The sequence below is a fragment of the Chiloscyllium punctatum genome, chromosome 10, assembly GCF_047496795.1.
Source record: "Chiloscyllium punctatum isolate Juve2018m chromosome 10, sChiPun1.3, whole genome shotgun sequence".
Lineage (NCBI taxonomy): Eukaryota > Metazoa > Chordata > Chondrichthyes > Orectolobiformes > Hemiscylliidae > Chiloscyllium > Chiloscyllium punctatum.
In genome coordinates, this window is record NC_092748.1 from 108,717,227 (window position 1) to 108,949,644 (window position 232,418).

Sequence of the window (232,418 nt, forward strand, 5' to 3'; positions counted from 1 at the left end):
GATGCTGCCTGACCTGCTGTTGCTTTTCCAGCACCACTCTGATCTAAAATCTGGTTTCCAGCATCTGCAGTCCTCACTTTTGCCTCTTTCACATTGTCTGCCCATTCTGTTAGCTATCCAGGTCCTGCTGCAGTCTATTGGCTTAATCCTCAGATGTTACACTTCTTCAAATTTGGTAGCATGTGCCAACTTTGAAAATTTGCTCTTGTATTTATTGTAATACACTAGGGGTTGATGTCAAGAGGTTTTATTAACATGGGCATAGATGGCAGGCGCAGGGAGTTTGTCCTGAACCTATATAAGATACTATATAGGCCTCACCTGAGTACTGTGTCCAGTTTTGGATGCCACACTTTAGGTACAGTGTGAATGTATTGGAGAAAGTGCAGAAGAGGTTTAGCAGGATGATTCTAGAGCTGATAAATCTTATTTGTGAAGATACATTGCAGAAGTTGGGACTGTTTTCCTTGGAGAAGAGAAGGCTTCCAGGAAAATTTGATTGAGGTTATCAAAACCATGAGACATCTGTACACAGCAGACAGAGACAAATACTTTTCACATTTCAAGGGATCAAGAAGGCAGGGCACAGATTTAAAAATGATTTCAAAAGAAATGGAAGCGAGATGAGAAAATACTTTTTCACGCAGCGAGTAATCAGGTCTGGAATTCACTGTCTGAGAGGGTGGTGGAGGTTAGTTCAATCGAGGCATTCGAGACGATTATTTAAATAGAAACAATGTGGCAAGTTACAGAGCAGGAGAATGCACTATCATAGACACAGAGAAACACAGAAGATAGGAGCAGAAGGAGGCCATTCGGCCCTTCGAGCCTGCTCCACCAATTATTGTGATCACGGCTGAAATCCAACTCAATAGCCTAATCCATAACCTATCAGCTTTTGAGCCCATTCACCCCAAGTGCTATTTCTAGCCGTCTCTTGAGAACATTCAATGTTTTGACATCAATTGTTTCCTGGGGTAATGAATACCACAGGCTCACCACTGTTTGGCTGAAGAAAAGTCTCCTCGCCTCTGTTCTGAATAGTCGACCCTGAATCCTCGGACTGTGACTCTGGCTCTGGATACACCCACCATCAGGAGCATCCTCCTGGCATCTATCCTGTCTAGTCCTGTTCGAATGTTATAAGTCTCTATGAGATCCCCCACGACTTACGTGGAGAACCAGTTCCAGTGCAGAGACAAGGGCTGAATGGTTTCTTTTGAATCTGTGCAAATTCTGCCATTCTACGACTCAGAGAAAAAAGGATTGGATTTACATAGCACCTTCAACCCAATAGTGCTTCACAGGAGCATACTCAGTCAAAACAAAGCCAGATGTTGGGATGCAATGTCAGTGTTCTGACTGCTTTTTTTTAAACCCGGAGACCTGGGTTCAAGTCTCACCTGCTCCAGAGATGTGTGTTCTACGGCTTGATATATAGATTGATTAGGAAAATATTTAAAATGAGACCCTGAGCCACATGAGAAGATATTAGCACAGGGCAATCAAATGCTTGAGCCAAAAGGTAGCTTTCAGTCAGTAGAAAGAAAGAGAGAGAGAGAGAGAGAGAGTGGCGGGAGGTGAGAGGGATATATCAGTGCACAGGACCCAAGTGCCTGTCAATGGCAGAGTGGCTAAAATCTGGGAGTGCGCCAGATTTGGAGGAGCAGAGATAGGGAAGGGATGAGGCTATAGGGGATGAAAATGTTTCGTTGTCACAATGACAATGTTTCATCTGTCAGAGTTGGCAACACGGTGAGCTCAGTGGTTAACACTGCTGCCTCACAGCACCAGGGACCAGGTTCACTTCCAGTTTTGGGCTGCTGTATGTGCACACATTGCAGGGTTCCTCATGGCGAGAATTTGCAGGCTCAGTGGATTGGCCAGGGGAAATGTGGGGATAATGTTGGGGGCTAGGTCTGAGTGGGATGCTCAGGGTAGATTTGACGGCCTCTTTTCCCACTGCAGGGATTCTATGACAACCTACCATTTTCTAAAGGTCTCCTGGGTCACCCAGCACTCCCTGGCTGATGGTGCAGATGAACATTAATGATGCCCTACTCTCTCACTTTTCACAAGTTAATTTACACTCTGCTTACATCTCTCTCTACAATTAAAAACCCTTTTGCATTTGGTATCTACACTGTCTGCCCAGACACCTCCTCTACATTTGTCAAAAGTATAACACAGACTATTTTCCAGCATTTACTCTGTGTCTCTGTCCACAGATGCTGCTGAGTTTCTCCAGCGTTCTGTTAAGGTGGTTTTGTTTCCCTTTGTGCCAGGTATAACTAATCAATGGAGATTAGTTATACCTGGCACTCCCATTGGTTCCAGTTGTGCTGGGCCACACTTGGTCAAATACAGTTTTGATAAAAACAATGACTGCAGATGCTGAAAACCAAATTCTGGATTAGTGGTGCTGGAAGAGCACAGCAGTTCAGGCAGCATCCAACGAGCAGCGAAATCTGATGCTGCCTGAATTGCTGTGCTCTTCCAGCACCACTAATCAAATACAGCTTTGATGTCAAGGGCTGTCACTCTCACCCCACCTCTGGATATTCCTCTCTTTTGCCCACGTTTATACTTTAGAAAATTGGCTTTCCTGGTCCAGCGGCTCTAGGGAGTCAATGGGGGGGGGGGGGGGGGGGAATATCTCACCTGACCAAAACAAAGGGTCACTGTATTCCATCCAGCTTCTCTTCCTGAGTCAGTGTCGGGAATGGGGTGCTGGAAAAGCACAGCTGGTCAGGCAGCATCCGAGCAGCAGGGGAATCGACGTACAGGCCAAAAGCCCTTCAGCAGAACTGTGCTAAGCTCCCCAACTGCGTGGTCAGAAGGTACTAACTGTGTCTAATGTAACAGAAGGCAGCAGCTTTGTAAGCATGTGCAGTACGAGAGGAGGATGAAAAGCTACGTAGACTGGAAAGAGGTTGGGGAGACCCCCCTCGCCGGTATGCCACGCACTGCACACACACACACAGACACATTAACAGGAATTGTCAGAGGAACTTTTCTGCCGTTCCTTGCAATTTTGGAGAGTGGTCAAAGGTTCCTGAGGGGGCAACCCCGGGTGCTTTTGTTTGTTTGGAACTGTCAAAACCATCTTCCGAGATCTGCTGGTCAGTGCCCCGGAGACGGCCGATTACTCATCCAGGAGTGAAACATTAACCAGAGAGTAACACCAACGACGAGAAAATAAAATGCGCAGGGCTCAGAACTGATTGCCTGCTGAGAAAGAGAGAGGTAGCAATTTCTGTTTGCAAACTTTCTTCCAGCCTCTTCCAAAATGGGGAAGAACAAAATAGGTACGTGACCATTTCAATAAAGCATTTCTTATATTCATTGTTGCCATTTGGCTTGAGTGTGATTTTGTTTTTTAAAGGGCTGTTGCAGCACCAATTTATTTTACCCAATTCTCTCTTTCTCTGCCCACCCCCAACTATTCACAGATGGCGAGATACAAAAAGAACTTTCCCCTCCCGAGAAGCAAAAACCGGTTAGTATTGGCAATGGTGCCGAAAGTTAGGCCGCGCGAAAAGAAAAACACACAGTTAGAATGAACCTGTACTTCAGTCATAACTCCGAGGAGTTTATCCGGAAATGTATCAGCTCAGTTATTAACTTGGTTATCACTTTCTGCAAATTGTTCTTTTTTTTATGCCTGCGTTTCCGTGGAGTAAATGAGAGATATTTTCTTTTTGAAATCCTTTCTGATCTGTAATGTGTGTGTGTTGGTACCTTCATGGGAACCGGTTAGTTTGAATGGCCAGTTTGTGATTCGGAATAACGTGAGCAGAAACACTTCGATTCTTGGAGAGGACATACTTTCATGCAAGTGAAAGGCAATAGTAAACCACTGCTACTAAAAGAAACACACGCACACAAAAAAACTTGGCTCTTTGTATCAATAGACAATGTGTTTTCCCCACTGTGGGGGAGTCCAAAGCATAGGTTTAAGGTGAGAAGGGGAAGCTACAAAAGGGACCTAAGAGGCAACATTTTCCACACAGAGGGTGGTGCATGTATGGAATGAGCTGCCAGAGGAAGTGGTGGAGGCTGATTTAATTACAACATTTAAAGTGGATCTGGATGGTATATAAATAAAGGGTTTGGAGGGATATGGGCCAAGTGTTGGCAAATAAAACTAGATTGATACAGATATCTGGTTGGCATGGACGAGTTGGACTGAAGGGTCTAATTCAATGCTGTACATTCCCATGACTCGCTATTACTGGCATTTTCCAGTTTATCTTTGGGCAATGAGTGAGTAACTTTCCTTGTACAAGTATATTGATGTGTATACTTAAGAGTCAAAGAGGTATACCCTCTGGTCCAACTTGTCCATGCCAACCAGATACCCTAAATTAAACTAGTGCCATTTACCAGCACTTGGCCCATATCCCTCTAAACCCTTTCCTATTCATGTACCCATCCAGATGCCTTTTAAATGTTGTAATTGTGCCAGTCTCCACCACTTTCTCTGGCAGCTCATTCCATACACGCACCACCCTCTGTGTGAAGCTGCTGCCCCATAGGTCCCTTTTTTTCTAACTGAATGGGCAATTGAATCTTAGCAGCAAACGTAGGCCATTCAGCCCATTGAGTCTGCTGTACCATTCGATGAGATCATGAATGACTTGATAATCCTCAAATTCACTTAACCCCATAGCCCTTTACTGATTAAAAATCTGTCTATATCTGTCTTAAATATACTTACTGACTCAGCCCTCTCTGGTAAAGAATTCTACAGATTCAGTGCCTCTGAGAAAAGAAATCCCTCCTCAACTCTGTCCTAAATGGGCAATCACTTTTTCTGAGATGATGCCCTCTGGTCCTAGACTCCTCTACAATAAGAAACAACCATTCCACATCCAGGTCCCCCAAGAATCTTATATGTTTCAATAAGAACATCTCTCATTCTTCTAAATTGCAATGAGTACATGCCCAGCCAATGCCGGTATCTCTTTCCTTAGATAAGGGAATCAAAGCTTTTCACAGTATTCCAGATGTGTTCTGACTAGAATCTTGTATCATTTTAGAAAACCTCCCTATTTCAGTCCCTTTGAAATAAAGACCCATATTCTGTTTGTCTTCCCTATTACCTGCAAACTTAGGTGTTAGCTTTCTGTGATTTGTGCACAAAGATTCCCAAATTCTTCTGTGCCCAAATGTTCTGCAGTTGTTCTCCATTGGAATGATATTCAACTCCTTAATTCTTACAGCCAATGTGCAAGACCTCGCGTTTTCCCACATTATACTCCATCTGCCAAGTGTTTACTCATTTCCTTTACTTGCCTCCCAGTGCAGAGTCTTTATGCCATCCTTACCACTTGCCTTCCCACATACTTTTGTAAAATTCTCAAACTTAGTTATAGCACATTAACTTTCTTCGTCCAAGTCATTGATTTTTATTGTAATTGTGATCCTAGCACTGACCCCTGTGGCAGTCCATGAGTTTCAGGTTACCATCCTGAAAATGCTCCAATATCCCAATTCTCCACCTTCTATTAATTGGTCAATCCTCTATCCTTGTGAACATACAAACTCCAACAGATGGACTCTTATAAGAAGTCTAATGTGGATACCTCATCAAATGAGAGTTGGTTCATTTAGTTGGCTGGACAGCTGGTTCGCGATGCTGCATATCATCAATAGTGTGGGTTTAATTTCTGCTCTGGCTGAGGTTTATTTTTCAACCTCTCCCCTTATCTGAAGTGTGGTGACCCTAAGATTAAGCCATCACATGTCATCTCTTCCTCGCTAATGAGAGAGCAGCCCTATCATCTGGTAAGAGTGTGGTGATTTTACTTTGACCTTATAAAAACACCTTCTGAAAATCCAAATAAGTTATATCCATTCCTTCCCCTTTATCTATTCTGCTTGTTAATCCCTCAAAGAATTTTTTTTTAGATTATATTACTTACAGTGTGGAAACAGGCCCTACGGCCCAACAAGTCCAAACCGACCCTCCAAAGAGCAACGCACCCAGACCCATTCCCCTTCACCCAACACTACAGGCAATTTAGCATGGCCAATCCACCCTAACCTGCACATCTTTGGACTGTGGGAGGAAACCGGAGCACCCGGAGGAAACCCATGCAGACACGGGGAGAATATGCAAACTCCACACAGACAGTTGACAGGCGGGAAATGAACGTGGGTCTCGGGCGCTGTGAGGCAGCAGTGCTAACCACTGTGCCACCGTGCCGCCCACAAAAACTCTTGTAAACTTCTCAGGTATTGCGAATCCAGGCTGACTTTGCTTAACCATATGAAATATTTCGAAATGGTCTGCGATTATATCCTTTATAATAGATTCTGTCTTGCCAATGACCAACAAAAAGCTAACTGTCCTACAGTTACATGTACCTTTTTAAATAAAGGTATTGCCATTTTTCTAATCCACTAGGAATTGTCCAGAATTCAAGGATTCTTGGAAGATTAAGTCAGTGCATATCTGTAGCTACTTCCTCACCTTTCCTAAGATGCATACTAGTGTGTGGAGGTGCTGGTGTTGGACTGGAGTGGACAAGGTTAGAAGTCATATGACACCAAGTTTATTTGAAATCACAAGCTGCCCCGTCATCACCAACAGTTTGTGATTTCAAATAAACCTGATGTCATGTGACTTCTGTCCTTGCATCCCATCAGGTCAAGGGGACTTGTCTTTAGCCCCATTTGTTTTACTATCAATTTTCCTCTCAGGATAGTAATTTTATTTACTTCCTTACCTCCTTTTCCCACTTAATTATTTCATAATTTTCGGATTCTATGAGTGACTTTCATTGGGAAGACTGATGCAAAGTATTTTTCGACAGTGTTCACTATAGAAAATGAAAATGTTGGCGAGAAAGATACACAGATACTTGCATCTAGACTAGAAGAGATTGAGGTTCACAAGGAAGAGGTATTAGAAACACTGCAGAGTGTGAAAATAGACAAGTCCCCAGGGCCGGATGGGATCTATCCTAGGATGCTCTGGGAAGCAAGGGAAGAGATTGCCGAGCCTTTGGCATTGATCTTCAAATCATTATTGTCTACAGGAATAGTGCCTGAGGACTGGAGGATAGCAAATGCGGTTCCTTTGTTCAAAAAGGGTAGTAGAGACAACCTTGGTAATTACAGACCAGTGAGTCTCACTTCAGTTGTTGGTAAAGTGTTGGAAAAGGTTATAAGAGATAGGATTTATAACCATCTAGAAAAGAATAATCTGATCAGGGACAGTCAGCACGGTTTTGTGAAGGGTAGGTCATGCCTAACGAATCTTATTGAGTTTTTTGACAAAGTGACCAAACAGGTAGATGAGAGTAAACCGGTTGATGTGGTGTATATGGATTTCAGCAAGGCATTCGATAAGGTTCCCCACAGTAGGCTATTATACAAAATGAGGAGGAATGGGATTGTGGGAGACATAGCAGTTTGGATCAGTAATTGGCTTGCTGAAAGAAAACAGAGGGCTGTAGTTGATGGAATACGTTCATCTTGGTGTCCAATTACTAGCGGCATACCACAAGGGTCGGTATTGGTTCCAATGCTGTTCGTCATTTTTATAAATGACCTGGATGAGGGCTTAGAAGGGTGGGTTAGTAAATTTGCGGATGACCCTAAGGTCGGTGGAGTTATGGAATAGTGATGAAGGATGTAGTAAGTTGCAGAGAGACATAGATAGGATGCAGAGCTGGGCTGAGAGGTAGCAAATGGAGTTTAATGTGGACAAGTGTGAGGTGATACACTTTGGAAGGAGTATTCGGAATGCAAAGTATTGGGCTAATAGTAGGCATCTTGGGAGTGCAGATGAGTAGAGAGGTCTCGGTGTCCATGTACACAGATCCCTGAAAGCTGCCACCCAGATTGACAGGGTTGTTAAGAAGGCATACAGTGCTTTGGCCTTTATTAATAGAGGGATCGAGTTCTGGAACCAGGAGGTTATGCTGCTGCTGTACAAAGCTCTGGTACGGCCACACTTGGAGTATTGTGTACAGTTCTGGTCACCGCATTATAAGAAGGATGTGGAAGCTTTGGAAAGGGTGCAGAGGCGATTTACTAGGATGTTGCATGGTATGGAAGGAATGTCTTACGAGGAAAGGCTGAGGGCCTTGAGGCTGTTCTCGTTAGAGAGAAGGAGGTTGAGAGGTGACTTAATAGAGACATACAAGATAATCAAAGGGTTAGATAGGGTGGACAGGGAGAGCCTTTTTCCAAGTATGGGGATGGCAAACACGAGGGGACACAACTTTAAAGTGAGGGAAGATAGGTATAAGACAGATGTCAGAGGTAGTTTCTTTACTCAGAGAGTAGTAAGGGTATGGAATGCTTTGCCTGCAATGGTAGTAGGTTCGCCAAGTTTAAGTGCATTTAAGTCGTCATTGGACAGGCAAATGGACGTACATGGAATAGTGTAGGTGGGATGGGCTTCAGATTAGTATGACAGGGCAGCGCAACGTCGAAGGCCATAGGGCCAGTACTGCGCTGTAATGTTCAATGTTCTATGTCCTCTGACATTTTCTTATTTCCTATTATCATTTTTCCAGCCTTATACTCTAAGCAACCTATTTTGCCTCTCTCGCCCTTTTCATATATTTAAAGAATCTCTTGCTATCTGTCTTGATATTGCTTTGAAGTTTACCCTTAAAGTTAATCTTCTTTTTTTTTTAGTTGTCTTATTTTGGTTTTTCAAATTGTCCTAAAATCCTTTGGTTTATCTTGGCCATATTATATGTTTTTTTTCTCTGTCAATCCTTTGCTATCCTCAATTTCCTTGGTCAGCCATCATTGTACTGTGCCCTTCCTAGAATCGTTTACTGTCACTGGGATATATCTTTGATGTGAGCAATGAGCCAATTCCTTAAATGTCTGCCATTGTTCCTTGACTCATCTTTGCTGCTAAACTCCATTTCTCCAATCCACTTGGGTCAACTTGACCCTCCCTCATTTGTAATTACTCTTGGGTAAACTCAGCAAAGTTGTTTCTCACCCATGTTTCACCCTCTCAAACAGAATGCTAAATGTTATGATTGCTGTTTCCTCGGGAATCTTTTACTCTGATATCATTTATTTAACCTGGTTAAATAAATTCCTGGCTGGATCCACAACCCATTGTTCTCGAAAATGACCTGAATGCGCTCTATGAATTCTTCCCTGTGGCTACTTATGACAAACTGATATCCCAGATCATGGAAGATTTAAATCACTCATGATTATATGATTATCGTAATGCCTTTTTTACATGCTCTCGTTATCTCTATTATAGCTATTGTTAAGGGCCCAATAAAGTATTTCTAATAGGTCTTCATCCACTTTTTATTTCACCCCTCTATCTGTATGGATTTTAAAACTTCTAATCCAAGATCATTACTTTCTATCATACTTGTTCCATTCTGTGCCAACAGTGCTACCCCAACACCTTCTCCTTACTGCCTGTCCTTTTGAAAAGTCACGTACCCCTGCATATTTAGTTTCCAGCTTTGATCTCCTGAAAACCATGTCTCCATAATGGCTATAAGATCCCAATTGGCTATAACATCCCAATTGACCTGCATTTGTGCCATTTATTCATTTATTTTGTTCAGAATATTGCACACATTCAAGTAACGAGACATTGGTATTTCCTTTTTGCCCCTTATCCCCTTTGATCCTATTTGCTGCAATTTTTCTATATTTTGGCCCTTCCTGACCCACCCTAGGTTAACACCTCATCTTCCGCCTGGGCAGCCTACATCCCAGAGGACTCAACATTGAGTTCTCCAATTTCAAATAATCCCCCTCCCCCTCCCCCTACCCCCTTCCCAGCCCCTCCCCATCCCTTCCACTGTTCCCTGCCACCAACTGGATTCATTCCTCCTATTGACCAACCAGGTGGTACCCACTACCTGGTCCCCACTTCACCACTCTGCCCCCGCCACCCCCTTTACCTGCAAGCTCCCCCCACACCTACCCCCAGTCCTGAAGAAGGGTCACACCCGAAACGTCGACTTCTCCACCTCCTGATGCTGCCTGGCTTGCTGTGTTCTTCCAGCCTCCTGCTTATCATTATTCAAATAGCTGCCATTTAATACCCCCTCATTCCCTTACTTTATAGGCCTGTAGTTTCCTTTCTCTGAGTTCATGGAAGCCACCCTATAATGTGCACAATGGCATGTGAATTCAGCCAAACCTGCTGGTGCTGCACCATGCCCACTGTACTTTAGAACTCAATATTCCGAAAAGCAGTGGAGAGCTGGGCTGTGCCTGCTTTATTCCTGATGAAGAGCTCATGCCTGAACCGTTGACTCTCCTGCTCCATGGATGCTGCCCGACCTGCTGTGCTTTTTCCAGCACCCCACTTTATCAACTGTGACCCTCTATAGCATCTGATTCCTCACTATCCCCTGTTTAAAATAAAATCTCATCAACTAAAATCAAAAGGCTCCCAGCGATGTGCTCCAGGTCAGTCCACGTGTAAGTGCCATTTTGTCAGCAATCAGTCTGAACTGTATGGTAATTATTACCACCTCCATCCGCCCAACCCTGAAATGTTGCAACCTACAGTTGGTAAGGCTGGCCATGCCTGAAACGTTCTGATCACTGGTGTTTGATTAATTAGATTAGATTAGATTAGATTACTTACAGTGTGGAAACAGGCCCTTCGGCCCAACAAGTCCACACCGCCCCGCCGAAGCGCCACCCACCCATTCCCCTACATTTACCCCTTTACCTAACACTACGGGCAATTTAGCATGGCCAATTCACCTGACCTGCACATCTTTTGTGACTGTGGGAGGAAACCGGAGCACCCGGAGGAAACCCACGCAGACACGGGGAGAATGTGCAAACTCCACACAGTTTGGGAGTCGGGAATTGAACCCAGGTCTCTGGCGCTGTGAGGCAGCAGTGCTAACCACTGTGCCACCGTACATGGGCATCACTGGCAGAGTCATCATTCCTTGCCCATCCTTCGTTGCCCTTCAGAAAGTGATGACAAACCCCCTTCTTGAACCACTGCAGTTCATTTGGTGTAGTTGCATGCACAGTGCTGTTGGGAGATACTCTGGAATTTTGTCCCAGTGACAATGAAGGGATGCTGGTATATTTCCAAGTCAAGCTGGTGCGTGGCTTGGAAGGCGATATTCCCTCGAAGCTGCGTGAGTGCATCTGCTCCGAGGTTCCATGCACGGCAGTTGGCATCAACACAGCATTGGCTTCCAGCTCTGGAAGTTGCTGCCACACACGGATCTCGGAAAGCCTTGCAGCTGGGAAGCAAATGAGAAGGATCTTGTGGAGGGTGTTGTTCCCATGGATCTGGTGGCTTTGTCCTCCTGGATGGTAGAGGTTGCAAATGTGGAAGGTGCTGTCTAAGGGAGGTTAGTGAGTGGCTGCGGTGCATTCATGTAAATGGAACACACTGCTGCTAATGAGCATCAGAGGCATTGGACGTCCATCAACTCATTCAGACAGACACTGATCTACAGGGGCTCAACATATTTTCAACTCATCACCGATTTTGTGTGTTTCATAAGCAATTTTATATCTCTGCTTTAAACCCAACATCTGATAATTTGCAATCCACGCAGAAAACACCTGAGAAAAAAAAGGAATTAGATTACTTACAGTGTGGAAACAGGCCCTTCGGCCCAACAAGTCCACACCAACCCATCGAAGCGCAACCCACTCCCCTACATTTACCCCTTCACCTAACACACGGGCAATTTAGCATGGCTAATTCACCCAACCTGCACATTTTTTGGATTGTGGGAGGAAACCGGAGCACCTGGAGGAAACCCACGCAGACACGGGGAGAATGTGCAAACTCCACACAGAGAGTCACCTGAGGCAGGAATTGAGCCCGGGTCTCTGGCGCTGTGAGGCAGCAGTGCTAACCACTGTGCCACCGTGCCGCCCACATGCAGGAAGTTGGAGACAACCGTGAATGGACTTCAGCAAGATGTGATAAACTGGGAAGGTGGTGACGTTGCCACACTGCTGGTACAGATTAAAGAGGTGAAGAAGAAATACACTGAATTTCTGGAAGTCTTTCAGAATTGGAAGCACGTATGGCTGGAGTGGGTCTTGAATGTTGTGACTTAGAGGCATAAATGCAAGAAATAGAACTGCTGCTGAAACCTAATAAGGTTAAACGTGTGTTGACTCACCACTATATTTGTTTCATGTCATACATTGCAAACTATCATCTTTCATCTTCTGCAGAGACTGTGTGGAACCAGTTACCCACTCAGCATTCTATTTGTCGTGGTCAACGAATTCTGTGAACGCTTCTCCTACTATGGCATGAAAGGTACGTTTGATCTTCATGTTTTTATCAAAAAAAAATCCTTATTTTGTGGGGTTGCAGAGCGAGCTCCAAAAGGCTACAATCTGCCCCTATGTGTCACAGAATTCCTGCAGTGTGGAAACAGGCCACTGATCCTCCAAAAAGCATACCACCAGGACCCATACTCCATTTCCCATAGCTAATCCACCTAGCCTGCAAATTCCTGGATGCTATAGGGCAATTTAGCGTAATCCACCTAACCTGCGCATCTTTGGATTGTGGGAGGAAACCCAGATAGACACAGGGAGAATGTGCAAACTCCATGCAGTCACCTGAGACTGGAATTGAACCTGGGTACCTGGTGCTGTGAGGCAGCAGTGCTAACCAATGGGCCACTATGTCACCCACATCCTGTAAAGATGGCAGTGGGAGCTCTTCTTTCCCTGCATTAACCAAGTTTCTAAAATAGATTTGAAACAAGCTTGGGTGGCCTGGCACCGAGTAATCCAGAGGCACAGATTAGTGTTCTTTATTCACTTATGAGCTGTGGGTGTCACAGGCTGGCCAGCACTTATTGCCCATCCTTACCTGCCCTTGAAGGTGCCTTCTTGAACCCTGGAGTGCATGTGGGGCATGTATCCCCCCGCAGCTGGGAGGAAGGATATTACAGGAATTTGACCCAGTGACAGCGAAGGAATGCTGGTACAATTCCAAGTTGGGATGGTGTGTGGCTTAAAGGAGAACTTGCAGATTGTGGTCTACCATGGGCCTACTGCCCTTGTCTTTCTAGGTGATAGAGGTTGGGTTTGGAAATTAAGCCTTGGTGAGTTGCTGCAAGTCATATTGTAAATGGTATACAATGTGGGCATGAATGGTAAATGATGGTGGTTGGGATGCCAGTCAACCAGACTGCTTTGACCCACTTGGTTTCAGACTTCCCGAGCATCCCCACTACTATAGCCAGGATTGTATTTTCTAGAATTCTCGGAGGAGGCTATGGTCTATCACTTGGCTGTTAATGAGACCCATGTAATGTTCTGGGGACCCGGATTCGAACACGACAGAGGGTGGAATTTGAATTCAATAAATACCTGGAATTAAGAAACTAATGACTATCATAAATCCATTGTCAACTGTCAGAAAAACCCATCTGGTTCAGAAATGTCCTTTAGGGAAGGAATTCTGCCACGCTCACCTGATCTGGCCTACATGTAACTCCAGACCCACAACAAAATGGTTGACTCTCAAGTGCCCTCTGGGCAATTAGGGATGGGCAATAAATGCTGCCTAGCCAGCGATGGCCTCATACTGTTAAAAAATGAAAAAAAGATGTAGGTTTGATTGACAAAATTTCCTTTCTCATTGCACGGTTTTTTACATTCTCATGTCTATTGTGTTGCAGCGATTCTCACCTTGTACTTTACAAACTTCCTTTATTGGGATGATGATCTATCCACTGCCATCTACCATGCCTTTTCCGGATTCGCCTATTTCACGCCGGTCCTCGGAGCTCTCATTGCTGATTCCTGGCTGGGAAAGTTTAAGTGAGATGGCATTTTGTTCAATTCTTTCCTTTTTCTGTTTTGTGATGACGTGAACCCTTGCCTCCTTCAACTGCTAAAACCCCTCGCCATGCTTTCCTCTGTCTGTCACTAACTCAATGCACACTGTCTGCTCCTGATTCCACTGCACCAAGCACAGCTTCAGAGGAGTGTTGGTGAAATTGTTCTCGACCTCCTGCGGATGCCTGTTCGATCATGAGCAAGTGTCCAAGAGTAGCCCAGCAATTAAGTGTTGCACTGATCGTTTTCAGTCCTTGTGCTCAAAGTTTGACTGCTCTTGAACCCTCGTCAAAGAGACAAAGCTGAAATGGAGAAACCCCATTTCCCAAGGCTGTTCTCAGAAACGTCCCCATCATAAAGCAATTATTGAGACTTCATATGGTGCAAAGTCCTTCACGTGATAAGGGTAGTCCCCGCACTTAAGACTTAACCCTTTAAAATGTTACTCAATGATAATGAGTATTTTGGGGTGGCCCAGTGACCTCACAGCGCCAGGGTCCCAGGTTCGATTCCACCTGTCTGTCTGTCTGTATGATGTTTGCACATTCTCCCCGTGTCTGCATGGGTTTCCTTCAGGTGTTCCGGTTTCCTCCCACAGTCCAAAGATGGGCAGGTCAGGTGAATTGGGTAAAAACAATGACTGCAGATGCTGAAAACCAAATACTGGATTAGTGGTGCTGGAAGAGCACAGCAGTTCAGGCAGCATCCAACGAGCAGCGAAATCGACGTTTCGGGCAAAAGCCCTTCATCAGATGAATTGGCCATGCTAAATTGCCCATAGTGTTCAGGGATGTGCAGGCTAGGTGGATTAACCATGGGAATACTGGGATAGGGTAGGGGTTAGGTTTGACTGGGATGCTGGAGAGATAATGTGGACTTGACAGGCTGAATGGCCTGCTTCCACACTGTAGGGCTTCTATGATTCTATGAATGAGTAAAGGGAGGAAACCCATTACAATTATCCATTGCAAATGCTGTGGCTGAGACAGGAGGCTCACATTCAAGTCCCGCTGTTGGAGAGGTGGATAGTAACATTTCTGAACAGGTTGAGTAGAAAATATCTTCCAGTCTCAGACAGTATCAGGTTCCACCATAAGAACAAATACCATGGCAAGAAGGTTTGCTGGTGGTGTTAGGCAGGATTCAAATTAGTTTGGTAGAGGGATAGGATCCTGAGGATATTTTCAAATGGGGGGGCACGGTGGCTCAGTGGTTAGCACTGCTGCCTCACAGTGGCATGGACCTGGTTTCGAGTCCAGTTTCAGGCCATTATCTGTGTGGAGCTTACACATTCTCCACGTGTCTGCGTGGGTTTCCTCTGGGTGCTCCGGTTTCCTCCCACGGTCAAAAGATGTGCAGGTTAGGTGAGTTGGCCAGGCTAAATTGCCCATAGTAGGTTAGATGCATTAGTCAAGGGTAAATGTAGAGTAAATGGGGTAGGAGAATGGATCTGGGTGGGTTACTCTTCAGAAGGTTGGTGGGGACTTGTTGGACCAAATGGCCTGTAGGGATTCTATGATTCTGTGAAAATCAGGAATGATGCAGAAGACAAAGGAACCTAGTAAATTAGTCTGGAAAACAGAGGGAACTAATGTTAGAAAATAATGAAGCATTTGTGATCAAAAGTATACAGGAAATAAAGCTAATGAATCTAGGGCATATGGAGGGCAATGAAGAGCAGCTCAGTGTTTCTATTTCCAGATTCTTAGATGAGAGAGAACAGAGAATAAAAAAGAAGCTTGCTGACATTTTATAGCACTGAAGTAGGATGTCATGTTTGAAGGATCATCAAATAAGGCTGTATAGATCGACATAAGAAACAAGTTAAGGGGCAGTCACCAGTTAAGACCAAATATGTAGACAACTATCTGACCAATGCAAAAACAACAGGGCAATATTTGTAAGGGTTTATACCTTGGGTAGTTGCCGTATAAAAAGAGTGGAGAGAACAGCGTTTTTTTGAAGTACATTCAGGAGATCATAATTATTTTTAAAATACTGAAAGAACTTTGGATGCTGAAACAAAATCAGAAACAAAAACAGAAATTGCTGGGAAAGCTCAGCAGGTCTGGCGGCATCTGTGCAGAGAAATCAGAGTTAACATTTCAGGTCAAGTGACCATCAGTCTGACTCTTTCCACAGCTACTGCCAGACCTGCTGACTGTTTCTATTTTTGATTCAGGAGAACATTGCGACTGGTATACACACACAAACATATAAATCAGGAACTAACAGCCCATCAAGTCCAACAAGCGAACTCTGGAATAGACTGTCGGAAATAAAGCTGAGCAAATGGAAGGGGTGGCAATGAACAAAACATTTTGGTGTTACTGATTATAATTCAGTTAGTTATAATGTAATTATGGAATAGATAAAAGTTAGAGCAGGATTTTAAAGTTCTAAATTGAGGTATGGTCAATTTTAGTAGGCTGAGGAATGATTCAGTGTGATTGGAGTATGGGAGGTACTTCTGGGGGATATTCAAATTGCTCAGGGTAAACATGTCGCCGCAGAAGGAAGAGGATGAGAAAGTTAACTTTAGACCCTGCTGCATTTCAAGGAGCACACAGGATTAGGTAAAGCAGAAAAGGAAAGCTAATATCAGATAGCAGTACACTTCGTGCTACTGAAAGTTGTATACACAGCGTAGGAGTTAAATTCAAAATGAACTTATGGAGGAGAGAACACAAAAGAATAATTGTAAATCAAGGTAAACGCAAAGATATTTGACAATATTTAAGAATAAGAGGATAATTAAGCACAGAGTATGACACACAAAACAGCACAGAGTAAACTACATGTGAAGATAGGAGATGTGAATATTCTACTCAATGAACACTTTGCATGTGTTCTCATAAAAGATGAAAAATGCAGACATTCTAGTTAAGGAGAATTACTGTGAAGTATTGGATGTTATAAATGTAAGAAGAGAGACAAAATGTTAAGAAGATTAGTATTTGTGAAAGTGGATAACTCACCAAGACCCATTGATATGTACCCTTGACTGTTTAAAAAAAAGGACTTAAATGCTAGCCTACTGGTGGCCATTAAGCCATTATCGATTGTTATATAAACCCTTCTGGATCACTAACATCCTTCAGGGAAGGCAATCTGCTGTCCTTCCCCAATTTACTGAGACCAGTAAGGACAGGCAACACCACCACTTCCACAATAATCCTCAACACAGGTGCCCCACCAGACTGCGTACTCAACCCCTTACTATGCTCCTTATATACACACAACTGTGTGGCTCTAAATCCACTGACAAATTTATTGATGACATCAAAGTTATGGGTCAGATCTCAAACAATGATGAGACAGAATATAGAAAAGCGATAGACAGCTTAGTGGCATGGTGTAAAGGCACCAATCTCTCCCTCAATGTCAGCAAAACAAAAGACCGTATGACCATAAGACATAAGAGTGGAAGTAAGGCCATTCGGCCCATAGAGTCCACTCCACCATTCAATCATGGCTGATGGGCATTTCAACTCCACTTACCCGCATTTTCCCCGTAGCCCTTAATTCCTTGTGACATCAGGAATTTATCAATCTCTGCCTTGAAGACATTTAGCGTCCCAGCCTCCACTGCACTCTGTGGCAATGAATTCCACAGGCCCACCACTCTCTGGCTGAAGAAATGTCTCTGCATTTCTGTTCTGAATTTACCCCCTCTAATTCTAAGGCTGTGTCCACGGGTCCTAGTCTCCTCACCTAACGGAAACAATTTCCTAGCGTCCACCCTTTCCAAGCCATGTATTATCTTGTCAGTTTCTATTAGATCTCCCCTTAATCTTTTAAACTCCGATGAATACAATCCCAGGATCCTCAGCCGTTCCTCGTATGTTAGACCTACCATTCCAGGGATCATCCGTGTGAATCTCCACTGGACACGCTCCAGTGTCAGTATGTCCTTCCTGAGGTGTGGGGACCAAACCTGGACACAGTACTCCAAATGGGGCCTAAAAGAGCTGGTCGTTGACTTCAGGAAGTGGAGTAGACACACCCCTGACTGTGTCAATGGTGCTGAGGTACAGGTGGTCAATAGCTTCAAGTTCCTAGGAGTAAATATCACCAACAATCTGTCCTGGTCCATCCACTTCGATGCTGCAGTCAAGAAAGCACACCAACGGCTCTACTTCCTCAGCAGGCTAACAAATTCAGCATGTCCACAATGACTCTTGCCAATTTTTATAAATGCGCCATAGGAAGCATCCTATCTGGATACATCACGGCATGTATGGATGTATGGCAATTGCTCTGCACAAGACCACAAGAAATTACAGAGAGTTTTGAGCGCAGCCCAGTTCATCATACAGTCCATCGATCAAGTCTGCCTCGGGAGATCAGCCAACATAATCAAAGACCGCTCCCACCCCATTATACTCTTTTCCACCCTCTTCCATCAGGCAGAAAGTACAAAGTTTGAAAACACATTCCGACAGATTCAAAAAACAGCTTCTTCCCTGTTGTTATCAGAATTATGCTCAGACCTCTCAAAGATTAGGATTGATCTTTCTCTGTACTTTCTCTGTGGCTGTAACACGATGTTCTCCTGTATAGTTGCAATATGGAAAGAATGGAGGTAAGCGCCATGTTTTGAAGTACATTCAGGAGACCATAAATTTAAAAAATAAAGAACTTTGGATGTTGTAAGTCAGAAAGAATAACAGAAGTTACTGGAATACCTCAGCAGGTCTGGCAGCATCTGTGGAGAGAAATCAGAGTTAATAGAACATAGAACATAGAAAAGTACAGCACAGAACAGGCCCTTTGGCCCACGATGTTGTGCCGAGATTTAATCCTAATGTAAAATATAGTAACTTAACCTACGCACCCCTCAACTCACTGCTATCCATGTGCATGTCCAGCAGTCGCTTAAATGTCCCCAATGACCCTGCTTCCACCACCACCGCTGGTAATACATTCCATGCATTCACAACTCTCTGTGTAAAAACCTTACTTCTGACATCTCCTTTATACCTTCCTCCTAATATCTTCAAACTATGACTTCTCATACAGTCAACCCTGCCCTGGGGAAAAGTCTCTGGCTATTGACTCTATAATCTTTCAGGCCATGTGACCCTAACACTGATTTCTCTCCACAGCTGCTGCTAGACCTGTTGAGCTTTCCTGTTTTTGATTCAGAGAACATTTCAGACCAGTATACACACACAAACATAAATCAGGAACTGATTCTGTGGCTGTAACACTATGTTCTGCATTTGGTTCTATTACCCTATGTACTTAAGTAAAGTTTGACTTGTCAAACAATACTTTTTGCTGTATCTCGGTACATGTGACAATCAAAGCTCACGAGAACTTGAGCTCAGATTGTGGATGAGATTATTGCCTTGCTCGCTGAGCTGGTAATCACAGATGTTTTGCCACCATTCTAGGTCATATCATTAGTGCGCCTCTGGTGAAGCGTTGGTGTTCTGGTGTTCATGTGACAATAATAAAACAAATCAAATCAAACAAAATCCACCTACAGGTGATTCCAGATCTACAGCAATGAGGTTGGGTCTTAACCGCCCTCAGAAGTCACCTAGCAAGCTGCTAAATTCAAGGGTCTTTCAGCACAGGCAACAAAATGCCCACATCCCATGCAATAATAAAGAAAAATCACTACTATTTCAGCTTTTCTTAGAATCGCTACAGGGTGGAAGCAGGCCATTCAACTCATTCAGTCCACAGCAACCCTCTGGAGATTATCCCATTCAGACCTATCCCATCCCTGTAACTCTGCATTATCCATTGCTAACCATCTAGCCTGCACATCCCTGGACACTGTGCACAATGCAGCATGGCCAATCCACCTAATTTGCACATATACAGAATGTGGGAGGAGACTGGAGCACCTGAAGGAAACCCACGGAGTGCATGTAGACTGTACAGACACTCACCCAAGGGTGAAATCAAACCCAGGTCCCCAACACTGTGAGGCAACAGTGCTAACCACTGAGCCACCATGCTGACCCCTTTTCCCTTAGTTACGATACTTTGAGACATCTGGAAATGTGGTGAAGGTAGGTTGAATAGGGCTTTGGATGGTTATTGGGATATAAATAGTTTGTAAGAATATGGGGAAAAGGGAGGATATTGGCACTGGTTTCAGGCAGGATGGGCTATATGGCCTCATTCTGCCCTATAACAATTCCATGACATTGATCCAGACATTTGGTCATCCATATAAATTAAAATTGGTTCCCAAGCATCTTATTGCTGAAACATTAAAATGTGAAAACTTTAATGTTTATATTTATTTTAATGTAATAATTATAGGTGGTTGTTCTTCTGCTTTCATACAGAACCATCATCATCCTCTCCATTGTCTACGTTATTGGTCATGTTGTGAAGTCCGTTGGTGCAGTACCAACTGTGGGTGACCACACTGCACATGTGTGAGTATAAGTAATGACATTTTTGATGCTCTGATTCACCGGTACAGTATTGAGGTTGTGTTGCTCTGTCAGAGGTGCTGTCTTTTGACTCTTTGAATCTCTCACGTAGGATGCATGAGACTGACTGTACATCATTTTGGGATGGTCAGTGGCTGGGAATGGTGCTATATCAATACAGGCTCTTTCTGTGGTTCTTTAGCGCTTAATTTAGGAGATGTGCTGTTTGACCCAAGCACCCGACACCAACCATGAGAAATCCAAGGCAGTCAACTCTATGTAACAGAGACAGAGTGTCTGAGACAGTTCCCAGCTCAGCAAATCCAACCCGGAAAAGAGTGTTCCAGAGGTTGGAATTTTTGTTATCTAGGATTTTGTCTCTACAACTTGGAATGGGTGCAGAGGCTGCTGGGTGTGGGAACCGGCTGGGCAATGTATCAACATTTTAGAAAAGAACGTTAAAGCAGCCCTCACCTCCTCATATCTCCTTAGCCATTCAAACTTTCCCATGCCTCATTCATGCCACCCAATGCCTTCACAGGGCTCCTCATAATCCCAAAGACAACCCTTGTCCTCTATCAATCCTCAAGTCCCTTTATAGCCCCTATGGCAGCCCAGTGCCAACTGATAGTCCAAACCATGCACCCATCATCCTTTCCCCTTGCACCTAACATGCCAACTATAACCAGCATTTGAAACAAAAAACAGAAGTCATTGGAAAAGCTCAGCAGGTCTGGCAGCATCTGTGAAGAGAAATCAGAGCTAACGCTTTGGGTCCGGTGACTCTTCCTCACAACCAGACCTGAAGCATTAACTTTGATTTCTCTTCACACCTGCTGAGCTTTTCCAGCAACTTTTATTTTTGTTTCAGTTTTACAGCATCGGCAGTTCTTTCAGGTTTAATAATCAGCATCTACTGAGGGCAAACATCAACACCCATGCTGAGATTAAATCACGTAGTGCTCTGACTTAATGTTGATTTGGAGATGCTGGTCTTGGACTGGGGTGGACAAAGTTAAAAATCACACAACACCAGGTTATAGCCCAACAGGTTTATCTGGAAGCACTAGCTTTCGGAGCGCTGCTCCTTCATCGGGTGGTTATGGAGTATAAGATAGTAAGACACAGAATTTATAGCAAAAGATTACAGTGTCATGACAGTTACAGCACACCATAAACATTTGCTATAAATTCTGTGTCTTATGATCTTATGCTCCACAACCACCTGATGAAGGAGCAGCGCTCCGAAAGCTAGTGCTTCCAAATAGACCTTTTCGAATATAACGTGGTGGTGCGTGATTTTTAACTTAATTTTATTTACTTTAAACTCTAGTTAAAACAGATTCTATTTAATAATAAGGTAAAAACAATGACTGCAGACGCTGGAAACCAGATTCTGGATTAGTGGTGCTGGAAGAGCACAGCATTTCAGGCAGCATCCAAGTAGCTTCGAAATCGACATTTCGGGCAAAAGCCCTTCATCAGGAATAAGGGCTTTTGCCCGAAACATCGATTCCGAAGCTACTTGGATGCTGCCTGAACTGCTGTGCTCTTCCAGCACCACTAATCCAGAATCTATTTAATAATAATGCACTAATTCATAAAACTTCATTTGCTGCACTTGCATTCTTCAACTGCAAAACCCTTTATAAGTGCAAACATTTCATGCAAGAGCATATTCCCTCAAAACCAAACATTGCAAATTATAATCCCACCTGAGTGAATCCAAAATCATTTGTGACTGTCAAGCCACCTGTGCAATGGGAGGTGGGCCACGTGATAATGGAAAGTTGTAAAATCAACCATGCTGCACTAACCCTGCAATAGTGACCCCTCAGCTTATATAAACAGGCAAGAGTTAAATGATAAACAATAATTTTCTTTTTAAAATGCTCCAGACAGATATTTTTCAAATATTTGAAGAACAGTAGCTTTAAATGCACTGAGAGCTGCTTGAGGCAGTTGATGGGTTTCTGTCATGTTTACAAATGTTGTTGGGTACTTTTAACAATCCCAAAGGGCACGTAAACCCTCCCAAAGGTGTCCGAGAACCAAACGTAAAAGGATACCACCTCTTCAGAAGGGTACCTGATCTCAAATTTGCTCTTCAATAGGTGGTAACATTTTTTTTCAAGTATAATCGGAGCATTTTGTTTGTAAATCCTGGGTCTGAGGCTCCACATTAGAAACGCATAAAACCGCTACCTTAAAACTGGACATTATGGAAATTGCTGCTGTAATAATTGATGAGGTGGAATTAAATTTCAGCAAAACATTGTCATTGGATAAAGACAAAATTATTAGAGGTGCACAGAGAATGGCGTGTTCACTACGATGCCAAACCCTCGAAAGAATAAAAAAAGTGAATTGCGATTTAGAAACTGTGGTGTGTGTACTTTGTGGTTGTTGAGGTTAGGGGAAATGTTTTAGATAAGATTAGATTAGATTAGATTCCCTACAGTGTTGAAACAGGCCCTTCAGCCCAACCAGTCCACACCGTCCCACACCCATTTCTCTCTATGTTAAAGATAAATGAATACACACGTTAGCAACTATGCATGCATGTACTTTTTAATATTATTTTTACAACATTTTGTAAAATATTTGTCCTCGCAAAAGTGTGTTCACTAGTGATAAAAAAAGGTGTCTGTAGAGTTTGTCCATCTCTTGCAATGCTGTAATGACTGAAGGTTATCATATATGGCTGTTGTACAGCCTTTAATAGAAAGTTCTGGAAGCTGCTCTGCAAGTCTAGCACTCTGGGAGATTTGACAACTCTGCTTTTTGATTTTGAACAACAGTGTAAAAAAAAAAGCAATATTGGGAGATACAACTAAGAGGTAGATGATCCACTAACCGCTAAATGACCAACCGGCTAACAAGAAGCTAGAGGGAGCTAATGGGGAATTGTTCCTTATTCTCCCTGGTCAATGACAAAACAACAGTGGAAACAAACATATTGAGAAGACAACAAATAAAACCCAGCAGTGATTCCCAACCAGGAGAAAGTGAGGACTGCAGATGCTGGAGATCAGAGTCAAAGAGTGTGGTGCTGGAAAAGCACAGCCAGTCAGGCAGCATCCGAGGAGCAAGAAAATCAATGTTTCAAGCATTCCTGATGAAGAGCCTCCACTCCAAACGTTGACTGTCCTGCTCCTCGGATGCTGCCTGACCGCTGTGCTTTTCCAGTGCCACACATTTTGCCAGTGATTCCCAACTAGTCAGTTTCAAAATGCGGGATTTGGATGGGTGCCTGGTTAATTCAGTATGGACAGCCATGATGGGTAGAATGACCTCTTTCTGTGCTGTAATTTATCTGTTTCTATAATCTGATTATCCCCTCACACAGATGCTGTAGGTTAAAGAAAAGAAGCACGCTTTCATTTGGAAACATTAACTGATAATAATGGCCATGGTACCAATTGGCTCAGACATGGCAAAACACTTTACAGCCAATGACATCCTTTTGTAACACTGTTGTAGTGAAGGCAATGTAGCAGCCAAAATATGCACACAACCAGCTTCCAAAAACAACAAAAGCATAATGATAGAGTTCAGTTTTAGTGATATTTGTTGAGGGATAATTATTGATTGGGATCCAGGCGAGAACAGCTCATCTTATGGGTGGCACCTTCACCAGGAGAGTACTCCCTCAGTAATAAGCCACATTGTTTGGATTTTGCATCAAGTCTCTGTTCTGAGACTAGGCCGCAGAACCTAACGACTGTCAAAGCAACAAAAGAACTGTCAACACACCCATCGCTGTGGCTTATATTTATTCTTCTCAGTGAATGGAGTTATACCAGTCTCTTCAAAACTTAATGAAGGTTCTCTTGTTTGCAGAGTATTATCAATGCTTGGCCTCTTTTTAATAGCCCTGGGCACTGGTGGCATCAAACCTTGTGTTGCAGCTTTTGGCGGTGATCAATTTGAAGAGGAGCAAGTGAGTGCACTATAAGAATGTCAGATGTTGGAAACAGCGTTGTTCTTATTTATTCTGCCACTAGAGATTTAGAATACTCAATCTTGGGTTTTGTGAATAGATAGCAGGAAAATGAAGAATGCAGGTAGACCACTCAGCCCCTTGAGCCTCTTTCCTCAGTGGATAAGATCGTGGCTGATTGGATGGTGCTGTCTACTCCACTTTGCTTTCTGCTTCTCATGGCCCTTGACTCCCTTGTTGATTGAAGAGCCATGAAGGTCAAAGCAAAAAGTTAAGCGAAATATGTATCGATAATCCTTAGACCTCAGTATGCACGTTGTGCCTCAAAGTGAACACAACACGGTAAGAAATTCCTCAAGGACCTTGAGAAAGTATAGAGAAGGTCTGTAGAACAGGATGAAACCAGGAATTGAGGAACTTCGGTTGTGTGGAAACATTCTGCACGTAACCCATATTGAAGTAGCTATGTCCTGCATCACAGCCTGAGCACAGAGAACAGGCTTCAATGATTTATTTTGACATTGTCCTCATTCGTAGACTGGACAGCTTTGCAGTCCACACTTTCCACTCATTGGCTGGTATGCCCAACACTTGCTGTCTGTATTTGTTGCATAGACTATGTATATGTGTTAGGAGAAAGCGAGGACTGCAGATGCTGGAGATCAGTCGAAGAGGGTCGTGCTGGAAAAGCACGACAGGTCAGGCAGCATCCAAGGAGCAGGACAATCAACATTTTGATAATAAGCTCTTCATCAAGAATGAGGGGTCTGCCTAAGGGGCCTGAGAGGTAACTGGGAGGGGGTGGGGCTGGAGGGAAGGTAGTTGGGAATGCAATAGGTAAATAAAGTTGGGGGTGAAGGTGATAGGTCGAAGAAGAGGGTGGAGCGGATAGGTGGGAAGGAAGATGGACAGGTATGACAGGTCAAGAGGGCAGTGACAAGTGGTCTCCTTCCTATCAGAAAGATGTTGTGAAACTTGAAAGAGTTCAGAAACGATTTACAATGATGTTGCCAGGGTTGGAGGATTTGAGCTATAGGGAGAGGTTAAACAGGCTGGGGCTGTTTTCCCTGGAGCATTGGAGGCTGAGGGGTGACCTTATAGAGATTTACAAATTTATGAGGGGCATAGGTAGGGTAAATAGGCAAAGTCTTTTCCGTGGGGTGGGGGACTCCAGAACTAAAGGGCATAGGTTTAGGGTGAGAGAGGAAAGATATAAAAGAGACTTAAGGGGCAACGTTTTCATGCAGAGGGTGGTACATGTATGGAATGAGCTGTCAGAGGAAGTGGTGGAGGCTGGTACAATTGCAACATTTAAGAGGCATTTGGATGGGTATATGAATAGGAAGAGTTTGGAGGGATATGGGCTGAGTGCTGGCAGGTGGGACTAGACTGGATTGGGATATCTGGTTGGCATGGACGGGTTGGACTGAAGGATCTGTTTCCATGCTGTACCTCTCTATGACTCTAAATAAGGTGGGGGGAGGGGAAATAAGGAAACTGTTGAAATCTACATTGATCCCATGTGGCTGGAGGGTCTCAAGGTGGAAGATGAGGCGTTCTTCCTCCAAACATCTGGTGGTAAGGATTAGGTGGTGGAGGAGGCCCAAGACCTGCATGCCCTTGGTGGAGTGGGAGGGGGAGTTCAAATGTTCAGCGACGGGGTGGTCTATATGTTGCATTGTATCTGGGAGGTGGTGGCATCATGGTAATATCACAGCACTAGTGAGTGAGAGCCCTGGACTGAAGTGGTCAGGGACCTGGCTTTAAATCCCATTGTGATGGATTCACATTAAAAATCGAAATGTGAATCGATTTTTAAAATTCTGCAATTAAAAATCCAATGACAACTGTGAGTCAATTGTTGTAAAAGCCCATCTGGTTCACTAATGCCTTTTAGGGAAGAAGTCTGCCATCCTTACCTGGTCTGACCTACATGTGATTGATTCTGAACTGCCTTCTGGGCTATTAGGGATGAGCAATAAAACCTGACCTCGCCAACAAGGCCCACATCCCATGAATGCATGAAATTTGTTTTGATTTATTATTGTCACAGTGAAAAGTATTGTTTTGTGTGCTAACCAGACAAATCATACGTTACTTCAGTACATCAGAACAATAGCATAGAATAGAATGGACTGACTGACTAAGTGTGGATATTATTGCATTAATTGATTACTTCCCAATTTCTCATACGATATTCCAGGATTCTGAGCGGAGTAGGTTTTTCTCCTTCTTCTATCTGTCCATTAATGCAGGAAGTTTACTCTCAACCATCATCACTCCCATGTTGAGAGGTCAGTGCTGACTTGCAATTCTAACTATACTGATATAAGTTATGTGCAATATTTTATATAGAATTTGATCTCTGATACATTTTCTCTTCGGTGTCTGGTGGTTGTGCAATGTGATGTGTTGCTGTTTTTGGGAGTAATACAAATCTACACAAACCAAGATTCGCTCCTTCATCATGACCTATCTTAAATCGGGTTTCACTTCTTCCTTTGCTGTCAGGTTGATTGATACTGGAGAAGACAATCAAAGAACTGCAGATGCTTGAAATCAGCACAAAACTAAAGCAGAAACTGCAGGGAAAACTCAGCAAGTCTGGGCAGCACTCGTGGAGAGAAAGCAGAGTCAACGTTTCGGGTCCGAAGATCCTTCTGCAGAACGTTAGGAAGAAAGGTCACTTCTGAAGATGAGTCACAGAACCCATAACATTGACTCTGCTTTCCCTCCAAAGATACTGGCCAGACCTGCTGAGTTTTCTGAGCAGTTTCTATTTTTGACTGACACTGAGGTATTGTTATGGGCATTTATAGCAGAGTCCAGGAAATCAGCCAGGTCGGGATTTCTGTAGCCCGGCTGAGCTTGTGTTTCACTGTTTCGTTGCGGCATGGTGGCTCAGCGGTTAGCACTGCTGCCTCACAGCACCAGAATCCCAGGTTCAATTCCAGTCTCGGGCAACTGTCTGTGTGAAGTTTACACATTCTCCCCGTGTCTGTGTGGGTTTTCTCCGGGTGCTCCGGTTTCTTCCCACAATCCAAAGATGTGCAGGTTAGGTGAATTGGCCATGTTAAATTGCCCATGGTGTTAGGTTCATTAGTCAGAGGGGAGTGGGTTGCTCTTTGGAAGGTTGGTGTGGACTTGTTGGGCCAAAGGGCCTGTTTCCACACTGTAGGGAATCTAATCGAATCTAAACTCTTCAGGGTGAGAGAGGCTGGAGCCCCTTTGCTACTTATTTGAAGGAAATGGTGACATAGCGATACTGTCACTGAGCCTGTAATCTGGAAGCTCAGGTGAATGTGCTGGAGACACAGGTTCATAATCTCACAGTTGCAACTGCGGGAATTTGAATTCAATTAATAAACTAAAAAACCAGGCATGTAAAGCTTGCCTCACTAATACTGACCCATCATAAAGTGTTGTAAAATCCCTTCTGATTCATTATCATCCTTCCAGGAAGGAAATCTGCCATCCTTTTCCTGGTCTGGCCAACATGGTGACTCCAGATTCACAACAATGCAGTCACCTCTTCATTGATATGGTGTAATAAAATACTTAGTTTATATGTTATAGGAAGGGAAGTAGGAAATGCAGGGAGTAGTGAGTGAGGTGGGGAAGGGGAGATTGTGTGTTTTTTTAATCAAGGATGGGGCACCTGTATATACACACTTACACACACACACAGACACACACTTACACACACACACAGACACACAGACACATACACGCCCACACACACAGACACACACACACACACAGACACACTCACACAGACACATTCACACCCAGACACATACACACACACATACACACACACGCTTTTGCCAGGAACATCCTTTATATCCCGATGGCTGCATCTCATCTTATGATAAGTTGCTCGGACCATTAACAGCACACAAATACCAGGCAACGATCATCTCCAATAAGAGAGAATTAAACCAGTGCCCCTTGACATTCAATGGTGTAACCATCACTAATTCCCCCACCATCAGCATCCTGGGTAACCACTGATCAGAAACTGAATTGGATTAGCCATATAACAACTCTGTCACAGAGCAGGGTACAGGCTAGGAATACTGCTGTGAGTAACTCACCTCTTGACTCCTCAAATCCCATCCACCTCTACCAGACATAACTGTACAATTACAACATTTACAATACATTTGGGCAGGTAAATAGATAGGAAAGGTTTGGAGGGATATGGGCCAAATGCCAACAAATGGGACTGGTTCAATTTAGGAAGTCTGGTTAGCATGAATGAGTGGGGCTGAAGGGCTAGTTTCCACGCTGTATGACTCCATGACTCTATGATTCTACAGTGAAATAGAATGCTCCTCAATTGCCTGGATGGATGCAACTCCAACAACACTGAAGAAACGTAACACTTTCCAGAACAAAGCAGCCCACTTATGGGCGGCACGGTGGCACAGTGGTTAGCACTGCTGCCTCACAGCGCCAGAGACCCGGGTTCAGTTCCCGCCTCAGGCGACTGACTGTGTGGAGTTTGCACGTTCTCCCCATGTCTGCGTGGGTTTCCTCCGGGTGCTCCGGTTTCCTCCCACAGTCCAAAGATGTGCAGGTCAGGTGAGTTGGCCAGGCTAAATTGCCCGTAGTGTTAGGTAAGGGGTAAATGTAGGGATATGGGTGGGTTGCGCTTCGGTGGGGCGGTGCAGACTTGTTGGGCCAAAGGGCCTGTTTCCACACTGTAAGTAATCTAATCTAAATCTTGATAAGCACCACATCACAAACATGCACTCCTTCTACCATTGACACATAGTGTTAGCAGTGTGTACCATCTACAAAATGCATTGCAGAAATTCATCAAGGTCCTTGCGACAGCACTTTCTAAGCCCATGATCACTTCCATCTAGAAGGACAAGGGCAGCAAAAACAGGAACACCATCACCTGCAAGCTCCCCTCCCCTCCAAGTTGTCCCTTAGGTGCCTTTTATATCTTTCCCCTCTCACCTTAAACCTATGCCTCCTAGTTCTGGATTCCCCGACCCCAGGGAAAAGACCTTGTCTATTTACCCTATCCCTTCCTCTTAAGATTTCATAAACCTCTATAAGGTCACCCCTCAGCCTCCGACGCTCCAGGGAAAACAGCCCCAGCCTATTCAACCTCTCCCTGTAGCTCAGATCCTCCAACCCTGGCAACATCCTCGTAAATCTTTCCTGAACCCTTTCAAGTTTCACAAAATCTTTCCTATAGCAGGGAGATGAGAATTGAATGCAGTATTCCAAAAGTGGCCTAATTATTGTCCTTTACAGTTGCAACATGACATACCAACTCCTATACTCAGTGTACTGACTAATAAAGGCAGCGATAACAAATGTCTTTTTCAGTACCCTGCCTACCTACAACTCCACTTTCAAGCTACTATGGACCTGCACTCCAAAATCTCTTTGTTCAGCAACACTCTCCAGGACATTAATTGCCTTATGCAATACCAAATTCTGCATTAAAATGTGGTATTTCTTCAGCAGTATAAATTCTTTATACTGTATGTTGCTGAATTAATATTTGTTAAAAATGCACCTTTGGAAGATTTGGAATATTATGTCAGCAAACAGTGCAGTCATTTATAGCATGATTGAAGTTGGAAGTCAGATGAAAGATTTCTTACAAATTCTCTCGTGGTCGAGATTAGTGCTGGAAAAACTGACTGACTCTGAGCTCCAGCATCTGCAGTCCTCACTTTCTCCAAATTCTCTCATAGGTTTAGTTGAGGATTAATCTTAGCCGACACACTCAGTGAACTCTCTACCATTCTTCAGGTAGTGTCTATTGGTCTTTAACATCCACTCCATCATGGTAACAGGCCGAATGGAGCCTTGTTTAACATTGCATCCAATGAACTGCACCATCGGCAGTGTAGCACTCCTTCAGGGCTACACTGAAATATCAGACTAGATTGGATTGAGTGCAACAAAATTAAACCATTCAGGTTAACATGAAAATGATAGGAAGAATATGGTTTGTCAGTTCATGAAGCCTAGGCAGAAGTGAGGACTGCAGATGCTGGAAATCAGACTCTAGGTTAGAGTGGTGCTGGAAAAGCACAGCAGGTCAGGCAGCATCCGAGGGGCAGAAAAATTGACATTTCAGGCAAAACCAAATCATCCGCTGACATTTCCGCCACCTCCAAGCAGACCCCACCACCAGGGATATATTTCCCTCCCCACCCCTTTCCGCCTTCCACAAAGACCATTCCCTCCGTGACTACCTGGTCAGGTCCACGCCCCCCTACAACCCACCCTCCAATCCTGGCACTTTCCCCTGCCACCGCAGGAACTGTAAAACCTGTGCCCACACCTCCTCCCTCATCTCTATCCAAGGCCCTAAAGGAGCCTTCCACATCCATCAAAGTTTTACTTGCACATCCACTAATATCATTTATTGTATCTGTTGCTCCCGATGCAGTCTCCTCTACACTAGGGAGACTGGGTGCCTCCTAGCAGAGTGCTTTAGGGAACATCTCCGGGACACCCACACCAATCAACCAAACCACCCCGTGGCCCAACATTTCAACTCCCCCTCCCACTCTGCCGAGGACATGGAGGTCCTGGGCCTCATTCACCGCCGCTCCCTCACCACCAGACGCCTGGAGGAAGAACGCTTCATCTTCCACCTCGGAACACTTCAACCCCAGGGCATCAGTGTGGACTTCAACAGTTTCCTCATTTCCCCTTTCCCCACCTCACCCTAGTTCTAAACTTCCAGCTCAGTAACTGTCCCCATGACTTGTCTGGACTTGTCCTACCTGCCTATCTCCTTTTCCACCTATCCACTCCACCCTCTCCTCCCTGACCTATCACCTTCATCCCCTCCCCCACTCACCCATTGTACTCTATGCTACTTTCTTCCCACCCCCACATTCCTCTCACTTACCTCTCCACGCTTCAGGCTCACTGCCTTTATTCTTGATGAAGGGCTTTTGCCCGAAATGTCGATTTCGAAGCTACTTGGATGCTGCCTGAACTGCTGTGCTCTTCCAGCACCACTAATCCAGATTTCAGACAAAAGCCCTTCACTGAACCTTGGATGTCATGAGGGTCATGTCTAGAGACTACCCCGTCCCACTGCAGGTACATAATCTCCTGGGAAACTTCCTTGAGGAATCACAGGACCAATTGGAAAAAACTAATGGAAAATTCCAATATGAACTTTCAGCGAAGCAACTGAGACCAAACATTGTGTTGACTGTGGGTATGTTAACTGTTAATCCAATTAGCTTTCAAATGTTGTGAAGTTGATGCAGATCCTTGTGTTCTCTGTTTGAAGATCTCATTCATTGCTTGCTGCTCACATAATAAGACTTTTCAGATGCTGTAAAGGTCATGCAGCAAATCCATCCTCATTGACGTTGCCTTGTTGTGTTTTCCAGCTGAAGTTCAGTGCTTTGGTGGAGACTGCTACGCTCTTGCCTTTGGTGTTCCTGCTGCACTAATGGTGATTGCATTAGGTGAGATGTAACACTGCTGTCAGCAAGTCAGCCATCGTTGTGTCACGTGCTTGCTACTTCTGGGATAATCTGGCAATCCCCTTTCTTTAGACAACGTCAGGAACGTCTAGTGGATATTGAAGCACAAAGTGGACATGGAGTCAAAACTCCGTGTGCTGCACCACGAATCTTCTTTCTCACCAACTTCAGCAATGGACTGAAATGACAATCCAATAGTTCAATGGCCTCAATTATTTGCATTTCATGCAGTTTAGGATAACCTTGTGCTGTGGACTTAGGGCCACTTTCATTTTATCTTAGGAGTGGGCATCGCAGGTAAGGTCGCATTTATGGCCCATCTTTTGAGAAGGGGAGGGAACACCTTTATGGACCAGAGCAGTCCTTTTGTTGACTTATCACTCCAAGGAATTGTTCCAACCTTACAGGCAGCACAGTGGCACAGTGGTTAGCACTGCTGCCTCACAGCGCCAGAGACCCGGGTTCAATTCAACTGTCTATGTGGAGTTTGCACATTCTCCCCGTGTCTGCGTGGGTTTGCTCCGGTTTCCTCCCACAGTCTAAAAAATATGCAGGTTAGGGTGAATTGGCCATGCTAAATTGCCCATAATGTTAGGTGTAGAGGTAAATGTAGGGGAATGGGTCTGGGTGGGTTGCTCTCCAGAGGGTCGGTGTGGACTTGTTGGGCCGAAGAGCCTGTTTCCACACTGTAAGTAATCTAATCTAAAAAAAGTCATCTAATCTAATCTCAGATGTGGCAAATTTTGGCCCAACAATGATGAAGCAATATTGATATGTGGCCAAGTTAGGGTGTTGTACAACATGGACTGGGCATTGAGAGGAGGTAAGGGCAGCACAGTGGTTCAGTGGTTAGCACTGCTGCCACACACTGCTTGGGACCCGGGTTCAATTCCAGCCTGGGCTGACTGTCTGTGTGGAGTTTGCAAATTCTCCCCGTTCCTGTGTGGGTTTCAACCGGGTGCTCCAGTTTCCTTCAACAGTCCAAAGGCATGTTAGGGTAGGTGCATTGGCCATGCTAAATTTCCCCATATGAGTAAGAATGTGCAGGTTAAGGGGATTATCCATGGGAAATATGGGGTTATGAGGATAAGGTACAGGGTCTGGGTGAGAGGCTGTCCGGACAGTTGGTGCAGTTTCGATGGGCTGATTGACCTCTTTCCACACTGGAGGCACGCTTTGATTCTAGATGGTGCTCCCATGAGGTATTGTCTGGTCTCGTCGTTCTGGTTGATAGCCAACATGAGTTGGGAAGGTTGGCATTGAGTCCAGCCTTCTAGATGTTCAAAAAATATTCCCATTTATAAACAGGAGAGTGGAAAGAGGAAATACCCTGATGCAGAGCAAGAAGAGAAATTGCAGCAGAAATGCGAACGATAATTTGATGATCTTTTCCTTTTGTTTAGTCGTGTTCATATCCGGAAGTGGGCTATACAAGAAACTTCCCCCACAAGGAAACATACTGGTGGAAGTGTGTAGCTGTATTGGGGTGAGTGCCTCAGGAGTAAGTTAGTGATAATCCTGTCCTTATAATTAACATACATTCCTAAATGCAGCTTCATTGTTAGGAAGCTTATTTTATGTACAGCAGTTCTGGATTTTGTGGTACTAACTTCTCAAGTCATGGAGTAGCTCAACAGTTGAAGGCTATTTCAATAATCAGTCAGGAAATCAAGGGTAGGAGCAAAATACTGCAGATGTAGTTAGCTCTGGTAAAGGATCATCCAGACACAGAGCATTAACTTGCTCTCTCTCCATGGATGCTGTCTGACCCGCTGTGATCTCTAGCATTTGTTATTTTGGGTAGGGAATCAAGGGTGATGGAGGTAAGGTAGGATGTCAGATAAACCATGATTTTAATGAATGGTGGAGTGGACTACATCTGCATCCAGGTCTTATCAAGGTAAAAACAATGACTACAGATGCTGGAAATCAGATTCTGGATTAGTGGTGCTGGAAGAGCACAGCAGTTCAGGCAGCATCCAAGTAGCTTCGAAATCGACGTTTCGGGCAAAAGCCTGAACTGCTGTGCTCTTCCAGCACCACTAATCCAGAATCCAGGTCTTAAGTCATTTGAGCCACTGTCTCTTTCAAAAAGTAATCCCATTACTACCACACTTTCCCCTTTCTACTGGGTCACAAAAGATGTCCCCTCTTCTCCTGTCGCCTGTTTCCGATAGAAGGTTTTCTTTGGAGAGGTGGACATCAGAGAGCAACTCTCATTGTAATGGGTTGCTGCCAACATGCTGAGAACTGAAAGTGTGTTGGCCCAAGGTAAAACATATGACCAGCATGGCGAGCAGTGCTGAGGTATGGACTGGTGCCAAAAAACTGGGCAACGTAGATGACCATCTCAACAAGACCTGAAATAAACAACTATCAACTTGTCTGGATACTGGTATGAGCCAAGTTCTACCTCAATTTGATGCCCAGAGAGGGGAATTGATAATCCACTGTTGTTGGCGCTATCTGGAAGAACTGGCATGGTTGATGGAGAGACAAATATTCTGAGGAACTGTACCCAACTGCAAAACCAACCTGGACTGTGCTCCGTGCTCATAGAAAGGAACTTGGATTTGCATAGCATCTTTTCACGACCTTAGGGTTTCCCAAAGTGCCTTACAGCCAATGAGAGGCTTATAAGGTGTAGAAAACCTGGTCGCCAAATTGAGCACCAAGCTTCCACAAAGAGCAATTCGAAATTAATTTGTGAGTGTTGTCTTTGGGATAAGTGATTCATGATTTATGATTACTTGGAAAACCATAGTTTGATTTGAGATAGTCAGCATGGCTTTGTGAGGGGCATGTCATGTCTCACAAACCTTATTGAATTCTTTGAGGGTGTGACAAAACACATTGATGAAGGTAGAGCAGTGGATGTGGTGTACATGGATTTTAGCAAGGTGTCTGATAAGTTTCCCCATGGCAGGCTCATTCAGGAAGTAAGGAGGCATGGGATACAGGGAAATTTGACTGTCTGGACACAGAATTGGCTGGCCCAGAGAAGACAGAGGGTGATAGTAGGTGGAAATTATTCAGCCTCTAGCTCTGTGACCAATGGTGTTCCACAGGGGTGTGTTCTGGGACCTCTGTTCTTTGGGATTTTTTATAAATGACTTAGATGAGGAAGTGGAAGGGTGGGTTAGTAGGTTTGTCGATGACACAAAGGTTGGTGGAATTGTGGATATTGTAGAGGGCTGTTGTAGGTTGCAATGGGACATTGACAGGATACAGAGCTGGGCTGATAAGTGGCAGTTGGAGTTCAACCTGGAAAAGTGTGAAGTGATTCATTTTGGAAGGTTGAATTTGAATTCAGATTACAGGCTTAAAGACAGGATTCTTGGCAGTGTAGAGGAACAGAGGGATCTTGGAGTCCACGTCCATAGATCCCTCAAAGTTGCCACCTAAGTTGATAGCATTGTTAAGAAGGTGAATAGTGTATTGGTTTTCATGGTCAGAGGGATAGAGTTTAAGAGCCGTGACGTTATGCTGCAACTCTATAGAGCCCTGGTGAGACCACTGAATATTGTGTTCAGTTCTGGTTGCCTCATTATAGGAACAATGTGGAAGCTTTAGAGAGGTTACAGAGGAGATTTACCAGGATGCTGCCTGGACTGGAGGGCATGTCTTATAAAGAAAGGTTGAGGGAGCTAGGACTTTTCTCATTGGAGCGAAGAAGGGTGAGAGATGACTTGATAGAGGTGTACAAGATGACGAAAGGCATAGATAGAGTGAATAGCCAGAGACTTTTTCCCAGAACAGAAATAGCTATCACAAGGGGGCATAATTTTAAGGTGATTGGAACAAGGTTTAGCGGAGATGTCAGAGGCAGGTTCTTTACTCAAGGAGTAGTGGGTGCATGGAATGCACTGCCAACAGTGATAGTAGAGGCAGATGCATTAGGGATATTTTAACGATTCTTGGATAGGCACATGGATGATAGCAAAATGAAGGGTATGCAGGTTAGTTTGATCTTAGAGTAGGATAAAATGTTTGCGCAACATCAAGGGCCTGTACTGTGCTGTACTGTTTTATGTTCTAAGTATGGATGCCAGGGTAAAACTCCACTCCTCCTCTTCAAAGCATTGCTGTGGGGAATCAAGGGTTATAGAGATATTCACATCCTACGTGGAAGACTGATCAAGAAGGTAAAAGCACACAGGGTCCAGGGTAATTTGGCATATTGGTTCCAAAACTGGCTTCTTGGGAGGAGACAGAGGGTGGTGGTAGATGGCTGTTTGTGTAAGTGGAGGCCAGTGTCCAGTGGCATACCATAGAAATAGTGCTGGGTTCCAATTGTTTGTGATATGTGTAAGTAATGTAGATGAAAATGTGAGGGGTTATAAGTAAGATTGTGGATGACGTGAAGATTGGCCAAGTGAGAAAGAAGGTCTTGGGTGACAGGAGGATATAGATGGATTGGTCAGATGGGCAGATCTGGGGAGATGGAATTTAACCTTGGAAAATATGAGGTGATGCACATTGGAAGGTGCAACAACTCAAGGAGTACTCAATGAATGGCAGGACACTAGGAAGCTCAGAAGAACAAAGGGATATTCAGGCTTTATCCACAGATTCCTGAAGGCAGACAAGACAGGTCAACAGAGTAGTTAAGAAGGCATACAGGACACATGCCTTTATTATTTGTGGCATTGATTATAAGAGCAGGGAAGTTATGTTGAAGCTGTGCAAGACTTTGCTTAGGACTCAGCTGGTGTGCATATAGGAAGGGTGTGATTACACTGGAGGGGGTGCGAAGGAGATTCACCAGGATGGTGCCTGGGATGGAACATCTCAGCTGGGAAGAGAGGCTGGATAAGCGCAGGTTGCTTTCTTTGGAACAGAAAAAGTTGAGAGGGGACCTTACAGAAGAACATTGGATTGAGGGGCATGGACACAGTAAATAGAAAACGTCTGTTCCCCTTAGTCAAAGGGTCAACAACAAGGAGGAATAAGGTGAAGGTGAAAGGCAGGACGTTTAGAGGGGGATTTGAGGATGTTTGTTTTCATCCAGAGGATGATGGGAATCTGAAATGCACTGTCTGGGAGAGTAGTAGAGACAGAAAAGCTCATAACCTTTAAAAAGTAATTGGATGAGCATTTGAAATGTCTTAAAAAGTGCTGGAAAGTACCATAGAGTCATAGCATCACCCAATACAGAAACAGACCCTTTGATCCATGCCAACCATAATCCCAAATGAAACTGATCCCACCTGTCTGCGCTTGGCCCACATCCCTCCAAACATTTCTTATTCGTGTACTTATACAAATGTCTTTTAAATGTTGTAACTGTATTCATGTCCATCACTTCCTCTGACAGTTCATTCCACACGTGAACCACTCTCTGAGTTTAAAAAGGTTGCCCCTCATGTCTTTTTAATATCGTTCTCCTCTCACCTTAAAACTATGCCCCCTCGTCTTGAAATCCCCCTCTCTAGGGAAAAGACACCTGCCACTCACTTTATCTATGTCCCTCTTGATTTTATAAACCTCTATAAGATCAATCCTCAATCTCTTACACTCCAGGGAAAAAAGTCCCAGCCTAACCAGCCTCTCCTTGTAACTCAAACCCAAATTCTTTTTGCTGGTGCAGAGCTGATGGATTGAAGGGCCTTTATAATTTAATGATCTGCCTGCGAGGGAGATATGTCTTGAGTTTAACAGCTCATGAGAAAGACAGCCCATTTGTCAGCACTGTAAACTGAGGACTGTCAGTGTAGATTTTTACACTCAGTTTCTAGTAAGAACTTTGAGCCTATAATATTGTGATTCAGAAGTTGGAGTGCTATCAACTCTATCAACTGAATCGAATCTGTCTGGACTATTACTCAAAGATGTAACTTCACTACATCAGTCAGGAAAGAATTGGAGTGATCATTTTTGAATGAGTACAAGAGGCATTTGCACATTTGTATGGGTGGCATGGTGGCTCAGTGGTTAGCACTGCTGCCTCACAGTGCCAGGGATCTGGGTTCAATTCCACCCTCAGGTGACTGTCTGTGTGGAGTTGTACATTTGCTTTCCATCTGTGCGGGTTTCCTCCCACAGTATAAAGACGTGTAGGTTAGGTGAATTGGCCATGCTATGGTGCCCAGGGATGTGTTGTTTGGGTGCATTAGTTAGGGGAATGGGTCTGGATGGGTTACTCTTCAGAGGGTTGGTGTGGATTTGTTGGGCTGAAGGGCCTGTTTCCACACTGTAGGGATCCTATGGTTTCTTGTAGAAGAGGGAACCTTGAAGGACAAAATGCGACTGTGAAGACTTAGGAAAGGAAATGGATGAACCTTTTGAATGTTCGCTCATCCCTAAGAATTCTCGTGTTCAACTATTACATTGAGGCACTGCAGTGTGACACAGTGTTGTCTAAAAAGTCACATTTATATTCTGATTTCTCACCTCTTCATAGTTTCACTTCCTCCTATCAGTTTCAGGTCAGAATCCTGGACCAAAGCCTCCTGGAAAATTTTAAAATATGTTTCTAAATTTCGGGAGCGGTTTACTGAACAACCTTCCCCCTCTCCCTTTCTACTGTTCCTCAAAGTGGCTCCTTCTGGTTAAATGAGCTGCCAATACTTACTGCTGTCAGTGACCAACCCCACTGTTGTGAAGAAGGCTATTCAGTTTGTCTGCTCTGTGCTGGCCCTTTGAAGACAACACTGAAGGCAGCCCCAACAACACTGAAGCTTGACATCATCCAGGACAAGGCAAAAGTAGGCACTGTAGATACTGGAGATCAGAGTCAAGATTAGAGTGGTGCTGGAAAAGCACAGCAGGTCAGGCAGCATCCAAGGAGCAGGAGAATCGACGTTGCAGGACTTTTCCAGCTCCACTCTAATCTTGACACCATCAGGACAAAGCAGCCTGCTTGATTTGCACTACATCCACAAGCATTCAGTCACTCCACTACCAAGGCTCAGGAGCAGCAGTGTCTACTGTCTACAAAATGCACAGCAAAGATTCACCAAACATCCTCAGACAGCATCTTCCAAACACATGAACACATCTATCTAGAGGGACAAGGGCAACAGATGCATGGGAACACCACCACCTTCAAGTTTCCCTCCAAGCCACTCATCATCCTGACTTGGAAATATGTTCCTTCACTACCACTGGGTAAAACTCCTGTAATTCCGTCCCGAGCTGCATTGTGGGTCAACCCACAGCAAGTGGACTGCAATAGTTCAAGAAGAAGAAGGCAATTAGAATATCTTGTTGGTATGGACGGGTTGGTTCGAAGGGTCTGTTTCCGTGCTGCACATCTCTATGACTCTATGGTCAGCCACATAATGGGAAGTAAAGTAGAGCTTCAAACATCACTCCATAATTCCAGGCTACAAGATACATCTAAAAGTCTACATTCCAATAGCAACCTGAGGTCCCTATGGGGGGGATATTGTTTGGCTCATTTGGTCGGATGCGCAGTGTGAGTTCCATTGGTACCGACAACATGGGGTCGGTCCCCATTATAACTCAGAACTTACTCCATGGTGAATGGTGTGATCTATGGTTGAGACTTCCCTCTGGGCACAGATTGAAGGATAGAACTGTAGTCTGCTCTGCTCCTAACAAGAACAGCCTTAGCTCAAGTCTGGGATTAAAATTGGATGGCTCTTCCAAAGAGTCAGCTCAACATGGAGGGCCAAAGGCTCACACTGAGTTCTGAAAAAATCTGCAAATCTATGATTATTTACTTGGAAATTGGAGAAGCAAGATTCTGGAGACATGCTGAAAAGTCCAAGGATTTGAATAAAAGCACAATTTAAAACAATGAGAGGAAATCTAATTAAGATGAACATGATACTTAAGGGGCTTGACAGGGTAAATGCTGAGAGGAAGCTTCCCCTCATGGGAGACCAGAGGCCACAGTCTCAGAATTAAGGAGCGCCAATTTAGGACTGAGATGAAGGGGAATTTCTTCTCTCAGAGTGTTGTGCGTCTTTGGAGTTCCTTGCTAGAGAGAGCTGTGGGGCAGAGTCCTTGTGAATATTTAAAACTGAGATAGATTCTTGATCAGTAAGGGAATCGAGGATTATGGGGAAATGGTAAGAAAGTGGGCAGAAGGAATGTAGGATTAGACACTGAAGGGGCCAAATGGCCTACTGCTGTTCCTACTTCTTGTGGTCTTATGCCATTAAGTTCTAATACAGCAGATATTGGAGATCTCACAGAGCGTGCAGGAAAAACTCAGCAGGTTCAGAGACAGGCAGAGTTAATATTTTGTGGCTGATATGACTCTTCTAAGTCATGCGGACTTGAAATGTTAACATTGTTTCTCTTTCCACCGATGGAGTCAGACATTGGAGCCCCTACAGTGAACTCCCCAGTACCCAACACACACATACAGAGAATGGGTGAGTGTGAGGGAGCTGCTGGTTACATGAGTGTTAGAGACAAAAAAAAAACTGCAGATGCTGGAACAAGCAGGAGGCTGGAAGAACACAGCAAGCCAGGCAGCATCAGGAGGTGGAGAAGTCAGCCAGTTGTGACCAAGACTGCTCATCAATACCATCAGAGAGGTCTAATCAAAACGGAGAGAAAAAGAGAGAGAGAGAGAGAGATGCAATCAAGCAGTCAGTTCCCAAAGTGAGGAAAACGACTCGTATTGTTCACTGGTTGCATAAGAATTCCAAAAAGTGGGATATTGGTTACCAGGGACTTTGCTTCTCTTTAATGTTTGTGTTCTTGGCTCAGCACCATGATAAAACTATTTTCTTTTTAAGAAACAAGGTTGATTCAGGAAGACAGAAAGTTCCCAGAATCTGCGAGCAGCCTAATTTGATGGGTATTTACACTTAAATTTAAAATTTTCATCTCAATAAAATTACCCTTTGTACCTTAGATGTACAAGTTTCAAGTATCATTTAAAGCATGAGATGGATTCAAAGTAGGCCCAGTGCAATCTTCAAGGAAAAAGTGAGGACTGCAGATGCTGGAGATCAGAGTCGAAGAGTGTGGTGTTGAAAAGCGCAGCAGGTCAGGGAGCATCCGAGGAGCAGGAGAACCAACGTTTCGGGCATAAGCCCTTCATCAGGAATGGGGCACTCCAATGCAGTCTAAGATCTTTTGTACAATATGGGTATTTTGTCCTAATTCTCTGATCATTTTCAGACTGAAAGTTCAATCTGGGGCCATCTTTTAAAAAAGAGTTGTCTTCTCTTCCAGTTTTCGATAGCCAATCGCTGGAGACACCGCAGCAAAAGCTATCCGAGACGGGAACATTGGCTTGACTGGGCAAGGGAAAAATATCCAGTTACGTCACACTTCTTTTGTTGAATTGTTTAAATGCAGAACATCTTTTTGAAATAATTCCACTTACTAATAAATATCGATAAACTCATTTTTAAATGTTCATTTCTTACAGAAGCATGTGATTGAAGAAATTAAGATGGTTACCCGGGTTCTGTTCCTCTACCTTCCACTTCCAATGTTCTGGGCGCTGTTTGACCAACAGGTAAAGAGCTGATTCTTCTTGGGTTTGGGTTGGTAATCACTGAATAAACAATGGCTCTGACCAGTTAGGAGGAGTTAACACATTTGGAAAGGGAATTGTGCTCCACCAGCCTGAACAATGAATGTGGGTTTGAGAAACTTAGAGTCATAGAGATGTGCAGCATGGGAACAGACCCTTCGGTCCAACCCATCCATGCCGACCAGATATCCCAACCCACCTGCCAGCATCCGGCCCATATCCCTCCAAACCCTTTCTATTCATATACCCATCCAAATGCCTCTTAAATGTTGCAATTGTATCAGTCTCCATCACTTCCCCTGGCAGCTCATTCCATACACGTACCACCCTCTGTGTGAAAAAGTTGCCCCTTACGTCTCTTTTATATCCTTCCCCTCTCACCCTAAACCTATGCCCTCTAGTTCTGGACTCCCTGACCCCAGGGAAAAGACTTTGCCTATTTACCCTATCCATGCCCCTCATTTTTTTGTAAACCTCTATAAGGTCACCCCTCAGCCTCCAATGCTCCAGGAAAAACAGCCCCAGCCTGTTCAGCCTCTCCCTTTAGCTCAAATCCTCCAACCCTGGCAACATCCTTGTAAATCTTTTCTGAACCCTTTCAAGTTTCACAACATCTTTCCAATAGGAAGGAGACCAGAATTGCACGCAATATTCCAACAGTGGCCTAACCAATGTCCTGTACAGCCGCAACATGACCTCCCAACACCTGTACTCAAAACTCTGACCAATAAACGAAAGCATACCAAACGCCTTTTTCACTATCCTACATACCTGCGACTCCACTTTCAAGGAGCTATGAACCTGCACTCCAAGGTCTCTTTGTTCAGCAACACTCCCTAGGACCTTACCATTAAGTGTATAACTCCTGCTAAGATTTGCTTTCCCAAAATGCAGCACGTCACATTTATCTGAATTAAACTCCATCTGCCACTTCTCAGCCCATTGGCCCATTGGGTCAAGATCCTGTTGTAATCTGAGGCAACCCTCTTTGCTGTCCACTACACCTCCAAGTTTGGTGTCATCTGCAAACTTACTAACTGTACCTCTTATGCTCACATCCAAATCATTTATGTAAATGACAAAAAAAAAGAGTACCCAGCACCGATCCTTGTGGGATCAACTGGTCACAGGTCTCCAGTCTGAAAAACAACCCTCCACCACCACCCTCTGTCCTCTACCTTTGAGCCAGTTCTGTATCCAAATGGCTAGTTCTCCCTGTATTCTGTGAGATCTAACCTTGCTAATCAGTCTCCCATGGGGAACCTTGTTGAACGCCTGAACTCTCCATACAGATCACATCTACCGCTCTGCCCTCATCAATCCTCTTTGTTACTTCCTCAAAAAACTCAATCAAATTTGCGAGCTGTTTTACCTCAATGGAAGACTGTGAAGGGTGCAACACGTGGTAATGGGCAACACAGATGATAAACCCAGTACATGACTTCATGGTAAACCAAGGCAACGCAAGAGGAGGCACATTTTCCCAAATGAGGAAGGGCAAGTACAGGACAGAAACACAGCAGTGCATCAAACACTGAAGAAAACAAATGGTATGTTGACCTTCACAGGGAGAGGATTTGAGTACAGGAGCAAGGGTGTCTTGCTGCAATTGCAGTATCTTGGTCAGACCACACCTGGAGTATTGTGTGCAGTTTTAGTTTCCTTATCTGAGGAAGGATGTACCAGCCATGGTGGAAGTGCATCTAAGATTTACCAGATTGATTCCTGTGTCGGCTGATGTTAGTTCTATATTCACTGGAGTTTAGAAGACCAAGGGGGGAGTCTCATAGAAACCTATAAAATTATGACAGGAATGGACAGGATAAACACAGGCATGACATTCTTGATGACTGGGGAGTCCAAATCCAGAAGTCACATTCTAAGGATATGAGGTAGGCCATTTAGGATTGAGATGGAGAGACATTTCTTCACCCAGAGAGTGGTGAACCTGTGAAATTCTCTATTACAGAAAGCAGATAAGGCCAAACATTGGATGTTTTCAAGAAGGAGTTACATATAGTTCTTAGGGCTAAAGGGATCTAAGGATACAAAGTGTTAACAAGGGATGGAGTTGGATGAGTAGCCATGAACGTATTGAATAGTGGAGCAGGCTTGAAGGGCTGAATGGCCCATACCTGTTCCGATTCTCCATGATTATGTTTCTATCTCAGATGTCTTGAAAACATGCACCGTATGAGTAATTATGGAGTCATTGTAAGGTATACAGTAGAGAAGAGGCAATTTGGCCTGTCAAGTCTGTAACAGACAGTCCATCATGTGTACTCTGCATCCCCAATTGTTGTCTGTCACTTATAAGTTCCTCAACTTCAAGAACCTATCCAACTCCCTTTTAAATTCTGTCATGCAATCTGTTTCCACCACCTTTATCAAATAAAATCTTACAGGTACCGCCCACTCTTTGAGTTGAAGGGCCTTGTTTATTTGGTGGAACTTTCACTCCGTCAGCTTTGTGCCTAGCCCTTTGTTATTTAAGGTATTAATTGACAGTGTCGTGAAACAAACACAGAGCATGCTGGAGGAACCCAACAGGTCCAGTAGCATCTGTGGAGAGAGAAACAAAGTCTTGACTGCAGGTCAGAACCCTGTCCTGATTTTAATTTGTAATTTTAAAATGTGATTTTCAAAGTGGGCTAATATATTTAAATATGGCTACGCACATAAATGATGGTCTGGAAAGAGAGAGAGAGAGAGAGAGAGAGACCCATGGATTGTCACACCTTGAGGGAATTTTAAACGCCAACCCTCAAAAGGGGGAAGTAGCAAGTCAAACAGACAGAACTATGATGGAGTCATAGAGTTGTACAGCATAGAAACGTCACTTTGTCCATACCAACCAGGTTTCCCAAACTAAACTGGTCCTATTTGTCCAAATTTGGCCTATATCCTTCTAAACCTTTCCTATTCATTTAACTAGAGTTGAAAAATGTGGTGCTGGAAAAACACAGCAGGCCAGGCAGCATCTAAGAAGCAGGAGAGTCGATGTTTCGGGCATAAGCCCTTCTTCAGGCCCGAAACGTCGATTCTCCTGCTTCTTAGATACTGCCTGGCCTGCTGTGTTTTTCCAGCACCACATTTTTCAACTCTGGTACTCCAGCATCTGCAGTCCTCACTTTCTCCTATTCATGTAACTATCCTAATGTATTTTAGATGTTGTAACTGCAGCTGCATCCTCTGGCAGTTCATTCCACACATGAGCCACAGTCTGTATGAAAAAGATGCTTCTCAGGTCCCTTTTAAATCTTTCTCATCTCAACTTAAAAATACGCCACCTAATCTTGAAACTCCCTATTGAGGGAAAAAAGAACCTGCTACTCACCTTATCTATACCCCTCATGATTTTGTGAACCTTAATAAGGTTTACAAAATAACCTTCAACCTCTTGAGCTCCAGTGATAAAAGTCCTAGTCTAGCCAGCTTCACCTTATAACGGAAACTCTCCGTTCCTGGCAACTTCCTCCTGAACCGTCCCCACCTTCATAATATCCTTCCTACAAGAGAGTGACCAGAACTGTACACAGTACTCCAGAAGAGGCCTATGGTCTCATAACTGAAAAAGATGAGGCCACAACACCCATCCTGACAACTGCCTTCTCAACAGCAAATTACTCCCTGTGGATTTTGTCACAAACTGCAAACACATTTTGTACTTTTCCCTTTGAAGAATGCACAATGACAGGGCTTAAGAAAAGATAAAATCTCTACTGGAAGAGATTCGTGAGACTGAATTCTCTTGTATATACCAGCTTAGGGAGTGTTAGCATGCTGTGAAAGTCACAGTTGAAGAAATATTCCCTAGTCACCCCTGGGCTACAGGTATGGACATTCCATCACTTCAAGTGCTACAAACCAGAAGAAAGGAAACAGAATAACAAAACTCTGTCTTGCTCTGAGTGCTAAAAAGAATCAGAAATACAAAACTTTCTTCAAACAAGACTGTGAGGCTGATTGTATAACTATCAACGCCAACACTATTGGTAACTTCCATTGCAATGTTCAACTATCTACGCTTTTTAGACTCACCATAGTTACTTTTCTATTCTGTGTTTGCATGTGTTGTGTTAGTATTTCTTCTCATGTTTAATAATCAATGAACACAGTCCTTTTGCTCATTCAGGTAAGCCTGATTAAATCGGCTTCTCCTTAAAAAATAGGAAAAATAGAAACATTTGGATCTGGGAGAATGGTATCCCCAAAGGAAGTGATGCGTGTTTAAAAAGAAATTAGTCTCCTTATGACCAGTTGGCAGGAGGTCAGATTAAAAAAGAAGGGGGAAGCCAGTTCATCACCTCGCACGTGAAAGCTAATGGTTTGGGGAATCCCATTTGGAACGGTAACAAATTGGGAAACCTCACCCTGGGTTTGGATGTAATATTTCAGAAGAAGTTACAGGAGTTAGAAAAGAAGAGGTGGGCACTCCAATAGAATGGGATGATAAAATAGGAGAACACTTGGAACATAAATCATGGAATCCCTGCAGTGTCGAAGGGGACCATTTGCCATCAGGGCCACACCAAAGAGCACCCCACCCAGATCCACCTCCCTACCCTATCACCCCACATTTCCCATGGTTAATCCATCTAGCCTGCACACCCTGGATACTAGCCTGGCCAATTCACCTAACCTGCACAGCTTTGCACTGTGGGAGGAAACCAGAGCACCCAGAGGAAACCCACACAGTCACAAGGAGAATGTGTAAATTCCAACAATCATAGGGTCATAGCGATGTACAGCACGGAAATAGACTCTTCAGACCAACTTGTCCATGCCGACCAGATATCCTAACCTAATCTTGTCCCATTTGCCAGTACTTAGCCCATATCCCTCTAAACCATTCCTATTCATATACCCATCCAGATGCCTTTTAAATGTTGTAATTGTACCAGCCTCCAACACTTCCTCTGACAGCTCATTCCATACATGTACCACTCTCTGTGTGAAAAGGTTGCCCCTTAGGTCACCTTTAAATTTTCCTCCTCTCACCCTGAATGTATGCCCTCTAGTTCTGGACTCGCCCATCCCAGGGAAAAGACCTTGTCTATTTACCCTATCCATGCCCTTCATGATTTTATAAACCTCTATAAGGTCACCCCTCAGCCTTTGATGCTCCAGCCTATTCCTGTAGATCAAACACTCCAACCCTGGCAACATCCTTGTAAATCTTTTCTGAGCCCTTTCAAGTTTCACAACATCCTTCTGTTAGGAAGGAGATTACCCAAGGCTGGAATCAAACCTGGGTCCCTGGTGCTGTGAGGCAGCAGTGTTAACTACTGAGCCACCATGCTGCTACACTGGCTTCTGTGCTGTCAATTTTAAATCATTTGTGTTGTTTGGAGTCTGTTCTAATGAGGTTTGGGAATGATGACCAACGTGTTTGCTAATTAGTAAAGTTCGTGGCTGCACAACAACCTGGAATATACTGTGCTGGCCGTGTTCCACTTGAAGGACCACTTGTGTGCTACTGCAAGAAATATGCAAGTGCTACACTTTGAGGAAAAACTGGCCGTACACTCAGTAAAATTTCACAGAATGTTATGGTGCAGAACCCATTGTGTCTGCCCCTGATTTCTGTACATTCTGATTTAGTGCCAATCACCATCTACTTGCCCGCTAATCCTGCACATTGTTCCTTATTAAATGATGACCTCTCAAATGACTCAACTGAACCAGCCTGCACCACATTTCCGGGCAAAGCATTCCATACCCTAACTACAAACTGATGTGTGAGAAAGCCTTTCCTCCCCTCGCTTTTTCTTCTTTTGCAAAACACTTTAAGTTTGGCCTTTTTGCAGGGAACAGTGGCTTCCTAACAGAGGTCAGTCCTGACTTTTGTGAGATAGAGTAAAGCAGGCAAGAGTGAGTTTACAGCTTTTCTGATTTTCCTGTCTAGTAACCCTTGAGAGCGACTGTAAAGTAAGCAAACCCCCCAGCATCGCCCTCTCCCACATTGTCCGGATTTAACTTGCATTGGGATAAGGTGATATTACTTCCTGACTGAAATGACTTGCAGGACCTCAGTGCTACTTTAACACTGGGCTTAGTTTTGTGACAAATGAAGCTTGCAACCAAGTTGTAGATTCAGAATTTAAGATTACGGGGCATTAGCCAGACCTTAAGCACTTGACTAAATTAAATTGAAAGGAGTCCAAGGGTCATAAGTTTCCATTTGAATCATGTTCAAGTTATTAGTCCAGGACTTTGTGGCGTTTTTAAACATGTAATGGCCCTTTTAAATCAATATCATACCCTTTACTTGCTTTAGTGCTCTGCTGAACCTTTATACAGTATTTTCTTTGTTTACTAAGAGTCGTACAGCACAGAAACAGACCCTTCGGTCCAACTCGTCCATGTCAAGCAAATATCCGAAATTAATCTAGTCCTATTTGCCAACATTTGGCCCAGATCCCTCTAAAACCTTCCTATTCATAAATCCATCCAGATGCCTTTTAAATGCGTTGCCAGCAGCAGTTGTGGAAGCAAGGTCATTGGGGACATTTAAGAGACTACTGGACATGCATATGGTCACAGATATTTGAAGGTGCATACATGAGGGTCAATGGTCGGCACAACATCGTGGACTGAAGGGCCTGTTCTGTGCTGTACTGTTCTATGTTCTATGTTCTAAATGTTGTAATTGTACCAGCCTCCACCACTTCCTCCGGCAGCTCATTCCATACATGCACCACTCTCTGTGTGAAAACGTTGCCCATTTAAAATATTTCCCTGCTCACCTTAAACCTATGCCCTCTAGTTTTGGACCCCCCTAACCTTAGAAAAAGACCTCGGCTACTCACTCTGTCCACATCCCTCATGATTTTGTAAACCTCTATAAGGTCACCCCTCAGCCTCTGACGCTCCAGGGAAAACAGCCCCAGCCTATCTAGCCTGTCCCTATAGCTCAAACCCTTCAATCCTGGCAACATCCTTGTAGCTCTTTTCTGCACCCTTTCAAGTTTCACAACATCTTTCCTCTAGCAAGGGAGACCAGAATTACATGCGGTATTCCAAAAATGGCTGTGTTCCGATCTAATTCCCTTCCCCCTGCCCCCACTACACCTGAGAGTGGTTTGAGGAGTAGGGGATTCTGAAAACTGCAAACATATGAATGTGGAGCAAGAGCAGGCCGTTCTGCCCTTCTAGCCTGCTGCTCCAGTCTATAAGATCAAGGTCTATCTGATTCTGGCCTCAACTCCACATTCCTATCCACTCCCTATAACAAACTGACTCCTGTATTAGTCAAGAATCAATCTACCTCCGCCTTAAAAATATTCAATGGCCTTCTACTGTTCGCTGGAGAAGAGAGTTCAAAACACCATGACCCTTTAAGAGAAGAAAGAATTCTTCCTCATCTCTGTCTTAAATATAAGACTTTCTTATATTTGAACAGTGCCCTTTATTTCCATTCACAAGTGCATCATTTCTGGGGTTGAAAGGCCCATTGTCAGCCCAATTCAACCTCCCCTCCCCCCAACCCCCATCAAAGATTAGATCTGGGAAAGAAAGATTCAAGAATGACCACTTAAGGACTTCACCCTGCAGCCATTAACTGCAGTAAGTGGGGTCACAGCATGTGGGCAAGGTACATGGTAGCTGAAAATGTGTTGCTGGAAAAGCGCAGCAGGCTGATGCCCGAAACGTCGATTCTCCTGCTCCTTGGATGCTGCCTGACCTGCTGCGCTTTTCCAGCAACACATTTTCAGCTCTGATCTCCAGCATCTGCAGTCCTCACTTTCTCCTCGAAGGTACATGGAAGACCATGATGGCCTACCCTGGGAGGCAGTGGTATGTTGGCAATATCCCTGATTTAGTAATCCAAACACCTGGTTTATTGCTGTGGGTGCACAGGTTCAAATCCTGCCACAGCTGTTTGTGGAGTTTAAATTCAGTTAATAAATCTGGAATTTAAAGTCTTGAAACTGTGATCAATTGTAATAAAAACTGACTGCTTTACTAATGTCTTCCAGGGAAGCTGACCTTCCAACCTTTAGCTGGTCAGGCCTATGTGTGACTCCAGACCCACACCAATGTAATTAACTCTTAGCTGCCTTCTAAAATGGCCAGAGCAAACTGTTCATAGAGTCATACAACATGGAAATCGAGACTTCAATCCAATTGGTCCATGCCAACCATTTTCCCAAACTAAATTAGTCCCACCTGCCTGCACTTGGTCCATATCACTCCAAACCTTTCCTATTCATGAATTTATCCAAATGTCTTTTGAATGCATCCATCATTTTCTCTGGCAGTTCATTCTACACACGAACCACTGGCTGTGCAAAGAAATTACCCCTCATGTCCTTTTTAAACCTTTCTCCTCCCTCCTTAACAATATGCCCCTTAGTTTTGAACTCTCCCACCCTAGGGAAAAGACCCTTGCAATTTACCTTATCTGTGCCCCTCATGATTTTATAAACCTCAATAAGGTCACCATTCAACCTCCTACTCTCCGTTGGAAAAGTCCCAGTCTATTTCAGTCTATTTTTATAACTCAAGCCCTCCATTCCTGGCAGCATTCTGGTAAGTCTTTTCTGAACCCTCTCCAATTTAATAATATCCTTCCTATAGCAGGGCGACCTGAATTCCACACAGTACTCCAGAAGAAGCCTCACCAATGTCCTGTACAGCCTCAACATGATGTCCCAACTCCTATACTGTTCAGTTCAGGGGCAAGGTGCACTGATTCTCAAATGAGGCTGCGTTTTTTTTAAGACCAAAACCTTGTCTACTCTCCATAAGGAGGTCATAAATAATCACATGCCACAATTTATAAGCAGAGCAGCATAGCCTTTGGAGGTCTTGCTGTTTTTTTTTCCCTTTCGCAAAACTCTGTAAGTGTGGTCAGTTCACAGGGGACAGTGGTTTACTAAACAGAGATCAATCTTGTCTTTTGTGTCATAGAGTAAAGCAAGTAAGAGTGGTGACTTGGTTACCCTCTCCACAGACACTGCCAGACCTGCTGAGTTTTCTCCAGCGTTTTAACTCAGCAGGTGATGCGGTCCGGCACCTCGGTTTGTGGGAGCTTGCTGTGCACAAACTGCAGGTTTCCCACAATGTAACAATTGCTGTCCTTCAAAATGGTTTGTTGGCTCCGCAGTAACTTGGGGTGGCCTGAGATTCTGCAAACAATGAACGTTTTTAACATCTCAAATCAACCAATAACTTTGTGCTAATTTTTACTCAGGGATCACGATGGACTCTGCAGGCTGCCAGAATGAATTCCAACTTTGTGAGTAATTTAAATGAGAACCTGTACCTCTCTCGGAGTTATCACAGTAACTAGAAAAGATCTTACCAAAGCTTCTTCATTCCACACGGTCATTAATATTTTTGCTCATATTTCAGGGTGGGTTCGTTATCCAACCAGATCAGATGCAGGTAACGTGGAATATGTTCTAACCTCTCAATCATTAACCTTTTGTATGGAACTCATGAGTGAAATGTTTCTGCTTTTTAAAACCTTATTCTTTGACATGATGTGAGTGCTGTCGGATAGGCCAATATATATTGCTCAACCTGAATTGCCCTGAAAAAGAGGGTTATGACTAAGGTATCATTGATATTACTCGATATGGAATTTAAGATCAAAACGGAAACTTGCTCATTTACCTTCCTGACTTTCCCATAGCCTGATGTAGCTGAATTAAATTAGGGTGCAGCCTCTGGATGCTCGGCATTTTCCATCTCTCCCCTGTTGCTGACTGTTCACCACATCTGAACACAGACAGTGAGTGACAATATTTGCTCTGTATGTTGCATTCTTGTCTCTGAGTCCAGAGCCTGTGAAATCAAAACCCAAATCCAGAGACTTAAGCTAACAAACCGGAACTGGTGTTGATGGATAACTGTGTCTTTTGGAGAAAGGTTGTGTTGTGATGTGCGCTGTCAGATTAATGTGAAAGATCCCATGGCACTGTTTCAGAGAAAAGGAAAATCACTGGTGATCCAATCAATATTTAAACTTTAATCAATATCAACTAAACTGATTGTCGAGCATTTAGATTAGAGATTAGGTTAGATTACTTATAGTGTGGAAACAGGACCTTCGGCCTAAGAGGTCCACGCTGACCCGCGGAAGCGCAATCCACCCAGATCCATTCCCCTATATTTACCCCTTCACCTAACGCGACGGGCAGTTTAGCATGGCCAATTCACCTAACCTGCACATCTTTGGACTGTGGGAGGAAACCCGAGCACCCAGAGGAAACCCACGCAGACACGGGGAGAATGTGCAAACTCCACACAGTCAGTCGCCTGAGGCGGGAAATGAACCCGGGTCTCTGGCGCTGTGAGGCAGCAGTGCTAACCACTGTGCCACCGTGCTGCCCATTTATGTCACATTTATGGTCAAATTTGGCAGCCACATTTCCTGCTTAAAAATAGCATTGTAATTTATTTTAGTATCAATATTTATTCCATCGCCGCGAACGTAAAAAAAAAAGATGGGCAAATATTGATTTCCTGTACTTTTTTTTGTGGAACCTTGCTGTGCACAAACCCAGCTCTTGGTATTGACTCCATATGCCTACTTTTACTCCATGACCTTTAATACACTTATAGAGTCATAGAGTCATAGAGATGTACAGCATGGAAACAGACCCTTTGGTCCAACCCGTCCATGCCAACCAGATATCCCAACCTAATCTAGTCCCACCTGCCAGCACCTGGCCCATATCCCTCCAAACCCTTCCTATTCATATACCCATCCAAATGCCTCTTAAATGTTGCAATTGCACCAGCCTCCAACACATTCTCTGGCAGCTCATTCCATACACGTACCACCCTCTGTGTGAAAACATTGCCCCTTAGGTCTCTTTTATATCTTTCCCCTCTCACCCTAAACCTATGCCCTCTAGTTCTGGACTCCCCAACCCCAGGGAAAAGACTTTGTCTATTTATCCTATCTATGCCCCTCAATTTTGTAAACCTCTATAAGGTCACCCCTCAGCCTCCGACGCTCCAGGGAAAACAGCCCCAGCCTGTTCAGACTCTCCCTATAGCTCAAATCCTCCAACCCTGGCAACATCCTTGTAAATCTTTTCTGAACCCTTTCAAGTTTCACAACATCTTTCCAATAGGAAGGAGACCAGAATTGCACGCAATATTCCAACAGTGGCCCAACCAATGTCATGTACAGCCGCAACATGACCTCCCAACTCCTGTACTCAATACTCTGACCAATAAAGGAAAGCATACCAACCGCCTTCTTCACTATCCTATCTACCTGCGACTCCACTTTCAAGGAGCTATGAACCTGCACTCCAAGGTCTCTTTGTTCAGCAACAGTCCATAGGACCTTACCATTAAGTGTATAACTCCTGCTAACATTTGCTTTCCCAAAATGCAGCATCTCACATTTTTCTGAATTAAACTCCATCTGCCACTTCTCAGCCCACTGGCCCATCTGGTCCAGATCCTGTTGTAATCTGAGGTAACCCTCTTTGCTGTCCACTACACCTCCAATTTTGGTGTCATCTGCAAACTTACTAACTGTAGCTCTTATGCTCACATCCAAATCATTTATGTAAATGACGAAAAGTAGAGGACCGAGCACCGATCCTTGTGGCACTCCACTGGTCACAGGTCTCCAGTCTGTAAAACAACCCTCCACCACCACCCTCTGTCTTCTACCTTTGAGCCAGTTCTGTATCCAAATGGCTAGTTCTCCCTGTATTCCATGAGATCTAACCTTGCTAATCAGTCTCCCATGGGGAACCTTGTCGAACGCCTTAGTGAAGTCCATACAGATCACATCTACTGCGCTGCCCTCATCAATCTTCTTTGTTACTTCTTCAAAAAACTCCATCAAGTTTGGGAGTCATGATTTCCCATGCACAAAGCCATGTTGACTATCCTGAATCAGTCCTTGCCTTTCCAAATACATGTATATCCTGTCCCTCAGGATTCCCTCCAACAACTTGCCCACCACTGAGGTCAGGCTCACCGGTCTATAGTTCCCTGGCTTGTCTTTACCGCCCTTCTTACCACGTTTGCCAACCTCCAGTCTTCCGGTACCTCACTTGTGACTATCGATGGTACAAATATCTCAACAAGAGGCCCAGCAATCACTTCCCTAGCTTCCCACAGAGTTCTCGGGTACACCTGATCAAGTCCTGAGAAGTTATCCACCTTTAACTGTTTCAAGACATCCAGCACTTCCTCCTCTGTAATCTGGACATTTTGCAAGGTGTCATCATCTATTTCCCTACAGTCTATATCTTCCATATCCTTTTCCACAGTAAATACTGATGTAAAATATTCATTTAGTATCTCCCCCATTTTCTGTGGCTCCACACAAAGGCCGCCTTGCTGAACTTTGAGGGGCCCTATTCTCTCCCTAGTTACCCTTTTGTCCTTAATATATTTGTAAAAACCCTTTGGATTCTCCTTAATTCTATTTGCCAATGCTATCTCATGTCCCCGTTTTGCCCTCCTGATTTCCCTCTTAAGTATACTCCTTTATACTCTTCTCAGGATTCACTCGATCTATCCTGTCTATACCTGACATATGCTTCCTTCTTTTTCTTAACCAAACCCTCAATTTCTTTAGTCATCCAGCATTCCCTATACCTACCAGCCTTCCCTTTCACCCTGACAGGAATATACTTTCTCTGGATTCTTGTTATCTCATTTCTGAAGGCTTCCCATTTTCCAGCCATTCCCTTTACCTGCGAACATCTGCCTCCAATCAGCTTTTGAAAGTTCTTGCCTAATTCCATCTAAATTGGCCTTTCTCCAATTTAGAACTTCAACTTTTAGATCTAGTCTATCCTTTTCCATCACGATTTTAAAACGAATAGAATTATGGTCGCTGTCCCCAAAGTGCTCCCCCACTGACACCTCAGTCACCTGCCCTGCCTTATTTCCCAAGAGTAGGTCAAGTTTTGCACCTTCTCTAGTAAGTACATTCACATACTGAATCAGAAAATTGTTTTGAACACACTTAATAAATTCCTCTCCATCTAAACCTTTAACACTGACAGTCCCAGTCGATGTTTGGAAAGTTAAAATCCCCGACCATAAACACCCTATTATTCTTACAGATAGCTGAGATCTCCTTACAGGTTTGTTTCTCAATTTCCCTCTGACTATTGGGGGGTCTATTACAATCCCAATAAGGTGATCATTCCTTTCTTATTTCTCAGTTCCACCCAAATAACTTCCCTGGATGTATTTCTGGGAATATCCTCTCTCAGCACAACTGTAATGCTATCCCTTATCAAAAATGCCGCTCCCCCTCCTCTCTTGCCTCCCTTTCTGTCCTTCCTGTAGCATTTGTATCCTGGAACATTAAGCTGCCAGTCCTGCCCATCCCTGAGCCATGTTTCTGTAATTGCTATGATATCCCAGTCCCATGTTCCTAACCATGCCCTGAGTTCATCTGCCTTCCCTGTTAGGCCCCTTGCACTGAAATAAACGCAGTTTAATTTATTAGTCCTACCTTGTCCCTGCCTACCCTGACTGTTTGATTCACTTCTGTTCTCAACTGTACCAGTCTCAGATTGATCTCTTTCCTCATTACCTCCCTCGGCCCCCCCGCCCCCCACCTTACTAGTTTAAATCCTCCCGAGCAGCTCTAGCAAACTTCCCTGCCAATATATTAGTCTCCTTCCAATTTAGGTGCAATCCATCCTTCTTGTACAGGTCACTTCTACCCCAAAAGAGATTCCAATGATCCAAAAATGTGAATCCTCCCATACACCAGCTCCTCAGCCATGCATTCATCTGCTCTATCCTCCTATTCTTGCCCTCACTAGCTTGTAGCACTGGGAGTAATCCAGATATTACTACCCTTGAGGACCTCCTTTTTAAATTTCTGCTTAACTCTCTGTAATCTCCCTTCAGAATCTCAACCTTTTCCCTTCCTATGTCGTTGGTTCCAATGTGGACAATGACCTCTTGCTGGCCCTTCTCCCCCGTGAGAACATTCTGCACCGTCTCTGAGACATCCTTGATCCTGGCACCAGGGAAACAACACACCATTCTGCTTTTTCTCTGCTGGCCACAGAAACATCTGTCTGTACCTCGGACTACAGAATCCCCTACCACAATTGATCTCTTGGAAGCCGACGTACCCCTCGTTGCATTAGAGCCAGTCCCAATACCAGAAACTTGACTGTTCGTGCTACATTCCCCTGAGAATCCATCACCTTCTACATTTTCCAAAACAGCATACCTGTTTGAAATGGGTTTCTCCACAAAAGACTCCTGCCCTTGGTGCCTACCTCTCTCACCCATCCTGGAGTTAACCCATCTATGTGACTGTATCTGAGACTTTCCCCCCATCCTATAACTGCCATCCATCACATACTGTTGCTGTTGCAAATTCCTCATCGCTTCTATCTGTCTCTCCAACCGATCCACTCGATCTGATAAGATTCGTATCCAACAGCATTTATGGCAGTTGACTTGAGTTAATAACAATCTTATCAATCTCAGATGTACTATTATCAATTGATTCAGGGTCCATTGTCATTTGATTTGGTTTGATTCACTGTCACATCTACCTAAATACAGTGAAAAGCTTTGTTTCCGAGCAGTACAGATAGATCATAGTAAGCAAGGACATACAGATCATAGGGTGAAGGAAACTTGGACAGAGTGAGGCATACAGGGGAGACTGTACAAAATGTGTGCAAGGCAAGAACACCATTGACAGGATCAACATTAACAACATTATTTGAAGTTATTTACAGAATGGAGTTACAAGCTTTCGTCACCCATTGTGTGTGGAAGTGTTTCTTAATTTCGCTTTGAAAGGCACAACTCCAATTTTTAAACTTTGCACCTTAATGCTAGATGACCCAACCAGCGGAAACAGTTTCTCTTTATCCACCTTTAATGCTCCCCTTAATACAGGTGTCAAAATCATTTTTTTTTTCCTTTTCTAATAGATTCTCCTTGAGATTTTCCCCGAGGGCTATTTTTTGACTTTCACAAGCCACTTTTTCACAATAACATCTGTATTTGTTCTCACCAGTGGAATATCTGGGCTCTCGCAGAAACAGAATAATTCATCAATATCCTTGTTAATTCTCCACTAAACTTAAAGCCACAACACACAAAGAAAGCATTCATTTTCTAGAACCACAATATTTAAATTGGCAAAAGGCAATAGGCATAAGTTAGCAACAATTTATTTTTTACAAAATAGCTGATGGCATGCTTCCACACTGAAAAGGCCATTTCCTTAAACAAACCACCCACAAACCAGTGAGGTCACATTCAATATGTTTCCATGCAATATGAGCAAGCATTTTAGCCAGGTTGTTATAACCCTATTTTACTGTTTCTCCTGTCTCAGTTTCACATGGAAATCTAGTGTTCATTAGAGTAGGATGCATTACGTTTTTTAAATTATAAAAGATTATGAACTTATGCAACCTTAGCTTAGAGATTTTACATCGATTTTCAAGGAATTGGTTGAAAGCTTTCTTGGATCTCAGTCCTGCCCCCCAGCTGTGGATACCCAGACCTTAACTCTCAGCCTTTGGCTCCCAGGCAACAGCTCTCAGACCACAAACCCTATCCCCTGGAGCTCAACCTCCGATCATGGCTCCAATCCCAACTCTTGGTCTCTCAGTCTCTACCTCCTTGCCTTTTGCTCTTGGAACCTGGCCCCTAGCTCTCAGCTCCTCGCTCCAGTCAATATTTCTGCTGGCAATTCCATCAATGGCAGCATTGCCTTCCTTTGCCGTACATTGCTCTTCATGTCACAGACTGTTTCTCTCCTGGGTTTTCAGCTGGGAGGATCACGAGCTGAGGAGCAACTTATCACTGTTTCCTTTCACTCTGTTTACTGGGATGACTTTTCTCAGTTACCTCCAAGGATGAATTATTCTGGGAGATTTGAGGACTTCCGGAGTGGATCTACCCACTGTCCATGTGTATTTTGATCATTCCCTCTAATAACTTGAAAATCAGCACCTAATCTGCTGTGCATTGCTCAGGATCTGCCTTGATCCATCCCTTACAGTCAAAGATGAATGATCATAGAACCTCATAGTACAGAAGAAGACCATTTAGCCTGTTAAGCCAATGATGGTTCTTTGAAAGAGCTGTCCAATTAATCCCACTCTTACCCTACTCTTTCTCCTTAACACTCCAATTTGTTCAACTCCATGTCTGTGTGGGTTTCCTCCAGGTGCTCTGGTTTCTTCCCCCCCCCATGGTCCAAAGATGTGCAAGTTCAGTGGATTGGCCATATTAAATTGCCCTGTAGTGTCCAGAAATGTTCAGGCTAGCTAGGTTAGCCATGGTATATGCAGGGTTAGAGGGATAGAATAGGGGAATTGGTCGGGATAGGTTACTCTTCAGAGGGTTGCTGTGGACTTGATAGGCTGAATGGCCTGCTTAAACACTGTTGGGATTCTATGATTCAATGATTTAAGGAGAGGAGGTGGTGATGTACTGATAAGGTCTTGGTGAGTTTTGAAAAGATTTGTAGCTCAGGTTAAGGTTCTGGATGTAGGTTTGTTCGCTGAGCTGCAAAATACCGTGCAAGGACTGTAACAAACACTACATTGGACAAACAGGCAGAAAACTAGCCACCAGGATACATGAACACCAACTAGCCACAAAACAACATGACCCTCTCTCACTAGTATCCTTACATACGGATGAGGAAGGACATGACTTCGACTGGGACAACACATCCATCCTAGGACAAGCCAAACAAAGACATACACGAGAATTCTTAGAAGCATGGCATTCCAATCGAAACTCTATCAACAAACACATTGAGTCACACCCCAGGAAGAAGAATAGGAAGCAACTTCATCACAGGAAATGACATCATCACAGGAAATGACATCACCAAGCCAAAGAAATCCAAACATATAAATAGAAAGCAGGACTTATCCGCAGTGCTTCGCCTGAGGCCCACTGAAGATGTTACCTAGTAGGGTGACAAAATGTCTGAAAATGAACCTTCCAGCTCAGCGAGGAAGCCTCCATCCAGTGATAAGGTCATTGGCTTGATAATCTAAGACATTAGCCTAGGGATATGAATTCATATTCCAGCACAGCAGATGGTAAAATTTGAATCCAATAAATATTTCACCGCACAGTGAGCACCACTGATGATTGTTGTGAAAACCCATCTGGCCCATGAATCCTTTTAGGGAAGGAAATCTGCCATCTTTACCTGGTCAGGCCTACATGTGAGTCCATAGGCATAGTAATTTGGTAAACTCTTAACTGTCCTCTGGGCAACTGGGGATGGGCAATAGATGTTGCCGAGCCCACATGGCACACCTCTCAAGAACTAATTAATGTTTTGAAAGCTACTGTTGAATCTGCTTCCTCTGGAGGCTCGCTGAAGATGTTACCAAGTATGATGACGAAACTTTTGAAAATAAACCTTCCAGCTCAGCGAGCAAACCTACATCCAGAACCTCAACCTGAGCTACAAATCTTATCAAAACTGCTTCCTCTATCCTCTTAAGCAACAGATATCCTTAACTTGCACCAGAGAATATACTTTCTCTACCCTCTGCTTCTTTTGCCATTTATCGAAATTTGAGCTCTGTGCTTCCCACTCCTTTCTGTCAATTTGCTTCATCACATTGAATGTATTAGATCTTATCTTCTCCTTTGCCTTCTGTGCCTTGCTTGACAACGCACCCAGTCTGTCCACAATCTCCCTTGCCCTAGAGACTATGCTAAGCAGTGCCAAGGAGGGTGAACAGGTAACAGGTTTCCCTCTGTCAAACAGTAGTGAGTTATGTTACAGGCAAAAGTGAGGACTGCAGATGCTGAAAACCCGAGTTTAGATTAGTGTGGTGCTGGAAAAGCACAGCAGGTCAGGCAGCATCCGAGGAGCAGGAAAATTGATGAAGGGATTTTGCCCGAAACGTCGATTTCCCTGCTCCTCGGATGCTGCCTGGCCTGAGTTATGTTACAACCCAGGTGTAAGTATTCCACGACTGGCCCTGGACTGGAAGTGGGTTACATCAAACTGAGCAATCCAACACATCACTTAACATCCAATCAGATCAGTGGGCACAGGCTAACTGTGCCCCACCTTCCAGACTTTTTTATTCGTTCATGGGTTGTGGGCGCTGCTGGCAAGGGTAACATTTGAATTGAGTGACTTGCTAGGCCATTGCAGAGGGCAGTGAAGAGCCAGTCACATTGCTGTGGGTCTGGAGTCACACGTAGACCAGACCAGGTAAGGAGGGCAGATTTCCTTCCCTAAAACAAATTAGTAAACCAGATGGGTCTTTACAACAGTTGTCAAGAGGGGAAAAAAAACTTAGAAATGAGGTTCTGAAGCTCCATTTTGAGGTACTTGCAGTGCTGGGTTGTGAATGGGTTCTGTTGATTCATTTGGATACCGGAACACAAAGCAGGACAACATAGAGGGGCCGTTCGTAAGTACAGGTAATGTTTGTACGTTGCATCTTTAAAATTACACACCAACGTTGGATCACATTTGTGAGTACCAGGGTTCATAAGTCAGACATTAATAAAACAGTGACCCCCCTGAATACAAAACAAGTCACACCAGTATGCATGTGTCATTTGCAAATTTTACTGGTCTTACCTCAGGGCCTCAGTGACACTAGCTCAGTCATCCCAGTTTTAATCATTGAGTTTGGGAATTGTGTTGGGAATTAAACCCATGTGTCTATAGCATTAGCCTGGGTCCTTGGATTTCTCATGCAGTGACATTTCTCCAACATCACCCCCAGCCAATACAACCTTCTACTATTGGTAATTGCTCACCTATCACTTCCTTTGTCTCCAAATCCCTTTGCTTCCTCCTGACACTGTTTCTATCCCTTAATTGACTACAGAAACATACCCACAAAGGGTGAATGAGGCTTAGGTTTTGGCTTTCCTGTTAGAGTACATGTTATCGTGAAGGATTTCTGAGAGTGCTGATAAGATTTGTCATTTAAATACAAGTCTCTATGCCATTTAATCCGGTTAATTGGTTTTACCTGTGGCTTCATTTGGTTTGTTTTTTCTCTCTCTCCACAGACTATTAACGCCCTTTTGATTGTTATTTTTATTCCAATCTTTGACATGGGCATTTACCCTCTCGTTAGGAAATGTAAAATCAACTTCACGTGAGTATTCATTAGCCTTTAAGTGACACTGCCAGTTACATAAATTATTTGATTGCTTTGCTGTCACCAAATGGAGAAAAGATTAACTAGAAAACATGTGACATAAAACAGGGTCATTTGGCCGACTGCGTCTGTGTTAGCCATTGAAGAGCTATTCAGTCTGATCCTATCTTCCAACCCCTGGGCCTGTGGATGTGTCAGCAGCTCAAGTATATTTGCAATACTTGCATGTGCCAAGAGAGTTTCTGCTTTTACCTCTTTTGCACCCTCTAGGGGAATAGAATAGAATGGAATCTGAACAATGTGGAACCAGGCCTTTCAGCCCAACAAGTCCACACCGACCCTCCAAAGAGTAACCCACTCAGATCCATTCCCCTACCCTATTATGCCTATATTGACCCCTGACTAATGCATCTAACCTACACATTACTGAACACTGATTCAGTTCTGAAAACGTCCAGTTCCTTCACCACCGATGCTCAGTAGCAGCAGTGTGTACCATCTACAAGATGCACTGCAGAAATTCAACAAAGACCCTCAGGCAGTGCCTTCCCAATTCATGACCATTTCCATCTAGATGGACAAGGGCAGCAGATACATGGGAGCATTACCACATTCAAGTTCCCCTCCAAGCCACACATCACTTCTGGCTTGGAAATGTATCAGTGTTCCTTTACTGTCGCTGGGTCAAAATCCTGGCATTCTCTCCCTAAGGGCATTGTGGGTCAACCCACTGCAGGTGGACTGCAGCGATTCAAGATGGCAGCTCACCACCATCTTCTCAAGGGCAAGTAGGGACTGGCAATAAATGGTGGACCAGCCAGTGACACCCACATCCCACAAATGACTAAATTTTTAAAAAGAGAGATTAAGTAGACTGGGATTGTTTTCCTTAGAGCAGAGCAGGCTGAGAGGGGACATGAATGAAATGTATAAGATTATGAGGTGTTTAGATTGGGTAGATGGGAAGGAATGTTTCCCCTTGGTGGAAGGATCAATGATAAGGGGACGTCAATATGTTCACCCAAAGGATGGTGGGAATCTAGAACTGATAGCCAAAAGAATGGGAGAGTCAGAAACCCTCAGAACATTGAAGGAGTATTTAGATGTGCACTTGTGATGCCAAGGTATCCAAGGCTGTGGGCCAAGTGCTGAAAAATAGGATTAGAATAGTTGAATGGTTGTTTTTGACTGGCACTGATTCAATGGGACGAAGCACCTTTTCCTGTGCTTTAGCCCTCTATAATTCTGTAGCATGGTTTCAAATCTCACCATGGAAGCTGTTGGAATGAATGAATAAATAGAACAAATAGAATTGAAAGCTCATCTCAGTAACAGCGACCAGGAAACTGTCATCGATTGTTATAAAAGCCCATCTTTTAGGGAAGGAAATCTGCCACCCCTACCTAACATGGCCTGCATTGTGACTCCAGACCCACAACAATCTGCTTGATTATTAACAGCCCTCAGGTTGGCCCTTTCAAGCAACTCAGTTCAAGGGCAATTAGACAGAGGCAACAAATGCCAGCCTTGCCAGTGATACCAACATTCCACAGGAGAATAAAGAAAATTATAATTATCTCCATTTCAGCTACTCATAAGGTGAGGAGTAATTTCTTCACCCAAAGTGAGGAGCTGTGGAATTCCCTCGCATAGAAAGGAATTGAGCCCAAAAGATTGCATTTTTCAAGAAGGAGGTAGTGAAAGATCTTTGGGCTAAAGGGATCGAAAGATACAGGGAGAAAGCGGGAACAGGGGACTGAGTTGGATGACTCTTTGGCCTCAAACGCTTTCTGTGGCAGAGAATTTCCGTAAGCTCACCATTCTCTGGGTGAAGAAATTTCTCCTCTTCTCAGTCCTAAATGGCTTACCCCTTATCCTTAGACTGTGACCCCCCCCCCTCCTCGTTCTGGACTCCCCTGTCATTGGGAACATCCTTCCTGCCTTTGTCCTGTCTAGCCATGTTAGAATTTCATTGGTTTCTATGAGATTCCCCCCTCATTTTCCTGAACACCTGTGAATATAGTCCTCACCAATACAGTTTGTCTTCATACGTCAGTCCTGCTCAGGAATCAGTCTGGTCAGCCTTTGATGCCCTCACTCCATAGGCAGAACATCCTTTCTCAGACAAGGAGACCAAACTGTACACAATAATCCTGTGTTGCCTCACCAAAGCCCTATTCAATTGGGGCAAGACATCCCTGCTCCACACTGCAACAATTTGCATCCATACACTGTCTTTAATAAAACATTCCAAGGTGTGTCACGCATTAAGGCTAAATTTGGCTCCAAGCCTTAGAAGGAGAGGGATATGGAGATGGCTTAAGTGGCCTGGTCCATCGATATTGGAGCTTCTGGTTGACTTTGGGTTGGGGTTAACCAAAACACTTAAATGGCCAACTGACACGTGATGCATAGTAATCTTGTTATAGTGAATTCAGACCATAAATTCTACAAAACCTGTGATGATCTAGTCAACCATGGTTTACTAAAGAAATTTTATCTCTTGTTAAGCGGAAGAGGGAGGCTTATGTGACGTTGAGGTGAGATGGTTCAGATGCGGCGATGGAGAGTTACAGAGAAGCTAGGAAAGATATAAAGAGAGAGTTAAGAAGAGCAAAGAGAGGACATGAGCAGTTTTTAGCAAATAGAATAAAGGAGAACCCTAAAGCTTTTGATAGATATGTGAGGAATAAAAGGATGACTAGGGTAGGAATAGGGCCAGTCAAAGACAGAAGTGGAAAGTTGTCTGTGGACCGTGTGGAGATTGGAGAGGTGCTAAATGAATATTTCTGATCGGTTTTCACTCAGGAAAAGGAGAATATTGTAGAGGAGAAGACTGAGATACGAGATATTAGGCTTAAAAGGATTGAGGCTAGTAAGGAGGAGGTGTTATCAATTCTAGAAAGTGTGAAAGTAGATAAGTCCCCTCCGCCGGATGGGATTTTTTCGAGGATTTTCTGGGAAGCTAGGGAGGAGATGTTGGAGCCTTTGGCCTTGATCTTTGGGTCATCATTGTCTACAGGTTTAGTACCAGGGGACTGGAGGATTGCAAATGTTGTACCCTTGTTCAAGAAGGGCAGTAGAGATGACCCAGGTAATTATAGACCAGTGAGCCTTACGTCTGTTGTCGGAAAAGGTTTGGAAAGGATTATAAGAGATAGGATTTATAATCCCTATAATTGTTAGCAAACAACAATTGGATTGCAGATAGTCAAAGTGGTTTCATCAAGGGCAGGTCGTGTCTCTCAAATCTCATTGAGTTTTTTGAGAAGGTGACCAAACATGTAGATGAGGGTAGGACAGTTGATGTGGTATACATGGACTTCAGTAAAGCCTTTGATAAGGTTCCACATGATAGGCTGTTAGAGAAAATGCAGAGGCATGGAATTGAGGGTGATTTAGCAGTTTGGATTAGAAACTGGCTTTCTGTAAGAAGGCAACAAGTGGTGGTTGATGGAAAATGTTCAGCCTGGAGTCCGGTTACTAGTGGTGTGCCACAAGGATCTGGTTTGGGACCATTGCTATTTGTTAGTTTTACAAATGACTTGGACGCAGTAAGTATAGATAGATGGGTTAGTTGGTAAGTTTGCAGATGACACTAAAGTCAGTGGACAGTGTGGAAGAATTTTACAGGCTGCAGGGAGAGACTTGGATAAACTGCAGAATTGGGCAGAAAGGTGGCAAATGGAGTTCAATGCAGCTAAATGTGAGGTGATTCACTTTGGAAAGAATAGCAGGAAGGCAGAATACTTGGTCAATGGAAAGGTGTGTAGTAGTGTGGATGTGCAGAGGGATCTTGGTGTCCATGTACAAAGCTCCCTGAAAGTTGCCACCTAGTTTGATAATGCTGATAAGAAGGTATCGGGTGTATTAGGTTTCATTGGTAGAGGGATTGAGTTCCGAAGCTGTGATGTCATGCTGCAACTGTACAAAATGCTAGTGCAGCCGCACTTGGAATATTGTGTACAGTTCTGGTCACTGCATTACAGGAGGGATGTGGAAGCATTGGAAAATGTGCAGAGGAGATTTACCAGGATGTTGCCTGGTCTGGAGGGAAGGTCTTATGAGGAAAGGCTGATGGACTTGAGTCTGTTCTCAGTGGAGAGAAGAAGGCTAAGGGGGGATTTGATAGAGACATACAAGATGATCAGAGGATTAGATAGGGTAGACCACGTTAGAGTCTATTTCCTAGGATGATGATGTCAGTGTGTACGAGGGGGCATAGCTACAAATTGAGGGGTGATAGATTTAAGACAGATGTCAGAGGCAGATTCTTTACTCAGAGAGTGGTAAGGGCGTGGAATGCCCTGCCTGCCAATGTAGTTAACTCAGCCACATTAGGGGCATTGAAGCTGTCCTTGGATAAGCACATGGATGATGATGGGATAGTGTGGGGTGATGGGCTTAGATTAGTTCACAGGTTGACCCAACATCGTGGGTCGAAGGGCCTGTTCTGAGCTGTATTGTTCTATGTTCTAAGATTTATTAACAGACACATTTTATGGATCCCAGTAACATCCTGAACTAGGAGCGGGCACCAAAGCTTTTGAAAAAAGCGTCTTTAATAGACATATTGTTGCTCAATGTGGTTTCTATTGAGTGTGGACAGAATGCACAGAGTTCAAGTAAAGACTCGGGGGTCAATTGGTCTGCTTCTGCTTTATTTTTCATACTTGGAAGGAATGCAGTTTATCACTAGATTCACTTGAGCTTTAGTGGGATGGCAGACTTGCTATGTTTTGCTTCTCCGTTGACCTGCAGTGTGAAATCCTAGTTGTAATCTTTTCCTGTTAGTTGCATCATGCTCAAAGAACATTAGCAAACAGCACAAAAGCTGACATAAAATCCTAGTTAAACCACTGTGCATAAATTGTGCCTGTTAAGGACAATAAATGATAGATAATGCAGTCAGTTCAGCTGGATTATAACTAATGCCTTAGGGGCTGGTCACATCCCAGCTGTAGCTCTCTCCCAGGTATCCATTATTCTATGTACAAACCATCTGGATTCTTTGATTAAATTCCAGCCTGTAACACTGTCCCAGCCTGTCCATAAATAATCGCTTAGTAGGACAGAATCAAAACATTTTTTGTTTTAAAATGTCGACATGTAGTCAAAGTTTTTTTGTCTTGCACTCGTCAGGATGGAAAAGCAAGAAGACCAACTTTAGAAAGGGAACAACAATTTATACAGCAGGAGAAGATCATGCAGCATGGTTTGTGTTCGCCTTCTAAAGTTGGTTTTCTTGCTTTTCCATCCTGACAAGTGCAAGGCAAAACGCTTTGACTTCATGTCTCCTTTTCACAATGTTTAAATTTTATATGTAGAAAACCACCCAAACTCCTCAATTAGATTTGCCTCTGACAATTACACACTCTGTCTGCTTCTCCTAGTGTTTGTCCCACACTCACTTGTTTGGAACCGATCCAGAACTCTGCTGCCGATATTTTAACCAACACCAAATTTCTTTCGACCATGCAATTGCTGAGCTGCACTCTATCCCCATCCACACACACCTCAAATTTAAAATTCTCTGCCTTCACCTCGGTAGCCGTAATGTGTTATGGGATAGTCTTGAGATTTGCAAAATAAATACCAGCTCCTTCATTTAAGACATAAGACCATAAGACATAGGAGCAGAAATTAGGCCATTCAGCCCATCAAGTCTGCTCTGCCATTCAATCATGACCAATCAGTTTCTCAATCCCATTGTCCCGCTTTCACCCTATAACCCTTGACTCCCTTGACAATCAAGAACCTATCTATCTCCATCTTAAATATACTCAATGATCTGGCCTCCACAGGCTTCTGTGGCAGTGAATTCTATAGATTCCCCACCCTCTGGCTGAAGAAGTTTCTCCTTATCTCTGTTCTGAAAAGTCTTCTTTTTACTCTAAGGCTGTGCCCTTGGGTCCTAGTCTTTCCTACCAATAGAAACATCTTCCCAACATCTACTCTGTCCAGGCCATTCAGTGTTCTGTAAGTTTTAACTATATCCACCCCCCCCCCCCCCCCCCCCCCAACCCCTCATCCATGTAAACTCCATCAAATATAAACCCAGAGTCCTCAAACGTTCCTCATATGTTAAGCTTTTCATTCCCGGGACCATTCTCGTGAGCCTCCTCTGAACATGCTCCAGGGCCAATACATCCTTCCTGAGATTTGGGGCCCAAAACTGCACACAATACTCCAAATGTGGTCTCAGAAGCACATCCTTATTTTTAAATTCACGTCCTCTTGAAATAAATGCCATCATTCCATTTGCCTTCCCAACTACTGCAAGTTTACCTTGAGAGAATCCTGGACCAGAACTCCCAAGTCCCTTTGCAGTTCAGATTTTTTAATTTTCTCCCCATTGAGAAAATAATCCATAAATCTATTCTTCTGACCAAGGTGCATGACCTTACACTTTCCCACGTTGTAGTCTATCTGCCACTTCTTTGCCCACTCGCTTAAACTGTCCAAATCCTTCTGCAGCTTCCCCACCTCCTCAATGCTACCCATCCCTCTACCTATCTTTGTATCATCTGCAAACTTCGCCAGAATGCCCTCAGTTCCTTCATCTCGATCATTAATGTATAAAGTGAAAAGTTATGGTCCCAAAACTAATCCTTGCGGAACACCACTTGTCACCAACTGCCAACCTAAAAAGGAGTCAAAGAGTGTGGCACTGGAAACGTACAGCAGGTCAGGCAGCATCAGAGGAGCAGGAGAGTCAACATTTCAGGCATAAGCCCTTTATCAGGAACGCAGTTCCTGATAAAGGGCTTATGCCCGAATCATCGACTCTCCTGCTCCTCCGATGCTGCCTGACCTGCTGTGCTTTTCCAGCTCCACACTTTTTGACTCAGATCTCCAGCATCTGCAGTCCTCACTTTCATTCTGAGAAGGACCCTTTTTTATCCTCACTCTCTGCTTTCTGCCAGACAGCCAAGCTTCTATGCATGTTAGCACCTTGCCTCTAACACCATGGGCCCTTATCTTAGTCAGTAGCCTCCTGTGCAGCACCTTGTCAAAGATCTTGAAGTCCAGGTAGATAACATCCATTTGCTCTCCTTGGTCTAACCTGCTCGTTACATCCTCAAAGAATGCTAGCAGATTTGTCAGGCATTACCGACCCTCGATGAAATTATGCTGATTCTGCCCTATTTAACCATATACTTGCAAGTATTCAGAAGTCTTATCCTTCACAATGGTTTCCAAGATCTTACCCATAACAGAGGTTAGGCAATTGGTCTGTAATTTTCCTTACTCCCATAGCTATTGGCCATGCTGAGGGGTTCAAACATGTAATTGGTCTAAGCACCCCCCTCCCCCCCTCACCTTGGTTTAAGATGCTTTAAAGCTATCAGGTACACAAACCCACGTCACATCATCACCTTACACCCCAGCGAAGTTGGGGTGTACACCCCACCTTTACGAAGTTGCTTGATCTTAAACCAAAAGAGACTACTGCGCTTTACAACATTGTTGAATTTGTATGAGATTTTGACGGAGGGTAACAGGGTACATTGAGAAGTTATTTCGCCTGGCCAGGAAATCTTGAATGCAGGAGAAAGTGAAGACTGCAGATACTGGAGATCAGAGCTGAAAATACGTTGCTGGAAAAGCGCAGCAGGTCAGGCAGCATCCAAGGAGCAGGAGAATCGACGTTTCGGGCATGAGCCCTTCTTCAGGAATGAGGAAGGTGTGCCAAGCAGGCTAAGATAAAAGTTAGGGAGGAGGGACTTGGCTGAGGGGCGTTGGGAATGCGATAGGTGGAGGGAGGTCAAGGTGAGGGTGATAGGCCGGAGTGGGGTGGGGGCGGAGAGGTCAGGAAGAAGATTGCAGGTTAGGAAGGTGGTGCTGAGTTCGAGGGTTGGGACTGAGACAAGTTGGGGGGGGTGGAAATGAGGAAACTGGAGAAATCTGAGTTCATCCCTTGTGGTTAGAGGGTTCCCAGGTGGAAGATGAGGCAATCTTCCTCCAGCCGTCGTGTTGCTATGGTCTGGCGATGGAGGAGTCCAAGGACCTGCATGTCCTTGGTGGAGTGGGAGGGGGAGTTGAAGTGTTGAGCCACGGGGTGGTTGGGTTGGTTGGTCCGGGTGTCCCAGAGGTGTTCTCTGAAACGTTCCGCAAGTAGGCGGCCTGTCTCCTCAATATAGAGGAAGCCACATCGGGTGCAGCGGAAGCAGTAGTGATGTGTGTGGAGGTGCAGGTGAATTTGTGGTGGATATGGAAGGATCCCTTGGGGCCTTGGAGGGAAGTAAGGGGGGAGGTGTGGGCGCAAGTTTTGCATTTCTTGCGGTTGCAGGGGAAGGTGCTGGGAGTGGAGGTTGGGTTGGTGGGGGGTGTGGACCTGACGAGGGAGTCACGGAGGGAGTGGTCTTTTTGGAACGCTGATAGGGGAGGGGAAGGAAATATTTCCTTGGAGGTGGGGTCCGTTTGGGGGTGGCGGAAATGACAACGGATGATATGATGTATATGGAGGTTGCTGGGGTGGTAGGTGAGGACCAGTGGGGTTCTGTCCTGGTGGCGATTGGAGGGGCCAGGCTCAAGGGCGGAGAAGCGGGAAATGGAGGAGATGCGGTGGAGGACATCGTCGATCACGTCTTGGGGGGAATTGCCGTCTTTGAAGAAGGAGGCCATCTGGGTTGTACGGTATTGGAACTGGTCCTCCTGGGAGCAGATGTGGCGGAGACAAAGGAATTGGGAATATGGGATGGCGTTTTTACAGGGCAGGTTGGGAGGAGGTGTAGTCTAGGTAGCTGTGGGAATCTTGAATGCAGGGACAGGGTTACAGGTTAACAGGCTGATGATTTAGGACTGAGCTGAGGAAACATTCTTTCATCTGGAGATGGGGTGGGAATCTTTGGAATTCCCTTCCTCAGAGAGTTGTAGATGGGCCATTATGATTCACATTCCCCATCATGTACTCTGATTATCTATAGTATACACCGATTAGCAATGGTATACACTGATTACCAGTGGTGTGCTCTGATTACCAGTGGTACACACTGATTACCAATGTTGGACACTGGTTACTAATGACCTACACTGACTGTAAATAATATACTCTGATTACCAGTAGCATATCCTGATTACCAGTGATGGACATTGATTACCAATGACATATACTGGTTACCAATGATGGATTCTGATTACCAATAGCATATCCTGATAACCAATAACAGACACTGATTACCAGCAGCAGATCCTGATTACCAATGACAGACACTGATTACCAAAGGCAAGTCCTGATTACCAATGATAGACATTGATTACCAGTAGCGTATCCTGATTACCAATGACGGACCCTGATCACCAATGGCATATACTGATTACCGATGACAGGCACTGATTACCAGCAGCATATGCTGATTACCAATGACGGATACTGATTACCAGTAGCAGATCCTGATTACCAATGACTTACACTGATTACCAATGGCATAGCCTGATTACTAATGACGGACACTGATTACCAATGGCATACACTGAAAACCAGTAGGATATACGGAATGCCAATGACATATGGGATTAGGTGGTGAAAAGGTATTGGAGTGTTCACATTGAATGCTGGAGCAGGCTCAATGGGCTGAATGGACTGTGCCTGTTCCTATTGAATATACTTTCAGGTCAGATGGGCAGATTCCTGATTTCTCTCAGACAGGGGAGGGAACAGGAACATAGAGCTGAGCTAATGTCACATACAAACGGCCAAACAGCTCCATTGACAAGTAAACACCCGCACTGCACCTTCTAATGTTCTTACGTCAAATCCCTGAAAACTGCAAACCTTCTGTTTCTTCACTCCTGCCCAGGCCCCTCAGACGGATGACGCTCGGGATGGTCTTTGCAGCTCTGGCATTTGTAGCAGCGGCCATTGTGGAGGTCGGAGTTCAGGTACCAACACCGGGTGGAGTGCTGACCACTCTCCATCAGTGTCAGAGGGTGGGAGCGAGGGTTTCAGTAACCAGAGAGTACAAATTTAAGATTAGATTACTTACAGTGATGAAACAGGCCCTTCGGCCCAACAAGTCCACACCGACCCTCCGAAGATCAACCCACCCAGACCCATTCCTCTACATTTACCCCTTCACCTAACACTACGGGCAATTTAGCATGGCCAATTCACCTAACCTGCACATTTTTGGACTGTGGGAGGAAAACAGAGCACCTGGAGAAATCTGATGCAGACACAGGGAGAATGTGCAAACTCCACACAGATAGTTGCCTGAGGCAGGAATTGAACCTGGATCTCTGGCGCTATTAGGCAGCAGTGCTAACCATTGTGCCACCATGCCGTCATTGTCTAAAACCTGGCAACAAGACTTTCTTTCATGCAGCAAGTTGTTATAATCTGGATAACAAACTGAAAGAGGTGCAGATGCTGGAAATCAGAAGCAAAATCAGAAGCTGCTGGAAAAGGTCAACAGGTCTGGTAACATCTGTGGAGAGAAAGTAGAGTTAACATCTAGGGCCCAGTGACCCTTCTTCAGAACCCTTCCCTTCAGAACCCTCCCCTTCAGAACCCTCTGAAAAATAGTCACTGTATGCGAAACATTAACTCTAATTTCTCTCCACAGATGCTGCCAGACCTGCAGAGCTTTTCCAGCAATTTCTGATTTTGCTTGTTATAATCTGGAATGGACTGCCGGAAATAGTGGTGGAAGTTAGTTCAACAACTACCTTCAAAAGGGAATTAGATAAATCCTTGAGAAGATAAACTTTATGTGGCTTTGGGGAAAGAGCCAGGGAAATAGGATTAACTGGTTAGCTCTTTCAAAGAGCCATTGTCGGCATGATGGGCTGAATGCCCTCCTATACGGTATGATGCTAAACTCTGATCTCTAATTTCTCAACAATGAAAGTTGATTGGCTGTAATTCCCTGGGAACAACTTAAGATGGAGCCCTACTTTCTTCATACCATTTGATGTCATGTGTGCCCCCATTATGACCTTACAACCTTAAGTACTTGCGCAGTCATTAAAACTACATGTTTCACTTCTGTAAGACTGGTCAACTTGCTTCTACCACAAAAAAGAAGCCATTCGGTCCATTGTGTGACGTAGGGATGTAACCCCCCCTCCCTCCATCATATACACAATGTCTGTCAATAGTGATAGAATCGTAGAAGCTCTACAGTGTGGGAGCAGGCCATTCAGCCCATAAAGTCCAACCCTCTGAAGAGCATCCCACCCAGACTCATTCCCCCACCCTATCCCTGAAACCCTGCATTTCCTATTGCCTATCTACTTAACCTGCACATCCCTGGATGCTACACTGTGTGGCACTTTAACATGGCTGATCCACCTAACCTGCACATCTTTGGACGATGGGAGGAAACCAGAGCACCCAGAGGAAACCCCACACAGGCACGGGGAGAACATGCAAATTCCACACAGACAGTCACCCAAGCTTAGAATCGAACCTGGATCCCTGGCACTGTGAGGCAGCAGTGCAAGCCTCTTTATCTCTTAGCACACTGGATGGGACAAGAATCACATTGAGACCAGGCCAGATAAATACAGTAGGTTTTCCCTAAAGGTGATGAGTACTCTGGCTGGGTTTTGTCTAACTATCCAGAATTTGTAACTGAATTCAAATTCCTAGTACCCCATGGTAGGATTGAACCCTTGTTCTACTAGGTTGTATGTTTAACTGTACCACATGATCACACCCACAATTTACATTATGTTGTAAAAATGAACCAGTTAGTCAGAATTGAAAGGATGCCTGTCCAGCAACCCAGAGGAACTGGATACATTTTACCGATCACAGAATTGTTATGGTACAGAAGGAGACCATTCAGTCCATCATATGTGCATTCGCTCTTCAGACATCATCACCTTGTGCCAATCTCCAGCCTTTTTCCTGTACCTTTGCACACCTCACTAGGCAAAGGAAGGCAATGGCCTAATAGATTGTCGCTGGACTGTTAATCCAGAGACCCAGGTAATGTTCTGGGGACCTGGGTTTGAATCCTGCCATAGCAGATGGTGGAATTTGAACTCAACAAAGGTCTTAATTAAGAGTCTAATGATGACCTTAAGTCAATTGTCGGAAAATCCCATCTAGTTCACTAATGTCCTTTAGAGAAGGAAACTGTCATTCTTACCAGATCTGACCTACATGTGACTTCAGACCCATTGCAATGTGGTTGACTCTTAACTGTTCTCTGGACAATAAATGTGGCCTAGCCAGTGAAGTCCTCATTCCAAGAATGAATTTTTTAAAATTCCTATCCAAATATCATCCAATAACTTCCTAGAGTCATTCAGCATGGAAATAGACCCTTCAGTCCATCACGTCCACGCTGACCATGTTTCCAAAATAAACTAGTCCCACTTCCCTGTGTTTGGCCCATATCCCTCTACACCTTTCCTATTCATGTACCTGTCCAATGTACTTAAATGTTGTAACTGTACTTGCATCTGCCACTTCCTTGCCACATACTGTGTGAAAAGTTGCTCCTCAGATCTCTTTTAAATATTTCTCCTCTTGCCTTTAAAACATGCCCCCAAGTTTTGAATTCCCATACCCCAGGCAAAAAGGCCTTTGTTATTCAGCTTACCAATGCCCCTCAAGATTTTATAAATCTCTATAAGGCCACCCCTCAACTTCCTACACTCCAGGGGAAGAAGTCCCAGCCTATCCAGCCTCTCCTCATAACTCAAACCCTCCATTCCCAGCAACATCCAGGTAAATCTCTTTTCTAATTTAGTAAAATTCTTCTTATACCAGGGTGACCAGAACTGTACACAGTACTTCAAAAGTACTCACCAACATCCTCTACAACCTCAGCATGATGTCCCAACTCCTATACTCAATGATCTGAGCAATCAAGTCTTGATTGCCTCAATTAAATTTGCCTCCATCACATTTCCAGGCAGTGCATTCCAAACGCTAATATCCCATTGAGTGAATTTTGTTTCCTCACGTCTCCCTTGTTTCACTTCAAAGCTGCCCTCTCTTTAAAAGTGGGAACAGCTTCTCCCTATCTACCTAACCCATTCATGACTTGAAAGCCTCTCAAATATCCTCTCAGCCTTCTTTCTCCAAGGAGAATAACCTGACTTTCTTCAATCTATCCTCCTGAAGTTTCTCATCCCTGTTCCTATACATTTCGTCTGCAATCTTTCCAATGCCATGGGCAGCACAGTGGCTAACACTGCTGCCCCACAGTACCAGAGTCCTGGGTTTGGTTCCAGTCTTGGGTGACTGTATGGAGTTTGCATGTTCTCCTCTTTTGTCTGCGTGGGGTTCCTCCCACAGTCTAAAGATGTGCAGACTAGGTTGGTTAGCCATGGGGAATGCAGAGTTACAGGGACAGGATAGAAGGGTGGATCTGAGTGGGATGCTCCTTGGTGGGTTGGTGTGGATTCAGTGGGCTGAATGGCCTGCTTCCACATTGTAGGCATTCTAGGATTCTCACCTTTCCTGTAATGAGGCAGCTACAATTGGACACAGTGCTGCACCTGAAGTCTACCAGGTGTTTTACTGAAGGTTTTAATCTATTTTGACAACCTGTTACCTTTCAGAAAACTGTGATGCCTGAGCCTGTAGCCAAAGAAAGTTACATTCAGTTCCTAAACCTGGCAGATGAAAATATCAACGTCACGGTCCAAGGACGAGATGACTTTCCAGTCACCATAGCTCCCTTTCAGGTAAGCATCGACAACATATCGCAGATGGTCCCAGCTGGCTGTAAAGCTCTGAGGAAAAGAGGAAATAGAGGAGGAGTAAAACAAAGATACTGTGTATGCTGCAGATCTGAAACTAGAACGGAAATGGCTGGAGAAATAGGCCCGGCAGTATCATTGGGAAGAAAGCAGAGTTAAAGTTTTGAGCCCTGTGACTCTTCATGAAGGAAGAGTTGCTTTGGATGAGGAATAGTTGGATAGGTTGGGCCTGTACCCAGTGGAGCTTGGAGAAATGAGAAGTGACCTGAGTGAAACCTATAATATCTGAGGGGACTTGAGAGGCCGGATACCAGCAGGATGTTTCCTCATGTGAGGAAGACTAGAACTCCAGGGCAAAGTTTAAAAATGAGACCCTTTAAAGATGGAGGTGAGGAAAATATTTTTTCACTCAGTGGGTAATTAGTCGGTTTAGCTGACTTGGCTGGACGGTTGGTTTGCAAAGTTTTGTGGTGCCAACAGTGTGAGTTCAGTTCCTGATGCTAGCATGAAGGACTCTCCTTCTCAACCTCTCCACTCACCCGAGACCTGGTGGCCCTCAGGTTAAATCATAAACAAAGAGACCTTGGAGTGCAGATTCATAGTTCCTTGAAAGTGGATTAGCAGGTGGATAGGATAGTGAAGAAGGCGTTTGGTATTCTTGCCTTTGTTGGTCACTGCATTGAGTACAGGAGTTGGGAGGTCATGTTGAGGCTATGCAGGACATTAGTTAGACCACTTTTGGAATACTGCATTTAATTCTGATCTCCATTCTATGGGAAAAATATTGTTAAAGCTTGAAAGGGTTCAGAAAAGATTTGCAAGGATATTGCCAGAGTTGAAGGGTTTGAGTAATAGGGAGAAGCTCGGGCTATTTTCCCTGGAGGGCTGGAGGCTGAGGGGTGACCTTATAGAGGTTTATAAAATCATGAGGGGCATGGATAAGATAAATAGACAAGATCTCTTCCCCGGGGTGGGGGTGTCCAAAACTAGAGGGTATAGGTTTAAGGTGAGAGGGGAGAGATTTAAAAAGGGAGCTAAGAGGCAACTTGATCAGGCAGAGATGGTCCATATATAGAATGAACTGTCAGAGGACGTGGTGGAGGCTGGTATAATTACAACATTTATAAGGCATCTGGATGGGTATGTGAATAGGAAAATTTAGGAGGAATATGGGTCAAATGCTGGCAAATGGGACTAGATTAGCTTAGACTATCTGGTCAGCATGGACAAGTGGACAGAGAGGTCTGTTTCTGTGCTGTCCACCTCTATGACTCTATGACCACCAGTTGTCTGTCTCTAATGAGAGAGCAGTGCTATAGTCTGGTAAGACCAAGACAACTTGACTTGAGTCTGTTGAAGTCTCTTCCTTGCAGAGCAGTGAGTTATTGAATTTACTGAGGACTAAGTTAGATAGATTCTTGATCAATAACAGAGTCAAAGGGGTGGGCTGAGAGAAACGTAAGGAGAGCTGAGACCATAACGGTATCAGAGAAGATGTTACTGAAGGTTGGAGCAGGCTCAAAAGGCCTACTACTGCCCAGATCCGAATTGCTGATGTTTTTGTTTATCCTTAAAAAGTTTGCACCCTCATATTTGAGGTCCTGGGAGTGTCACTCATGGCTTTGGCTTGCTTCTTGAGACGGCAAGTGTTGGGTTTGAGTCACAATGGAGCTCAAAATGATGCTTCCCATGTGGGTACCCTTTGGGCACTGAGTTCATGGAGATGCCATCAACTTGTGAGCATGTGAATTAGGAGTAGGCCATTCAGCCCTTACTGCAATGAAGCAACACAACTGTCAAGTCTAACTTGACCCCACAGTCTTCTGACTGAGAGGCATCAGTATTGCTCACTGTACGACAATTGATACCTGGGTCTAGGTCACAGAGGGAGATATCCAACCGTAAGACCCTATCAGCCTGGATATTAGCCAGATATTTCAATACGCACTGCTTCAGTCTCTGACAGGTCGTGAATGGTGCTGAACATTACGTTGTCATTGGTGAACATCCCCACTTCTGACCTTCTGGTGGAGGGGAGGAAGTAGCTGAAGATCGTTGGGCTTAGCACACTATACTGGGCAGATGTCCTGGAACTGGGATGGCTCAGATGGGTCAGCATACCGTGAAGGACTCTCATTCTCAATCTCTCTCCTCACCTGAGATGTGGCGACCCTCAAGTTAAACTACCACCAGTCCTCTCTCTTTCTTTCTCTCTCTCTCTCTCTCCTTTTATATATATCTCTAATAAGACAGCAGACCTCTGGTCCAGTGATTTCCATCATTCTGCTATTGGTAGCTGCAGCTTCAGCTGCCTCAGTGCTAAGCCTTAGAGTTGCCTGCCCTTAAGACTCTTTTAAAGACACTCAATTAGGTCACCCCTTTGAACATCTAATGTTTCTTTTCCTGCCTTGTCTTTAAATGATTGCCTGATTGTATTCCTGTGAATCATCTCAGGATGTTTGAAGGTGTGGTTGACCAGACGACCATTAGACACAGGAGCAGAAGTAGGCCATTCAGCCCATCAAGTCTGTTCCACTACTTAATGAGAGATGATGGCTGATCTGATAATCCTGAACTTCACTTTCCTGCCTGTTCCCCATAACCCTTTTATCCCCTTACTAATTAAAAGGCTGTCTATCTCAGCCTTGAATATAATTAAAATAGCTCTCTGCAGTCAAGAGCATCACAGATTTCCTGCACCAAGAAATTCCTCCTCGTCTCGGTTTTAATTGTGCAACCCTCTCATTCTGACATTACCCCCTCGACCGTCCCACAAAGGGAAAGAGACCTTTTTGCACCTACCCTATCAAGTCCTCATTAGTATCACGTGAATTCAAGTTGTTGATAGAAGTTGGTAATTTTAGAAAGATCTTACTAAATAAATGTCCCTTCTTGTCTTTCACAGGATCCGGACAGTTACACTAAGTTACAGCTGGATGCTCCAAATCAAGCTTTCAGTTTTAATATTACGTATAAAAACAACACCGAGATATGCCATCGAAACATCAGTGAGAGGAGTGCATACGGCATACTAATGTACACAGAGGTCAACACGCCCCATTGCACACTGGTCAGTAAATATCATTAGTTAGCTCTTCTAACATTTAGATTAAAAACGGGGTGAATGCTGCAGCAACAGGCTTTGCACCTCCATTATTCAAGTTCTGGTTTCACAACATCTCTCTCTTTTCGCTCTAGCTTAGAGTCTCCAAAATGTGGATAGAGGCCATTTGGCCCATCAAGTCTGCAACGACCCTCTGAAGGCCAACCCACCCAGACCAGCCCTGTAACCCCACATTTCTCATGGCTAATCCACCACGTTGCACATCCCTGGACACTATGGATCAGTTTAACACGGCCAATCCAGCTAACATGTTTGGATCATGGGAGGAGACACACACGCACAGACAGAGGGAGAACGTGCAAACTTCACACATGCAGTCACCCGAAGCTCTGCTCTTCCTAACTCCTGTCTAAAGCTTCATCCTGGTGCCACTTCCCACAGTACTAGCTGATGTTCCCACAAGGAATGATGGTCACAGCCCTGTTACAGCACAACTTGTTCACATTGTATCGGTTCCACCTGCCCCAGTACTGATCCTCGTGTCTCAGGAATCCGGAAACCCCTCCAACACATTGTTCATCCATTTAAGTGTTAACCTGATTTACCACTCCAATACCAAATAATCTATGCAGTTGTGAACAAACCAGGCATTAGTACCCTAAAGATCCTGATTTAGAACTCTGTCACTCCTGACACTTTATTTGTAGAACCTTAATGGGCGGCATGGTGGCTCAGTGGTTAGCACTGCTGCCTCACAGAGCCAAGGACCTGGGTTTGATCCCAGCCTCGGGTGACTGCCTGTGTGGAGTTTGCACACTCTCCCCATGTCTGCATGGGTTTCTTCCCACAGTGTAACGATGTCTAGGTTAGGTGAATTGGCCCATGGGAAATTGTCCAGGATGTGCAGGCTAGATGGATGAGCCATGGGAAATGCAGGGTTACAGGGATGGGATAGTGGGAGTGAGTGGATGGGATGCTCCTTGGTGGGTCAGTGTGAATTCAATGGCCTGCTTCCACACTGTACGGAGTCTAAGTCTGGAATTAAACCCAGGTCCCTGGTGCTGTGAGGCAACAGTACTAGCCAGTGAGTATTTGTGGGACTAGTTTTTGGGGCTAAGTGATTTAAGGCCAGGTTTGTTCACCAGTTATAAATCCACACCCAAGGGAAGTATAGAAAACTTCCAGTTTTTATGGGTTGAGGGGATTAATGAGTGTTTAGTCGGTGGTCTGGGTCGAAGGAGATGGTGCAAGCAAAAAAGGAAATGGTATAGGTAAAGTGAATTCAAATCCAAATTCAGCAGCCATCGCTGTGGTCTCGGTCTTGTTTAATAAATGTAAGCACCTACATCTTTAGAGCAGCCTGGGCTGAAAGGGAACTGGAAATCAGGAATAGGGTAGAGATATTTCGATGGTATGAAAATGTAATTACTGCAGCACAGAACCTTTGTCGATTAATGAAGACACCTTTCACCTGCCAGCCCTGTTTCTGACAGGCTCCAGCCGGCCAGCTTCTTGAAGTTTCCAGTGGCCTTCTGCACTTGTGCAAACTCACAAATCAGCCTCAGGAACCTACTCTGAAAAGCCTACAATGCAACTGTCTCCCGTCTTCAGGAAGAAGCGCAAAACTGTACGCAGGAGTAGGCCATTCAGCCCTTCAAGCCTGCTCCACCATTGATATGATCATGGCTGATCCTCAACATATATGGGGTGGTACGGTGGCTCCGTGGTTAGCACTGTTGCCTCACAGTGCCAGGGACCAGGTTCGATTCTTGGCATAGGCGACTGACTGTGTGGAGTTTGCACATTCACCCCCAGTGTCTGTGTGGGTTTCCTCCGGGTGCTCCGGTTTCTTCCCACAATTCAAAAAGATGTGCAGGTCAGGTGAATTGGCCATGCTAAATTGCCCATTGTGTCAGGACATTAAGTCAAGGGTAGATATAGGGTAGGTAGATATAGGATCTGGGTGGGTTACTCTTCAGAGGGTCAGTGTGGACCTGTTGGGCCAAAGGGCCTGTTTCCACACTGTAGGGAATCTAATCTATACTCCACAACACTGCTTTCCCTCCACACTTCTCAAATGTAAAAAATAGGTCAATCTCACACTTGAGTGTACTCGGTTACCTGGCTTCCATAGCTGTCTATGTTCCACTGATTGACCACTCTCTGAGAGAAGAAACGTTTCCTCAGCTCAGTCCTGAATGGTCTACCCTGTGTCCTGAGGCCATGACCCCTGGTTCCAGGCCTTCCAACCAATCCTCCTCACTCTAACAAAACTCTCAAAGCTGTGAATGTTCCCATTGAATTTCCTCTCTTCTCTAGGGAGATAAACCCAATTCTCCACATAAGTAAAGTCTGCTGACTCTGCTTTTAGACCAATTAATCTTTTCATGAGGACCAAATCAACACACTTCAGAATTGAACACAATATTCTGTTCCACTGAGGTCAAATCAATGTTTCATAAAGATAACAGGTTGTCATTTGATAGTCAATCTTTTCATTCAGCTCCAGCTTTCAATATCTGTCAGAATTTTGATTGTATTTGCAATATATCGTGTTCCTCTGAACTTTCTCCTCCTTATTTTCCTGTTCCCTGTTGAATTGAGGCAACATTGCACCATCTCCTGAACTGACTCATTGCTATCCCAGCACCCCCTCAGCCTTGAAATCTGCAGCACCCCCTCAGCCTTGCTCTCCTTTTACAGTCTTCATGCCTTTAAACCTCATGCATCCTGGTTGACTTTGTTTGTCATGTCTCCCTCTCGTTGGTGATCCTTCTACCCAATAATGTTTTGAATGTGCTTGCTTTGCATTGTGCGACTTTAAGATGTTTTGTTATTTGTTCATGAGACATGGGTGAGCTGCCCATCCCTAGTTGCTCTTGAGAAGCTGCTTTCTTGAACCACTGCACTCCAAGTGCTGTAGGTAGACCGACAATGCTATTAGGGCAGGAATTCCAGGATTCTGACCCTGCAATACTGAAGGAATGGTGATATAAGTCAGCATGGTGACTGGCTTGGAGGGAAACTTGCAGATGGTGGTGTTCCCATTTATCTGTTGCCTTTGTCCTTCTAGATTGAATTGAATTAGCTTCATAGTCACACATACTCAAAAGAGAACAGTGAAAAGTTTACAAGTTGCTGCTTGTGGATGGAAGTGGCTGTGGATTTGGAAGGTGCTGTCTAAGGATCTTGGGTGATTATCTGCAGTGTATCTTGTAGATACTACACACTGCTGCTACAGAGCATTGGTGGTGGAGGGAGTGAGGACTGCAGATGCTAGGATCAGAGTCAAAAGGTGTGGTGTCGGAAAAGCACAGCTGGTCTTCCAAGGATGGGCCCACCTTGAAGAAGTTCTCCTCCTCCTTCCACAAGGATCTCAGTGAGTCTCTCTCTCTCTATCTCACACTCACACTGCACCCCACCCCCCTCCCCCCAGGTTGACTCTTCTCCCCTGAAGCATTTCAGCCACATCCTGAAGCAATTCAGATGCTGCCTGACCAGCTGTGCTTTTCCAATGCCACGCTTGTGGATGTGATGCCAATCAAGCGGACTGCTTTGTCCTGGATGGCGTCAAGCATTTGAGTGTTGTTGAGGCCGCACCCTTCCGAGCAAGTCAGAGTATTCCATCACACTCCTGCCTTGTGCCTTGTAGATAGTGGACAGGCTCTGGGGAGTCAGGAGGTGAGTTACTTGCTGCAGCATTCCTAGTCTGAATCAATGGTGCTGGTTTTTACACACAAAGCTCTTCTGTGGTGAAACTGCAATATGAACTCTTCCTGGGAATGATTCCAAACAAACATTGTGTTTCTGTGTGAGTTACAGCCTATTTAAAAAAAAGACAAGAATGGAATTCCCTCAGCACAGTTGTAAACATTATTAATCACAGTCGCTGCCTGCATCTTCCACCTCAGCACTAAATCAGATTTCTGATCTGTTCTTGTAGCCACTGTATTTATATGGCTGGTCCAGTTGACTTTCTGCTCAGTCCTAACCCCCAGAGTGTTGGTAGTAGATGATTCAATTATGGGTAATGCCATTGAATGTCAAGAGGGCATATTTCAACAATGATCAACGGTTAATCTATACGGAGAAAATTCCACTGTCTTCAGTTTAGAATAGCATTTGCCAAACTCAGTGAGACAGCCCCAAAACCACTGCAAAGAAACAGGCAGGAAAGGTAACAAAAAGACTTTGGTATTCGTGTCACATTACACAATCTAACCTCAAAGAATTGACGGTCTCAATTCACAGTAAATCATGTTGTAGCAGTCAATAGCATCACAGCCAGCTGTGTCAATTGGTGCAACTTCACACTCCACTGCGGAGATTGGAGCACTGAACCTAGCCTGATGCTCCAGTGCAGTACTGAGGGAGTGCTGCACTGTCAGAGGTGATGGCTTCTGAATGTCAAACTGAGGCACCGTCCCTCAGGTGGACACAAAAGATCCCATGTCACTATTTCAAGGAAGAGGTCTCCCCAATGTCCTGGCCAATATTTATTCTTCACCCAGTACCATTCCAACAGATGGCCTTCGGGTGGCAGATCACGTGGCAGTTCGTGGGATCTTGCTGGCGGCATGGTGGCTCAGTGGTTAGCACTGCTGCCTCACAGCGCCAGGTACCCGGGTTCAATTCCCGGCTCAGGCAACTGTCTGTGTGGAATTTGCATATTCGCCCTGTATCAACGTGGGTCTCCTCCCACAATCCAAAGATGTGCAGGTTAGGTGGATTGGCCATGCTGAACTGCCCATAGTGTTCAGGGATGTGTAGGTTAGGTGCATTAGTCAGGGGTGAATGTAGAGTAATACGGTAGGGGAGTGGGTCTGGGTGGGATACTCTTTGGAGGGTCATTGTGGACTAATTGGGCCTAATGGCCTGTTTCCACACTGTAGGGATTCTATGCTGTGCACAAATTTGCTGTTGTGTTTGCTACATTGCACTTCTGTCAATGTAGATATAAAGCGCTTGAGGAGATCCTGGGTCTTACACAACAGAAATGCAGAGTGGGGAAATATCCAAAATGGTGGATGGGAGTGAATCTTGAACGTGAGAGCTGCTCCTTTTTTGGAGATTTTTTTTCAATGCTGAAATTCATTCCCTAATTTCTTGGGCCGGTAATTACTGCGGTTGTCAGTTTTTGCTTTGGTTTTGGAACTCTTAAAAAAAAACTTTCCTTCCCAAACTCACAAAAATTTGTGTTATTTTGTATTCAGCTGGAAGATCAAACATCAAAGCCACAGAAAGGAAAGGCAGCAGTGAGGTAGGACACCGTCCTCTTTAATTACTCCATCTCCTTCTTGTAAGTAAACTGTTTCTTCTGATCTGTGCTCAATCCCTGAGATCTGTCTACAGAATCGTAAATGCCTTCACTGAAGATTTAAACGTGACCATGGGGGATGTGAATTTTGGCACTGTCTACAAGAACTTCGGCAGCTCATTGTACAAGACCATGGATAGAGGATAGTAAGTGGAGCTTTCTTTCGAAAATATTTTATCATAATGTGTGCCTAGGATTCCAATTCTCACATATGACAAGCCCTCACCCGTTCGTATTGTAGGTATGTTAGTGTTATAGCTATGGTAATGGGTGAGCCATCCACTGATTACGTTTGAATCCCATCTATGGCAAGCTGTAAAATTGCAATGAATAAATCCTTCCCCAACCCGGGGAGATCTCTGTGCTTCTGATTTCTTGCACATTCCTGGTTTGCACCATCTACAAGGCACAAGTCAGGACTGTGATGGACAACTCCCCACTTGCCTGGATGGGTGCAGCACCAACAGCACCCTGTGAAGCAAAACAGCCCATTCGATTGGCACCACCTTCAGCATTCAGTCACCCATTACTGCTGCACAGTGGGAGTAATGTGTGCCAACTGAAGTGGCACTTTTTCTAGAAAATGGAAGACTAAGGGTTGAACTGATACAGATGATTTTTAATTGGAATTATTATTGTCATATGTATCTAGGTACAGTGAAAAGGTTTGTTTTGTGTGCAATACAGGCTGATCATACCATACAAAGTGCATTAGGTTAATAGAACAGAGTGAGGTATACACTGTTACTGCTGCAGAGAAGGTGCACACACAGCAAGGTCAGCATTAAATTTGAGATTTGAGAAGTCAATTCAGAAGTCTAATAACAGTGGGGAAGAAGCTGTTCTTGAGCTTGTTTGTATGTGTGAATAAGCTTTTGTATCTTCTGCCCAATGGAAGAGGTGGAAGAGATTATAACTGGGGTGGGAAGAGTCTTTGATGATGTTGGCTGCCTTCCTGAGGCAGTGGGAAGTGTAGATGAAGTCCATGGATGGAAGGTTGGCTTGTGTAATGGACTGGGCTGTGTTCACAGCTCTCTGTAGTTTCTTACGGTCCTGACCAGAGCACTCGCTACACCAAGGTTGTGGTCCATCCGGATAAAATGCTTTCTATGGTGCATCCGTAAAAGTAGATAAGAAACTTTATGGATGTGCCAAAGTGTTGAAAGATATTGGTAAGGTGGACGTGGATAAAATGTTGAATTTATAAGAGAGCCCAAAATCAGTGCTACTTCAATAGGTGATAATTAACAATGAGAAACGAGATAGTCTCAGGAGAGTGACCCAGATTGACTGCGGGATTCACTAGCACAGCAACATTTTTAAAACATTCTTTCATTAACTATTGATCTCATTAACAAGCCAAGCATTTTTGACCCATTCCCACTTACCCTTGAATTGAGTGACTTGTTGTACCATTGCAGAGAGAAGTTAAGAACAGTATTGCTATGCGTCTATGGTCATGTCTAGGCTGGAGCAGGTCAGCACAGCAGATTTCCTTCTGTAAAAAGACAACTGGTTGTTTAAATGATCAATGATAGCTGTATTAATCAAACACTATCAGTGTCTTTGGTGAGGTTAGAACCTATATTGCCACAGCATTAGGCTCTGGATTACCAGAGTCGAGAGTGTGGTGCTGGAAAAGCACAGCTGGTCAGGCAGCAGCCAAAGAGCAGGAAAATCGATGTTTCGAGAATAAGTCCTTCATCAGGAATGATTCCTGATAAAGGGCAGATGCTCGAAACATCGACTCTCCTGCCCCTCGGATGCTCCCTGACCGGCTGTGCTTTTCCAGCACCACACTCTCAACTCTGATCTCCAGCATCTGCAGTCCTCGCTTTCTCCCTCTGGATTACCAGCCCAGTGTGATATTGCCATTGCACTATCATATCACCTACTGATGTGGCAATGGAGAAGCATTTAAAGGGATGCTGGATCTCCCCACGAGGGAGAAAGAAATAGAAAGGATTTTAACATTAAAAAGACAGCAAGTGCTGAAAAACCCAGCAGGACTGTCAGTATCACTCCAGCAGTTCAAGAAGGCAGCTCACCACCTCCTGGGCAATAAATGTTGGCCCTGCCAGCGATACCCACATCTTGCCTGTGAATATATAACTATAGTCTGTGGAGAGAGGAACAGTGTTAACTTTCTGAGGCCAGTATGACTGTTTAGAACATGTTACTCAAGCTATTAGTGCCATTCCACAGATCCATCTGCAGTACCTTACTTTTATTATCATTTGAAAGGTCTCTGGAAAGGGTGAGATGACGTTGTCATGGGAGGGGGACTATGTCGAAACAAACACATACCAGTTCTGTTCAGTTCCCTGTTCTGAACTCAAAAGAAACAGATTTTCACTTTTTCTTTGTTCATTCAACATTACTGGCTGGGCCCAGCATTTATTGCTCATCCCTAGTTGCCCCTTGAGAGGGTGTTGGTGAGCTGCCTTCTTGAACCACTGCCGTCCACCTGCTGTAGTTGGACCCACAGTGCCCTTGGGGAGGGAATACCAGGATTTTGATCCAGTGACAACGTAGGAGCAGTGATATATGTCCAAGTCAGGATGATGAATGGCTTGGAGGGGAACTTGCAGGGACTGGTATTCCCATGTATCTGCAACCCGTGTTCTTCTAGATGGAAGTAATCATGGGCTTGAAAGGTGCTGCCTGAGGATATTCGGTGAGTTTCTGCAGTATATCTTGTAGATAGTACACATTGCTGCTACTGAACGTTGGTGGTGGATATATTTGGACAAATGAGTTACAGGGTATTAACCAGAACAAAGTGTTGCATTTGTTTAAAAGAGTATATATTAATCTGGGAGAAGGTGAGGACTGCAGATGCTGGAGTACCAGAGTTGAAAAATGTGGTGTTGGAAAAACACAGCAGGCCAGGCAGAATCTGTATATTAATCTGTAATAGGGAAAACACTGGAAGGATATTCCTAAAGACCGGGGGAATCCAGTGCTATGGGCATAAGCTAAGGATTCGGGGTAGACCATTTAGGACTGAGATAAGGAGAAATGTCTTCACCCAGACAGTGGTGAGGCTGTGAAAGCAGAAGCACGGAAAACAATTGAGACTTGAACATTGAATGTTTTGAAGAAGGGGCTATAGTTCTTAGGGTTAAAGGGTTTGGGGAGAACGCGGGAACAGGGTACTGAGTTGGATGATCAGCCATGATCATATTGAATGGCGGAGCAGGCCGAAGGGCCGAATGGCCTACTCCTGCTCCTATTCTTTACTTTTCTGTGAAACGTTCTGATGGATTGCATCTCTGGCATTGATTAGTTGGGAACTTCTATGAGTGAGGTGAAAGTGAGGACTGCAGATGCTGGGGATTAGAATCGAGAGTGTGGTGCTGGCAAAGCACAGCAGGTCAGGCAGCATCCAAAGAGCAGGAAAATCTACATTTTGGGCAGGAGCCCTTCATCAGGAATGAGGCTGGAAGCCTCGGGGGGGGAGGGGGGGGGGTGTGGAGAGATAAATGGTGGTGGGTGGGGCTGGGGAGAAGATAGAACATAGAAAAGTACAGCACAGAATAGTCCCTTTGGCCCACGATGTTGTGCCGAGCATTAATCCTAATGTATAACAAAATAACTTAACCTACGCTCCGCTCAATTCACTGCTGTCCATGTGCATGCCCAGCAGTCGCTTAAATGCCCCTAATGGCTCTGCTTCCACCACCACCGCTGGCAACGCATTCCATTGATTCACAACTCTCTGGTAGTTGAAGGTAGTGGGAGTGCAATAGGTGAATGGAGGAAGGGGTAAAGGTGATAGGTCAGAGAGGAGGGTGGGGCGGATAGGTGGGAAGAAAGATCAACAGGTAGGACAGGTCATGAGGATGGTGCTGTGCTGGAAGTTTGGGACTGGGATAAGGTGGGGGGAGGGGAAATGAGGAAACTGGTGAAGTCCACATTGATGCCCTGGGGTTGAAGTATTCCGAGGCGGAAGATGAAGTGTTCTTCCTCCAGGCGTCAGGTGGTGAGGGAGTGGCGATAGTGGAGTCCCAGGACCTGCATGTCCTCAGCAGAGTAGGAGGGGGAGTTGAAATGTTGGGCCACAGGGTGGTGCGGGTGTCCCAGAGATGTTTCCTGAAACGCTCTGCAGGTGAAACTTTGATGGATGTGGAAGGCTCCTTTGGTGACTTGGATGAGGTGAGGAAGGAGGTGTGGGCGCAGGTTCCTGCGGTGGCAGGGGAACGTGCCAGGAGGGGAGGGTGGGTTGTTGGGGGGCGTGGACCTGACCAGGTAATCGCAGAGGGAACGGTCTTTGTGGAAAGTGAATAGGGGTGGGGAGCGAAATATATCCCTGGTGGTGGGGTCCATTTGGAGGTGCAGAAATGTTGGCGGACGATGCGGTTTATGTGGAGGTTGGTGGGGTGGAAGGCCCCACCAACCTCCACATGACTTACAGTGATGACTGACTCAACACCGACATTTTTTACAATTCCACCAGCTCCCACAGCTACCTGGATTACACCTCCTTTCACCCTCTCTCCTGCAAAAATGCTATCCTGTATTCCCAACTCGTCCATCTCTGCTGTATCTGCTCCCAGGAGGACCAGTTCCACCGCAGAACACACCAGATGGCCTCCTTTTTATTAAAGACCACAATTACCCCACCCACGTGGTTGAAGATGCCCTCCAACACATCTCCTCCTCTCCGACCTATCACCTTTACCCCTTCCTCCATCCACCTATTGCACTCTCAGGTACCTTCTCCCCAGCCCCACCCCCTCCCATATATCTCTCCACCCCTGAGGCTTCCAGCCTCATTCCTAATAAAGGGCCCCTGCCCGAAACGTTGATTTTCCTGTTCCTCGGATGCTACCTGACCTGCTGTGCTTTTCCAGCACCACTCTAATCTTGCCCTCTATGAGTGACACCACCCCACCCCACACGAGCCTTGATCCTGGTCAGATTTAGACAGATACGATACAGACCTAATGCAACCGTCAGTGAAACCTGCTGTTAACTTTTTGGAGAGTGACCAGGGACGAGTATCGGGGTTTATCTTTCCACTGATCATTTCTTTGTTTTACACAGCTACAAACTAGTGTACCAAAATGCAACAGCAAAGCAGGTCGTGGATGTGGGATTGGTCGACTTTGGAGCAGTTTACACACTCATTCTGAGTAATGCGGTGAGTGTGGAGGTGAACGATGCAGTCTGTTTTGTTGAATGAGAATTTGTGAGATGGTGGGGAAAGCGCAGGGTGCGGTGGTGGATGGACAGAAACACGGAGTTCAAGCCACGATCAAATCAGCCACAATCTTATCGAGTGGCAGAGCAGGCTCGAGGGGCCGAAGGGCCTACTTGTGCTCTTAATTCTTGGGAGTGGGATTAATGGGATGGATCTTTCAAAGAGCCAGCACAGGCAGGTTGGGGCAAATGACCTCCCATTGTGTTATACGAATCCACAATCAGGCAGACCCCGCACAAAACATTGTTTACTGAATTAAGGCAAGTTTTAGAAAATTACCTTTGTGTCTTATAACAGGAGTTAAATACAAAATCAAAGGTCATATGATGGATGTTTTCTGGAAGAAGATAGATATATTTCTTCAGACTAAAGGGTATGGGGCGAAGGTGGGATTAGAACCCTTAACTGGATGATCAGCTGTGATCACACTGAATGGCAGATCAGACTCAAACGGCTGAATGGCCTCCTCCTGCTATTTTCTATTTTTCTATTTGGTGATTGTCTTGGCATAGTCTTTAATTAAAGTGTCGGTAGTGCAAGAGAAAAAATAATGGAGAGGAAAAGTCAGTGAGGAGTTGGTGAAGACTTCAGCAGCTGCATTCTCGAAGCTTCTCCACGGATCTTCCCTCCAATTCTCTCTTGGCGCATCTCCATTGCTCCCAGGTTTAATCAGTCTGCTATTGGAGGCCATGTCTTCAATTTGCCAAAACTCCAAACCCTACTCCTCCCTCCCTACACCTCTCCACCCCTCTTCCCTCCTTTAAGACACCCATTAAGGCATACCTCTTGGACCAAACGTTTTGTCCACTGTCTTTCTGAATATTTTATTTTATATGCTGCAATGACACTTTGCTTCATTTAAGGTGCTATAGAAATGTGAGTCATGTATCTGAATACCACTCAATTCCCTGGTACTCTGACTGACTGACTGACTGACTGACTGATTGGATTAATTGTCACGTGTACCTAAGTCCAGTGAAAGGCTTTGTTTGTGAGCAGTCCAGGTAGATCATAGTAAACAAGGGCATAGAGATCACGGGGGAGAAATAAACTTGGACAGAGTAAGGCATACAGGATACACATCAAAGGATGTGTGATGGGCAAAATCAGTGTGTGTGTGTGTGTGTGTGTGTGTGTGTGTGTGTGTGTTCAAGCCCTGTACCTTCTGCCTGATGGAAGAGGTTGTAGGAGAGCATTACTGGGATGGGAGGAGTCTTTGATGATGTCAGCAGTCTTTCTGCAGCAAAGGAGGCGTAAATGGAGTCTATGATGGAAGGTTGGCTTCCGTGATGTGCATGCAACCTTCTGTAGTTTGTTGACACGGTATTGCTTGCATTTGGAAGTACTGACTCCACCCCGTTATGTTCCACTTGCCTTCAGTCTAAAGACAGCAGCTTGAAGATTTGGAAGACTGAAGATGTCAAAGCAAACACCATGCACATCGCGTGGCAAATTCCTCAATACGTCCTGATGTCTGCTGGAGAGGTTATGTTCTCCATCACTGGTGTGGAGTTCTCTTACTCACAGGTATTGTAATGTCCCTGAGACTGTCTGACGTTGCTGAGCTTGAACTAAGAACAAAAGGGTATTTCTACAGTGACTACTAGATGCTTTGCTGATAGAGACATATTTTTGATTTGCACTCATCAGGATAATTCACAAAAATATCAAGGGAAAGGAATATTTATACTGCTGGATGATTATCAAGCCTATAGTAGACCTAGAGATTGAATAAATGGTGAAATTTACAACAGTGAATGGTTTGGAAACTAGAAGTCTAAATTAGGAACAGGAGTAGGCCTTTCATCCCCTCAATCCTGTTCCACCATTCAATGAGATTGTAGCTGATCTGTGGCCTAACTCCATATACCTGCCTTTAGCCCATATCCCTTAATACCTTTTCTTAACAAAATATTATGTATCACTGATTTAAAATTAATAACTGAACCAGCATTCACTGCCACTTGTGGAAGAGAGTTCCAAATATCTACCACTCTTTGTGTGGAGAGGTCATTCCTGATATCTCTCCTGAACAGAATGGCCCGAATTCTCAGACTATGGCCCTAGAAATGCCAACTAATGGAAGTAGTTTATCTTGCTCCACCCTGTGCTTTTCTATTAATATCTTAAAGACTTTGATTAGATCACTCCTCAATTAATTCCATCAGTTCTGGGTTGTACATTCATTACAATTGAGAAGGAAGCCATTCAGCCCATCAGGTAGTTGTCAGCCCTCTGTAGAGCAGTCCAGCTGGTCCCATTCCCTCATTCATTCCCCATATTCTCTGCAAAGTCATTTCCCTTAAGTATTCTAAAACCATGAGGGGCAGAAATGAATAGCCAAAGTCTTTTCCCATGTGTTGGGGAGTACAAAACTAGAGGGCATAGGTTTAAGATTAGAGGGGAAAGATTGAAAAAGGGACCAAAGAGGCAATCTGTCCACACAGAGGGTAGTGCATGAATGTAATTCCATGAGCTGCCAGAGGAAGTGGTAGAGTCAGGTACAATTACAACGTTTAGAGAAACATTTGGTCAGCTGGAGAGAGACCAAATGGAGCTAGTTCATTGAGGAAACATGGATGAGTTGGGCTGAAGGGCCTGTTTCTGTGCTGTAACACTTTATGCCAATACAGCTTGCGTTGAGAAGAGAGAGACTCCCTACAGAATGGAAACAGGCCCTTCAGCCCAACAAGTCCACACCGACCCTCTGAAGAGTAACCCACCCAGACTCCTACCCTATATTTACCCCTGACTAATGTACCTAACACTATGGACAATTTATCACAGCCAACTCACCAACCTGCACATCTTTGGATTGTGGGAGGAAACCCACGCAGACACGGGGAGAAGGTGCAAACTCCACACAGACCGTCCCCTGAGGTGGGAATCAAACCCAGGTCTCTGGTGCTGTGAGGCAAAGGTGCAAACAACTGAGCCACTGTGCTGCCCCAAACTGTTGCCGGCCCTAGTGCCCTACTCATAGGCAGCAGGTTCCCAGTCATCACCACTCACTGCAGAAAAGTTCTCTTCCTGACATCCTCCTCGCTATCTCTAATACTAAACTTAAATCTGTCTTCCTGTAGTTCTTGGAACATAGCATAGTACAGCACAGGAGCAGGCCCTTCTGCCCACCATGACTGTATCAAGCATGATGCCATTCTAAACTATCCCATCTTCCTGCACGTGTTCTACATCCCTCAATTCCATGCCTGTACACGTGTTCATCTAAATGCCTTTTAAACGTTGCTGTTGTATCTGCTTGTACCACCTCCCCAGCAGTGCATTTCAGACACCTATCATCTTCTCGCTAAGAATCTTTCCTTGACATCTCCTTTAAAAGTCCCCCCCCCCCCCCCCACCCCCCCCACTTCCCCTGTCCTTACCCCATACCCTTAGCAATTGACATTTCCACCCTGGGAAAGAGACTCTTGACCCTGTGCATGCCTCTCATTATTTTATATACTAGAACGTCGCCCCTCGGCTCCCCTTAGCGAAAATAATCCAAGTTTGTCCAAAGGTGGACATGATCGGTATGGACTTCAGTCGGTGTTCGACAAGGTTCCTCATGGTAGGCTGGTTAGTAAGGTCAGATCACATAGAATAGAGGTATTTGGAATTTGGAAACAGAGCTGGCTAGAAGGTAGAAGACAGAAGATATATAGAAGGTCTGCCTAATAAGTTTGCAGATGACACTAAAATTGGAGGAGTAGTGGACAGCGAAGCTTTCCAAAGCTTCCATGGTGTATCTCAGAGTACAACAGGCTCTTCATCAGATGGGCCAATAGGCCAAGGCGTGGCAGATGGAGTTCAGTTTAGATAGTTAAAAATCACACAACACCAGGTTATAGTCCAACAGGTTTATTTGGAAGCACTAGCTTTTGGAGCGCCGCTCCGTCATCAGGTGGTTGTCCTGATGACGGAGCGTCGCTCCAAAAGCTAGTGCTTCCAATTAAACCTGTTGGACTATAACCTGGTGTTGTGTGATTTTTAATTTTGTACACCCCAGTTCAACACCGGCACGTCCAAATCTTAATTTAGATAAATTTAGGAAGGACAAATCAGGATAGGACTTATACATTTAAAGGTAAGGTCTTGGGGATAGTTGCTGAACACAGAGACCTGGGAGTGTAGGTTCATAATTCCTTGAAAATTGAGATGTAGGTAGATAGGATAATGAAGTGTTTGGTATACTTGCCTTTATTAGTCAATGCATTGAGAATTGGAGTTGAGAGATCATGTTACAGCTGTACAGGACATTGGTTAGGCCACTATTGGAACACTGCATACAATTCTGGTCTCCCTGCTAGAGGAAGGATATTGTAAATCTTGAAAGGGTTCAGAAAACATTTACAAAGATGTTGCCGGGTTTGGAGGGTTTGAGCCAGAGGGAGAGGCTGAACAGGCTGGGGCTATTTTTTCTGGAGTATCAGAGGCTGTGGAGTGACCTTACAGAGGTTTATAAAATCATGAGGGGCATGGAGAGGGTAAATAGGCTTGGTGGGGGTGGGGGAGTCCAAAACTAGAGGGCATACGTTTAAGGCGAGAGGGGAAAGATTTAAAAGGGACCTAAGGGGCAACTTTTTCACACAGAGGGTGGTATGTGTATGGAATGAGCTGCCAGAGGAAGTGATGGAGGCTGGTACAATTACAACATTTAAAAGGCATCTGGATGGGTATATGAATAGGAAGGGTTTAGAGGGATATGGGCCAAGTGGTGGAATATGGGACTAGATTAATTTAGGATATCTATGACTCTCCTTATATCTAATACTCTCCACTCCAGGCTGCATCCTAATAAAGGAGGAGAAAGTGAGGACTGCATATGCTGGAGACCAGAGTTGAAAAATGTGGTGCTGGAAAAACACAGCAGGCCAGGCAGTATCCGAGGAGCAGGAGAATCGACGTTTCGGGCATAAGCCCTTCTTCAGGAGCAGGAGAATCGACGTTTCGGGCATAAGCCCTTCTTCAGCAGCTGTGTTTTTCCAGCACCACATTTTTCAACTCTCAGCATCCTAATAAATCCAAAGTTTCCACATGCTTCATAAAGTATGGCACCAGAACTGTATACAGGACATCAAATGTGGTCTGACCAAAGTTTTATACAGCTGCAACGTGACTTACCAACTTTGACAAGCATGTCATATGCCTTCTTTAGCAACGTATCCACTTTCAGAGATCTTGCACCCCAAGATCCCTCTGCGCATCAATGTTCCTAAGGGTCCTGCGATTTCCTGTGCTATCCATTAATGGGAATAGTTTCCGTTTGTCTTGCGCAGCAAATTAAAACGTGGCGGTGTTAAGATGGAGTCCTGCTTGCCTGCCCAAAGCCCTGTGTCAATGTGGGCCATGCACTGATTTACTATACTGCCACTGGGTTACCATCAGGTTTTTTGCTGCTGTGAGTGATCTGACCTTGTTTCTTTACCAGAACCTCCTGCTTTATCAGCCCTCCTCCACTGTGTCCAGAACCCTCACAATTTTAAGCATCTTGAACCAATCATTTCTCCAAGGAGGACAACCCTAGCTTTCTCCACACAACTAAGTCTTTTGTACTCAGAGACCTTCTTGTAGTAGTTTTAGGCCCAGTATCTAAGGAAGGTTGGGATGGTGTTGAAGGGGGTTCAGAGGAGATTTACAAGAATACTCCTGAGGATGAACAGTTTGTCAAATGAGGAGTGGTTGAGGACTCTGGGTCTATACTCGATGGAGTTGAGAAGGATGAGGGGGGGATCTCATTGAAATTTACAGAATACTGAGAGGCCTGGATAGAGTGGATGTGGAGAAGATGTTGCCACCAGTAGGAGAAACTAGGAGCCAAGGGCGCATCCTCAGAGTGAAGGGACAGTCCTTTAGAACTGAGATGAGGAGGAGTTTCTTCTGCCCAAGGGTGGTGAGTTTGTGGAACTCATTGCCACTGAGGGCTGTGGAGGTCAAGTCATTGAGTGTATTTAAGACAGAGAGGGATAGGCTCTTGATTATAAAGGGATCAAGGATTATGGGGAGAAGGCAGGAGAATAGGGTTGGGAAACATATCAGCCATGAGCGAATGATGCAGCAGACTCAATGAGCCGAATGGCCTCATTCTTCTCCTACACCTTCTGGTCTTCAAAGAACAAAGACAATTTACAGGCTAGGAACAGGCCATTCAGCCCTCCAAGCTTGTGCCAATCCAAAACCAAAAGAGAAAATGCTGGAAAATCTCAGCAGGTCTGGCGGCATCTCTAAGGAGAGAAAAGAGCTGATGTTTCGAGTCTAACTGACCCTTTTGTCAAAGCTTTCATTATTGAATCCCTCACCCTGGGAAAAAGTTTATCTCTATCCACCCTGTCTATACCCTTCATGATTCTGTAAACCACAATAAGTACCCCCTCAATCTTTTTTTTATAATGAAAATAATCCTAACCTACTCAACCTCTCTTCATAGCTAGCTCCTTCCATACCAGGCAGCATCCTCGTATACCTTCTCTGCACCCTCTACAAAGCATCCACATAGAACATAGAACATAGAACAATACAGCACAGAACAGGCCCTTCGGCCCACGATGTTGTGCCGAACTTCTAACCTAGATTAAGCACCCATCCATGTCCCTATCCAAATGCCGCTTAAAGGTCACCAATGATTCTGACTCTACCACTCCCACGGGCAGCGCATTCCATGCCCCCACTACTCTCTGGGTAAAGAACCCACCCCTGACATCTCCCCTATACCTTCCACCCTTCACTTTAAATTTATGTCCCCTTGTAACACTCTGTTGTACCCGGGGGAAAAGTTTCTGATTGTCTACTCTATCTATTCCTCTGATCATCTTATAAACCCCTATCAAGTCACCCCTCATCCTTTACCGTTCCAACGAGAAAAGGCCGAGAACTCTCAACCTATCCTCGTACGACCTACTCTCCATTCCAGGCAACATCCTGGTAAATCTTCTCTGCACCCTCTCCAAAGCTTCCACATCTTTCCTAAAGTGAGGTGACCAGAACTGCACACAGTACTCCAACTGTGGCCTAACCAAAGTCCTGTACAGCTGCAACATCACTTCACAAGTCTTGAATTCAATCCCTCTGCTAATGAACGATAATACTCCATAGGCCTTCTTACAAACTCTATCCACCTGAGTGGCAACCTTCAAAGATCTATGTACATAGACCCCAAGATCCCTCTGTTCCTCCACCTGACTAAGAACCCTACCATTAACCCTGTATTCCGCATTCTTATTTGTTCTTCCAAAATGGACAACCTCACACTTGGCAGGGTTGAACTCCATCTGCCACTCCTCAGCCCAGCTCTGCATCATATCTAAGTCCCTCTGCAGCCGACAACAGCCCTCCTCACTGTCCACAACTCCACCTATCTTCGTATCATCTGCAAATTTACTGACCCACCCTTCGACTCCCTCATCTAAGTCATTAATAAAAATTACAAACAGCAGAGGACCCAGAACTGAACCCTGCGGAACTCCACTTGTAACTGGGCTCCAGGCTGAATATTTACCATCTACCACCACTCTCTGCCTTCGACCGGTTAGCCAGTTTTCTATCCAATTGGCCAAATTTCCCTCTATCCCATGCCTCCTGACTTTCCGCATAAGCCTACCATGGGGAACCTTATCAAATGCCTTACTAAAATCCATGTACACTACATCCACTGCTCTACCCTCATCCACATGCTTGGTCACCTCCTCGAAGAATTCAATAAGACTTGTAAGGCAAGACCTACCCTTCACAAATCCGTGCTGGCTGTCCCTAATCAAGCAGTGTCTTTCCAGATACTCGTAAATCCTATCCCTCAGTACCCTTTCCATTACTTTGCCTACCACAGAAGTAAGACTAACTGGCCTGTAATTCCCGGGGTTATCCCTATTCCCTTTTTTGAACAGGGGCACAACATTCGCTACTCTCCAGTCCCCTGGTACCACCCCCGTTGCCAGTGAAGACGAGAAGATCATTGCCAACGGTACTGCAATTTCCTCTCTTGCTTCCCACATAATCCTAGGATATATCCCGTCAGGCCCGGGGGACTTGTCTATCCTCAAGTTGTTCAAAATGTCCAACACATCTTCCTTCCTAACAGGTATCTCTTCTAGCTTAACAGTCCGTTTCACACTCTCCTCTTCAACACTACGGTCCCTCTCGTTCGTAAATACTGAAGAGAAGTACTTGTTCAAGACCTCTCCTATCTCTTCCGACTCAATACACAGTCTCCCACTACTGTCCTTGATCGGACCTACCCTCGTTCTCGTCATTCTCAGGTTTCTCACATACGCATAAAATGCCTTGGGGTTATCCTTGATCCTATCCGCCAAGGATTTTTCATGCCCTCTCTTAGCTCTCCTAATCCCTTTCTTCAGGTCCCATCTGGCTATCCTGTATCCCTCCACTGCTCTGTCTGAACCCTGTTTCCTCAACCTTATGTAAGCCTCCTTCTTCCTCTTTACTAGACATTCAACCTCCCTCGTCAACCAAGGCTCCCTCACACGACCATTTCTTTCCTGCCTGATAGGTACATACATATCAAGGACACGTCGTATCTGCTCCTTGAAAAAGTTCCACATTTCCACCACATCCTTCCCTGACAGCCTATGCTCCCAACGTATGCTCCTCAAATCCTGTCTTACAGCATCGTAATTTCCCTTCCCCCAATTATAAAATCTACCTTGTTGTGCGCACCTATCTCTCTCCATAACCAAGGTGAAAGTCACAGAATTGTGGTCACCATCACCAAAATGTTCACTCACTAACAAGCCCACCACTTGTCCCGGTTCATTACCGAGTACCAAATCCAATATGGCCTCCCCTCTGGTTGGACACTCTACATACTGCGTTAGAAAAGCTTCCTGGACACACTGCACAAACACCGCCCCATCCAATCTACTTCCCTTTTTTGAACAGGGGCACAACATTCGCTACTCTCCAGTCCCCTGGTACCACCCCCGTTGCCAGTGAAGACGAGAACATCCTTTTGATAATGTGGAGACTAGAACTGTACACAGTATTCTAAATGCAGCTGCACCAAAGTCTTGTACAATTTTAATTTGACTTGCCAGCTCTTATAGTCAATTCCCCATCCGATGAAGGCAAGCATACCATGTGCCTTCTTGATCACTCGATCCACCTGTGCAGCAACCTTCAGGGTACAATGGACCTGAACTCCCAGATCTCTCTGCCCATCAACTTTTCCCAAGGCTGTTCTGTTTACTGTATAGTTTGCTCTATAATTAGACCTCCCAAAATGCATCACCTCACATATGCCTGGATTGAAATCCATCTGCCACTTCTCTGCCCAACTCTCCAGTCTATCTATATTCTCGTGTCTTCTTTGACAGTTCCCTATGCTTTCTGATACTCCAAAAATCTTTGTGTCATCTGCAAGCTTACTGATCAGAACACCAATGCCCTTTCCAGACCATTTATGTATATCACTGATCCCAGCACTGGCCCCTGTGGAACACCACTGGTCACCTTTCTCCATTTTGAGAAACTCCCTTCTACTCCTACCCTCTGTCTCCTGTTACACAACCAGTTCTTTATCCACCTAGCTAGAACACCCTGCACACCGTGTGACTCCACTTTCTCTATTAGTTTACCATGGGGAACCTTATCAAATGCCTTACTAAAGTCCATGTATATGACATCTACAGCCCTTTCTTCATCTACCAACTTGGTCACTTCCTCAAAAGAACTCTATTAAGTTAGTAAGGCATGATCTCCCCTGCTCAAAACAATGTTGCCTATCAGTGATAAGCCCATTCCCTTCCAAATATAAATAGAGCCTATCCCTCAGGACCTTCTTCAGCAACTTTCCCATCACTGACGTCTGTAGTTACCCGGAATATCCCTACTACCCTTCTTGAACAGGGGGACAACATTAGCAACCCTCCAGTCCTCCGGCACTTCACCTGTGTTTAAGGATGCCACAAAGATATCTGTCAAAGCCCCAGCTATTTCCTCCTTCACCTTCCTCGGCAACCTGGGATAGATCCCATCTGGGGTATAGGTTTGCTCGCTGAGCTGTAGGTTTGATATCCAGACGTTTCATTACCTGGCTAGGTAACATCATCAGTGGCAACCTCCAAGTGAAGGGAAGCTGTTGTCTCCTGCATTCTATTATATCTTTCTCCTTCGTGGGGTTCGTGGGGTTTGTGGTGATGTCATTTCCTGTTCGTTTTCTGAGGGGTTGATAGATGGTATCTAGATCTATGTGTTTGTTTGTGGCGTTGTGGTTGGAGTGCCAGGCCTCTAGGAATTCTCTGGCATGTCTTTGCTTAGCCTGTCCCAGGATAGATGTGTTGTCCCAGTCGAAATGGTGTTTTTTTTCATCCGTGTGTAGGGCTATGAGGGAGAGAGGGTTGTGTCTTTTTGTGGCTAGCTGGTGTTCGTGTATCCTGGTGGCTAACGTTCTTCCTGTTTGTCCTACGTAGTGTTTCTGGCAGTCCTTGCATGGAATTTTGTGGATGACGTTGGTTTTGTCCATGGGTTGTACTGGGTCTTTTAAGTTTGTTAGTTTTTGTTTGTGAGTGTTGGTGGGTTTGTGTGCTACTAGGATTCCAAGGGGTCTTAATAGTCTGGCTGTCATTTCTGAGACTTCTTTGATGTATGGTAAGGTGGTTAGGGTTTCTTGCTGTGTTAGGTCTGCTTGTCGTGGTTTGTTCTTGAGGAATCTGTGGACTGTATTTTTTGAGTATCCGTTCTTCTTGAATACGTTGTATAGGTGGTTCTCCTCTGTTTTCCAAAGTTCGTCTGTGGTGGTTCGTTGGAATAGTGTTCTGATACAGCTTCGTTTGTGTCTGTTGGGATGGTTGCAGGTGTGTTTGTCGGTTTTCTGTATCCGCAGGTTTGTAGTTCTCCTTTATCCTTTCTTTCGATTGTGACATCCAGGAATGTGAGTTTGTTGTCGTTTTCTTCCTCCTTGGTGAACTTTATGCCTGTGAGGGTGTTGTTGATGATGTTAAATGTCTCTTCTATCTTGTTTCATTTTGTGATGACAAAGGTGTCATCTACGTAGCGGACCCAGATCCTGGTCCTGGGGATTTGTCCACCTTAATATTCTTTAGCCTACCCAACACATCTTCCCTCCTTATGTCAACGTGATCCAGAGTAAATGTCTATCTCTGATCTCAACATTCATCATGTCCCTCTCCTCAGTGAACACTGATGCAAAGTAATCATTGAGAATCTCACCCATTTTCTCAGTTTTGACACACAGCCTTCCTTCCTTATCCTTTAGTGGACCAACCCTTTCTCTAGTTACCCTCTTGCTTGTTATGTATGAATAAAAGGCCTTGCGATTCTCCTTAATTCTGCTCACTGATGTTATTTCATGACCCCCCTTAGCCCGCTTAATTCCTCATTTAAGACTGGTCCTACTTTCCCAATATTCCTCCAGGGCCCATTCTGTTCTAAGTGTCTGGACCTTATCTACGCTTCCCTTTTCCTCTTGGCTAGTTGCACAATTTGTCCTGTCATCCACAGTTCACGAATCTTGTCTTTCCTATCCCTTGTTTTCAATCCTATCCTATCCTTTCCTATCCTGGACTATCTCCAACCTATTTTTGAAAGCCTCCCACATCTCAAATGTGGGACTTCCCTTCAAATAGCTGCCCCCAATCCAGCTCCTGGCTGCCAAATTTTGATATAATTGGCCTTTGGCCCAGCTCCGTACTCTTCCCTGAGGACCACTGTCATCTTCGGTGGATTGTTTTGTGCATCTTTTCTAAAGTTGCGTGAAGGAATTCCTGTTCCTTCTTGATTGTTAACATGTAATCTTGCTCAGGCTAATTGTGTCAGACTTCCCCCTCAGAATCGAGAAAGGTTTGATCAAATTGCGTTCACCTCTCCCACCTTCCCCAACACACAGCACCAGGCTGTGCTAGCCTCTGCCTTTCACAAAATGAGACAGTGCAGTTCGCTTCTTGTGTTCTGCCAGTGGGCCTCATTCAGCACAATGAGAAAATAGCTCCAAGATTATTCCAGTCCATCCCCTTGCTCTGATGGCAGAGAAAAGAATCGCACTACCTTCACTCACCATCAGGGGGAGCCAAAAGACAAGATTTTAAAAATCCAAGGAATGCAGGAATTACTCAATGAGAGCTGATGAAGATCTTTTTGGTTCATTTGCTAATTTCCTGATAGTCACGCGATATGAAATGAGGAAAACCACACTGGAGCAGGGCTTTGTAAACCATGGCTCCAAGTTCATCTCATCCATCCCAAGTACTGGATTAGTGGTGCTGGAAGAGCACAGCAGTTCAGGCAGCATCCAAGGAGCAGCGAAATCGACGTTTCGGGCAAAAGCCCTTCAGGCTTTTGCCCAAAACGTCGATTTCGCTGCTCCTTGGATGCTGCCTGAACTGCTGTGCTCTTCCAGCACCACTAATCCAGTATTTAGTTTCTAGCATCTGCAGTTATTGTTTTTACCTCATCTATCCCAAGCCCTGCTACACTAAGCCCATTACATCTCAAACTCATTCACAGAACCAAGTAACAATCACACACCAGATAATCAAACAATCAAGAATTTAACCATCACCCCTTAATATTGCCATTGCTGAACACCCCACGTCCCTCATTCTGGGAGTTACCAATGATCAGAAGCTGAACTAGATTCACCACTTAAACGCAGTGGCTGCAAGAGCAGTTCCGAGGCTGGGAATACTGCAGCCAGTAGCTCACCTCCTGACTCCCTGAAGTCTGTCCACCATCTACAAGGCACAGGCCAGGAGTCTGATGGAATACTCCGCACTTGCCTGGATGGGTGCAGCACTAGAGCCTTACAGAAGTTTAGAAAGTAATGAAGGGTATAGATAGAGTTAATGGTAGTTGTGTTTTCTCTGGGATGGGGGATTTCAAAACCAGGAGGTTTTTAAGGTGAGAGGAGAGAAATTTTAAAAAGACATGAGGGGCAAATCTTTTACACAGAGGGTGGTTTATGTGTGGAATGAACTTCCAGAGGAAATGGTGGATGTGGGTACAATTATGTTTAAAAGACATTTGAGTAAGCACATGAGTAGAAAAGGTTTGAAGGGACAATCAAGCAATCAAGAATTTAACCATGACCCCTTAATATTGCCATTGCTGGACGCCCCACGTCCCACATTCTGGGAGTTACCAATGATCAGAAACTCAACTGGATTGGGCTTGCTACTGAGTTGGGCTAGTTTAGTTTGGGATCATGGTCTTCATGGACTGCAGGTTCTGTTCCTGTGTTGTATGATTCTATGACTCTATGACAATCCAGGACAAAGCTTGATTGTCACCCCATCCAACACATTCAGCCTTCACTCTCTTCACCTCTGATACAATGTGAATACCACCGATAAGGTGCACTGTACTAACTTACCATAGGTTCCTACGAAAGCACCTTCCAAAACCACGACCACTATCATCTAGTGGGACAAGGGCAGCAGATCCATGGGAACACCACCATCGTGAAGTTCCCCTCCAAGCCATTCACCATCCTGACTTGGAAATATATCGCCCTTCCTTCACTGTCACTGGGTCAAAATCCTGGAATTCCATCCCTAAGGGCATTGTGCGTCAACCCACAGCAGGTGGACTGCAGCGATTCAAGATGGCAGCTCACCCCCCACATGCACCAGGGTAACGTGGGATGGACCAGCAACACCCACATCCCTTGAATGAAATTTTGTCAAAAAATGGTGAGGGCCCAAAATGGCCACATCCGATCGCATCTGTAATGGACCTCCGAAAGAATCATTCTCTTGCTGACATTCCCCCCCTACTTCTCCTGAATCCCCTGTGCATTCCTCCTCCTCAGATAATCACAATTGGAATTTGGAAATGTGGAAACATGTGCAGTAAGCATGGAAGCCACTCCGGCAAAAAATAAGCCAGCAGCTTCATGCCACCTTGCAGCAAATTAAAAACAGGATTGAATTCTACTTTCTGGGCCACAGTCACAGATACCTCACTTTGCAATCCCAAATTGTGGAGAACGATTGTTGTGTCTTGTACCCTGCCAGTGGGAAGTTAATTGCTGAGCGACTGGAAGGTTATATTTTTTATTCCTTGGAAGTGAGAAGCGCAGAGATGTGCAGGATTGGCCATGCTAAATTGCTCATAATGTCCAAGGATGTGCTGGCTAGCTGGGTTAGCCATGGGAAATGTAGGGTTACAGGGATAGGATAGGGTGCGGGTCTGGGTGGGATGCACTTTGGAAGATCAGTGTGGACTTGATGGGCTGAATGGCCTGCTTCCAACAATGTAGGAACTCTAGGATTCTGGGGGTTATTATGATATTGAATGCATTCCATACCGAGAATGGTTGAATTCGATTTCAGTAGCAATACTCAAAAGGAATTGGAGAAATACATAATTGAGGAAAGAGCAAGGAGAGTAGAATTGCTCTGGTAGCTCATTCAGCACGTCATGAGGGGCAGAATGGCCTTACCGTGCTGTATAATTCTGTAACAATTTTTAAGAATAATTTATTTGTAAGAGGAAAAGGTTTTTCCAGTGCCCAAACACTGGTGTGTTTGTTATTCCAGTGCCCAACCACTGGCGTTGTTGTTATTACAGTGCCCAATCACTGGTGTGTTTGTTATTCCAGTGCCCAATCACTGGCGTTGTTGTTATTACAGTGCCCAATCACTGGTGTGTTTGTTATTACAGTGCCCAACCACTGGCATTGTTGTTATTACAGTGCCCAATCACTGGCGTTGTTGTTATTCCAGTGCCCAATCACAGGTGTGTTTGATATTACTGTGCCCAATCACTGGTGTTGTTGTTATTACAGTGCCCAATCACTGGTGTGTTTGTTATTACAGTGTCCAATCACTGGCGTTGTTGTTATTACAGTGCCCAATCACAGGTGTGTTTGTTATTACAGTGCCCAATCACTGGTGTTGTTGTTATTACAGTGCCCAATCACAGGTGTGTTTGTTATTACAGTGCCCAATCACTGGCGTTGTTGTTATTACAGTGCCCAATCACAGGTGTGTTTGTTATTACAGTGCCCAATCACTGGTGTGTTTGTTATTACAGTGCCCAATCACTGGTGTTGTTGTTATTACAGTGCCCAATCACAGGTGTGTTTGTTATTACAGTGCCCAATCACTGGTATGTTTGTTATTACAGTGCCCAATCACTGGCGTTGTTGTTATTACAGTGCCCAATCACAGGTGTGTTTGTTATTACAGTGCCCAATCACAGGTGTGTTTGTTATTACAGTGCCCAATCACTGGTGTGTTTGTTATTCCAGGCTCCTTTGAACATGAAAGCTGTTCTCCAGTCTGGCTGGCTCCTCACTGTAGCATTTGGAAATGTCGTGGTGATTATTGTGGCCAAAGCTGCTTACATGGAACAGGTATGTGCTTCTATCATTCTGCCATTCCCTGCACTGTGACCCTAACAGCGCAGTCCGTCTCCTGGACAGAATATGGGCAAAACTGTCCTGTGTGTCAGCACCAAAACTGGCTGACCCCAAATTGGCAGCTCGCGGATTAGAAAATTCCTTCAAGAAAGACTCGAATGTCATAAACAGTGAAAATTGGAAAATCATGATCATGTTTCATAGCTATTGTACACTTGTGCTGGGTATGCCTGTGTATTGTGATGATGAGTCAGCAGTCTCTTGTTAAAAATGTGAGTGAGTAGTGTCTGCATGTTAGTTGTGGCAGTGACTTAGATGTTAGATGACACCGATGTACTCTCTTAGAGAGAGAGAGATGAGATGGAGTGATTCAGCCTGACGGCCACCATACCTCAGGTGAGGGGATAGGTTGGGAAGGGGAGCACTTCATGCTAACGGCAGCTGGTGCAGGAACTGAACCCACACTGTGGGTATCACTCTACATTACTAATCAGCATCCAGCCAACTGAGATTACTGACCCTTAACTGTGACTGAGCTGCATCCGTGTGGTGGGTTATATCTGTGTATTAGCTGTGCCTGTGTGTTAGCTGTGCCTGTGTGTTAGCTGTGTCTGTGTGATAGCTGTGTCTGTGTGTTAGCTGGGTCTGTGTGTTAGCTGTGTCTGTGTGTTAGCTGGGTCTGTGTGTTAGCTGTGTCTGTGTGATAGCTGTGTCTGTGTGTTAGCTGGGTCTGTGTGTTAGCTGTGTCTGTGTGATAGCTGTGTCTGTGTATTAGCTGGGTCTGTGTGTTAGCTGTGTCTGTGTGTTAGCTGTGTCTGTGTGATAGCTGTGTCTGTGTGTTAGCTGGGTCTGTGTGTTAGCTGGGTCTGTGTGTTAGCTGTGTCTGTGTGATAGCTGTGTCTGTGTGTTAGCTGGGTCTGTGTGTTAGCTGTGTCTGTGTGATAGCTGTGTCTGTGTATTAGCTGGGTCTGTGGGTTAGCTGTGTCTGTGTGTTAGCTGTGTCTGTGTGATAGCTGTGTCTGTGTGTTAGCTGGGTCTGTGTGTTAGCTGTGTCTGTGTGTTAGCTGGGTCTGTGTGTTAGCTGTGTCTGTGTGATAGCTGTGTCTGTGTGTTAGCTGGGTCTGTGTGTTAGCTGTGTCTGTGTGATAGCTGTGTCTGTGTGTTAGCTGGGTCTGTGTATAAGCTGTGTCTGTGTGTTAGCTGGGTCTGTGTGTTAGCTGTGTCTGTGTGATAGCTGTGTCTGTGTATTAGCTGGGTCTGTGTGTTAGCTGTGTCTGTGTGTTAGCTGTGTCTGTGTGATAGCTGTGTCTGTGTGTTAGCTGGGTCTGTGTGTTAGCTGTGTCTGTGTGTTAGCTGGGTCTGTGTGTTAGCTGTGTCTGTGTGATAGCTGTGTCTGTGTGTTAGCTGGGTCTGTGTGTTAGCTGTGTCTGTGTGATAGCTGTGTCTGTGTGTTAGCTGGGTCTGTGTGTTAGCTGTGTCTGTGTGATAGCTGTGTCTGTGATAGCTGTGTCTGTCTATTCGCTAGGTCTGTGTGTTAGCTGGGTCTCTGTGTTAGCTGTGTCTGTGTATTAGCTGGGTCTGTGTGTTTGCTGTGTCTGTGCATTAGCTGGGTCTGTGTGTTTGCTGTAGCTGTGTATTAGCTGTGTCTCTCTATTATCTGCATCTGAGTGTTAGCTGTGCCTGTGTTTCAGCTGTGTCTATGTGTTAGCTGTGCCTGTATATTAGCTGTGTCTGTGTGTTAGCTGTGTCTGTGTATTAGCTGTGTCTGTGTGTTCACTGTGTCTGTGTGTTAGCTGTGCCAATATATTAGCTGTGTCGGTGTGTTAGCTGTGCCTGTGTGTTAGCTTTGTCTCTGTATTAGCTGGGTCTGTGTATTAGCTGTGTCTGTGTGTTCGCTGTGTCTGTGTGTTAGCTGTGCCTGTATATTAGCTGTGTTGGTGTGTTACCTGTGCCTGTGTGTTAGCTTTGTCTCTGTATTAGCTGTGTCTGTGTATTAGTTGTGTCTGTGTGTTAGCTGTGTCTGTGTGTTACCTGTGTGAGTATATTAGCTGTGTCTGTGTATTAGCTGAGTCTGTGTGTTAGCTGTATCTGTGTGATATCTGTGTCTGAGTATTAGCTGTGCCTGTGTATTAGCTGTGCATGTGTGTTCGCTGTATCTCTGTATTAGCTGGGTCTGTGTATTAGTTGCGTCGGTGTGTTTGCTGTATCTATATGATATCTGTGTATTGGCTGTTTCTGTATATGAGCTGTGTCTGTGTATTAGTTGTGTCTGTGTATTAGCTGTGCCCATGTGTTAGCTGTGTCTGTGTGATAGCTGTGATTCTCTGTGTTAGCTGTGTCTGTTTGTTACCTGTGTGAGTATGTTAGCTGTGTCTGTGTATTAGCTGTGTCTGTGTGTTAGCTATGTCTGTGTACTAGCTGTGTCTGTGTGTTAGCTGTGTCTGTGTGTTAGCTATGTCTGTGTACTAGCTGTGTCTGTGTGTTAGTTGTGTCTGTGTGTTAGCTGTGTCTGTGTGTTAGCTGTTTTTCTGTACAGGCTGGGTCTGTGTATTAGTTGTGTTTATGTGTTTGCTGTTTCGGTATGATATCTGTGTATTGGCTGTGTCTGTGTATTAGCTGTGTCAGTGTATTAGCAGTATCTCTGTGATAGCTGTGTCTGTGTGTTAGCTGTGTCTGTGTGATAGCTGTCTCAGTGTATTAGCTGTGTCAGTGTATTAGCTGTGCCTGTGTGATTGTTGCATCTGTGTATTAGATGTGTCTGTGTGATCGCTGTGTCTGTGTGTCAGCTGTGCCTGTGTATTAGCTGTGGCTGTGTACAAGTTGTGTCTGTGTATTAGCTGTGTCTGTGTGATAGCTGAAACTGTATGTAAGCTGTGTCTGTGTGTTAGCTGTGCCTATGTATTAGCTGTGTCTGTGTATTAGCTCTGTCTGTGTGATAGTTGTGTCTATGTGATAGCTGTGTCTGTGTACTAGCTGTGTCTGTGTATTAGCTGTGTCTGTGTGATAGCTGTGTCTGTGTGATAGTTGTGTCTGTGTGATAGCTGTGCCTGTGTTTTAGCTGTGTCTGTGTGATAGCTGTGTCTGTGTATTAGCTGTATCTGTGTATTAGCTGTGTCTTTGTATTAGCTGTGTCTGTGTATTAGCTGTGTCTGTGTGATAGCTGTGTCTGTCTAATAGCTCAATCTGTGAGATAGTTGTGTCTCTGTGATAGCTGTGTCTGCGTGTTATCTGTGTTTGTGTATTAGCTATGTCTGTGTATTAGCTGTGTCTGTGTATTAGCTGTGTCTGTGTGATAGCTGTGTCTGTGTGTAAGCTGTGTCTGTGTATTAGCTGTATCTGTGTATTAGCTGTGTTGTGTATTACCTGTGCATGTGTGTTAGCTGTGCCTGTGTATTAGCTGTGTATGTGTGATAGCTGTGTCTGTGTGATAGTTGTGTCTGTGTGATAGCTGTGTCTGTGTATTAGCTGTGTCTGTGTATTAGCTGTGTCTGTGTGATAGCTGTGTCTGTGTGATAGTTGTGTCTGTGTGATAGCTGTGCCTGTGTATTAGCTGTGTCTGTGTGATAGCTGTGTCTGTGTATTAGCTGTATCTGTGTATTAGCTGTGACTGTGTACTAGTTGTGTCTGTGTATTAACTGTGTTGTGTGTTAGCTGTGCCTGTGTATTAGCTATGTCTGTGTATTAGCTCTGTCTGTGTGATAGTTGTGTCTGTGTATTAGCTGTGTCTGTCTAATAGCTCTATCTGTGAGAAAGTTGTGTCTCTGTGATAGCTGTGTCTGCGTGTTATCTGTGTTTGTGTATTAACTGTGTCTGTGTATTAGCTGTGTCTGTGTGATAGCTGTGTCTGTGTGCAAGCTGTGTCTGTGTATTAGCTGTATCTGTGTATTAGCTGTGTTGTGTATTACCTATGCATGTGTGTTAGCTGTGCCTATGTATTAGCTGTGTATGTGTATTAGCTCTGTCTGTGTGATAGTTGTGTCTGTGTGATAGCTGTGTCTGTGTACTAGCTGTGTCTGTGTATTAAATGTGTTGTGTATTAGCTGTGTCTATGTGATAGCTGTGTCTGTGTATTAGCTGTATCTGTGTATTAGCTGTGTTGTGTATTACCTATGCATGTGTGTTAGCTGTGCCTATGTATTAGCTGTGTATGTGTATTAGCTCTGTCTGTGTGATAGTTGTGTCTGTGTGATAGCTGTGTCTGTGTACTAGCTGTGTCTGTGTATTAAATGTGTTGTGTATTAGCTGTGTCTATGTGATAGCTGTGTCTGTGTATTAGCTGTATCTGTGTATTAGCTGTGTTGTGTATTACCTATGCATGTGTGTTAGCTGTGCCTATGTATTAGCTGTGTATGTGTATTAGCTCTGTCTGTGTGATAGTTGTGTCTGTGTGATAGCTGTGTCTGTGTACTAGCTGTGTCTGTGTATTAACTGTGTTGTGTATTAGCTGTGCGTGTGTGTTAGCTGTGCCTGTGTATTAGCTCTGTCTGTGTGATAGTTGTGTCTGTGTATTAGCTGTGTCTGTGTGATAGCTGTGTCTGTGTATTACCTGTGTCTGTGTATTAGCTGTGTCTATGTGATAGCTGTGTCTGGGTATTAGATGTGTCTGTGTATTAGCTGTGTCTGTGTATTAGCTGTGTCTGTGTGATAGCTATGTCTGTGTTTTAGCTGTGTCTGTGTTTTAGCTGTGTCTGTGTATAAGCTGTGTCTGTGTGACAGTTGTGTCTGTGTATTAGCTGTGTCTGTGTATTAGCTGTGTCTGTGTATTAGCTGTGTGAGTGTGTTAGCTGTGTCTGTGTATTAGCAGTGTCTGTGTGTTAGCAGTGTCTCTGTGTTAGCTGTGTCTCTCTACTGGCTGGGTCTGTGTCTTAGTTGTCTCTGTGTGTTTGCTGTATCGGTATGATATCTGTGTATTGGCTGTGTCTGTGTGATAGCTGTGTCTGTGTGATAGCTGTGTCTATGTATTAGCTGTGTCTGTGTTTTAGCCGTGTCTTTGTTTTAGCTGTGTCTGTGTTTTAGCTGTGTCTGTGTATTAGCTGTGTGAGTATGTTAGCTGTGTCTGTGTATTAGCAGTGTCTGTGTGTTAGCAGTGTCTCTGTGTTAGCTGTGTCTCTCTACTGGCTGGGTCTGTGTCTTAGTTGTCTCTGTGTGTTTGCTGTATCGGTATGATATCTGTGTATTGGCTGTGTCTGTGTGATAGCTGTGTCTGTGTGATAGCTGTGTCTGTGTATTAGCTGTGTCTGTGTATTAGCTGTGTGAGTATGTTAGCTGTGTCTGTGTATTAGCAGTGTCTGTGTGTTAGCAGTGTCTCTCTACTGGCTGGGTCTGTGTCTTAGTTGTCTCTGTGTGTTTGCTGTATCGGTATGATATCTGTGTATTGGCTGTGTCTGTGTGATAGCTGTGTCTGTGTGATAGCTGTGTCTATGTAATAGCTGTGTCTGTGTGATATCTATGTCTGTGTATTAGCTGTGTCTGTGTATTAGCTGCGTCTGTGTAATAGCTGTGTCTGTGTGATAGCTGTGTCTGTGTATTAGCTGTGTCTGTGTGATATCTATGTCTGTGTATTACCTGTGTCTGTGTATTAGTTGTGTCTGTGTATTCACTGTATCTTTGTAATAACAGTGTCTGTTTGTTTGCTGTGTCTGTGTATTAGCTTTGCCTGTGTGTTAGCTGTGTCTGTGTATTAACTGTGCCTATGTATTAGTTGTGGCCGTGTGATAGTTGTGTCTGTGTGATAGCTGTGTCTGTTGTTAGCTGTGTCTATGTATTAGCTGTGTCTGTGTATTAGCTGTGTCTTTGTATTAGCTGCGTGTGTGTATTAGCTTTGCCTGTGTATTAACTGTGTCTGTATATTAGCTGTGTCTGTGTGATAGCTGTGTCTGTCTAATAGCTCTATCTGTGAGATAGTTGTGTCTCTGTGATAGCTGTGTCTGCGTGTTATCTGTGTTTGTGTATTACCTGTGTCTGTGTATTAGTTGTGTCTGTGTATTCACTGTATCTTTGTGATAACAGTGTCTGTTTGTTTGCTGTGTCTGTGTATTAGCTGTGCCTGTGTGTTAGCTGTGTCTGTGTATTAACTGTGCCTATGTATTAGTTGTGGCCGTGTGATAGTTGTGTCTGTGTGATAGCTGTGTCTGTTGTTAGCTGTGTCTATGTATTAGCTGTGCCTGTGTATTAGCTGTGTCTGTGTATTAACTGTGGCTGTGTGTTAGTTGTGTCTGTGTGATAGCTGTGTCTGTTGTTAGCTGTGTCTGTGTATTAGCTGTGTCTGTGTATTAGCTGTGTCTGTGTGATACCTGTGTCGGTGTATTAGCTGTGTCTGTGTATTAGTGCTGTCTGTGTGATAGCTGTATTTGTGTATTAGCTGTGTCTGTGTGATAGCTGTGTCTGTGTATTAGCTTTGCCTGTGTGTTAGCTGTGTCTGTGTATTAGCTGTGTCTGTTGTTAGCTGTGTCTGTGTATTAGCTGTGTCTGTGTATAAACTGTGCATGTGTGATAGTTGTGTCTGTGTGATAACTGTGTCTGTGTTTTAGCTGTGTCTATGTATTAGCTGTGTCTGTGTTATAACTATGCTTGTGTGTTAGCTGTGTCTGTATGTTAGCTGTGGCTGTGTATTAGCTGTGTCTGTGTATTTGCTATGTCTGTGTGATAGCTGTGGCTGTGTATAAGCTGTGTCTGTGTGTTAGCAGTGTCTGTGTGATAGCTGTGTCTATGTATTAGCTGTGTCTGTGTTTTAGCCGTGTCTTTGTTTTAGCTGTGTCTGTGTTTTAGCTGTGTCTGTGTATTAGCTGTGTGAGTATGTTAGCTGTGTCTGTGTATTAGCAGTGTCTGTGTGTTAGCAGTGTCTCTGTGTTAGCTGTGTCTCTCTACTGGCTGGGTCTGTGTCTTAGTTGTCTCTGTGTGTTTGCTGTATCGGTATGATATCTGTGTATTGGCTGTGTCTGTGTGATAGCTGTGTCTGTGTGATAGCTGTGTCTGTGTATTAGCTGTGTCTGTGTATTAGCTGTGTGAGTATGTTAGCTGTGTCTGTGTATTAGCAGTGTCTGTGTGTTAGCAGTGTCTCTCTACTGGCTGGGTCTGTGTCTTAGTTGTCTCTGTGTGTTTGCTGTATCGGTATGATATCTGTGTATTGGCTGTGTCTGTGTGATAGCTGTGTCTGTGTGATAGCTGTGTCTATGTATTAGCTGTGTCTGTGTTTTAGCCGTGTCTTTGTTTTAGCTGTGTCTGTGTTTTAGCTGTGTCTGTGTATTAGCTGTGTGAGTATGTTAGCTGTGTCTGTGTATTAGCAGTGTCTGTGTGTTAGCAGTGTCTCTGTGTTAGCTGTGTCTCTCTACTGGCTGGGTCTGTGTCTTAGTTGTCTCTGTGTGTTTGCTGTATCGGTATGATATCTGTGTATTGGCTGTGTCTGTGTGATAGCTGTGTCTGTGTGATAGCTGTGTCTGTGTATTAGCTGTGTCTGTGTATTAGCTGTGTCTGTGTATTAGCTGTGTGAGTATGTTAGCTGTGTCTGTGTATTAGCAGTGTCTGTGTGTTAGCAGTGTCTCTCTACTGGCTGGGTCTGTGTCTTAGTTGTCTCTGTGTGTTTGCTGTATCGGTATGATATCTGTGTATTGGCTGTGTCTGTGTGATAGCTGTGTCTGTGTGATAGCTGTGTCTATGTAATAGCTGTGTCTGTGTGATATCTATGTCTGTGTATTAGCTGTGTCTGTGTATTAGCTGCGTCTGTGTAATAGCTGTGTCTGTGTGATAGCTGTGTCTGTTGTTAGCTGTGTCTGTGTATTAGCTGTGTCTGTGTATAAACTGTGCATGTGTGATAGTTGTGTCTGTGTGATAACTGTGTCTGTGTTTTAGCTGTGTCTATGTATTAGCTGTGTCTGTGTTATAACTATGCTTGTGTGTTAGCTGTGTCTGTATGTTAGCTGTGGCTGTGTATTAGCTGTGTCTGTGTATTTGCTATGTCTGTGTGATAGCTGTGGCTGTGTATAAGCTGTGTCTGTGTGTTAGCAGTGTCTCTGTGTTAGCTGTGTCTCTCTACTGGCTGGGTCTGTGTCTTAGTTGTCTCTGTGTGTTTGCTGTATCGGTATGATATCTGTGTATTGGCTGTGTCTGTGTGATAGCTGTGTCTATGTATTAGCTGTGTCTGTGTGATATCTATGTCTGTGTTTTAGCTGTGTCTGTGTTTTAGCTGTGTCTGTGTATAAGCTGTGTCTGTGTGACAGTTGTGTCTGTGTGATAACTGTGTCTGTGTATTGGCTGTGTCTGTGTGATAGCTGTGTCTGTGTGATAGCTGTGTCTATGTATTAGCTGTGTCTGTGTTTTAGCTATGTCTGTGTTTTAGCTGTGTCTGTGTATAAGCTGTGTCTGTGTGACAGTTGTGTCTGTGTGATAACTGTGTCTGTGTATTAGCTGTGTCTGTGTATTAACTGTGTCTGTGTATTAGCTGTGTGAGTATGTTAGCTGTGTCTGTGTATTAGCAGTGTGTGTGTTAGCAGTGTCTCTGTGTTAGCTGTGTCTCTCTACTGGCTGGGTCTGTGTCTTTGTTGTCTCTGTGTGTTTGCTGTATCGGTATGATATCTGTGTATTGGCTGTGTCTGTGTGATAGCTGTGTCTGTGTGATAGCTGTGTCTATGTATTAGCTGTGTCTGTGTTTTAGCTATGTCTGTGTTTTAGCTGTGTCTGTGTATAAGCTGTGTCTGTGTTACAGTTGTGTCTGTGTGATAACTGTGTCTGTGTATTAGCTGTGTCTGTGTATTAACTGTGTCTGTGTATTAGCTGTGTGAGTATGTTAGCTGTGTCTGTGTATTAGCAGTGTCTGTGTGTTAGCAGTGTCTCTGTGTTAGCTGTGTCTCTCTACTGGCTGGGTCTGTGTCTTAGTTGTCTCTGTGTGTTTGCTGTATCGGTATGATATCTGTGTATTGGCTGTGTCTGTGTGATAGCTGTGTCTGTGTGATAGCTGTGTCTATGTATTAGCTGTGTCTGTGTGATATCTATGTCTGTGTATTAGCTGTGTCTGTGCATTAGCTGCGTCTGTGTAATAGCTGTGTCTGTGTGATAGCTGTGTCTGTGTATTAGCTGTGTCTGTGTGATATCTATGTCTGTGTATTACCTGTGTCTGTGTATTAGCTGTGTCTGTGTGATACCTGTGTCGGTGTATTAGCTGTGTCTGTGTATTAGTGCTGTCTGTGTGATAGCTGTATTTGTGTATTAGCTGTGTCTGTGTGATAGCTGTGTCTGTGTATTAGCTTTGCCTGTGTGTTAGCTGTGTCTGCATATTAGCTGTGTCTGTGTGATAGCTGTGTCTGTCTGATAGCTGTGTCTGTGTGATAGTTGTGTCTGTGTGATAGTTGTGTCTGCGTGTTAGCTGAGTTTGTGTATTACCTGTGAATGTGTATTAGTTGTATCTGTGTATTAGCTGTGTCTTTGTATTAGCTGTGTGTGTGTATTAGCTTTGCCTGTGTATTAACTGTGTCTGTATTAGCTCGTTCTGTGTGATAGTTGTGTCTGTGTGATAGCTGTGTCTGCGTGTTAGCTGTGTTTGTGTATTTCCTGTGTCTCTGTATTAGCTGTGTCTGTGTATTAGCTGTGTCTTTGTATTAGCTGCGTGTGTGTATTAGCTTTGCCTGTGTATTAACTGTGTCTGTATATTAGCTGTGTCTGTGTGATAGCTGTGTCTGTCTAATAGCTCTATCTGTGAGATAGTTGTGTCTCTGTGATAGCTGTGTCTGCGTGTTATCTGTGTTTGTGTATTACCTGTGTCTGTGTATTAGTTGTGTCTGTGTATTCACTGTATCTTTGTGATAACAGTGTCTGTTTGTTTGCTGTGTCTGTGTATTAGCTGTGCCTGTGTGTTAGCTGTGTCTGTGTATTAACTGTGCCTATGTATTAGTTGTGGCCGTGTGATAGTTGTGTCTGTGTGATAGCTGTGTCTGTTGTTAGCTGTGTCTATGTATTAGCTGTGCCTGTGTATTAGCTGTGTCTGTGTATTAACTGTGGCTGTGTGTTAGTTGTGTCTATGTGATGGCTTTGTCTGTTGTTAGCTGTGTCTGTGTATTAGCTGTGTCTGTGTATAAACTGTGGCTGTGTGATAGTTGTGTCTGTGTGATAGCTGTGTCTGTTGTTAGCTGTGTCTGTGTATTAGCTGTGTCTGTGTATAAACTGTGCATGTGTGATAGTTGTGTCTGTGTGATAACTGTGTCTGTGTTTTAGCTGTGTCTATGTATTAGCTGTGTCTGTGTTATAACTATGCTTGTGTGTTAGCTGTGTCTGTGCATTAACTGTGCCTGTGTGTTAGCTGTGGCTGTGTATTAGCTGTGTCTGTGTATTTGCTATGCCTGTGTGATAGCTGTGGCTGTGTATTAGCTGTGTCAGTGTATTAGCTTTGTCTATGTGATACCTGTGTCTGTGTATTAGCTGTGTCTGTATATTAGCTGTATCTGTGTGATAGCTGTGTCTATCTGATAGCTGTGTCTGTGTGATAGTTGTGTCTGTGTGATCGCTGTGTCTGTGTATTAGCTGTGTCTGTGTATTTGCTATATCTGTGTGATAGCTGTGGCTGTGTATTAGCTGTGTCAGTGTATTAGCTTTGTCTGTGTGATATCTGTGTCTGTGTATTAGTTGTGTCTGTTTCTAAGCTGTGCATGTGTGATAGTTGTGTCTGTGTGATAACTGTGTCAGCGTTTTAGCGGTGTCTGTGTATTAGCTGTGTCTGTGTATTAGTTGCGTCTATGTATTAGCTGTGTCTGTGTTATAACTATGTCTGTGTGTTAGCTGTGCCTGTGTGATTATTGTGTCTGTGTGATCGCTGTGTCTGTGTATTAGCTGTGTCTGTGTATTAGCTGTGTCTGTGTGATAGCTGTGTCGGTGTATTAGTTGTGTCTGTGTGATAGCTGTGTCTGTTTATTAGTTGTGTCTGTGTGATAGCTGTGTCTGTGTATTAGCTGCGTCTGTGTATCAGCTGTGTCTGTGTGATAGTTGTAACTGTATATTAGCTTTGCCTGTGTATTAGCTGTGTCTGTGTATTAGCTGTGTCTGTGTGATAGCCATGTCTGTCTGATAGCTGTGTCTGTGTGATAGTTGTGTCTGTGTGATAGCTATGTCTGCATGTTAGCTGTGTTTGTGTATTACCTGTGTCTGTGTATTAGCTGTGTCTGTGTATTAGTTGTGTCTGTGTATTAGCTGTATCTGTGTGATAGCAGTGTCTGTGTGATAGCTTTGTCTGTGTATTCGCTGTATCTATGTGATAGCTGTATCTGTGAATTAGCTGAGCCTGTGTATTGGCTGTGTCTGTGTGATAGCTGTGTCTGTGTATTAGCTGTGTCTGTGTATTAGCTCTGTCTGTGTATTAGCTGTGTGAGTGTGATAGCTGTAGCTGTGTATTAGCTATGTCTGTGTGATAGCTGTGTCTGTTTTAGCTGTGTCGGTGTGTTAGCTGTGTCTGTGTATTAGCTGTATCTGTGTAATAGCTATATCTGTGTATTAGCCGTGTCTGTGTGATAGCTGTGTCTGTGTACTAGCTGTGCCTGTGTGATAGCTGTGTCGGTGTACTAGCCGTGTCTGTGTATTAGCTGTGCCTGCGTACTAGCAGTGTCTGTATGTTAGCTGTGTCTGTGTGATCGCTATGTCTATGTAATAGCTGTATTTGTGTGATAGCTGTGTCGGTGTATTAGGTGTGTCTGTGTATTAGTTGTGTCTGTGTGATAGCTGTGTCTGTGTGATAGTTGTGTCTGTATATTAGCTATGTTGTGTATTAGTTGTGTCTGTGTGATAGCTTTGTCTGTGTATTAGCTTTGTCTGTGTATTAGCTGTGTCTGTGTATTAGCTGTGTCTGTGTGATAGCCATGTCTGTCTGATAGCTGTGTCTGTGTGATAGTTGTGTCTGTGTGATAGCTATGTCTGCATGTTAGCTGTGTTTGTGTATTACCTGTGTCTGTGTATTAGCTGTGTCTGTGTATTAGTTGTGTCTGTGTATTAGCTGTATCTGTGTGATAGCAGTGTCTGTGTGATAGCTGTGTCTCTGTATTCGCTGTGTCTATGTGATAGCTGTATCTGTGAATTAGCTGAGCCTGTGTATTGGCTATGTCTGTGTATTAGCTGTGTCTGTGTATTAGCTGTGTCTGTGTATTAGCTCTGTCTGTGTATTAGCTGTGTGAGTGTGATAGCTGTAGCTGTGTATTAGCTATGTCTGTGTGATAGCTGTGTCTGTTTTAGCTGTGTCGGTGTGTTAGCTGTGTCTGTGTATTAGCTGTATCTGTGTAATAGCTATATCTGTGTATTAGCCGTGTCTGTGTGATAGCTGTGTCTGTGTACTAGCTGTGCCTGTGTAATAGCTGTGTCGGTGTACTAGCCGTGTCTGTGTATTAGCTGTGCCTATGTGTTCGCTGTGCCTGCGTACTAGCAGTGTCTGTATGTTAGCTGTGTCTGTGTGATCGCTATGTCTATGTAATAGCTGTATTTGTGTGATAGCTGTGTCGGTGTATTAGGTGTGTCTGTGTATTAGTTGTGTCTGTGTGATAGCTGTGTCTGTGTGATAGTTATGTCTGTATATTAGCTATGTTGTGTATTAGTTGTGTCTGTGTGATAGCTGTGCCTGTGTATTAGCTTTGTCTGTGTATTAGCTGTGTCTGTGTATTAGCTGTGTCTGGGTGATAGCTGTGTCTGTGTGATAGCTGTTTCTGTGTATTAGCTGTGTCTGCGCGATAGTTGTGTGTCTGTGATAGCTGTGTCTGTGTATTAGCCATGTCTGTGTATTAGCTGGGTTTGTGTGAAAGCTGTGTCCGTGTATTAGCTGTGTCTGTCCATTAGCTGTGTCTGTGTGATAGTTGTGTTATCTGTGTCTGTGTATTTGTTGTATCTCTATGATAGCTGTGTCTGTGTGATAGCTGTGTCTGTGTATTAGCTGTGTCTGTGTGATAGCTGTGTCAGTTTATTAGCTGTGTCTGTGTATTAGTTGTATCTCTGTGATAGCTGTGTCTGTGTGATAGCTGTGTCTGTGTATTAGCTGTGTCTGTGTGTTAGCTGTATCAGTGTATTAGCTGTGTCGGTGTATTAGTTGTGTCTGTGTGATAGCTGTGCCTGTGTATTAGCTGTGTCCATGTATTAGCTGTATCTGTGTGTTCGCTGTGTCTGTCTACTAGTTGTATCTGTGTATTAGCTGTGTCTGTGTGATAGCTGTGTCTGTGTGTTAGCTGTGTCTTTGTATTAGCTGTGTCTGTGTATTAGCTGTGTTGTGTATTAGCTGTGCATGTGTGTTAGCTGTGCCTGTGTATTAGCTGCGTCTGTGTATTAGCTGCGTCTGTGTATTAGTTTTGTCTGTGTGATAGTTGTGTCTGTGTCTTAGCTGTGTCCGTGTGCTAGCTGTGTCTGTGTATTAGCTGTGTCTATGTGATAGCTGTATCTGTGAATTAGCTGAGCCTGTGTATTGGCTGTGTCTGTGTGATAGCTGTGTCTGTGTATTAGCTGTGTCTGTGTATTAGCTGTGTCTGTGTATTAGCTCTGTCTGTGTATTAGCTGTGTGAGTGTGATAGCTGTAGCTGTGTATTAGCTATGTCTGTGTGATAGCTGTGTCTGTTTTAGCTGTGTCGGTGTGTTAGCTGTGTCTGTGTATTAGCTGTATCTGTGTAATAGCTATATCTGTATATTAGCCGTGTCTGTGTGATAGCTGTGTCTGTGTACTAGCTGTGCCTGTGTAATAGCTGTGTCGGTGTACTAGCCGTGTCTGTGTATTAGCTGTGCCTATGTGTTCGCTGTGCCTGCGTACTAGCAGTGTCTGTATGTTAGCTGTGTCTGTGTGATCGCTATGTCTATGTAATAGCTGTATTTGTGTGATAGCTGTGTCGGTGTATTAGGTGTGTCTGTGTATTAGTTGTGTCTGTGTGATAGCTGTGTCTGTGTGATAGTTATGTCTGTATATTAGCTATGTTGTGTATTAGTTGTGTCTGTGTGATAGCTGTGCCTGTGTATTAGCTTTGTCTGTGTATTAGCTGTGTCTATGTATTAGCTGTGTCTGGGTGATAGCTGTGTCTGTGTGATAGCTGTTTCTGTGTATTAGCTGTGTCTGCGCGATAGTTGTGTGTCTGTGATAGCTGTGTCTGTGTATTAGCCATGTCTGTGTATTAGCTGGGTTTGTGTGAAAGCTGTGTCCGTGTATTAGCTGTGTCTGTCCATTAGCTGTGTCTGTGTGATAGTTGTGTTATCTGTGTCTGTGTATTTGTTGTATCTCTATGATAGCTGTGTCTGTGTGATAGCTGTGTCTGTGTATTAGCTGTGTCTGTGTGATAGCTGTGTCAGTTTATTAGCTGTGTCTGTGTATTAGTTGTATCTCTGTGATAGCTGTGTCTGTGTGATAGCTGTGTCTGTGTATTAGCTGTGTCTGTGTGTTAGCTGTATCAGTGTATTAGCTGTGTCGGTGTATTAGTTGTGTCTGTGTGATAGCTGTGCCTGTGTATTAGCTGTGTCCATGTATTAGCTGTATCTGTGTGTTCGCTGTGTCTGTCTACTAGTTGTATCTGTGTATTAGCTGTGTCTGTGTGATAGCTGTGTCTGTGTGTTAGCTGTGTCTTTGTATTAGCTGTGTCTGTGTATTAGCTGTGTTGTGTATTAGCTGTGCATGTGTGTTAGCTGTGCCTGTGTATTAGCTGCGTCTGTGTATTAGCTGCGTCTGTGTATTAGTTTTGTCTGTGTGATAGTTGTGTCTGTGTCTTAGCTGTGTCCGTGTGCTAGCTGTGTCTGTGTATTAGCTGTGTCTATGTGATAGCTGTATCTGTGAATTAGCTGAGCCTGTGTATTGGCTGTGTCTGTGTGATAGCTGTGTCTGTGTATTAGCTGTGTCTGTGTATTAGCTGTGTCTGTGTATTAGCTCTGTCTGTGTATTAGCTATGTGAGTGTGATAGCTGTAGCTGTGTATTAGCTATGTCTGTGTGATAGCTGTGTCTGTTTTAGCTGTGTCGGTGTGTTAGCTGTGTCTGTGTATTAGCTGTATCTGTGTAATAGCTATATCTGTATATTAGCCGTGTCTGTGTGATAGCTGTGTCTGTGTACTAGCTGTGCCTGTGTAATAGCTGTGTCGGTGTACTAGCCGTGTCTGTGTATTAGCTGTGCCTATGTGTTCGCTGTGCCTGCGTACTAGCAGTGTCTGTATGTTAGCTGTGTCTGTGTGATCGCTATGTCTATGTAATAGCTGTATTTGTGTGATAGCTGTGTCGGTGTATTAGGTGTGTCTGTGTATTAGTTGTGTCTGTGTGATAGCTGTGTCTGTGTGATAGTTATGTCTGTATATTAGCTATGTTGTGTATTAGTTGTGTCTGTGTGATAGCTGTGCCTGTGTATTAGCTTTGTCTGTGTATTAGCTGTGTCTGTGTATTAGCTGTGTCTGGGTGATAGCTGTGTCTGTGTGATAGCTGTGTCTGTGTATTAGCTGTGTCTGCACGATAGTTGTGTGTCTGTGATAGCTGTGTCTGTGTATTAGCCATGTCTGTGTATTAGCTGGGTTTGTGTGAAAGCTGTGTCCGTGTATTAGCTGTGTCTGTCCATTAGCTGTGTCTGTGTGATAGTTGTGTTATCTGTGTCTGTGTATTTGTTGTATCTCTGTGATAGCTGTGTCTGTGTGATAGCTGTGTCTGTGTATTAGCTGTGTCTGTGTGATAGCTGTGTCAGTTTATTAGCTGTGTCTGTGTATTAGTTGTATCTCTGTGATAGCTGTGTCTGTGTGATAGCTGTGTCTGTGTATTAGCTGTGTCTGTGTGTTAGCTGTATCTGTGTATTAGCTGTGTCGGTGTATTAGTTGTGTCTGTGTGATAGCTGTGCCTGTGTATTAGCTGTGTCCATGTATTAGCTGTATCTGTGTGTTAGCTGTGTCTGTCTACTAGTTGTATCTGTGTATTAGCTGTGTCTGTGTGATAGCTGTGTCTGTGTGTTCGCTGTGTCTGTGTATTAGCTGTGTCTGTGTATTAGCTGTGTTGTGTATTAGCTGTGCATGTGTGTTAGTTGTGTCTGTGTCTTAGCTGTGTCCGTGTGCTAGCTGTGTCTGTGTATTAGCTGTGTCTGTGTATAGTTGTGTCTGTGTTTTAGCTGTGTCTGTGTGATAGCTGAGTCTGTGTGTTAGCTGTGCCTATGTGTTAGCTGTGCCTGTGTATTAGCAGTATCTGTATGTTAGCTGTGTCTGTGTGATCGCTATGTCTGTGTGATAGCTGTGTCTGTGTCATAGCTGTGTCATTATGATAGCTGTATTGGTGTATTAGCTGTGCCTGTGTATTAGTTGTGTCTGTGTGATGGCTGTGTCTGTGTGATAGCTGTGTCTGTGTCATAGCTGTGTCTGTGTCATAGCTGTGTCATTATGATAGCTGTATCGGTGAATTAGCTGTGCCTTTGTATTAGTTGTGTCTGTGTGAAAGCTGTGTACATGTATTAGCTGTATCTGTGTGAAAGCTGTGTCAGTGTATTAGCTGTGTCTGTGTATTATTTGTGTCTGTGTGATTGCGGTGTCTGTGTATTAGCTGTGTCTGTGTGATAGCTCTCTCTGTGTAATAGCTGTGTCTGTGTGATAGCTGTGTCTGTATATTAGCTGTGTCTGTGTATTAGCTGTGTCTGTGTATTAGCTGGGTCTGTGTGTAAGCTATGTCTGTGTATTAGCTGTATCTGTGTATTACCTGTGTCTGTGTGATAGCTGTGTCTGTGTGTTAGCTGTGTCTGTGTATTAGCTGTGTTGTATATTCACTGTGCCTGTGTGTTAGCTGTGCCTGTGTTTTTAGCTGTGTCTGTGTGATAGTTGTGTCTGTGTGATAGTTGTGTCTGTGTATTAGCTGTGTCTATGTGATAGCTTTGTCTGTGTGATGAGCTGAAAATGTGTTGCTGGAAAAGCGCAGCAGGTCAGGCAGCATCCAAGGAGCAGGAGAATCGACGTTTCGGGCATGAGCCCTTCTTCAGGAATGAGGAAAGTGTGTCCAGCAGGTTAAGATAAAAGGTAGGGAGGAGGGACTTGGGGGAGGGGCGTTGGAAATGCGATAGGTGGAAGGAGTTCAAGGTGAGGGTGATAGGCCGGAGTGGGGTGGGGTCTGAGAGGTCAGGAAGAAGATTGCAGGTTAGGAAGGCGGTGCAGAGTTCAAGGGATTTGACTGAGACAAGGTGGGGGGAGGGGAAATGTGGAAACTGGAGAAATCTGAGTTCATCCCTTGTGGTTGGAGGGTTCCTAGGCAGAAGATGAGGCGCTCTTCCTCCAACCATCGTGTTGCTATGGTCTGGCGATGGAGGAGTCCAAGGACCTGCGTGTCCTTGGTGGAGTGGGAGGGGGAGTTGAAGTGTTGAGCCACGGGGTGGTTGGGTTGGTTGGTCTGGGTGTCCCAAAGGTGTTCTCTGAAATGTTCCGCAAGTAGGCGGCCTGTCTCCCCAATATAGAGGAGGCCACATCGGGTGCAGCGGATGCAATAAGTGATGTGTGTGGAGGTGCAGGTGAATTTGTGGCGGATATGGAAGGATCCCTTGGGGCCTTGGAGGGAAGTAAGGGGGGAGGTGTGGGCGCAAGTTTTGCATTTCTTGCGGTTGCAGGGGAAGGTGCCGGGAGTGGAGGTTGGGTTGGTGGGGGGTGTGGACCTGATGAGGGAGTCACGGAGGGAGTGGTCTTTTCGGAACGCTGATAGGGGAGGGGAGGGGAGGGAAATATATCCCTGGTGGTGGGGTCCGTTTGGAGGTGGCGGAAATGACGACGGATGATACGATGTATCTGGAGATTGGTGGGGTGGTAGGTGAGGACCAGTGGGGTTCTGTCCTGGTGGCTGTTGGAGGGGTGGGGCTCAAGGGTGGAGGAGCGGGAAGTGGAGGAGATGCGGTGGAGGGCATCGTCGATCACGTCTGGGGGGATATTGCGGTCTTTGAAGAAGGAGGCCATCTGGGTTGTACGGTATTGGAACTGGTCCTCCTGGGAGCAGATGCGGCAGAGACAAAGGAATTGGGAATATGGGATGGCATTTGTACAGGGGCCAGGTTGGGAGGAGGTGTAGTCTAGGGAGCTGTGGGAGTCGGTCGGTTTATAATAAATGTCCGTGTTGATTCGGTCGCCAGAGATAGAAATGGAAAGGTCTACGAAGGGGAGGGAGGAGTCTGAGACAGTCCAGGTGAATTTGAGGTCGGGGTGGAAGGTATTGGTAAAGTGGATGAACTGTTCAACCTCCTCGTGGGAGCACGAGGTAGCGACGATACAGTCATCGATGTAGCAGAGGAAAAGGTGGGGGGTGGTGCCAGTGTAGCTGCGGAAGATGGACTGTTCCACATATCCTACGAAGAGGCAGGCATAGCTGGGGCCCATGCGGGTGCCCATGGCTACTCCTTTGGTTTGGAGGAAGTGGGAGGATTGGAAAGAGAAGTTGTTCAGAGTGAGGACCAGTTCAGTCAGTCGAAGGAGGGTGTCAGTGGAACAGGGTGTCTGTGTGATGGCTGTGTCTGTGTGATATCTATGTCTGTGTATTAGTTGTGACTGTGTGATAGCTGTGCCTGTGTGATAGCTGTGTCTATGTATTTGCTGTGTCTTTGTATTAGCTGTGTCTGTGTTTTAGCTGTATCTGTGTGATAGTTGTGTCTGTGCATTAGCTTTGTCTGTGTATTAGCTTTGTCTGTGTGTTAGGTATGTCGGTGTATTAGTTGTGTCTGTGTATTAGCTGCGTTTGTGTGATAGCTGTGTCTGTGTGTTACGTGTGTCTGTGTATTAACTGTGCCTGTGTATTAGCTGTGTCTGTGTATTACCTGTGTCTGTGTGATAGTTTTGTCTGTATATTAGCTGTGTCTGCATGTGAGCTGTGTCTGTGAATTAGCTGTGTCTGTGCGATAGCTGTGTTTGTTTGATAGCTGTTTCTGTGTATTAGCTGTGTCTATGTGATAGCTGTGTCTGTCTATAAGCTGTGTCTGTGTGATAGCTGTGTCTGTGTATTAGCTGTGAGTGTGTATTAGCTGTGTCTGTGTGATAGCTGTGTCTGTGTCATAGCTGTTTTTGTGTGATAGCTGTGTCAGTGTATTACCTGTGTCTGTATGATAGCTGTGTCTGTGTGATAGCTGTGTCTGTGTGATAGCTGTGTCTGTGTGATAGCTGTGTCTGGGTGATAGCTGTGTCTGTGTATTAATTGAGTCTGTGCTTTAGCTGTGTCCGTGTGATAGCTGTGCCTGTGTGTTAGCTGTGTCTGTGTATTAGCTATGTCTGTGTGATAGCTGTGTTTGTGTGATAGCTGTGTCTGTGTGTTAATTGTGTCTGTGTGATAGCTGTGTCTGTGGGTTAGCTGTGTCTGTGTATTACCGGTGTCTGTGTATTAGCTGTGTCTGTGTGATAGCTGTGTCAGTTTATTAGCTGTGTCAGTGTGTTAGCTGTGTCTGTGTATTAGCTATGTCTGTGTGATAGCTGTGTTTGTGTGATAGCTGTGTCTGTGTGTTAATTGTGTCTGTGTGATAGCTGAGTCTGTGGGTTAGCTGTGTCTGTGTATTACCGGTGTCTGTGTATTAGCTGTGTCTGTGTGATAGCTGTGTCTGTGTGAAAACTGTGTCTGTGTTTTAGCTGTGTCTGTGTGATAGCTGTGTCTGTGTGATAGCTGTGTCTGTGTGTTAGCTGTGTCTGTCTAAAAACTGTGTCTGTGTGATAGCTGTGTCTGTGTGAAAACTGTGCCTGTGTGATAGTTGTGTCTGTGTCATAGCTATGTCATTATGATAGCTGTATTGGTGTATTAGCTGTGCCTGTGTATTAGTTGTGTCTGTGTGATAGCTGTATCTGTGTGATAGCTGTGTCTGTGTTTTAGCTGTGTCTGTGTGATAGCTGTGTCTGTGTGTTAGCTGTGTCTGTCTAAAAACTGTGTCTGTGTGATAGCTGTGTCTGTGTGAAAACTGTGCCTGTGTGATAGCTGTGTCTGTGTCATAGCTATGTCATTATGATAGCTGTATTGGTGTATTAGTTGTGTCTGTGTGATAGCTGTGTCTGTGTGATAGCTGTGTCTGTGTTTTAGCTGTGTCTGTGTGTTAGCTGTGTCTGTGTATTAGCTGTGTTTGTGTGATAGCTGTGTCTGTGTATTAGCTGTGTCTGTGTATTAACTGTGTCTGTGTAATAGCTGTGCCTGTGTGATAGCTGTGTCTGTGTGATAGCTGTGTCTGTGTGATAGCTGTGTCTGTGTGATAGCTGTGTCTGTATGATAGCTGTGTCTGTGTATTAGCTGTGTCTGTGTATTAGCTGTGTCTGTGTGATAGCTATGTCTGTGTATTATCTGTGTCTGTGTGATAGCTGTGTCTGTGTATTAGCTATGTCTGTGTGATAGTTGTATCTGTGTATTAGCTGTGTCTGTGTATTAGCTGTGTCTATGTGATAGCTGGGTCTGTGTTTTAGCTGTGTCTGTGTGTTAGCTGTGTCTGTGTGATAGCTGTGTCTGTGTGTTAGCTGTGTCTGTGTATTAGCTGTGTTTGTGTGATAGCTGTGGCAGTGTGTTAGCTGTATCTCAGTATTATCTGTGCCTGTGTAATAGCTGTGTCTGTGTGATAGCTGTCTCTGTGTGATAGCTGTGTCTGTGTTTTAGCTGTGTCTGTGTGATAGCTGTGTCTGTGTGATAGCTGTGTCTGTGTGTTAGCTGTGTCTGTCTAAAAACTGTGTCTGTGTGATAGCTGTGTCTGTGTGAAAACTGTGCCTGTGTGATAGCTGTGTCTGTGTCATAGCTATGTCATTATGATAGCTGTATTGGTGTCTTAGCTCTGCCTGTGTATTAGTTGTGTCTGTGTGATAGCTGTGTCTGTGTGATAGCTGTGTCTGTGTTTTAGCTGTGTCTGTGTGTTAGCTGTGTCTGTGTATTAGCTGTGTTTGTGTGATAGCTGTGTCTGTGTCATAGCTGTTTTTGTGTGATAGCTGTGTCAGTGTATTACCTGTGTCTGTATGATAGCTGTGTCTGGGTGATAGCTGTGTCTGTGTGATAGCTGTGTCTGTGTGATAGCTGTGTCTGTGTGTTAGCTGTGTCTGTGTATTAATTGAGTCTGTGCTTTAGCTGTGTCCGTGTGATAGCTGTGCCTGTGTGTTAGCTGTGTCTGTGTATTAGCTATGTCTGTGTGATAGCTGTGTTTGTGTGATAGCTGTGTCTGTGTGTTAATTGTGTCTGTGTGATAGCTGTGTCTGTGGGTTAGCTGTGTCTGTGTATTACCGGTGTCTGTGTATTAGCTGTGTCTGTGTGATAGCTGTGTCAGTTTATTAGCTGTGTCAGTGTGTTAGCTGTGTCTGTGTATTAGCTATGTCTGTGTGATAGCTGTGTTTGTGTGATAGCTGTGTCTGTGTGTTAATTGTGTCTGTGTGATAGCTGAGTCTGTGGGTTAGCTGTGTCTGTGTATTACCGGTGTCTGTGTATTAGCTGTGTCTGTGTGATAGCTGTGTCTGTGTGAAAACTGTGCCTGTGTGATAGCTGTGTCTGTGTCATAGCTATGTCATTATGATAGCTGTATTGGTGTATTAGTTGTGTCTGTGTGATAGCTGTGTCTGTGTGATAGCTGTGTCTGTGTTTTAGCTGTGTCTGTGTGTTAGCTGTGTCTGTGTATTAGCTGTGTTTGTGTGATAGCTGTGTCTGTGTATTAGCTGTGTCTGTGTATTAACTGTGTCTGTGTAATAGCTGTGCCTGTGTGATAGCTGTGTCTGTGTGATAGCTGTGTCTGTGTGATAGCTGTGTCTGTGTGATAGCTGTGTCTGTATGATAGCTGTGTCTGTGTATTAGCTGTGTCTGTGTATTAGCTGTGTCTGTGTGATAGCTATGTCTGTGTATTATCTGTGTCTGTGTGATAGCTGTGTCTGTGTATTAGCTATGTCTGTGTGATAGTTGTATCTGTGTATTAGCGGTGTCTGTGTATTAGCTGTGTCTATGTGATAGCTGGGTCTGTGTTTTAGCTGTGTCTGTGTGTTAGCTGTGTCTGTGTGATAGCTGTGTCTGTGTGTTAGCTGTGTCTGTGTATTAGCTGTGTTTGTGTGATAGCTGTGGCAGTGTGTTAGCTGTATCTCAGTATTATCTGTGCCTGTGTAATAGCTGTGTCTGTGTGATAGCTGTCTCTGTGTGATAGCTGTGTCTGTGTTTTAGCTGTGTCTGTGTGATAGCTGTGTCTGTGTGATAGCTGTGTCTGTGTGTTAGCTGTGTCTGTCTAAAAACTGTGTCTGTGTGATAGCTGTGTCTGTGTGAAAACTGTGCCTGTGTGATAGCTGTGTCTGTGTCATAGCTATGTCATTATGATAGCTGTATTGGTGTCTTAGCTGTGCCTGTGTATTAGTTGTGTCTGTGTGATAGCTGTGTCTGTGTGATAGCTGTGTCTGTGTTTTAGCTGTGTCTGTGTGTTAGCTGTGTCTGTGTATTAGCTGTGTTTGTGTGATAGCTGTGTCTGTGTCATAGCTGTTTTTGTGTGATAGCTGTGTCAGTGTATTACCTGTGTCTGTATGATAGCTGTGTCTGGGTGATAGCTGTGTCTGTGTGATAGCTGTGTCTGTGTGATAGCTGTGTCTGTGTGTTAGCTGTGTCTGTGTATTAATTGAGTCTGTGCTTTAGCTGTGTCCGTGTGATAGCTGTGCCTGTGTGTTAGCTGTGTCTGTGTATTAGCTATGTCTGTGTGATAGCTGTGTTTGTGTGATAGCTGTGTCTGTGTGTTAATTGTGTCTGTGTGATAGCTGTGTCTGTGGGTTAGCTGTGTCTGTGTATTACCGGTGTCTGTGTATTAGCTGTGTCTGTGTGATAGCTGTGTCAGTTTATTAGCTGTGTCAGTGTGTTAGCTGTGTCTGTGTATTAGCTATGTCTGTGTGATAGCTGTGTTTGTGTGATAGCTGTGTCTGTGTGTTAATTGTGTCTGTGTGATAGCTGAGTCTGTGGGTTAGCTGTGTCTGTGTATTACCGGTGTCTGTGTATTAGCTGTGTCTGTGTGATAGCTGTGTCTGTGTGAAAACTGTGCCTGTGTGATAGCTGTGTCTGTGTCATAGCTATGTCATTATGATAGCTGTATTGGTGTATTAGCTGTGCCTGTGTATTAGTTGTGTCTGTGTGATAGCTGTGTCTGTGTGATAGCTGTGTCTGTGTTTTAGCTGTGTCTGTGTGTTAGCTGTGTCTGTGTATTAGCTGTGTTTGTGTGATAGCTGTGTCTGTGTATTAGCTGTGTCTGTGTATTAACTGTGTCTGTGTAATAGCTGTGCCTGTGTGATAGCTGTGTCTGTGTGATAGCTGTGTCTGTGTGATAGCTGTGTCTGTGTGATAGCTGTGTCTGTATGATAGCTGTGTCTGTGTATTAGCTGTGTCTGTGTATTAGCTGTGTCTGTGTGATAGCTGTGTCTGTGTATTATCTGTGTCTGTGTGATAGCTGTGTCTGTGTTTTAGCTGTGTCTGTGTGTTAGCTGTGTCTGTGTATTAGCTATGTCTGTGTGATAGTTGTATCTGTGTATTAGCTGTGTCTGTGTATTAGCTGTGTCTATGTGATAGCTGTGTCTGTGTTTTAGCTGTGTCTGTGTGTTAGCTGTGTCTGTGTGATAGCTGTGTCTGTGTGTTAGCTGTGTCTGTGTATTAGCTGTGTTTGTGTGATAGCTGTGGCAGTGTGTTAGCTGTATCTGAGTATTATCTGTGCCTGTGTAATAGCTGTGTCTGTGTGATAGCTGTGTCTGTGTGATAGCTGTGTCTGTGTTTTAGCTGTGTCTGTGTGATAGCTGTGTCTGTGTGATAGCTGTGTCTGTGTGTTAGCTGTGTCTGTCTAAAAACTGTGTCTGTGTGAAAACTGTGCCTGTGTGATAGCTGTGTCTGTGTCATAGCTATGTCATTATGATAGCTGTATTGGTGTCTTAGCTGTGCCTGTGTATTAGTTGTGTCTGTGTGATAGCTGTGTCTGTGTGATAGCTGTGTCTGTGTTTTAGCTGTGTCTGTGTGTTAGCTGTGTCTGTGTATTAGCTGTGTTTGTGTGATAGCTGTGTCTGTGTATTTGCTGTGTCTGTGTATTAACTGTGTCTGTGTAATAGCTGTGCCTGTGTGATAGCTGTGTCTGTGTGATAGCTGTGTCTGTGTCATAGCTGGGTCTGTGTGATAGCTGTGTCTGTATGATAGCTGTGTCTGTGTGATATCTATGTCTGTGTATTACCTGTGTCTGTGTATTAGCTGTGTCTGTGTGATACCTGTGTCGGTGTATTAGCTGTGTCTGTGTATTAGCTGTGTCTGTGTATGAGCTGTGTCTGTGTGATAGCTGTGTCTGTGTATTATCTGTGTCTGTGTGATAGCTGTGTCTGTGTTTTAGCTGTGTCTGTGTGTTAGCTGTGTCTGTGTATTAGCTATGTCTGTGTGATAGTTGTATCTGTGTATTAGCTGTGTCTGTGTATTAGCTGTGTCTATGTGATAGCTGTGTCTGTGTTTTAGCTGTGTCTGTGTGTTAGCTGTGTCTGTGTGATAGCTGTGTCTGTGTGTTAGCTGTGTCTGTGTATTAGCTGTGTTTGTGTGATAGCTGTGGCAGTGTGTTAGCTGTGTCTGTCTGAAAACTGTGCCTGTGTGATAGCTGTGTCTGTGTATTAGCTGTGTCTGTGTGATAGCTGTGCCTGTGTGAAAGCTGTGTCTGTGTGATAGCTGTGTCTGTGTATTAGCTGTGTTTGTGTGATAGCTGTGTCCGTGTGTTAGCTGTGTCTGTCTGAAAACTGTGTCTGTGTGATAGCTGTGTCTGTATGATAGCTGTGTCTGTGTATTAGCTGTGTCTGTGTATTAGCTGTGTCTGTGTGATAGCTGTGTCTGTGTGTTAGCTGTGTCTGTCTGAAAACTGTGCCTGTGTGATAGCTGTGTCTGTGTGAAAGTTGTGTCTGTGTGATAGCTGTGTCTGTGTCATAGCTGTGTCATTATGATAGCTGTATTGGTGTATTAGCTGTGCCTGTGTACTAGTTGTGTCTGTGTGATGGCTGTGTCTGTGTGATAGCTGTGTCTGTGTGAAAGCTGTGTCATTATGATAGCTGTATTGGTGTATTAGCTGTGTCTGTGTATTATCTGTGTCTGTGTGATAGCTGTGTCTGTGTTTTAGCTGTGTCTGTGTGTTAGCTGTGTCTGTGTATTAGCTATGTCTGTGTGATAGTTGTATCTGTGTATTAGCTGTGTCTGTGTATTAGCTGTGTCTATGTGATAGCTGTGTCTGTGTGATAGCTGTGCCTGTGTGAAAGCTGTGTCTGTGTGATAGCTGTGTCTGTGTATTAGCTGTGTCTGTGTATTAGCTGTGTCAGTGTGATAGCTGTGTCTGTGTGTTAGCTGTGTCTGTCTGAAAACTGTGCCTGTGTGATAGCTGTGTCTGTGTATTAGCTGTGTCTGTGTGATAGCTGTGCCTGTGTGAAAGTTGTGTCTGTGTGATAGCTGTGTCTGTGTCATAGCTGTGTCATTATGATAGCTGTATTGGTGTATTAGCTGTGCCTGTGTACTAGTTGTGTCTGTGTGATGGCTGTGTCTGTGTGATAGCTGTGTCTGTGTGAAAGCTGTGTCATTATGATAGCTGTATTGGTGTATTAGCTGTGCCTGTGTATTAGTTGTGTCTGTGTGATAGCTGTGTCTGTGTGATAGCTGTGTCTGTGTATTAGCTATGTCTGTGTGATAGTTGTATCTGTGTATTAGCTGTGTCTGTGTATTAGCTGTGTCTATGTGATAGCTGTGGCTGTGTATTATCTGTGTCTGTGTGTTAGCTGTGTCTGTGTATTAGCTGTGTTTGTGTGATAGCTGTCTCTGTGTATTAGCTATGTCTGTGTGATAGTTGTATCTGTGTATTAGCTGTGTCTGTGTATTAGCTGTGTCTATGTGATAGCTGTGTCTGTGTTTTAGCTGTGCCTGTGTGTTAGCTGTGTCTGTGTGATAGCTGTGTTTGTGTGATAGCTGTGTCTGTGTATTAGCTGTGTTTGTGTGATAGCTGTGTCTGTGTGTTAGCTGTGTCTGTGTATTAGGTGTGTTTGTGTGATAGCTGTGTCTGTGTGTTAGCTGTGTCTGTGTATTAGCTGTGTTTGTGTGATAGCTGTGTCTGTGTATTAACTGTGTCTGTGTGATAGCTGTGTCTGTGTGATAGCTGTGTCTGTGATAGGTCTGTCTGTGTGATAGCTGTGCCTGTGTGATAGCTGTGTCTGTGTGATAGCTGTGTCTGTATTAGCTGTGTCTGTGTGATAGCTGTGCCTGTATGTTAAGCTGTGTCTGTGTGATAGCTGTGTCTGTATTAGCTGTGTCTGTGTGTTAGCTGTGCCTGTATGTTAAGCTGTGTCTGTGTGATAGCTGTGCCTGTATGTTAAGCTGTGCCTGTGTGATAGCTGTGTCTGTATTAGCTCTGTCTGTGTGTTAGCTGTGTCTGTGTGTTAGCTGTGCCTGTATGTTAAGCTGTGCCTGTATGTTAAGCTGTGTCTGTATGTTAAGCTGTGTCTGTGTGATAGCTGTGTCTGTGTGATAGCTGTGCCTGTGTGATAGCTGTGTCTGTTTGAAAGCGTGCCTGTATGTTAAACTGTGTCTGTGTGATAGCTGTGCCTGTATGTTAAGCTGTGTCTGCGTGATAGCTGTGTCTGTATTAGCTGTGTCTGTGTGATAGCTGTGTCTGTGTGTTAGCTGTGCCTGTATGTTAAGCTGTGTCTGTGTGATAGCTGTGCCTGTATGTTAAGCTGTGCCTGTGTGATAGCTGTGTCTGTATTAGCTGTGTCTGTGTGATAGTTGTGTCTGTGTGATAGTTGTGTCTGTGTATTAGCTGTGTCTGTGTGATAGCTTTGTCTGTGTGATGAGCTGAAAATGTGTTGCTGGAAAAGCGCAGCAGGTCAGGCAGCATCCAAGGAGCAGGAGAATCGACGTTTCGGGCATGAGCCCTTCTTCAGGAATGAGGAAAGTGCGTCCAGCAGGCTAAGATAAAAGGTAGGGAGGAGGGACTTGGGGGAGGGGCGTTGGAAATGCGATAGGTGGAAGGAGTTCAAGGTGAGGGTGATAGGCCGGAGTGGGGTGGGGTCTGAGAGGTCAGGAAGAAGATTGCAGGTTAGGAAGGCGGTGCAGAGTTCAAGGGATTTGACTGAGACAAGGTGGGGGGAGGGGAAATGTGGAAACTGGAGAAATCTGAGTTCATCCCTTGTGGTTGGAGGGTTCCTAGGCAGAAGATGAGGCGCTCTTCCTCCAACCATCGTGTTGCTATGGTCTGGCGATGGAGGAGTCCAAGGACCTGCGTGTCCTTGGTGGAGTGGGAGGGGGAGTTGAAGTGTTGAGCCACGGGGTGGTTGGGTTGGTTGGTCTGGGTGTCCCAAAGGTGTTCTCTGAAATGTTCCGCAAGTAGGCGGCCTGTCTCCCCAATATAGAGGAGGCCACATCGGGTGCAGCGGATGCAATAAATGATGTGTGTGGAGGTGCAGGTGAATTTGTGGCGGATATGGAAGGATCCCTTGGGGCCTTGGAGGGAAGTAAGGGGGGAGGTGTGGGTGCAAGTTTTGCATTTCTTGCGGTTGCAGGGGAAGGTGCCGGGAGTGGAGGTTGGGTTGGTGGTGGGTGTGGACCTGATGAGGGAGTCACGGAGGGAGTGGTCTTTTTGGAACGCTGATAGGGGAGGGGAGGGGAGGGAAATATATCCCTGGTGGTGGGGTCCGTTTGGAGGTGGCGGAAATGACGACGGATGATACGATGTATCTGGAGATTGGTGGGGTGGTAGGTGAGGACCAGTGGGGTTCTGTCCTGGTGGCTGTTGGAGGGGCGGGGCTCAAGGGTGGAGGAGCGGGAAGTGGAGGAGATGCGGTGGAGGGCATCGTCGATCACGTCTGGGGGGATATTGCGGTCTTTGAAGAAGGAGGCCATCTGGGTTGTACGGTATTGGAACTGGTCCTCCTGGGAGCAGATGCGGCAGAGACAAAGGAATTGGGAATATGGGATGGCATTTGTACAGGGGCCAGGTTGGGAGGAGGTGTCGTCTAGGGAGCTGTGGGAGTCGGTCGGTTTATAATAAATGTCCGTGTTGATTTGGTCGCCAGAGATAGAAATGGAAAGGTCTAGGAAGGGGAGGGAGGAGTCTGAGACAGTCCAGGTGAATTTGAGGTCGGGGTGGAAGGTATTGGTAAAGTGGATGAACTGTTCAACCTCCTCGTGGGAGCATGAGGCAGTGCCGATACAGTCATCGATGTAGCGGAGGAAAAGGTGGGGGGTGGTGCCAGTGTAGCTGCGGAAGATGGACTGTTCCACATATCCTACGAAGAGGCAGGCATAGCTGGGGCCCATGCGGGTGCCCATGGCTACTCCTTTGGTTTGGAGGAAGTGGGAGGATTGGAAAGAGAAGTTGTTCAGGGTGAGGACCAGTTCAGTCAGTCGAAGGAGGGTGTCAGTGGAACAGGGTGTCTGTGTGATGGCTGTGTCTGTGTATTAGTTGTGACTGTGTGATAGCTGTGCCTGTGTGATAGCTGTGTCTATGTATTTGCTGTGTCTTTGTATTAGCTTTGTCTGTGTGTTAGGTATGTCGGTGTATTAGTTGTGTCCGTGTATTAGCTGCGTTTGTGTGATAGCTGTGTCTGTGTGTTACGTGTGTCTGTGTATTAGCTGTGTCTGTGTATTACCTGTGTCTGTATGATAGCTGTGTCTGGGTGATAGCTGTGTCTGTGTGACAGCTGTGTCTGGGTGATAGCTGTGTCTGTGTATTAATTGAGTCTGTGCTTTAGCTGTGTCTGTGTGATAGCTGTGCCTGTGTGTTAGCTGTGTCTGTGTATTAGCTATGTCTGTGTGATAGCTGTGTTTGTTTGATAGCTGTGTCTGTGTGTTAATTGTGTCTGTGTGATAGCTGTGTCTGTGGGTTAGCTGTGTCTGTGTATTACCGGTGTCTGTGTGATAGCTGTGTCTGTGTGATAGCTGTGTCAGTTTATTAGCTGTGTCAGTGTGTTAGCTGTGTCAGTGTATTATCTGTGCCTGTGTAATAGCTGTGTCTGTGTAATAGCTGTGTCTGTGTGATAGCTGTCTCTGTGTGATAGCTGTGTCTGTGTGTTAGCTGTGCCTGTGTGATAGCTGTGTCTGTGTGAAAACTGTGCCTGTGTGATAGCTGTGTCTGTGTCATAGCTATGTCATTATGATATCTGTATTGGTGTATTAGCTGTGCCTGTGTATTGGTTGTGTCTGTGTGATGGCTGTATCGGTGTATTAGCTGTGTCTGTGTGATAGCTGTGTCTGTGTTTTAGCTGTGTTTGTGTGATAGCTGTGTCTGTGTATTAACTGTGTCTGTGTAATAGCTGTGTCTGTGTGATAGCTGTGTCTGTGTCATAGCTGTGTCTGTGTATTAGCTGTGTCTGTGTGATGATAGCTGTGTCTGTGTCATAGCTGTGTCTGTGTATTAGCTGTGTCTGTGTGATAGCTGTGTCTGTATGATAGCTGTGTCTGTGTATTAGCTGTGTCTGTGTGATAGCTGTGTCTGTGTGTTAGCTGTGTCTGTCTGAAAACTGTGTCTGTGTGATAGCTGTGTCTGTATGATAGCTGTGTCTGTGTATTAGCTGTGTGTGTGTGATAGCTGTGTCTGTGTGTTAGCTGTGTCTGTCTGAAAACTGTGCCTGTGTGATAGCTGTGTCTGTGTATTAGCTGTGTCTGTGTGATAGCTGTATTGGTGTATGAGCTGTGCCTGTGTATTAGTTGTGTCTGTGTGATAGCTGTGTCTGTGTGAAAGCTGTGTCATTATGATAGCTGTATTGGTGTATTAGCTGTGCCTGTGTATTAGTTGTGTCTGTGTGATAGCTGTGTCTGTGTATTAGCTATGTCTGTGTGATAGTTGTATCTGTGTATTGGCTGTGTCTGTGTATTAGCTGTGTCTATGTGATAGCTGTGTATGTGTTTTAGCTGTGTCTGTGTGTTAGATGTGTCTGTGTGATAGCTGTGTCTGTGTGTTAGCTGTGTCTGTGTATTAGCTGTGTTTGTGTGATAGCTGTGTCTGTGTGTTAGCTGTGTCTGTGTATTAGCTGTGTTTGTGTGATAGCTGTGTCTGTGTGTTAGCTGTGTCTGTGTATTAGCTGTGTTTGTGTGATAGCTGTGTCTGTGTGTTAGCTGTGTCTGTGTATTAGCTGTGTTTGTGTGATAGCTGTGTCTGTGTGAAAGCTGTGTCTGTGTGATAGCTGTGTCTGTGTGATAGCTGTGTCTGTGATAGGTCTGTCTGTGTGATAGCTGTGCCTGTGTGAGAGCTGTGTCTGTGTGCAAGCTGTGTCTGTGTGATAGCTGTGCCTGTGTGCAAGCTGTGTCTGTGTGATAGCTGTGCCTGTGTGCAAGCTGTGTCTGTGTGATAGCTGTGTCTGTGTGATAGCTGTGTCTGTGTGATAGCTGTGTCTGTATTGGCTGTGTCTGTGTGATAGCTGTGTCTGTGTGTTAGCTGTGTCTGTGTGATAGCTGTGTCTGTATTAGCTGTGTCTGTGTGATAGCTGTGTCTGTGTGTTAGCTGTGTCTGTGTGATAGCTGTGTCTGTGTGATAGCTGTGTCAGTTTATTAGCTGTGTCTGTGTGATAGCTGTGTCTGTGTATTAGCTGTGTTTGTGTGATAGCTGTGTCTGTGTGTTAGCTGTGTCTGTGTATTAGCTGTGTTTGTGTGATAGCTGTGTCTGTGTATTAACTGTCTGTGTGATAGCTGTGTCTGTGTGATAGCTGTGTCTGTGATAGGTCTGTCTGTGTGATAGCTGTGCCTGTGTGAGAGCTGTGTCTGTTGAAAGCTGTGTCTGTGTGATAGTTGTGTCTGTGTGATAGCTGTGTCTGTGATAGGTCTGTCTGTGTGATAGCTGTGCCTGTGTGAGAGCTGTGTCTGTGTGCAAGCTGTGTCTGTGTGATAGCTGTGCCTGTGTGCAAGCTGTGTCTGTGTGATAGCTGTGCCTGTGTGCAAGCTGTGTCTGTGTGATAGCTGTGTCTGTGTGATAGCTGTGTCTGTATTAGCTGTGTCTGTGTGATAGCTGTGTCTGTGTGTTAGCTGTGTCTGTGTGAAAGCTGTGTCTGTGTGATAGCTGTGTCTGTATTAGCTGTGTCTGTGTGATAGCTGTGTCTGTGTGTTAGCTGTGTCTGTGTGATAGCTGTGTCTGTGTGATAGCTGTGTCAGTTTATTAGCTGTGTCTGTGTGATAGCTGTGTCTGTGTATTAGCTGTGTTTGTGTGATAGCTGTGTCTGTGTGTTAGCTGTGTCTGTGTATTAGCTGTGTTTGTGTGATAGCTGTGTCTGTGTATTAACTGTCTGTGTGATAGCTGTGTCTGTGTGATAGCTGTGTCTGTGATAGGTCTGTCTGTGTGATAGCTGTGCCTGTGTGAGAGCTGTGTCTGTGTGAAAGCTGTGTCTGTGTGATAGCTGTGTCTGTGTGATAGCTGTGTCTGTGATAGGTCTGTCTGTGTGATAGCTGTGCCTGTGTGAGAGCTGTGTCTGTGTGCAAGCTGTGTCTGTGTGATAGCTGTGTCTGTGTGATAGCTGTGTCTGTGATAGGTCTGTCTGTGTGATAGCTGTGCCTGTGTGAGAGCTGTGTCTGTGTGCAAGCTGTGTCTGTGTGATAGCTGTGTCTGTGTGATAGCTGTGTCTGTGATAGGTCTGTCTGTGTGATAGCTGTGCCTGTGTGAGAGCTGTGTCTGTGTGCAAGCTGTGTCTGTGTGATAGCTGTGCCTGTGTGCAAGCTGTGTCTGTGTGATAGCTGTGTCTGTGTGATAGCTGTGTCTGTGTGTTAGCTGTGTCTCTGATAGCAGTGCCTGTGTGATAGCTGTGTCTGTATTAGCTGTGTCTGTGTGATAGCTGTGTCTGTGTGTTAGCTGTGTCTGTGTGATAGCTGTGTCTGTATTAGCTGTGTCTGTGTGATAGCTGTGTCTGTGTGTTAGCTGTGTCTGTGTGATAGCTGTGTCTGTGTGATAGCTGTGTCAGTTTATTAGCTGTGTCTGTGTGATAGCTGTGTCTGTGTATTAGCTGTGTCTGTGTGATAGCTGTGTCTGTGTAGTAGCTGTGTCTGTGTGATAGCTGTGTCTGTGTGAAAGCTGTGTCTGTGTGATAGCTGTGTCTGTGTGATAGCTGTGCCTGTATGTTAAGCTGTGTCTGTGTGTTAGCTGTGTCTCTGATAGCAGTGCCTGTGTGATAGCTGTGTCTGTATTAGCTGTGTCTGTGTGATAGCTGTGTCTGTGTGTTAGCTGTGTCTGTGTGATAGCTGTGTCTGTGTGTTAGCTGTGCCTGTGTTAAATATCACATGGAGGTGCTGATGTTGGACTGAAGTTTACAAAGTTAAAAATCACACAGCACCAGGTTTTAGTCCAATAGGTTTATTTGAAACCTTAGCTTTCCGATTCCACGCTCATTTCTCAGACACCGAATTTATAATAAAACCTCAAAAGGTCATACAACTTTCATGAATGTATTGAACAAACCTAGGTGGCTATTAAGTCTTTAATCAGTTAAAAAAAACAGTTTTCAATTGATTAATATGTATATCCCTGCTCCAAGATAACTTTAGGCTTATCAGAATAAAAGTAACACCTTAGACCATAAGTCATAGGAGTGGAAGCAATGCCATTTGGCCCATCGAGTCCACTCTGCCAATCAATCATGGCTGATGGGCGTTTCAATTCCACTTACCCGCACTCTCCCCGTAGATATTAACTCCTTGCAAGATCATGAATTTATCAATTTCTGACTTGTAGACATTTAATGTCCCGGCCTCCACTGCACTCCGTGGCAATGAATTCCACAGGCCAAAGGTCTGTGTATTAGCTGTGTCTGTGAGATAGCTGTATCTCTGGGTTAGATGTGTTTATGTCTGTGAGATAGCTGTGTCTGTGTGTTAGATGTGTCTATATCTGTGTGATAGCTGTGTCTGTGAGATAGCTGTATCTCTGGGTTAGATGTGTTTATGTCTGTGAGATAGCTGTGTCTGTGTGTTAGATGTGTCTATATCTGTGTGGTAGCTGTGTCTGTGAGATAGCTGTGTCTGTGTGTTAGATGTGTCTATGTCTGTGTGATAGCTGTGTCTGTGAGATAGCTGTGTCTGTGTGTTAGATGTGTCTGTGTCTGTGTGATAGCTGTGTCTGTGAGATAGCTGTGTCTGTGTGTTAGATGTGTCTATGTCTGTGTGATAGCTGTGTCTGTGAGATAGCTGTGTCTGTGTGTTAGATGTGTCTATATCTGTGTGAAAGCTGTGTCTGTGTGTTAGATGTGTCTGTGTGTTGGATGTGTTTATGTCTGTGTGATAGCTGTGTCTGTGTGTTAGATGTGTCTGTGTGTTAGATGTGTCTGTGTGTTAGATGTGTCTATATCTGTGTGGTAGCTGTGTCTCTGGGTTAGATATGTCTGTGTGTTGGATGTGTTTCTGTCTGTGTGGTAGCTGTGTCTCTGGGTTAGATATGTCTGTGTGTTGAATGTGTTTCTGTCTGTGAGATAGCTGTGTCTGTGTGTTAGATGTGTCTATATCTGTGTGGTAGCTGTGTCTATGAGATAGCTGTGTCTGTGTGTTATATGTGTTTATGTCTGTGAGATAGCTGTGTCTCTGGGTTAGATGTATCTATATCTGTGAGATAGCTGTGTCTGTGTGTTAGATGTGTCTGTGTCTAACTGTGCCTCTGTGTTAGATATTTATATATGTTTGCTGTAAATTAGGAATGTATATCTTATGGTAAAAAAGCACATTTTAACGGATCAAGACAGTTTCCAAGTACAATATGCTGTGGATCCAACCACAGGTCTGGCTGTTTTGGATCTGATAATGTGAGGTGACACAGGTTTAATAAATGATGTCAGAGTAAAAGATCTGCTGGGGAGCAGTGACCAAAACATGTTAGAATATAGTTTTCAGTCTAAGAGGGATTTGGCTCAGAAACAATTGCACTAAGCTAAAGTAAGAATAATTACAAAGAAATTATCGCAAAACTAGCTATACTGGACTGGGATAGGTATTTTGCAGTAAAACACTTGAGAACAATGGCAGACATTTAAGAAAATAGTTCAAGATTCAAAGTAATGATATATCTCACTGAACAGGAAGGAGTCTCGGAATGTGGTAATCCAACTGTGGTTAATCAGGGCAGTGAAGGATGGCATAAGATTGAAAGATGTAATATACAATGTGGTAAATATTAGGGGTAAGCCCAAGGATTGGGCAAGTTTTAAAAACCAGCAAAAGGTGACCAAAAAAAAGATGAAGGAAATAAACTTTGAGGATAAACTTGCAAGCAATGAGGTGGCACGGTGGTCAGTGGTTAGGGAAAGACCATTACTTTCCCTAGGCCTGATGGGATACATTCTGGGATACAAAAGAAGGTATCAACAGAGATACTGGATACTCTGGTAGTGCCAGGGACCTGGGTTCAATTCCCGTATCGGCCGACTGTCCGTGTGGAGTTTGCATGTTCTCCTCGTGTCTACATGGGTTTCCTCCACAATCCAAAGATGTGCAGATCAGGTGAATTGGCCATACTACATTGCCCATAGTGTTAGTGCACTAGTCAAGGGTAAATGTAGGGGAGTGGGTCTGGATGGGTTATTGTTCGGAGGGTCAGTGTGGACTTGTTGGGCCGAAGGGCCTGTAATCTAATCAATATCAAGATGAACAGCAAGAGCGTCTTTGGAGAAGCCAAAGTGAACATAGGCCCCTTTGAGAAGGAGGTGGGGAAATAATAATAGGGAACCCAGAAATGGCAGAGGAGTTGAATAAGTACTTTGCATCAGTCTTCACAGTAGAAAACACTAACGGCATGAGATTAGGAAATGTTCCAAGAGCAAAAGGAGGAGAGAAAGTAAATATACAATAATGTGCCAAGGGAAACTAACGGGGCTGAAGACCATTACTTTCCCTAGGCCTGATGGGATGCATTCTGGGATACAAAAGAAGGTATCAACAGAGATACTGGATACTCTGGTAGTAATCTTCCAGGTTCCCCTAGATTCTGTAAAAGTCTTAGGGGATTGGAAAACTGCCAATCTAATACATTTATTTTGAAAAGAAGAGACTGAAAACAGGTAACTACAGGTCACTTGACTTAATGTTTATATTGGGAAAATGTGAATCTATTATGAGGAATATTGTAGCAGAACGTTTACAAGTGCAGAATATGATTAAGCCAAGTCAGCATGGCTACATGGACAACAAATCATACCTGACAAATATACAGGAATTCTTTGACGTGGTAACACGCAGGATAAATAAAGGGGAAGTAGTGGATGCAATATTCTTGGGTTTCAGAAGCCCAAGGATTTGGGAGTATGACATTAGCATTGATAGGAGATTGGCTCATTAACAGAAGGCAGAGAGTGGGAATAAGAGGAGTGTTCTCAGGAAGACAACCTGAAATGTGTGGTGTGTAGCAGAGGTAAGTGCTGGGACCACAATAATGAGTGACTTGAATAAGGACAGTGAATGTATTATAACCAAATGTGTGGATGACACAAAACTGGGTGGGAAGGCAAGTGGTGAGAAGCCTATAGAGGAATAAAGATAAGCTGAGTGGGCAGAAAATTGACAGATGGGACAGCACGGTGGCTCAGCAGTTAGCGCTACAGTCTCACAGCACCAGGAACCTAGGTTCAATTCCAGCCTCAGGTGACTGTCTGTGTGGAGTTTGTACATTCTCCCCGTGTCTGCGTGAGTTTCCTCCGGGTGCTCTGGTTTCCTCCAATGCAAAAATGTGCAGATCAGGTGAATTGGCCATGCTAAATTACTCTTAGTGTCAGGTGCATTTGTGGGGAATCTAATATTAGAGTCGTAGACTAATCTAATATTAGAGTTGTAGCTTATATAGCATTAAAATCTCGATAGGTATGAGATGATACATTTTGGGAGGTCTGATAAGGGAAGGATGCACATAATGAATACTAGGTCACCAGGGAGTAATGAAGAACAAAGGAATTTTGGTGTGAAAATCCATAGATCCCTGAAGGTTAGTATAGGTAGAGGGTGGGAAAGAAGGCAAATGGGTTGCTAACCTTCATTAGCTGTAACATAGAATCTAGAAGCAAGAAAGTTTGTTGCAACTTTATAAGATGCTGACTAGGCCATGGATAGAATACTGTGTGCAGTTCTGGTTACCACACTATCAGAAGGAGAGGGTGCAGGGGAGATTCACCAGGATTTTGTCTGGGATGGAAAGTCTCAGTTATGAGAAGAGACTGGATTAGGCTGGGTTTGTTTTCATTGGAGCAGAGAAGGCTGAAGGGGAGTATTAATTGAAGTAGTCAGAATTATGAGGGGCACAAACGGGGTAGATCGGAAGAATCTCTTTCCCGTGGCAGACATATCTAAGAGCAGAGTGCATATGTTTAAGGTGAGGAGTAAGTGGTTTAGAAGGGGATCTGAGGAAAGAGTTTTCACCCAGAAGGTGGTAGAAATGTGGAACGTGCTGCCTAAGAGAGTGCTGGGGGCAGGTACTCCCACAATATTTAAGAAACATCTGGATGAGCTTAAAATGACAGGGCATAGTGGGCTGTGGACCAAGAGCAGGTAAGTGGGGTTGGTGTCATTTGATGTTTATTGGTCAGCACAGACGTGGTGGGCCAAATGGCCTGTCTCTATGCTATATGACTCCCTCTCTCTCTCTCTGTGTATATGAATCAAGGTCAGGGAAGGCAAATGGACTGTTGGCCTTTATGTCAAAGGGAATGGAATATAAATGTAGGGGGGCTTTGCTGAAGCCTCAAGTAGCACTAATCAGACCACAGATGGAATAATGTGATGAAATAATTGGTCCTCCTACCCAAGGGAAGATATACTGTCATTGGAGGCAGGCCAGAGAAGGTTCACTTGGCTGATACGAGGTAAGGAGAGTCAGACTTGAAATGTAGAACGGACCAAAGGATCTGTTTCTGTGCTGTACATCTCGATGACTCAGACTGTAAGAGATGGCCTTATTGAAACATGCAGGATTCTTAGGGGATTTAGCTGAATGTGTCGGCACAGGCTTGGAGGGCTAAAAGGCCTATTCCTGTGCTGTATTGTTCTTTGTTCAACACGTTGCTGTAGGTGGTGGAGAGGTGATTGTCCCAGAATGGGTAAGGATGGCGGATTGTTTTTCTGACAATTGATGACACTTCCATGGCATTTAATTCCAGACATATTTATTCTATTGGCTCATAGAACCTGGATATCACTGACTGGGCCAGCATTTGTTGACCGTCCTTGAGAAGGTGGTGGTGAACGGCCTTCTTGAACCACTGCAGTCCTTGGTCAGGGTAACTGAGTTAACAGAATCTAAAATTCTACCAATTCTAGGTTGGGAATTGAACCCACAGTTTAATACTGGATTACTAACCCTTTGACTCGATCACTCTGGCACCATCTTCCTTCCCTGTTTGTGAAGTATGGGGGAGATGGTGATGTAGTGCCACTATCACTGGGTTAGTAAGCCAATAGCAGCTATATAAAGGTTCTGGAGACTCAGGTTCAAATCTGATGACAGCAGGTAGCTAGAATTTGAATTCAGTAAAAATCTGGATGTAAAAGCTCATTCGATGGTTTCTGATGTTGAACAGCCCATCTCTCTCACTCATGTCAATTCAGGGAGGTATATCTGCCATCCTTACCTGGCTTAGCCAACAGCTGTTGACTCCTAGGTGCCCTCAGAAATGGCCATAGCAGGCCACTCAGATCAACTGGGGATGGACAATAAATGCTGGACCAGCCAGTGACATGCATATCCTGTGAATGACTAAAGAAGAAAGTTAGTTAAGACTTCCAAAGAGGCATATGGGCTTTCTGTGCTGTTGGATTCTCTGATAGTAATTGGAACACCTCTCCTGTTTCCTCTCTTCCTCCCTGCAGTGGGCCGAGTTTTTGCTGTTTGCGTGCCTTCTATTCGCTGTCTCCATCATTTTCTCCATCATGGCTTACTTCTACACCTACGTGACATCAGAGCAACTGGTCAAGAAAGAGGAGGAGAAGGAAGAGGAGATTCCTCCACCGTATCGGGATATCTCTCTCAGCTCAGTTAACAAGCAGACAATGATGTAGAACACCATCAACCCTCCACAGCTGATCACCTTCTTAACTTGCTGCTTCCTGTCTTATTTACAGGACACATTCTGTCGCCATGTAGATATGCCCCAGGATCTTTAATCAGGAGTGGATTCAGAGTAATGCATTAATTATTTTCCTTACTTTGAACATTGTGGAGGTAGAGGGGAAATCAAGGAACTTATTTTTCCCCTTCCCCACTCCCCAGTGTCCTTGCTTCCCTCCAATACTGCTGATGGGCTCTCTAACCCTCAGATACGACTAAAGGGCACTTCAGAGAGTAGGTCAGAGTTAACAATGAGTTGGTTTGTGACTGGAGTCACATACAGACCAGCCAATGAGCAGCTCTCTTTTGCAGTTAAACTAGTTTGATTAGAACGGCCACCTTCACTGATATAAGTTTACCAATTCCAAATTCTTCAGTTCAGAATCCTCAAACTGCCACTGGGGGTGCAGGGTAGGTGGGAGATAATTTACACAAACGTTTTCTGGCCTATGCAGTTCACTACGCTACCCAAACGTACTCACACAATATGGGCATCGATGCCTAGTCCAATATTTATTTCCCATTCCTAATTTTCAAGAGTGCACTTAAGAGTCAACCACATTTCTGTGGGTCTGGAGTCAAATATAGGCTAGACCAGTTAAGATTGGAAAATTTCAGATGGTTCTTAAGACAAATGACAATGACCAAATATTCACTATTAAGCCAGCTTTCTTTTAATTCAATATATATTTAAAATTGGAATGCTAACTACCAGAGCATTTGGTGTGGGGTTCTGGATTCTTAGCCCAGAGATATTACCACGACACGACCTGCTCCCATCCAGCTTCAATTTAAAACTATTCGTGGAACCAGCTTCTGCCACCATTTCAGGCAGAGCATTCCAGCTCCCAACAACTTACTAGATAAAAACACTTCTCTCCATCTCTCCTTCAGATCTTCTTTTGCCCCCAGTGATTGGTGAATGTCAGACTGGATGAACTTCAGCAGAGTCCAGGATAGGGGCGTTTTGCATTCCTTTGTTTTGTGCAATTGCACCAATCATTCAGTGATATTGGTCAGACAATAATTGACATTCTTTCATGGAAAATTAGACTTTAGATGGACAATTGGCAACTGAGAGGGTCTTCAAGCACAGCTCATCTGTAAGATTGCTGCAGTCTTACAGACAGTGGATGGCAAGGGTCAGCAGTCTAAAGCATTGCTCTCTTAAAGGTTCATGCACATCATAACAGGAAAGGAACAGCAGGAAAAGGGAGGGGCAAGCAGCTGTTGGGGTCCCCACTTCAGAGTTTTACTCGCTGCCGAATACTGCGTGTGTACAAAAGGTCTGGAGATGTTAGAATGTCATTTGAGGGAGGGAGGGGTTGTAGGCACCATAAGTCGCCATGTAGATATGCCCCAGGATCTTTAATCAGGAGTGGATTCAGAGTAATGCGTACATTATTTTCCTTACTTTGAACATTGTGGGGTAGAGGAGAAATCAAGGAACTTACTTTTCCCCTCCCCCACTCCCCGTTGAATCTTGCCAATGTCCTTGCTTCCCTCTAATCAGTGGGCATTCTGTGCCAGATGCTGGAATGACATCAGCAATTCAGACAAGTATCTCCTCCCTTCAGCAGGGAAATTACTGGCATGCATGATGACTCCTCCACATCCCACATTCTGATCTACCTCCTCGGTAATCTTCTCGAATAAGGATCTATCTACCTCTGTCTTTAAAATATTCAGTGAGCCCCACCTACATTTCCTCTCTGAGGCAGAGAGTTCCAAACATGCACAAGCTTTCTCATAAGGGTGACTCCTGGTTTTGAAATGATTTCTCTGTTAGCCCCGACCCCATGAGCTCCTGCTTTGAATGATACCATTTTTAGTGGGAGCCCCAGAAAGGTTTCCCTTTATTCTCAGTGCATGTTTTTTTTTCTTTTAAAGAACTCCAATACATTGGTTAAACAGGATTTCTCTTTTGCAAAACTATGCCAACATCTCCCAACTATCTTCAGTTTAGCAATGTGCTCTTCTATAACCTCCTAACAGCTTCCCGATGACATATGTCATGCTAACAGACCTATAGTTTCCTGTTTTCTGCTGCACACTCCTCTTGAACAGGGAGGGGAGTTAGATTTGCCATCTCTCTTAAAATATTGGAAAATTCATATCAACACATCCACTATTTCATTAGCCACCTCTTTAAACACCCTAGGATGAAATCCATCTGGACCAGGAGACTTGACAACCACAGCTCCATCAGTTTGGTCAGTACTACTTCCCTCGTCATTGTACTTTCAGCAACTTTCGCTGAAATGTTTTCTTTTTATCTTCTACAGTGAAGATAGAAGCAAAAATGTGTGCTCATTTTATCACCATTTTCTTATTATCTACAATTAACTGTCCACTCTCACTGTTCAGAAAACCAACACATATTTTTACTTGTAAATCTGCAGGAATCCTTCCTATCCATTTTTATACTTCAGTTAGATTCCTCTCTTACTCTTCAATTCTTTTTCCTAATTAATCTTTTAGCCATTATTTACGTTTTGTTTATATTCTGTCCAATTATCTGACCTGCCACTCTTCTTTGTGCAATGATTAGCTTTTTGCTTAAGTTTGGTGCTTTGCTTAATGTCATTAGTTCACTACAGAAATGAGCGCCCCTCCCTCCCACTGCCCAATTATGTATACTATAGGAATATAGTTATTCTGGGATATTCCCATTAATGTCCTCTGCTGCTTCTTTATTCATCTAACCCTAAGCATAAAATCCTGTTTCACGCCAGCTAGCAGAACTTTCATGCCTCTATCATTTTTAAGTTTAAAATGCTGTCTTAGCCCCGCACTTCTCATTTTCAAATTGAATGTAAAATTCAATCATGCTGCTATCAAAGGGTGCTTTTACTCTGAGGGAATTAATCCTGTCTCCTTACATATTACAGTCAGTTCCGTTATAACGTGTAGTTCTTCCACGTGAATTGGCTATAACGCAGTTGAAGGATTTAAAGCATTATTTGTAGAATGTGAGCTTCCTGACCTGTGTTGGGTATAACCAATTTTGGTCCCATTAGTTTCAGTGGTGCTGCTATTACACAAATTTCTTATAACGCAGGATCACATGGAACAGAACTATTGCGTTATATCACAACAGACTGTATAGGGTGTGCTGGTTGGTCCCAAGTTGTGCTGCTTAAGAAACTATCCCAAAATCAAACCATGAATTTTTAATTCGGACCACCATTGCCAATCTGAGTTTAGCAGTTGATATATAAATTAAAGTGAACAGTGATTATTTTTGTTCCTTCATCACAAACATCTTTCTTCTCATATGCTTTGTTCTAAATCGTGATTACTGTTAGGATACCCGTATACTGCTCCCCATTAGTGCCTTTGTTCCCCTGTTATTCCTCATCTCCACCCAAACTGATTCAATCTCCTGCTCTGTTGAACCAAGGACACTAAGTATTGTGCCAATGCCATCCTTGATTAACAGAGTTACCCCTCTACCTTTATCTAATTTCCTCTTCTTCTTGCCAAACACCCCTCATTATTCAGGGCCCATTCTTGTCATGAGTCAGTGACATTTCTATAATGGCTATCAGATCATGATTATTTATTGCAATGCTTGGTATCAGTTTGCCAAGCATATTCAGATACAGGGTCTTTTGTTTTGTCTTTTTGCTGTCTTTATAACATTTACTCTTAACTGATCCTCATTTCCTATATTATTTTGGACTGCTTCTTTGACTCAAACCCTTGATCTGCTACAAGGAAGTGCGTACTGCAGATGCTGGAGATTAGAGTCAAGGTTAGAGTGGTGCTGGAAAAGCACAGCAGGTCAGGCAGCATCCGAGGAAGGGCTTATGCCCGAAACGTCGATTTTCCAGTTCCTTGGATGCTGCCTGACCTGTTGTGCTTTTCTAGCACCACTCTAATCTTGACCTTGATCTGCTACATCTACCCGAACTAGACTCCTTACTCCTTTTCAGTTTAAAGTAACTCTACTTTCCAACTTATGGTTTGAGAGAATATTGTGCATCATGGTTCAGGTACAGACCATCCCAACGGTACAGACCCCACTTTCACCAGGCCTGATTTCCGTGTCCCACAAACCAGAACCCACTTCTCCTCCAGAAGGGCTTTGAGCTATTTATCCAAATTTGCTAATGTTAGTGCCCTCTGGTAATAATCATTACCAATGAGGTTCTGTTCTTCAATTTGATGTTCATTTCCTCACATTCTTGAAGCAAATCCATTTCCATGTCCTGCCCTTGACATTTAGTGTTAGAGAGATCACCAACACATTCAGCCCATTGTTTCAGCCCTGGTCAAAAGCGACCATCTAACTATTCTAATCTCATGTTCCAGCACTTGGCCCATAGTCTTGCATACCTTAGCGTTGCAAGTGCACAGCTAAATACTTCTTAATTGTTGTGACAGATTTTCCCTGCACCACCCTTACAGATAGTAAGTTCCAATTTCCAGTTTGTACTCACATTGACTGCCACAACTGGATCCTCTGCCTCCCTGAGACCTAGCACCAGGCAAACAGCACAGCTCTCTAGGACCGATCCTCTTGTCTACATAGGACAGTGTCTATACCCCTCACTATACTATCCCTTGCTCCCGCTAATTTCTTGGTGCTGTCCCCACTTGAATGGCATCCTGTACCATGGTGCCATGTTAGCTAGCTCATTCACTCTGCAGCCTCCAATCTCATCCACGCAAGTTTAAAGAACCTCAAACCTGATAGACAGTGGCAGAGCCTTCTACGCCTGCAGTACTACCTTCTGAATCCCCTTACCTGCCTCACTTGCAGTCACACATTCCTGTCTCTGACCACTGAGCAAATCAGACCCAATCCTAAATGAGGCAAAAGCAGAAATTGCTGGTGAAACTCAACAGGTCTGTGGAAAGAAAGCAGCGTTAACCTTTATAATCTGGTGACTCTTCATCAGAATCTAAATCCTAAATGATGTCCCTGCCTCCTAGTCCAGAGAAACCCAAGTAGTTTTGCCCCTTCCCTGAAGTGCCGCGATGACTGTAGTTTGTCACCAGCTCATAAAGCTCTGAGCAGAAGCTGCTGGAGGTGTCAACACTTACTGCAAATGTGTCACAGAGGAGGTATAAGGGCAAAGAACTATTAACATAATTACAGAGGGGAGACCTCACATGGAGCACTGTGTCCAGTTCTAGTCTCCTTACTGAGGGAGGGACATACCCGATTTATTGGGAGGGCAACATAAGGCTGTAAATAAAGAGTAAATACAGCTGTTTGTTGGTGTAATGGGATCATTGTAGAGGAAGTGATTGAGTAGACTACGTCTATGTTCTCTGGGGTTCAGAAAAACTGAAGGAATCTATTGAACCATAAAGCTCTTAAAGGATCAATGCTGAAAAAAATGTTTGGGGAAACGAAAACACAAGGTCACAGCCTCAGATTAAGTGGTTAAAAAAAATCCATTTAAATAGGATGGCACACGGTGCTCAGCTGTGAAATAGGCCATTTGGCCTAACCAGTTCATGCTGATATCCCTGCACCACTTGCTAAAGTTCCCTCTACTCCCATCTCACCTCTTGTGCTTGTCTGATTCCCTTTCAATGCATCAATACTTCTCACTCCAACCTTTCCCCTTGTAGCAGATTCCACACTCTCACCATTTTCCGGGTAAAGAGATTTCTCCTGAATTTAAGACAGACATTTCTTCGCTGGGAAAAGTGTGGATCATTGAAATTCTCTACTCCAAAGAAAATTTTTCGTTGGGCGTACCCAAGACAGGATGATTGATTCTTGGTTCTCTGGAATTAAAGGACAGGGAGATCAAACAGGAACGTTAACATAGAAAGATGATCTTGTTTGATGGTGGAGCAGTGTTGATGGGACTGAATAGTGTAACATCTGTTTGTGCTGCCTATGTCTGCCCTTTACAATGATGGTAGGGATTTTCCACCCCACTCACTGTGGAATCACACACCAGCCAGGCAGGGAAGGGAAGGAGGTCAGAAAACACTTCAGAAAACCTGGTTTGTACACCATCAACAGGGAATCATCAAAGAGACAGCGTTCGTCCTGACATTCAGAGCTGCGTCCAGTCATTGAAGTGGAGACTCAGCAACTTTGAGCTTCCTACATATGAATATTTATACCCAAGAGAGAAATCTAAAATCCATTTTCTAAATAACTGGCTATTTATAAGAACAATGTATATTTTGCAAATTTTTATCCACTAATGTGACTGATGCATTAGCGATGTGTCAAAATTGTGAATTAAAATTGTATCTAGATTGACTTTGTGACTGGCTCTTGCTGAGCTCTCCCTGTCCTTGATGTTCAATGGTTCCTGTAACTGACTGGCTGTTTGTTAGAAATGGATTGGGAAGTCACTGCAAGCTGTACCTCCTTCCATTGACTTCCCTCCCACTGACAGAGTGCATTGATCGCCGCCCAAACAACCGCCTCCACGATCGCCAGGAAGACCATCGCCGACAGATTCGCGGCCTCCGCGGCTATCGAGAATAACACTGTCTCTGTCGTTGCCACAGCCATTTCCGCCCACAGTGACATCACTAACCTGCACGACCACAGTGCCGCATGTGTCTCCGCCCCCACGCCAATCTCCGTCACCACGTCTAACCCCACCCCCACTTCGATCTCTGTCACGTCTAACCCCGCCCCCACGCCGATCTCCGTCACCACGCCCAACTCCGCCCACTCGCCGATCTCCACCCCCGCCCCCACGCCCAACCCCGCCCCGACACCCAGTTCCAGCCCCACACCAGGTCCTAGCTCCCAGCCCTGCCATGCTTTCACCATCCCTCCAGACCTACCCCTCTCTGAGGATGAAAGATCAGTCCTCAGCAGAGGCCTCACCTTCATTCCCCTACCCTCACGGATTAACGAGTTCAACATGCGGCGTGACATCGAACAATTCTTCCGCCACCTTCACCTCCGTGCCTACTTCTCCAACCAAGATTCTCGCCCACCCTCTGATGACCCCTTCTCCCGCCTCCAACACACTCCATCCACCTGGACACCCCGTGCTGGCCTCTTACCCGCCCTCAATCTCTTCATAGCCAACTGCCGCCGCGACATTAACTGCCTCAACTTCTCCACCCCTCTCACCCACTCCAACCTCTCACCCTCGGAACATGCAGCCCTCCACTCCCTCCGTTCCAACCCCAACCTCACTATCAAACCAGCAGACAAGGGAGGCACGGTAGTAGTTTGGCGCACCGACCTTTACACCGCTGAGGCTAAATGCCAGCCCGCGGACACCTCCTCCTACTGCCCCCTTGACCATGACCCCACCTCCCACCACCAAACCATCATCTCCCAGACCATCCATAACCTCATCACCTCAGGGGATCTCCCATCCACCGCCTCCAACCTCATAGTCCCACAACCCAGCACCACCCGTTTCTACCTCCTGCCCAAAATCCACAAACCTGACTGCCCCAGCCGACCCATTGTCTCAGCCTGCTCCTGCCCCACCGAACTCATCTCTGCATACCTCGACACGGTCCTGTCCCCCTTAGTCCACGAACTCCCCACCTACATTCGGGACACCACCCACGCCCTCCACCTCCTCCATGATTTTCGCTTCCCCGGTCCCCAATGCCTTATCTTCACCATGGACATCCAGTCCTTGTACACCTCCATCCCCCATCATGAAGGACTCAAAGCCCTCCGCTTCTTCCTTTCCTGCCGAACCAACCAGTACCCTTCCACTGACATCCTCCTTCAACTGACTGAACTGGTCCTCACCCTGAACAACTTCTCTTTCCAATCCTCTCACTTCCTCCAAACCAAAGGAGTAGCCATGGGCACCCGCATGGGCCCCAGCTATGCCTGCCTCTCGTAGGGTATGTGGAACAGTCCATCTTCCACAGCTACACTGGCACCACCCCCCACCTTTTCCTCCGCTACATTGATGATTGTATCGGCGCTGCCTCGTGGTTGAACGAGGAGTTGAACAGTTCATCCACTTTACCAACACTTTCCACCCCGACCTCAAATTCACCTGGACCATCTCAGACTCCTCCCTCCCCTTCCTAGACCTTTCCATTTCTATCTCGGGCGACCGAATCAACATAGACATTTACTATAAACCGACCGGCTCCCACAGCTACCTAGACTACACCTCCTCCCACCCTGCCCCCTGTAAAAATGCCATCCCATATTCCCAATTCCTTCGTCTCCGCCGCATCTGCTCCCAGGAGGACCAGTTCCAAAACCGTACAACCCAGATGGCCTCCCTCTTCAAGGACCGCAATTTCCCCTCAGACGTAGTCGATGATGCTCTCCACTGCATCTCTTCCACTTCTCGCTCCTCCACCCTTGAGCCCCACCCCTCCAACCGCCACCAGGACAGAACCCCACTGGTCCTCACCTACCACCCCACCAACCTCCTTGATTAGGGCAGAGAAGTAGATGTGATCTATATGGACTTCACTAAGACAAGGTTCCCCATGGGAGACTGGTTAGCAAGGTTAGATCTTATGGAATAAAGGGAGAACTAGCCATTTGGATACAGAACTGGCTCAAAGGTAGAAGACAGAGGGTGGTGGTGGAGGAGGGTTGATTTTCAGACTGGAGGCCTGTGACCAGTAGAGTGCCACAAGGATCGGTGCTGGGCCCTCTACGTTTTGTGGGCGGCACGGTGGCACAGTGGTTAGCACTGCTGCCTCACAGCGCCAGAGACCAGGGTTCAATTCCCGCCTCAGGCGACTGACTGTGTGGAGTTTGCACGTTCTCCCCGTGTCTGCGTGGGTTTCCTCCGGGTGCTCCGGTTTCCTCCCACAGTCACAAAGATGTGCAGGTCAGGTGAATTGGCCATGCTAAATTGCCCGTAGTGTTAGGTTCGGGGAATGGGTGGGTTGCGCTTCGGCGGGGCAGTGTGGACTTGTTGGGCCGAAGGGCCTGTTTCCACACTGTAATCTAATCTAAATGATTTGGATGTGAGCATAAGAGGTACAGTTAGTAAGTTTGCAGATGACACCAAAATTGGAGGTGTAGTGGACAGCGAAGAGGGTTACCTCAGATTACAACAGGATCTGGACCAGATGGGCCAATGGGCTGAGAAGTGGCAGTTGGAGTTTAATTCAAATAAATGCGAGGTGCTGCATTTTGGGAAAGCAAATCTTAGCAGGACTTATATACTTAATGGTAAGGTCCTAGGGAGTGTTGTTGAACAAAGAGACCTTGGAGTGCAGGTTCATAGCTCCTTGAAAGTGGAGTCACAGGTAGATAGAATAGTGAAGGTGGTGTTTGGTATGTTTTCTTTTATTGGTCAGAATATCGAGTACAGGAGTTGGGAGGTCATGTTGTGGCTGTACAGGACATTGGTTAGGCAACTGTTGGAATATTGTGTGCAATTCTGGTCTCCTTCCTATCGGAAAGATGTTGTGAAACTTGAAGGAGTTCAGAAAAGATTTACAAGGATGTTGCCAAGGGTTGGAGGATTTGAGCTACAGGGAGAGGCTGAACAGGCTGGGGCTGTTTTCCCTGGAGGGTCAGTGGCTGAGGGGTGACCTTACAGAGGTTTACAAAATTATGAGGGACATGGATAGGATAAATAGACAAAGTCTTTTCCCTGGGGTCAGGGGGTCCAGAACTAGAGGACATAGGTTTAGGGTGAGAGGGGAAAGATATGAGAGAGACCTAAGGGGCAACTTTTTCACGCAGAGGGTGGTACATGTATGGAATGAGCTGCCAGAGGATGTGGTGGAGGCTGGTACAATTGCAACATTTAAGAGGCATTTGGATGGGTATATGAATAGGAAGGGTTTGGAGGGATATGGGCTGGGTGCTGGCAGGAGGGACTAGATTGGGTTGGGGTATCTGGTCGGCGTGGACAGGTTGGACCGAAGGGTCTGTTTCCATGCTGTACATCTCTATGACTCTATACCATTGTGGATTTACACTCTGTGGTCACAGAAAAGCCTTGCTCACCTTGTGGTGTCATTATAGCTTTCCTCCCAGCCAATTCATAGGACATTCAGACCAACAAGTCCTCACCAACCCTCCGAAATGCATCCCACCCAAACCCTATAATCCTGCAGGGGCCATGGCCAAGATAACTAACCTACACATCCCTGGACACTATGTGCAATTTAGCAACGGTCAATCCACCTTGCCTGCCCATCTTTGGACTGTGGGAGGAAATCAGACCACCTGGCAGAACCCATGTAGACATGAGGAGAACATGCAAACTCCACACAGACTTTCACCCGAGGTTGGAATCAAACCCAGGTCCCTGGCACTGTGAGGCAGCAGTGCTAACCACTGTGCTACCGTGTCACTCAGAACAGCTGAACCGTCTGTGGTAGACCGGACCAGACCCCCTCAAAATACATGATGAAGATAGCCTGGACCCTAACATTTTCTTAAGTTAAAGGTAAGTATCAGGTGTTTCATTCTGTTGCAATTTGATTGGTCAAGCTAGCGGATTTAAAGCAAAACACAGATTATTCAGTTACTATAGTTAAAATACAACAAAAGAAAGAACAAAGAAAGCAATTGACTTGGCTGTAGCAAAGTGTTTAGCAAAATAATAGATGCTAAACTATTAATAATGAATAACTATTATTAATTAACTGTTTCAATATAGTGACATCCCATAAACAAAAAGCCTTATTCAGAAAACAGAATGTGCAATTTGACCAGCAGGAAGAGCTTTGACTGGCTTTTAACTGTAATTGAGAAAGGGAAACAATAGCTTCCCCTCCTTCAAGAGGCCAGCAGCAATTGCTGAAAACTAAAACTAAAAATCCTGGTTCTAAGGGTGCTTGGCCACGCCCATTCAGGCTGCTTCTGTTGTTCCAGCTTTAAGAAACAACCCAAGCCCTCACAAATTGTTCATGAGTTTTTAATAGAGAGCTCAGCGCCTCTGCTTTAAAACCACTCCAAAAAAACGGGGACAAAATACACCTCTTAAAACTATAGTATTGTCACATCATGGGCTTCCCTCTGCAGATAAACCCGCACCAGTATTCAAAACTAACCACTGATTGGGGTGCAAGGGGTGTCCTGTATGACTTCCCCAGCCCTCCTCTACCTGCCAAGTGGTGACCCATTCATAACCTGACACTCCAAGGTGATCACACCTAATAAAGCCATAGCTATGAAGCTCCCAACATTACAGATGCACTGCACTGATACAAACTGCAACTCAGACTCTGAAACCTGGACCTTGAGTTGCCCTCGTTGACTACATAGATCCTTAGCACAGAAAATGACCTGGAGCTGTCACATGGAACATGATCGAGAGTGTGGTGCTGGAAAAGCACAGCCGGTCAGTCAGCATCGGAGGAGCAGGAGAGTCAATGTTTCGAGCAGAAGCTTTCCATTTCTCCCACATGGAACACGATGCACACTTTATCTGCCTTGCTGTGCTTTCATTTATGAGACAATACAACTCACTAACTAAATGAAGCCTTTCCCAGCTGCCTTTGACTTTATAGAGAGATTAACAGAAACGTTATACTCAATTCATACTATCTGAAAACCTTATATTTTAAGATACCAAAAAGTTTGGAGCACTTTAATGCTACCATGCAATGTTAGTTAATGATAATTTTATGCTGTAGATCTGATTAATTGAACATTGATTGTAATTACATGCTTAAGTCTAAATTTGTCCTCAGATTTTTATATCTGTACCAATTAATTAACCAATCAATTTAGTTTCATATTTACTTAATTTAGATTCAAATAAAAACTTGACAGAAAACGCACCCATGTGACTCCATGTCTTCTGATGTCATTTGGATTTTGGGACATCTCAATCTCCCACAGCTCTGGTTCTCTAACCCCCACCCCTTTTAAATTTCCATTTCCATTAATTTGTGAAACTTGAAAGGGTTCAGAAAATATTTACAAGGATGGAGGGTTGGAGGGTTTGAGCTATAGGGTAAGGCTGAGTAAGCTGTTTTCCCTGGAGTGCGGAAGCTGAGGGGTGAACTTATAGAGAGATTAACAGAAATGTTACACTCAATTCATACAATCTGAAAACCTTATATTTTAAGATAGTGAAATGTCGGAGCACTTTAATGCTACCATGCAATGTTAATTAATGATAATTTTATCCTGTAGATCTGATTAATTGAACATTGATTGTAATTACGCGCTAAAGTCATGGATAGGGTAAATAGACAAGGACTTTTCCCTGGGGTAGGGGAGTCCAGAGCTAGAGGGCATAGGTTTACGGTGAGAGGGGGAAGATTTAAAAGGGACATAAGGAGCATTTTCTTACATGCAAAGGGTGGTAAGCGTATGGAATGAGCTGCCAGAGGAAGTGGTGGAGGCTGGTACAATTACAACATTTAAAAGGCATCTGGATGGGTGTATCAATAGGAAGGATTTAGAGGGATATGGGCCAAGTGCTGGCAAATGGGACTAGATTAGATTAGGATATCTGATTGGCATGGATGAGTTGGAATGAAGTGTCTGTTTCTGTATATCTCTACGATTCTAAGTCCCTGCTGTTTTTAAATCTCCACTCTGACTCTCAGTTTCCAGCCCTTGTATGAACTCAGTATTTCTAAATAATTTTCCAGCTCACTCTGGTTTAATTTTATGTGCAGAGCTTGGAAAGAGACTTGAAGAAGCTCTCAGTAGGCAATCACTTACCTGCTTCGTTCTGATCTTGAAGGTTGGCTCCACTTTGACATTTTTGTTACAAACTCACTCACTCCTTCACCTGTCATTGGGTCCCTGACAATGTTCTCTCTCAAACTTATTGTTTACACCGTCTCCAGTGCTTCTATACCTTTTTCATAAAACAACAAGCCAGAGATTCACACAACAATACCGAGCTTTGATACAGATTAAATATTTGACAGGTGATGCCGAACTAGGGAAGGGATTAGGTGTCCTTTGACCAACTCAATGTGCTTGTGTTTATAAATTTTGTTTAACTTATTTTTCTAATCAATCTGCTTAGAGATAGTACTACACACCTCTGGAGCAGGTGGGACTTGAAACTGGGTTGCCTAGTCCATGGGTAGGGACACTACCACTGTACCGCAAGAGAACATTTGCTGTATGTGCATCAGGGGAGGACAGATTGGGTTCTACTATGATGGCCTCCGAGTCAAACAGCCCAAAGTGCACACAGTCTAGACCATTCCATTTGGATATTTCTTTGGAAGGAGCTGACCGCACTGTTGGAATAGTCATAAGGAGATTGTCTCTTTCCAGGAATTTAGTGAAAGGCCCAATCACACATTTGCTTTGGAATTCTGTGGTGACAACAAGACATTCCCTAGAAGACAGGTTTTTGGAATGTGCCTTAAATGAGGTGAAATGTATCCAAAGACTCATTTGAGTCGCTGGCTGGTGATCAACCAAAATAAAGAAGCTTCCTTCAGGAAAACATCAACGAATTTTGTCGGGAACACGTGGAGATTATCAATGGGAGTACACAAATCTTCACATGATCATTCAAGTACCACCTACTCTGTATGTGGCCGAGTCTAAAGATCACACAGTGGACTTACAAACCATCTCAGAACCAGAGTCATCTGGTCATCCTTGATCCAAAGGGAGATGCGTGTCAAGCTAAAGCATCAAACTGGAATAAGGAATAAGGGGAAGTTAACAAGGAAGCCTAAATCTTTGAAAGTCCCAAGGCAGTGAATGCAACCTGTAATAGTCTGAAGAAATGGCTGGAAATTCTGTTGGAGCCAATTCTTCTTGGGAGTGGCTGGGTAGGAGAGGGCTCCTGGGAGGAGGGGGATTTATCCACAAAGAGTGGAGTGGCGATTGCACCTTGGCAATGTCAATTAATTATTAATCCAGAACAAATGCAGAAAGCTTTGGAGAAACACAGCAAGGCTGGCAGCATCTGTGGAGAGAAACAGAGTTAACATTTTGAGTCCTGCATGGTTCGTCTTACTAATAGAGTCCTCTTCCAAGCAACTCATCATCCTGACTCGGGAAAAAAAAATCACCATTCCATCAACATCATTGGGTTAGAATTCAGGAACTCCCTCCCAAACAGCATTTTGGGTGCGCCTACATGAAACAGATTACTGCAGTTCAAGATGGCAGCTCTCCACCAGCTTCTCAAGGGCAACTTGGAGTGGGCTCTAAGTTTCAAACAATTAACAATGGAAGAGAAACAGGCCTGCAGGAGCTGAGAATATAAAATGGATTGGAATCACTTACACTCAGCAGACAATTAAAAAGATAGTTCACAGTTATTAACTCTTGATATCTCAGCCTTCACGGTTTAATACAGCTATTGTACTCTATGCTACTTTCTCCCCACCCCCACCCTCCTCTAGCTTATCTCTCCACGCTTCAGGCTCTCTGCCTTTATTCCTGATGAAGGGCTTTTGCCCAAAACGTCGATTTTACTGCTCCTCGGATCCTGCCTGAACTGCTGTGCTCTTCCAGCACCCACTAATCCAGAATCTGGTTTCCAGCATCTGCAGTCATTGTTTTTACCCAAGGTTAAATATGAGATGACAGCCTTCCTTTTAACAGCTCTGTATCCACCACACCCTGGAGTATGATGAGGCTCCTCGGTGATTCATCAGAGACATTGAGTGAAAAAAGGCCATGGTTTGTCACTGACAGAGGGTGCGGTCTCCCATCCATACTGAAGTGATGGCCCCAGGGTGTGGTATGAGGTTATTCAAAATAATTTCCTCGAACATTTGAAGAGAGTATTTTCTTCCATTACATCACCGATTCCTTAAAAGGATCAGAATTGCTACACAAAATGCTTGAGCTCTAACAGAGTTCCTGCAATCTCCTCAACTAAATCAATTTTGAACCCCCTTCAGTGTTTTCTTTGTCTCTCAGCTCCTGAATGTAGTGACACCTGTGGGATAGGAGTACCAGAACACATTCTGCCGCCTCACCTGAGTTCATTAATTTGATTAAAGTCAACATTGAAATGGGACTTTCTCCACAGCAACACCTTTGCCAATTAGAGTCTACTTGCCAATTACCCAGCATTCTCTTCCTACACAATAATAAAACATTGTCCTACCTTCTCCTTTCATATTTCTTTCAAATGTTCTGATAAGTGTAACATTTATGTAAATTACTTGGATGTGAGCATAGGAGATATGGTTAGTAAGTTTGCAGATGACACCAAAATTGGAGGTGTAGTGGACAGCGAAGAAGGTTACCTCAAATTATAACAGGATCATGATCAGATGGGCCAATGATCCAAGGAGTGGCAGATGGAGTTTAATTTAGATAAATGTGTGGTGCTGCATTTTGGAAAGGCAAATCAGAGCAGGACTTATCCACTTAATGGTAAGGTCCTGGGTAGAGTTCCTGAACAAAGAGACCTTGGAGTGCAGGTTCATAGCTCCTTGAAGGTGGAGTTGCAGGTAGACAGGATAGTAAAGGTGGTTTTTGGTACACTTGCCTTTATTGGTCAGTGCATTGAGTATAAGAGCTTGTGAGGCCACTTTTGGAATATTATTTGCAATTTTGGTCTTCCTTCTATAGGAAGGATGTTGTGAAACTTGAAAGGTTTCAGGAAAGATTTACAAGGATGTTGCCAGAGTTGGAGGGTTTAAGCTATAGGGAGATACTGAATAGGCTGGGGTTGTTTTCCCTGGAGTGTCAGAGGCTAAGGAGGGGAGAGGGTTCTTTTTGAGGTTTATAGATCATGAGAGGTATGGATAGGATAAATAGACAAGGTCTTTTCCCAGGGTGAGGGAATTCAAAACTAGGCATAGATTTAAGTGAGAGGATGGTGCTTGCATGGAATGAGCTGCTAGAGGAAGAGGTGGAGGCTGGTACAATTTCAACATTTAAAGGCCATCTGGCTGGGTATATGACTAGGTTGGGTTTAGAGGGATATGGGTCAAGTGCTGGCAAATTGAACCAAAATAGTTTAAGATATCTGGATGAGTTGGACCAAAGAATCCACTTCTGTGTTGTACATCTATGATTCTGTTTCTCTGTATGAAAACAATTAATAAAATGTATGCTTTGTCCACAATGTTCAAGTTCAGTATCACCAAATGACTGTCAATTTATTTAAGGACCCAAGAAATGGCTTTGGAAGTAGGTGCAGAGGTACAGTGGTTAGCACTGCTGCCTCACAGTACTTGGATCCAGGTTGATTCCAGCCTTGGGTGACTGGCTGTGCAGAGTTTGCATGTTCTTCCCGTGTCTGTGTGGGTTTCATTCGGGTGCTCCAGCTTCCTCCCACAGTCCAAAGATGTGCAGGCAAGTGGAATCAGCCATGGTAAATGTGGGGTTATGGGGATAGCGTTGGGGGAGGTGCTGGGTCTGGGTGAGATACTCTTCAGAGGGTAGATGTGGATTCAATGGGCCAAATGGCCTCTTGCTGCACTGCAGGGATTCTAGGTCACAAGAACCTTTATGTGCACTTTGTCATTCAATTGGATCACCATTTTCTAGTTCAACTATTCTGCCTTATCCTATCCTATAGTTTTCATATAAAGCCCAAAAAGAAATTTTGTCCTGAATGTATTTATTGACTAAGCATCTACATCACTCCAGGATTTGTTCTGAATTCTTTCGCAGGACGCGGGTGTTGCTTGCTGGGCTGGCATTTGCTATTTGTCCCTAACTGCCCTTGAGAAGACGGTGTTGAGTTGACTTCTTATACAGGCTGCAGTCCATGCATGTGTACACCCACAGTGTTGTGGGGTAGGGGGTACAACTCATGGATTTATGAACCAGGAATTGGGTGAAAGGAATGTGAATACAGTTCCATGGTGGGGTGCTTCGCGTGGCTTAGGGGAACCTACAGGAGGTGGTATAGCCATATATCTGTCTTCCTTGTCCTTCGAGATGATAGAGGTTATGAATTTGGAAGGTGCTGTCAATAGAGGTGAGTCACTAAGGTGTATCTTGCAAGTAAAACAGAATGAATGTTGAAGATGTTAGATGCCTTGCCAATGATGCATGCTGCTTTATCCTGGAAAATAGCGAGCATCTTCAATATTGTTGGAGCTGCCCCCATCCAGGCAAGTGGGGAGTACTCCATCACACTCCTGACTTGTGTCTTGTAGGTAATGGACAGCTTTTGGCTGTCAGATGGTGAGTTACTTGCCACTGTATTCCCAGCCTCTGACTGTTCTTGTAGTCACTGTATTTATATGGCAGGCCCAGTTCAGTTTCTGGTCAATGGTAACCCCTAGGATTACTGTCACTGACACACTTACTTTCACTAATGGCCCCTAGGGTTACCATTACTGAAAGTAGGTGTGTCAGTGACAGTAATGCCATTGAATGTCAAGGAACAATCTTGTTACAGATGGTCATTGCCTGGCATTTGTTTGGTGCAAATGTGACTTGCCACCTTTCAAACCATGTCTGGATATTGTCCAGATCTTGTTACATTTGAACATGGACTCCTTCAGTATCTGAGGAGTTGTGAATGGTGCTGAACATCCCCATTTCTGACCTCATGATGGAGGGAAGGTTGTTGATGAAGCAAGGTGAAGATGACTGGGCCTCAGACACTACCCTGAGGAAGTCCTCTGGAATTCAGCTGTTTGTCCATGTTTGGACCAAGGCTGTAATGAGGTCAAGAGCCAAGTAGCCCTGGCGGAATCCAAACTGGGCGTCACTGAGTAGGTTATTGCGAAGCAGGTGCTGCTTGATGGCACAGTTAATGACACCTTCCAACACTTTACTGTGAGTGAGGATAGACTGATGGCTTAGAATTGGCCCGGTTAAATTTGGCCTGCTTTTTGCTAACAAGACATACCCTGGGCAATTTTCCAAGTTGTCAGGTAGATGTCAGTGTTGTAACTGTCTTGGAACAACTTGGCTTGGGGTGCAGCAAGTATTGGAGCACAAGCCTACAGTACGACTGCTGGAATATTGTCAAGGCCCATAGACGTTACAGTACCTTGATGTCACATTGAGTGAATCGAATTGACTGAAGACTGGTAACTGTGATGCTGGGTACCTCCGGATGAGGTCGAATTGGATCATCTGGGTGACTGTTTCTGACTGAATATTGTTGCAAATGTTTCGGCCTTTCCTTCTGCATTGATATGCCATCCTCCCCTGTCATTGAGCTTGGGAACACAAACACAGCCTTTTGCAGTGAGTTATTTAATTGTCCACACCATTCATGACTGGATGTGGCAGGGCAGCAGAGCCTATGCCTGAATCAGTTAAGGATTTGCCGAGCTCTGTCCATCATTTCCACTCGAGGGGAGGGGCTAATGGCTGGCCACACTCAAGCAGTGGTCAGCCAGTGAGATGTGCACAGTTGAGGGGCATGGACAATTGTGCAGCCAGTCCAGTCAGAGAGTTGGTTACACCACGTGGTGTCCGGATGCCAAATTTAAACAGCATTTCAGCACATATCCACCAGTTTCTCCAGTCGACAGGAAGATTTCAGATTGGAACTGCTGCCAGTTCCCTTCCTCCTCCCACTTACAGATCCCCAGACAGATATCATCCTCCCTTCCAAAGACAACCATACGCCCAACTCCCTGGGCAGATGTCCGCTGAGCTCACCACTGCAGCTCAGCCTTCTCTCCCCCATTCTATAAAAGGTTTCCCACACTCAGGAAAACCATCTCCTACTCCTCTGCATCCATCAGGAAAGCTCCCTTGCCTGCTGTCAATTTCACCAGTTTCCTCATCTCCCCTCCCCCCACCTTATCCCAGATCCAACCCCCCAACTCAGCACCGCCCTCATGACCTGTGCAACCTGTTCATCTTCCTTCCCACCTATTCGCTCCACCTTTCGCTCTAACCTATCATCATTACCCCCACCTTCATCTACCTATCACATTCCCAGTACCTTCCCCCCCAGCCCCACCCTCTCCCATTTATCTCTCAGGCCTCTTTGCACCCCCCACACATTCCTGATGAAGAGATTATGTTCGAAACGTTGATTCCCCTGCTCCTCAGATGCTGCCTGACAGGCTGCGCTTTTCCAGCAGCACACTTTTTGGCTGCTTCAGGCCTTCTTGATATCACTTTAAGAGGGGACGTGCTGACGAGCGGGTAACCAGGCTGCAGTGCATCATCGAAGTTGGAGCACATAGGGAGAGGGAGTGGAACTATACTCTCCTGTGGCAACAGTTGCTGTATTTCAGTAACAAATCCATCTCCTGGGTAATCCTGTATTAACAAGAAACAGGCCTATATCCAGTTTACCCAGCCTGGCAGGTATTGAAGTTTCCAAAAGGGAAATACAGAACAGCAACATGTGACCTTAAATCAGTCATGAATCTGAAAACATGTGTTTCTCATGCCACCTCCATGCCAACACGGTCACAAAAGGTACAATTTAATCTGCAGACCATATGTATTAAATGTGTATGCAGGACATAAGAACACAAGAACTAGGAGCAGGAGTAGGCCATCTGGCCCCTTGAGCCTGCTCCGCCATTCAATAAGATCATGGCTGACCTTTTTATGGACTCAGCTCCACTTACCTGCCCTCTCACCATAACCCTTAATTCCTTTACCGTTCAAAAATCTATCTATCTTTGCCTTAAAAACATTCAACGAGGCAGCGTCAACTGCTTCACTGGGCAGGGAATTCCACAGATTCACAGCCCTTTGGGTGAAGATGTTCCTCCTCAACTCAGTCCTAAACCTGCTCCCTCTTAATTTGAGGCTATGCCTCCAAGTTCTAGTTTCACCCACCAGTGAAAACAACCCCCTGCTTCTAGCTTATCTATTCCCTCCATAATTTTATAGGTTTGCAGAAGATCCTCCCTCTTTGTTCTAAATTTCAATGAGTATAGTCCCAGTCCACTCAATCTCTCCTCACAAGCTAACCCTCTCAACTCCAGAATCAACATAGTGAACCTCTAGGGCCAGTACATCCTTTCTCAAATAATAAGATCAAAACTGTACACAGAATTCCAGGTGTGGCCTCACCAGCAACCTGTAAAGCTGCAGCATAACCTCCCTGTTTTTAAACTTAATCTCTCGAGCATCTTGTGCTGGTAACTCACCTCCTGACTCCTGAAAGCCAGTCTACAAGGCACAAGTCAGGAGTGTGATGGAAAATTCCCCATTTGCCTGGATGGGTGCAGCTCCAGCTACACTCAAGAAGTTTGACATCATCCAGGATAAAGCAACTTACATCGACTGACACCACATCATTAACATTCACTCCCTCCACCACCAATGCTCAGTAGCAGCAGTGTGGACTATCTATAAGATGCACTGCAGAAATTCATCAAAGATCCTGAGGCAGTACCTCCCAAACCCACGACCACTTCCATCTGATGGACAACAGCAGCAGATACTTGGGAACTCCATCCTCTGCAAACTCCCCTCTAAGCCACTCACCATCCTGACTTGGAAATATAACACCATTCCTTCACTGTCACTTGGTCAAAATCCTGGAATTCCCTCCCTAACGGCATTGTGGGTCAACCCACAGCAGGTGGACTGTAGTGGTTCAAGACTGCACTGCCTGCTCAAGAGCACCTAGATAGGCAATAAGTGTGGTCCCAGCCAGTGGTGCCCATGTCCCGCAAGTACATTTCCCTGCTCACGATCAGGAACCATAACCGCTGCCAACAGATGCCCCCCCCCCCCCCCCCAGTTATCCTGTGATATGAAGGTGGCATTTCTCAGTTAACATCATTAAGTGCCAGGGGCTTCACTACATTTCATTTCATGATGTTATCACCCCACCCAAGAATTAAAGGCCCTGGTCTCGCTGATGATTGGGCGAATATTGTCTTGGAACAATTAATACTAATTATAAAAGAACATAAGGCTATTACTTTTTCCATTATTCTAATACAGAGCAAAGTTAATGGAGCAGTTTGATTTATAGTCTTATAGTTTGATTTAAAGTAATTGTTCACAAAACCTATGTTTCTTCCACTAATTTACCTCCAGGATCTGAGCAATAGAATCTCAGTCAATACTCCGAGGGGTTGCTGCACTGTCTAAGAGGTGGGTCTGAGTCAAACCCATCTGGAAGGAGATGATCCCACAATTAGAATGGCTCTGAGATGACCTTTGGTTGAGAAAGGTCTGCTGCCATGTCTTTTCAATGACACTGATATAATTGTAAAGGATGCACTTCAGGGCTAAATCTGTGGACTGTGTAGATTATTTTTTAAAAAGCAGCTTATTGGGGAATTTGAGCTTTCATTGGTGTTAGTTTAAAGCATGCAAGGCTTTTAAAACACAGACTTTGATCACAGCAGGGGGCAGTGTAAGAGAGGAAATTATAGCAATTCTGAAAAAGGCAACAGCTTCCTTTTACTATAAAGTCTCATATCAAAGATTCAAAGAACAAAGTTAGGGCTTGGCAGAAGCAACAATAGGAAATAATGTTATGGAACAAGATCCTTCATCTCTAACCATCAATGCAGTTGAAATTCAACAGAGAATAGACTTTGAGGCATTAAAATGTAGGAGCAGAGGTAGGCTATTTGGCCCACCAAGTTAGCGCTGCTAATAAAAGCAGATATTATAAAAAGCCATGATTCGGAGATGCCGGTGTTGGACTGGGGTGTACAAAGTTAAAAATCACACAACACCAGGTTATAGTCCATCAGGTTTAATTGGAAGCACACTAGCTTTCGGAGCGACTATCACCTGATGAAGGAGCGTCGCTCCGAAAGCTTGTGTGCTTCCAATTAAACCTGTTGGACTATAACCTGGTGTTGTGTGATTTTTAACATTATAAAAAGCAGTAGTACATACCATTTACTAGACTTTTTCACCTACCTTCAAGGTCAGGAAAAATAGTTAGGTTTTTAACCATACTTATTTATTTAAAAATGTTTCTCATGGGATGTTTGCAGTGCCACCCCTAAGTGCCATTGAACTGAGTGGTCTCCCAGAGCATTTCAAAGGGCAATTATGAGCCATCCACATTGCTCTGGGTCTGGAGTCACATATGGGCCAGACCCAGCATGGAAAGCAGATTTCCAACCCTGAAAGAAACGAGTGAACCAGCTAAGTCTTTACAGCAATGAAGAATGATTTCATAGTCACAATTACTGAGACCAGTTTTATATTCCAAATTTAATTGATTGGCTTTAAGAAGGGAAAACAGGATGGCATGGGCATAAGGGGATAATAAAGAGAGATAGAGAAGTAAAATGTTTTTTTGTTTAAAAAGTCTCCAATTATGACTTGAAGCCATAAGACGGCACATTATCGAAATGTGAGTTTCAGATCTGGTGAGCTTGTTTGTCAGTAATATATAGTTATTGCTTTGTTAAAAATATATTTTCACATGAATGGAGAAACGTTAATTTTTCGTGGTGCAATTTTCTATCATGAAAGGGCCTTGACTTTATACCATTTCAAGTGTTTTGAATGGAGGTTTCTCAGCCAAATGACAGTCAACTGACGATTCTGAATGAGGAAGGACAACCAGAGATTTCATGGTCTCCATATTTAATTGCGTATGTTTAATTGCTGGATGTTTCTAAATAAAAACCGAAAGAATTGCAGATGTTGTAAATCAGAGATAAAATTAAACATTCCTGGAAAAGGTCAGCAGGTCTGGCAGTATCAGAACCAGTTCTGAGGAAGGGTCACAGAACCCAAAACATTAACTCTGATCTCTCTCCACAGGTGCTGCCAGACCTGCTGAGCTTTTCCAGCAATTTCTGTTCCTGTTGCTGGAATTTTCTGTCTGATTCATGCTCAGGGCCACTTGCTCAGACTTCCATCAACAGTCTTACATTTTTACTCCTTCTACCGCAGTACATGAGATACGCTGACTTGCCAAAGCTCCTTCGAAAGCACTTTCCAAACACACAATGCCCACTGCTTTGGTGGCTCAGGGCAGCAGCAATTCAATTCACCCATCACCTTCTCAAGGACAATCAAAGATGGTCAATGATGCTGGCCTCAATGCTATGTTCATTCTATGAATGAATAAAAGAAGTGAATCCTGAAGATCAGTGATTGCAACACAGGGAAAACGATGCAGCGTTTCATTAATCATGACAAATAACCATGTGTCGAGAGATTGGTGCTGGAAAAGCCTTATGCCCAAAATGTCGATTCTCCTGCTCCTCGGATGCTGCCTGACCTGCTGTGCCTTTCCAGCACTACACTCTCAACTCTGAGCTCCAACATCTGCAGTCCTCACTTTCTCCAAAAAACCATGAGTCAATATTTAAATTCATTATTGAAGAATGCACCTGATATGATGTTTCTCCAGACAGGTGAGAAGAAAGTTTGATTGCTCTGGATTGACTGGACAATCTGTAGCGAAGGGCATGCCTGTAAAACTGAGGTTACCTTCTGCAAGGAGGGGTAATTAAAGGACATTCTGGATTAGTGGTGCTGGAAGAGCACAGCAGTTCAGGCAGGATCCAAGGAGCTTCGCAATCGACGTTTCGGGCAAAAGCCCTTCATCAGGAATAAAGGCAGTGAGCCTGAAGCGTGGAGAGATAAGCTAGCTTCAGGCTCCCTGCCTTTATTCCTGATGAAGGGCTTTTGCCCGAAACGTCGATTGCGAAGCTCCTTGGATCCTGCCTGAACTGCTGTGCTCTTCCAGCACCACTAATCCAGAATCTGGTTTCCAGCATCTGCAGTCATTGTTTTTACCTCCGTAATTAAAGGACACACTCATAGGGAATATATCAAAGGGAAAACTGGTCAACATGATTTACACTTTACAGTAAGACTTTTTAAAATCATTCACAGTGAGTTGGTGTCACTGGCTGGGCCTGTAATTATTGCCCAGAGTGCAGTTAAGAGACAGCCACATTGCTGTGGGTCTGGAGTCACAGGGAGGCCAGACCAGGTAAGGATGGTCATTTCTTAAAAGGACCTTAACAAACCAGATAGGTTTTTCAGCAATTAGCAACAGTTTCATGGTCATTGTTAGACTAATTTCAGATTTTTCTTTTCAAAAATTGAATTCAATGTGGAAGGATTTGAACCGGCCTCCCCAGAATATTACTTGGGTTTCTGGATTAATAGGTCAAGTGAGAACATCCCTAAGCTATGCCCTGTTGATAAAAGCATAACTTGAACATTAATAGCAGAAGAACTGAGGGTGACTAGAACATGCTTACCTTATGCAGGAAGTTAGAACGAGTGATGCATTCAAATTCTAAGAAACACAGAAGAACCGCACCTGCTGGAAATCAGAAATAAAAACAGAAACTTCAGGAGAAACTCCAAAGGTCTGGCAGCACCTGTGGAAAGAGAAAAAGCATTGGATTCGGATCCAGTCACCCTTCTTCAGAACTCAGTTCTGCCAGACCTGCCGAGTTTTCCCAGTAGTTTCTGTTTTGGCTGCTTCAGAATAGGTGGACATGGGAGTTACGAGAGTGGCTGTATTAAAGGAGGAATCAGGCAGATACTTAAAGGAGTGAAAACATTCTGGCTGAGGGGAAAATGGCTGTCACATCGAGGTAGTGGCAGCATGAACACAGTGGGATAAATGTATCTCTCTGTGCTGACATTTTCATGTCTTGACAGTGAGAACATTTTACCAGACCTGTCTTTCAATTTTAATTGCCCTGAAAATGTTCAGTCCCTTTCTTACACGTCAGCTGCCCTCTTCTGGTTGGCTAAAGTGGGAAGATCTTTAACAAAGCCCTGACAATCCACATTACTCATTGAAGAGGAATTGCAGATATAAGATATTGGGCTGTCCCATCACTTCTCCAGCATGTCATGAGAATGACAGACCTTTTGTCTAGCATATATATATACGGTGGTATATTCTGGATGATGAATGTCACTGAGGGAACAGCCTCTGGAAACATTAAGATGAGATTCAACATAAAAAGTGTGAGGAACCTTGTGTACTGTGAGGCATGTTTAAAACAAACCTTCCAGGGTGCAGTGGAAATGTGGAACTCACTACCTGAAAGCAGTGTGTTGCTGGAAAAGCGCAGCAGGTCAGGCAGCATCAAAGGAGCAGGAGAATCGACGTTTCGGGCATGCTGTAAATGTCTACGAGCAACATAAAAATGAGTTAAGGCATGTCATAATAATAAGCATAATCCAGAATAGTGCTTAGAAGGAGAGTAAGTTTGCAAAAACAAGAAGGTTACAATGCAGTTGAAGCCACAGCTGGAGTACTGTGTGCAGTTCTGGTCTCCACACTGTAGGAAGGATGTGACTGCACTAGGGAGGGTCCAGAGAAGATTCATCAGGAGGTTGCCTGGATTGAAATGGTTCGGCTATGAAGGGAGACCGGACAGGCTGGTCTCGTTTTGATTACAGCAGAGAAGATGAAAGGGGAGGCTGATTGAGGCATATAAGTGTAGGAGGGGCATAGTTATGGTTGATAGGAATGAACGTTTCCCCTTGACGGACAGGAAATTATCTGGGGTATAGATTTAAGGGAAGGAGCAGGAGGTTTAGAGGAGAAATGTTTTCACCGAGAGGGTGACGGGGATCTGGAACAACTCCCTGAAATGACTGCAGAGGTGATAGCCATCACCAACAACTTAGTGGTTGGCACTGCTACCTCACAGCACCAGGGACTCGGGTTTGATGCCAGCATCAGGTGACAGTCTGTGTGGAGTTTACACATTCTCCCTGGGTCTATGGGAGTTTCCTCCGGGTGCTCCAGTTTCCTCCCACAGTCCAAAGCTGTGCAAGTTAGATGAATTGGCCATAGTAAACTGCCCATAGTATCCAGGGATGTGCAGGCGAGGTGGATTAGCCATGGGAATTGCGGGATTACAGGAATATAGCATGGGGGCAAGTCTAGATGGGATGCTCTACACAGGGTTGGTATGGACTCGATGGGCCTGCTTCCACATTGTAGTATTATGTGAGCACTTGAAATGTCATAACAAAGAAGGCTATTGGGCAAAGGCTGGGAAATGGGATTCGAAAAGATAGATGTTTGATGACTGGCAAGGATACAATGGGTCAAATGGCCTCCTCTGAACTGTATAGTCTATGACTCAACAATTCTAACTTGCAATAGGGCAAATCACATGTGGTCGGTGAAAGGACTGGCCTCGATGGACCAAATGGCCTTTTCCAATTACTTATCTCTCACTCTGTTACATCAGCTTCATGTTGTTAAGGATAGCATAGATCAGACAGAGAATAAAGCAGAATTTTTGATACTTCAATCACAGAATCATCTCCAGTCTGGCATTTTCTACTTTTCAAAACCTCGTACAGCATTTCTGAGTGCAAGTTTTAACTTAATGTTAGCTTCAGGGCAACCTTTTTGCATTTCTGGTTGGCAATTTATGTATCAACATTGCTCCATTCTCTTTATTCTACTGTGTGTCTGTGTGAGTGTGTGTCAGTGTTGTGTGTCTCTGTGTGTTTGTGTTTGTTAATGTGTTTGTGAGTGAGTGCGTGTGTGTTTGTATGTGCTTGTGAGTATGAGTGAGAGTGAGAGTGTTTGTGAGTGTTTTGAGTGTGTGTCTGTGTGCGTTTGTATGAGTGAGTATGAGTGTGTGTTTGTAAGTGTGAGTGAGTGAGTGTGCGTGAGACTGTACGGAGGAGAAGCAGACTGAAGCAGAGATAGTCTCCAGTAGATGTTAAAGGCTCTGATTAATGAACAACTAATCCCAAGAAAGTCTGTTAATGATTAATTACAGGAGCAGTACTAGAATTTGAAGGACGTGTTTCAACAAAGGAAACTTGGTAGGGTCCTTCTGACATCATTAATAACCATAGAAGCCAACGTGTGGTATGGGCAAACAAAAATAAAGCTGCTGCTACATGCAGAGCACATTGTAAATCTGCTCAGGAGCACAGCTGGAATTTCGTGATCTTAATAGTGACTGACGTGAAAATAAAATCATCTGTCAGCACATCACAATGATTCATCAGGTATCCTGCACAAACAGAAAATAAACATCTTTTCCACTTAGGAATAACATGTGGTTTGCAGACAACAGAGATCATCAGCTGACTTTATAAAATTCAAGGTGAAGTCTGGCCTGACTCAGGGAGATTCCCGTCAGGTAGGTGTTAAAGTTAACCCTAGTTGGCTTCTTGCCAATTCTGCTGGAGCCACCAACTAAGAACCACCACAGGTTAATTTTCAAAAGGGAACTTAATTCGATAACGTTCTCTTTTTTTCCCCTCAATACCATCACTGAGGTTCTAGTCGCTATCAAAATGGATGTTCTTCACCATTCTCCTCAGTCAAAGAAAGACTTGTATCTACGTATGAGCATCTCAATGAAAAGGGGCACTTTGCTGAAGCTTTTTATCGTACACTCATCAGGACAAATACGAGAATGCCAAACATCAAATCGGAAAAATAGCTCAAGCTAATTTAGTGGAGGTGATGGCCTAGCGGTATTGCTTCTGGGCTCAAATAATGTTCTAAGGACCAGGGTTCAAATCCTGACACAGCAAATGGTGGAATTTAAGTTAATAAGAATCTGGAATTAAGAGTCTAATGATGACTATGAAACTATTGTCAGCAACAACCCATCTGGTTTCATAATGCCCTTTAGGGAAAGAAACTGCTGGGCTACATGTAACTCCAGACCCATGGCAATATGGTTGACTTTTAACCGCCCTCTGGGCAATTACGAATGGGTAATAAATGCAGGTCTGGCCAGTGATGCTTTCCAAGCTACTAGAAAGGATACACCTATGAATATATAAGTACATTCTTCACTATTATCTGCCCCTGTGTCACAAGGCTAGTCCTTTTTTTTCTAAAAGCTGCTCTTAGGCTCAAGGAGACTCAGTCCTTGATTTTTTTTCCCAGAGGGAGGGGTAATAAACCAGGCCGGGCTCCGATCAGTCTGGTTTGGTACAGAGAGGAAAAGGATTTTGAGAGGCCTTTTGTTTATATGTAAACAAATGAGACTTCAGGCCAAAGTGGTCATGTTTTAGACTGACCTGCATAGGGAAGGGGCGTGGTCAGCTCTCTAGCTGAGCTGAACAGTTTTAGTCCAGTCTCAAACTGGGAGGTTCAACAGGGAGCTGTGTGGAAACTCTCTCTCTCTCTCTTTTCTGCCCTTCAACTTCAACCTGTAAGCAGGTATTCTATTTATACAGGTTTTTAAAGGGAGTTTGCTTATTGGAACTGTTTAGTATATTCGGAACAGCATAATTAGGTCTAGTAGGATAAGTTGAGTTCTGTAGGGGTTCTTTACTCTGTTCTTTGTGTAATTTTGTGAATAAATGTTTGTCTGTTTTAAAATATAGTAGTCAACTTAGCTGTCTTACTCTGGGTAACTTTCACTGTGCACTTACCGAAACAAATCGCAAAGTTATGGTCTAGGGCTGCCTGCTTAAGAATGTTTTGAGTGGTCTGGCCTAGTCCATCACACCGGAGGGTTTCTCTATTCCCCTGGAATCTTTTCAGTTTGGAAGACAGGCCAATCCTAGTTGAGGACCGCTGACTTTGATTTTCTTTCTAACAGTTTAAATCCTGAAAGTCCCTTTAAACTGCAGACCTTTTGTTTGCAGAGAATTATCACCTGCTGAAGCAGGCATTTCTCTTTTGTAGTATTTGAAAGATCTTTAGCCTCATCAATCTTCTTCATGGAGGGCAACCTGACTTGTTTACAGCATCCTGAATGTTTGGACATTTTTTTGCCCCTTCCATTGAGTTGTAAGTATCGCATCTTTGATCTGTGCGAGTATAATGTCATTTACAATTTGCCAATAGACCTGCACTGATCTCTGTAGACTCTTTACTTGAAATTGTTGATTGGTTTTGACATTCTCATTCACCTTCAGCAATTGCATTATTGCAGAAACCAACATGTTCACCTTTTCAGTCCTGCTGTTTGTGGGTTGCTTGTTACTGGACCTGATCTCTGGCATCTGAAAGCTCGGAAGTCTCTCATCATTTGGATAATATGCTCCTTGGATATTCTTCCTGCCAAAATGGACAATATCCACATTATATACCTTGTACAATGCAGCATTTCCAAGGTCAGTGTATCCTTCCTGATGGACAAAGCATGAGACAATGGAAGCAATGGTTCCTTCTCTTTGTATTCCATCGTTTTTTCAGATAAATGCCAACATTCCGATACCTTGTTGATTGCTCTTTGCACTCGGAGAAAGTGAGGACTGCAGATGCTGGAGATCAGAGCTGAAAATGTGTTCATGGAAAAGCACAGCAGGTCAGGCAGCATCCAAGGAGCAGGAGAATCGACGTTTCGGGCATAAGCCCTTCTTCAGGAATGAGGAGAGTGTGTAAAAGGTAGGGAGGAGGGACTTGGGGGAGGGGTGTTGGGAATGCGATAGGTGGAAGGAGGTTAAGGTGAGGGTGATAGGCCGGAGTGGGGGTGGGGGGCGGAGAGGTCAGGAAGAAGGTTGCAGGTCAACAAGGCGGTGCTGAGTCCGAGGGTTGGGACTGAGATAAGGTGGGGGGAGGAGGGAAGTGAGGAAGCTGGAGATATCTGCATTTATCCCTTGTGATTGGAGGGTTCCTAGGCAGAAGATGAGGCGCTCTTCCTTCAGGCATTGTGTTGCCATGGTATGGTGATGGAGGAGGCCAAGGACCTGCATGTCCTTGGCGGAGTGGGAGGGGGAGTTAAAGTGTTCCGCCACAGGGCGGTTGGGTTGGCTGGTGCGGGTGTCCCAGAGGTGTTCTCTGAAACGTTCCGCAAGTAGGTGGCCTGTCCTCCAATCGCCACCAAGACAGAACCCCACTGGTCCTCACCTACCACTCCACCAACCTCCAGATACATCATATCATCCTTCATCATTTCCGCCACCTCCAAACAGACCCCACCACCAAGGATATATTTCCCGCCCCTCCCCTATCAGTATTCCGGAAAGACCACTCCCTCCGCAACTCCCTCGTCAGGTCCACACCCCCCACCAACCCAACCTCCACTCCCGGCACCTTCCCCTGCAATCGCAAGAAATGCAAAACTTGCGCCCACACAACCCCCCTCACTTCCCTCCAAGGCCCCAAGGGATCCTTCCATATCCGTCACAAATTCACCTGCACCTCCACACACACCGTTTACTGCATCCGCTGCACCTGATGTGGCCTCCTCTATATTGGGGAGACAGGCCGCCTACTTGCGGAACGTTTCAGAGAACACCTCTGGGGCACCCATACCAACCAACCCAATTGCCCCATGGCGGAACACTAACTCCCCCTCCCTCTCCACTAAGGACATGCAGGTCCTTGGCCTCCTCCATCGCCAGACCATGGCAACACGACGCCTGGAGGAAGAGCGCCTCATCTTCCGCCTAGTAACCCTCCAACCACAAGGGATGAATGCAGATTTCTCCAGCTTCCTCATTTCCCCTCCCCCCACCTTGTCTCAGTCCCAACCCTCTGACTCAGCACTGCCTTCTTGACCTGCAATTTTCTTCCCGACCTCTCTGCCCCCACCCCCTCTCCAGCCTATCACCCTCACCTTAACCTCCTTCCACCTATCGCATTCCCAACGCCCCTCCCCCAAGTCCCTCCTCCCTATCTTTTATCTTAGCCTGCTTGGCACACCTTCCTCATTCCTGAAGAAGGACTTTATGCCCAAAACGTCGATTCTCCTGCTCTTTGGATGCTGCCTGACCTGCTGCGCTTTTCCAGCAACACATTTTTCAGCTCTGATCTTTGCACTCTCCAAATTTAAACTATCGATATCATTGCACTCCCAAATCTTATTGCTCCTCTATGCTTACAAACAGTTAGAAAACACACTGATTTATCTTCCTTGGATGTCAGCTGGGTGACCTCATACAAGCGCAGACATATCTAATGAAATAAAGGATAGTCATTTTCACTGTGAGGAGAAAAAATAATTCTTAATTTGAAAGTGCATTGAAATAAATCACTCACCTTTATTACTGACTACTTGAAGAATGGGTGTTGAATGGAATATTGAAGCCAGACTGCTTTGGAGAGTAGAACATTGAGCCAAAACATACCTTTAACTCAGCACCAGTGATGATAATTGACCAAGGCAGCAGAAGCTATTGATAGGACATGATTGGAACAAACGAGGAGTGCATCAAGGCTTTAGTCATCAATGATTTCAATTATCTGATAGTTAAAAGGAACCATGCTCTAAACTCTTGAAAGTTTCCAGATTCGGTTTAACTTCCAGAGTTGTAGGTCACAGTTTAAGGATATGGGGCAGAACATTTAGGACTGAGATGAAGAGAAATTTCTTCACACAGAGAGTGGTGCCGCTCTGTGCTGCAGTTGAAACCAAAATGTTGAATGTTTCAGAGTTAAATACAGCTCTTAGGGTGAAAGGAGGAAATAGAGATAGGGTACCGGTGAGGGAATTGAAGCAACAATGTTGCTATCGTAGAGTCATAGAGATGTACAGCACGGAAACAACGGTCCAACTTGTCAATGCTGACCTAACCTAATCTAGTCCCATTTGCCAGTATTTGGTCCATAGCCTCTAAATCTTTCCTGGAGAAGGGCTCATGCCCGAAACGTCGATTCTCCTATTCCTTGGATGCTGCCTGACTTGCTGCGCTTTTCCAGCAACACATTTTCAGCTCTAAACCCTTCCTGTTTGTATACCCATCCAGATGCCTTTTAAATGTTGTAATTGTGCCAGTCTCCACCACGTCCTCTGGCAGCTCGTTTCATACATGTACCACCCTTGCATGAAAAAGTTGCCCCTTAAGGCCCTTTTATATCCTTCCCCTCTCACCCTAAATCTAGCATCCACATTGCAAACCAGCTGGCCAGCCAACTGAACTAACCACTCCCCCCCTCTCCCTACAGAATACCGTTTTTTTGGTGCTAGTTGAGCTTCTTAGAAAAGTATTCTCAGGTTACTTTACACATAAGTCATTACCTTGCAATAAGACACACCTACCCCCCCAAGTCATTAACATTAATCACCATTTGAAAAGGTTCAGTGAAGCTCGGGTTGGTCAACATGGTTTATTCATTATGGTTACCTTCAACTGCTCAGAAAATGTTTGGCACTTTTTTAACTGTATTACCTTTCCCTGCTTTATGTAAAACAATTGTTTGAGATGCAGCTATTGTGCTGAGTTAGGCACAGATTTCTGATGTCATGTCCCCAGAAATCTCATGATTTCTCAAACAGTTTTAGGAGCATGGATTCCCGTCAAAGTCTTATCAATTATCCAAGTATCAATTATCTGAATTTCGGATCTACCGAAGGAGATCCTGAGGTCCCAATCGAAACATTACGTCAAAGAGCTGTTTCAACAATGATTGCGTCTTTTGTTAACAGTGATTAAAAATGAACTCGGCTCATTGAAATGCTGCTGAGAACAATCCTGGACGGTTCAGGCACCATCACCAAATGACTCCCACCCTCGCTCTCTCCCCATACTTTCCCTGTAGTTCTACACAGGGATGTACCCTAAACCAACCCCCCCCCCCACCCCCTTCCCCAGATAATCTCTCCAACATTGTCCTGTACAGGGCAAAGGTGGAACTTGTCAAAACGTTGCAGTAAAAGGTTGTGTGCGTGACTGCGTGTGTGCACGATTTGGAGACTCCCCCGGGGCAGCAGCAGTCTTACTGTTGGTGTGTAGCCCAGCTGCCCCGGGGTGGGGGGCAGCAGACTGGGGTTGGGGGAGTGGGGGGCTTCGGCTGGGAGGCGGGGCGCGGATAGGGGTCGGACGGTGGGTGGGAGTGGATGGGGTTGGGGGTGGATGGACAGGGTTGTGGGACAAGCATGTGGGGGGGGGGGGGGGGGGGGGGCGGCCAGGGGCATGGTCATGGACAGAGGCCGGACAGTGGGTGGGGGTGGGCATACAAGGTTGGGGGACAGACAGGGTTGGGGGCAGGCAGGGGCTCGCGCGCGGTGTGCTGCTGCCTAGTCTCCTGAACGGGGAGCAGACTTCACAGAAAACTCCGAGCCCCAGAGGAAATCAATTAACCGAGTAATCAATTATCCAAATGAAATAGTGCCCGCCCATCTCGTTCGGATAATCGAGGTTCCTCTGTACTTTCACTTGGTAACATTCGCCCAAGTCCAACGATGTGTCCTCAATATGTTACCCTTCACTGTTGCAAACTGACTCTAAGCAAGATTTATTACAAAGCAGATTATTATACTTACTGAAATGAAGTTTCTGGTTCTTCTCCATGTATGTTCCATTGCCCTTCCGCTACGCAGTGTCCAACTGTTCCAGTATTTCAGTATAGGCTTGTTGGATTATAGAAGATTCGCTTGTGAACTGTTTACCTCTCCTTTCCTCCATCTCTGTCACCCTCCACTCCTCTTACCACCTGACATACTCGCTCTTTCTCCCCTTCCTCTCTACTATGATATTGCTGTAACAGATTAGATTCCCTACAGAGTGGAAACAGACCCTTCAGCCCAACACGTCCACATCGACCCTCCAAAGAGTAACCCACCCAGACCCATTTCCCTCTGACTAATGCACCCAACACAATTGGCAATTTAGCACGGCCAATCCACCTGACCTGCACATCTTTGGACTGTGGGAGGAAACCCACGCAGACACGGGGAGAATGTGCAAACTTCACACAGACAGTCACCTGAGGCTAGAATTGAACCCAGGAGCTGTGAGGCAGCAGTGCTAACCACTGAGCCACCATGCTGCCCAAAATTAACACACCCCAGATGGGACTCAAACCCACAATTCCTGGCTTAGGAGGCCAGTACCTTATCCATTAGGCCACTGGGGTTTCACATAATGCTTTCATGAAATGTAATCAATTCTTCATAGAGCAATCTGTAGTATTGACTAGATAAGTCACATCACCAATTAATGTAACTATCTTGGAGGGGCCACCAAATTTCACTTTCAGAGCTTTATCTTGTAAAGGGAAGAATGTTAACGCTCTATGTCTTGTTTGAAAGTTTCTCATGGCATCACGTTTTCCCAGTCTTTAATTTTTGATTGTGAAGTTTTCAAATAAACTTTGCATACTCCTCTGAGCATCTCCAGAAACATGGATTATCAGCAGTTGGGGATTTTTCTTTCTGTCTTTCTGTCTTTGAATGTTTCCCAAATCAATCTTATGACGATAGATCAATTTGAATTGTCAAAACCAAATAGACTCATTCAATCTCTCATCCTAAATATCAGAAAATCTAAACTTATTTCCCAATCCTGAGGGTATCCATGACAAAATATTTCATCCATTGTCATGACAGTCTGTTGGTGTCTCTTAAACCTTCCTGGATGATATGCTGTGGACTTGGACCATTTTTTGCACAAGTTACTAATTATTGTGAAGAGTTTTAGGCATGAAGTCAGAACTTTGGTCTGACAGTATTTCTATGAGAAACCTATATCATAGAATTGTGGAATTTGCAGTACACAAAGAGGCCATTTGACCCACTGTGTCTGTACTGGCTCCTGGAAGAGTTACCCAGCTAGTCCGACTCTCCAGCCCGATCTCTGTAGCCCTCAAAGTTCATCACTTTCAAATATATCCCCAGCTCTTTTTTGAAACCTCCTACGGAATCTACTTCCACCATCTCCCAGGCAGGGCATTCCAAATCCTAACAACTCTCTGAGTGAAGAAGTTTCTCCTCATCTCACTCCTAGCTCTCTTGCCAACAATCTTGAAATCGTGACCCTCTAGTTACTAACTTACCAACTAGTGGAAATAGAATATCCTTCTTTACCCTGTCAAAATTGTTCCGAATTTTGAACATTTCAATCGGGTCACCTCTTAATCTTCGCTCCAAGGAGAGTGAGTCCGATTTCTCTGAACTTCCCTTGTATCTAAAATCCTTTATTCCTGGGATCATTCTCCTTTGAATGCAGGGCTTCAAAACTTTTTAAATTTTTTCTTAAATAAGGTGCCCAGAATGAAACACAATACTCCAAATGTTGTCTGACTAATGATTTGTAAAGGTGCAGCATCACTTCGTTGCTTTTATATTCTCTGCCTCTATTTATTAACCCACGGATTTTATAAGCTTTCTTTAATAAGTGTTTCAGCTTTCCTGGCCACCTTCAGAGAATCATGTACATGAACCCCGAGGTCCCTCTGCTCTCGGCCTCCCCATAAAATTTGAACAATTGAGCCTGTATTGTCTCTTCATATTTCTTCTACCAACATCTATTACCTCACATTTCTCCGCATCAAATTTCATCAATCAGCTGCCTGCTCACTTGACCAACTTGTCAATGCCTCTCTGAAGTCACTCAGTGTCATCCTCACGTTTCATTGTTCTCCCAACATTGTATCATCTGCAAATTTAGAGATTTTGCCCTGAACGTCCATCTCCAAATCATTTATATAAATTAGAAAAAGCATATGTCCCAACACCAATCCCTGGGGAACCCCACTCTCAACTCATTGCCAATCTGAGTAATGCCCATCTATATCTACTTTCTGTTTCCTATCCTTTAGCCAACTTCTAATCCATGCTGCCAAGGATCCATCGATCCCAAATATTTCTGATTTACTAATCAATCTGCCATGTGCCACCATATCAAATGCTATCTGAGGGTCCAAGTTTACAACATCCACAGCACTGCCCTCATCTCCTGCATGTATCAACTCATCAACAAAACTCCATTAAATTTGTCAGGCATGACCTACCCTTGAGGAGAAAGTGAGGACTGCAAATGCTGGAGATCAGAGCTAAAAATGTGTTGCTGGAAAAGCTCAGCAGGTCAGGCAGCATCCAAGGAGCAGGAGAATCGACGTTTCGGGCATGAGCCCTTCTTCAGGAATGTGAAGAAGGGCTCATGCCCGAAACATCGATTCTCCTGCTCCTTGGATGCTGCCTGTCCTGTTGCGCTTTTCCAGCAACACATGACCTACCCTTGACCAAGCCATGTTGACTGTCTGGTATTAACTTATTTTTTGCTGTATTTATCTTATCTTGTATTATGGCCTTAATCAGTTTTCCCACTATTGATGTCAAGCTGACATGTCTATAGTTTCCTGGTTTATCCTTTGTCCTTTTCTTAAACAATGGTGTCACACTTGTAATCCTGCAGCCCCCAGAACTACTCCCGTGATCAGAGACCTGGAAAGTTTCTGTTAAATATCGATTTGTGGCCCTGCAGATATTAACCTGCCTGCCTGTTCTTGCTAGCAGAGTGGATTACCTCATAGTCATCCACATTATACTTTTGCCTACGTATTTAACTTTGATGATTCAATATTTGGAATACCCAGTTTCTTTAGTGTATGGTGTATCAATATTTTAATTATCTGTCTTCTTAGCATTATCAACAAAATCCACGTTTGATTGCTTTGCTTGTTTATAACCTAAGTCTCAGTCAAATCCTGCAAACTTGTCAGGGGTGCCTTCTGTATCTGGAAGATGATTTTAACCATCTCTCATTCTATTTTTGTCTCTGATTTACAGCATCCACAGTAATTTTGGTTTTTATTAAGAGGGGATGATGTGAGAAAGTACAGTCAATAAGACCAGTTGGACTCAGCAACTGGACACCAACTTGTTTTAATAGTGTGAGGTACTGGGCATCTGTCCCTTTGATGCTTTACCAAGTTATTCCTACCTCACATACAATCCCATGTTGGCCATATTCAAGGATCCCATACCAAGCCCCACACTGTTAAGATTCCAGTGGAAGAAGTGCACTGAATACTAACTCACAAGTTGTCCCTCGAGAGTGAAAGTTCAATTAGTTATCACAATAGTCAACTAGTTTTATCTTTACTGGTATTCATTAAAGATACAAACAAGAGTAGACCACTCGGCCCTTCAAGTTTGTTCTACTACTCTGTAAGATCATGGCTGATCTCAACTCTACATTCTTTCATCCCAAAACAAAGACAAAACAGAGACTTCTACTGGGTTTCAGCAATGAGCATGGGACAGCACAGTGGCTCAGTGTTTCGGACTGCTGTCTCACAGTGCCAGGGACCTGGGTTTGATTTCACTCTTGGAAGACTGCCTGTGTGGAGTTTTAGATTAGATTCCATTCCCTACAGCATGGAAACAGGCTCTTCAGTCCAACACTGACCCTCTGAAGAGTAGCCCACCCAGACGCATTCCTCTACCCTATATTGGCCCAATTTAGCATGGGCAGTTCACCTGGCCTGCATATCTTTTGGACTGTGGGAAGAAACCCACACAGACACACGGGGAGAATGTGCAAACTCCACACAGACAATCACCCAAGGCAGGAATTGAACCCGGGTTCCTGGTGCTGTGAGGCAGCAGTGCTAACCACTGAGCCACCATGCCACCCATGTTTTGCACATTCCTTGCGTGGGTTTCATCTGGGTGCTTTGGTTTCCTCCCACAGTCCAAAGATGTGCAGATTTAAGTATATTGGCCATGCTGAATTGCCCATATTGTCCAGGGATGTGCAGGCTAGGTGAGTTAAGCATTGGAAATGGAGGGTTATGGGGATAGGGTGGGTTTGGGTGGGATGGTCTTTGAAGGGTCGGTGTGGACTCGATGAGCCAAACGGCCAGCTTCCACACTGTAGGGATTCTTATTTATTGTGAACAAGCTCATCCTTGAACAGTTGGAACACGGATTATTAACTACTTCAACACAAACTTAAACTATAGGGGTGGCACGGTAGCTCAGTGGTTAGCACTGCAGCCTCACAGCACCAGGGACCCGGTTTTATTCCAGCCTCGGGTGACTGTCTGTGTGGAGTTTGCACATTCTCCCTGTGTCTGCGTGGGTTTCCTCTGGGTGCTCTGGTTTCCTCCCACAATCCAAAGATGTGCAGGTCAGGTGGATTGGCCATAATGTCAGGTGCATTAGTCAGAGGGAAATGGGTCTGGGTGGGTCACTCTTCGGAGGGTCGGTGTGGACATGTTGGGCCGAAAGGGCCAGCTTCCACACTGTAGGGAATCTAATCTAATCTATACCCCTTACAACCCAAATGCACACACAGTCATACAGACTCAGGACAGGATGGGCAGAGTGTGTACACTGCATTTAATATTTTCTAACATGATCTAGGAAAACTAATATGATGGATAGGTCAGAAATTAGACAGTCATTAGGTTCAGCCTCATAGGGCTGGCTGAAAGGAAAGGGAATTGAAATTAATGGACCAAATATCAAGAGAGTTCATTTTACAGGCGAGAAACTGAATATATAAATCAGGAACGAAATACCCTGGAGATGAAAAAAAATACATTGGAAAGAAGCCATCAGTAAATGATATCTAGTGGTAAAATGAAAATGTCTAGCAATTATTTGATCATTTAGAAAGTGAGGAAGTGAGAAAAGTTTGGACATTGTGTCTCAGGGAATCACCGGGGAAGTGAGACTAATTGGAAAGCTTTCTGGAGAGACTGGCACAGGGTCAACTGGCTGAATGGCCTGAACCATTCTGTAATTGTTTGAGCATAGAAAAGATTGAAAGAAAAGACGTGGTTAAAAAAATGCTGCAAGGTTTGCTGGGCACAGGTTCAATTAACTAGAGGAAGGTCAATGTAATTTTAATACCCAGAAAAGAAAAAGATCAGGCACATAATCCTGGATATTGTATGATGGTTAGTTTGACATCTGTAATGGGGGGGATAATATTATAGAGTTTATTACAAAAGAGGTAATTCAAGAGTACTGAGTAAGAGAGAGAAAGCAATAAATCCATTGCTGGTATAAAATTATGAGCAGCTGGCCAATTTTTTTAAGCAAATATTTAAAATGCAGCAGAATCCATGGGAGGTGCACATGTTGGGTATCTGAATCTTCAAAAAGCACCAGACGGGAATCCTCGTAACAGATTTACAGACATAGTGACAGCTTGTGGAATCTATAAAGTCACATGAAATGAAATGTTTGTGAGTTGCATAATGAGGAACAAATATGCTGCTGTGTTCATTGCAACTCTCGAGGGAGTGACTGTGAAAGTCCCCTGTTATAGAGTCGTGCAGCACGGTCTTTGGTAATATTCAACACTTGTGCACTTGTACTAGAGGCAGGAGAAAGTGAGGACTGCAGATGCTGGCGATCAGTCGAGAGGGTGGGACTTGAAAAGCACCGCAGGTCAGACAGCATCCGAAGAGCAGGAGAAGCAACATTTCAAGCATAAGCCCTTCACCAGGAACGAGGCTTGTGGGCCAAGGGGGCTGAGAGATAAATAGGAAGGGGGGGGGGAGGGTGCGAGGTTAAGTGTAAGTAGATGAGAATGCCTGGGACCTACATGTCACTGGGGGAAATGGGAGAGGGTCCTGGGCCTCCTCCATTGCCAAATGCTTACCATGGGATGCATGGAGGAAGAATGCCTCATCTTCCACCTTGGGACCCTGTAACCACACAAGATCAATGTGGACTTCACCAGTTTCCTCATTTTCCCTCCTCCCACCTCATCCCAGATCCAACCTTCCAACTCGGCACCACCCTCTTGACCTACCCTACCTGTCAATCTTAACCTGTCATATTTATCTCTCAGCCTACTTGGCCCACAAACCTCATTCCTGAAGAAAGGCTTATGCCCGAAACGTCGGTTCTCCTCGGATGCTGCCTGGCCTGCTGCGCTTTTCCAGCACCACAATTTTCAATTATAATCAGACAGTCAAAGTTCAAAAGAAAGTTGTGAGAAAGTACAGTCAATGAGACCAGTTGGAGTCTCCAATCAGACACCAACTGAATAATATGTAGCATTTGATGACAGATGTTTGGAGGAGGTATGTGTTTTTTCACTGAGTTACAGGAAGAATAGAATGGGTGAGGTGCACAGTTACCATTAAGCAGTTCTGTCCTTGCTAAATCAAGCTCTGAAAATCTATTTTGTTAGTTGAAATGGCTGATGGCCTTCTCAGCTTTGTCTGGAAGATTTTTTGGGGACCTGATAGGGTAAGCATGGAAATGTTGTCCTTTGTGAGAGAGTTTAAAAATGTGTTGCTGGAAAAGTGCAACAGGTCAGGCAGCATCAAAGGAGCAGGAGAATCGACATTTCGGGCATAAGCCCTTCTTCAGGAATGAGGAGGGTGTGCCAAGCAGACTAAGATAAAAGGTAGGGTGGAGGGACTTGGGGGAAGGGCGTTGGGAATACGATAGGTGGAAGGAGTTAAGGTGAGGGTGAGAGGCCGGAGTGGGGGTGGGGGCAGAGAGGTCAGGAAGAAGATTGCAGGTCAAGAAGGTGGTGCTGAGTCCAAGGGTTGGGACTGAGATAAGGTGGGGGAAGGGGGAAATGAGAAAGCTGGAGAAATCTGCATTCATCCCTTGTGGTTGGAGGATTCCTAGGCGGAAGATGAGGCGCTCTTCCTCCAACCATCGTGTTGCCATGGTCTGGCGATGGAGGAGTCCAAGGACCTGCATGTCCTTGGCAGAGTGGGAGGGGGAGTTAAAGTGTTCAGCCACGGGGCGGTTGGGTTGGTTGGTCCGGGTGTCCCAGAGGTGTTCCCTGAAACGTTCCGCAAGTAGTCGTCCTGTATCCCCAATATAGAGGAGGCCACATCGGGTGCAGCGGATGCAGTAAATGATGTGTGTGGAGGTGCGGATATGGAAGGAGCCCTTGGGGCCTTGGAGGGAAGTGAGGGGGGAGGTGTGGGCACAAGTTTTGCATTTCTTGCGGTTGCAGGGGAAGGTGCCGGGAGTGGATGTTGGGTTGGTGGGGGGTGTGGACCTGACGAGGGAGTGGTCTTTCCGGAACGCTGATAGGGGAGGGGAGGGAAATATATCCTTGGTAGTGGGGTCTGTTTGGAGGTGGCAGAAATGACGAAGGAACGTTTCAGAGAACACCTCTGGGACACCTGCACAAACCAACCCAACCGCCCCATGGCTGAACACTTTAACTCCCCCTCCCACTCCGTCAAGGACATGCAGGTCCTTGGACTCCTCCATCGCCAGACCATAGCAACATGACGGCTGGAGGAAGAGCGCCTCATCTTCAGCCGAGGAATCCTCCAACCACAAGGGATGAACTCAGATTTCTCCAGCTTTCTCATTTCCCCTCCCCCCCACCTTTTCTCAGTCCCAACTCTCAGACTCAGCACCGACTTCTTGACCTGCAATCTTCTTCCCGACCTCTCCGCCCCCACCCCCTCTCCAGCCTCTCACCCTCACCTTAACGTTCTTCCACCTATCGTATTCCCAATGCCCCTCCTCCAAGTCCCTCCTCCCTATCTTTTATCTTAACCTGCTTGGCACACTTTCCTCATTCCTGAAGAAGGGTTTATGCCCGAAACGTCGATTCACCTGCTCCTTTGATGCTGCCTGACCTGCTGCGCTTTTCCAGCAACATATTTTTAAGCTCTGATCTCCAGCATCTGCAGTCCTCACTTTCCCCTTTGTGGGAGAGTCCAAGATTGGAGGGGCATAATCTCAGGGTAAGAGATTGACCATATATGGCAGAGACACAGATGAATTTTGTCTCTCAGAGGGTGGTGAAGCTGTTATAAAGTCTTTGTTACGGAGGGCAGTAGATGCTGGGTTAAAGATAGTCAAGACTGACATTGATTGTTATTCGATAAGGGAAGCTGGGGTTATGAGGAAAGTCAGGAAAGCGGAATTGAGAATGATTAGATCAGTCACAGAGGAGATCAGATTAAATGGTGGAGCAAATTTGATGGGCCGAATGGCCTCTTTTACTCCTCCATTGTATGGTTTTATTGCTACAAAAGCATGTCTGACAGAGCTGATCACATCATTAATCCTTACTACGGAAATATACAACAAATAAATGACCTGGATGAGGGCATAGAAGGGTGGGTTAGTAAATTTGCTGATGACACTAAGGTCGGTGGAGCTGTGGATAGTGACGAAGGATGTAGTAGGTTGCAGAGAGACATAGATAGGATGCAGAGCTGGGCTGAGAGGTGGCAAATGGAGTTTAATGTGGACAAGTGTGAGGTGATACACTTTGGACGGAGTAATCGGAATGCAAAGTACTGGGCTAATGGTAAGATTCTTGGGAGTGCAGATGAGCAGAGAGATCTTGGTGTCCATGTACACAGATCCCTGAAAGTTGCCACCCAGATTGACAGGGTTGTTAAGAAGGCATACAGTGTTTCGGCCTTTATTAACAGAGGGATTGAGTTCCGGAACCAGCTGTACAAAACTCTGGTGCGGCCACACTTGGGGTATTGTGTACAGTTCTGGTCACCGCATTATAAGAAGGATGTGGAAGCTTTGGAAAGGGTGCAGAGGAGATTTACTAGGATGTTGCCTGGTGTGGAAGGAATGTCTTACGAGGAAAGGCTGAGGGCCTTGAGGCTGTTTTCGTTAGAGAGAAGAAGGTTGAGAGGTGACTTAATAGAGACATACAAGATAATCAGAGGGTTAGATAGGGTGGACAGGGAGAGCCTTTTTCCAAGTATGGAGACGGCAAACACGAGGGGACACAACTTTAAAGTGAGGGGAGATAGGTATAAGACAGATGTCAGAGGTAGTTTCTTTACTCAGAGAGTAATAAGGGTATCGAATGCTTTGCCTACAATGGTAGTAGATTTGCCAAGTTTAAGTGCATTTAAGTCATCATTGGACAGGCAAATGGATGTACATGGAATAGTGTGGGTGGGATGGGCTTCAGATTGATATATACTGGATTAGTGGTGCTGGAAGAGCACAGCAGTTCAGGCAGCATCCAACGAGCAGCGAAATCGACGTTTCAGGCAAAAGCCCTTCTGATGAAGGGCTTTTGCCCGAAACGTTGATTTCACTGCTCGTTGGATGCTGCCTGAACTGCTGTGCTCTTCCAGCACCACTAATCCAGTATTTGCTTTCCAGCATCTGCAGTCATTGTTTTTACCTTCAGATTGGTATGACAGGGCGGCGCAACATCGAGGGCCGAAGGGCCTGTACTGCGCTGTAATATTCTATGTTCTAAGTGCTATGTAAATAGGAGCAGGAGTATGCAACGTGGTCCCTCAAGGCTGCTCCTCCAATTCAATGTGACCTTGAGTCCCATATTCCATTTCCCCTTGCTTCCCTCAGCGACCAAAACATCAAATATTGAGTGAACTTACTAGGAGCATAAATCTTTGAATTATCTGTCCTAGAATGCTGTAGATGCTCAGTCACCAACTAAATTCAAACAGAGATTGATAGGTTCCTGCCATTTTATTGGACACTTCTCCAGCACCCCACAGCCAAAATGATAGTCCTCCATTCTCCTGCAATCCATAGACTTTTGAACCTCAAGCAAAGTGCTATTCAAACACCACTTGATCATCCAAGCTCAGATTCTTTCCAATTCCTCCCAATCTTTGATGATGTGCTGTAACACAAGCCTCAGCTATTTTCCTGCGCTTCTCATTTACGTTGATCTTGCCTGCCCATGGCAGCCATGTCCAATCTCCAGACCTTTCCCTGTTGAACTGCAATTACTTTCCCTTCAAATAATTATCTAATTCCTTCCAAATGCTGGATTGAATCTGTCTTCATCCTGCTCTCATGAATTCCAGATCCAAGCCCACACTGTGTAAGGAGGTTTTCCCTTTCTTATGTCACCTTTAGTTCTTTGGTCAATCATCTTAAATTGGTATTTTCTGGTTCTCTTCCTTCCACCAATGAGAACAGATTCTCCTTAGCTATTCTGTCCAGTCCCCTCATGAATTTGGAGAATTCAATCGAATTTCCTCTCAACCTTTTCTTTCATAGAATCCCCACAGTGTGGAAACAGGCCCTTCGGCCCAACAAGTCCACTCCGACCCTCCGAAGAGTAAGTCATTCAGACTCATTATCCGATATTTACCTCTGAACAATGCACCTAACCTATACTTCCCTAAACACTATGGGCAATTTAAGCATGGCCAATTCATTTAACCTGGACATCTTTGGATTGTGGGAGGAAACTGGAGCACCCGAAGGAAACCCACACAGAGACGGGAAGAATGTGCAAACTCTACACAGACAGTCACTCGAGGCTGGAATCAAACATGGGTCCAGGGTGCTGTGAGGCAGCAGTGCTAACCACTGAGCCACCGAGCCACTGTGCCTCTTCGCTCAGGAGAACAGTCACATATTCACCAATCTACCCACGTAACTGTGAGGAAATGGTGACAAACTGGTAATGTCAACTGGATTAGTAATCGACAGACCCAGCCTACTGTGCTGATGACAAAGGTTTAGACCACAAGTGGAATATTGTGTTCAGTTCTGGTCATCTCATTATAGGAAGGATGTGGAAGCTTTAGAGAGGATGCAGAAGAGATTTACCAGGATGCTGCCTGGACTGGAGGACATGTTTTCTGAAGGAAAGTTGAGGGAGCTAGGACTTTTCTCATTGGAGTGAAGAAGGATGAGAGGTGACTTGATAGAGGTGCACAAGATGAGGAGAGGCAGAGATAGAGTGGATAGCCTGAGACTTTTTCACAGGGTGGAATAGCTGTCATGAGGGGCATAATTTTAAGGTGATTGGAGGAAGGTTTAGGGGAGATGTCAGAGGTAGGATCTTTACTCAGAGAGTGGTGGGTGTGGTATTGAATCAGATACATTAGGGACATTTAAGTGACTCTTGGATAGGCACATGGAAGATAGTACAATGGAGAATACATGGATTAGTTTGATCTTAGAGGAGGATAAAAAGTCAGCCCAACATCGAGAGTTGAAGGGCCTGTACTGTGCTGTACTGTTCTATGTTCTATAAGTTCCCCTCCAAGCCACTCACTATCCTGACTGGGTCAAAATCCTGGAATTCCCTCCAAACAACTCAAAAGTAGGTGGAGAGGCAGGTTGCAAGAGGAATACAAACAGTTTACATAGAGATAGTGGTAGGATAAGTAAGAGGGTAAAAAGTTGGCCATTGGAGTATAACATGGTAAAACGTGAAGTTGTTTAATTTGCAAAGGAGAACAAAATGTTACTTAGTTGGAGAAAAGCTGCAGAAAGCTGTAATACAAAGTGGTACTTGTGCAGGAAACTCAGAAAGCTAGTACACAGGTGCAGCAGGTGATCAGGAAGGCTCATGGGACATTGGCCCTCATTTCAAGGAGATTGGAGAATAAGAGTAGGGAGGTCACACTGCAACCATAGAAGGGGCTGGAGAGACCAGAATAAGGACTGAGGTGAGGAGGAATTTCTTGTCCCAGAGGCTGGTGAGTCTTTGGAACTCCTTGCCACAGAGAGACCTTGTGTATGTTAAAGACTGAGATCAATAGATTCTCCATCAGTTGGGGAATCATGAGTTTTAGGGAAAGGGCAGGAAAGTGAACGTGAGGAAATGTTGGCTCAGCCATGATCCTATTGAATGCTGGGAACAGAATGGCTCAAGGGGCTCAAGGGACAGAATGGCTTACTGCTGTTCCTATTTCTTGTCGCCTTATGGCATTGTGGGTTTACCAACAGCTAATTGACTTCAGTAGGCTGCAGCGGTTAAAGAAAGTAGCTCACCACCACCTTCTCAAGGGAACTAAGGATGGACATGTAATGCTGGCCCAGCCAGTGACACCCACATCCCATAAATGAATTTTTGAAAATTGCCACTGATGCAATTTAAATATGGGAATATAAAGCCTGTTTCAGAGTTAGTGACCATGAGGACAATAATTGGTTGTCATAATACCCATTTGGTGCACTAATGTTTCTAGTAAAAGAAATCTGCCACCCTTACTCGGGTCTGGCCTACGTGTGACTCCAGACCCACAACAATGTGGTTGACTCTGAACTGGCCTCTGAAAATGGATAATTAGGGATGGACAACAAATATGGACCATATCTTCAAAGAAGAAAGATAAACAAAACAAACTGAGGTCTTCCAACAGGGAATCATTCTTGTAAGCATTTTCTGTATTCTCTCAAATGTTGTCTGCTTTTTCCTGAAATGTAGTCCCCAGAATTGAACATAATGGCTGGGTGTGAGGATTGATGGCAAAATATTGTGGAAAACATGCCACCTTGCCAGGGGCAGGAATTTTGACAGGTGGACTAGCCATTAGACAGTCATTGAGCCAATTCTGAGGGTCATATTCCTACTCCCTAAGGCCATAAAATATCGGAGCTAAATGTAGGCTATTTTGCCCATTGGAGCTGTTCTGCCATTTAATGAGATCATAGCTGATCTGATCATTCTCAAGTCCATTTTCTTGCTGTTTCCTAAGAAACATTCCTGCAGGCATTGAGGAAGGAACACTGCCCACTGAAACCTGGCAACCACAGAGGAGGATGCTGAATGCCCTCTACACTTGACTATTCTGCAGTCTACAAAAACAACCCCCCCCCCCCCACCCCCCCAGGCAGTACTGGTCGCTCCTATAGCAGCCGATCATGCATTGCCATACTCCACTCACTATCACTGAACCTATCGTGTCAGCCCCGGACCTTCCTGGACCCCTCATGAACAAGGTGTGATTTTCATAGGACTGAGATATACGATGTGCCTCTATTTGATCGACTATTGCCTGATTTAACAGAAATAAATTAAAGACTCCAACAAAAAGACTCAGTATTGAGAATCAGCTGGATTCCTTTGTGTTCATTCTGGTCAATTAAAAAGGGAGCTTAAGTTAAATGCTTTCATTTAATATTTATTATGCATAAATCTGAGATTTTAATTTACAAAACAAAACTATCAGAATCCTTTATTGTTACTATCTCTTGTTATTTAATTTAAGCTTTATTCCCAAGAACCAATCAATACCGGATGGAATTTCTTTTATATCCAGAAGTGCTCTTCCACACAACTGAATGTGTTTTTGTTCCCCATCACCAAATCACCCCGGTATTTCTTTTCATCTATTAACCACCACCAGTAAATCACCCGTGTTTCCAATTTCCATGCAAAACCTATTAAGTAGAGTGCAAAGGTGAGGGAGAACTGGGGGAGCTAAAACAAAATGTGTTGGAAGGGGAAAGCAAATTTAATTATATGATAAATGATCAGATTGGTTTAGATTTCATGCTAAGCAATGGATATAGCCTCACTCTGTAGGTGATTAAATTAATCAAAAGTTTACCAGGTATGGTCCTCCTGACGGATCCATTGTGTTCCAATGTTACTTCTTGATCTATGCCCTCTATATTCTCAAATTGACATTACTGTTATGGCCGCTGCTACTTTCACCACCCTCCCTCCCTCCCTCCCTCCCTCCCTCCCCCCCTCCCCCTGTTCCCAGGGTCATCGCTGCCCTCACTTTGCAGGATTGAACCTGCAACTCTTCGCCTGCCAATTGGTGCCAGGCTGCTGAAGCTTCCACCGACAGCAAATGGAAATGAAATTAATGCAGGAGCTGCTAACCCAAACATTCAGGAAAGTGATCTCGTGGGTCTCAGTCAGAGAGGGAAATGGAGTTCATGTTTCAGGCTGTCATGATCCCAGCTGATGGCAATAAGAGACATGTTAGACCCTAGAGTCACACCTGGATCACTTACTCACAAGGCAGAGATGGTGGTGTAGTGGCAATGTCACGTGACTAGTATTCCCAATGCTCTGGGAATGTAGGCTCAAATCCCAGAAGCAGCAGATTGTGAAACTTTAATTAAAATTCTGAAATTACAATGTTGGCTGCTGTTAAAAACACATCAAAATGTACTTTGGGAAAAGGAAAAATTACACAGTAATGTGATTCACACTTAACGACCCTCTGAAATTACCAAGCTAGCCATGCAAGGGCAGTTAGGAATGGGTAACCTATGATAGGTCAGGCAGCTAGTTAGGTCATTTCAAAGGGTTGTTAAGTATGAACAGTCAAAAACAAAGTTATTACTGATTTCCCTCACCCACAGTGCTTTAATTTCAGTTTTACTTTTCCTTCTGTTTACCATGGTGGACAGTCACTGAATACAAGAGACTGCTAATGTACTTTTAACAAAAGAACATAAAAGCTTATTATTATGCAAATGAATTGGAGAATTTTGCAGCAATCAGAGATTACATGACACCTAATAATTCAAATAAACAAGACTGAAATCTTCACACTCTTGCTATTTAGTCTCGTGGTCAGGCTCCATGACATAGAATCTTATATAGAGTCACACAACATGGAAACAGACCCTTTAGTTCAATTAGTCCATGCCAACCATACTCCCAAACTAAATTTGTCCCACCTGCCTGTGTTTGGCCCATATTCTTCCAAACCTTTCCTATTCATGTCTTATCTAAATGTCTCTTGCATGTTGTAACTGTACTCGCATTCATCACTTCTTCTGGCAGTTCATTCAACTCTCTGTGTAAAATAGTTACCCCTCATGTCCTTTCTCCTCTCACTTTTAAAATATGCCCCCCCTCCCCACTCCTAGTTTTGAATTCATCCACCCTCGGGGAAAAGACCTTGGCTATTCAACTCTATCTATGCCCCTCATGATTTTATAAATCTCCATAAGGTTGCTATGTTCCCACATGCCAAAAAAGTCAGGAACCTGTATTGATATAGTCGTTGTTAAATGCTTCAGCAGCTGCCACCTTAGAAGGCAAGCAGCATGGAAAATGTCAGTCTTACTTTGTACCCTTCGCAAGTTCACACATCTCTCTGCATTAGATAGGTTTAATCAGCCATGACCATAAGTGCAGCTAACATCAACACAGAGAAAACTAGGGGTTCTTTTCACTTGAAAAATTACAAATAACTTGTAAAAATTCTATTAATTTAATGACTGCTCTTAAAATATGCTGGAAGTGAAAACAGTTGAGCCTCTTTAATCTTGAAGGGCAATGGAAGCTAAACTGAAACAGCATTTATCGCTGTCATACTTCATGACCAGCTGGATTATGTCGCTAGTGATAGGAATGGTAAGTAGACAACTCACAGCTGTTAATGCAAAGAGGTAGCTGCATAATTTCCTGGGAACTGCTCACCTCTCAAAAATACTGGAGATTGGCAGGATAACGCAAACAGTGGATCAGTTCAGCACTGGGAGGTGAGGGGTCAGGAAGGGGTGAGGTGGGCTGTGAGTGAGGAAACCCAAAGGTTGATCTTAACATCCATTCCTTCAATTAGCTCATCACCCAGTTCCAAACCAGAATGAAGACTTTGCTCCATTTTTCAGTTACCTTCCTCCTCCTATCCCATTCTCAAGTACATTCTGAGGAAGGGTCACTGGACCCGAAACGTTAACTCTGATTTCTCTTCACAGATGCTGCCAGATCTGATGGGTTTTTCCAGAAATTTCTGTTTTTGTTTCTGACAAACAAGGAAACGGTTTAAACCATCCAACAGTATTGATCAGTGCGTGGAGTAAAGGAGTTGGACTATGCAGGACATTGGTTAGGCCACTTTTGGAATACTGTATTCTGATATCCCTGCTATTGGAAGGATGGTTTGAAACTTGAAATGGTGCAGAAGGATGTTGCCAGGGTTAGAGAGTTTGAGCTACAGGGAGAGTTGAATAGGCTGGGACTGTTTTCTCTGGAGCGTTGGAGTTTGAGGGATGATTCCAGACCCACAGCAGTTGACCTATAACTGACCTATAGACAATAGTTGCAAGACTAACCGATTATGCTCATAACCTGTGTCATAGAATCATAGAGATGTACAGCACGGAAACAGACTCTTTGGGGTACAAGCCGCCCATGCCGACAAGTTATAGAACATAGAACAATACAGCACAGAACAGACCCTTTGGCCCTCAATGTTGTGCCGACCTGTGAACTATTCCCAGTTTATCCCCCTATACTATCCCAAAATCATCCATGTGCTTATCTAAGGATTATCTCCCTAATGTGGCTGAGTTGACTACATTAGCAGGTAGGGTATTCCATACCCTTACCACTCTCTGAGTAAAGAAACTGCCTCTGACATCTGTCTTAAATCTATCACCCCTCGTACAAGCTGAATTATCCTAAATAAATCTAGTCCCATTTGCCAGCACTTGGTCCATATCCTTCTAAACCCTTCCTATTCATGTAACCAAATAGATGTTTTTAAATGTACCAGCCTCCACCACTTCCTCTGGCAGCTCATTCCATACTCGCACCATCCTCTGCGTGAAAAAGTCGTCCCTTAGGTCCCATTTATATCTTTGTTCTCTCACCCAAAACCTATGCCCTCTAGTTCTGGACTCCCCTAACCGGGGCAAAGACTTTGTCTATTTATCCTGTCCATGCCCCTCATGATTTTATAAACCTCTATAAGGTCATCCCTCAACCTCTGATGCTCCAGGGAAAACAGCCCCAGCCTATTCAGCCTCTACCTATAGCTCAAACCCTCCAACCCCGGCAACATCCTTGTAAATCTTTTCTGCACCCTTTGAAGTTTCAAAACACCTTCCCCATAGAAGGGGGACCAGAAGAGGAGGTCCAGAAAGAGAGTTTGACTCTTGTCTCAGTACAAGAAATATCCAAGCAATGTAACAGATATTGGTGAGTTACAGAGGGAACAGAATTGGGACAGGTCAAAAAGGGCAGTGATAGGCTGAAACTGGATAAATCAAGGGACCAATGGGATAGTGGCAAAAGCAGATGGGATTGGGGTGTGAAGAAACAAAACTGTTCAGCAAAAGTAAAATCTACTCAATGGCTTTGATGTTCTCAGTGGGTAGCTGTGAAACCCTAGCCCTGACTATTGTTTACATTTATTCCGGTTCACTCTTAAAGATGTTTGACTTGATCTGAATATTAGATACTTTTTCACCAAGCTCTTTGATATAAGTGATCCAGACCTTTATAAAAATTCATTCATGGGACCTGGGCATCATTGGTTGGATGAGCGTTTATTGTTAAGCCCCAGTTGCCCTTGAGAAGGTGATGATGAGCTGCCTACTTGATCCACTGAAACCCACTTAGTGAAATTCGATCCACAATACTGTTAAGGACAAAGTTATAGGATCTTGATACTGAAGGAACGGCAATATATTTCCAAGTCAGGATGATGAATGACTTGGAGGGGAGTTTGTAGGTGGTGGGGTTCCCCTGTATCAGCTGCCCTTGTCCTTCGAGATGATAGAGGCAGTGGGTCTGGAAGGCACTATCTGAGGACCCTTGGTGAATTCCTGCAGTGAATTTTGTAAACGGTACACACTGCTGCAACTGAGCATCAGTGATAGAGGGAATGAAGTTTGTGGATGTGGCCCTACTCAAGGAGGCTGCTTTGTCCTGGATTGTGTCAAACTTCTTGAGTGTTGTTGGAGCTGCACCCATCCAATCAGTTGGGGAGTACTCCATCACACTCCTGCGTCTGCCTTGTAGATGGTGAACAGGCTTTGGAGAGTGAGTTACTTGCTCCAGAATACATAGCTTTTGCTCTGCTTTTGTAGTCACAGCATTTATATGTGGTGCTGGAAAAGCACAGCAGGTCAGACAGCATCCAAGGAGCAGGAAAATCGACGTTTCGGGCAAAAGCCCTTCATCGATGAAGGGCTTTTGACTGAAACATTGATTTTTCTGCTCCTTGGATGCTGCCTGACCTGCTGTGCTTTTACAGCACCATTCCAATCTAAATTCTGGTTTCTAGTATCTGCAGTCCTCACTTCTGCCTACAGCATTTGTATGGCTAGTCCAGTTCACTTTGTGGTCAATGGTAACTCCCTAGGATGTTGATACTGGGAGATTCATTAAACGTCAAGGATGAAGGTGAGTTCTCTCTCATAATGGTCATTGCCTGGCATTTGTGTGGCACAAATGTTCCTTGCCACTTCTCAGCCCAAGCCTGGATATCATCCAGATCTTGCTGCATTTGAACAAGGGCTGCTTCAGTATCTGAGGAGTTGTAAGTGGTGCTGTACATTATACATTCATCAGCGAAAATCCCCAGTTCTGACCTTATAATGGAGGGAAAGTCTTTGATTAATCAGCTGAAGATGTTTTGGCCTACGACACAACCCTGAGGAATTCCTGAGGAACTCCTGTAGCTTAGATGAGTGACATCCAACAACCAGGACCATCTTCCTTTGTGCTGGGCATGACTCCAACCAATGGTGCATTTTCTCCCCATTCTCATTGACTCTAGTTTTGCTTGGGCTCCCTGATGCTACATGTGGTCAAATGTGACCCTAACACCAAGGGCAGTCATTCTCATCTCCTGGTCAGAGCAGACTAACCAATAATTTGGTTCCTCAGGGTTACATTAGAACAATCATTACTTACATTGTTTAGGATTATGTAGAATATATCGTATGGAAATAGGCCACTCAACCCATCTAATCTATGCCTCTCCACATCCTTCATCATCTATATCTAATATCTCCCAACTCCCTTTGGATGGAGTAATCGGAATGCAAAGTACTGGGCTAATGATAAGATTCTTGGGAGTGCAGATGAGCAGAGAGATCTTGGTGTCCATGTACACAGATCCCTGAAAGTTTCCACCCAGATTAACAGGGTTGTTAAGAAGGCATACAGTGTTTTGGCCTTTATTAATAGAGGGATTGAGTTCTGGAACCAGGAGGTTATGCTGCAGCTGTACAAAGCTCTGGTACGGCCACACTTGGAGTATTGTGTACAGTTCTGGTCACCGCATTATAAGAAGGATGTGGAAGCTTTGGAAAGGGTGCAGAGGAGATTTACTAGGATGTTGCCTGGTGTGGAGGGAATGTCTGACGAGGAATGTCATATGGTGCCACGTGACAGTGAGGCAAGGAATAGGGAGAGAGTGCAGTTGAACACGTGGCTGCAAGGACGGTGTAGGAGGGAGGGCTTCAGGTATTTGGACAATTGGACTGCATTCTGGGGAAGGTGGGACCTGTACAAGCGGGACGGGTTGCACCTGAACCAGAAGGGCACCAATATCCTGGGAGGTAGGTTTGCTAGCACTCTTTGGGGGGGTTAAACTAATTTGGCAGGGGGATGGGATCCGGACTTGTAGCCCAGCAAGTAGGTTAGCTGTTTTTCAGGATGTCCAAGACTGTAGGGAGGCTGTGGAGAAGGTAGCACTGACAGGGAATACTTGCGGACACAGAGATGGGCTCAAGTGTGTATACTTCAACGCAAGGAGCATCAGAAATAAGGTGGGTGAACTTACGGCGTGGATCGGTACCTGGGACTACGATGTTGTGGCCATCACGGAAACGTGGATAGAAGAGGGACAGGAATGGTTGTTGGAGGTTCCTGGTTACAGATGTTTCAGTAAGATTAGGGAGGGTGGTAAAAAAGGAGGGGGGATGGAGTTGCTAATTAGAAATGGTATAATGGCTGCAGAAAGGCAGTTGGAGGGGGATCTGCCTCTGGAGGTAGTATGGGCTGAAGTCAGAAATAGGAAAGGTGCAGTCACCTTGTTGGGTGTTTACTATAGGCCCCCCAATAGCAGCAGAGATGTGGGGAAACAGATTGGGAAACAGATTTTGGAAAGGTGCAGAAGCCACAGGGTAGTAGTCATGGGCGACTTCAACTTCCCAAATATTGATTGGAAGCTCTTTAGATCAAGTAGATTGGATGGGGCGGTGTTTGTGCAGTGTGTCCAGGAAGCTTTTCTAACTCAGTATGTAGATTGTCCGACCAGAGGGGAGGCCATATTGGATTTGGTACTTGGTAACGAATCGGGACAAGTGATGGGCTTGTTAGTGGGTGAGCATTTTGGTGATGGTGACCACAATTCTGTGATTTTCACCTTGGTTATGGAGAGAGATAGGTGCGTGCAACAGGGCAGGTTTTACAATTGGGGGAGGGGTAAATACGATGCTGCAAGACAGGATCTGAGGAGCATAAATTGGGAGCATAGGCTGTCAGGGAAGGATGTCGTGGAAATGTGGAACTTTTTCAAGGAACAGATACGACATGTCCTCGATATGTATGTACCTATCAGGCAGGAAAGAGATGGTCGGGTGAGGGAGGTTGAATGTCTTGTAAAGAGGAAGAAGGAGGCTTACATAAGGTTGAGGAAACAAGGTTCAGACAGAGCGTTGGAGGGATACAGGATAGCCAGGAGGGAGCTGAAGAAAGGGATTAGGAGAGCTAAGAGAGGGCTTGAAAAATCTTTGGTGGGTAGGATCAAGGATAACCCCAAGGCCTTTTATGCGTATGTGAGAAACATGAGAATGATGAGAACGAGGGTAGGTCCGATTAAGGACAGTAGTGGGAGACTGTGTATTGAGTCGGAAGAGATAGGAGAGGTCTTGAATGAGTACTTTTCTTCAGTATTTACAAATGAGGCGGACCGTACTGTTGAAGGGGAGAGTATGAAACAGACTGGTAAGCTAGAGGAGATACTTGTTAGGAAGGAAGATGTGTTGGGCATTTTGAAAAATTTGAGGATAGACAAGTCCCCCAGGCCTGATGGAAAATATCCTAGGATTATGTGGGAAGCAAGAGAGGAAATTGCAGAACCGTTGGCAATGATCTTTTCGTCTTCACTGTCAATGGGGGTGGTGCCAGGGGACTGGAGAATGGCGAATGTTGTGCCCCTATTCAAAAAAGAGAATAGGGATAACCCCGGGAATTACAGGCCAGTTAGTCTTACTTCGGTGGTAGGCAAAGTAATGGAAAGGGTACTGAGGGATAGGATTTATAAGTATCTGGAAAGACACTGCTTGATTAGGGACAGCCAACACGGATTTGTGAGGGGTAGGTCTTGCCTTAAAAGTCTTATTGAATTCTTTGAGGAGGTGACCAAGCATGTGGATGAGGGTAGAGCAGTGGATGTAGTGTACATGGATTTTAGTAAGGCATTTGATAAAGTTCCCCATGGTAGGCTTATGCGAAAAGTCAGGAGGCATGGGATAGTGGGAAGTTTAGCCAGTTGGATAGAGAACTAGCTAACCAGTCGAAGTCAGAGAGTGGTGGTAGATGGTAAATATTCAGCCTGGAGCCCAGTTACAAGTGGAGTTCTGCAGGGATCAGTTCTGGGTCCTCTGCTGTTTGTAATTTTTATTAATGACTTGGAAGAGGGAGTCAAAGGGTGGGTCAGTAAATTTGCAGATGATACGAAGATTGGTGGAGTTGTGGATCGTGAGGAGGGCTGTTGTCGGCTGCAAAGGGACTTAGATATGATGCAGAGCTGGGCTGAGGAGTGGCAGATGGAGTTCAACCCTGTCAAGTGTGAAGTTGTCCATTTTGGAAGGACAAATAAGAATGCGGAATACAGGGTTAACGGTAGGGTTCTTAGTAAGGTGGAGGAGCAGAAGGATCTTGGGGTCTATGTTCATAGATCTTTGAAAGTTGCCACTCAGGTGGATAGAGTTTGTAAGAAGGCCTGTGGTGTATTAGTGTTCATTAGCAGACGGATTGAATTCAAGAGTCGTGAGGTGATATTGCAGCTGTACAGGACTTTGGTTAGGCCACAGTTGGAGTACTGTGTGCAGTTCTGGTCGCCTCACTTTAGGAAAGATGTGGAAGCTTTGGAGAGGGTGCAGAGGAGATTTACCAGGATGTTGCCTGGAATGGAGAATAGGTCGTACGAGGATAAGTTGAGAGTGCTAGGCCTTTTCTCATTGGAACGGTGAAGGATGAGGGGTGACTTGATAGAGGTTCATAAGATGATCAGGGGAATAGATTTTCCCGGGTATAACAGAGTGTTACAAGGGGACATAAATTTAAGGTGAAGGGTGGAAGGTATAGGGGGGATGTCAGGGGTAGGTTCTTTACCCAGAGAGTGGTGGGGGCATAGAATGCGCTGCTTGCGGGAGTGGCAGAGTCAGAATCATTGGTCACCTTTAACCGGCAATTGGATAGGTACGTGGATAGGTGCTTAAGCTAGGACAAATGTTCGGCACAATATCGTGGGCTGAAGGGCCTGTTCTGTGCTGTATTGTTCTATGTTCTATGAAAGGCTGAGTGCCTTGAGGCTGTTCTCGTTAGAGAGAAGAAGGTTGAGAGGTGACTCAATAGAGACATATAAGATAATCAGAGGGTTAGATAGGGTGGACAGGGAGAACCTTTTTCCAAGTAGGGGAATGGCAAACACGAGGGGACACAACTTTAAAGTGAGGGGAGTTAGGTATAAGACAGATGTCAGAGGTAGTTTCTTTACTCAGAGAGTAATAAGGGTATGGAATGCTTTGCCTGCAACAGTAGTTGATTCGCCAACTTTAAGTGCATTTAAGTCGTGATTGGACAGGCATATGGACATACATGTAATAGTGTAGGTGGGATGGGCTTCAGATTAGTATGACAGGGCGGCGCAACATTGAGGGCCGAAGGGCCTGTACTGCGCTGTAATGTTCTATGTTCTATGTTCCCTTCTCTGCCATACACTTATCTCACTTCTCATTATGCGCAGCTAAACAATGCCCTCCAACCTGATGAGCAAACTTCACATTCTCACCACTCTCGGGATAAAAAGTATTTTTCTGAATTTAGAGTTATTGGACCATAGTACGGTTATGTCATATGAAAAGGCTCTTTGCCCATATTCCTCAGTGAGGCTTTTACACTCGGAGTCCTTTGTTTATGCACTTCCCTACGCTTTCCCTCCATCCACTCCACCAAAACCTTTCATAATTTTGAAGACCTTCACTGCAAACCCTTCTCTTCTTCAAAAAGGACCCAGCCTTGTAAAAATATTTCCAGATAAGATTAACAATTCATTCCTGACACCTTCTCTGCAAATCTGTCTCACTGTTACTTGAAAGTGTGCTCGTGCGTAAAACGTTGACATGAGGTTGACATAGGACAGTGACACACGCCAACCACAATAGGAGGTATGGCTCAGCTGGGAAAAGGAGCAGTAAGTGTGAGAGATGTGAATTATCCTAGCTGTCCCCAACCGAGAGGAATACTAAACACAACTGGAACGTTGCAGTGTGCCAGCTGGCACTCAATATGTAGCACTGTCGCCTGGGTGTCAGAACGTTGTAATATTCAATCCCACTCAGTGTGAAGGAAACACTAATGTCACTGATGCTACATGTTAACCTGAAGCCCCATCTACCCTCACAGCTAGACATCAGGCCTACTGGTATTATCGTTAGCTATTAATCCAAAAATCCTTCTGGCTCCTTGGTTCAAATCCTGATGGTGGAATTTGAACAGAATAAAAGAAATCTGGAATTAAGTGTCTAATGATGACTGTAAATCCATTGTCAATTATAGGAAAACCCATCTGGTTCAATAATGTCCTTTAGGGAAGGAAACTGCCATCCTTACCTGGTCTACATGTGAGTCCAGACCCATAGCAAAGTGGTTGACTCTTATCTGCCCTCTGGGCAATTAGGGATGGACACTAAATGCTGGCTTCACTAGTGTCACCCACATTCCATGAATGAATAAAATAAAGGGAATCCCATTGTACTACCACAAGGAAGAGTGGGACAGTTTTCCCCAGTGTTTACTGCTCCATGAGCATGACTAAACAGATAAGCATTGTTCTGTATCACTTTGAGGAAAGGGGTCAGTAAGCTTAATTGATTGGACAGACTGATGCCAACAGCTTGGGTCCAATTTCTGCACCATGATGGACTTTCCATTTCAACCTCTCCCCTCGCTTGAGCCTCAGGTTAAATCATCATCAAACATCTCTCGCTGTCTCTAACGAGAGAGCAACCCATAGGTCCAGCAGGACTATGGTGATGTTACTGTTTGCGGAAGCTAGCTGTGCACAAATTAATTGTTACAGTGGCAGTGGTGACACGAATTCAAAACCAATTCACTGCCTGTAATGCGCTTTGGGATATCCTGAAGCGATGAAAGACATAAATGTTCATCTTTCTGTTCTTTCAGGAGTGATAAAACTGGATTAACCAACTACTAGAGTGTGATGTGAAACATTCTCAGGCCAACAGTTTCTTTTCCTGCTCTGAATCTTGAGGTGCTGTGAAACTGTTGACTCAATAGAGGGCTGTGTGAGCTTATGGAAAACTAGATTCAATCCCTATGGTGGATTTATGGCATTAAAGGGAGAATTGATCGTCTGAGCGTCTTTCATGAACCATGACACTAAATCAATTGCTTCCCCACTGCACATCCTTTGAAACAGTGTGTGTGTGGCTGGTGTGTAAGCTCAAATGTAACTAGAGAACTTTAACCCATCCTTCACCCGACACTTGACTCTCACAGACTAACTGTAGCATTACAGAACCAGCCCTTTTGTCAGCTGAACTGGAGACATAGTGATGTAGTGGTAGTGTCACTGGTCTAATAATCCAGACATCTGGGCTAATGTTCTGGGAATATGCGTTCAAAGCCTACTACTGCCACTGGAGAAATATAAACTCAATTAATTAAAATACAGAACTGAAGACTAGGTCTCAGTAATGGGAACCATGAATCTGTCATTGATTTCTGTAATAACCCATCTGATTCATCAATCTCCACAATGACTCTTACCAATTTTTATAGATGCACCTTAGAAAGCATCCTATCCAGATGCATCACAGCTCAGCATAGGAACTGCTCTGCCCAAGATCGCAAGAAATCACAGAGAGCTGTGAATACAGTCCAGTCCATCACGCAAACCAGCCTTCTGTCCACACTTCCTACTGCCTTGGGAAAGCAGCTAATATAATCAAAGACCCCTCCCACCCTGGTGATACTCTCTTCCATCGGGCAGAGGATACAAAAGTTTGTGAACATGTACCAACAGATTCAAGAACAGCTTCTTCCCTGCTGTTATCAGACTTATGCACAGACCTCTTGTACAATAGGATTGATCATTCTCTGCACCTTTTCTGTAGCTGTAACACTACATACTGCATTCTGTTCTATTACCCTGATGTATTTACGTAAGGTATCATTTGCTTGGATGGCACGGAAAACAATACTTTTCACTATATTTCGGTTCATGTGACAACAATCAAATCAAATCAAATCAATGTAGTCTAAGGAAGAAAAAGCTACCATTTCTATCTGATCTGGCCTACCTGAGACTCCATGCTCTTAGCAATATAAATGTGGGTTTGCTCACTGAGCTGCAAGGTTCATTTTAAGACATTTCATCACCATATCAGGTAACATCTTCAGTGAGGCTTCAAATGAAGCTTACCTAGTATGGTGACAAAACGTCTGAAAATGAACACAGAACATAGATCATAGAAAAGTACAGCACAGAATAGATCCTTTGGCCCACGATGTTGTGCCGAGGTTTAATCCTAACGTAAAATATAGTAAGCTGAAAATGTGTTGCTGGAAAAGCGCAGCAGGTCAGGCAGCATCCAAGGAGCAGGAGAGTCGACATTTCGGGCATGAGCCTTTCTTCAGGAATTTCCTGAAGAAGGGCTCATGCCCGAAATGTCGATTCTCCTGCTCCTTGGATGCTGCCTGACATGCTGCGCTTTTCCAGCAACACATTTTCAGCTCTGATCGCCAGCATCTGCAGTCCTCACTTTCTCCTCGTAAAATATAGTAACTTAACCTACACACCCCTCAACTTACTGCTATCAATGTGCATGCCCAGCAATCGCTTAAATGCCCCTAATGACTCTGCTTCCACCACCACAGCTGGCAATGCATTCCATGCATCCATTCACAACTTACTGCGCAAAGAAGCTACCTCTGACGTCTCCTTTATACCTTCCTCCTAATATCTTCAAACTATGACTCCTCGTACCAGTCAATCCGGCCCTGGGGAAAAGTCTCTGGCTATTTCACTTATTATTTTGTATACTTCTATCAGGCCTCTCTTCCTCCTTCTCTCCAGAGAGAAATGTCCGAGCTTATTCAACCTTTCTTCATAAGGCAAGCCCTCCAGTCCAGGCAGCATCTTGGTAAACCTTCTTTGCACCCTCTTCAAAGCCTCTGTATCTTTCCTCTAATAGGGTGACCAGAACTGGACACAGTATTCCAAGTGTGGTCTCACTAGGGACTTGTAGAGCTGCACAAAACCTTGCAGCTCTTAAACTCAACCCCTGTGTTAATGAAAGCCAAAACACCATATGTTGTCTTCACAACCCTATCCACTTGGGTGGCAACATTGAGGAATTTAAGTACTTGCACACCCAGATCCCTCTGTTCTTCCACATTGCCAAGAATCCTGTCTTCAATCCTATATTCAGCATTCGAGTTTGACCTTCCAAAATGCATCACTTGAACTCCATCTGCCTTTTCTCAGCCCAGCTCTGCATCGTGTCTATGTCGCGCTGCAGCCTGCAGTAGCCCTCTATACTATCGACGACACCTCCAACCTTTGTGTCATCTGCAAATTTACTAGCCCACCCCTCAACCTCCTCATCCAAGTCATTTATAAAAACTACAAACAGCAGAGGCCCAAGAACAGAGCCCTGTGGGACCCCACTCACCACTGACCTCCAAACAGAATACTTTCCACCTACAACCACTCTCTGCCTTCTGTCAGCCAGCCAATTCTGAATCCAGACAGCCAAATCTCCCTGTATCCCATACTTCCTGACTTTATGAATGAGCCTACCATGGGAAACCTTATCAAATGCCTTGCTGAAGTCCATATACACCACATCCACTGCTCGACCTTCATCGACCTGTCTCATCACCTCCTCAAAGAACTCTATAAGATTTGTGAGGCATGACCTGCCCCTCACAAAGCCATGCTGACTGCCTTTAATCACATTGTGCTTTGCCAAATAGTCATAAATCCTATCCCTCAAAATTATTTCCAAAACTTTGCTGACCACAGACGTAAGACTGACTGGTCTGTAATTGCCAGGGATTCTCCATTAGCCTTCTTGAAAAGAGAAACAACATTCACCTCCTTCCAATCCTCCGGTGCAACTCCCGTGGAGAGTGAGGAGGCAAAGATCTTCGACAGTGGCTTAGCAACCTCCTTATTCACTTCACGGAGCAGCCTCGGATAAATCTGGTCTGGCCCTGGGGACTTATCAATCTTAATGGTTTCCAAAATTTCCAGCACATCATCTTCATCAATCTTGACCTAGTCAAGAGTGTTTCCCAGCTCCTCAGTTTTCATTCACAACAAGGTCCCTTTCGTTGGTGAAAACAGAAGCATAAGAACTCATTTAGGGTTTCCCCTATCTGCTCAGACTCCACGCACAAGTTCCCTCCGCTATCCCTGATTGGCCCTACCTTCTCCCTGATCATTCTCTTATTTCTCAGGTATGAGTAAAAGGTTTTTGGGTTCTCCCTAATCCTTCCTGCCAAGCCTTTCTTGTGCCCCCTCCTGGCTCTCCACAGTCCATTTCTGAGCTCCTTTCTAGCAAGCCTGTAATCCTCTAAAGTTGTGCTAGATCCTTGCTTCCTCCACCTTACGTAAGCTGCCTTCTTCCTTTTGACGGGAAGGTCCTCTGTTCTCATCATCCAAGGTGAACCTTGGAGGGAACCTTCCAGCTCAGCGAGCAAACCTACATCCAGAACCTCAACGTGAGCTACAACTCTTATGGGCGGCACGGTGGCACAGTGGTTAGCACTGCTGCCTCACAGCGCCAGAGAGCCGGGTTCAATTCCCGCCTCAGGCGACTCTCTGTGTGGAGTTTGCACATTCTCCCCGTGTCTGCGTGGGTTTCCTCCGGGTGCTCCGGTTTCCTCCCACAGTCCAAAGATGTGCAGGTCAGGTGAATTGGCCATGCTAAATTGCCCGTAGTGTTAGGTAGGGGTAGATGTAGGGGTATGGGTGGGTTGCACTTCGGCGGGGCGGTGTGGACTTGTTGGGCCGAAGGGCCTGTTTCCACACTGTAAGTAATCTAATCTAATCTAAAAAAAACTCTTCTCAAAACTCACTCATAGCGATGTGGTTGAGTCTTGATTACCCTCTGAAATGGCACACTTAAACCTATGCCCTCTAGTTTTGAACTCCACTACTCTAAGAAACAAACTTTGGCTATTTATCCTATCCATGCCCCTCATGATTTTATAAACTTCTATAAGGTCACCCTTCAGCCTCTAACACTCCAGGGAATACAGCCCTAGCTTATTCAGCCTCTCCCCCTATCTCAAACCCTCCAATTCTGGCAAAACCCTTGTAAATCGTTTCTGAACTCTTTCAAATTTTACAACATCCTTCCTATTGCAGGGAGAGCAAAACTGAATGCAGGATTGCAAAAGTGGCCGAACTGATAGAACATCGAACATAGAACATAGAAAGATACAGCGCAGTACAGGCCCTTTGACTCTCGATGTTGCGCCGACCGAAGCCTACCTAACCTACACTAGCCCAATAACCTCCATATGCTTGTCCAATGCCCGCTTAAATGACCATAAAGAGGGAGAGTCCACCACTGCTACTGGCAGGGCATTCCAAGAACTCACAACCCGCTGAGTAAAAAATCTACCCCTAACATCTGTCCTATACCTACCACCCCTTAATTTAAAGCTGTGTCCCCTAGTAACAGCTGACTTCATTAGCGGAAAAAGGTTCTCACTGTCAACCCTATCTAAACCCCTAATCATCTTGTACACCTCTATCAAATCTCCCCTAAACCTTCTTTTCTCCAATGAGAACAGCCCCAAGTGCCTCAGCCTTTCCTCATACGATCTTCCTACCATACCAGGCAACATCCTGGTAAACCTCCTCTGCACTCGTTCCAATGCCTCCACATCCTTCCTATAGTATGACGACCAAAACTGCACACAATACTCCAGATGAGGCCGCACCAGAGTCTTATACAACTGCAACATGACCTCAGGACTCCGGAACTCAATTCCTCTACCAATAAAGCCCAGTACACCATATGCCTTCTTCACAGCACTATTTACCTGGGTGGCAACTTTCAAAGATCTGTGTACATGGACACCAAGATCCCTCTGCTCATCCACACTGCCAAGTAGTCTACCATTAGCCCAGTAATCCATCTTCTTGTTACTCCTACCAAAGTGAATGACTTCACACTTAGCTACAATGAATTCCATTTGCCACCTTACTGCCCAGCTCTGCAACTTATCTATATCCCGTTGTAACCTGCCACATCCTTCTTCGCTGTCCATAACTCCACCGACTTTCGTGTCATCCGCAAACTTGCTCACCCAGCCTTCAAGCCCCTCCTCCAGGTCATTTATAAAAATGACAAACTGCAATGATCCCAAAACAGATCCTTGTGGAACACCGCTAGTAACTGCACTCCAAGATGAACCTATACCATCAACTACTACCCTCTGTCTCCTTCCAGCCAGCCATTTGCTAATCCAAACCTCTAATGCACCCTCAATGCCATACCTCCGTAGTTTTTGCATTAGCCTGCCATGGGGTACCTTATCGAATGCCTTGCTAAAATCCATATACACCACATCTACTGCTTTACCCTCGTCCACTTCCTTGGTCACCTTCTCAAAGAACTCAATAAGGTTTGTGAGGCACGACCTGCCCTTCACAAAACCATGCTGACTATCCTTGATCACATTATTCCTATCCAGATGTTCATAAATCCTATCCCTTACAATTCTCTCTAAGACTTTGCCCACAACAGAAGTGAGACTTACTGGCCTATAGTTATTAGGGCTGTCCCTGCTCCCCTTCTTGAACAAGGGGACCACATTCGCTATCGTCCAGTCTTCTGGCACTATTCCCGTAGACAACGACGACATAAAAATCAAGGCCAATGGCTCCGCTATCTCCTCCCTAGCTTCCCAGAGGATCCTAGGATAAATGCCATCAGGCCCAGGGGACTTATCTATTTTTATCCTTTCCAGTATTCCCCAGACCTCTTCCCTACGTACCTCAAGGCCATCCATTCTAATCACTTGTGACTCAATATTCACATCAGCAACAGTGTCCTGTTCCTGAGTGAATACTGACGAAAAGTATTGATTTAGTGTCTCACCAATCTCCTCCGCCTCCACGCACAACTTCCCACTACTATCCTTGACTGGACCGATACCTACCCTAGTCATCCTTTTATTCCTGACATACCTATAGAAAGCCTTTGGGTTTTCCCTAATCCGACCAACTAAGGACTTTTCACATCCCCTTCTCGTTGCTCTTAGCTCTCTCTAACATGTCCTGTACAATCGCACCATGACCTCCCAAATCCCACACTCAATGCACTGACCAAAAAAGGCAAGCATACCAAACACCTTCTTCGCTATCCTATCTACGTGGGATTCCACTTTCAAGGAACTATGAACCTGCACTCCTTTGTTCAGCAATGCTCCCCAGGACCTTATCATAAGTGTGTAAGTCCTGTCCTGATTTGCCTTTCCAAAATGCAGCAACTCGCATTTATTTAAATTAAACTCTATCTGCTGCTCCTTGACCCAACAGCCCATTAGATCAAGATCCTGTTGTACTCTGAGGTGACCTTATTGGCTGTCCTCTTTGAATTCTTTCATGATATGTCAGCTTCTCTGGCCAGACTGGCATTTTCTTCACGAAAGAGGTTTGTAGTTATACAGGAGTGTGGAGTTGAGGTTAAAATCAGTTCAGCCATCATCTTATTAAATGACGGAGTAGGCTATAAGGACCAAGTGGCCTACTCTTCCTCCTTGTTTGTGTGTTTATATATTGTTGACCATCCCTTAATGCCCTGGAGAAGGTGATGGTGAGTTGCCTTCTCAAACTACAGGAGTCCATGTGGACTACAGTGCTCTTGGGGTGGAACACTCCAACATTTTTAGTGACATTGAAATAATCGAAATATAGTTGCAAGGCAGCTGGTGTGTAACTTGAAGATGGTGGTGTCCCCATGGATCTGCTTCCCTTGAAATTCTAGCCTCTAGAGGTAGTGGTGGGAAGGCTTTTGTTTGAAGGCTTGCAAAGCTTCTGCTGGGTATATTGGAGACGGTACATTCTTGCTGCCACCTTACATCAGTGTTAAAGACAGTCAGTGTTTAAGGTGGTGGATGGCACACCTGTGAAGCAATGCTTCACATTGTACCAACCTTCTTCATTTTTGGTGGAGCTTTATCGACCCAGCTGAAGAGTTTCTGTGGATTCTCTCAAGAGCCTGAAGAGATCTCTCTCATAGACACAAGTACACCCTTCATACTCACACCCATGCACACACCCTCTCACAGCTTTATAGTCCATCATACATACTTTACCAAGCATGCACACAAACACATACTCGTGCACTCACACACTCACATGAACAGTCTGTCTCTCTCTCTCTCTATGCACGCGCACACAGGTATAAGTTTATAGGGTGAATATGCATTTGCAGACTTATATTTGCAGATACATTCTATTTTGTTCAAAGAATGCACAATCTGCAGGCAGTCAATTCATGTAATATTTTTTAAATTCCACTTTGGAAATAGAACCAGTCCAACTCAGGATTGGGGTATGGACAGACTCTAATTAGATTACTTACAGTGTGGAAACAGGCCCTTCAGCCCAACAAGTCCACACCGCACCCGCCGAAGCGCAACCCACCCATACCCCTACATCTACCCCTTACCTAACACTACGGGCAATTTAGCATGGCCAATTCACCTGACCTGCACATCTTTGGACTGTGGGAGGAAACCGGAGCACCCGGAGGAAACCCACGCAGACACGGGGAGAACGTGCAAACTCCACACAGAGAGTCGCCTGAGGCGGGAATTGAACCCGGATCTCTGGCGCTGTGAGGCAGCAGTGCTAACCACTGTGCCACCGTGCCGCCCACAATAAGTCCACACCGCCCCGCCGAAGCGTAACCCACCCATACCCCTAGATCTACATCTACATCTACCCCTTACCTAACACTACGGGCAATTTCCCATGGCCAATTCACCTGACCTGCACATCTTTGGACTGTGGGAGGAAACCGGAGCACCCGGAGGAAACCCACGCAGACACGGGGAGAACGTGCAAACTCCTCACAGAGAGTCGCCTGAGGCGGGAATTGAACCCGGGTCTCTGGCGCTGTGAGGCAGCAGTGCTAACCACTGTGCCACCGTGCCGCCCACAATCTTACACCTTTAATGCGTTGTCTGAGCTGAGATGTCACCTTTCTTTTATATAAAACCTTAAGTTATCTTGAGAATGTGACTTTAAAAAAGTTCTGGGATTTACACATTAATGAACCGAAACCTGCAACCCATTCTAAAAGACGAAAGACTTAACAACAATCCAGGTCTGTTCATCATTTCAGTTGCATGACGCTGTAATATTTTGCTATAAATTATGTCTTATGGTCCTGCTCTACAACCACATGATGAAGGAGCAGCGCTCCGAAAACTAGTGCTTCCAAATAAACCTGTTGTTGTGTGATGTTTAAATTTGTACACCCCAGTCCAGCATCGGCTCCTCCATGTCATTCCTTTTTGTGCACCTTCTTTGGAGCCATAACTTAGTATTCCTTGCTTTGTTCTATCACCCTATGATCTTTGCATGGCATGATATGCCTATACTGCTCTCAAAACAAAACTTTTCATTGAGTTTTGAGAAGATTTGTAGCTCAGCTTGAGGTTCTGGATGTAGGTTTGCTCGCTGAGCTGGAAGGTTCATTTTCACCATACTAGGTAGCATCTTCAGTGAGCCTCCGGATGAAGCACTGGTGATGTAGCCCACTTTCTATTTATATGTTTGGGTTTCCTTGGATTGACGATGTCATTTCCTGTGGTGACATCATCTCCTATGGTGATGTCATTTCCAGTTCTTTTTCTCAGGGGTTGATAAATGGGATCCAAGTCAATGTGATTGTTGATAGAGTTCCGGTTGGAATGCTATGCTTCTAGGAATTCTCATGCCTGTCTCTGGCTTGTCCTAGGATGGATGTGTTGTCTCAATCAAAGTGGTGTCCTTCCTCTTCTGTATGTAAGGACACTAGTGAGAGTGGGTCATGAACCTTCCAACTCAGCCACTAAACCTATATCCAAAACTTTTCACTGTATCTAGGTACACATGACAACAGTAAATCAAATCACTTTAAGTGGCTTGAAATATATATAATCATTACAAAAGCCAGGAATGAACTCTGTGAATGTGCAGAATTATCAGTGCTGTTTCAGGCCATAGGAATGACATGCTTGACATACTTGGAAGCACTCAAGAGAAATTCAGATATTGCAATGATGCTGCTTTTTTAACAAGGTTATGTTGTCCTTGGTTATTTTTTCAGAGAGGTTGTAAAAAATACAGACTCTGAAAAGTCCAAGTTGAAGGGTTTTCGGGCCAGTTTGATTAAAGCTAACAGATACTTCCTCAGGAAAAAGATTTCAAAATTTAAACAAAAACACTTGCACAATGAAAGGGGAGTGGCATGTTCTCCCAGCTCAGTTTTTCTCTGGCTTAGTTTGGTCTGGTTATTGACTGAAATCAGTCGGGCAGTTTTGAAGTTGCTGGACCCAAAGATGAAGTAGGGCTTGAAGACATTTCTGAGACACATAAACGCTCACTGGAATGTATTGGTTGGTTCCATTAGCTGTTTTTGGGCTATAAATTTTATGAAATTCTATAAAATGAAGTGCAGCAAAAGTAAGTGTTGAGAGGGAAGGCCTATGGAACCCGTTAGAGCAGTCAGCGTTGAATATGAAGGAGGGAAAGTGGAGCATTCTTTAAACAGTCTGGCTGGGCGCAAGATAGATTAATGATCTGAATCATTTAGTCTTGTGAAATACAATTATTACACCTATGTTATTTAATATTTGTGGAATTCAAACAGCAATGCAGCCAGAGGTGGATTTTCATACATTTTATGATGAATTTAAGTGAAATACAAAGCGACAAGGAAACAAACTCTCAAAACACCTCCCTTTCAGAACGTGGCTGCATATGCTGCACAGAAATTCAAAATTGCTTGTTCTTTTGAGAATATTTATGTAGTATCAGTCAGGGGAAAAAAGTAAAGGAATAATTCAGCATAGCACTATACATATATTTTAACACTGGAGATTGTTTATTTTTGTAAATGTACTCAATGAAATAAACATGACTGTCAACAAATGTCTTGGTTAAAAATTATTGCTTCATTCTCTCTAACTTGGGATCCTTCAAACACATTAGCCATGTCACTGTAAACCTGCAATTTATTTTTTCCTGCACTTGAATATTTTCATTCTGCAAGATTACAAGTTTTCAAGCTTGCTCTTAATGTGATGTGGTGAATTTGACGGAAATGTTACACCTCGCTGCATGATCACATTTGCCAGTCAGTTTGGCAAAACTGAGGTTTTTGGAGGTTGATATCGTAATTGTACAACTCAATGTTGTGATGATGCTATAATTTCAATGAAGCAAAGGCACATGAAAATGTGGAGATACGTCACTCCATAAATATACGTACAGAAGAGAGCCACTTGTACAAGTCTTCAGCAACATGGTTATTTTGAAGTCACTCAGGGATGTCACTAGGCCAGTGTTTATTGCCCATCCCTAATTGCCACAGGGAAGATGTTGGTGAGCTACCTTTTTGAACCACTGGAGTCCTTGGGGTAGAACAATATTTGCAAGGCTGTTCAAGAGTAATTGGATTTTAACACAAAAACAGTAAAGGAATGGAGACATCATTCCCAAGTCTGAATATTATGTTGAATTTGCAGGTGAGGGGATAGAGGTCATGGGTTCACATGTGCTGCTTGTATGAGTTTTGGTGAGTTACTGCAGTCCATCTAGTAGATTGTACACACTGTGTATTATGATGCAGGAAATGAATGGCAAAGGTAGTAGACGTGCTGCCAGTCAGGTAGGCTGCATTGTCCTGGATGGGATTAAGCATCTTGAGTAGAGATGCACCCATCCAGACAAGTGAATTCCATTACACTTTTCACATGTTCCTTGCAGATTGTGGGCAGGCTTTAGGGAGTCAGGATGCAAGTTTTGTGCTGCAGTATTCATAGCCTCTGACCTGCTCTTGGGAAAGCATTTATAAGGTTAGTCATGTTCAGTTTCTAGTCAATGATAAGCTCCAGGATGCTGATTGTGGGGGATTGTAAGGTAATGCCATTGAACATTGAGGGGCTTTGTTAGATTTGCTCTTTTTAGAGATAGTCATCGCCTAGTACTTCTAACTCTATTGTCACATGTTCTCACATTCAGGAATATAGGAGTACAATGATAAGTGTACCAAGTGGCCATTCAATCCCCGAACTATTGTCATAGATCTGCTGCAAAGGCAGCTGTAACACTGTTAGTGAGGGAGATCCAGGCTATGTACTCCGTGATAGTGAAGGAGAGTCCAGATTGTTTGTGGAGAGAAATTTGCTGGTGGTGGAGTTCTCACGTGTGCTTGTCCTTGTAACTCTTAGAGCCCGCAGCTTTGAGTCTACCCTGCCTTTTGATCATGGCTGATATGTTTTTCAATCCCATTCTCCTGCCTTCTTCCTGGAAGCCTTGATCCCCTTACTCATCAATCTATCTATCTCGGTCCGAAATGCACTCAATGATTTGGCCTCCACAGCCCGCTGCGGCAATGATTTCCACAGGTTCACCACCCTCTGGCTGAAGAAATTCCTCCTCATCTCAGTTCCCAAGGGTCATCCTTTCACCTGGAGGATGTCAGGTCCTAGTCAATCTTCCTAGTGGAATCATCTTTTTCACATGCACTGTATCCAGGCTACTCAGGATTCTGTAAGAATCAATGAGATTCCCCTCCCCCCCACTTTGTCCTTCTAAACTCCATTGCACGCAGACCCAGAGACCTCAGCTGCTCTTCACATGACAAACCCTTTATACGCAGGATCATTCTTGTGAGCATCCTCTGGACCCCCTCAAATGCAAGCACATACTTTCTTAGGTACAGGGCCCAAAACTGCTCACAATATTCAAAATACAGTCTGACCAGAGTCTCATATTGCCTCAGCAGTCTATTTCTGCTTTTGTAATCGAACCCTCTTGAAATGAACACTAACATTGTATTTGCCTTCCAATCTGTCAATCGAATCTTAAGAGAATTCCGAACTAGGACTCCCACAGTTCCTTTGCCCTTCAGATTACCAAACTTTGACCCAATTTAGAAAATAGTTTACATTTCTATTTTTCCTACCCAACATTTCCATAATACATTCCAACTGCTACTTCTTTGCTCAGTCTCCTGGCCTATCCAAATCCTTCTGCAGCCTCCCTATCTCCTTAGTCCTACCTGCCCCTCCACCTATCTTTGTGTTATCTGCAAACAGCCCTTAGTTCTTTCATCGAGATTATTAATGTATAACGAGAATAGTTGTGGTTTCAACATCAAACTCTGTGGAAGCCACAACTAGTCACCAGCTGCCATTTTGAAAAAGAACCCTTTAACTATACTCTCTGCATACCGGCCAATCCTACATCGAGGCCCCTAACACTATGGGCTCTTATTTAGCAGTCACCTGTGCAGCACACTGTCAAAGGCCATCTTGAAATTCAGACTGGTCACGTCCACTGTCTCTTTGTCCAAATTGCACTTTACCTTCTCAAAGAATTCTAAAAGATGTGTCAGTCATGACTTCCCCTTGAAGTTATGCTGATTCAGTCTTACCTTACCATGCATTTCCAAGTACTATACACTCATCCTTGGTAATGAACTCTTTAAAGATCACCAATACCTCTACAATTGCTCAGCTATCTCCTTCAGAACTCTGGGGTGTAGTCCATCCAGTCTGGGTGATTTATCCCACTTCAGACCTTTCAGCTTCCCCAACACCACCTCCTTAGTGTTGCCTACTACACTTACCTCTGACTGCTGACTCTTTTGCCAAAGGACGTTTGGGTATACTTTGAGCATCTCAGAGTGGTTAACATGTAAGTCTTTTGGATAAGTGAGCAAAAACTGATCAATTATTCATGCTGAACTTGTTATAATTGGAATTACAGGAATTTCAAATTGCATGTCAAGGTCCTGAAATTGTTGTTTCTGCTGCAGGATTGGTGTTGTTTTGACTTGTTTTATGTTTAAGATCCTTCAATACAGCTAACATCATAAATTTTAAATTCAAACCTTTTTTTATTCCATCACAGGATGCCAGACAAACATTTAATACTCCTCCCCTAAACTAAGGAGTAAAATAGGAGGAGATGGTAGCTTGTGCTAATGTCACTGAATTAGTAACCCAAGCTCTGAGTACACAAGCTCAAATCCCAGCACAGCAAGTTGTGGAATCCAAATACAATTAATAAAATCTGAAATGATAAAACCAATCTCAATAATGACCCCCAACGAATGTTATTTTTCTTTAAGTAAGTCTAGTCTAGTGCACTCATGTCATGTGGGGAAGAAAACCCACCATTTTCCCTGTTCTGGTCTAAATGCGACTCCAGTTTTAGTGTGGTTTTCTCTTAGCTACCCTCTGACGTATACAACTCAGTTCAAGGGCAGTTCGGGACAGGCAACAAATTCCAGTGACATCCATCTTCCACAAAAGAATAAAGAACAGTTCCTGCTAAAGCATTGTGGTGGAATATTCGCAATCAGCTGATAATAACACACATTTACTTGTCCAAGATGACTCTCAGGGCTGTCCAGAGACTACTGATACCCTGTGACAGTTGACAGAGGCATTTCTAGCTGTAAGTGCCATCAAATAAGTGTGACCAAGGAGAGTGACAACCAGGCATTGTCACTGTGGCCTAGTCCGCCTAGAGTGAAGGGACACAGTCACAGGATACACAGTAAGCAATAGGGCTGAGATATGGTGACATTGCTTCATTTCAAGGATGGTGTGTGTGTTTGGCAACCTCTATTCCAGATGCTCGGTCATTGATTGCAAAGGGAAGTGGAGCTGAGACAGAAGATGAGCTACGATGTTACAGAATGGTGGAATGGGGCTTTTTGGCTTATGCCAGCTACTATTTCTTATGACTGTGTAATATTGATAAATTGAGTCAGACACTTTATTTTAGGAATAGTTTATTTCCAAACTAAAATAAAATCAATCGACATTGAAGAGCTTGTCTGACTAATGAGAGAAGTGACTGTCCAGCAGAATTTCAGTCATTAAGCTGATCACGTCAGGGTGAACCAAACAGTTCAGCAACTCATCAGTGGATATTGTTGTGCTGTGAACTCCAGTATTTTTGGAATTACTGCCCACTTTTCCACTACTATTATTAGCTTCCAAGTTATTGCAAAGAGAAATATTCGCCTTGCTCGAGTCACTGGGGACTGTGTGCTTGGCTGTTGCTCCTGTATCTTGGACCACCGGAAGTAGATTAGGCCCAAAAGGAATGCTGGTGGTCAGGGCAGGTTTAGGATCTGCATCTGCAACTGCTGAGTATCCTGCTCCATCACCTGAATCACATTTCCTTCTCTTAAAGGTAGACAAACTCCGTGCTGATGGGTTTCTGCCCTTTGAGGAGCAAACCTTTCGCTTATCTATACAGGCCTGAACTGCAAGATTGACATAATGCAAGTTTGTCTCATGTGAAGTGACTTCAGCCTAAATGAAGAGAAAGAAAAGCTTTGATTTATAAATATACTTATTATTTCAACATGTTCATGTCTGGCAGATTCACACTTCACATGCATTGGTTACACAAAAGTCTTACCCAATCTGATAGGCTCCAGATTTCCAGCAGGGAGGAGAAATGAGGACTGCAGATGCTGGAGGTCAGAGTCGAGAGTGCGGTGCTGGAAAAGCACAGCAGGTCAGGCAGCATCCGAGGAGGAGAAATGACGTTTCTGGCACAAGCCCTTCATCAGTAATCATTCCCCTGCTCCTCGGATGCTGCCTGACCTGCTGTGCCTTTCCAGCACCACTCTCCAGATTTCCAGCAGCCAATCATCAAATGCTTTGTTACTGTTTACATTCCCTTTTCACTCATCCTAATTAATCCATAAGGTATCAGCTCCGTCAGTGTGAAAATGGCCGGTAATCTTCAACTCTACTAACTTTTGTTTATAATTGATTCCTTTACGGACTAAGTATTTGCCTGAGCTTTGAATATACTTAATGACCCAGCCTCAATAGCTCTGTGCAGTAAAGAATATTACAGATTCACTACCATCAAGGAAAATAAAACCCCCCTCATCCCTGCCTTAAAAGTATGAGTTTGTGCCATCTTGTCATAGACTCCCATAAGAGGTAACCGCCTTTCAACATCTACCCTGTCAAATCCCCAAAGCATTTTTTAATGTTTCAATAAGATTGCCTCTTATCTTGTAAATTATAACGAGTATCAATAAGCACTTTGAAACCATTAGTCCTGTTTAGATCATTGGGTGTTTGCACCAACCAAAAATACTTTAAAACATCAATCACTCACTGGCTCTTGGATATTCACCAAGTCACTAACAAGATACCATGAGCAAAACCATAAGCTTAGTTATTTCAGATAGAGATGTACAGTAAGTCAGCCAGCTACCAAAACAGAAAAACAGGTGAACGTTTCTGGTGCAATTCTTCAGCAGAAGCTATTAGTTGACTGACCTGTTGAGGTTTGCAGATTTTTCTGTGTTCACATGCACACAAGATCAAAAATTAACAGTTAATTTACAACAAGCCCCACTGGGATTAAATCCAAACCAGGGTGGTTTCACCAAGGCTCCAAAGACTAAAGACTGATATACATACCTCCGTGGTATTCAGCCAGTTGGCAGTATGAACATGAGGATCTGCAGCCTTGAGAGCACAGACCACAGTACGAGCCAATGCTTCCCCAACTCTGGTTTCATCGTCATCATCCTAATAACACAACAGTGGGATAAGAAGCAATCCAAAGAGTTGTAACATGCTCAACTAAACTGCAATCTGAATCACCAACATTCCTGGCTCAGGTCTGTAAGAGTAATCAAAGCCTCCTGGCTAGGACCTGAGGTCACAATTACAGTAACCTTTCAAAAAACTCATTCCACAGTGCCTAATCTCCTGACTAGGCTGTTCCTTCTTTGCAAGTCTGGATATGCAATCGTGAATTTGTCTCATTTTTTTCTTTAGAACTGACTGGAGGGTTGAAGTCTGCATTTTATTCACCCATTAACTCAACTCACAGCACAAATCTACTGCCAAACCCTCTTTTGAAAACAGCATCTACAGCATTTTTTTAAGCATCGGGGTAGAACAATGTTGCAACCCTGGCTTAGACTTTGAGCTGTGGAGGTGAATTTCAATGTGAAAATCCTGAATGTATTGACTTTTGAAACCTGAGAACAGTAGTTGGTCAGTAAGAGCCTCACGCTTGCTCCATCTCTCAGTTATGCCATGGCAGACCAACCACATTCTCAGTTTCTCCACACCTAACAACAAAACTCCCAGTCACAGGTCTGAAAGGTCTCCTGCGACCTATTATTTTTCAGCTGGGGTGGGGGTGGGGGTGGGGGCAGTGTGATGCGGTGGAAGGTAAGGAAAGACTTTCAGAATTCCACTCCACCTTTGTTTGGATTAATGCTTCCTGACTTCATTCTTGATGGTTAAAGTCTTACTTCAAAATTTTTAACATCATCATCTTAGATTTTCATTATCTATACTAAAGAATCATTTTATCAACCCAAGTCCCTCAATTGGTTTACCCTTTAATGAGACAGATTTAAAGAGAATGAAAGTCAGCTGTATAATTTGCACTGTCATTATTTTATTCCTTCAGCATTGGTGTCACTTGAAAGAGTCTGCATTCCAACACTGGTATGTTGCAGGGATTAGTGCTGGGGCCACAATTATTTACAATATATATTAATGACTTGAATGGCAGAAACATACAACAACCAAGCCTATGGATGAGACAAATATAGTTTGGAAGGTAAATGGTGAGGGATGGAGATGTATATAGACAGGCAAAAAGTGAGGATTGCAGATGCTGGAAACCAGGGTTAAGATTAGAGTGGTGCTGGAAAAGCCCAGCAGGTCAGACAGCATCCGAGGAGCAGGAAAATCAACGTTTCGGGCAAAAGCACTTCACCAGGAAAAGAGGCAGGAAGCCTCCAGAGTGGTGAGATAAATTGGAGAGGGGGGAGCAGATGGGGCGAAGGTAGTAAAGAGTACAATGGGTGAGTATAACCCATCCCCACCCCCATTCACCTATTTCCAGCTCAGCACTGTCCTACCTGCCAATCTCCCTTCCCACCTATCCACTCCACCCTCCTCTCTGACCTATCACCTCCATCCCCACCCCCATTCACCTTTTGTACTCCTTGCTACCTTCTCCCCTGCCCAACATCCACCCGACCCACCGCCATTTATCTCTCCACCCTGGATGCTCCCTGCCTCTATTCCTGATGAAGGGCTTTTTGCCCAAAACGTCGATTCTCCTGCTCCTCGGATGCTGCCTGACCTGCTGTGCTTTTCCAGCACCACTCAGGTATATAGACAGGTTAACTGAATAGGCAAAACATGGCAGATGGAATATAATGTGAGGTTATGCATTTGTGCACAAAGATGAGAGGTGTGAATGTTACTCAAAGGGAGAAGGACTACAGAAAGCTACAGAGTAGATTTATTTGGGAGTCTCTATCCATGAATCTCAAAAAAACCAGCAGTCAGGTTGAGTGGGTAAAAGGGAAGGAGGGAATTCCCAACAGAATGCTGGCCTTTATTTCAAAAGAAATAGAGTATAAAAGGGAGCTTTTTTTAAATATACAGGTACTAGTCAGACCAGAGCTAGAATATGAAAACAGTTTTGGGCCTATTATCTAAGCAAAGATATACTATCAGTGAAGACAGTCCAGAGAAGGCTAATACCAGGTAAGGAGGGACTGTCTTATGAGAAGAGGTGAAATGGATTGGGCCTGTACTTGTTGAAATATAGAAGAATGAGAGGTGGCCTTATCAAAACATTCAAGATTCTTAGAGATCTTGACAAGGTAGCTGTAGAAAGGATTGTTTCGCCTTGTGGGAAAGTCAAGGCCTGTAGAGAATAATCTTACAATAAGAGGGTGCACGTATAAGCCAGAGAGGAGGAAGAATTTATTTTCACAGAGGCTGGTGAACAAATGGAATTCATTACAACTGAGAACTGTTGGGAATGTGTCACTAAGTATATTCAAGACTCAGACAGAATTTTTTTTTTATCATAGTCATAGAGAAGTACAGCATGGAAACAGACCCTTCAGTCCAACTCATCCATGCTGACCAGATATCCTAACTTAATCTAGATCTATTGGCCACCACTTGGCCCATATCCATCTAAACCCCTCCTATTCACATAGCCATCCAGATGACTTTTAAATGCTGCAATTGTACCAGCCTCCACCACTTCCGCTGGCAGCTCATTCTATACACGCACCAGCCTGTGTGTGAAAAAGTTGCTCCTTAGATCCCTTTTACATCTTTCCCCTCTCATCCTAAACTTATGCCCTCTAGTTCTGGACCCACCCCAGGGAAAGGTCCTTGCCTATTTAACCTTTTCACGCCCCTCATGATTTTATAAAGTTAAAAATCACACAACACCAGGTTATAGTTCAACAGGTTTATTTGGAAGCACTAGCTTTCGGAGCGCTGCTCCTTCATCAGGTGGTTGTGGACTACAAGATCGTAAGAAACAGAATTTATAGCAAAAGTTATTGTGTGACATAACTGAAATTATATATTGAAAAAGACCTGGACTGTTTAATTCTCCCATCTTTTCGAATGAACATGTTGGTTTCAGTTCTTTCATATGTAAATCACAGAACTTTTTTAAACTTACATTCTCAAGTGAACTTTAACAATTGGTGTCATGTTGACCCAGATAATGCGTTGAAGGTGTGAGGTGCCCTGTGAGAGACTGTCTGAGCCACAATGTTCAGACTGATTCTAGGCTTTAAAAAAAACGGATTTTAGATTAGAATCAGTCTGACCATTGTGACACAGACAGTCTCACACAGAGCACCTCACACCTTCAATGCATTATCTGGGTTGACATGACACCAATTGTTAAAGTTCGCTTGAGAATGTAACTTTAAAAAAGTTCTGCGATTAACATATGAAAGAACTGAAACCAACATGTTCATTCGAAAAGATGAGAGACTTAAACAGTCCAGGTCTTTTTCAATATATAATTTCAGTTACATCACACAGTAACTTTTGCTATAAATTCTGTCTTACGATCATACAGTCCACAACCACCTGATGAAGGAGCAGCGCTCCGAAAGCTAGTGCTTCCAAATAAACCTGTTGAACCTGGTTTTGTGTGATTTTTAATTTTGTAAACACCAGTCTAACACTGGCAAATGACGCCCATAGCCTCTGACGCTCCAGCGAAAACAGCCCCAGCCTGTTCAGCCTCTCCCTCTAGCTCAAATCCTCCAATCCTGGCAACGTCCTTGTAAATCTTTTCTGAACCCTTTCAAGTTTTACAATATCCTTCTGATAGGAAGGAGGCCAGAATTGCACACAATATTCCAACAGTGGCCTAACTTATGTCCTGTACAGCCGCAACATTACCTCCCAACTCCTATACTCAATGCTCTGACAAATAAAGGATAGCATACCAATCACCTCCTTCACTATCGTATGTACCTGCGACTCTACTTTCAAGGAACTATGAACCTGCACTCCAATCAGAAAAGGTTATAGGGAAAAGGCAGGAAAGTGCATTTGAAGATCATCAGATCAACCATGACCTTAATGAATGGCAGAACAGGCTTGATGGGCTGAATGGCCTACTTCTGCTCCTACCTCTTGTGACTCCTCCAAGGTCAATGCATCTTTCCCCGAGGTGCAGTGCCCATAACTCTATAGGGCCTGATGAAGGATGTGTGTAAACTAAGCATATTTCCTGCCCTTTGTACAACAGCCATTTGAGATTAAAGCCAATGTTCCATTACATTTTTAAATTGTATTTTGGACCTGCTCGCAAGCTTTTCATGACTGGTTTATGAATACCCAAATCTTTTTTGCTTAAGGCAAAACAAGTGTGAGGGGAACACAATCAAAGTGCACAGCCCTCAACATGATGCAGGGTGGGAAGGATTCGACACTCAACATGAAGCAGCAATAACAAACTACCCTTGAGCAAGAATAATGTGTAATGCATAATAACAGTTCAACTTAAAACTTGCTCGCCTGCTTCTTCACAATAACACTCATACAGGTGTGTGCTGCTTTACCACCATATTCCAGTAATCATATAAACTACAGTACCGTATAAGAGGTAACTATATCCCTTGAATTGTTGAAGATAGTACCCCTGAGTAATTAGAGATCCTACAACAAAACAAAAAGTGATCTAATGCAGTCAATTACATATGATATGGGACATGTTTAATTATAGAATCTCCACAGGACCCTTTCATATTTTCACAAAGTTGTCAACAAAATTCAACACTTCAATCTTTGTTGTCCTACTTGCACTCCTTATACATTGCATACAAAAGATATTTTGGTACTGAGGGCTACACATGATATGTTGAGGGTTATTTTCACTTCTTCATTCTCACACAGCACTGACCACAGGATCAAACTAAAAGCACAGCCAGGAAGATAGAGAGTTGGCATTCCCATTCTCCTTTCTAAGTAATCTCCTGGGAGTCATTTTGTCCGTCTGTATATATTTTTTGCTGAAGGTATTGCTGATTACATTGCATTTATCGCACAATATCATAACATTCAGCAAGTAATAGCGAAGGTAAATGATACGTTTTTGAGTATCAAGAGAATCAAGAGTTATGGGGAGAAAGCAGGATAATGGGGTTGAGAAACTGATCAGCCATGATTGAGTGGCGGAACAGACGTGATGGGCTGAATGGACTGATTTCTGCTCTTATGGTCCTATTGTCTAAATGGAATTTTAGTCTTTATTTATACTGTCATACGTTACAGAAACAGGCCCTTTGGTCCAACTAGTCCACACTGACCATGTTCCCAAACTAAATTAGTCCCACCTGCCGATGTTTGGCCCATATCATTCCAAACATTTCATATTCATGTACATATCCAAATGTCTTTTAAATATTGTAACTGTACCTGCATCCACTTCCTCTGGCAGTTCATTCTATATGAAAACCATGTCCTTTTTAATTCTTTCTCCTCTAACCATAAAAATATATATCCCATAGCTTTGAACACCCTATCTTAGGGGAACAAAACTTTACTATTCACTCATGATTGTGTAAACCTCTATAAGGTCACCTCTCAACCTCATATGCTCCAGTGAAAAAAGTCCCAGCTTATCCAGCCTCTCCTAATAATTCAATCTTTTATGAACTCTCTCCAGTTTAATAACATCCTTCCTGCAACAGGGTGACCTGAACTGCACATAGTACTCCAGAAGAGGCCTCACCAAAGTCCTGTACAACCTCAACATGATGTCCCAACTCATATACTGAAAGGTCTGAGCAATGAAGACAAGTTTGCTAAACACCTTCTTAACTACCCTGTCCACCTGTGACTAGGAGAAAGTGAGGACTGCAGATGCTCGAGATGAGAGTCGAGTGTGTGGTGCTGGAAAAGTAGATGCTCCTGCTCCTTGGATGCTGCCTGACCTACTGTGCTTTTCCAGCAACACACTGTTTACCTGTGATGCAAATTTCAAAATATTATGTACCTGAACGCCCAGGTCTCTCTGTTCTACAGGGACCTACCATTAATTGTGTAAGTCCTGCCATTGTTTGTTTTATCAAAATGCAATACCTCATATTTATCCAAATTAAACTCCTCAGCCTTTTGACCCAATCGATCAAGACCTCTCTGTAATCTTAGACAACCTTCTTCATTGTCCACTACATCACAATATAGGGGTGGCACGATGGCACAGTGGTTAGCACTGCTGCCTCACAGCACCAGGGTCCCAGGTACGATTCAAGCCTCGGGCGACTGTCTGTGTGGAGTTTGCACATTCTCCCCATGGCTGCGTGGGTTTCCTCCAGATGCTCCGGTTTCCTCCCACAATCCAAAGATGTGCAGGTCAGGTGAATCGGCCATGTTAAATTGCCAATAGTGTTAGGAGCATTAGTCAGAGGGAAATGGGTCTGGGTGGGTTACTCTTCGGAGGGTTGGTGTGGACTGGTTGGGCCGAAGGGCCTGTTCCCACACTGTAGGAAATCTAACCTAATAATCACCGATCTTTGTGTCATCCGCAAACTTACTGAGTCTCCTATGTTCTCATCCAAAACATTTACATAAATAACAAACAAAAGTGGGCTCTGTACTGATCCCTGTGGAACACCGTTGGTCACAGGCCTCCAGTCAGAAAAACAAGTCTTCAGCACCACTCTGTCTCCTGCCTTTAAGCCAATTTTGTATCCAGTTGGCAAGCTCACCTCGAATCCCATATGATTAATCAGTCTACCATGCAGAAACTTACCAAAGGCTTTATTAAAATCCAGTAAGCAATATCAATGTTCTTACTTCCTCAAAGAACTCAATCAAGTTTGACAGACATGATTTCCCTCACTTAACCCATGCTGACACTCTCCAATCATGCCATGTCTCTCCAAATGCATGTAAATCCTATCTTTCAGAACCACCTCCACCAACTTACCCAACCAGCAATGTCAGACTCGCAGGTCGATAGTTCCCTCACAGTCAGTCATTCTTAAATAAAGGCACAACATTAACCACTTGCCAGTTCTCCAGCAACTCACCTGCAGTTATAAATGATATAAATAGCTCTGCTAGGAGCCCCACAATTTCCTCCCTAACATCCCACAATTTCCTGGGATACACTTGATCAGGTCCTGGATATTTTATTGCCTTTATGTTTCTAAGACCTCCAGCACTTCCTCTTCTGTGATGTGAACTGTTTTCAAAACATCAATATTTATTTCCCCGAGTTCTCTAGCCTCCGGTTCTATCTCCACAGTGAAAACTAACACAAACCTCTTCTGAGTTTCAACACAAAGACCTCAATCTTTACAGGGCCCCATTCTCTCTCTATTTGCTCTTTTGCTTTTAATCTATTTACAGAATCTCTCTGGATTATCCTTAGCCTTATCTGCCAAGGCTATCACATATCCCTGCTTTACCTTTCTGATTTCCTTCTTAAGAATGCCCCCACACTCTTTATAATTGTCAAGAGATTCGTTTATTCACAGTTGTGTATATCTAGTAGGATTCATTTTTATTCTTGACTAGAATCTCAATATCTTTATTTGTCCATTGTTCTCTAATCTTATCAGCCATACCTTTCACTCTAACAGGAACATAATGCCTCTGAACTCTTGTTATCACACTTTTGAAAGATTCCCAGTTGGCAGCTGCCACTTTACCTTTCTCATCCAACGAAATTTTGAAAGTTCTTGTCTCATAGTATTAAAATTTGCCTTACTCAAATTAAGAACTTTAACTTTTATGGAAGGCTTCTCATTTCAAAGAGAATGGAGTATAAAAATAGGAAAATCGTGCTAAAACTATACAAGGATACTTGTATAGTTTACATTCATTATCTCAGAAAAGATGCACTGACTTTGGAAACAGCCCAGAGAAAGTTCTCTAGGTTGATGCTGGGAATGGAGGGATTTCAGGTGAAATGGGGCAGGCTCGTACTGATTGGAGTTTGGAAAAATGAGAGGCGATCTTTTTGAAATATACAGGATTCTTAGAGGACTTGACAGGGTAGATATGGAAAGGTTGTTTCCCTTTGTGGGCCAGTCTAGGACTTGGGCTTATCATCTCAAGAGTAAAGGATTATCCAGTTTGGATTTGATTTGATTTATTATTGTCACATGTACTAATACAGTAAAAAGTATTGCTTTGCGTGCTAACCAGACAAATCATACCACACCTAAGTAAATCAGGGTAATAGAACAGAATGCAGTATATAGTGTTACAGCTACAGAGAATGTGCAGAGAAAGATCAACTCTAATACATAGAGGTCCATTCAAAAGTCTGATAACAGCAGGGAAAAAGCTGATCTTAATTCTGTTAGTACATATTTTCAAACTTGTATTTTCTGCCGGGTAGAACAACTATTGATGACATTTTCTTCCTCTGGACCCATGGCGAGGAGTCACTGAAACAACTACACAGTAATATCAACAAGTTTTATCCCACCATCAGACTTATCAAGGACTACTCTTAATTATCTGTCTCATTCTTGGACACATGCATCTCCATCAAGGACCGGTACCTCAGTACTGCACTCTACCGCAAACCCACGGATAACCTCACAATGCTACGCTTCTCTAGCTTCCACCTTAAACATATCAAAACAGCCAACCCTACGGACAAGCTCTACGCATTCACAGGATCTGTTCAGATGAGGAGGAATGTGATGAACACCCAAAGGTGCTCAAGGATGCCCTCACAAGAACTGGGTACGATGCTCAGCTCATCAATTGCCAGTTTCAATATGCCACAGTGAGAAACCATAATGACTTCCTCAGGAGACAGACACCATTTGCAACTGATAAGGTACCCTTCGTTGTCCAGTACTTGCCAGGAGCGGAGATTCTTCGCAGTGCAACACATTATTGATGAGGATGAGCACCCCATCCAGACCTTCCCTACACCTCCACTTCTCATCTTTAAACAACCACCAAACCTTAAACAGACCATTGTTCGCAGCAAACTGCCCAGCCTTCAGTACAACATCGACCACAACACCGTACAACTCTGTCATGGCAACCACTGCAAGACATGTCAGAGTGTCGGCATGGATACCACCATTACATGTGGGGGTACCACCCACCATTAACATAGTAGGGACTTATGTGACTTGACCAATGTTGTCTTCCTCATACACTGTCGGCAAGGATGCCCAGAGGCATGGTACATTGGCGAGACTAGGCAGACGCTATGAATGGACACCGCACAACAGTCGCTAGACAGGAATGCACTCTCCCAGTCGGGAAACATTTCAGTGGTCAGGGACATTCGGCCTTGGATATTCAGGTGACCATTGGGATACGCGACAACGCTGAATGGCTACGCAGAGGCTGACAGTTACACAATACATTCTATCACTCTCACACACACACACACAAAATCGCTCACATACTTTCTCACTCTCACAGACCCTCTCTCATACATATACTCCCTCTTATACACACATACATACATCCACCACACACTCTCAGGCTTATACTCCATCTCTCTCTCTCTCTCACACACACACACACACACACACACACACACACACACACACACACACACACACTTTACCAAGCATGCGCACACACACTCATGTGCGCACATACACTCTCTCTCTCTCTCTCATGCATGCACACAGACATTTTAGACGATGGGGTGAATTTGCATTTGGAGAATTATATTTGCAGATGTATTCTATTTTGCTCAAAAAGCACACAATCTGCAGTCAATCCATTTAATATTTTATAAATTCCACTTTGGAAACAGAACCAGTCTGACTCAAGTTCGGGATACAGAGAGACTCTGACCTCACACCTTTAATGCAATTTGTCTGAGCTGAGATGTCATCTTTATTCATAAAACCTCAAGTTATCTTGAGAATGTGACTTAAATTATGGGATTTACATATTAATGAACTGAAACCTGCAACCCATTCTAAAAGATAAAAGGCTTAACAACAATCTAGGTTTGTCCAACATATCATTTCACTATCATGACACAATAACCTTTTGCTATAAATTCTGTGTTTTACGGTCCTGCTCCACAGCTACCTGATGGAGGAGCAGCACTCCAAAAGTTAATGCTTCCAAGTAAACCTGTTGGACTATAACCTGGTGTTGTGTGATGTTTAACAATGAAAGGGAGTGACCACTTCTCCCAGCTCAGCTCTACCCTGGTTTGGTTTGGTTTGAGCAGTCTGGCTGTTCAGACCAAACAGTCAGTTTTTGAGGGTGCTGGTCAAAGAAACAGCTCTATGGAAGAAGGTGTTCATGCTGAATCTCTTTGAATCTTCATGGCAAAAAGATAAGAGATTTTCTATCCCATCATCTGAATTATGAAAAAAATGGGTGGCACTGCTGCCTCACAGCACCAGGGTCCCAGGTTCAATTCCAGCCTCGGGCAACTATCTGTGTGCAGTTTGCATATTCTCTGTGTCTGCATGGGTTTCCTCTGGGTACTCCGGTTTCCTCCCCCAGTCCAAAAATGTGTAGGGCAGGTGAATTGGTCATGCTAAATTGCCCATTGCATTAGGTGCATCAGTCAGAGGGGAATGGATCTGGATGGGTTACTCTTCCGAGAGTCGGTGTGGACTTGTTGGACCGAAGGGCCTGTTTCCACACTGTAGTGAATCTAATCTAATGAAAAAATGGTCTTATGAAAAGGCTGCCCAATGTCTCTCCACTTAGTTACAGTTCTCTTGCCTTTCCAGAAGCTGCACAAGACACCATTCCTAATGATAGAGCTTGGATAGTAAGTAGTTAGTAGTAAGTATTAAGTAGATAGTTAGACATCACAATCAAGAGAATAAACCTATCCGCAAACTGGATAGTCCAGAAAAGGTGGATTATCCAGCTAATTTTACCTTCTGAAACCTCAAAGGCACAGGTACATTTTGTAATGATCTTATTGCTATCTAGCGAAGGTCAGTTATCTCCATGCAGACCAAGAGAAATGCCATGGAACCTTCTTGTTCTATAAGATTTAACTATTAGATATATCAATCACAGCTCAATGCATTATATCATTCATTCAGCAAGTGTCAACTCTAACTATTTGGAACAGTGTTATAGGATGTTAAAGCAAGGCACTCTCTGACTCACACAGAACCGCTTCAAACAGCAGTGAAGAAGCTCCACCTACTACACTGTAGAAATTTACAGACCTTTGTAAGGTCTTTCTACTGAATCACTTACATTTCAATCTGCTTCTTATCAGCAGTTACAAATTCCATTTTTTTTCCTCTATCCTAATCGACACATCGACTCTACTCCAAGGGAACAAAGCCCTTATTTTTCATAGCTTTCATGTTAGGCTTAATTCACTATCTGATCTTTGATTATACACATCTATTTTATTATTTATTGCTTGGTCTAGTAATAGCCCTCCCATTGGAGGAAAACATTACACATTGCTTAATAAAGAGGACCTTAGTCAATCCTAACATATTTCCTTTTTACATCTCGATGTCTCCTTTCCCCAGACAATAAATGGGTCATTGAAACCACCTAAATAATTTTATTGTCGCTGCTCAGATCTCTATCTGTCCACACATTTCCTTTTTCAATTCTCTCTCACAGTGACAATCTCTAGTACAGTACAACTCCACTAATCTTTTATCTATTCTGCCCTTCCTAAAATTATATTAACTCCATTTTAATTTTTCTGCTCCCTCCCCATTTGGCAGCCAAGACTCACAGAGTCATTAACCCAAAACGTTAACTATCTGAATTTTACATTGTTTTGTCTAGTGAGATTTTTTGCCCTATTACAAAGGAACGTATGAATAAGGAAGTAGAGTAGGCCACTTGACTCTTCAAATCTGGTCCACCATTCAATAAGATCACGACTGATCAGATTTTAACCTCAACTTTGCACTCCTGTGCTCTTTCTCGGTTCTAAGGGTCACTGGACCTGAAACATCAACTCTGATTTCTCTGCAGTGATACTGCCAGATCTGCTGAGCTTTTCTAGCAATTCCTGTTCTTGTTTCTGCATTCCTGTGTACCCCCCAAAATCCTTCATCCCCTTTAATCAAGAATCTACCTCCCTCTGTCTTAAAAATATTTCAAGATTCTGTATCCACTGCCTTTCCAGGAGGGGAATTCTAAAGACTCAGTGCTCAGAAAAAGTTATTTTTAATCTCAGTTTTAAATGACTAACCTTTCATTTTTAAACTAATAATCCCAGTTCTGCATTCTCCTACAAATAGAAACATGCTTTCAATATCCACCCGATCAGGTCCCCTCAGGAGTTTGTATTTCAATTTAGTCACCGTTGACTCTTATAAACTTCACAAGATACAGGCCGAGCCTTTCCAGGTATTATTCTAGTCAACCTTCTCTCACATTCCTAATGAAGGGCTTATGCCCGAAACGTCAACTCACCTACTCTTCGGATGCTGTCTGACCTGCTGAGCTTTTCCAGCACCACATTTTTCAACTCTAACTCTCCAGCATCCGCAGTCTTCACTTTCTCCTAGTTAACCTTCTCTGAACTGCTTCCAAAACATTAACATCCTTTCCGAAGTATGGTGAGCAATCCTGTACACAGTATTCCAGACAGTCTTCCCAATATTCTTTATTACTGAAATGTAATCTCCCTGTTCTTGCATTTAATTCCACTCTCAAACATCACATTCTATTAGCTTTCTTAATTACTTGCACTAACTTTCTGTAAATTTATACACGAGTTCACACAGATCTCTCTGCATCTCCGTTTTTTCCTATTCTTTCTGCCGAGATGAACAATTGCACAGCTACCCACATTATATACCATTTGCTAGACATTTATCCACTCAGTTAATCTATATCCCTTTGTAGGCTCCTTAAGTCCTATTCACAATTCATTTTCCTCAGCATTTTCACAGTTCATTCTCCCACCAGCTTTGTCATGTCTGCAAATTTAGAAATGTGTGACAAATGCTGTTCCTTTAATATGGTTATGTTATCCTTGGCTCCTGCTCCCGCTCCCTCCCCCCCCCCCACCCAGAGAGGTTGTTAAAAGCAGCGATTCCAAAAAGTCTAGGGTTTGAAGGGTTTTAGGGCTAGTTTGATTTTAGCTAACAGATACTGTCTCAGCTAATAGGCTTTCAAGTTTAAAACAAACTCTTCTACAATGAAATGGGAGTGGTAACTTCTCCCAGCTCAGCTCTGTTTTTAGCAGTCTGGCTGTTCACTGAAAGCAGGACATCAGTTTTAAGGCTGATCCAAGAAATAGCTCCATGGAAGAATGTGTTTCATACTGAATCCCTCTACCTTCTCTCTCTCTCTCTCCCCTGTAAGACCATGTTTGATTTTTCCCTTTTTTGCCAAGGGATTTTTATGAGGATTGTTGCAGGAATTTGGAATCGCATTAAGTGGACATAGTCTGCTGGGTTTTCAGATAGGTTAAGTATTCTATACTCTGTTCTCTTCTGTTTGTGTTTCACTCAGTAATCTTGCAAATAAATTCGATTTTGTTTAAAACTAAGTGACCGGTCCAGCTGCTTCACTCCTGGAATATCTACTTTACACCTACTTAAAACAACTAGCAAAGTTAGGGTCTGGGACACTTTCTTGAGGGGATCTGGCATGGTCCATAACAGATTACATTTACCTCTCTCATCTAAATCACTGATATATCTTGCAAATAGCTGAGGTCCTGGAAAGCACTAATCCCTGCAGTACCCTACTAGTCACTGCCTGCCATGTGAAAAAAGACCTCTTTACTCCTACCGTTTGTTTCTTTATCGGCCAACCAGTTCTCTATCCATGTCAGTACACTATTGTTACGTATGAAACACATTCTTCTACTAAACTAAACCCACAGAAAAGCTCACCTCACCTCGTAAATCGTTAATGTATGAGTGACAGAGAACTAAACAAATTCCACTATTTAATAAAAAATATCAAGTTATTCTTTAACTCTAAAAGTGAACATTAAATAACAAGTATTTACAACTGCAAGCCTTTTGCTTGAAGATTTGTTATCTACCTCTCACTCTATAATATACTGACCTAATAAAGCCCCTCTTAACTTACTTTCAAAACTAGACAGTAGTTGTTGACTGCACTGTTTATCCTACTCTGTAGTTCGCCTTGGGTTCACTTTCAGTGGCAATTAGTACTCTTTCTGGCCAACTGTCCAAAATGCCTGCTTTTTTTATATCCCAAACATCGGATCATCTCATTGGTTCGATGTTGTTGAAACAGTAAAATTCAAATTCGATTGGGTTTTAGTATGTTAGGGCATTGGTTAAATTCAAACTGTTGCGAAAACAACTACGATATCTAGATCGCAGCCAAATGTTACATCTTTGAATTTTGCAGCACACGCTGTCTGCGACTCAGTCACATGACAGGTGCTTGCCAGCTTGCACTCTCTCAAAGGTACAGTACATGCCTTCAACTTCATAACATTACCTTCAAAATCATGTGCTTTAATTTTACATGCTAATCTCTGAGGTGGGATCTTATTAAAAACGTTCTGAAAGTCCAAGTATACCATATCCACTGGTTCCGTTGTATCAACTGTACTAGTTACATCTTCAGAAAATTCCATTGGAACAGTCAGCAAGATTCCATTTTTAAAAATCCATGCTAACTCTGTCTGAATCGATCACTGCTTCCGAAATGTTCAGCTATTCAATCTTTTGTAATGGAAGTGCACTTCCAACATTTTCTGTCCTTATTTCAGATTTCCACCATTTGTTGTATTTGTTCCTTGGATTCATAGTAATTTTCCTTTGTATAAATAAAAGGGTGTTCATTATATAAAGGTGATTTATTTCTACATAGTTCTGAATCTCTCCTGGCTTCTTTAGCTCTCAGCATTGAAAATATTCCAGTTGGTGGTGAGAACATTATTTTTCTTTTTAAGATTGTTTTTTAGACTGGAGGCCTGTGACCAGTGATGTGCGATATGAATTGGTGCTTGGTCCACTGCTTTTCATCATCTATATAAATGATTTGGATATGAACATAGGAGGTACGGCTAGTAAGTTTGCAGAATACACCAAAATTGGAGATGTTATGGACAGAGAAGAAGGTTCCCTTAGAGTGCAACGGGATCTTGGTCAGATGGGCCAGCAGGCTAAGGAGTGGCAGATGGAGTTTAATTTAGATAAATGTGAGTTGGTGCATTTTGGAAAGCAAATCAGAACAGGACTTATACACTTAATTGTAACTTCCTGGAGATTGTTGCTGAACAAAACCTTGGAGTGCAGGTTTATAGTAGAGTCGCAGGTAGATAGGACAGTGAAGATGATGTTTGGTATGGTTTCCTTTATTGGTTAAAGCATTGAGTATTGGAGTTGGGAGGTCATGTTGTGGCTATACAGGGCATTGGTTAGGCCACTTTTGGAATATTGCATGCAATTCTGGTCTCTTTCCTATCAAAGGGATGTTGTAAAACTTGAAAGCATTCAGAAAAGATTTACAGGGACATTGCCAGGGTTGGAGGATTTGAGGTATAAGGCAAGTCTGAATAGACTGGAGCTGTTTTTTCTGAAGTGTCGGAGGCTGATGGGTGATTTTATAGAGGCTTATAAAATCATGATGGGGATGGATAAGATAAATAGACAAGATCATTTCTTTTAGGGTTTTGGGGGGTTTCCAGAACTAGACAGCATAGGTTTAGGGTGAGAGGGGAAAGATATAAAATGGACCTAAGGGGCAACTTTTTCTCGCAGAGAGTGGTACGTGTATGGAATGAGCTGCCAGAGGGAGTGGTGGAGGCTGGTACAATTGCAACAGTTAAAAGGCATCTGGATGGGTATATGAATAGGAAGGATTTGGAGGGATATGGGCCAGGTGCTGGCAGGTGGGACTAGATTGGGTTGGGATATCTGGTAGACATGGACAAGGTGAACCGAAGGGTCTGTTTCCATGCTGTACGACTCTATGACTCTCAGTACAGCGAGCGCATCATGATAATTGACTACACAATGTGATATGAATAAACTAAACTTTGCTGAATCAGTCTGAAATTTAGAAGGTCACATTCATAGATTTACATTACTCTGCACAACGAACATTAATATTTGCACCATCCAGAGGCTCACAGGTCTAATGAAAGTCAAGACCTTTAAATGCACAGCACTGCAGAAGATAATGCTGCAACAAGAAAAATTGAAGTGTGCACATGAATATTCATTTATTTGTAAATACATTTACTTATATATAAATAGACTTGCACGCAATGTAATACATTTGTATACATATCACGTATGTGCTCAAGTTGCCTAAATTCTCAAACCACATAATCTGCAATGCTGCTTGGCTTCTTTATGATCAAGTTGTTTATTTGGAAATTCAATTTGTATATAAGTAAACGATTCACCCACTTTGTGCCTCTGCTCCATTCATCCTGCCACTGTCATTTAATTGATTTGTGAGCACAAAGGCTGAGTGCTGTTCCTGACTTCTGCATAGGAGTGAAGGACAGTAAATTAAGCATTAAAGGAAGAATAAATGAAGAAGTTCTATAATACAAAGCAAAAGACAAGCTGAATGAATGTAAAAGAAAAGGAAAGTCTCCATTAATGCAGAGCCTTACATTCAGTAAAATACTTTCTGAAATGTAGTCACTATTACATTATGGAAAGATTAGCTGGTGAATAATAGAACTGAAGCCGATCTTCGCACACTTTCATAAGCATTTATTGACAGTGAGACATATTATAAACATACACCTCCTCACCCAGAAAAGCAGTTCTCATCTTTTCCTTTTTATAGGGACAAAGTGAATCACCAGTTAACACTTTCCACATTCCTATAATTAAATACAATAAATATTTTGGAATCCAGGAAATGCACACAGCAAGATCACACGAACAACAATGGAACAATGAGATCATCTGATTTTACTGATTCTAGTTAAGGGATAAATATTGCTCACAATGAAATCCATAAAATGGACAGTTTGGAAACAATTAGCCTCCCATTCGCAGCCTAGTTCTGTATGTATAATTTTTATACATTATTATTTCATGAAAACGAAATACAACTAAATAGCAATGTTGCTAGCAAGTGTGATGAACCACCACCTCTCCTGTTGCTCCCACTATCATATGATCCCCTGTGAGCAGTTAATAATAAAACAAGCCGGATTGAGGGAATTTTTTTCTGACCACTCCCTCCTAAGTATTAAAAAGGGAGCTCTGCAGACCAAAAGTGATTCAGCTCACAACTTAACCTACTTTTAGCATGGCCAGGAATGAGTGTGATCCAAGACTGTGAACAGGGTGTGAGGGAGCGATTGTTTAACCTCCTGGATGCAGTGCGGATCAAGTTGTCCTCATTATTGAGCTTCTCAACTGTTTTTGGAGCTAAGTTCAGCCTGGTGAATGGAGTATTCTATCCTGACTTGAACATGGAGAAAAGGTTTTGGGATTCAGGTGGTGAGTAACTCTCAGCAGAATTCCCTAACTCTTACCTGTTCTTGTGACCATAATATTTACATGGCTGGTCCAATCAGATTTCTGATCAATGGTAGCCACAGAATGTAAACTTTATGATAGAAATTTATAAGTGGCAATGCTGTTGAACGTGAAGGGGAAATGGATTAGATTTTCTCTTGTTGAGGATGACCATTGCTTGGCAATTGAGAGACAGCAAATGTTACTTTATGTCTATCAGCCCAAATCTGAATACTGATTACATCTTGCTGCACCTCAGCATGGCCTTCTTCAGTATTTGAGGTTTGCAAATGATAATGAACAGTGCATAGCGTCAAATACCTCCATTTTCAATGGAATAAAAGAGGGAGGGTCATTGAATACCACTGCTCCAAGGAACATCTGCAGCAACATTCAGGGCTAAGATAGTTAGCTTCTCCAATACTCACATCAATCTTGTTTTGTGCTAATTGAGAATCAAAAGAGCGGACTGTTTTCCATCTAATTCCAATGGACTTCAGTTTGGCTGGGGATCCTTGGTGTCGCACTCAAACAACGCCTTCATGTCAAGGGTATTCACATTCAACTCATTTTTAGAATGCAGTCAATGAGATCTGGAGTGAAGTAACCCTGACAGAAACTGGAGTTCCAGTGAATGGATTATTGCTGAATAAATGCCACAGGTCAGCGCATTCAGAGACATCTTCCATTGCTTTGCCAATAAGCAAGAAGAGACCAATTTGGTGGTAATTGGCTGGATAGGATTTCTTCTGCTTTCTTTGCAGATGGGTGACACATCTTTCATTTGTCATGTGGATGCCAGAGGTAGAATTTCACAGAGGTATTACCATAAAGTAGAACAACGTTTACAGGATGGGGATGTGAATGGAGTGCTCTCTTCCAGTAAGTTATTTTATTGCCTGTCACCATTTATGATTGGATATGACAGTACCACAGAGCTCCCATTTAATCTGTTGTTCATTGAATATCAGCTTGGCTTTTCCTATCACACGCTATTTCTGCTGTTTAGTAAACAAGTTATCCTGTACTGTAGCTTCACTAAGTTAGTACCTCATTTTTAGGAATACATGGTGCTGCTCTTTGACATGCTTCCCTGTCTCTCCATGGAACCTGGCGTGATGGCCATGATAGAGTGGGGGATACACTGAACTATAATGTTTATACTAGTTAAATATAATTTGCTGCAAATGATAACTGACAGCGTCTCATGTTTGAATCAACCTATTTCAGCATAGTAGTAGTGACACATAAAAGGGTGGAAGATGTATTTGTGAAAGGTACACATATACTGTCAAGATCAAGTTTTTTAAAATTCACTCACAGGATGAGGGCGTTGCTGGCTAGGCCAGCATTTATTGCCCATCGCTAATTACCCAGACGACAGTTAATAGTCAGCCACTTGACTGTGGGTCTAGAATCACATGTAGGCCAGACCAGGTAAGGATGGCAGTTTCCTTCCCGAGGGAACCAGATGGGTTTTTCCGACAATCAACAATGGATTCAGTCATCATTAGACTCTTAATTCCAGCTTTTTTTATTGAATTCAAATTCTACCATCTGCCGTGGCAGGATTCGAACAGAGGTCACCAGAACATGATCGAGATTAACAGTCCAGCAATAATACCACGAGGCCATCACCTCCCACGGCCGTCTCATTGGTTCCCTCACAAGTAAAGTTTAGAACTTGGCCAGTTTGTTCAACTGTGACACTACCAAGCAACTGTTGGTGATGGACCTCCTGTGCTTAATATCTTCGACTGAAGTGCTCTGATGCTTCC

General features: G+C 44.2%; 2 protein-coding genes across 3 annotated transcripts in view; one reads left to right on the forward strand and one right to left on the reverse strand.

The window, feature by feature from the left end:
• Nucleotides 1-2,965: 2,965 nt before the first annotated feature.
• Nucleotides 2,966-146,895, forward strand: slc15a2 (solute carrier family 15 member 2). The gene is made up of 23 exons (XM_072579911.1): nucleotides 2,966-3,308; nucleotides 3,453-3,499; nucleotides 12,187-12,274; nucleotides 13,653-13,794; nucleotides 20,124-20,216; nucleotides 24,057-24,156; nucleotides 26,360-26,450; nucleotides 31,548-31,625; nucleotides 33,047-33,129; nucleotides 40,803-40,889; nucleotides 41,002-41,091; nucleotides 50,309-50,353; nucleotides 50,470-50,502; nucleotides 60,112-60,200; nucleotides 70,007-70,088; nucleotides 73,728-73,853; nucleotides 76,774-76,938; nucleotides 82,146-82,192; nucleotides 82,285-82,395; nucleotides 87,299-87,395; nucleotides 88,836-88,982; nucleotides 102,673-102,777; nucleotides 140,460-146,895. The coding sequence occupies exons 1-23, from the start codon at nucleotides 3,290-3,292 to the stop codon at nucleotides 140,646-140,648; spliced, it is 2,154 nt and encodes a 717-aa protein (XP_072436012.1). The 5' UTR covers nucleotides 2,966-3,289; the 3' UTR covers nucleotides 140,649-146,895.
• A 64,831-nt stretch (nucleotides 146,896-211,726) lies between these two features.
• hspbap1 (hspb associated protein 1) overlaps nucleotides 211,727-232,418 on the reverse strand; it is a 116,590-nt gene continuing 95,898 nt past the window's right edge. For both annotated transcript variants that reach the window (XM_072579912.1, XM_072579914.1), the window contains exons 7-8: nucleotides 213,374-213,484; nucleotides 211,727-212,239 (exon numbers count right to left, since the gene is read on the reverse strand). In XM_072579912.1, coding sequence (XP_072436013.1) covers nucleotides 211,760-212,239; nucleotides 213,374-213,484 — 591 coding nt within the window. In that variant the 3' untranslated portion in view covers nucleotides 211,727-211,759. The remainder of the gene's footprint in view (nucleotides 212,240-213,373; nucleotides 213,485-232,418) is intronic.

What these genes read in the sequence shown, in the direction of transcription:
- slc15a2 (XM_072579911.1), top strand. An exon ending in CTCCCGAGAAGCAAAAACCG is followed by an intron (nt 3,500 to 12,186) that starts GTTAGTATTGGC and finishes CATCTTCTGCAG; the next exon opens with AGACTGTGTGGAACCAGTTA. An exon ending in GGGCAAGGGAAAAATATCCA is followed by an intron (nt 40,890 to 41,001) that starts GTTACGTCACAC and finishes CATTTCTTACAG; the next exon opens with AAGCATGTGATTGAAGAAAT.